Genomic DNA, 288,358 nt, shown 5'->3' on the forward strand with positions numbered 1-288,358 from the left:
ATTTGGCTGCAGCCCTTGCTTAACACTGCAACATCAGTTGTTTCAATAGTCTTGCCTGTAGAACTTCCTTTCCCCAAGGTATCTGATCAGTGACTCAAGGCTAACTTGTCTAGCAGGTTCCCTTTGTCAGTTTGGCTTTTGCAAGACCCCTATATATAATTTACTATTTAGGTGGGACTAAAGGACAATGTAATTAATTCCTATCAAGAAGAATTGGCTAAGGGCAGTGAATACTGTTGCATACTCTCTGCTCTATCTTTATCCAAAAACTCTGTACCTACACATACAGAGAGAGTATATAGATTAATAAAATATATATTAATATAATGATTAATACATATGAAATTATATATTAATTGTCCCTCACAAAGTAGTGAGTATCTGGACAGGTTTGGTATATTATAGGAATATGTCAGCAATGATATTCTGACAATAATTGTCAGGTAATTGTATTCATTAGTCTCCTTGTAATGAGAAGCTCACTGATAGAGAATTCAAATCTTTTAGGATCTCCTAGAAGAAAATCTGTAAAAATATTTTAAAGGACTACTTTTCCTTCTTGCCTTTTTACTCAAAACATTTGAAACATTTACTCGTTTCAATTTTATCAGCTGGAAAATTGGATATCATATACGTACTTTTTAAGTCTTTCTAGTAGAAAAACAAAATTTCATTCCAGCAACTACCTCAGCACCTCCTGAAGAAAGACATCCTGCCCAAAAATTCACTGGGAGTGGTAGGAGAGTAAGTTTTTCAGACTCCTTCAGTAATAAGAAGGCACAACCTTTCACGAGATCTGCCAGCAGACCAATAGAGCACTCATGCTCCCGAGTCTCCTCCTCCTATCCCAGATCAATAGCACAACTCTTGAGTTGCACTGTGACTGGACAATTCTGTCAGGGACCTTATGTAAACAAGAGCATTTGTAGGAAAAACAGGGGATGGATTCTAGGTGGGCACAGGAAGCTTCAGAGAATCTAAAGCTGCTTCCTAGTTGTTGATAAAGAAGTTTTAGTCAAAGAAAATAAGATGACAAAACTGAGAAAAATCTGCAACGAGTGATAGAACTTTTCATTACTAACTTTTGCTAAGCTTTTCAACTTTTTGATATTAAAAATTTTCAGATGTTACCAGATACCACCCACAGACTTCGTTACATCTGGAACTACATAAAATAAAGAATCTGTTCTTGTAACATGTGTAGGTGGGGGAAAAAAATCACATGGTCCACTACTTATTCTTTTCCCTAAGGACCAACTTTCATTCCAGCAACCACCTCAGCACCTCCTGAAGAAAGACATCCTGCCCAAAAATTCACTGGGAGTGGTAGGAGAGTAAGTTTTTCAGACTCCTTCAGTAATAAGAAGGCACAACCTTTCACGAGATCTGCCAGCAGACCAATAGAGCACTCACGCTCCTGAGTCTCCTCCTCCTATCCCAGATCAATAGCACAACTCTTGAGTTGCACTGTGACTGGACAATTCTGTCAGGGACCTTATGTAAACAAGAGCATTTGTAGGAAAAACAGGGGATGGATTCTAGGTGGGCACAGGAAGCTTCAGAGAATCTAAAGCTGCTTCCTAGTTGTTGATAAAGAAGTTTTAGTCAAAGAAAATAAAATGACAAAACTGAGAAAAATCTGCAATGAGTGATAGAACTTTTCATTACTAACTTTTGCTAAGCTTTTCAACTTTTTGATATTAAAAATTTTCAGATGTTACCAGATACCACCCACAGACTTCGTTACATCTGGAACTACATAAAATAAAGAATCTGTTCTTGTAACATGTGTAGGTGGGGGAAAAAAATCACATGGTCCACTACTTATTCTTTTCCCTAAGGAAGCAGATGAGTTATAAACTGTATCACTGCAATTCACATCAAGATGACAAAAATCAGACAGTATCCAACAACCAGAAGGATCACACAGCTCACTAAAATTTGCAGATGCTTCTGACACTAGATTATTGTGTTAAGAGGTACTGAGAAATTTCTCAGAAGTCCATTCCAAAATGAAAAGACACTTCCAAAGTCAACCTTCTCACTGCAAACTGCTCCTGTTGGCCTAACTTGGAGTTAAATCATGAACTCTGTCGAGAACAGAGAAATTGCAAAAGGAGTCCAAAATAATTGTTCTTCATAAAAAGAAACTGTTGGTCACATAAAGCAACTGATGTAACTACCATATGGCTTTGCACACAATTCAGTCTCTCAAAGAAGGAATTCCATCCTGCTTGTCAGTCACAACAGCAGGGCCACAACCTCTGAAACCCCCTGGATCTAGGAATGTTGATATAAACCTGGAGATCACTAGCACTCACTGCACTGCAGATACTGAGCAAGAGGGAGGCAGTTCATAGCCCTTATGCTCACTGCCTGCGTGTCCTCTTCATCAGATGCCACATGGACTTCCTTCACTGTCACTGCCTGCTGCTCTTGCAAAGCAGAGAGAAGTGCAGAAGACAAAAGACAATGAGAAGCATTGATGGAAGAGGGTAAAATCATCAAGTATGGGGCTGAATATTCTGTACAGATTTCATAGCAATTGTCAAGTTTAGGTAAAGAAACCAGCAAATGCTTATTTTGGAAGAAAGTGAAGGCCAAACTGTAACGGACCAATCAAGGAATGGGAGAATATGATCAAGTTCAATAATTACTAAATCCAGAAGAAAAAAATGCCTAGAGGATTTAGTTTTAGAAGCATAATATATCAAATAAATTAAGCTCCAAATTAACTTGCATTTAACCAAAATGCAAGTATGGTATTCACACACTAAATTCTTACAACTGTGCAAATAAGACTTAGCAGTAAGAGGGGATGCAACTGTCACTCTTCTCCATGTAAGTGAGCAGTGAAACAGAAGACACATGAGATATAAGGGACACATTCAACAGTCTGACAGGATTTGGGTTTTATAGATCAGATGGATTGTTAGACAGAAGATTAGATGAAAGCAGCTCCTGTAAGCAGTGGATCATAATAAATTTGTAAATAAGTGGCTTCATTAAGTCATTCCTACTCTAGTAGAAAAAAATACAAGTTGTTCTTTAATTAGTTTCAGATATTGCAATTTAAGAACTTGTCTAATACAGTTCCTAAGATACAAAAGAGTCTGCAACACAAAAGGCCATTACCACACACATCTACAATATAAAGAGAATTTTATTTTATAAGCTCTCGTGAACATAATTGAGTTCACATGCACATGCCAAGATGGAATTTAGACAGAACATATGGAATTTAGACTGTGTTCAAGAAAATCTCTCTGCAACATCTTTTTTACCTCAGAATGCCACTCCCCCATGTTACAGGCATTTAATAGATGACCTGCCGTTTACTCACAGCACAAAGTTCCACAAGTATGAAAGTTCATCTCCTGACCCAAAATAAATTAGAAAACTGTTTGCACATGGAATAAGGAGATGCATCAGTAAACTGCAAAGAAAACCAAGGCAACTATGCCACTCTCAAGAAAAAGTATTACCATTATATACAGTAGTTATAACACACTTAAAAAAAGTTTACCCTTCCTTGTTATTTACAATGGAGTGCAAACAGAGCATATACCTCAGCTCCCACAGCAACAAATCTTTGTTTTCCCACCCCTAAACACTGGTTTCTTGTATTCCCCAGGTTCCAAAGGCACTGCTCCATAGCAATAAAAGCCTTCTCTCAGTTCAGTGCTTCCTGGAAAAGCATCACATTCACAAGTTTGGCTACTGAGAAACCAAAGAGAAGGAAGAGGTAATTTTACAAACCCTGCAACACCCAAACTTCAACAGCATAGGAAAGGCATGTTCTGGAATAACACGTTACAGCACCTTACAGCAGTTTCAAAGCAGACCCACCACTTATACACACTGAACTTTCCTTGGAAAATATAGCTCCACTATATCTGAGCTCTTGCTTTCCATGGTGGCACCTGCTTAACTCCATCAGTTCTTGTAAGGCTGGGTTTTGCATTTGGCTTCAGACTGCAGCGCCCAACCTGAAGAGCAGAGACAAAGTTAAAATTATACCCAAGAAACTGAATAAAAATATGTTTACAAGAAAAACATTTTGCAAGAGTTGTTGCACTTCTCTCAATGTAGAAAGAATAAAAAAGTAAGTCTGTGCAACTGGTTTAAGTACATCTATTCTTCACAACACTCAAGAGTTAATGGCTTGGTTACAAACTTGTAAGATTATTCTGCTTCAACCAGAAAAATTCCATCTTTTTGTATCTACTCCTGAACATGCTGGCCTTAAGCAGTCTCTCTTCCAGGACTTTAAAATCCAGCTGTCAGATCCTGGAACAAAAGCTATTCCATATACAAGCTGCTCCAGGAGCTAGTTTTGATCTTTGTGTTTAGAATCAGGTATGTCAGCTATGCAGTGTAATAGTCTGCAGCACCAAAAATACCAGCACTGTTATTTTTAGGACATTTTAATTTCTCCTTTGGGGGGAAAAAAAAAGTCAAAGAAATTTATGAAGACTGCACCAGGTACTGTTGACACACTGCAATCTGTAAAAAATATGCTACATTTAGCTTGGAAAATCCTTGTGGTAGCTGAAATTAAGAAAAAATCAAATCAAACCATTACAGCTAGAAAGAAGAACATACATATTAGTTTTCCTGAAGCTTTCAGCCACACAGCTAGCCACACATAAGAGCAGCTTCCAAAGAATATCTAAAAATATCTGGATTTCCACTCTATGTTCTCCATTACTATTTCCCTCCATCAGGGTAACAAATGCCACAGCCTGAATCTTTTCTCTCACTCTTACAATAAAAAGATACAATTGCTAAGCAGAGAGACACAGTTTAAATTAGTGCCATCTCTTTCTATTCATCCCATCCCAGTTCTGAGGTTTGTGGAAATGCCTAAAAACCAACAAAACAGCACTGCTGGACTGTATAAGCTGAGGTAGCTGGCACAGCATGATATGCAAAAACCAGTGCACAGAACCACCTGAGTCCAATGGCTCTGTCTACCACTTCTTTGTTCCTAGGAAAAAGTGTATTCCTCATGGGCTTTACAACAGTATCAAAACTCATTCTAGATAAGATTCAAACTGTGTGGACACTACGCTCAAAGGAAAGTATTATAGATTATGCATTTATTTTCATTTCTGAGCAGTTAGGGTGTATTAGTCAGACCTTTCTGTACCTCCCTAATATCCTTATTTGAAAAATTAGTCAATAACATTTAGACACACAGTTTCTGTGCACGGATACCTGCCCAGTACCATCAAGCTATGGTCCATAGTTCAACCAACCATGACATGAATTAACTTAGAACTGGTCTTCTAAGTTGTTTTTCTCTTTGCACACCTAGAAGTGCATTTATCAGTCTAAATCAACCCAAATTAATTTGAGATTTTCTGCTTTGATTATACTTTAAAGAAAGTGACTACCTAGGGTGATGGCTAAAAAAATTGTGGAGAAGTTCTAGGCCTGTGAAAACTCTGCAAGTATCCACGAAAATAGCAGTCAGTTCAAGAATACAAACACACATTCTTATATAAAAACATACCACTGGCACCTCAGGACTAGAAAATGGAGAGCTATCAAAAGAATTATTTTCTTTGTCTAGAGAATCATCTTCATCATCATTTTTATGTGCAAACTTCTGCTTTAGAGCGTGAGTTAGTACAGCAACCGGATCCCAATCTGAACTTTGCATCTTTTTGGGTCTAGAAAGAGGGGTACCTCCAGGAGACCTATGAATGACAACAAAAAAAGTTATTTTCTCCTGACCTTAATCCTGTGCTGACTAATCCAGAATCTAGAAGCACAACTTCTGTAAACACCCTATTCTATAAATCCCTTATTAAACAAGTAATGCTGCTGTAATGTTAAAGCAATTCATCAAATACAACTGATACAATTACACCCAACAACTTGTCAGCCTCATTCTTAGCCTGAAAACACATCTTGATGCTGTTCCATGAAGAAAGCTGGCAAAAAATCAACACAAAGTGTTAAAGTATTGCAAATAACAAGCAAAAAAAAAAAAAAAGAGGCAAAATTGCAGTTTTTATACCAAGTAATTTATAAGTTATATTTAAGTATGTTAATAGGAATGTCCCACTAGGGTATTTCATAATCACTGTGAACATAATTTAAATTTTATTAATTTTAAGTTCATTCAAATTCAGAAATCAAAATAGCACCTACACCCCAAAACTTATCATAAATGTAGAAGCTAGTGCCTAGTCCAAGACAATAAATCATAAAGACTTTCTAACCACTGAGAAATCTTGGGGGGGGGGCAGGTGGGTCTTGGGGGGGGGGGCAGGTGGGTAGTGGGTGGAAAAATCTAGAAGTGTTCAGAATTCTGCTTGTAAAGTGCAGTCTCTGGGCTGACGATTTTCACCTAATAATGCACACTGACAACACCAAGTTCTAAGGCTGGGAGTTACAGTAATTGTTGCTTAACACAAAACCTGCGAGGACTGAGTTCATGGTCCCTATAAAACAAGCCCTCAGAGCACTTGCACAATGTGTAAGACAGTGTGTGGGTGGCAGAAAGTGGGATCTTCAGGCTCTCAATTTCTGAGAACAGAGGTCTTCCCTTTGCAGTGCACACATTAAACTACAGTCAGAAAGACTAACAATTTTGATCATCATTACTCCCCCCAAAAATATAAATTATTCATTACTCAGTTAAGCTCTACTTCAGAACGTGTAGATGCCCAAATCCAGAAAGCATTTTGGAAGCACAAGCTACCACTTCCTGCTAATTATGCCCCTGCTCAGGTTAAATCTGTCAACCTGAATATCTCATTTTCTTCACTCTTCATACATGGAATTATAGAGAAAAAACCATATATAAAGGAAACACAAAGGTTTATGTAAGTACATTTCGTATTTGCTTTATTTACTGTGAGGATCCCATCAAAAGCATAAAGACATGCTTTGGATTTGCATGCAAATTATTTGCCCAAGTTTTTTTCTAGTCATTTTCAGGGATGAAGCTCACAGTTAAGAAAATCTTGAAATGAGAATGCAATAAGTTTTGCCAAGTGACATTCTTCCCACTTTGAGAGCTTCCAGACAGGCTTAGCTTTTCTTACTTTTTCAGTCCAAGAAGTTCAGAAAAGAATCCTGAAAGTGTAATCTCTATTATACCTAGCTTAGCAGAGACCAGAAGTATTGAAGTCTTTAGTAAAATATTTTTTTTAACAATTATTATAACTAGCTTAGAAGTATTAGTAGTAAGAGACCAGAAGTATTGAAGTCTTTAGTAAAATATTTTTTTTAACAAATCAACTTACTATCAACAAATCAACTGCACTTACTATCAAAACAGCTGACCACTAAAAATATTTATAATCCTATTGAATACTGTACTATTCAACTACTGAAATACAAATTTATGAAACATTTTCAATAAATGGTACAGTACATGCTTTTGTAAACACTTCAACGCTTGAATCAGGATATTCTGAGTATTCTAACAGTAGTTTTATAAAGTTTCCCTGAGGATTTGGCTTTTCAAAAGCCCAAATCTAAAAGGGAATCCATGAATCCAAAAGGGTTATTTTTTCGGATCAGTTTCCTGTGCCTGTGCATGCAATCCTGTAAGCGACCTCTCACCTCCCCACACCAACCTGAGATTTGCATACTGAAGCAGCACAGCAGTTTAAAATGCTGCATTAGTCAGCATGTTTTAAATGCATCTAAAAGCCATGTCACAAGTATCTTACATTTCAGGCTCTGAATTCAGAAGCTGCCAACTTGAGTTTGTCAGCAGTAGGGCTCTTTAAATGACTGGCGCTCTCTGGTGCTACTGAAGTGCTCCTGATGCTGAGATAGCCTTGGCTTGCTGAGATCCACACCCAATCCAACCTACCTCTCAACAGCTCGCAACTGAACTTTGTTTAGGTCTTTCAAAACATCCATCATACTGGGAAAGTTCTTTGTCCTCTGGTGATCAGTACTGTTGGCTGCAACTGAATCACTGTTTCTTGCAGCTCGGCGTTGTTTGATAAGTTCCAGTGCAGAATTACTAGCATCAACACCAGATGGTGCACCAGAAGGAAGTGGAGGAGGCGAGGGAATTACAAAGCGATTGTGAGAGACGGACAATGGCGTAGAAGTCATGGCTGGCAGTGGGTAAAATCCATCTGGAGTGCTGAGTGTTTTAAAGGCTTCTGCATACAGTTAGAGAAGAAAAACAACAACATATATTAACATCTGGGATTAATCAGTTTTAAGTCAAGATAAGACTGCCCTCTGAAAGCAGTCTTTTTTTTTAGACACCTTGCACATTACAACACAGAAGAACTAAATTTAAAACAAAGAACATTACTTCGAACCCACAAACTCAGAATACATAAAGTAATGAATCTGAGGTGTCTTGTGCTGCTCTGATTTTCACTTCTTATGTCTTCAATCTGGCACTAGATAAATCAGCAAAGCAGCCTGCTGCTACATACAGTGGTCAATGGTCTAGAGGTTACAATAACCTACATGAAGTAAAAGATAACCACAAAACATGTAAACCAGATTACAATACTGAGTGCAATGGAGAAGAGAGAGAAGACCCAACAGAATGGCTGAATCACAGAAGTGCCTCACAAGACTACACAAAAGTAACTACCTCACACCAGTCCAAGAATTTCAGCAACCACAGTGGGATTGGTCTGCAAGTAAGACAACTGAGACTCAAAACTTAGCAGGAAAAAAAAGAGGTCACAAGCCAGAGGTCCATCCTGAAGACCAAGGAAAAATCTGTCTGTAGCATTTGTTTTTGTTAAAGCCCCAACCAGACAAACTTAGAATTCTTCTTCTATACATTTAAATAATTTGTTAGAAACAGTGTAAAACCCCAAAAGGACATAATCTGTAACTTTTTAAAAACAGTTATTAGTAGCCTATAGATAGGCTGAATGTTGCTGAACTCCCTCACCAACAAAGAAATTAGCATGAAGAGTACTCAGGATCAATTGCATAGACCACAAAATAGAAAAGAGAGAGTGCACCAAATAGCAAAAAGAAAAACAAAATATTATGTCCAGTAAATTTAGTTGGTGTACCTTCAGTTAGAGAAGTTAAAGATGTTCTCTACCAATATCAGACATGGCAAGCTCTAGAGCAAACAAAAGAAACACTGCTTTGCTTCAAATCAGAAGGGCTTACGTGAGGGAACGCTTCCCAGGGTCTGCACTGAAACAATTGCAGCAATCTGAGCACGAAGAAAAGTCAGCTCATCTTCAAGTGCAGAAATTTTCTGGAGTGCTGCTTGATCAACACCGACTTTTTCTGCACTGTTTTTCGGAATGGACTGTATTGAATCCAGACGGGGATATGGATCAGGAGGAGCTGCGCTTTTCTCTTTTCTCCTCAATTCAGTCCTAAAAAGCAAAAAAAAAGACACAGTTTCAAAAGGCTCAGCCAACAATGGAAACCTCAAAACTACCTGGGCTGTTCAAGCAAGTTATTGTCACTCAGCAAGACCTAACTTTTCCAACTATTTAAGGAAACTACACTTTTAACCACTTATAACTTCTGAAATGTTTTAAGTCTCCCTTTGCTCAAGTACAATGAAGATCCTTGCAAAGTCATCATAAGAATTAATCAGATAATTCACTCAGGGATAATTAAACATCATACAGTAGGATTGTCATTATTCAGTAATTATTAGACTGACACCATAAGGTGTCTTTCCCTTCTTGCCACATGAAAGGCAGGAGAGGCAAAGAATAATGATCACTTAATTAGGCTTCAGAAATTTTAGCAATTTATCAAACTCTAAGATGAACACTGCCAGCAGCAAAGCAGTTACAATCTTTCAGAAAATGTACTTAAAAATAATAAGGTTTAATACAGACTCACAGAACAAGAATTTCACCTTCTGTAAGCTACTATAACCAAAGACAGCATTAGAAAATTGTGCTGTCTCAGGTTTTAATATAAAAAACTGATTCAAGTCTGTGCCTGCAGAAATAAATTTAAAATATAAGTATAAAATCAAACCACCAGAATTTCATCATGAAACATGGAAAGAAATTAAATTTACCTGATTCATTTAAGATGCACTAAGCTTTGATGGGAAAAAAGCCCAAACCTTTTCCCTTATTTCAAACATTCTTTTACTTCAAATCAGACCTGAAGCACTGCTTTCTGATTTGCCAAAACCCCCTTGCTTTTATAAACACTGCTTGAGAAGGAAAAGACATCACTTAGAATAGTTGTTCTTGAAAAACATCCCACAGAGCCAGAGGAGGAGGAAGAACAAAGAATGGAAACAACAAAAGAATGAACTGTCATCATTCTGTGAATCTGGCCAGCTACAGAACAGCACGAGCAGGACAAAACAAGCCAGGATTTTTTTGTTCTTTCAACAATGTTCTTGTTCTTCTGCTATTTTACAGCTGTTACAAACAAACTTTAATAATTTAACAATTATGAAACACACTGTATCCAACTTCTCCAAGGAAAAGAGTGTCATTTGAATTCATCAATTTCTTGTATTTTCATTACTGCCAAGTACCACAAAGGTCACAAACAAAACAAATGTCAGTATGAAGAATTACATTGTCCTATACAGATGCAGTACAAGACAACACAAGTGTGCACATTTTAATCTTGCTTCTGGCTCTAACTCATCCTCTGATTTTTGAACAGATCTTTAGAAGAACAGCAAGACAGCTTTCTATTTCTTCTCTAGCAGGGAAAAAAAAAAGACAAAATTTGTATACTATTTGTGTCTGCAAATTCTTAGACAATTTGTCATTTCACACTACCTGAAATATTTTGTAATTTGTAATTTGTAAAAATATTTTCCTTCAGCCCTCAAAAGTCTAGAAACATTTATATCCAAAATAATTTTAAAACAATTATGTTTGTTTTTCATCAAAGCAGCCAACAAGGCTTACACATGGCACTGTAAAAATCAAAGCCAAAAGGAGATATTTAAATATTTTTTCTTCTTTCTCTATTTATAAAGTTTATCAAACAGGTTATAAACTAGAAGGATAAAGATAGGAATAGTCTTACAAGTATACTGCAACAACCAGCTCCCTCCTGCACAAAATACTTGGAAGTGAATATCATTTAAAGTACCAGTAATGCACCAGACATACTACTATGAAGAGAAAAGAGAAGACTCAATTTCAGAAATCTTTCAGAAAAGAATCCTTTACATAGTCATAACCTTCAGGTAAGGAGGAAGTGCCCTCACTCCCCCCCCCCACCCCAAAATCCCAAAATGTTTCCAAGAAAAGGTTAGGAATAAAGGACAATAAACATGAAGACATAATCATGCATCATAGAGAACGCAAAAGTTATTTCTCTTATTCCTTTTCACACTTTTACTTACCTAAGTCTAGTACATGCTTGACCTTCATCATTTGCCACCCACAGGACATCAGCAAGTGATGGAGCCAGAGGAGCTGGAGCTGCACTTTGTTCATCATAACCCAAAGGACTTGGGTCTTGAACAAACTAAAAACAAAGAATGCCAAAAAAAAAAGGTATGAAGGGAAACTGGATTGAGCACATACTGAAGGTGCTGGCTCAGCAAAAAAGAATTTTTAAACACTGCTATAATGAAGTTGAATGGGGTGCACCACACAATTACACAAGCTAAAAAGAAAAGGAAACTTATCAAATTATGAAACAAGAAAATACAAACAGGTGAAGTATACACATGACAATAAATTTCTTACTTGAAAATAAGGTCTGGGGTAGGGCTCCAAGGAAAGAATTGTCCCAAGTCTACGGACCACACTTCGAGTAGATCCATATTCTTTTCTTTGGCAAACAGATGTGACCTAAAAAGCAGAAAACCTTTGAACTTGAGAAGCAAAATGAAAGCCCCCAGTTCTTAATCTCACTTTAATCTAAGTTATTGCATTATTCCATGTTACAGGTAATTAAATATAATGCAGTTTGGTTAACCTAACTTTTCAATGCTCTTCTCCAGCTGAAAGTCCAAAGAGGCCTTCACTGGTATGAATATTCTTTCTGCCAAAAGACAGAATATTTTAAAGAGGCACAAAGGCCAATATCTAGAAATACTGACAAAAGTGCTCATTTAATTAACTACATGCAGCTGTGTAAGTTTTGGGAAAGAACAATTAGCAAAGCAGTGAAATAAATTTAACATACCTTGACCTGATACTTCCTTATGACAGCATATAACTGCTGGAAATGCCTTCCCGAGGAGACTGCTGAAGGAAGGCACGTCCCGAGAGTACGGCTGATACTGCTGCCAAACACGCGAGTTTCAAAAAACGCGGCCTGTCAAAAAAACCAACAGCTGCCAACAACGGAACCAGAAAGTGATGAGGGCAGCTCAGGCAAACCAGCACTCCTGGAGATACTCGTAGTTTTCCCCCCAACAAGGCTAGATTGTCTCAGAAGCACACGCTGCAGCAGTGCCCCAGAGGAGGGGCCCAGGACCCCTGGCTGCAGCACCGGCCCCGGCACGGCTCCGGCCCCGGCACGGCTCCGGCTCCGAACACGGGGCTAACTCTGCTGGGGAAGGGGAACAGCACAGCACGAGCAGCCCACACCACTGCCTTTGTTACGTTCACTTCAGGGCAAAAAGCGCCACTCGATCGGCTGTGCCAGGGCAGTGCCCCCGCGCGGGCAGCGTGTTCCGACAGACCCGGCTGCGGGCAAAGGAAGGCGCTGAAGCCGCCCCACCGGGTGCCCGCGGTGCCGACCTTCCCTCCCTCCGCAGAGCCAAGCTGCCGGCGGGACGGCCCGCCCGAGCGGCTCTCCGGGCGGAGGCAGCCGCCGCGGGTCTCACCTGGTGGTGCGGCCAGCCGAGGTAGCGCAGCAGCCGCCGGAGCAGCTGCAGCAGCAGCAGCGCCATGGAGGGCGGAGGCCGCGCCCGGAGCGAAGCCGCCCGCGGCTAGGGCGGGGCACCGCGGCAGCCCCGCCAATAGGAAGCCGGCAGTGCCGCGGCGGAGCCAATGAGCGACGGGCGCGCCCGTCGCGGGGGGTGCCGGGAGGAGCGGTTTGAACGCCGCGCTGCCCGGCCCGCGCCGCTCCCCAGGGAGCGCTCCCGGGAATGCGGCCAGCTCGCACTGACCCCGGGGCTGTACTCACAAGAAAGGCAGCTTGTGCCTCTGCGGACACAGTACGCACCAACAGAAGAAATGCACCGGAGCCTGTTAACTCACTGAATTAATGGTAAGGAGCTACACTGACATGGTTTTGGTCTTCCATATAGCCGACTCGTAACTACTGCATTCACACACCTAAACAAATGCACAAAGTACCCTCAATGCAACAACTGCCCAGTAACACCTGACTACACTGACTTCACTTCAAAACCTGGCTTTGAAGTTCTGCACTTGCTCTTTCATCTTGCACTGCCTTCATCTTTTAAGATTTCTACTGTTTTCCTCAAGAAAATTTGAAAACTTCAAGAAAGTCAGCAGTGCTAAAAGTGCTTCTAGAAGAAATATCCTTTTCCTCCAGCTATGCAGTCTGTGCTTGGAGATCACCTTCCCTGTGCAGTCGGTGTTCCTGTTGTTAGTACTGGAGTTCCTACAGCAGCACTGCTGGCTACTGTTATCCATGTGGTGGATCCATTCTCTAAGACCACAGGAGTAGCAGTACTGGTAACACACACTGCAGTAACAGCTGGTTCAGGGGACTAGGAACGTTTAAGCTTGAGGAGAGAAAGAGTAGAACATTTTAATGGATATTTAGAAAAACTGTACTACAGTGCTTGCCTGAAAGAAAAATAAAGTACTTTTCACCTATTCCTCCTTAACACCTTACTAAAGAAGGGGAAGTGTCAACAAAATGGGAACACACAGCTCTAGTGGAAAGCCAGGAAGAGACAGGGTCTCCCATGCAGCAGCAAAACCGAGACAATTTAGTTTCACTGCAGCACCAGTAACCAGCCGCACCGAATCAGAGGTGCAGTTGGGAACTCGTACAGAAATGCTTCAAGCCAAGTCAGCAGGTACAGCTCTGGACAGTACTGAAGGGACCTACAGCAGCTTCTGAACAAAAGCATCCCGTGACAGGCCAGCTTTAAAAAACAAGTGACACAGAGCTCAGGGCTTAATGCTGCTGCTGTGTACCTCTGGACAGCTCTCCTTCTGAAGTCCTAGCAAAACAATTGCAGGAAAGCTTTACTCTTATGTAGCTGCCCACTGCTACAGTAATGCTGATTGTTCCTCGGAGGGAAGAGGATGTGAGATTTAACTCCAAACCAATAAACTAAATTGACACAGTTCAGCTACTGGATTCCATGTTGGTTGGTGGTCTTTTTTTTGACTAGTAAAATGCATGCCTGATTTTATCTGAACAGCAGCGATAAGTTCAAACTCTGTGAATCCTCTTCATCTCTGCATGGTGTCCTTAAAAAGTGCTTCATTGCTGGAGAGCAGCGAGTCAGAATGAGTAGCTAAATTCAAAAGATAGTTAAACATTTTATACCAGCATAACGTCTACACAGTTTTTTCCCCTGTACCACCAGTGATGGTCTCTACCTTTTAACAAGAGAAATGCGAAACGCACTGAAATTCCATTCACAGGTCATGCAACTAGCTTAGCAGCACCAAGTGAAAGCCTCACAAATGTTTTTTCTTAGCAGTTAAAACTCTGTTCATGTCAAAAGACAAGTGCTGAAGCACTAGACTTGGATCGAAAAAGTGAACTCCCCTCACACTTTCTTACCGATCTCTCAGAGACAGACTGCAATTTTCATCTTTGACTGCATTATCTCTTAATATGAATTAGCTTATTTAAATAAATGTTAGTGGCTGTCATCGTGTGCTCTGTAATCAAATTACATTTCTGATAAACTACAATAAAATTAGGGATTGTAAAAAAATGGATTTTTATGATCTAACCTCTAGACAGGTTTGGAGGATCAAATGCCATTACCAGAGCAATCTTGTAATTGTAAAAACCAGATCTCCTTGGATATTTAGCTAAAGTACAAAATTTAAATTTGCCTCGTCTTGCAGGCATTTGTACTGCTTTGTGACACACACACCCTAACAATCTACTTTCAATTTGACATAAAGTATGCAAATTACCTGTTTAAGGTCATGACAGCACAAGTGTATCTTGATCCTGCTCAGTTTTAGACTGATGTTTAATTTTACTTAATCAGGACAGACTTTGATGTCAAGTTTGCTTTGTTCCCTTTCTTGCTTATTCTATTATACACAAAGTCCGAGTTTTGCTGAGAAGTCCAAAGAATACTCTGTTTATCATTTCAAACAGCTATTAAAAGATGCACTGTACATGTAAAAGCAAATCTGGCAACAACAGTTTACTTGGGCCAAATGTTTTACAACATAAAGAGGGAATGACTTTATTAACTAACTACTACTGAGTGGCAAGTATTCCTGTTTCCCTTTCTACACAGCTGCTGGCAAATCAGCACAACCTAAAATATAGTTTCTTCAGCTACAGTGATGATTGTTTTGTTTTCCTTCCTTCTATTATTTAATTTGTATAGGGGAGTTAACTACTTCCTAGGAGTAAAGCAAATAAGAAGGCATACATTATATAGGTATGTAATACAAACACCTCTATCAAAGCTTTTCCTTTTCTTTATTTCCCCTGCTTTTAAAGATATTATGCCTTTCAACGGGGTGAATAAGAACGACTACACTTTTAACTTCACATATCATTAAGATTTAGTTTACCTACAGCATTTTGAGAAAGAGAAACAAAGTAATCTTGTATTACAATGTTGCTGTTCTGGTAATTCAAGTATATTGCTTTAATCCTTAACATTCTAGAGGTTAAGTGTGTAACTACCACTAAAACTAAGCTTGAAGGTTTGTTTTTTGGGGTTTTTTTTAAACAAACCAAACCCCCCCCAAAAAAACAACAACAAAAAACAAACCAACCAAAATCCCCTTAATATCTGCACTTCAGCTACAAAAATTCTTGCAGCACAATTATTAGAAATCAGTGTTGAAGAAAGTAAGATTCATTTCTCACATTTCTGGTATATAAATTATATTTATGAATTCAGGTTTTAACATCTCTTCCTTTATTTTTTTATTTTTTCAGAGATTTAGTGGTGTTTTGTTTCTCTCCTCCCACCTGCTCCTGCCCTGCTCTCTCACTTTAACTTAAATGCTGTTCACGTGAATGACTCACTCTTGCCGGATTACACACCCAGAGAGGCGACCTCACATAGAGAAATTAAAGAGGCAATTCTAACAAAATGTAAAAAGAAACTGCTAAAAAAGAAGCTAGATTGGTACTGACACCAAATTAAGTGTTCTGCTGATGACTAAGCTATCAAAAAATACACTTGAAACTCACTGTAGTTTGTATATGCATATGTATTTCTTAGGCTACTAAAGAAGTGATGATTTCACCGCTTAAGTAAAATTCTTGCTGCACCCTTGCAGGGTGAAATAAGAATCCAGGTTTATCACTATGTAAATGTGATTCTCGTGAGCTAACATACAATCAACATTTTGCATAACTGTTTGTACTTACAGTGTGACTGGATAACCCTTAAATATAGTTCTTATAAAAAGGCAACAGAGAAGTAGTGATAGTTTATAAAAAATGCTGCTCCAAGATTTTAGGTGTGCAGAACTGTAAGTTTACTTCAGAATAAAACACAGACATAGGGGAGAATCAAAACTTTTAGAGTTGTACTTGACCATATATTTGAACAAAGCAGAATTACACTGCATATAACAAACAGTAAAATTTCTTAAAAGTTGTTACAAATATTTAACTTTCTACCTGTACGATCATTAACATAGTTTACTATATCATGATTTTTTTCTAAAGGCTTAAAACAAAAACAATCTCTCTAAACTACTTTCCAACAGTAAAGTTTAAGTAAAATGCTTACATTCATTTGACAACAAAAAACATATTAAAAATGTTGTGTGGGTGGTGCAAGAGCTGCTCTTTCAGCTACAACTTTCTTCCGGCTTATTCCTGTGGAAAGAAAGAAAACAGTCTTGTTGTAAACTGTTAACAATCCAACTCCAAAACCTTCAAAGTGATCCCAACGTGCAGCCAATTACTCGGCATAGTGCAAGATGAACCATCTAATCTGCAATTCACCGAACAATTTACCTTTTCCTCTTTGCGTCTGTCCTTTTCTTCATTATTCTCAATTGTTTCTTCCTCATCTTCCACAATTCCATCCCCTTGATATTTGTCGTGTGTCCACTTCGGACTGCTACCTGACTTTTTGAAGTTAAAACGCCCTCTGCCACGCTGGAAAGTACCACGGCCTCTTCCTCTTTTGGCCCAATAATCCACACCATCATCTCTGTCATCATGCTAAAATAACACCAGAAAAAAGAGTAAGGTTAGACACCTCTTAAATGTATCCCATAATGTTAGTACGCTATAGCAAATGTATAAAACAAAGTAAATGTTAAAAAGTTCTCTTCAGATTGTAATTATTCTTAAAAGGCATAATGCTCTAAATAAAACCACCATACAATGGTTTGAAGAGCCCTTATTCACTGTGGGTCTACTCAAATGTTAGTAACAAATCACTTGTCTGTAACTTACACTCAGTCAGAATTAAGAATTACTAGTTTTGAGGGGAAAAAATTGTTACATTGAAAGAAGCTCTAGGAAAGTGCTAGGTTACTTGAGCACAAAGGGAGTTCTTTCTACTTCATAAGAAGAGGTAACTGAAGGCAGTTTTCAGAAAATCTGCCCCACCAGCACAATGTAGGGCAAATTAAGTTCAAACTGTTTAACTCTAACATTACCAAACATTAGTTGAGTTCCTCTGGTTAATAAGCCTAAAATTTGCTGTCTAGCTACCAAATACAGCCTTATATAGTTAGGTATGTTCTCACAATCATTTCACACACTGCATGAAATCTACAAACCATTATTTAATATAAAAAATGTTTCTATTTAGAATGGTGAGGTACACTTGCTTCAACATATGGTTTTTTAACTTGTGATTTGGAAAGAAGTCTGATCTATTAAATATATATCATACCCATATAATACAGCTTACACAGAATTAGTTGAAGGGCAGCTTATTTAATTTAAAATATTTTTAGAAATTCAAGTTTAATAACTAAAATTGATTGTTCCAGTATCATGAATAGGTTATCACATCTCTGTTTACAGATCAGAAAAGATATGTCTATGAAGACAGAACTCCTTAATGAAATATCTGAATTGTGACTGCATTATTTTTAGTTACCTGTTAACATATTTGTGACAAGCTATAATGCCACAGGAGAAGGTCTTAAGCTCATTACTTATAATTTTTCAATGATGAAACAATATCCTTCAAAGTTTCCATTGTTACAGAAATAACTGGAGCAGAGGCCACACATCCAGTGTACTGCACTACTTAGAGTGATTACATCAAGGGTCCTCCTTTCATAATCCAGATGGGAGAAAGGCATCAAAACTGTGGTGATTTTCTTATGACTATCGCAGTACTCGGAGCAAAGAACTGCTCGTAACAGTCTGCCTATGAAAATCCACAAATACTGTCATCTTTTCCTGATCTTTCACTTCTGTAGACCTCCAGACCAATCTAAGACAAATCTCAAATGTCGTACAGACATAAATCCAGGAAAACGCAGCACAAACCTTTCTGGTTTAAAGTTGGGTTTTAATAAATTTTGTCTGAACCTGCCTTCTTCCCCATTCCCTGATGAAGATAAACTCCATGTCAGGCGTCAGTTACTGCCAGCCTGCTGCAGCAAGATGAAAGATAAGCAGAACCAACCACTACAGCCACCCTGATATTCTCACAGTTACTCTTGCCCCTGTCCATACATGCATGCTACTTCTACACTTGTAGAAAGTTTGGGGAAAAAAAAAAAAAAAGCATGCATAAGACATTGAGTTCTCCACACCCACCAAGAAGTATTTCTTGCTTTTTGGGGTATATTCAGGATCCCATTCCTCTTCCTTCGGTCTCTTCTGAAAAGTAGTATTTGAGTTGCTGGGACCAGTATTTGTTCCAGCAAAGACTCCTCTGGCTCTTCCTCTGCCCCTAATTCGAAACTGATTAACCAAGATGTCATTTAATCCATTTACATAACACCATAAAGTAGAGTCAAGTTCTCTATTACTGAAAATACTTTCTGTGCTTAATTACAATATCTGCAAGTGGAAAAACCATTTTCAAATTCACATACTACCTTAAGTAATATATTCAAGCATTCATTTTGAAATAGTGATTCTATTAAACTTAATTGAAACACATTTGAATTCTTGGCATCAGTTCACCCACAACCACTGAAAAGAAATTTTGACTGCTAGTAAACCAGTGTGTTGCAACAAAAGGTCACAAGAAGCTTCTGAAACTGTTCAGACAAAAAGCCAGGAGGAAAGCTAGACTGAAACAGGGACAAAACTGTCAGGGGGAAAAGAGAGGTATTTATGGAGTCAATTGAATAATTTATGAAAAGGTGATTCTGGAATACATACTAACAGCGCAGTTTTCGCAGGAGTATACCCACTGTGTGTTACTCAAGCATTTTTAACTGAGATTCAAGAATGTACCTTTGGCCAAATTACATTTCAAATGAGTAAATTCTTTACTCAGAAAATGTCAGTAGCATGTACTGTGCAGAGCAGCAATGCTTAAAGTGAAAAGGAGTGTTTTAAATATACTTTATAATGAATCACTGGGGTTTTAAAATGCTAGGCTAGTGTCCTGGGTTGGCTATATGATGCTTGTATCCCCAGCTGTCTGTTCTGTTTATGCTGGATAATAAGTTTGCGCCTTGAAGACTGGTTCTGAGAGCGAAGGGGGGAGAGAAGGAGCGTGCAGTTTGTTTTCGGACATTGCACTCACTCCTCCACATTCCTGCTCCTGGACTGCGTTGTCTGTGGATGGACAGACAGCAGGACAGAGCTCTTTTTTGCTTTTAGTTAGTTTTAGCTAGCTGAGGCAAAGAAGTTCCCTGGACTGTGGGATTTTTTTCTCTTTTCTTTGGACGTGTTTAAAGCTGCTCAGGACTGAACACCAAAGAGCACCAGCAGCTTGCACCTGTGGCCCACCAGGCTGGGCCTGGACTGTAGCATTTCCAAAGCCAGAGGGACTGATAAGAGACTGAGTGAGCCAAGCTGCAACTCAGGAAGGGGACTTTTCTGAGTTTGTCATTGCTTTTGGAGTGGGAAGAGGTTTTATTGTTTAATATTGTTCAGGCATTATTGTTTAACAAACAGTTTTTTCCACCTTTCTCCAAGGAGGTTTTTTCTTCCCCAAACCGGCTGGGGGGGGCAATTGAATCTGTTTTCTAGAGGAGCCCCTTGGGGGGTTCTCTCCCAAATTTGCCCTGAACCAGGACAGCTAGAAAGTCTCACACCAAAAAACATGCTTAACTCAGAATACACTAGGAGAATACACTAGGTAGTAATGTATACAGTTATCTGTATCTGTTATCAAGCATGTAAATACTTAGCTTGTAGAAAACATTAAATGAGTTTATATCCTTCATCGAAGGGAAGAAGAAAGGTTAGTTTGGGAAGATAAGGCTGCTAAAAACTGCAGTTATTACGGAACACAATTTCCAAAAGTAACCTATTTAAAAACACAGAACTACATCTTCAGAGTAATAGTATAAAAATATGACTGGAAGCTAATTTATTTGTTAAAAATAAGCATGTTTCATAAACATAAATTAAAAATATATATAATTAATGAACTCAAAAGGTAAGTATTACGCATACTTAGTTCCACAAAACTCCAGAATTTCTAATGCAGAATTATGCTGGACAGATTTAAAATTACTCTGAAATCAAACAGACTGTAAAACAATCTGTAGAAGGCTCATAAGACCTATCCAATACTCTGGGAGAAAAAAAAAAAACAATAAAAAAATTGTTTGGAGAGTAATTAGGAAAGCAACAGACTAACTGTACAAGGGAGGAGATAAGACATGCTTTCTTGATTTCTAACAGCTTTACAAAATTAGGGCACAGCAAACTGTAACCTGGGGGAAGGGGCAGGGGGCAGACAGAATTATGACAGGATTAAAAAAGAGAGAAAAAAAAGGTATCAGCATTTCCTGGTACTCAGTGCTGTGATCAGATTCCCTTTAAGAAAAACATCTACAGTTTTCCTCTCCATTTTATTAATGCTTCCCTGTACCAAATCATCTTTCAGGTAAAGAACTACAGGACATAAAATCTACTACTGGTGTAATCTTTATGGGTTTGTTTATTAGAAAGACTACCACAAAAAAGACAAAACATATAATTTCTATATAGAACTCACTTTAAACAGAGCTGCTACACAGAATTCTTTCAGATATGGATACTAATGACATTGCCATTGAAAAATTCTAATTATCCTTACTTCTGTGTCCATATTTGAAAACTATTCATGATCCTTATGTATGGGAAGCCTAGAATCCAAGAGAATTGTGTACCAGCCAAAGTTAGTGAAAAAACATTGCTGACTTAACATTAGCTTGCTGGATAGGGAAGATTTTACATTCTCCAAAGCTTCCTGTTAGGAGAAAGATTCAAAACCAAAGCATTTTATTTACTCCAGAAGCAAAGCAGTACTCACTGGAATGCAGCCACTATTAGCCTGTATTTACAAACACATTCCTACACTACTTGGTCTCTGTTTTTTGATACCATCCAAGATGTACCCCTAAAGAGGAGATCTGAGTCAGCAGTTGGCCTATTTAGATTCACCTGCTCCGACACTTTGTTCCAAAAGCCTGTGTGTGACCATGTATGTTGTTAGGGAACATTAATCTGTTATCACTGCACAGACCAAACTGGCAGTCAGTAGCAATTAAACTACTAGAAATCTATTAATGTTCCAGTTCCCATCTACCTCAATTGCATGTAAAGCAGCACCTCTCTCACAATACACACAATCTGGTTTTATAAAGCAGGAAAGCTTCAATGACTTACAAGTTTTCTCCCACTAAATCTCCTTGAGAGGATATGGAGTTTTAAGCTCTCTTTTGTTTAACTTCTGTTTTGTTTGTGCCATTATTTTACATAGCTAGAAATTGTGCTGACAGTCATATTTGATGCCTACACCATCCAGAGATTTATATACTTATGCCACATAGTTCTATAGCATAACTATATAAAAATAAGAAGAAAGGAGGAAACTATAAACTTCTAGTGTTAGAAATTTAGAACTTTGAATTTTCCTTTAGGTAGCTACAGTTTTTTAGATGGAGGATTCAAGCCTCAAGTGCTGGCACATGCCACATGCATTTCAGACACCCTTATGTGTAGTTAAAAACTTATTTTTTGCATGACTGAACATTTATACTAAACACTGCACTTTAGCATTATTTGGTCTTAATTACAGGCTACATTAAGGAATTATTGTTCAAGTATGAAATTACTCCTACTTATTATGTAAAACAGTTTTTCCCAACCTGCATGGAACTTGAACTTTTTTGTGTGTTTAGCTGTGGTTTGGAGGTCTGTTTTGCTGTGCTGCTTGGGGATGGGTGTGTGGTGTCTATTTGTGGGTTGTTCTGGGTTTGGTTTTTTTTTTATTTGGGCTGTATGGTGTTTTTAAGTGCTCCCTATCTTCTTCAAGGCCTTCTTTATTGATTCCTAGTTTTTCCAAATGCATCTACATTTCCCAATGATACATCAACAATTAAACTTTCAGATTCTGTGTTAATGTAAGTTTTTTTTGTGAAGACTATAGTGGTCAATATGCCACTTTCCAAATCACAATGCTTAAATACATTCTAGAGGTAGATCAACAAACTTTCATGCTCAGTGGCTAGTCCAAGCCAAAGAAACACAAAAAAACCAAGTATACCATCTCCTCAATATAGCTGTTTCAAGGCTGACATTTATTTTTAATTATATGCCATTCTCTACTTAAAAAGTTGCAGGCATTACACACAAAGGAGTGCAAAATCAAATCAAACATGAGAGGGAAAAACAGGAGCTGCAGGGAGCTAAGGGTTATCAGGACTTAAGACTTACAGAACAGTGAATGTTCAGATCCTGTCAGGAAATAGTATTATTACAGAAGAGCAAGGAATAATTAAGAAATCCTGTTCCCAAGACCCTTATATCATGCTAATGCATATTTATAGACCATTCAACTGCTACTGGAGAGTGATGGGGGAAAAAAAGAAGACTCAATATTTCAGGTCTAGTAAAGACCTCAAGTCTAGCCTAACATGAATCACTACAACACTCCCTCATTTCCTTTTTACAATATTGCCACTGGTGAAGTGTTCATAATTGGGGGAAGAATAGGAGAAAAACTTACAAAGGTGCCTCTTGGCCTGTTGACTCCTGCAAAACCAGAGTATTCTTTCTGTTCATGGTGGGTTTTGAACTCTTCATCTCTTTCCTTCTTGCAATCCTTTTCTTCTCGAGAACTGGATGAGGAAGAAGATGGGGAGGAAGATGGGGAGGACCGAGCACGGTCTTGGTCTCTTTTTTGTTTACTGAAAAATAAAAAAATATACTATGTGCTATTTTAAACGTACTAGATAGTCTGTAACATGCTATACTAAACCGGGTCTCTATATTTTATGCAAAACTAACCCCCTTCTGGTTATAAAGTCACACGTTACATATTTGACATATTAAGCAAAGTATATTTCCACTTTCCAGCCTTCTCTGACACATTTAAGTGCACTAAATGCATATTATTGCTGGTGAGTTGGAAAGCAGCAGTCTGCAAACTGTAAGATACAACTTTTCTAGATTCTGATGCCGTGAAGAGATGCTGTTAACTTTTAAGATCTGCCTTTCTTCTGAGGCAGAAAAGCAGAAGTTAAAGGGAAAAACCCCTCAAGGTAAAGTTTTACAGTAACTTGACACAGTTCAGTTTGCACACTGTTGAGAGGTATGGTATGGGCTTCCCTACATAGATGGCTGTAGGGAAATTAGCCAGTGGAAGAAAATGTGGATACCAAAGTCAAAGTAAGTGGGAAACAGGAGTGTAAGTAAAAATTCACTTTATATATATACAGTACAAAGCAGGGAAAAATTCCTACAGCAAGACTTTTAGTAGCCCCATAGTGACATTAACTTGACCCAATTTATAGGATTTTAGCATTTCATTCAAAGAAAGGTCATACCTGAAGTAACTCTTACCACTTCTACACAGTATCCACTGAGATATGCTAACATTTTTTTCTTAAAACAGCCCACTGGCTTTAGATAAATTTAGAAATTCCCCTTCTCACCCATGTTAAAACCTAAATATCAGTAAAATTCTCATACTCTGGGTGTTATGAGTTGAAAAAGTGCGGAATCAAGCATAACGAACCAAAGTTCTTACACAAACTGTTTATAGAAATGTACTGCATTGAAGTCCAACCTCCTGATGTAGCCTGGATAATAGGACAGATTAATTTGTCATTTTTTTTTTCAGTGTTAGCTTGCTATTCCAAAGTTTTTGTCCTCATCCACCATAAGCCGTGTAAAAGACAGATAATACATATTTGCTGTAAAACAAATAATTTTAATTGTTTAAAATTAAATGATCCATTATACATTGAAAATTGAAAGCAATTAAGCTTACAATTACAAAAGGCTAATTAGAAGCTAATATCCTCTACAGGGACATCAAATATTTACCTGTCATCTTTGTAAGATTTGTAATCCTTGTAATCTTTTGGAGCTTTCTCTTGCTTTCTTGACCCACTGGATTCCCTGGAACCCTTTGAGTCTCCTCGCTCTTTACTTCGTTCTTTTCTACGCCGGTCAATGTCATGCCGAAGATCAGCAGAATCACACCTTAATTTTTTATCTCCCTGTAAACAAATATATATTTTGCAACAAAATATTGAAATAAAACATCAAGAGAATCTCAGTGAAAAGGCAAGCTGTGCGTCAATTTAAATATAAAAAGACAGAATTTATCTATTTTTCAACAAACTTCAGCACACAAACAGACTTTGCCCTTTACATGCAATGGCTACATCTAAAAAAAGAACAGCTAAGAATTTCAGTCTCAAACAAGCATTCCCATCAAGCCAATTGGTGCCTAGTTTTTGGTGATACAGACAACAACAATACATGGCTTGAAGAGATAATTAAGTATTCATTTCCTCTGGTGAATTGTTTTTAAACAGAGTACAACCATCTTTGAGTTCAACCACACTACTCACTGACCATCTTGGTACTTCCCTCTGCCCCAAACCTATTCTTTGTTCTTGGACAGCTTACTGGTCAAAAAACATGCAAGAAGAAAGGAAGCATGGCAAAATACTTGACCTTATGTGTCATGTTATTAATATAGCAAAATCACACTACATAAACCAGCTTCTTGGTAACATGTTTTACTCAACGGAAAAAAAATTCTAAATGCAAGTACGGTAGGTACAATAAATACAATTTTGTATTTTTATACAGAAAACCAGAGATGAAGTTGAGATTTAAAATGAGACTAAGTTTAGAAGCACAGATAGGACATTTACTTAGAACCTACTTTTTGACTTTCTTCCTTAAAGACTCTCTCTTCACCCGTTAAACGGGTATGCTTCCTCAGGGTACTTGGAGAGATGTCAATCCTCCTAAATGTAAAATAAAAGCAGTGTCTTGCCATACATGTACGTGACTGTTAACAGCATCAGACATTTCATTTCAAGAGAAAATTGACAAACCAGGCATTTCTGCAGTAGAATAAACTTTTTGCATTATTAAACCTCACCATCAGAAGCAGACTAAAAATGCATCACAGCAGACTATAAATGAATCACAGTTCGGTTTTGTGTAAAGTACGCTAAAAACACAAATACAGAAAACAGGCAGACTGGTGTTTCACATTTTAAGTACAGCTTGGAAGACAGAAAAAATGTTTAATTATTTATTTCCAAAGGACCAGTATATGTAGCCAGTTGAAAGCCCACTCCCTCCAAGAAACATCAGCACTATGATAGTTTAAAGTCTGTAAAGATGCTGTAAAGTCAAAAGTTTCTTAACAAGAAAAACTGTGAAGTTAGATACTGTATCCTCACATGCAACACAAATATAGTACACTGCATCATAAAACTAGAGCACATGATCAGACACTACATCTGCATGCCTACCTTCTTACCTTTTAGATTCTCAGATTTTTCAAAAAACTGCTGTAAATTAACACACACAAAAACTAAAGTAGTATGAGATGGAACATTTCACACTGAAGAAGAAAGATGCATGTACAGGGCTTCTTTTCATCTTCAAGACATATGCCCCTCAATATTTGAGCACTGCATGTGAGAGAAGTAAATATATCCCAAATGAGATACAGAGGTAGAGAAGACATCTGTTACAAAACCACAGATGAAGCCAGACCTGACTAAGATGAGTTCTCTTTTACAGAAGGGTTTTGGGGTTTTTTTATATTTTGTAATTATACAAATTACCTTATCCAGATTAGAAAAAGTATTTTGGGTTCTCAAAAGAAATATTAGAAGACATTATTTGAAACACAAAGCATCTGCATATGCAGTTAACGTATACCTATGTATTTCTGGGCTCTTTTGTCGGGTGCAGTGCTCTTCAGTTGCTTTTTGATATGCAGTGAACCTCTCATTTAGGGTCATTCCAGCCGACTTGAAGTATTGCTCTGTTGGTTACAATAGAAAAAGCACTGTTTCATTAGCTTCATTCAACTGACACATATTCTACTCCTGACAGAAAGGCAAGTAGCAGGCAAAACCTACAGTACTTTCAATAAATTTATCAGGACAAGCAAATGTGACGTTTTCCCTATTTTTACACACACTGTAACCCAAACAAAATAACAGTGCACAGCATCACTGCAAGTCTACTATGCCATGATTATATCACATTTAATCCAAGCATCATTTACTGATTGGACTTGCTCATTTTCAGAGACGTTTTCCTCTAATGATAAAGAGCAATTTCTTAAACTATTATTTCATGCTTTGCGCACAAGAGAAAGTGAAATTACTTTTGAGACCTTAATATTTGCAGCAAGTACACTTTACCATTTATCTCATCTCATCTCTAATTTAAAATACGAATTAGTGAAAACATTTAAGTAATGTACACTTCAATAACTACATGAATGACCTAACAACTCTTTTCTTAAAGGAATACAATTTCTTGATTGGGTGATGATAAACAATACAATTAACACACCTATGGCATAAATAAACTCATTTAAGCATCTGGCATCTTGGCAAACTTGACAACTCCTCTGACAAATTTTCTCTTTCCTTCAAATACAATTAAATTAGCCACAGCAAAACTCAGTTTTTAAATCAGCTCAACAAATGTGTTTAAATGTAATATAGAAATACATAAAAGTCATGAGCTATGAAATGTTACATATGAAGCAAGCTATCTGCTTAACAGGTCAACATACATCTGTATCAACTTACCGCCCAGCATCCAGCATTTGTCTCATAACCAACCATTAAAACTTGAAACGGCCACTACAAGGGTAGTGCCTCAATCATAATTCCATCAAACACAGGAATTTGAGCTAGTAATTCTGTTTTTATGCCATTTTTGCCAGGAAGACAGAAGGTTCAACTTTGCCTGTTTGGCATCTGTATCTTTCAACAGCTATTTTACTTTTGTAACATGGATTTTGCCATTTCAAAACACATTCCAGGACCTAGTTACAATGAAAAAGAAAACATCACTGGGCATTTTCAGCTCTACATTAATAAAGAGCTGTTCAGACTGGTCGCATCACACCAATAATGAACATAACTTTAGTTTGTCAAAAAAGTTACAAAAATTCTGATCACAGACCACAGTAAATCTGAAACTTAAAGAGATGTTCTGCTTTCAAAAATAACCATAACAGTACATATTCTAGTAATTTGACCAGACAGGCTGTTAAATTTATAATATATTTAACATACAAAAATTTACAGAAAAAGTCTATTCTGTGATCAACATGTGAGAGTTCCGCAAGTACTATTTTCACCTACAGCTACATATGTATCATATAAGCAAAAAATTTTCAGAAGCTCCCACTGGATTGAGTCTTATAGTTCTTTACACATCAATAAATAGATATGTTCACAACAAATCATTATACACCCAACAGGTATCCCAATTTTTTTAACTAATACATTATTGTAGTCCCTTATCGTTGACTATTACTAGGTAAGTAAATAAATATGAAGGAAATAACTTGGCTTTAGTAATCTGAATTACGTCAATAAAATCGAGATTTTTAACTGAACTCAGCACATAGTTCTAGCACACAAATCTCAGCAATTTTAGCAGGCAATGCATCTTAAAAACAATGCTTACAGACAGGTTCACTGAAACTGGTAATTAAGCATTTCCACTTTTCCCTTTACTGTGGTGATATGGCAAAATTACTTTCACCAGCTTTGTCTTATCTCAGTTACATTTAACAAAACAGCAAGACAACAGTCCAGTGAAATAAAGCAAATGCTAGAGAAAAAAAAAAAAACAACATTCAAAGAACACTCCCCAGGGGATTTTAGGAATTATCTATTGTCCCATAAAAAAACTTAAGAGGATATGACCTAACTGAAACATATCTACTTTGATGTATCATATGGTCCAGGTTTGGATTTCAGTGGTTTTGGGGGAGGGCTTTTGTTCTGCTTAGTTTGTTGAGGGTTCTTCTTGGTGTTTATAGAAAATAGCCACTACTGTTATATCAGAAAACAATTACTGTATAACTCATTTAATGGAGGTTTATTTAGCCACTGCCAAGTTTGTGCAAATGCAATTCCTGAAACTATTATCATATAGGAATAAAACACATTATAGCCATGAACTTTATTACCATTTAGAATACAATTTTTATTAAATCTGAGAAAAATAAACCAAAAAAACCCAAAAAAACCCCCAAAACAAACAAACAAAAAAAAACACCACACAAAAAAACCCAAAACAAAACAAAAAACCAACCAAACAAACAAAAACCCACAAAAAAACCCCACCTTCTAATAAGAATCTGGAAATGACCTCTAGAGTACTCCAAAAGGAGTTATTTACAGTCCATTGTTATTTACAGTCCAAAGACATCTCTCAACCCACATCACAACATTTAATATAAAATTGTATGGTAAACTCATTAAAATAAAATTAGAAAAACTGACCAGTGTATGTTTAAAGTACACTGAAGAAATTCAAACTTTCTATGCTACCTAGGATCAAAAATTTATCCAGAAACATAGAATACCTGCTATTATACTCTACACTGCTTGTGGGTTTTTTGTCCTAGTTTCTGTGACCATTATTGTTCTAATTATTTTCATGCATACCTCAACAGGAAGGAAGTCTGCATAAATCACAACATTAGAAAAGGTTTGAAATCTTCCCGTACTAGAAATGGCAAACAGACTTAAATGATCTTGTCAAACACATATCTGGTAAAATAAATGAAACACATACCTTTGACATGGTGAACCAAGGACACAATGTGCTGAATAAATGACTCTGATGTGCTTTTGCTGGCCTGTGGCAACTTAATGTGGTCAAAGATGGATCGGAACTCTTGCTCCTTCTTGACGGAATGGACAAGTGTGCTAGCAAGCAGCCTGTCTTTAGTCAAGGAAGCAGGTCTAAAATGCATCAACAACAAAGAAACCACTCGTTTAAATAAATACGAACAACACTGCAGGCAAGTGGAGAGCCACACTGTAAAGTGGAATAATTTACCTATTGGAATCATCAAGAGGTACTGGTGCCATTTTGAGTTTAACTTCAGGACGATGGGAGTCACTGGCTATCATTTTGATCCTAAGTGGGCTCTCCTCTCTGAAGGTGGATTTTTCTCTCGCATCCAGATTCTTGTGTAGAGGAGGACTGTAATCAAAGAGTTCTTTGAGCTTTTCAGACTTTACCTGCTCAGGTGACTGAGTTTCTTTCTTCATCATTAGTCTCTCAGAATTCTTGTCTTCTTCCTTGTGCTTATCTTTTGTTGCACTAGGCCTTTCCACTACATAGCCAGTCTCTTTAAGCTTATAACTTTTCTCATCTCTAAATCCATCGCTCTCTCTATTGCCCTTGATTGATATTTTAGATTTGTATTTGGTTCCTTCCTCCTCAGCATTCCGGTGAGATGTAGTAGGAAAATTTTTACCCTGATCTGCCAGGACAGATTTTCTGAACTGTCTGTAATCCTCTGTCTCCTCTGCGTCCTCCCCTTCAGAGTCATTAAACTTTTCCTTCCCAGTCTCTTTATCAACAAAAAAATCTAAAGTTTCCTGTTCCTCCCATTCCCTTTCTCCCTCTGTCCTCCCTTTTTCTGATCCTCTCTCCTTCTGGGCCTCCTTCTCCCTGGTATTACCCCTATCAAGCAGGTATACTCTAGACTCTTCATCTGTGTACCTGTGGATAGCAAAGAAGAGACTGGTAACTCTGGATTGCATTCACTCCAGTTCACTCGCATTCCCCTTTTGTGTCAATTCCACACCAAAAGAAGATGAACATACATTCCTCTGAGCAATTAACTTTAGCATGCAATGCTTAGCACACCATTAACACTGTATACACTGTCATTTATGCACTAATGGAGGCATCTGAAGAATATAATGCCTTTCTGTAGAATGCCTAGAAATTTACTTGCTTGTTTTCTTAATCAGTACCCAGTTTCATATTCTCTCTCATTACACTAGTAATTTTTTCCATCAAATTTCCATCAAATTCCATCAAATTCAAATGGTTTTTAAACTCAGACTGCAATTCATTTTTGCACTTCTTTTACTGAAAGAGTTGAAGTAATGGCATAAAAAAGTGAATTCTTTTCAAGATCCTGCACATTACTAAGATAATTCCACAATCTGGCACAGGTTTAGTGCATTCACTATACTGTGCTCAAGCAGGGAACCATTAGAAGGCAGCTCTCCTAAACACAGAAACACACCAATTAATTATTCCAGTCACTGCCTTATCTGTATGCTACGTTCACACAGGTTCTAATACGTTCACCAACTCCAACACATCTAATGCAAGTTGTATTTTTGATCTCCTAAGCAGCCATTTTTTTACATAATAAAGCACTGACTAGACAAATTAATTTAAAAGCCCACAATCAAGCCTATATAGCATAGTCACAACTTCTCTAACTCTTTTTGTAAGAAATCCACTGAAACACCAGTCACATTCAAAAGGAACAGTCTAACATCAGTATGGCTTTAACAACTTTCAAAAATTACTACTATGTCAACCTTGTTAAGAACAAATTGAAGAATTTTACATTCATTGGAATATATACACTGAACTTCCTTCATCAACATCAACAGCATTATATTCCTAGAATACCAACACCTACCCTCTTTGATAAGTAATGCAATTCAAGACATCGAAGTTTCATACTGCACCACACAATTAGCTAATTGATGCTGTTTATGTCAACATAAAGAAACTATTGCACAACACTGACATTTCTGCACTTCCAGAATACTTGCATTTCAAACTACACAAAGTATTAAAATTCTGAAATACCTGAACAGAGTTCACTATCAAGCCAGCAAGTCTGATGCACTATTCTAATTAAGATTTTTCATAATAGCAAAAAACTGACAATAAACCATAGAGGAAAAGCATAAATCAATTCCTTCTCAAGGATACTTGAGTCTGTACTACCCAGTATCCAAGGCCTTGAAGCATCCTAGCAGGAAAAGGCATATGTATCTTTCAAGCACAATTCCAACTGGACTAGTATTACTAGTCTTCCACAATGCATTTTCCAAGGTTATGGTAATGATCTTGATGAAACTCTAACAATATTTTTAAGAGGCAGCAGTAGGCTTATAATTTGGTTCTTACCTTTTCATAAACTTTCCACCTTTTGCAGTTTCCTGTTCACCACCCTCAGGATAAAACGAGCGCACTCGAGCCTCCTCACGGGGGGCACTCTGTGATGGGATTGTCTTTGCAGGGCTTCTCCTCGAAGGGATATGATGCAATGGGCTATTCTGAGAAGGACTATAGCGGCTAGAACCATTTCCAAGAGAACCAGAGCCAGATCTCTCAGGACTATGCTGAATGGAATGGGAATGCTGAGGTGTGTCCTTTGCTGAGTGGGCTGTGCTAAGCAGAGGGGCATCAGAGCAAGACGAACTCTGACTAGGTGGGGTGGCAATAGAAGGACTATGGGGTGACCTTGGACTGTTATCATACGCTGAAAGGCCAGGCCAAATGTCGCCAGAAGCTGCTGATGATTTGTTAAAATCGTCAAGAGGCTCTGATGGGTCGTGTTCAAATGTATCTTTCTGTTCATCTTGTGATTTATTTTTCATGGGACTGTCTTGCAAAGGAGCCCCTTCCGTTTTCTTTGCCTGCTTTTCCAGAGATGCGCGTCTTTTGGAAGAGACGGGTGATTTGCTGTATGGGGATGAAGAACGAGATGAAGAGGACCTGGGGGACCTGGAAGATCTGTAAGATCGACGAGACCTGCTCCGGGACCTCTGGGAAGACACCGACCTTCGTTTTGGACTTCTGGAACGGGAGCGGCCACGCCTAGGGCTTCTGGAGTGTCTTCGGTTCCAAACAGGCCTATAGCCTCCACGATGGTATCTACCACCTCCTCCTTGGTAATACCCTCTACCTCTTCCTCTGTAACCATAGGGACGTCTCATTCCTCTATTATTTCTGTAATCTCTGCGATAATCTCTAGAATAAACACGATCTCTGCTTCGAGATCGGGAATACGTCCTTGACCGAGACCTGGAACTAAAATTAAAAATCAAACATTAATATTTTACAACTGGAAAACCTGAGGAAAAAAAAAGAAAAGAAAAAGAAGTGTCTTGATGCAAAATGCTAGATTTCTCAAAATGCAGTCAGAAGGTAAAGGATGCAGACTCCCGGTCTTTAAGTAACTTCTACAATCTCTCTTTATTTATTATTTCTGAAATAAATTAATTATAATAAGCACGTCTATACTGCTAAGGACTGTGAAACCTGGCATCATGCAGTTAAGACACTACCAGCCTCACTGGTCTCCCCAGACATTTCATTAGAGATCATCACCTCTCTGGAACACAGCATCCAGTTTCTCAGCCACCACAGTTCAGTGTAATATGCCAGCCTGTGCATGGCACCAGCTGAGGCAGTAAATTCAACTGACCCACTCCTTATAGGAGATGGTAATGTCCACTAATAAGTAAGATGAAGAAAACACTGGAGGCAACTGAGAAGACAAAATAAAGCTTATTTACTGAAGCCTTAAGTTACTTCAAATATGAAAAGTTTAATGAGAAATAAAAAATTACAGGGAAAGCGACTAGATAAAGAAAACATCATGTAAAGCAGAAGGGAAGAATCAAACGGTCCAGAAAATGTGAAGAACCACTACCATTCTGAAGTTATCCTGAGATACAGGAAAAGGGGGAGAAAAAATCAAACAGAAACTACATTCAAAGCATAGTTTACCTACTGCCTAAAATGAAATAGGATTCCAGGCTCACTTCTGCCACAGCATCATGCAAGTGAAAACCATTTCATGGACAAAAACTAATACACCAAATCACCTTTTCATGCAGTAAGACTTACCTGTATCTCTTTTTTCTTGAATGTGATCTGGATCTTGACCTAGAGCTGGACTGAGATCTGGACTTCGATCTTGACGAATGTGATCTAGAATTAGATCGACCCATTTTTGCTAGTAGATCTATTCCTTCCCAAAAGTAAAAGCAATGAGAGGGGGAAAAAATAGAAGCAACCATTTAGTATCCATGTAAATGATATAAATGAACAAAATTTGCATCTACTAAAATGACACTATTAGAAAGTAGTATAGCATTAGCTAAACAAAAGAGCTTTGAAGACAATGTAAGTACATTTATTAGTAAATTTAAAACTTAACCACATTTTAAAGAATTTAACATTGCTTCAGTGCACACAATTTCTCTGAAAACACGAAGTGTAACAGTAAAGGTTTTTTCCAGATTCAACTGCAGACAGATCCTGTAGGAGAAAGGAAGCAGCAGAAAATGAAACATTTCTGCAAATTAAGGCAAGAATAATGTAACTCCAGACATCTTAATATATCGTAACAAAATTCTAGCTATTGTGTGGTTTATACTTCTCTTGCATTTCCAATGCACTGCTCCTTCTCCAGGAGGAGCTCACAGTCCTCTACAATGCAACACTCACATGAGCAAAGAAAAAGCCCTGAAGTATTTGGTCTAGCAGTTGTTAATTTGACCCACAGGCATTATTTCTTTTAACCATATGTACTAAAGCTCATCACTCTTGATCTGAATTTCCACTGCTCAAGATGACCATGCTGCATCTTTTTAGATTAACTTAGCTTTTTAACCTACATGCAAAATACACAGCTAACTTAAAGATTTTGACAACTGGTTGAACAATATGGCTTGCAACAAGATTCAACACGCTTCAGTACAAATTAAGCTATGAAAACTACAACTGATTATAAATCAATGACAACTAAAAGAAAGTAATTCATAATAAACTATAATTTCTTCTGATGTACAGTCATAACAGATATTTAGAATTAGTGCTAACCATAAAAAAATACACACCTTTTCCTTTTCTTTTCGGATCAGTGGCTAAAAATCCCCAATTTAATTAATAAAAACTTTGACCCATTACCATTTTCTTTTGAAATTGCCCAGCTTTAAAAAAAAAAACAAAAAACAAGTGTCACATTAGACAACCTGAATAAAAGCTATGAACAAGTAACTAGACATTTTCAAGCCTCTGAATGCTCAATTATCATAGTTTAATAATAAAATTAAAACAGAAACTGAAAAAATCAAACATTTACTGCTTGTATTGCAAACAGGCTTTAAAGCCTAAAATTACTGTATCAAAAATTCTAGCTCAACACAACAAGCACTTTTGCTTATATAGTCTCTCATTACCTTGGTAAGATTACCGGTATTTCAATTATGTTAAGATAAAAACAACATTAGAGTTTAAATTAAAGTTACCAAAATTATAGAGACTTTAGACACATCTAAGAGAGCCCAAAAGAGAAAAGTAGATTAACTTTTCTCCTATCAACTGGTTCCTCCTGCCCCATATGGCCTTCTCCATGAGAGTTTGCATGGCCTAAGAGATGTAACCTCATCTGAAATGAGCCCAGCAAAAACCAAACTTAAAGCAGACTTCCATGTAACTCAGAAAAAACTATTTACCTTGGCGAAGAAGAGTATGTTGAATGCTCTTTTTTATTGACTCCTTCCACTAAAAAGCAAGTTTGCAGAACCTATACTCTGAAGATATTTTCTAATTCATTGAATTCAATTAAACTTACAGAAAATGGCTTGTAATCTGTTACAATACTCACAGGCAACATAAATTTAGACCTTTTAAACTGTTTAAGACATGCCAATTTTCCAAGAGCGACAGAAAACAAAAGCTGGTGGGGTTTTTTTTTCTGTTACAAGTAATTATTAAACCAAGCATCAGATGCACAATGTTTATAATATAACTCTTATAATATACTCTGTTACAATTATTAAACCAAGCATCAGATGCACAATGTTTATAATATAACTCTTATAATATAACTCAATTTAAAAATTATTTGCATTCTATGTATGACAAGTACAGTTGATCTTTACAAGACAGTTTTATATACTGTAGCTTCTTATGCAAGCATAAAATTTAGGAAGGCAAAACAAGATTTAATTTTCAATAGCTGAGTTCAATCAGAACATTTAAAATGGACTTAAGCTAAACTTACCTCAAACTGTTAGTTGGTGTCAATGAAGAAACTATTTCAAACCTCTGTATTTGTGCTTTCAGCAACACTGAGTCCTACAGAACAAAAAGTGAGACTGTCAAAGACACAAACATTTGCTAAAAGGAAGCACCTTTTTGCTTAAACAGGTTCAAACATTAATCTCATGAAAAGACAATACAAAAGAAATAGCAAATTTACTCTTGGACTCAGTGATGCTGCACACCAAGACTGGAGCAGCTCAAGAGCCAGCCACTGCCAAGTGGCAAATCCCTTTCCATGTATGACCACTCCTTCCTCAGCCCTGGTAACAGGGCTGTGTAACACATTATCCTCACCTTCACAGCAGCCCTGACAGCCTTCATTCAGGTCCTCCAGTGACCAGCTCTTGATACCTAGAAACCACTTTCATTTAACTAGGTTATCCATGTGGCTTAATGAAGGGCCAAACTGAGCTGGACTGTGGAGCAAATAACAGCATGCAGCCAGAGAGAGGGAGGCAAAAAGGACAGAGGCAAACTTTTAGATCAGTCCGAGCTCTAGCACACAGCTCTGCACTTCACTAGAGCTACGATTACTGGGGAAAAAAATGGGGATGAGAACTCTGGCCAATGGTGAAAGCTTTATCTTTAGGGTTCTCTTGCAATATTTAAAGAAACATTACTCTGGTATAACTTCTAGTTTAAAATGCATACATGTATCATTTCACCTAAAGAGCGAGCATCTTCAAGAACCAGCTCTTCCACAGTTACACAGAAAGGAAGCATAACTGTAATAACACAGCCAGTCTCACAGGTGTGAATTCTTCACTGGCCTCAGCTTTTCATTACCTCCAAGCCTTAAGACTATGTACACCTGTAGACCAACCCAACATGAAACACACTTTTCAATTCCACTCAAGCAACAAAACAGGGATTTTATCCCAGTTCTCCACAGACAAGCTGGATCTTCAGAAATTCTGCAGCTCAACAATTCAATTTATGAAATCCAAAGGCATAAGACATTGACTGCTCCTAAAGGACATTTCCACACCTGTTCATAGGTGTTTTCTTCATCTAAAAGAAGAAATGTAGCATTTGTGTTCATAAACACTGCTTTCAAAAGTCCACTTACCATTCACTAGTAGTGACCAAGATATTTCCAATTTCTACAAAACATATGCTTTATTAAGATTAAGTTTTTACTTCTCATCATCAGCAAGCATGAGTCTCCGAAGGAGCACAGTAGTGTATCGGACCATTTCAGATTTTGTCTAGACAAAAGGCGAGATGGTATTAGCCAGTAAAGGGTAACGAAGGCATTCAGAAGTCTAGTACAGAAAAAGCAATACAAACTTCAAGTTCAGGCTGGTATGTTAAATGAATACTTATATAACCTATGTTTCTGACTTAAAACTGGTGTTAGCTGAAATCCCAAACCCTAATTCAGGTAAGTCTTTAGATCCTGGGGATATATAGCAAGATAGCTGCTTCACTTTTAAAACCACTAAGTAGAAGGCAGGATCTTACATTACCATAACTCCAACTCTGGTTGTGACTTCTGCAGTCTTAGAAATATTTTCTAGTAACTGGCAAAAATGAAAAGTAGCCATACTTCTCTGTTTTTAAACAACACATTAGCTATACCACATCCAACCCTGGCAGTTGAAACATACCTGCTACCCTTTTCTCATTTAGGTTTTTTAAGATGAATATGGATACAATGCTTTAAAAAAAAAGAACTTCTAATAAAAAACCTTAACTACTGAATAAAAAACATTTTACTATTTGCAGCTTTTGCTTCCATTTAGTTGTAATAGGGAAAACCGTGACACACAAGACCCACTAATCCAAACAACACACAGGACCAGAAGTGAAAAGACTACATAGCTGAGGTTTTTTTGTCCATGTAAATATTCTCACAATAAGCAAGAATCTAAAATTTTATTAACCTTTATTAAAGCTGATTTAGAAAATAACTGAGGTAGTACCAGAAGTATTTAGGAAAACAGCTGTCTGTGACAGTTAGCTCCTTCACAGAAAAATACCCATCCTCAGAGCACCACGGCTACAACATCCTGGTTCACAGCAGCACATGAAATCACCCACAGCCTCTTCCTGCTCATGGCAGGCTGGAGTGGCTACACCACGTCAAATAAGGGCACAGTAAAGGGCAATAAAAAGAGGTCAAAGCATCATTTGTTGCTCTGTCAGAAGAGGCCCCCGCTCGGCCAAAGGTGTGCATCAACAACGTGAAAAGGTGTCATCACGATCACCCAGCATTTTTAAGAGAGGACCACAACTGCTAGGAACATGGCCTGTGCATGAAACACCAGGGCTGTAATCCACACACTTCTTTTTCCTCACTTTCCACCCTACATAATTGAAAGGAGATGCTTGGCTCTCAACCATTTCACTGCCATGTTAAACAAATGTGGATTTTACAAAGGAAGCTGCTGCAGCTCCACAGAATAAGGTGGCTCTGCTAGTTTAAAGAAACAGTCCCATCTCTCCTGTCCTGTGTTTCCTCACATTCCTGATGATCTCTCCTATGCCAGTCTAAGTATTTCTGCACCCACATACTGGATCACTTTCAATACAACTTTTTTTTTTTTTTTTTAAATTTGGTTCATTACACAGCCCACAAACACTTAGGCCAACACAAGGAAATTGAAATAGCAGCCGGGCAGGACTGCTTCTTTTGGCAGCACCACAAACTTAAACCTTCCCTGAAACCAGCTTGGCACAGCCTCGAGAAGCAACAAACTTGGTGGTATTTAAGATTTTTAACAATACTTGCAAGCAGCTTTAAGAATAAAAACCAAAGCAACAAAAACCCCACAAACAAACAAAAAACCTCAACAAAATAAACACATACATCTAAAGTCAAAATAACTGAAACCAAACACACCCAAACAACCAAGACTTAACGCAGAAACTACGTTTTCCAAAAATTGGCTAGTCCACCATCTGTCAGTTATTGAATCACATCCAGATAAGTTTCTTAATGAAAAAAACAACAGGATCTTTGTGTTGTACATCTTGTTTTTGCTTGATGGTCGCATTTGCTGGCCAAGATTGATTGAAGACACCCAATCAGGCTTATCCCATCACAAGCAACACAATAAGAAAGCAAGTGACACTGTCAGCATTTGCTATATTTAATAAAAAATAAAAAGGACAAGGAAAATGGTAATCAATTCCTTTTATATAGTATTTTAGGAGTCCTCACTACACCGCTGATGTTGGAGTTTTGTCAGAGTACACAGACTGTAGATACAACACATCTCTCAAGCTGTTTAACAAGTTATACATCACATGGAAGTTTAAGACATTGTAGGACAGTTATACCCACTTACACTAGCAAAACACTGCTTCCTCTTAGATCCATTACTTTAGCTACCCTTCCTTTACAGCTGTTTAGTAGTCTGTATTTCTCTTGCTTAAAACATTAGTTGAGAGCTGTCAGGTAGATTTAAATAAAAATCTTGTTTAAGTAATTCGCAAGCTGTTGCCAAAATGCGTTTTCATTCAGAGATTCAGGCTTCAAAAGACGGGACGATTATACAACCATGACAACACAAAAGTCTTCATAAAATTCCACAGAATTTGTAATAGTTTCTCATAATACACCCACAGAAATAAAGGAAGTCAGTCTTAATGAGACAGCACTGTAAGTCATCTATTCAATGCTTGCACATCTGCTGTGCTTTCTTATCCACTCTCTATCCCCCCTTTTTTTTAATGTCCACAACTCTAGCAGTGGCACATCACACATAATAATAGAATGCATTTCACAGTCACTTACACCCATCCTACTTAGATCAGCGGTGACTTGGATTCCTTCAAATAGTAAAATTCCATGGCAAATTTGCCCAAACTATCTTGTTATATACAAACAAGAGGTGGGAAGTCCTACTTCGTATGTCGGAAATATAATGGAAACAGTAAAACACACAAAGGCTTTTTTCCCCCCAACTCATTAATTCCTATACAGAAAATAACACAAAATATTTGTAAATGAAGTCAAAACCCAGCAGCATCCTAGTAACATCAAAATCACCTCTGCAAAACTGTCATATGATTGTTAGCTGTCTTTTATGTAATACTAATGGCAAACAAAACCATGTTTCTTCTCTAACTAGAAAAACAAAGAAACCAAAGTGACTGAGAAATGGTTCCACACACAAAAAGGAATTAGCATGCTTTTGGACACACACAGTTTTGGACAGCCTTTGTTATCTTTGTGTGTGTGTTTTATACACCGTGTTTTCATATGCCCTTACACCACGGTCTCCCCAGTCTCTGCTATGAACTACACAAATTGCTGCTGCAGAAAAGGCAATCTTCCCACCCTCATTTGTTCCAAGGCTGACACCCTCAGAGGTGCTTGGAGGGCTGCAGCAGTGATCCATAAGAAAACTACTCTGGACAAAAGCTGCCTTTTCAGGCACATCACCTCCCAGATCCCATTTACCACAAAGCTGCACGGGGCCAGGGCCAGCACAATGAAAAGCAAGCAACGCGCTTTTCCCGAATACCTTTGGGAGAAACTCTCACACAGACAAACAGAGCACTTGCTTCAGCAGCTTTCTTCACCTACCTCTGCTACCTGTAAACAAACCGCAAATGTTCTCTGGCATTCCACAAACCCTTACAGCACTACCTCTCCTTGACAACCAGCCTGAACATAATCCATCCGAATATCTGCACCCTAGCTCCAAACAGCTCCCTGCTGATTTTTTTTCTACATTCCTACGACTATTTCAAGTTTTCTGCATTCTCTTCTTCATGGCACGTGCTCCTACCTCCTGCCCCCAGGATTCTGCCAGCCCCAGCCCCACCTGAGCTGCTCCCCACAGGCTGGCACGCTGAAGCCTTGCCCAGGACAGCGGCACTCCAGCTCCGAGCACCGACAGACGTAACACCGGACCTGGGCCGGCCATTAAGCACAGCCCGTCACTCAACATCAAAAGCGACAAGTGGGAGGATGCAATTCTTACTTTCCCTGACACAAGACAGATGCAAGCCTGAAGCACACCTCAGTGCCAAAACCATTACCCCGTCCTCATTTTCCTCGCTTTTGTCCAAAACAACGTGATTATCAGAGAGGAGGACGAGGAGGAGGGAGGAGAAAAGCAGCTAGACAGCATCTTCCTGCAACTCCACGCTGTTTAACTAATCCCTCCCACACCAAGAACAACTATTCTACGTGATATTTTTATACATTGCATTGCTTAAGCAGTGACTACTCGCAGAGTCAGGAGCACCTTTGTTTTGCATGCCCTCACGTCTTCCTGTAGTAAAATTTAACTGTTCCTCTGAGGACAAAACTTTGATCGCCGAGATAAACAAGTGATGGGTTGTAGCGACTTCGTAAAGGATCAACATGAAACACAAAACAAGAGCCTGATTTTCACAGAATTAAAGGCGAAAAGTAGGGGGTTTACAAAGCAAAGGGGAAATAACGGGAATGATCCTGCAATGGTTGCACAGTACAGCACAATCAAGACTGGCAACACAATAGACCCTTTCAGCGAGGGGCATAAAACCCACGGCGGTCCCTCACGGGGTTTTGCGGGCATCTGCAATCAGGGCAGGAGAGGCGCAGGGAGGCGTGGGGTACCTCAGGCACCGGCGCCTGAACCACAGCCATGCCCGAAGGGAAGTTCCTCCAGCCACCGTAAAGGCTGATCCAGCACCGGGAACCATCCTTTCTCTCCGGCACCGTTTCCCTCAGCGTCACACCCACAATGATAACGGGCAAATTTAACATTCCCGTAACCAGCGCTGTGCCACCCCATCCCCTCGGGCCTTCCCGCCTCCCCCGGAGAGGCCCACAGCCAAAGGCCGCGCACCCGGGGCGCACGCCCAACGGGGCCGGCCGGCCGCCCACTCCCCACAAACCCTACACCCCCATCCCGCCAGGCTTCCAGGAGCGCCAAGGCAGCTCCGCTGCCGCCTCCCACCGCCCCTTCCCCTTCTACCTTCGCTTCCCGGGGCGCAGGGAGGAACGGCACCGGCTCGGTCCGGCTCCCGCGGGAAGCAGCGGCCTACGTCAGGGCGGTGACGGCGACCGCCCGTTTCCGTCCCGTTCCGTCGGCGCTGGCGCGGGATAATCGGGATAATCGGGATAATGGCTGCGGAGCGCCGAGGTCACGCGGCGCGGGAAGGCGGGACGGCGCGGCGCGCGAGCACCGCGCGCTGGGGGGCGGGGCCGGGCCGGGCCGGGCTGCTCCCCTCAGGCTCCCCCCGCCATCTTCCCCCCAGCCCGGGGCCACCGCCCCGCCAAGCCTGCACGCAGCCCCTCTACCGCCGCCCTTCTCTCACCTGGCGGGCGGAACTCCCGGCAGCCCCGCTCCCTTATGGCAACCTGGCGGCCATTTTCCGTCTCGTCGGAGGAAGAGACGTGAAGCCCGCGGGGAAAAGCAAAAACCACCGAGAGGGGCGGGGGCCGCCGCCGCCGAAACGTCACTTCCGCTCTGGGCGGGGAAGCGCCAGCCCCGCGCTCAACGCCCGAGCGCCATCTTGGTTTCGGGTACCCGTCCGCAAGCAAGATGGCCGTGGGCGGTAGCCCGCCCCCCCGGGCTGTGCCCTGCCCCGCGCCCGGGGCTCCGCGTCCCGCCCGCCGCGGGCTCCGGCTCCCTCCGCACCGCCGCGGCTAAAAGCTGTCGCCTCGTATCCTCTCGTTCCCCAGAGGGCGGCCGGAGCAGCTCCCCCCGGCCGTTGCCTGGTTACCTGTGGGCGGGTGCGCGTCCGTGCGGAGGCGCCGCTCGGACGGGGCCGTGTGCGGAGCGCGGCCGGCGCAGGCAGCGGCTCGCACACAGCGGCGCTGGCGGGCGCTGCTCCGCGCCCCGGCAGCGAGATGGCGGTGCCGCGGCGCTTTGCTGCTGCAGCGCCCTTTGCTGCGGGCGGGCGGCCGTGACTTGGCTGCGACACAGCAGCGCCGCGTTCGGGGAGAGCGCGCCCGAGAGGTTTCTGTGCCGCCACGGAGATGCGGCCGAGGGCTGCGAGGCAGCAGCCTGGGAGTGATGCACGAAGCGCTGCGTGTGCGCTGGCCAAGTGCTGCAGCTCACAGAATCACACAGTGTTCTGAGCTGGAAGGGACCCATTTCGAGCCTAACTCTTAGCCGTGCACAGGGACAGTGCCAAGAATCACACCATTTACTTGAGAGCGTTGATGAGCAGTTCACACTTTTTGAATCTTACACGGCTGATTTATTTTTTTAGAAGGCTATTGTCTATTCTTTTTTGAGTCAAGAATCATAACCCGCAAAAAAAAAAAAAAAAAAAAAAAAAAAAAGAGGAAGGCACATGCCATTTTAACATGAGTTTTGTAAATTCTGGGGACAATGAGTGGGAGGCCGCCAGAAGCAATTGATGGAAGAAAAAGGCATAGAAGATGAGAAGAAGACATAATCCCCAAATGCTTTGCTGTTCCATGTGTAGGCAAAGTGATTTGCTGGTTAGGTCTGTTTATTGTGGCTATTAAGTTTTTTGAAATGTAGCCTTCTGTGGAGGCAGCAACCAGTGAGTAGTTGGTGCTGAAATAAAAACTGTGGTTAACTGATGAACAGTCAGCCTACAGAGAAGCAAATCCTCTCTCCTTTTAAGGTTTTCCTTTCTGCAGGGGTAGGGGTAATGGATGTGTGCCTCAAGTGCAGCACACATTGCTACAGCTTTTGCTGTAACCAACAATAAGGCACTTTTAATGAAGAGGCTCTTTGAGCTTTGATAAGGAACCTGTGAGAGAAGACAATTTGCCCGGGCCTATAAGGTTTTCAGAACAGGTTTTCCTGAGATTTGACTGCATTTAATACACCTATTTTTTAATGGTTCTGCAAATTGCTTTTGCAGGGACACCTTCCACTAGACTAGGTTGCTCCAAAGCCCATTCAGGCCTTGAGCAGTTCCACAGCTGATGCATCCACAGCTTCTCTGGGCAACCTGTGCCAGTGCCTTACCATTCCCACAGTAAGAATTTCTTCATAATATCTAAACTAAACCTACCCTCTTTCAGTTTAAAGCCATTGCCCCTTGTCCTGTCACTGCATGTCCCTGTAAAAAGTCACCCTCTGTCCCTCTTGTAGCCCCCTACCCATAGGTACTGGCAGGCTGCTGCACGATCTCAGAGCTCCCTCATCTCCTGAGCGAAGTACCCCAGCTCTGTCAGCCTGCCTTCACAGGAGAGGTGCTCCAGCCCTCTGGCCCTCTGGATTTGCTTGAGCAGGTCCATGTCCTTGTGCTGGGGCCCCGGAGCTGGACACAGCACAGCAGGTGGGGTCCTGCAGAGCAGAGCAAGGGGCAGAATCACCTCTCTCATCCTACTTCCATGCTGCTTGGGATGCAGCCCAGAACACGACTGGCTTTTTGTGCTGTGAGCTCTCATTGCTGGCTCATGTCTGACCTCTCATCCATCAGCACCTCCAAGTTCTTCTCCTCAGGGCTGCTCTCAATCCATTCTCTGCCAGCCTGTGCTCGTGCTTGGGATTGTCCAGGTGTAGAACCTTGCACTCCACCCTGTTGAACTTCATAAGGTTCATACAGGCCCACCTCAAGCCTGTCGTGGTCCCTTTGGATGGCATCCCTTCCCTCCAGTGTGCTGACTCAACTTGGTGTTGTTAGAAAACTTGCTGAGGGTGCACTCAATCCCGCTGGCACCAACAAAGATTTGTGGGACATAAGCTGATATAAGATACGTGGCGTTTGGGACAGAAAAACTTCTACTCTTTCAATCCTCTATTGTGTTTAAGATAACATGCTGTGTGCCCAGATGGAAAAACAAAATAGGTGTGCTGACTCAACTTGGTGTTGTTGGAAAACTTGCTGAGGGTGCACTCAATCCCACTGGCACCAATAAAGATTTGTGGAACATAAGCTGATATAAGATATGTGGCGTCTGTCTTACTGGGACAGAAAAACTTCTACTCTTTCAATTCTCTGTTGTGTTTAAGATAACATGCTGTGTGCCCAGATGGAAAAACAAAATATAATGTGAAACTTTTTTGAGAATATATTGTAGAGTGTTTCAGTTATATTTGCCTGATGGCAAATAATGCAAGTTTTGTTCACTCTTTGTCTTGCCAAGTGTGACATTTGAGCTATGGGCTATGTGATTCTTCAGTGGAGCGCCTTGGTAGCAAAAGCTTCAGGACAGGCACCTGTGCTTTGAAACACACCAAACCAGTCGTTTTCTAAGGGTCTTCACATGAAACACAACCTGACAGGTTTCCATCTCCTGTGACTCCATGACTTTCTGTGGTAATTTACCTTGTAAAATTTAATCTTCTTTTTATATGGTTTGACCAAACCTCTAAAGTACACGGGCACCTCTGAGCTGCCTTTGATGTTTTAGAGATACTATCTTTTGCTACAAAGCAATAAAAAATACCAAAAATATTTCCATTTATGTGCTTATTATTATCATAGGAGACATTAGCTCTGGGCACACAAACTGCTGCTTTATTTGAATACAGCAGCAGGCCAGAAAATTACAGTGAAATATAAAGCTCAAGACAATGGGAAAATACATAAAGACAAAGCATGACAATAATACTGTGTCACCACCGGCCCAAGCCAGACTCTTGATGGCTGTTACCAAGTGTTCTCACTGTTCAGTAAATTAGCTGACTGGTTGTACATCTTGTGAGCACCAGCACAGAAAGGAGGAATCAGTAGGAAACTCCACGGTTGATAGTCAGCAGTGAAATTGGATTGTCCGATCAGGGAATGCCGTTCCTAAGAGTTGCAAAAGGTAATGCAACCTCAGTTCAAAGAATATATTAGGAATGAAGAAACCCCAGAGTGAAATTGTCTTTAATATCTTCAAAAGCTGGAGCACAAGCTTGCACAAGTCAGTGGTTGTATTTACCATCTTTGGCCTGGTTCTTTACATGCAGCTGGTGCTTTACAACAGAGATTCACATCTGTAGCAGCTGCGTTTCCTTTTAAAACCTTGTTCAGTTTTACAACCTCTTTGAATGGATTTTGTCAATCCGTGAGTGGGACAAGGCCCAAGGGAGCTGTGTAAAGGAATGCTTCAGTAGATGGCACTCTCCCTCTGAAGGAGGATGGGCAAATACCTAAACCAAGGAATTAGATGCAGTGAGAACAGCTTCCTTTATACTCTACAGAAATCGCAGTGAATACACATAAAGCTCTGTCTAGCTATGCAATGAAGTAACTCCTGGCAGATTTTCACGAATTTGGATCTATCAAGTCCTCACATCTGGCTTCCTCCCTGCTTGAATGACTGTAGTCTGTTTATGTTCAGCTGAACTCCTCCTGATTCCTTAACAGTGAACACATACACACATGTATTTTTGTATATATTTTATGTATTTTGTGTATATATATGCACCTGTACCATATACACCATATAGACATTGGTGTATGTGTGTATATATACATATATAAAAGAGCTCAGTAGTAATGTAAGTTGCCCACATTAGACTCAGAGTTTACAATTGTTCTTTCACAATTTTTTTTTCAAATTCTTTATTTTATTCTATTATTCTGTTAGTGGTAGGTCCATTTTGAGAACTTAAGTCCTTTGATTTGTTGATAGTTTTCCGTTGCTATTTTATAGTCACAAAATTTCTTAGATCCAGTTAAAGAGTACTGAATTGGTACAAGTGAGGAGGCCTCAACTGCAGGTATGGAGGCAGTGAAGACCTTCTAGGCCTTAGGGAAGCTACGACCTTTTGAATCAAATCTGTTGCTAAACAAGCAGCAATGTACAGCCATCATGCATCTTTCTAAACTGTATAGCACTTTCCTCACCGCTGAACAGGAACGTGAGAAGAATGTGAAAAAAATGTGTATAAGACAAAGTTGCAATAAAAAAATTACATGGGACAAATTTATAAAAAACAAATTTAATTAGTTCAATTTCTTAAGAGTCTTAGATTCTTGAGTATAAAGTGAGTATATACTTTTAATTTCCTGCTTTTTAAGTACCTTTTTTCTTATTTGACTGGTACACAAGTCAAATACAACTACACAAATTCTCAATCACTGCCTCTCCCCTACACTCTGTAAAAATCCTGTCTCCATTGATTAAAACCACAGGGATAGCGGTATTTTAAAATCCAGACCCAGGAGCTAAAAGTTTACTACCATAGCTAAAATAAAGTTGACCTTTTTTTTCCCCCAATATTTATGTCAAAGCCTGAGGGTGTTTGGGGGCCTGATAGCATCCCTAGGTCATGTATGAAAGAGGAGTAGAGAGAGTATTTGTGTACATCTCTCCAGTGGCAAGCAACTTTTGATCAATCAAAAGTTATGCACCATTGCAAACTAGATGAGAGAATTTCTGTTAAAATAAGCAATTCAACTGGAATACTGCATAAAATGGTAGATTAATAAGTATATTTTTTTACATTTTCTAATTTTTGAGTCAAAACAAAACAAACCTGCTGTGCGTGTCAGGTGCTTAAGGGACTGTGCTCAAAAGCAGTATTTTCTGTCATTTGCAGAGAAGCTATATGCCAGATTAAATGTGCCAGTGCCTTACCAATGGCAGAGGAAGCTTTCTGCTGAAAATACTGTTTAGCTACAGAATCCATCTGTTTTTTTGGCAAATAGATTTAAACTTCCAAATGCATTTATACAGAATTCCAAACAGCCTTCACACAGTAAGGTTACTGCTTGGAAGTCTCTTTTGCACACAAACTGAATAGAAATGGTTTGGAGAGGCATTTTAACACTGTACAAAGGATCATATTTTTTTTTTTCCCTTGGAGACAAAAATCAAAATGTTGAGTGTGGGACATTTACTATTTGAAGCATGTTCTGTGAATAAAAGCAAAGATAGCAATAAAATAAAAATCAAAGGGTAAAAGCAAAAATAGTCTAACATTATTAAGGTACTACTATTTTTTTCATCTTCTGCAAACTTGAGCTGACATTTTTATTCAATTAATAAGGAAACTTATCAAGGTCATGAAACCAATCAATAACGTTTCATTTATAGCTTCAACCCTTATCTTTATAGCAGCTACTGTAATTTCAGAGTACGTTTGAAGATCCATAAACCAGCCTTCCACACTGGCTTTCAAGTATTTGTTTCAAATCAAAGAACAATTGCCTGAGTCATCAAAGTATGTATCAGGACACCTGAGTTTTATGCCTTCAGGCAAATTATAGCCTAATTTTCAGGTGTCATGCACTTCTTTAACTCCCACTTATCTAAAACAGAGTTGCACGAGCTTGGCACCTCTGAAACTTGCTTTTAAACCATTTTGGGACTATCTTCTTTACAGATGCATTGGAAAGCTGTTTTAGTGTTCGCATCCATTTTGAAATGTTTAGTAAGAGCATCACAGAAATGCAGTCAATACTAGCAAATGTATCATTGAAACAGTCCTGTTGTTTTCTCATCTCAGTGCAGTACAGTTCAAGTTATCTTTAAAGAACCTCACAATTAAACATTACAGTTTATTAGACAGAACAGAGCAAGAGACAGAAGGAGCATGTGATGGGTAGCAGGCTTTTAGGATGAAAGTTGAAGGGTGGGAAATGATTAGCAAAGGTAAAGAGCAAGTGGTGGCAGAAGTAGGACCTGGCAATTACATGGATTTCCTGTTCTTTAGAAGACCCCTACTGAAAGGATCCAGAAAACATGGTGAGAAAGTGGAGATACTAGCCCCACTTTTGATAGCATGAAGAAGCCAGACAGAGATCAGAACTCTATGGATTTGCAGAGCTGGTTAGGGAAGTAGCCAGAAAAATCAAAATCACAATTCTTTACAATGAATTGCATTATGTATTAGAAGTATCATATCTTTTGGTTTACCAGTGTAGGTAGGCTTATTTGTGACAAGTGGTATTTGTGATTAAGAAAATTTTATAAAGAGAAAAAAAAGCCATTGTTGGACAGACCAGAGGGATTTGAGTGAGTCTGTTCATGAGTGTTTGGAGATGGGTGCAGAACAAAGGGTTGATTTTTAAACATTATTTATTTAGAAAATGAAGATTCATTAAAGGACAGAGGTGAAAACTTACCAATAAATGTATCAAATGCATTAGAAGTATCATATCTTTTGGTTTACCAGTGTAGATAGGCTTATTTGTGACAAGTGGTATTTGTGATTAAGAAAATTATATAAAGAGAAAAAAAAGCCGTTGTTGGACAGACCAGAGGGATTTGAGTGAGTCTGTTCATGAGAGTTTGGAGATGGGTGCAGAACAAAGGGTTGATTTTTAAACATTATTTATTTAGAAAATGAAGATTTATTAAAGGACAATAAATGTATCAAATACCAATAATGTATTTATTGGTATACCAATAAATGTATCAAATGCATTAGAAAAAATCCACCAAATCTCTGAATGAGAAGCTAATAAAAGTGATTAACTTTCAACAGCCATGTACCTACAGGATCCCTAATTAAGGTGACCATGAATCAAACCAGTTTTTACTAGAATCCTGAATATTACAAATATCACCTCATGCTGCAAGAATTAAACCAGGGTCATTTGTAAAACTCTTCAGCCAAGGGTGGGCACATGCACCAAACTGGTGAATTAAGCAAAAGGAGAACTGAACATTTTCCTTTTACTACCTCTTTCTGCATGAAAACAGCAGATAATTTTTGCATCCTCCCATTGCTAACTTATCCAGCCCATTCAGCAGGACTGCCTTGACAGGAAAAAAATGGTGCTACATTCATCTGGCTACTGTCTTTTTTCCCCCCATTTTCTATTCTTGCTGATTTGCAAAGTCTCAGGTGACTGAGTTATGAGTTGTTTGTCCAACAGCTCCTTTGTTCTGATCTGTGCTTCAGCAAGAACTGGAAAAACCTGTTCACTTGCTCTTTTTTTTTTTTTCCCATCTTCCTCTCTCCAATTGGTAGCTGCAGCTTGTACACATGCAGACAAGGTGGTGCCTACCTTTCATGTGGAAAGCTGCCTTACAAAAACAGGTTGCATTTTCCATTATCCCAGAGTTTTTCTAGCCTCAAACAGGCTTTGGTGGATGCTCCATAACCTAAACTCCATTTGCTCTCTATGGGATGTGTTTAGGACATTATCTTATTTCTCTTCAGGCGAAAGGAAGGTGTGTCTCCAGTGCACTCATTTCAAATAACAATTTATGAACTTTGGGAGATCTGCAGAAACCAGCCTTGTGAAATGTATTTTTTTGGACACAGAAGTCTGTCTGCCTTACAGCATATACACACCATGTGATGTTAATATCTGTAAGACAGAACGAACAGTGAGGAGACAAGCTAGTGCAAAAAGCAGACAAATTGAGAAGAAACTTTTGTTTCCATCTCGTTCCTTTTCTTCTTGCTTTGTGCTGCTGTTGGAACAAGAATGGGTCAGCTATGTGGACGATGCATGCAGCTCCTGCGGGACTTCATAGGCTTTGTTCAGAGGATGGCCTCTGACTTGGTGCAAGGCATCAAGGAATGCTTAACTCTGATAAGCAAATGCTCCTGCTTAAAACAGAACAGCTCCAAAAACAGACAGCTGTACAAGCCCATCCTACAGCCTCATGAGAGAGTGACAGCACAGGAATTTCTGCAGCATATTGAAAAAGGTAAGAGCACTTGTCTTTTTCTAAAGGGTTGTGAAACAGCAAGGGGATTCATTTTGTGGGTTGAAAGAAGATTGCTAGCTGCTCTGCTGTGGTATGGCATTGAGCAGCTCGGTGATGATGAGGAAAGGCCAGAGCTACAGAGCATTTTCGTTGCGTACAGGACACCAAAGGCTCAAGTCATGCAACAGTTGGATCTAGGTAGAAGTGGTGAATCACTTTCTTGCTCTGCCACCACTGTTAATATATAACCCATGTAAATGTGTTTCATAAAAGTGAGTGCTTCTAGAAATTAAAGTTACTTTTTAGAAGTGAGTCAAAAGGAACTGACAGAATTGGACACAGGCTTTGATAAGACTGGATGCTATGTGAGTGCTGAGCTGTGAGTGGGCAGATCACAGGGTGCATCTCTGTGTTGGCTGAACACTGGGACTTACACTAGGAATGTCTGGGCAGTACATGGGGAAGACCAAAGTCATCCTGGGACAAGCATCATTGAGTTCTCAGGATTCCAAGCAACTGTGCTTTTGTGCAAACATTTTAGACATCAGGCTTAATAATAATCATGGGATTCTGAGTGAATCAAAGTAGATTCATAACTCTTCATCTATCTCCTTTGCTTAACAGGTTATCTGCCTAATTCCTCTGTTTTTCTGTTTGTTATATCCTCTTTGTCCTGTCCTAGGATACAACATCAATAGGAAAACTTGGTTTTTTTATTTCACGTCTGCAGTCATCTTGAATGAGTGTATTTTGTTGGTTGTCCAATCTAAAAATAGTCCTTATCTCAAGATAAAGGGGTCATTGCTTGATTGGTTTTTCTTTCTGTCACAACTAATTTGGTATACTTTATGTTTAACAGCTTAGGGCTAAAGCTACTACACAAAAGTGCATAGTCCCCTATTTTTGTTTGTGTGAAGGGTGTGGAACTACTATTCATTTACTTGTCTTTTTGGAAACAATCTTGTAAGGAGAACCAGGAGAAACATTTTTTTCTTGGCATGACATGGTTAATTCTGTTTGAAATGCTCTGTCATGGAACAACCTTTGGAATAATTTCTGTGACTCTTGTTGTTGGGAGCATGTGTGGATTAGCCTCACTTGGTATTAGCTGGTGCCATTATTCAGCAAACGTGGTGGGTCCTGTGCTGATAAGGTTCACTGATTGTTGCACTTCAGTGCTGGTTTAAATCCTGACATCCATATACAGAATAGGGGCAGATCTTTCAGCTTGTTATACAGTGATCTTCCAGGGCTGAACTTTCTCCTCCAAAGTCTAGTGTGCTCCTGACTGTGAGACTCCAAGACAGGAGACTGTCCCTGCACAGCTGATGGATGAGATGTAATGAAGGGGAGGCCAGGGTGGCCCCTTGTAGCAGCCACTGGTGCTCCCTGAAAAGACTGTGTGTTTTATTGAGACATCCTTTCCTCTCTGAGATCAGTCTTCAAAAGTCTGGTCTGTCTTGCATCCATGGGAGCTGGGGTACAGCAGCAGGAAGCCAAGAGCTCCTCTGACAGCAGTACCCAGATGACAATGAGAGTTTTCAGGGAGGTCCCACTGTCCACAGCAGGGCATATACAGCACCCAAGAAGCAGAACCAATCTGGTTCTCTGGATGGCCAAATCTTACTGCCTAGACAAATAGAGGCAGGGAAGCCTCACAAAGAGAACCAAGACACATCCTTCTTACTTTAACACTCACCTGTGTATTTTATTCCAAGAGGGAACAAGCCTATCCTCAAAACAAAATATAATAAAAGATAATAAATATGAACAAAATATAATAAGCAAACAAAATATAATAAGCAAAAATAAAGTGTTTGGACAATTTGGGTGCAAGGAGAGACTTTATGCTTGATCATCACACTCATCTGTTAGCCAGGGCTGGAAGTTTTGATATTTTAAGCAGGTGAAGATTTTTGAGTGGATTTTGAGAGCTTTATCACTCTCCCAAACAAAACCACACATAAAAGAATCAGATAGATTCAGGTTCAGACAGTGAAAGGAACAGAATTAAACCACATGAAGAGATTTTTTTTGGTTTTTTTTGTCTAAAACCTTGCACACACAGGCAAGTCCTTATCTTTGTGTATACTACTAATTCTTTTTAAAAATTATCTTTATATGAAGCAGTTCTGTGAAGCTCACTTACCTAATCCTGAGGGTAGGAGTTTGCTAGTCTTGACATGTCAGCAGCTTCTAATGCCTTGAGATATTGGTTGTGTTTTGCAGTGAGGCACAAAAGCTCATGCCCCTCACATCCCTCACATTTCTTTGTCCCATGGGAGGTAAAGTAGCTAGATATTTTTCACAGAGATATTTCAGTCATTGTTGCACAGCTTTGATCTGTTGCCTGAAAATAAATCTTATAATTGTGTGCTCCACCAGTTGATCAATCATACATTACCTTTTTAACTCTGTTCATTCGCTCAGTGTCCCTTTCCTTTTCCTCTCTGCTGCTCCATTCCACATATTATATTATACAGTGACTTACAGAAGTCATGCATGACTGCTATTGTTTGATGGCTGTTGTTGAACATCTGGTTTATTCACAGGGGAGCTATCATACTCAAGAGCAGGTAGACTCATGCTAGAAATTTAAGCCTGAGGCAAGCCCGTTTGCAGTCCATGTTGCTATTCCTTTAAATCCTGTTTCAATACCCAAAACAGGAAACACAGTGAACTTCAGATGTGGTAAATTAGAAATATATACTCTTTCTGTACTTATAAATATATATAGAGATAAAACACACGTTAGAAATATATACTCTTCCTTAACTAAGAACACCATGTTCAGTATTTTAACAAAGATTCAGAAAAAGGTAAAGATTTTTGTGGAGAGCAAGAACACCTGCATTTCTCTTAGATAGCATAAAAGTGTCTAAAGGTTATAATTTGTCTTGTTTCCAATCACTAGCTTTGTGAGCTTTACAAGAGGCATTGCCAAGGTTATTCCCAGTTCATCTATTGCTTCTGCTCATGAAAACATGAATAGATGGACTTTATGGAGTACAAAAATCCTTATGAGTTTGGTTGGCTTTCAATTTTAATTTTTTTTTTTTTTTGTAAACTAACCCTTTACAGATGTAATTAAGCCTGTGCTGTCATTTTACACCTTTAGATTTTGAAATGTCTCCACTGGGAAAGGACCCTCTGGAAGCCTTGAGGACCTTATCCTTTTCAGAAAACCCGGGTTTACAGCAGTCAGCTGCCCTCTATTACTTGCATATGAGTCAGCACAGTAAGTTGTCTCAGTAAGCATTAGAAAAATTTCATGTAATTATAAATAAAATTATTATTTCAAACAGTGAAACTCTTTTTGATTAATTTAGCAAGGGGTTTTTTTTGCTTTCATGCCATGTTTTTTGCCAAGGAAGATGGAAAACTGTCATTGCCACATAGGCAGAGTCAGTTCTGGGTTTTGCTATAAGGAGATATCTCTTACGATTATGAAAGACTGTTACTTATGAAATTGTTATATTTATATGAAGCTCAGCAGAACCCGAAATATTTCAAGTTAGTGTATACTGAATCTCCTGAAAGAAGCATAGTCAAAATATGGTGAAATGAAATGGACATCGTGACCAGTTAATGTTATAAATTATATACAAAAGAGGACAAAGCTCCAGAAGATAGATTGTAGTGAAAAGTTATGAAGGACTCATTCTTCTTTGTTCAAATAATCTGTGGGAGTACTTGGCTCTTGAGGTAGTTTGTTAATGGTTAGGAGTCAGCCTAGATATCCCAAATAAAATATCAGCAAGAGTTTGAATTCTATAAAAAGGTAAAAATACTGCAATAAGCAGGTTGAAATTTATTTGTTTATTTTAATTTTACTTCAAAGAGAATATTCTGTCACTTGGATGATAACTTTATCCCATGTATTATTTGCTGGATAAAAAGTGCAGGTAGCCACAATGCAAGGACCTGCTGTGAGGCAGAATGACTTGTTTGGTAGCAAGGCACACTGCTTCCCTTCCCATGATGTTTATGAAGTACTTGATTATTCAAAACCTCTTCAGGAAACTTGCCCTGTTTGCTAGTAGCACTGGAATTTTAATGAAGGTGAATACCACTTAGCCTGTCTATGGGAACACCTCAGGCTTAAGTCCACCAAGGGAAAGATGTGACTGTGATGAACAGTGGGATTCATGAACATTTCCTCTCACTCTTGCAGTGAACATCAAAAAGGTAAAAATACTAGCAATAAGCAGGTTGAAATTTATTTATTTGTTTATTTTAATTTTACTTCAAAGAGAATATTCTGTCACTTGGATGATAACTTTATCCCATGTATTATTTGCTGGATAAAAAGTGCAGGTAGCCACAATGCAAGGACCTGCTGTGAGGAAGAATGACTTGTTTGGTAGCAAGGCACACTGCTTCCCTTCCCATGATGTTTATGAAGTACTTGATTATTCAAAACCTCTTCAGGAAACTTGCCCTGTTTGCTAGTAGCACTGGAATTTTAATGAAGGTGAATACCACTTAGCCTGTCTATGGGAACACCTCAGGCTTAAGTCCACCAAGGGAAAGATGTGACTGTGATGAACAGTGGGATTCATGAACATTTCCTCTCACTCTTGCAGTGAACATCCCCCTGCCTGTGGAGCATCTGGAACCTTTCTATGCCTTACTACGTTCTGCTGACCTGGAGGTGCAGCAGATGTCTTCCTTGTCCCTTGTCAACTTCCTGCTGGAAGGAAATAGTGAGTAATTAATGACACATCTCTCTTCAGGTCAAGAAGTATCCGTTCAGACAGTCTCAGAGAGAAGGAGGGCTCTTCTACACAAATCTAGATTCCTTTTTTTGTGTTCCTGATAGGACAAGTGTGAGTCTGATTCTGACTGCAAGGTACATAGCTTCTGGTGGCATCAAGATAGATCAGATCCTTCCAGCTAAATTATATAATGTGACAAGTGTTCTTGGATCTGTGTGCAAAGGCTGATAAATTATTCCCAGGCCAGTGTGGGAATTATGTTCTCATTATTGGATCTACAGACATTTTTCCTTTCAAACAATGAATACAGCTAATAGAAATAAACTCTGTGTACGAGACAGTGCTCATTTTCTGGTTATTTATGAACTGGACCTTAGTCTTAAATTGCTTACAGAGAAAAAAAAGTTTAAACACTCAGCACAATTCACTTACTTCTGTAACTAAAGGGGAAAATAGACTTGAGATGGAATCTGGGAGATGCAGAAGAATAACTTCCCAATAAAGTTTATGTTGATAGACAGGGCATGAACATGCCACACCTCATCAACAAAGTCCTTGTTGCATCTACTACTGCATTCCTGAGCACCCAGGCCACAAGAGGTGTTCCATCCTGCAGTCCCATAATAGCAGAAGACAGGGTCAGTTTTCAGCAAAGCTGGCTTTTTTCTTTGCCTTCTTTTTTAAGGATTTTGCTGCAAATAATATCATGTCACCATTTACACAGAAAAAATAATATTTAAAGGGCAGACCTCAGAAGAAAAAGAAAGGGTGGGGGGTTGCTGAGTAAGCTGTGAACCTATTGGAAAGCTTCAGTTGCTCTTGCCAAAATTAACCTGATTTGGGACCTTCTGGCCTAACACCTCCAAACATCTGTTACACTCTTTCATGCATCTGAAGGAGAATTAAGCAAACCTAGCTAGGGACTGTGAGTGGCTTTCTGGCTGTTTTTATCTTAGGTCTATTTTGTATAATCATAATGTAGATCTCCAAAGCAGTCAATGGATGGTGTATTCTTTCCACAAAATCACTAACTGCTTACTTTTTTATTTGTTCATTTTTCTTGAATTTTTGAATAGTTGACAAAGAATTAGTTGTCCAAATGGGTTTACTTGAGCCAATTCTGGATCTGCTTGAATCAGAGGATCCCACTGTCCAGTGTAATTCCTGTGCCTGCATCATGACTTTGGCTGTTTCGGGTGAGTGTTCTCTTTGCCTTTGTCCTCTGCTGTGGATTCATTCGACTCTTCCATCATATTTTAAGGTGATACAACCTATTTGCAATGGGTTTAAGAGTCATAAGATGCAGCAAGTTTTGGTATTCCCACATCATAAATTCAACCTCCTGACATTCCAGTTATTTTTCTCAGTGTTTCTGACCTTTGTGCTCTTATGATTACAAACCTTTTTCTGATTTTCATCTTAAATGTATTCATGACTGGCTTATCTTAATTAATGTCTACATTGGCTTTTGCTTCAGGAGTTTTGTCTCTCTGATGTCTATGCTGATGAGGTTCCTTCATTTTACGAGACTGAGAAAGCCAAGGCCTTTTAAGACTCCTCTCTTGCTTTGGCAAGAACCCCTTGTGTGAGGACACGAGGCTTGACTCTATTTTTATCAGAAGGCTGATTTATTATGTTATATATTATATTAAAATACTACATTACAACTATACTAAAAGAACAGAGAGAAGAGATCAGAAGGCTACAAAGACAAGAATAAAATAGGAATGCATAACAAAAATCCTGTGACTGCTCACAGCCTTGGCACAGGTGGCTGTGATTGGTCACTGATTGAAAACAATCCACATGGACCAATGGAAGATGCACCTGTGGCATTCCACAGCAGCAGATAGTTATTGTTTACATTTCTTTCCTGAGGCTCTCAGCTCCTCAGGACAGGAAAAATCCTAGCAGAGGCTTTTTCACTAAAATATCATGGCTACACTCCTCTTGTAAGTGAGGCTCTCCATTGGTCTTCAGAGTCCTTCCGTGTGTAAATGGTGTGTTCCAGGAATGGAGCATAGGATTTGCATGTGCTGTATCGTGATACCACAGGCCTCAGGCATTGCTACAGTGCCAAGATATAGATAAATGCTGCAGGAATTCCATTTTGAATTCATCTCTTCTGAAAGAGAAGTCACCAGAAACGTGCAGCATTTCAGCTGGGGTCTCACCTGTGCCTTTTATTGTGGCACATACAGAAATACCTTTTGTGGTACATCTCATGGTAACACTTGCAGGTTTGGTGATTGTGCCATGGTGATGCTGTCATCCTACAGCTGATTTAATAATTTAGGCTTGCTCCTCCTCTGTTGCTGCTTCCAGCAGACACCAAGTAATCAAGGCTCTGTACCACACATGTTTCCAAGTGCACATCCCTGCATTTTCTACAGGTTTCATTCTGTTTCCATTGCTTCAGTATCCTACCTTGTCTGTTATTTGTAAGATATTCTGGTCCTCCACTGCATTGACAGTTCTGCATTCAGCTCTTTGTTTTAACTCTCTAGTTCAAAGCAAATACAGACTAGCCCTCATGGAATTCCATTTGTAGCCTCTTCCCAGGTGGTCATTTCCATTCAGCTGCTGCCAAAACTTGCTCCCAGTTTGCTTTCAGTTTTTTATCCATCATGTACTACTTGCATTTGTCACCATCTTCTGCTTAACTATGAATATTTCATATAATGATATTAATATTTTCCTGGTATTCAGACAGGTAAATTCAGTCACAGTTACCAAAAGAAAGGTTATCATGTTAGTTTGTCTTACTCTACCTTGTGCAAACTCATAGTTCTCCAGTACAGATTGTGTACAAGTCTGTAGAAAACCCATGTTTTCAACATTTGTTTCCCTTCCTGTAGCCACCTTCCTTCTCCAGCATGGGAAGGTGCAGTCTGATGTCCCAGAAGGCTGAGGGAAGCATGATGAGAGTGTTAATTTCTCATTTAAATATTTATGTTGCAAAGGAGGAGTGGATAAGCAGGATCCAACCACATGAAAGTGCTGATTTGCATGTTATCCCACCTTTTTATTTTATTTTCAGGTTTTTAAACACTTTTCCCTTAGGAGCTTATTTTTAAGCATTGTATATTATTGTCAAGTTAAGAATTTTACATACTACATTACTTTGTGTGGAATGCAAATTGCCTCATTTAAATGTCTTAGTTAGGCATGGCATCACTAAACTTTTAGGTACTTGGCTCTAGAAGGACTTTCTTTGTGTAGGGTCAGTGAAGTTATGCCCCTAAAGATTACAGAGAGATCTGTGTTTCCCTTCACGTATTTTAAACAGTCCACAGAGAAAGTGACTTGTTTGGGCACCTGAGGATGTTACTTAGTCCTGAAGACACTCTTACCCTTCTACATGTCTGACCTGGAATACAGGGAACCCTCAGCTACTGCAGATCCAGGCTACCTTCATTCCCTGTGGTCTTCTGCCTTTCCACACTCCCTTAAGCACCCATGTCCTTCTGAGCACAAGTACTCCAGATTAAGCACTCAAGGAGCTTTCAAAGCTCAACATAGACTTAGGCAGTCCTGCATAGGCTGGGTTACTGCCTGGTATTTGATCAGTGATGAGGATCTCTGTCCCAGTTTAACTAGAATTTAAATGTGCTGGATCCATTTATTTGTTTTTCAGACTATATTTAGATACCACAGCAATGAGACTATAGCAAGAGGCAATTCTCCAGGGTTTATTTTAATTTTAACTCGCAGACTCTGATATTTTTAAGTGTCTGCTTGAGAAAAGTATCCTGTTCAGTCATATCCTTCAAGAAGACCATTTATGCAAAAAGGATAAATATGGAAGCACAACCAAATTAGGAAGATCCTTAGATGGCTTTAAGGTGACTAAAATTCTGCATCTAAGAATGGTCTTAATTCTGTTGCAGCAAGCATGCAAGACTATGTACAGTGTGAAAATATTTAGCAGTGTTACTGCAGGTCATGTTACTGCAGGCCAGGTGTAAACTGGGTAGTCTCCCTGCTGCAATAGGGAGCTGAAAATAAGAACAAACTAACCCATTCAATTGAAAAATATTTGAAGGTTAGTTTTTCCAACACCAGCATTTGTCCACACAGCAAAAGGATACATGCATAGTTGCAATTATCTGTAGCTTTTTAATCACTGAGTGAAAGTAAGCAGTTCTGAGATAAGAACTCAGAGTACTTCAGAACTAAATGTTCACATGTTCGGGGTTTAGGGGGGCCTGAACATCTGCTTTAAGCTGAAACAAGGCAAATGCACTGAGTGTAAAGCACATTCAAAGTTGTTCTCATGGGAATTTTTAGGTACACAAATGTCAGAGTGGAAAGAAAGAATTTATGAATTGGTGAGTTATTCAAACACAGCTTGAGTAGATGTTGTTGATTTCCCCACTTTAGAGTAGCATCTAGAAGGAACACATAGCTTCCTTCTGAAAGCATTCCAAGAGGCATCAGTGGAGGGACTGCATTTTTTAAGATAAACAGTTCAGGAGAGAAACATGATCTAGCCTGCCACCTCTCTTACAGAGATGGCAATAGTTGCACATCTTGGTGAGATGTATTTCCCCATCCAGTCTGTCATCATAAACTGGCAAAACAAGCATTCAGCCACAACATCTGGTAGAAGAAAGAATTTGCCCAAATTTTGTCCAAATGTTCATGATCCCTTTTCTCAAATGTAAGATTCTTTTCCACATTCACAAACATTCATGGAGTATATTGTGTACAAGAATAAGGGAACCAGTGATATCTAAATTCTTTCTTTATCTTTTTACTTCTCTTTTTATTCACCTGAGTAGTTTGCCTCACACCAGTTGGAGCCATACAAAAGACTTTCTGCTTCTACTGAGGGAAACAAAAGAATGGTATGTAGGCAGATTAGATTAGAGAAGGGCTTGTCTATGAAGGAGACCAGAATATTTCACCAGAATAATAGCTTCCCACATGGAAAAACTATTTTTAAAAGATTACTCTTCCCAGAACAATTATTTTTTTCTCAATTTTTTTTTCAGAATAAAAGTTATTTACCTGAGTATATACGCATAGGAACACAGAAAATTACTTACCCTGGAATATTAAACTGATACTCTCTGAACTATACTTGGAAAATATCCTGGCTAATCTGTCCATGTCAGTTCCCCACTGTATAGGCTTTAGTAATAAAACTAGCAGCTTTGTTCTCATAACTCTCCAAGTTAGTTAGCACCTGAAGACTTTATCTCATCCAAATACCTTTTTTTTTTTTTTTTTGCTCTGCCTGCGTCATGTTTCTCTCAGCAAACTTCCACAGACTAGCCATTGTTTAAACTGGGTATAAATACTGTTAATTTTACAGAATTAAGTATTACAGTTTTTCTTTTTTTATCAGTTTTTCATCCAAGAGCCCTAAGTGATTCTGCAGACCTTTCTGAGTTCTCGTTGTACTCCAGGATGTTGAATACAACTTAGTACATTGCTATGCAAGGAATCACCACCACTTCAAAAAAGCATCATCTTTTCAAATTCCAATGGTTAAGTCAAATTCTGTCTTTAGAAACCTCTGCACTGTTTGTAGATGTCAAGTGAGTAACACAGGGACATTCCAAGAGAGAAATTGGCCCTGAATATACCCTACTAAAATAATTAAACCTTACCTGCAGTTAATGATGTAGTTTTTGGTTTTCACACTGTGAATAGATTGATCAGACAGACCAAGGGTATGAAGTGAGTATGACACTGTTAACATGTTCAAAGGGCCTTAAAGATATTTTAATTATCCTAGTCACAAACCAAAAGCATTGAACCAGCTGTTATTTATGGCCAATCCAAAAGTCATGAGTTGGTTTCCTTCCTATGAAGCTCTCAGAATTTTTAAGTTTCCTTTGAGCATGCGGAGAAATCAGAGAAGGGAGAACCAAGGGATAGTCCTGCTTGTGGCTCACAGTGGGATGGCAGTAAATGTTTCTTTCTTTCTGTCTCTGATTCTTCCCTCCAGAGTCCAACCGAGAGGCTATTGGTGCTGCTAGAGGAGTTACACCCCTGCTGTCTCTTGCCAAGTCCTATGATCCCAGAGTCCAACAAAATGCAGTTGGTGCTATTCTGAACCTCACACAATCAGGTACTTTTGGACTAATGGTTTACCTAAATTGCCAAAAGAAAACTGATAGAAAAATAATCCTAAAGGTTAAGGCAAGAATAAAAGCCCTTCTGAGCAACAAGTTATTTCCTCTGCATATGGCATTCATGTTGGTACCACCGGTTGATGCTTTAAGTTTAGCTGATAGAGGCCCTTTTTTGCCTAGTAGCAAAACAAAAAAGCTTGATTTTCAAATCCAAGGGGGTAGTGTATGAATATTTAAACAATCAGTCAAAGAAATAGGAAAACAAATAGCTATTTGTTAAAGAAATTATTTGGCCTTAAAATACACTAAATGGCCTGTTAATTTTTTAAGCAATCTCTGGAGTTTACCCAACAAAGTCAAGTTTTAGGAGCTTTTTGCTTGTTCTGACTAACTCAGTGCTGGAATATGCTAAGTATAACTATCACAGGTCAGACATTAAAGGCTCCTGGAATATCTGAAAACAGCTTTATCAAAAGTAGTACTTGGTCCTCTGCAATTATATGTTGACTACCATAATTAACTCTGAAACAAGCCAGCATTAAATTTCACCTACCAAGATTATACCATTATTCCACAGAGCTAAACTATAAAGTCACGAGTAACATCTCTGAACTCTGTCTTGTGGAAGGAAACAGTTGGCAAGAACTTACACAGTTAGCTATTACATTTCTGGTATTATTCAGAATATTTTAAATAATTTGTTTTTAAAACACAGAAATCATAGTGAAGATCATACCTGAGGCTTTTCAGCTTCTCCAGTAATTCAGGTTCTCAGAGCAGTTTTTAGCATAAAACCATCAAGAGCTTAATCAGACAGCCTGCTAGTCTTTTTGCTAAAATATCTGCATACTGCTGCATTACATAAGCTCTAAATTACATACTCTCCAGCCACACTGACTGGCATGTATTTGGACAACATCAGCACTCTTTAGAACCCAAGAATCTCTCTTTTGAATGGTGCCTCCAGATGAGAGGGAGGGAAGGAGGAAGACACTTTCACTTTTTCTTTTTAATGGCAGAGAAAATCCAACAAGTCTTATGCAAGGAAGGAGCCCTTCCAGTCCTTGCCTTGCTGCTGGAATCTCCTGACTCAGAAGTCCAGGTATGGCTAAAATAGGTCAGTAACATGGAGACTCTAAGGAGAGCACAAACCTCAGTATGCAGAAATGAAAAGGGGGAAGAGGAGGAATGGTTTCTCTAGTGAACTGGAGAAACATGGGAGAACATCTTGGTGAAACTCAGCTCAGTCACGTAATATATATTAAAAGACCCAATTTGTCTCACTGCACAGGAGAAAGTTATGATGCAAAACTTCTTCTGCCAGCACACATTAATGCAGGCACAGCTGCTTGTTATGTGGTTACCTTCTTGTGTTTTTCAGGTCTGATGCAGATAGGTCTCTTCCTCTGGGTTTTGGTTTTTTTGTTTTGGGGAGTTTTCTGCATCCTAACTTGATCATCCACTCTAAGCAATGTTACTAAGTATTCTGAGAAGAAAACTTGGAAAGATATTTTTCTTGTTGTTGTAAATATCTGTAAAGCATCCTATTTTATGCCTATCACAGACACCCGTTTGTGAATCTGCACTCTCAGCAGAGAGCTCATCTTAGTGCAAAACTGTGCTGATAAATAAACTATGAATCAGAGTTGAAATCCTTACACTCTGCTAGTTTGTTTATTCAGTCCTTTGAGTAGCACAAAAATTTTTGCCCCGTCAGTTTAATTATCTCTACTCAGATTTTTCTAGATTTCTGAAGGAATGGACCCTCTGGAATTGCTTTCTGTAAACTATTTCCACATTTTTAGATTTCTCTGAGATTTATCTTAAAATTTCCATCTCTGTAGCTCAACCTTTCTTCTAATTATACCTCCCTAGTAATAGACACTTTTATATGTGTAATCCTCCCTAGCATTAATGGTTAGATCCTTTGGAAATGATCTCTTGGCATGCTAGGGCAATGGCTACATCCAGCTTGAGTAAATCAATGTAAACATATAATACAATAGCTGCAGATGACTTAACTTAGATGCCAGCAGCAATGTCATTGCAGCAGCAGAGCACGTTCCCAAACAGCCAAGATTCTAATGAATGTACAGCACGCCCCAGCAGGATTGCTGTAGCAGCTACAGCATGTTGTGTCAACTCTATAAACACCCTTAGGATGAAAAAGCATTTTCCTTGGTTTGAAATCATTTCTCCAATTTATTTGTATTCTTTTCGGTGTGTCACCACTCTGACCTCTCTCTCTGTTTTTTCTTGGTTCTTTGCAGTATTACAGCTGTGCTGCCCTGAGCAACGTGGCAGCCAGTGTTCAGCACCACAAAGCCTTGCTGAGGCCCAGTGACAGATTCCTGCTGCGCACACTGATCTCTCTCCTATCCTCTTCTGTGGACAAGGTAAAGCTGTAGCTTTCTCTTTGTGAAAAGACTTAGCATCCAAGTAGAGCTATAGACTTGGGCTTCCAGTTTCAGCCTCACATCATTCTGTTCATCTTCTGTACAGGTACCTATGCAGCATCTTTCCCATGAGAAAAGACACCTATAATAGGAAATACATGGGTTCTACAAGGTCAATGTATGTAGAAAGCAAAGGGAAATTATTAAAGTTGTTCTACAGCCCTGGACACTTCCTTTAGACTAGGATAGCTTGTATGCTATTAACTTGAATCATGTGAGAAGTGCCCTGTCCAGGCTCTGTCTTTGATCATTGTGTCTGTGACAGAAGCTGTCTGACCCATCTGTTGAGCTTTTTTTTTCTTTTTGGTATCCAGAACTTTTACTGTATGGTTTCAAGGATGACATCTTGAAAATTTTACTTTGTTGGAAGCCACATCAAAGAAACTTCAAGAAACCACAGTTCCTGGTGGAACTTGAATTTCTGTGTAGAAGGGAAGTGAAAAAAGGCAGAGCAAATGGGACAATTTCTTTCCCTTCATTCTTATAACTTATCAGATGTTCTAAAATAAAGCAAACATCTGAACCCCATTCTTCATCAACAATAGGATGACTGATAATAGGAGGTTGAAAAAAAATTTAATCAAAACTTTGAAAAAAAAAAAACATGTGCCAAAATTTACTCTTGAATATTACGTAAGAGCTTGCTAGTGTTGTCATGTTTATTTTGTGTGCCATAGGCAAGAACATGCATTACTAAAACTGCTCTTTTTCCTCCTCTCTCTCATTTTTAAATTTTTTGTTTTCCTCTTTGGCACAAGCAGGTTTCAAGCCAGGCATGTGTTTGCCTAAGAAATTTGGCTACCAGTGGTAAGCAATGTCTTGGACATAAAGAAACCACACTATTTCTATCTCTCTCTGCCTTTCAGAGTGAGCACAGTGGGCTGGGAACCTTTCCTATCAAAAACAAAGAGACATTTTCTACATTTTAACTGAATGTTAAGGGAAGAGGAAGGTGCAGTGCATATCCTAACTAAATCTGTTTTAGAGCTCCCAGGTAGCAAGGGGAGTATCTGGAGAAAGTGATAAAGGCAGCAGCGGTGTGTTTATGCACAGAACAAGCCTTAGTGAGTTGCTAAGCCTTCCTTCTTTCCATGTTTCCTAAGCATTAAACCCAATTAGGACAGAATGTCTCCTGAAATTGCTTATTGAGTAGGGACCTGACTTCTACAAGGCATAATTTGGTCTATCATTAAATGCAATTTTCTTCCATGCATTTGTCATCCTCCTGAAAAACCCTATTAAATGTCCAAGATTCATTTTTATGACATATTCAGGAAATAGTGGCAGAGGACTGGCACACTCAGTGCTAAAGTCCCAGACTTCAGGGTAGAGTTATTCATCTAGAAAATGTAGAGGTGCTTAATTTTCCAGTAGTCACAATTATAGAGGAGCTGAGAGTGAAGGAAGTGCTGTGGCACTCCTTGATGTGTTTGAAACACCCGGTCTGTTCAACCTTTTAGATCTGCCTCTCCATCTGCCAGCCTCTCTGGCACTGCCTTTTAGTGCACTCTCTGAGGTTGCAGGGGCAAGTGGGGTATAACAACTCAGTGGGGTGGCTGGGCTCTCTCCTGGCTAACTATAACCCTGTGAGATGGGTGGTGCTTGGGAGGTCTTTCTGTTTGTGCAGCTGCCACCTTCTTACCTGGCCTTATGCCAGTGATGGAGTCAGAAAATTCCCCACTTGTTTTTTTTGAGGTTCAGACACAGACTGAGGGTGCCCAAACCTACTTTCTGCCATCAAGCTTGTATTAATCCCTCAGCAAAGGGAGGCAGAACAAATGAGGGTTTATTTTTATAACTGAACCTCTGCATTGCCCCATCACATGGAGATGAGGAGGTCCCCTCTAATTTGATGCAAGTCAGCTCAGCTGTTTGAGTCAGAGCCTGAATTACTCCCTGCAGTGCTCTGAACCCCCCTGACCTCCTTTGTTTTCCCACCCCAGTGGACATCCAGGCCGAGATGGTTGCTGAGAACGTCCTGCCCAAGCTGTGCTCTCTCCTGGCCTCTGGCAGCGAGGACGTGCGTCGTGCCTCCATTGCCCTGCTCTGGATACTCTCCCAGCACCCACCCAACCAGGTATGGGAGGTCATTTCCCAAAAACAGAGGGGAAAGACTAGTTCTGGCCACCACCTGGGGTAACACTCTGTTGTGGCAAAACAGCCTATGAAATGCATTTTGAAAATGACCAAGAGACTCTGGGAGACTTCCCAACCCTCTGTCTCCTACCCGAAATAGCAAGGCTTTGTTTACTGCATCTGCACTGTCACTAACTACCTGAGGAGCCATCTGTTGTGCTGAGTGGGATCCAAAGGAGAGACCAGTGAGAGAGGAGAGGGGGAGATGGGTGTCAGAGCCGTTGGATTTGTGGATACTGCCTTGCACTCCCTGCAACTCCTTCTAGACCCCTCAGTCCCCGGACCATAGGTCTGCAGATGGGTGTACGAGGGGCAGGACATACACAGCACCATGAGACACTGCCTCCATGAGGGCAACCAGGGGAGTTATTTCTTGGCTACAGAGCTTCCCCACCCACAGAGAAACTGATTTAGAGCACACATTTAAAGTGCTTAAGTTCAGAACAAAGAGCAAATATACATTACTCCCTGCATGGACAGTGTTACTCAAAAGTTCATTTGTAGAATATTCACATATTTTGAATTAGGACCAAAACAAAAAGGGGGACTAACAGAATTTGAAATCTTGTCTGTCTTTAGTTGATGCATTAGGACTTTCACTAGGACTGTGTATCCTCATGTCCTAAGTTACAGAATGTTTCTTTTGCCCATGTTCAGGGTAAACACCACCATTAACAGTGAGCACTACCACATACATGAAGAAGTCTGCCTACAATTAAATTACAGCAAATTACTGACAGATTACTCTTGTTTTTAAATAAACTTTTCTTTACAGTAATTAAAGACATCCTTAAGAACATAGATGTGAAAGGTTTTTGGTAAGTGTTTTAAGCTAACAACAGTTTGAAGGTAGTCAGAGGTTGGGTACATAGAACAAAAATATGTGAGAACCTTCCCTGCCACATTGCTTCAAGCAGTAGTGGCAGGGTCTGAACAACTTCAGGTGGCCTTAGGTGCTTCTTATGCCTGAAATACACTCAGCCTGAGTGGGAATTTACTCTGGGTTTGCTTCAGGTGGCCTTAGGTACTTGTTGTGCCTGAAATACACTCAGCCTGAGTGGGAATTTACTCTGGGTTTCTAAAGCTTGGTGTGTTACAGTTCAGTTGTCTCTACACAAACAAAAATTACACCTTCCCTTCCTCTGGGACATGATGGGAAAAATGGGTGAGCTCAATGCCTGGAAAGCAGCAACTAGAGCACAGAGAAATGCAAGGCAGAGTGGCTGCATGAGCACAGAACATCCTCATTGCTTGTCAAACTGCCTCATACAATCAAAACACAATTTGCTCTCAACAAGCTTACAGTTGAAATGCATTAAGTTAGTTGAAGGCCATTTGCACAGTAAATATGTTATTCAGTAGGAGACATTATGCTGGAACATGGTCCTCACTCAGTTTTGCTTTTCTTGTCTCCAAACATTGTTCACATTTTTTGTTCTCCCAGGAAAGAGTGCCCACAAATCTTTTTCTCCCTGGTCCTGAAACTTGTCTTTACCAGTGTTTCAAATCCCTGGCCACAAAGAGACGTGGTCAGTATCAGTGGGAACAAAGCAAAGACACTGCAAACTTAGCCTTGGTACACCGTGGTGAAACAGCCTATCCTTCATGAGGGAAAAAGGGTCAGTAGCAGGAGGCTGGAAAGCAAAGCATCTCACTTTATTCCCCAGTGAGAAGTGTCTACCTCTCTAAATTTGTTTTAGTGAGCAAACACGGCTGTCCCTGACTACTGAATGTTGCTGCTTTGTGCGAGCGAGCCCTGGGCACTCTGAGAAGAAGCTGACCTCTTTGTATTCGTATCCTGCCTCCCCATCTCTGTGCCTTTTCTGAGCTGTTTTTCAAGTCTTTTCAACATTTCTTTCTCTAACTCAGGCTGAATTCTCCGTGACTGAAAAAGGGACTTCTCCATGGGAACAACTGTTGGAAAACAAACCATTGAACAAAGCTAACCTTTACAACCAAGTCAAGTGATGCTTGAATTATTACAAATACTTCCCAGGATACAATGGGGCAGAATCTGTCTGCTCTTTCGTTACCATGAAGCAAACTCCCAGGAATGCTTCACGGGAGCTCCTTGCCCTGCTTCAGCTCCCTTTTTGCAATCTCTTGGTCAGGCTGTTGACAAGGATTCCCAGCAAGGGCTGGAAAGCTTCCCTCTTGCAGAGGAAATAGAATTCAGTTTCCTCAAGGACAGCCCAACCCTGAAACACTAAAGAATCGGGTTTTGCGAGAAAACAGTCTCTTAAGTCAAATTCTTTTGAGCAAAAGACCTGGAAGTCAGGGTCTGTCTGTTCCAGATGGTGCCACTGAATCTCCACTCCAGGTACAAAATACCTTTGCCTTACCATCTTGCTAATTGGTAAATGGGATAATATTTACCTTGTCAAGAAATCCCTGTGTAAGGAGAATGAGTGTAGCATTGCAACTGTAAGCACTCTTGCTGCTGGAATGTTTTTTCCCTTGCCTTTTTTTTTTTTTTTTTAATATTCTAATCTTGGGAGAAGTTAGATCAATATCCATCTGAATCACTCAATCTATTTTTACTCACAGTTTTCTCGTGATTCTCTTGCACTGTGCAAAATTGAGCCAGAAAACAAAATCTGGATCTCAGCCATATTCCAGCCAAAAAAAGAAGTTCAGCAAAATTAAAGTACTGTCACTTGTTAATGTAGGTCCTAAATAAACAAAAGATCTTGGAAGGGAAGTCATTATATATTAGAAAGTTTCTTTATAATCCATAGAAAATTTCCTCCTCTCAGGCTGTAGCAAATCAAAAATGAGTATCATACTTGATGGGATTACATAGAAAAGAGGACCCATTTGGCCCCAAAAGCACAGAAGACAGTAATCAGTGGTAATTTAATTGGATTATGTAAAACTATATTATTTCTTTTGTTAAAGAAAATGAAAAATAAGACTAAGGAAAAATTACTGTCATGTCTACATATAGAATTCTTTTAATGGCCTGTGTTCAGGCATAGAACTGCCCTTTCCATTTACTTTCCTGTTTAATTTTAGGATTTCTGGTCGTGACAGTGCTTAAAATGAGCTAAGTGAAGATGTCAGCTGTTATTAAGAGAAAATAAGATACACTTTTGCAATTTAACCTAAGCAAAAGAAAGATTAAAGTTTAACTTTTAAAGATATCTGCCTTTCAACACTGCTTTAGAGATCCTGATATTTAACAGGTTTCAGAATTATGTGATTTTTTGCAGCTATGTATAGGACCAATGATTTGTTTTCTATTGAACTCCTTTGCTAATGTGTCTTGGTTTCCAAGCAGTACAAATAATATAGTTCATTGTGAACAAACAGAAGAACTGCATAAAAAACTCCTAAATTCCTAAGGGAAGGAGAAAAACACTCCCAAGTGGAAATCTTTTGCTTTTAACTGTAGGCCTAAAATAAACTCTGTCAAAGTCAGGTTTCTCTTACACACAGCAGTGCCCCCTTAATCCATGTTGTTGTTGAGGTACCTACCTCTGCAGTAATCCAGACTCCAGTCTGACAGTACAGGAGAAGAGTAATGGCTGCAAACTGAAAGAAAGTAAATTCAGATTTGAAATTAGGAAAAAAATTCCTACTGTGAGGGTGGTGAGGCAGCGGAACATGTTGCCCAGGGAATTTGTGGATGCCCCATCCCTGGAAGTGTTTAAGGCCAGGTTGGATGGGGGTCTGAGCAACCTGGCCTAGTGGAAGGTGTTCCTGCCCATGGCAGAGGGTTTGGAACTGGATGATCTTTAAGGTCCCCTCCAAGCCAGGTCATCCTGTGATTCAAGTAATATTAATGGCAATTGGAGGAAGACTATATTCAGAGAGAGATACCCAGCAAAGTACCTCTGAAATATCATGAGACAGCAGAGAAATGTGTGTAAAGAAGATGTTGTTCAAGACATGTTTACTGAAGAGGTGCCTGATCACAAACTGATCTAAACATACAACCCATTATTGTAGCCAGGTAAATTGCTGAGCACAAGGACACACTGCTGCTGCTACTTCACCGTGTAGTTCTGCCTTTCACAGAGATCCTGACAACCTCTCCTTCCAGTCAGGATCACACATCCTTCCCCTGACTTAGCAATGACCCCGGTGAGGCATTTGGTGGAAACAACAATAAACTACATGACCTTGAAGACTCCAGCCCTCCATAGTAAGTGCTCAACAGTCAGTGCACTCAGACCGTACTTGAGAGAAGCAGCACTGGACCCAGCCACACCCTTGGTTTAAATAAGCAAACTAATGCTCTTTTTGCAGAGCTAGGTTTGATTTCTCCATAGCTCTCTGCAAAGCTGCGTTGTGTTGTCCACACTGGATGTAACTGAGATACTGGTTGCTCTTCTCAGGACACTCTGGCATGTGCTGAGCTACTGCAGAGCCTGGGGACGTTACTGGCAGCACATAAAACAGACCCTGTGATTGCTGGACATACTGCTTGCATCATCAAAAACCTGTGCCTTTCCAAAAACAAACAGGTAGGAACACAATGTTTGTCACTGAACTATACCCTGTGAGGTTGCCTTTGTGTTTATGTCAAATCAGCATTAAAGAAAAATAGTTCTGTGGGTAATTAAACATATGCCAATTTGCTATATATTTTACACAAAATTGCATATATGAATAAAAGGACCAGACCATAAATGGAGGGTAGTTTAGTTCATATTTTCCCAATGCAATACAAAAAAGTGCTAATTAAAATAAGAAATATCTAATTTTTGTTATGAGTGATGTGGTTACCTAATTTAACCACATCATAGGTTTAAAAGTTCCTCTACCAAGGCCATTTCATAATGATTAAAGAGATCATTCAGGAAAATCTGAGGTCGGTTGTGAACTCAATTTTTATTTCCTGGCTCTTTTGCTTCAGCTGCTGTTCATTGTGAAACAGAACCCCAGCAACTGATGTATATTTTGCCTTTTGGCAAGATACTAGCTATGCCAAAACGCTATAAAGATCCCTCTTGCTGACTTTGCTTTGAAATCCATAGGTACAGATGCACTTCCTTTCTCCTTGCCTTTTGGAGTACCTTGATCAAACAATACCACCAGTAGCAATCAATACTGAGGGAAAAACCCCACCAAATTAATGAGCCAATTACTACTAGTTCCAGAGATTTAAAGCAGCCAGAAGGAAAATTATGGGTTTTTCACTAATATAACAATTATATAAATTTCTAATAGCTGTGACTGTTAGAAATTGTGACTTAGCTGTGACTAAGGAAACTAAATTCCCTTAAGCTCAAGGCCCACAGTAGGAATAAAAACGGACCATCCATTCAAAGTTTGACAAATATGGTCTTTTTTTGAAATACTTAAATTCTGTGACTTTATCCTGTTACCAGCTGGGAGCTGCTTCACCTTCATAAGGCTTCATAATAGCGAGAGTGTCAAGCTCTCACTGCATAAGTGAATACACAGACATGAGTGGGAATGCCAGGTTTCCAGGGTCAAGTCTAAGGAATGCTCCCTAAAACACATAAGAGTCCTTGGCACAAGAGGAAAAAGGCAGTGCTCTTTTTATGCCAGCAGGACAGAAACAGAGTGTGGGAGCTTGAAAAGCAGCAGTCTCCAATCCACCTTGAACCTCTAAGTAGCAAGTAAAAAACTGCACCATAAAATGCAGCATGAGTATCAGAAAAAGATACTCCCTTTTGTTGATAGATACCTGAGCTCACTTAGGGAGCCATGAGCAGCTTCCACTGTTAGGGACTCCTAGAGAGCTGAAGACCTCAGAATCATCTTCACTAGCAACCAGTCACCTCCAGCTCACTCATTCAGAACTAATTTCTTGGTCTCATTTTTTTGCTTTTAGTCCAAGTCAGCACAGGCAAAGTCTCCTATCTGTTTTCAACTCAGTCTGTAAAATATATATCTCAGTACAGGTGATCTCTGAACAATCCAAGGTGATTTCACCTGGTTGTGGTAGATCTGGGAGGAGACATTTCCATTATTGATGGTTGCACCTCAGTACTTCTGAAGCCCCCAGACACCACTAAACCACAATGGAAGTGCTAAACATGGATCTCTCTCTTGTGGCAGAGAATCACTGAGAGCCGCTGTGTCGAAGGTCTCCTCCAGACCATGCTTTTGACCAACACTCAGGAAGACTCCCTTCGTTACGTGACATCCTGCCTTGCTGAGCTAGCAAAGCAAGGTATGGCAGCAACCCTCCATGAATGGCTGAATCAGAGAAGTGCACATGTCCCTAACTAATTCTACTTGGAGATGGAGCACAGCTGGACACACAGCCCAACTCTTTCCTTTTAAATTCTTTGTTTAGTTGTAAGTTTCAAGAACAAAATCCAATTGACTCCATTGTCTGCACTTTTGTTCAGCTGTTTGAAATCTTTACTCTAAATTTTTTTTTTGCTGAACTTTACTGCTGTACGTGGCCTGTCTACTTCTATTTGTAACATTTCCCCCCAGTTTCTCAGGCTGAAATCATTTTACCATTGCAGAAACTGATATAAAAGTCTAAAATATGAAGTAGGTCTATATCTTGAAATTTTTTGCACATGGATTTTCAGGATTTGGTATCAGAGATACCAAATTGGTACTCATGAAAGATACAGCACTCTTTATAGCAAAATGGACAAATGTAAATTTTCCCAGCATGCCCCAGCATTGGATAGTGTCTGTCAAACAAGTAATCTCTTTTATCTGGTATAATGGCCATGCAGCTGGCTACACGTCACATTTAATTTTGTGAGCAGAGCACAGTAGCTGCTGGACAGACTGAGTCCAATAGGCCAAAAGTGGATCTTGCACATAAAGTGATTCATTTTTGCAGAACAAAAAGCCAACAAAATATGGACCAAATCCATCCATCCTCTTACCTTACTGAGAGCATAACCTCAGAACATGACCCTTTTTAACAACCTAAACATACCTATTAACCAAGTTCAGCACTTATTTTGCTTCTCCAGTTGCATGAAGGATTCACAATTTCAGCAGTTTCTGGCAGACCTCTCAGTTTCACTTCTTTGACACTGGAGTTTCTGTTTAGAGACTACTCTCTTACCTTTCTGCCTTCCAGAAGGAGTCATGTTACACATGGTCCAGTGGATGGATGAACCTTTGACAAACTGCTTGGTGAGACTGGCTGGCCAACGGGAACATCCTGAGCCATCCTTTCATGCTGCCTCCATCATCCTGCACATGATCGGTCATGGTAACTCACACAGGATTAACTGCGCTTTGAAAGAGACTTATGGCTGTCTGGAGTGAAATTAGCCTTTTCCCAAAGGACTGTCAGGCACTGAACAACCTTAAATATTCTTCTATCGTCCCCCCATTTGGCCTCTACAAGTTTTTTAGAGTACAAGTGTCTGTAGTCACCCTTGAAATAAAACAGTCCTTGAGTGCACGAGAAACTCCAGGGATGAAGGTGGACCACAGATAAAGGTCTGATTTACATGGTTTTTGCCTTCTTCAAGAACTGCCATTCTGCAGGGCTGGTTCACAGCAAATTCTGAGGTCCTTGAAAACAACTTCAGTAGGAAGGTGGGAGACCATTAACACACTCCTCACCATGGAAGAGATGAGAACGTGTTTCAGACAAGGGTCACTTCAAACAAGGTTACATCTTTCTGTTTGACCTTCTTTCTCAGTATGTAAAATGTGATGGCATCCCCCACAGACAGCAGAGGCTGTGTTCCAAAATTTTAGATTAACTCTGCTCCCTGACCAGCAAGAGAAAAACTTACCGAACCAAATCCTGCTGATATAATTCTAGACTAAATTAGCAGGAGCAGTTCAGTAAAGTGGTTTTAAGAATGTGGCCAAAATATTTCAAGTTTCAATGAGAGAGAATAAAAGAGCATTATTTTTACCTGTAGAAAAAAGTTTTATGCTTAAATACTTGCCTCATGCAGCTGAGAGCCTTTAAGACTTGCAAGAAAAAGGTGTTCAGATGATACTTCCCACATTCTCTAGAAAGGTATGGTTAGATTTTAGACATTAGACAAGAAAAACTGAAATCTGTGGTGAGTCCCCAGTGAGGGAAAATGCAAATCTGTTTCATTTCTAGCATAAAGAATTTGCAACAGAGCAGACTCTCTCTCAGGTAGTGAACAGAATCCAACAGCACAAACATCTAATGGATAGCTTCACCTACCTGGCCAACCAGCTTGTAAATCAGCAGGCCCCTTGCACAGGGATCAGATTCCCAGCACAGCAGCGTACTCGTCTTTTTATTTACCTGACGTATCAGCAGTATTATCAGAAGCTGTAGTACAGGGAAGTCCCTTGACAGTCTTTGCAGTAATGTTGATTTTAGCTGAAGGTGAATGAGTCATTATTGAAATGTTGTTACAAAAATCAGTTTTCAAAGTGTTTAAAGGCTTGTATTGATCTCCAGTGGTTCTCTCATTTATGCAGAGAAAATGACGCTTTTGTGGAAGCATCACATTGGAGAGATTCAAGCCTACCTCAAGAATTTTCTTACCCACCAAGAGGTCCGTTTTCAGCAGATGGGCATCTCCACACTCTGCAGACTACAAGCAGGTATGTTCTTCCTGCCAAGGCTGCCTGCACCCATCAGCAGCATCAGGCACTGCTTAGTAACAGAGATCACAGAATCATCAGGGTTGGAAAAGACCTCTAAGACAAGTCTAACCACTGACAGTGCAAACTTCTCCAGGGACTAGTTCTGCTCACTTAAGAAAACAGAACAATCTCAAGGGTAGCTGTTACCTCACATGTTTTTAAGCAGCTCTTTAAGAGTATCTCCCAATAAAGGCAGGAGGATTTTGTTTGTTTGCTTTAAAACTAAAGGCATTCAGAACAGTGGGGAAACAGGACTTCAGGAAAACCTTATCCTATATGAGAATTTTTGGCACTAGATGCAACCTAAAATTTTTCAAATGTGATTTTAGTTTATTTTGATGAAGGAAGTAAGGAAATTGCATGTAAGCTGATAGTAAAACTGGGAAGTCTCACATCTTCATACTTCAAAGTCCATTACTTAATATTATGCTGGGTTAAGTTAGTCTTCTTGTCTTTGAATAAAAGTTGAGTGTTTATGAGGGTTATAATGTGATAATAACTGTACATAGCACATATCTTTACATATTTAGAGCCAGAGCCAAAACCCTACAATAGCTAGATAGGCAGCTGCTGCATAAGGCTGCATTTGGCAACTCAGATTTATACATCTGGATCAGGAGAATTTAGCAGCAGTCTTGAATGGTTGTAGGGATGAAAACCAAATTTGTATATGCTTTGTGTAGTATTTTTCTGCCTTACCTCTAATAAGAGCCACCAACTAACTGTATCTATCCTGAAAAATAAGTTTTCTATGTATCTGCATTAGAACATTGGGAAAAACAGCAGGTTGCCTAACACCTGTTATTCCTCTTCAGATCCAGACTTTTCATTAGCATTCAGAAAAAGCCAAATGGCCAAACTCCTTGAGCAAGTCCGTCAGCAAACAGAAGAAACTCAAGAGCTCCTTAGGGCAGCTATGTGCCGTGAAGACAGTTAATATTTAAGCCAAATGGTTTATAATAACTTACCAGATCCAAGGGCCTGAACTTTCAGAGGAAACAACTCTTTTCCTTGGTTCCTGTAATTTTCCTGCTACTTGCAGTTTCGTCATACAAGAGAGATGTCCCGATAACAAGAACTGGAGCAGGTCAAAACACAATTCCTTGCACCCTTTGGCTGGCTGCTTAAGTGTGCTTGAGGACACGGCTACATGTTGAAAAACACATGCTATGCTTGGTTAACCTTCCATGGTTTTATGGTTTGCTTTTGGTTTCCTCACCCCCTCCTTCAGAAAAACCAGCACTGTTCATGCAACAGGCTGTATGCAGGTCTGCATTCATCTTTATTCTGTTTCTGTTCCATGTCCTGTATTTCACAGCACACTCCAAGGACTTTAGAAAATAACTGAATCAACCCATACTATAAAGGTAGAAAACTACAAACAGGTTACTACAGAAAGTAACTGCTGAGGAACAACTCTCAAAGTACAAGAAATTTGTGAGAAACAAGAACGGGTGAAGCCTTACAGCTGATCCTTGTCCACACTATAGGCACTACTCTCCAACAGAAGAGCAAAGGCATATTAAGGCAAGGAAATGTTGCACAGAGCAAGTACAGAACAGAGCAGGAACCATGAATAATTTGGGTGAGACGTGTTTAAGTACAGAACTGTGTTCTCAAGTGTTATTTCCAAAGCTACTCGTAACAAGGGATGAGTGAAAATATTTGACAAAATTAGGAATTTTTGTTATATTTTGATATTCATACTTCATGTTAAATGGAGTTAAAGAACAATAAAAAGGTAGTTGTGTTTAAATTCAACTTATTTTCTTACATATATACTTCCTGTGGGCAAGCAGCTGTTCAGCCATCTCCAGGAAAGCTGGGTTCCATCATGTGTAATGGTTACTTGGGAAGACAGACACTGTAACTTCAAACATCCCCCCTTTCCTCTTTGTTCCCCCAGCTTTATATGCCCACCATGACAATGTTAGGTATGGAATGTCCCTATGGTCAGCTGGGGTCACCTGTCCCAGCTGTCCCCTCCCAACTTCTTACGCAAGCCCAGGCAGGTGGGTGGAGTGAGAGGCAGACTCTGCAAGCGCTGATGAGCAGTAACTAAAACATCCCTGTGCTACCTGCCTTGTGTTCAGCACAAACCCAAACACGCCCCACTTTGAGCTACTGTGAAGAAAATTAACTCTACCCCAGCCAAAAGCAGCACAGTGTCTTTTGAGGTGCTTCTGACCATCTCATAACTCTTATGTGCAAGTAGAGCTTTAGAGCTGATACAAATGTGGAATAAAAGTAAGATTAAAAAATTAATTTATAAAAGTTATTTGTCAGTTAAAAGCTCAATGTTCCATTTTATTATGGCTCAAATCTCAGAACTTAATTTTGGTGCTTAAGGGAGGCATTTTTTATAATTGTTTCTTTTAGTATCTGCAAGTTCTTTCCAATGGTACCGTTTGGGAAAAAAACAAAACAAAACAATGCCCCTACCTTCAAAAACAAACAAACACCCCCAAAAACAAAACAAAACAAAAAAAAACCAAACAAAAAGCCCCCAAACAAACAAAAAAAAAACATGTAAAAACAACCAAAACCACACTCAGTGCAGTAAAAAGGCCTATGAAAGTGCAGGTAGACAGAAACTTTGGATAAAGCAATATGGCATTTTCAATATTCATCCATGACAGGAATCCTGTTTTGAAATCTCATGTGACAAACCATGTGCTCAGCTTTGGACAGGTGAATTTTCTAAAACAGAGGACTTGGCTGAATGACACAATGGGAACAAAAGAATCTCAAACTGCAAACCACCTCCAAGGCTGATTTTAGATCTGTTTCTAAAAAGAAACAGTGCATTAAGTGATGATATTGAAATGTGTCCTGTATCTGTATTCTTAATCTCAAACATTATTTCATGGTCTTAGCAAGAAAGCAAATAAAGTATTCTTCATGAGGAATAAGGAGATAATAGACATGAAGCAAACAGAGCTAGTGGTGAGCAATGCAGCAGCTGTGATGTACTGAAATAACTCACAGCATCATCCCTGTGAGCGAGGATGCTGTGTTGTGGAGATGGGAGAATGGAGCTGAGCCTTCCCAGAGCACACAGCTCTCTGCTGGGGAAGGCTGCTGCTCCCAGCCCCCAGAACAGCTGGCTGCACCTGCTACTTCTGCCTCACAGGGTTCCACCCTGCCCCTCATGGTACAAACAACACAACTAGTTGCAATAGCAGGCAGAGGAGCTGGCCTTCCTCCCATACCATATTTTATTGTCAAGAACAACACTCAACAAAAGAGAAACTGTTTCCCCTGCATTAAGAGACTTAACCAAAATATTTAGAATTTCAATATTAAATCCTTTTAAAAAATTTTATACACCTACTTCTACTCTCAATTCCCTTGGTTTTATATTGTATGTCAGGCCCCTGAAACAGGAAATTCTTGCTCTCATTTGAAGCAAATCTGGATTGACTGTAATGACAAACTGTTTTTAATCCAACCCTGCTAAAAAAAAAATAAATCAAAGCAAAAACCAAAGTGAAAGTGAGAAATAAAGCCAGCCCATTTTTCCACAAACAGCGAAGCAAATGTGCTGAAATCTGCCAAAAAATAAACTAGAATGATTTATAACCAATCCTAAATAGCTCAAGATCAACACAATTTAAACCTGATCCTAAATGAATCCTAGAGACTTAAAACTGAAGCTAAATGTAACTGCCTAATTCATTGCTCTCTTTCTTGTTGCAAGTGACTCTGTACTGATTTTTAGTAAAGAAATTAGAGAAAATCTGAAACAAAATTTTAAGCAGACCATGAGTAGCAAGAAGAGTTTTCCATCAGAGATTGACTCTTGCTTCAATTTGGTGAGAAAATGAAAATATAAGTAGAAATAAATATTTCAAACAAGTTTTATTTGGTACTTACATGCTATATATAGTTTTAAAGAAAAACTACATATTTTGGACACTTCAAAATATTGTGGCTATGTACATGGAAAACTAAAGAAAGCAAAAAAAGAACCCAATTCATTTTACTGTGTCACAAGTTACTATTGAAAGCACTCTGACTGAATGGCTGTTTTTTCCCTTCCATAAATATTCTGGCAGATGAAGTCTCTTTCATTTGATCTCCATTGCTTTTGTCCCATCTCCTCTATAAGACGAACACTCGGCAGCAGCAGAAATTTCTTCAGAAATTCTTCGGCTTTTGTCTCAGAGGATTTCTTCTGCTAGCGCAAACTTTCTGCACAGCTTCCTAGAGGCCTTGCTCAGTGCTCACTAGAGGCAAGTGCAGGAATCTTAATGGTAAATTCTCTGTTAGCAGGAGCTGGGAGCCCATGAACCTCCATTTCCCCTACCCAAGGATCTTCTCACCGATTCAGAGAGCAATGTCTCAAGCCTTTGGCAAACTCAAACACCCCGAGCAAGCTCTGCCTCCAACAGCATCGTTTAGCAAAGCACAAAAACGTGCAAGATTTTACAGTTCTGCACAACAGCAACCAAAACTGTGGGATGGAACAATGAATGACAGTAGAAATCAGCATCAAACTAAAGAGAAAGCAACCTGCATCACTCCTCTTATCACTCAAACTGCACTGCTTTATAAAAACCACACACTACATAAAAAAGCACAAATGACCATTTTCCATTTGCTCTGAAACGAGCAAACCCCAAAAATCCCTGAACCTGCATTATCATCCAAAACTCAAATATCCCAGGTTACACAGTCTTCAAAAGTTTGATAAGGCAAAGGAGAAGTCTTCCATCATTGGGAACAGCAGCAATTTACAGGACTCAGAACAAGGTATTTCCTTGTAGGTGTGTGCACAAGTGTGTGCACATATGCATACACATCTTTTATAGTATTGTGAACATGGATGTAACTAAAAAAATCAAGTTTGCAGTATCTTTTTTACCACATTCGTCTAATTTATTCAATCAAATGGTTTATTTCTGTACTGAGCAAAATTCATAAATACATAATCTAGGAGAACAATAGGTTATCCTCTTGTCAATGAAAAAATAACGCTTTCAAATTTTCACATTTTAAAACCTTTCTTGTTTTGTGTTTTTAGAGAAAATGTGAGAAGATCATAGTGACGTCTCAATTTACAGAATGTCCCTGTAGGAATTACATTTACAAGAACCTGATACAGAAGCCTATAGTTCGCCCCCATAATTAGAGTTCTCTGCAATAACATTTAAACCAACAGGTTTAAATAAAACGCCCCATTAACTCTACTTGTAGAGCAATGAGGCATTTATTTTTCAAGTATTAGAACCATAAAGTGTAAAAGATTCTTTGCCAATTTTACAATTATGCTTTTTAAACCAACACCCACCTTTTTTAAAAACAAAAATAATCAGTCCCACCACCCAAATCAGCCCGTTACTTTCAGATTCCAGTGTCTTGTGTCTTAAGGAATGCAGAAATATTCATTTACTAACAAAAAAAGCTTGTTGGAAATAGCCATATTAAGTAACGCACGTGAAGCATGATTTTTCTAGTGATGAAAGCTATTAGAATGGTGATCCAAGTCTATTCCCCTCATTTCTTCTGCTGGTTTTACTAAAGTCCTTCCAAAAAAGATATTCAAGAAATCTTTAAAAAACTGGAGAGAAAAAATAAAACACTCCTTCATAGCATGGAAGAAACTCCACTGACTGCAGAGATGCTCATATCACCTTTGGTTCTCCAGAAGGAACAATCAGATCACTTCTAAAACAGAAGGTAAACATGTCAGGTCAGAGTGGCAATTCTTTCTTCAAAATGTTACATGCTTATGCAATTATTTTAATGTGAGCTTTTCCTTACATTTTTAGGCCAGAGAGAAATACAGTGCTATCCAATTTAATTTGCTAAATCAGTATTTGTTTACCTAGAATTCTTGAAAAGTTATGATGTAATTAAAAAAAAATCCAGTGTCCTGGAAACCATCCCTTGATGCCTGCAAGAACTTGATGAGGAAAGCACATCCAGAATTTCAAAACGTAGCTTTTAAAATGTAGTTACTCCCCTTCTTCATGTGCATATTGCACTTGCAAAACTGGAACCAAACTGCTGATCATAAGGTCAGAACAGCAGCTGTCCCCTATCACTTCTGCTTGAAAGCACAGGGCAAACCTTTCCAAGCAACTTCAACTGGCAGAAAGCAAAGCACATGTGAGAAGCCCTCCAGGAAACGATAAGGCCTCACCACCATTGCACTGCAGCTGTATGTGCCTGGCATGCATAGCTTTACAAAGAGATGTGCTCCTGTCCCCAAGTAATTTAAATTTAAAATTTAAATAGAGTTTAAATATTAAAAAAATATAGTTTAAAAATACTTAAATGAATCAGTTTATCAATATAAGCTGATTGGGAGCTCTGAGACCTCTGTCAATTACAACAAATTACAAGAGTTAGTGAACCACAGCAAACCTACCTGCTGTTTGATGTGTTTGAACACTATCTACCTGAGGCAAAAGAGTGCCCTTATCTTCAAAGGCTAGAATTGGATTCAAAGGAATTTCGGGACTGTTGCTTCCATCATTGTTCATAGCATCCAGCCGGGATGGTTTAGAACCAATAGGCAGGTTCATGATCTCTTCAAAGTTATCATTCTGCATAGACATTCCATTTTCATTTGCATTTTCCTCTGGATTGAGATTGCTGAAAGAGAAACATAGCAATTTTTCCTTATGTACTTTATACAGAGCAGAAATTTAGTCATCCTCAAAGCAATAGCACAAATGGAAGAGAAGTCTGCATCAATCCCAAGCATTCTTTTAGCCAGTGAAAACAAAACTATGCTTCCACCACAGTAGGAAAAACTGGTTTTGCAGCCAAGTACTTGTTATTCCTTCCCTTAAACCCATGGGATAGTAGTTACCTTTGGCTACATGATAGCCAGAACTACAGAGTGGACGCTGCAGTCTGAGAAGCAATTCCAGTGGGAATCAGTAAGGAAACCTCTGCAGCACCACCACTACCTGGAACCACCCACATAATGCAATTTACAGCTCCTAACATCTTTTTCAGCTCTCATAACCTTTGTTGTACCCTTCCTCTTACTGCAAACCAATGAAATTGCCCTTGGATAAGATCACTGTTATTTTTATTATTTCTTGGATCACCTCCTGCCACCAGCTCTGGAGCAGCTTTTTCTATATGCCACTCATCCAGAGGAAAAAACCTCCCTTTTCAATATAGTGCTCCTTTCATTCCCTTCTCCCATAAATGATCTTAGGGGTCATTTCCAAGGCACTACCCAGCTCCACACTTCTGTTGATCACGTCCAAGCCAAAAGAGCCCTCTCCCAGAACCCCTCCTGTCAATCTGAACTTTCATTTTCTACCTGCCATGTGACAGAGATACCTTATGAGTGAGCTCCTGCACCTCTCCCCCAGTCCAGAGCAGCACAAGCACAGATACTGCATTTACACATACTGTCCCCAGATGATACTTGCTCATGTCTCACAGCCTTGGGCCTCCCCTCCCACCCCTTTATTAGGTGCTGCATTGTCAAATCCTTCTGACTCTACACACGGCATGTCCTATCCTGCCACAGAGGAGAAACTAAGGTGTTACTTCAGTAATGACAGTAATGGGACCATAAGCTCCTCAGGCAAGAGCAAGTACTCAACAAATACTCAAAAATCTTGTCATCTTTCACAGGTTCTTCCTAAAGCCCTCAAACAGTTAGATCCTGGCAATCCTGGGTACCTACTCCCTGTTTAGGTCCCATTGCAACTGTTCAGGTTGTTTGGAAATGTTTCGGCCACAAAGGCACAGATGCAATTTTCCTAGATTGAAACTTGGCTATCAATTTCCTCAGGCCATTTTTCAGCAGGCAGCTTGGTTTCACAGGCTTATTTTCTGACAGCACATTTACTACTCTTAAAAAGAAACCTGCTTGTAATTGGCACACTGTATATTTTCATTTGCTGGCTTCTTTGTACAAGTTTGCACAAACAACGAAAGAATTGTTTTACAGTACTCCCCAAGAGACCAAAACCTTGCTCTTTTGAAAGTGGCAATGCTTTTTTATCCAAAGCTCAGATTTCCTGTGAGAATCACACGCTGGTGTTCATATCAAGCCTTCCCAGTTTTTCAAACCATCACCAATTCTTTTTCAGAAAGGCACTCCCCTTTTTCTCATCTGTGGATATGCTGGGTAAATTTCTAAGTGAAAAATATGTTTCACTGCACTGAGTTTGAGAGCAGGTACAGAAACCCTGCTGGCTGCCTGGAAGAGCTCCTAAGTCGCATCACCCTTTTGTGCCAGAGACCCACATGTATAAGATGAGGAGCAGAATCTGTAAAATGCTTTAGGACTATTAAAAGCTGCTCTGTCATGTATGGTCATTAGGTTATTTTTCACTAGAAAGTATCCTGTTATTTACTTTATCCCCATATACTGCCAATAGCCATACCAGAGCTAGGATAACATGCCAAGTTTGATGAATGGGATTAGAAAGAGGTGGAAAGAGAGCAACTGCTCATTCATATAAATTAAACAGCACAGTAGTTCAACAAGTATTAGAGCAATGAAGAAGCCTTTTGCTTCTGCAAACAGAATTTTTCTACTCAATTTATCAGCTGACTTAGTGAATAAATAATGCTTCATATTTTATACTTATGTGTCACGGCACTGCCAGTACTGCACATGGAGTCAGAGCAAGATTTGTTCAGACTCGAACAATGTCTTTTGAGACAGAGGAGTCTACAATCACAAAGGGGGTACAGAAAAGAAAATCAGGATTATAAATATTCTAAATTTTGTGGTATAAAATCTTCTAGATTCTGTACTGCTTGATCCACCTAAGGACTAGAGGTGCAAATTTAGACTAAACAAAGGGGGAAGCAGAACAGTGGAATTAATTTCCAGTGGACATCTTAGAGACCACAAGCTCAAAAGGAGATTAGATGAATTCCTAGGAGATTGGTATGCCCTTCAGCTTCTGGTAATTAGCAGCTTAGGGACTACTTGAGCCTATGGTTGCGTTTGGACTACAATGCTTAGCAACCCTTCATTGGCCAGAGGATCTCCTGGTACTTACTTTTTTTTTTTCCTTTTACATTGTGCTACAGGCCCTTAAAGCAAAGAACACAAAAAAATAGAAAAGGTTTTTTGACCTGCTACAGCTGTTCTTACTGTCTTATGTTACATTCTTAATGTTGTCAAAGTGTCTAATGCAACAGCAGAGATATCCTTTTCAGGCATACAATATTGCAGAAAGAACCAGATAATTTTGGCATTCTGACATATTCCATAAGTGTGCGTGTAGCAAAACACTTATGTAATAGAGGAAAAAAAAGTTGCCTAAGTTGTTGAGAATGCATTTCCAAACATAACAGTCTTGCAAGCACATCTGAAGGACATCTCCATGGCAGCTGAAGAGTATGTCTGCAGCTTCACATTTTGACCTGGACACATCAATATTAACAACATAGACTGGAGGATGTTGGGAAAAGAGAAGCCAGTTTAATTAAAGAAACTGGAACATCCAAAAATTTAAAATTACTTAAAATTGTATCTGTTGTAGATAATTTTAGCTCTATGTAACACAGCCTGAAAACTCTATGTAGACACAGCCTGAAATTAGAAGTTGAAGAGACTAAAAAATAAAGAAGGCCAGAATTCAGTATATCTACTTCCAATCATTAATCAGAAATCAACACTGAATAGGAAAAAAAGATACAGATTTGCAGACCTTTGAAAAACACCAGAATATTTTCACAGCTGCTATTTCTGATCTGAGGGAAGATGTCAGTCACCTCATTTATTGAGAGGATTTTTACAGAGGAGACATAGATAGACATTAACAGCAAAATGTATCCCAGACTTCTGGATTATTTAAATAAATAGTGCTTATTTTTAATCCACTGAGACAACAGCACTGAAACCAGTCAGCAATGGAGAGCTTTCTTTTCCAGGGCAAGATATGAAGGCAATCACCCAGACCAACTGCATATTTCTAAAAACTGATTATCTAACCTACCCAGACCCAGCTCCATGCACCCAGGATGGAGACACGAGGTGAACTGTGCTCACTGAGGAGTTCTGCACTGCATTGCAAGTGTTTGTAGAGAACAGCACAGAAAAGAAGAATTACAGAGTACCATAAGGAAAGTACTGTCAACATAAACCACTGTAGTGAAATAACTTTTTCTAAGAAGTAGCATGCATGACCTATGTTGGGGAAAGAATTAGGGAATGGAGTACAGGCAAAAATCTGTAAGTGAGCTATGGATGAGGCTTTTGTATGGTTCTGCATCACTTCATCCTCTCACCACACAAGCACATGACACAAGTTCCCCAGGTAACACCTTTTTAACTTCTGGTCAGAAATCTCACCCTCTTGCCCTTAAAACATGAAGAAGTCTTTTTCAGAAAAAAGACAAATCTTGCTGAGGGCCAGAGTGAGGTGCTCATTCAGGAGACAACCTGCACCCACTGCCCCTGTGTATGCTACCACGCCAGGTGAACCTGGATGCCAGACAACCACAGCACACAAGATACTGTAGCAGTGGTGTTGGTACCTGTGGCTTTTACCCTGTGACAAAAATCTGTGGTACACTACCAAGTGCTTCAGGCTTCACCTTCCCAGGCACTGTGGATGTACCTCTGAAGCAGACACAATCCAACCTGGCATGCCAGTTCTCCCTTCCACAACCTCACATGTGCTTCCTACTTGTGTCAGTGTTCTTCAATCTCATTTATTCATTCTCCACTGTGGTCATTCTGAGGTTCTTCCACGCAGATTATAACGGTACAGGGCAGCACTCATTAGTGTGGCACATTTTATATTTCAAACATCAAGGTGCTTGTAAGGTGGGGAGTGATTAACATTTTAATAGCTGCCCAAGACAATTATGAGGCAGCTCTGAGCAGCTCATCCAATGCACCTCAGTGTCTCTGACAGAACTTCCCTCAGCAGGAGCATCCTTGTCAGCATGACAGCAGGCTAAGATCCCCCAGGCATATGGAGGGATCGAGAAAGGGCAAATTCCTCCTTCAATTAGTGCCAATCACACCCTGAAGCATACTGTCCATTACAGACTGCACAATGGCTTCCCACATTCAAGTTTTTCGATGCATATTCTGGCAGTACCTACATAAAACATGAAAGGACTGTGCGATTATTTGGCATTCTGCATCACTAAAATTAAAATAACTGACAGCTCATGCTTATGTAATGGATGTCACTCAGTTCAATATTGAGGTTTCAAGCTTTTCAACTATTTCTCAAAATCTGAGTGGCTTGCTTCATGGCTACAGAGAGCATCCAGTTTATGGTATTTGCCTCCTCAAATACTCCTTATGAGGAACAAAGGTGTTTTTTTAATGCATAACCAAAGTGACTAATCCCATATCTCACACAAAGGACATATCCACACCACCACTGCTAATACTTCAAGCAGTCTAGAAATCAAAACATCTAGGTTGAAACCAGAGTATTCATTATTTGAATTAAGAAAATAAGCAGTGCAAGCCCAGAGTGGGTTTTATGAAGCTTAATTCAGGGACACAAACAGAAAAAAATTCTCTTTCTATTAAATTTCAACAAATGTAATAATTGCTGCCAAACACATTGTTCCAAACACTGCAAAGAACACGCTCTATTTTGTAAAAAAAAAAATCACCCTATCATGTAGCAAAAATCAGTTACTGCTCTTGAAATATGATAAAGTTCTTTCCTTAAGAGAGGAAAAATTAAAAACCAGCAAACAAGGCAGATTGAACAGCTGCGTCTTATTTAGCCAATAAACTCATGGATGCGAATACAATTTATTATTCCAGCAGCCCTCCTCCTCCAAACAGGGCTCGCTGACACCCGGCAATGCTTTACCTGTCCACATTTGCGGGGGGCTGCTGTGCAGCCCCCGTGCGCACGCAGGCGGCCGCTGTCCCGCCGTGCAGAGGTGGCACTGCTGCTGTCCCGCCGTGCAGAGGTGGCACTGCTGCTGTCCCGCCGTGCAGAGGTGGCACCGCCGCTGTCCCGTTGTTATGTGATGGTGGCACTGCCGCTGTCCCGTTGTTATGTGGTGGTGGCACCGCCACTGCTGTCCCGTTGTGTGGAGGTGGCACCGCGTGCTGCGGCCCCGCTGCCGGCTCCGAGGGAGAGGCAGGACTGCCTGGGACTGGGCAGAGAAAACAGGTTTGCATAAAACCAAGCAGCAGCATCTACACTGGGGATTAGGGTAAAATATCTTCTACAAAAGCCAGCACAGCCAAGGCGAGTTACAATTTAAAAAAAATATAGGGTTCCCACACCCCTCCCCACCCCTCTAGCCAACCCCATCTCCTCTTGTCAGCTTTTTGGGCACACAAACCCTGTTTCAGGTCCAAAGTAAATGTCAGAAAGCCAGATTTCAAAGCCATAGCTTTGTGAACAAGAATAAACATCTTACAATCATATGCACAATTCCAACATATAAGCCAGTGGGCAAAAGAGACTGATATCTGATAGAATGTTGTGCTGGGACTTTTCAAGTAGTAATAGCGAATGAAATACAGCAAAACTTGGATATTACTCATTCCATACACTGGTATTTCTTGATTCTAGTGACTGAAAAGGAAATCAAGAAAAAAAAACATCTCCATTGGGATCTCCACTTCTTTCAATAAGTACCAAATGACTACTATAAAACACTGCAGAGAGCAACATAAAATGAGAATATCCCTGTCCCTCATGCCAGAACCATGTAATACATGTTTCTGGCCCGCCCTGTGGTTTTCTTTTAAAGTACAACTACAGCCTTCTGCATTGTATCTAGAGTCCCTCTATTCATGTTCAGGTCAGTAAGAGGAAGCAACTGCACCCCACCCTGCTAACATCTGCCACAGTAATTGCAAGGACAAGTCAGTATTCCTAGGCTTGGACACATTTATCTACATTACCCAAAACCTCATCTGGTAAGCCCCTCCTTCAGCTGCTCAATTTCACTGTACTCCAAATGTTTGGGCTGAAGACTTTTATACTGAATGCCTCAGTCTGATCTTTGGCCAGTTTTTATATGGAAGATACTAGAAATAGGGGTTTCTGTGCTTCTACAAATTGAGTAACAGGAAAATAGATTTGCTTTAACTTTTAGAAGGAAAAAAAAACAGAAGAAAAAGTTGTTCTGCTTTGGAAATGCAGAACAATCTCATATTTTTGAAGCAGAGGACAAAATGACAAATGACAAAAAGGTGATGGATTTTTTTCATTGTGTGATTTGGCCATTCCCATAAATGTTTCCTCAGGTTTTGGCAAACAGTAAGACTTCAGAAAAAAATTTAAAACAAATGGTTTGTGGATAGTCAGGGAGATTCATGTGGCTGGAATATACCTTTAACTCAATGGTACATGTAGATAATGCAAAGTCAAACAGTAGAGCAGCCCTGAGGCTGAGAGCAGTCTTCTCTTTATTCAGTCATTCAAGGATTCTGACCTTCCCTTGGGCCTGGGGAAATGGAGATCCAAAGTCTCCTCTGCCTTAGGAAACTGATAAAAGACTACTTTTTGTCTATCTCTGGAGGGAAAGCACTAGCCAACAGTTGTGGAACACTTTATAGTGTCAGGAATTCTTTAAATGGTTTATAACACTTTCAACAGTGCCCAAAGACAAAGATGGCATCCCAGATGAGTCCTGTATCAGTAGATCACAAACGTTTTTCCACTGAGATAATATGTAAACAAATAACAAACATGGGTAATGAAATCTGCATCAAAAGGCTTCCTGACAGTACTAATTATAGTGTTCACTTTAAAAATCAAGAAAAAAAGTCATCCATCAGTCACTGCTGCTGTCTTCCATTTCACTCAAATACAAAAGAGAAAAAGATTAATGTCATTTAATGTTATGCTACAGTAGGATAAGCCATTTGATAGCTTGACTTCAGTATCTTTAAACAATGCTAATTCACACCTGGTGATTGTTGAATATAAGCTACATTTTATTTTTCTTCCTTTATTATAAGTATATAATAAAGGAAGAAATATATATTTTTTTTCTTATATAGAAAATTACCTAAAAAGAAATAGAGGGAATAGAGTAGAAGAAAAGCATAAGAGTGTGTTAAGTGCATAAAAGTGTAAGGTGTAAAGCGCATAAAAGTGTAAGCTTTTGTAGTAGCTCAATTTTGTCAAAAAAATAAATACAGGTCAAGTGAATAAGGCAGCAGGTGTGGAAGAAAGAAGTCGCAGGGAGATGTTTAGAACAATGAACACTTTCTTTTAATGACTAACAAGAAATAATCTTTTAAGAAAATTGAGTAAATCTGCAACAACCACATCTGAAATAATATAAGAAACAAACTAGAATCAGTTTATTTTGTGATCCAAATCACAGAATCATTTCCTTTCACTTTATAAATAAACTTGCTAAGAAAATTGCTTTTGTCAAACACCAATGAGACCAAGTTGCTAAAACACTGGACTCATTTAGTAATGGTTAACTACCTATACAGAAAAGATAAATAATGTCTGCTAAGATTTAATTTATATTCCTCTCATAGTTTTTATTACTGCAGTTAGTGTGCCAAATTTCAGAACTGTTTCCCAAATCACTGTGCTCAGTAGGCATTTATTCACCTGTTGTGCTCAGGGCACAGTTAAACACAATACCTGCTTCTCCAGTAATATTTGCCTTTGATATATGTCCATTTTGCTGGTCATTGGATTTCTACAAAGGAAGCACAGTTTTGTAAATTAAAAAAGGCAGTAGGGAAAAAACCAGAAACATGTTCAATATTTACACATGTTAAGTAGCAGCACTGACCTTATCTACAGCTTCTACACGCCTAGTTCTCTTCATGATCTCCTCAAGCCTCTACAATGAAATGTAAATGGGTAAAATAATGTTTGCTGGCATTAATTTGAATATCTTTCTCCCAAACCACAACTGCTTGTCATTTATCAGCTGTATCTGTTTATTGCAAAAAAAATGAATTATTTATTACTGTTGGCAATATTCCCTTCATTGTCACATGAGGCCAATGAGGACTGCAGCCTTTCTGAGAGCACATTTACATCATTTACTTCCTACTGCTCAGGTGGAAACAGACTGCTAAGGCAAAACCAATCACAGTTTCTCTGCATGGACTGAGTTACCTTCTTCCTTTCCAAGCGCTCTTGCTCTTCTCTTTGGAAATGCTTTTCGCGTTCCAATCGAATCCTCTCAGCCTCTTCCCGCAGGCGAGCTTCCTCTTCTTTCTACGTTTGTGGCAAAAGAAAAAGAAGCAAGGAAAAATAAGCAAGGAGTGACAAGTTTTACACTGTATATCTCATTATGTGTGTCTACAACACCCAGAAAATACACTTTTGGGGTTTACAAGTCACCATAATCTTTTCAGATGGAATTGCACATTTCTTGATTAATCTCCATGTTTTGCATAGCATTAAGAGAGAATAACTAAATAATGGACATCATGTTTGGTTCTGTGCCTGTTCCAGAACACAGCAGATGACAAATAAGGAATAAATTTTCCAGCCTTCAGCATTAAAACAGCAGCCAGGAAAGTATTAGAGAGATTCATATTTTGTGTGGTGGATATTTTTGAGAGTAAAACAAATGCAGCAGAATGTTTTCTTTGGCTAATAGAATAACTGTTTAATGAGACCAAGGGCAAACAGCCACAGGCTCATTTGCACAAACTTTCCATTTCTGCTTTTTTAATGAAAAGCAAAATTTGTCTGGAATATACCATAGAGGGGCCTTGCTCCTTGACTGGGACACTGTTATATGATGAAACCACTACAGTAGATAATTTTTTGCATCTCTAACATCCAAAAAAGCCTTGGCCACATGCTATCTTTGAAGACTAAATTAAGTTAAGCCTCAGTTTAACATTTCAAAGAAAGTAGCACAAATCTTCTGAAAAAGAAGAATGGAGTTTCTCAGCCATATTCACTAACACAGTCCTTTAAACATTTATTATCAGAAGCATACATTTATACACCAGAAGAAAAACCTCACGTCTACAAGACAAAGTGAAGCACATGCAAGAAGTAAGAGGACAGGTGAGAAGAATCAAATCCTATCCAGAATGCTTACCACAGCCTCTCCAGAAATCAGTAAACCAACATTATGCCCATCAAAAATGAATGTACTTGAAAAACTTAATTTTCATTTATTACGTCTTTCGACTGATTTCTGGAGTACTGGGCCAGATAAAGGTTCTCCTTGGTTTGATTAAATCTACCCCTTCCCACCAGCCCCACACAAAAGCAGAATTTGACATAGGATTAGAATTCAGCAGTACTGTATCTCCAACACAGTGAATCTTTATCTTTACGCCTGGACTTGCTGTAAGTCTTGGGACAAAGAATTCTCTGGTATAACAGCATTTACCAAAATTCCTCAATACAACTATATTGCTTTTTTCATCCCAATTTACGAGGAATAAGAAAGAATTTGTTAAAAACACATTGAAAAGGGAGAGAGGGAAAAAAACCCCAAACCTCAACTCTCTACCACATGTTTCTGTCAAGTACAAAGATCTCCACTCTTTGAATTACTCTATGGAATAAACTCTGTCCCAACACTTTTCAGTTAACATTTAAATTGTAAATATTGTTCTAATTTAGGTAAGAAGTGCTGCTACACCCACTTCACTGTGGGTGTAGCACTAGGGCCAGCTAGACTGGCCCAGAAATTCCAAGAGGGAGGCATACTTGTTTCTGAATGCGCTCCATCTCTTCTTTCTCCTTCTGCTCTCTCTCTTCTGCCTGGCGGCGCAGCCGTTCCTCCTTTTCCCGTTCCTCTGCATCCTTCCTTTGTTTTTCTGCTTCTTGTCTGCGAGCTTCCTCCTCTTCTCGGCGAGCTCTTTCTTCAGCTATCCTCTGGGACAACTCCTCTTTCTTTTGTCTGCAATCATTAAATAAGCATAAGAAACACAGGTAATAAATCAGGGAGAAAAGCCAAACCACCAGGTTCCTGATCTGACAGCACTGCTGTCCTATTCCTAAGCTGTCTGTTCTGCTTCCCATGGTGGGGGGCCACACATGAAGCCCTATGGAATATAAATAACTTTGCAATTCAACACCAAAACTTTTCCAGCGTATTTCTGCCTAATCCATGACTCGCATACTTTCTGAGTCAGAAATAGTATCTTTGATTAATACATTTTGGAAAACACTCCTTTCTGCTATAACCATATTTGAAACAGTATGCATTTTTGGCACCCATCTCACCTCATGGCAATGATTATTCCTTGATTTAAAAAAGTATCTAATTCTGCTGTTTTTTGAAGGTTACCTCCTAACCTTACTAATGGCCCCTCATATCCTTGTGTTATGAAGTGAGTGACTTTTCCCTTTGCCTTTGATGTTTCCTGAATTATTTAGGACTTTTAAGCATATCTTCCCAGCTGAATAATCCTCACCTCCTTAGTAGATGTTCATATGGGAACTGTTTTGTGCTTGTGATCTTCCTTGATGTCTGTCTGCACTTATTTTTCTAGTTTGACTAATTTTACTATTGCAAAGAAAAAATAAAACTCAACATTGAAAAAGTAGATTTATCTTGGGTCGTTCAGAATGACATTTTCATTTTGTTCTTGTTTTCTACTAACTTGTAACAGTTCATTTACTTTGTCAACCATGACTCACCTGATACTTTCACATATTCATTTCCAACCAAGATCTTTTCCCTCAGAAATAATTCATCCAGAGACCAACACCAGTAGTCAAGTTAGGATTATTTCCTATACACACTCCTTTATGCTTGTTAGTACAGCAATTCAGCTTCCATTTTGTAGCTCAGCAATGTAAGATATCTCTCAACCTTCTCACAACTGACTTATGTCACTGGAGACCAACATCATCTCACTGGCCTCAATTCCTTTCAAGTTCTTTTATGAAGGCACTGCACAGACACTGGAAACTCCTCTCACTGTAAAAACTGATTATTCTTTACTTTTTATTTTTGATCTTTCTGACTTAGTATTTATCCACCATATTACTCTTACACCACAGCAGCTTTTTTTCTTTAAAACTCTTTTTGAGAGAGTCAGTGTTGTGAGCCTTTTGGAAAGCCAGGCCATTTTAACTGGTTCAGCCTTGCTCCTATCAGCAAAGTGGTTAAAGAAATCCAGCAAATTCCAGAGGGATGACAGCTCTCTAAAAAAACAACCAACTTGTGCTTAGCCACAGTCATGTATGCAGATGGGCTACTCATTTGCTATTAGAAAGTGAGATGTAACATTAATTACCCTCCAAAACTTTTGGGAGGGTGTTGGGGGTGTCTATTTTAAACGAGAAAACAAAGAGGTCTAAGTCACAACAGCTGGACACCTAAAGCACCACCCACAACAGAGGTCTTACAACTCAAAGTAAGAGACTTTGTGCCGATCACAAAGTTGAAAACAGCCATGCAGAGTTCTCTAGCTGCAACAAAAAAGTACAGCTTAATCTCTGAGGAAAAAATGAACCACAACTGCAAGGATCTACTCTCTCCTCCTGTCTTATTTTAAAGCTCTACATACAAAAAGTTTTAACCTTAAACATCTGCTTAGGATATATTCCACCAACTGGAAAACCCAAAAGGAAAACATAGTTTTGTGGAGGAACTTGTGCCTTCTGCACTTCAGTGCTGTGCTTCATATATAACAATGTAACAGCAGAATACACACAAGCTTCTACACGCATATTTCTTCATACCTCTCTACTGCAGAGACCTAGAATTACCTTTCAAGCTCCTCTCTCTCCCTCCTTTCCTGCTCCTCCCGTTCCCGCTGCTCACGGGCAAGGCGCCTCTTTTCAGTCAGCAGCCTTGTGGCTTCTTCAGGGTCAGTTGTACCTGCAGAGGGCTTGGGCAGTGCTGGGGCTGGAGAAACAGCTGGAGCAGGAGGCAGGGTTGGGCTGGCTGCTGAAACTAATGGGAAAGAAAATTAGTTTGTACAGACACAGCAGCCAAGATCTCACTCTTTTGAAAAGAACAGAAAATACTTTTAAATGCACTGCAAAGTGTTTTCAAGCTTATGTGGTTTTTTAAATGATTCTGAGGAGGAAGATGTTTCTAGATGCCAGAGGTCCACATACCTTCAGGGAAGTTTGGTTTTGCAGGGTATGTGAAAGCTCCTGCAGCTGAAAGTGTAAGTCAAGTTTTCTGTCAGAACAAATGCTGACAGGTGCTTAACAGGATTATGCAGACTCAGCAAGTCCCTACCATCACATTACTTAAGCTTGCCCAATTCTGTTTGAAGAGCAGAAAGAGAACATTGTGAAATTATATTTTTTTCTGTCTGATCATCCACATCTGAAGATCAGAGCCAGAAGTTTTGGTGATAGTCACTTTTGGTGACTTGGCGATCTCAAACATCAACTGCCTGATGTGACCTGCACCAATGCAGGACACCAGCTATCCTCAGTTTTGCAGCTGCTCCAGCCTGAGGCAACTCATGGGACACAGCATTTTTAATTTTGCCACTATTGGTGAACTGTGGCCTGTGTTCAAATCTCAGTAGTGCCTTCATATCAATTCTTTATTCAGGACCAGCTTTGTCCATGTGGCAGAGAAGATGTTAAAGGGTTTTTTTTTCATATTTCTGTAAGTTTGCCTTACATTCTCTAGCACAGGTACAAAGTGACTCATCACCTTTTCTCTAGACACCAGGGATCATTACCAACACAAAAGCTAATGCTAGGAAGCATTCCCAGAGTAATCCCATCTGGTAATACAGGCAAACATGGCGAGGGAAGACTTTGAACTGTCAATGAAATCAGATTCTGGCCCAGTAATATACATGTAAAATAAGTCATAAGGAGCAGCAAGCAGATGATTATAAATCTGCATTTCTAACCATACACTGGGATGTGACAATTTTCCTAACCTCACTACCAACTTCTAAAGAGGGGTCTCCTCCCTGCTTATCCCCTTCCTATACCTCATCATGTAAACAAACATAAATTCATTTGTTTTCTGTGCTGAATTCCAATCTGTTGACCTCTCTGCTCTCCTCTTCTATCAGCTAAAAACTACAGAGGTCTTTCTAAAACTGCTTCAGGGCTTTGACCATGAATTCAAATTATTCTTCTACACCAGTAATTTAAAGAGTGCCAGTGCCTGTTCTCTAGCCTTGAGGTGAGCTGGCACAGTTTAGCCCTAGTGCAATGGAGCACTATTCTCTCACATTACCAAAGCAGGTATTCAGCCCAACCCCAGGGAACAGTCCAAAGCTGGGCTAACCTCCAAAATGTAGCTGGAACATAGAAAATTCTGGGATGTTGAAATATAAAAAGTAAGCAATTTGATCACTCTGAATCTTGGGAGCCATTTAGAGCCGTGCTCTTAGTAGCCTTGGGGACAGAAGGTAAGAAAATGAGAGGCTGCAATTACAGCCTGGATCAGAAACATACCAGAGAGCCTTTGTAATTGTAAACAGTATAAATGACAGAGTTCCTGTATCTCAGCCCTTTTTAATTTACTAACATGGGCCAAGGCAGGGCTGTTGCTTTGAAGGGAGCTGCTGCTTGGAGCTTGCTTCTTGCCTCAGGCGCTGAAGTTGGCAGCACAACAAGTAGCTTAATGCACACCTGCCCTGCTGTCAGAACAGATAACACCCAAAAGACCTTTAAAGCTTCACTGGCATTAGTAAAGTTGTGTATGAGATTTGCCTGCAAAAGCTTGAACAGCTTCATCAGCCATTGCTACCTGCTGACCTCCTGGCTCCTGTGAACAGAGCCAGCATGCAGGTGAACCAGACCAGTGAAAGGCCAGTGCTGTTACCTGTAGGGAATGAGCTGTATTCACCTGCAACACAGTCCCAGAAGAATCAGCAACATTCCTCCAGGCCCAAATGCTAGAGGAATTGCACCTCTCTAGATTCTTGAATTCAACAACCAAGTTTTGGCAGCTGGGGCCTCCATCGGCAGTACAAAGCCATCCCATAACCTCACATGTAAAATGCTCTGCCTGAGGTCTCCATCTTTGGTCCCAACCACCACCTCCTCTGCCTTAGGGAAAACACATTCAGTTTGAAGGACTGCTCCCTACTTTGACTATAGTACCCTTCTCTTTCATTTGTCTCTATTTTATATTCTTGTGTGTATTCTTTGATGTGAATACAAACTGCTTGACTTTTGACTAGCTTTATCACACATAACCTGCTTCAATATTAAGAGACACATAACCTGCTTCAATATTAAGAGACCTTGCCACAAACTCAAATACTGACAGATGCTGCAAAGAAGTGGAGCTTCTCTTCCTCCTGAACTAAACAGTCAAACAAGCATGCTGGTTTCTCTGGTCAGCACCTTATACTGGAGACCTACAACTTGAAACACCTGGGTATCAGACAGGAACTACTGTAACAGGACTTAATAAAACAGAAGAAATCAATTCACATGATTTTTTTTTCACAGAACAAACCCAAACTATACCTGCTGCAGTTGAATGCAAGATTACTAACACTTAAAACTGTTATCTGAAAGATCACTAAAGGAAAGTCTATGAATTTTAAGTTCAGAATTGTAACTAACCCAACTTGTGTATCCCAGTGGTCATACTGGACTTTCTATCTCATCTGCAAGAGACAGTTTATGCCATATTTAGAATGAACTCAATTTTTTGCTAGAAGAAACCTATGTTTTTTCATTTTCAGATTTACCTTTTGCCCTTTCTACACTTTACAGTTTTGTGGGGGTTTTTTTGTGTACATTCTTTTCTGCATTGCTACTTTTCAAGGTTGTTAGGGTTTGGTGTGGGTTTCTTGTTCACTAGTTAACTATTTTTAGTAACTCATTTTCCCTTAAAAATTCTCCCTATTCCTTTTTACTCTTCTCCTTGGTTCTTTGCATTCCATTACATTCTGCTAATCTCTCCTGTGACATGGTCCTCTTGCAATATTATACACAAGCTAGCAGTATTACCAGCACAAGTGCACTGTGCCTAGCACAGCTGGACATTGTCACTGCTCACACACCTTATGTGATGTTTTCCTGTACAATTAAGTCTTCAGACCATTATTATTTTACTTCAACAGTTTGTAAAAAAGCTGTATTATGATATGGGGCACAAAATTCCTGTCCAAAAGGGCAGAGAAGAGGCTTGTGAAGCCACACTATGTGAGGCAGTTTGACATGTTGTTTTGACTTGAAGCAGGAGGGCTTCAACCTGCCTAGAATTTCCTCATGATGAACATACATCTGCAGGACTGTTGTGAAGAATTCAGACTAACCTTTGACAGAAAAAATACTGAAAGTTGCATCATTTTAGAGAAAGGAAAGGAAAATTATAAAACATTCCTTAACCTAAAGTAGCAGTTCTCCTTACCTTGAGTTAGCTCTGCTTGGACAGTGAGCTGTTCCTGACTTGTGGATTCTCCAGCACCTGCTGAAGTTCCTTTACTCTCTTCTGTTTTCACCTCATTGGCCTTTTCAGCCTCCTTTTCTGGTCTTTTCTTCTCACCTTCTGGTTTGATCTCTTTTTTGACTGGCCGGATGTTGCCAGGAGAGGGAGGACGTGTCTGAGCAGAGGAAACTTTGGAGGAACCAGGTGGGGAAGTTATCTGCTTGGGTGTGCCAGGCAAAAAAGGCAAAGACTTTGATGCATGCCTGTGTAATCAAAGAGTGACAAAGCTTGTTTCCACTTATATATCACTTCTACAATCATAGCAGCTAAAAATAAAATCACTTCCCTGTTTCTTTATCAAGCAGGACTGCTGGCACAACTGATACGGTTTCATGCAAAATGCCTCTCTCCAACTCTCCAGATGTGTGAGCACTGAGCCCAACCAGGATGAAACCAAGTATTTTCCTGACCCTTCCCCTTCTCCAGAACAGTAGCAAGATTTTTTTAAAAGTAGGACTGTCTTTCCTTTTCTTTTTGCAGAGAGAAAACATCTACATCATCAAATACATTTGCCCCGTTTCACATTTGATTAATAGAACAATTAGAGCTGCCAATAGCTCATGTCCAGCTAAGCATGTACTTGACTTACCAAACTGGAGAGGGAGCTGATGATCTAGCTTTGAGGCTGGAAGTAAAATGACCTCCTTTAAAGTTGGCTGAAAAGCTGGATGACAAATGGTCCTTTTCTCTTTTGTCAGTCTATAGCTCAGCAAACAAAAAGACAAAGTCAAGCCAGAGTTCACACAGCTAAAGAAAGCAAAGCAAGCTTAGTTAAGGACGAGGAGTTGGGGGGCTGTGAAAAAGCAGTGCTGAGTCAGTGGTTTCTACAGCTTGTTTAACAAGTTCCTGAATATAGCTCCTGTAACCTGACACCATCTTTGTCAGTAGATGTGCATTTGACAACAAGAATCCTTCTTAATCATTCTCTCCTGTCCTAAGATGTAATAGGCTAATTTACCGAGGCTTATTTTTACACAGGCAAAAAAATGACCTCTTATAGTTTGATCTTTGCTGACTGCCACAGAGTACCTTCCACTGCTTCTCATAAACACAGGATTTCTTTTGAAGAAAACACAAAACAAGTCCCCCTCCCCTTGGTCATACTTGGTCACAGTCTTTCTATATAGCACAATATTTTGGATTCATGCTTACAAGTGAACACCACAGATGTCCTCAAAGCTTCCAAATACGGTACACCAGTTATCCTAGTCTTTCTTTTCTTGGATGATTTTACAGCACATACATTTAGCCATTTGTTCTTATACATGATAGTGATTTCCTTTTTCCATCTTTATTTTTAAAACATACAATCCTAAGTTGAGAAACATTTCTAATAACACAAACAAGAGCTACAACAGAACGACTGCTTTAAGGGAATATATCAGAATTTAGGTATCTACATACAACCCATATTTAAGTATAGATGAAAAACTTCATGGTTTCGGAATAATGAGCTCAGACCCCAGGAGTCTGAAGAATAGGAATACTGGAAAGTACACTGAGCTGCCACTCAGCCAGCATGATGCTGAGGCTGCTGCTCACCAGCCTTAAACACAACCCCTGTAGCAGGTGTGTCATGGGGCTTGAGAGCCTCACCAGCTGAAAGCTGTGCAATGCTTGTCCCCTGAACTGAAAGCCAGGTTAACAACTGGAAAAGACAGACTGAAAACAACTTCACGAGCACATGATATGCTGAGTTATCAAAGTAAACAGAACCAGAATAAATGCACTACCATGAACAATAGTTTTGGCTTGCTAACAGTAACTCTCCATTGTATCTGCTTTATTAGCACTGAAAGCAGAGCATCAGAAAATTTTTTTCTCGTATCAATAAAGTAAAAAGCTGAATTCACACAAAAGTTTGCAGAAGTATAAAAGATTTTCCACATCATACAGGCTACAGGAAACAGCTCTTAACTCACTCATTTTATATTAACAAGAGTTTTATATCACCTCCTCCACCAAAAAGTAACAACCTTTCTTCTTTTTAATTCAGAAAAAAAAGCCAAACCCCAAACCTCCTGCAATCAGAAAGACTTAAGAGGAAGAATCAACAGGCCAGGAGACTGCCATGCTCTATGTACGTGCTAGGAAATTTCTCTAAAGATACGTAGTAAGGCTATGCCTTAGCTTAAACTTCAGTATACTACCCTCTGCCTGAAAGATTAAGTAGCGGTTATGACTCATGGCACTTTGATTAACACTGCTTCCAACAAGGATGTCAATTACAGCACTGCCTCTTGACCTTCAGCCCATCAGGCCAAATGAAAATGCAAGCACCTCTTACACAATGTTTTGCAGAGATGACTTCAACTCTTCTCACACTCTAAATTAACTCAGGTTGTAGAGTACAAGAAAAATATAACCGCTTAGGTTCAGCAAATGAATCTGAAGTGGGTCTGACTGCATCCCACTGGAGCACAGTCAACACGAGTTCGTTCTACTGTTTCGATTTTCCTAAAAGCTCAGATCAGCCCTAGTACTGCTATTAAATCATGCAGAATCAACAGTGACTTGTGGAAAGCCTTGCTTATAAACCATGCTCCTAAACCAACTTCTTCCTTCCTAGTGAGGAAAAGTTTACTAGCCTGGTCTCCTAATAAAGTACAGATGAAGTGAGTGTACTCTATGCACTTGTGTACAGAGACACGTGAGTGCATGCATTCCCCCCCGCCTTTATTTTAGGGGCTCAGTTCAGTTTGCTAAAGGCCACAAAAGACATCAAATTCTGGAACCTTTGTGAAAACAGCCTGCTGGAGAAAACAAGTTCCCCACTGAGGGAAAAATAGCAACACCATCTTGGGCCTTAAAAGGCAGCAAATAATCCATTTGAGAAGGGGGCACTGTGACTGCCTCTGTGCCTTGTGCGAAGCTAAGGCACCTACTCTGCAAACACAGATGTTTGGAAAACATCAGTGCTTTTCCACATGGATTCTTTGGTGCATTATCAGGCTGTGCCACCACATAATGTAGCATGTTTCAGTTAAAATCCAGCCAACTATGACACAAACTGGAGAGGTGGGGACGGTGCAGGGGGGAGGAAGTATCCCTGCAGCTATTCCAATCCTAAGAAGCAGGGCAGTCAGGTGGTCATGGCAGGGGACACTAAGGACACGTTGGCTGCCAAGCTTACCCCTGCAAGGTGCGTTGTTCTCCGACGTCCAACGGCATCAGTGGAAGCATAAAGTTTTGCTCGTTCTCCTGAATTCCTACAGCTCAGGGCCTTGTAGGAGAGAGGACTGAGGGGGCTGCAAGACGCTGAACGGGGACAAACGGGGATAACTACGGTGTTGGATGGTTTTGTTATTTATTAGTTTTAATTACAGAGTAGCATTGGAGAATTGACAGAGGAAAGCCAGCAGGAACAGAAACGACCGAGAAAGACAGAAAAGAAAGAAGGAATTAATACACAGAGAAATGACTAAGTATCAAGTCAGAACCATCATTTGACACATTAGCTTGGCCACAAGGACAGTAAGGATGTAATTTCAATAGGTGCTCGTGCACTTTTCCATTTGTGAACTAATAGTTTCTTTCTAAAAAATTAAGAAATATGCCATGATACTGGGTAGTAGATAGTATTTTCCAGTTAAGTTTTTGTACAACTGGTGGTTCTGAAAAGGCAGTAGAAACCATGGCTGGTCTGACAGATTAGCTTAGTAGACACATTGAAATGAGTTTCAATTACATTCAGAATAGGAAGCAATCAAACAAAATCAGAATGCCTACAAACTGCATTGGAAGTGAAGAAAAATTAAAGGAGACATGCACACAAAGATCAAAATCCATTAACAATACAAACCAGTTTCAACTAGGAAATCAATGAAATTGCTATCTGCGATTTACAGCAAGTGATTTGTTTTTTAAAATTCTTCTTTTTAGGAATAGTTTAGCCCATTGTATTTTTTGATACTTCTAGAATAACAACTTACTCAAATAAATTCTCAACAGCAAACTATTTTACACATTTTTAAAAAAGCAGGCTGACAATAACAAATCAGCTTTGAAATTAGTATTTGACTAACCAGGATGGCAGCTTGTGTTGGTTTGCACAAGCAAAAAGACCATTACCAAAAGATCTGACAATAGCAGGTATCAGATATACAGTGCTCTGATTTTATCTTCAAAGAGAACTTTAACTGCAAGACATATCATGGGAAACTTCTTGCAGCAAAGTGTTCTTGGACTTTGTCTTGATATAACTGAAGGAGAAAATTGGGGAAAACTATGTTATTACTGCAAAGTTTTATTTTTATGCTCCTGTTTTTCTCTTCTGGTCATTTAATTGAGTCTTAGCACAATTACTATCCAGCATGTCACTTTAGGAAAAAATAGGGGCTCTATATATTCTCTTTCCTATTCTTTTTTGTTCCTCTCCATGCCAAATAAATTTGCATCCTCTATTTCCTTAATGAAAAGTCAAACCAAACAAAACCAAAGCAATATTTCTTGCCTGTATATCCCTCTCTGAGCACACTTGAAAGAATGCAGTTCCACATACAGTTAATTCTTCTAGTCTTACAAAAGTACAGCTGCTGTTACAGGAAGAGCTCATAGACTTAGCAGTACTAATGCTGCAAATTCTCCTGCACCAAGAGATTAACATTATGAATAAAGAGTCTCATGTAAGCGTTACAGCAATGGCACTAATGCTTGCCTTATAGTTCACAGGGATTTATGTTTAATGAGGAATTATGACTAACTTAAAAACAAGCAAGAAACAAGAATCAGGGAATTTTTTTTGTGGTTTTATTTTGGTTGAGGGCATCTAAACCAGATAGGAGGCAGTGGCATAATGCTTTACACCACTTATCATTTATGTGGCTCCTGCCCTGTGATTCAATTCCCCTTCTGCATGCTGATTATCTGAAATTACCACCAAGGAAGACAACATAAGTATTAAAAGAGAAACAGTTCATTTTCATTTGTGAAGTTGCCAAACAATGCTTTAGGCAGCACTTCCAGTGATTCATGTACTAACAGGATTACATCTATTCAGAGGAGCTTTTTGAAAGCTATTTACAAAACATTTTGGTTTTGAAGGATTAATTTTTAAAAAGATCCAGATGTATTCTTATGCTGGACATCCCTAATACCTCACTTAAAATTTAAGGACATGAATCTGTATTTAACTCAGTTTGGATTTTTTACATTGCAATTTATTTTTACAGCCAAAGGGCAGGGTAATTTTCTAGGGAATAATGGCAGGCTGGGATGAGTGGAGTGTTCAGAGCACAGCTGTGAGCCATTGCCATCACTTGATCATTAATCTCCAGGAAGCATCCTGTATGAAGGGGCTGAAGTTATTGCTCCTAGAGAATAATACCTGGAAAACAATGAGCAGATGGATCATTCTTCTGGAGGTATAGCTCCAGTTAGCATGGGAAGGCTTTTCAGGGAAGTGCCTTAGACTGAACTGACAAATCAGTCTTTCCTGCTTTTTGTAGCCTTTCTCAATATTTCACTCAGTTTAGGGTTGGTTGTGCAGTATAAACAAGCGCAGTCACAAAAAGCTTCATGCTTGCTCTAGGAAGGTAGCCACTTACATGCGGCCTTCTCAACTACTCCCTAATGAAGAGCTGAATTTCCAATATCCTTTTTCATGGGTGATATTACATGTTAGTTTTACAAGCTATTGTTTTTGAAGAATAAAAAAGAAGTCTGTGCTTATTAATTCTACTACTTTCAGAATATCATCCACATTTTTGCTCCTACAGTACTACCCCTGTGGAAACATACCACAACCTAATTAGTAATAAGAGTTCTTAAGTGAAATCTTCTTTAAAAGTAATCTTAGCAGATCTCTCTTCCTTCTTACCTTCTATGTTCTTTAATTAGAATAAAAATCCTGCCCACATCAGACAAGAAAGACTTGCCTCAACTTACAATAATATATTGCTGCACGTGCTGAGTGTGTAATGGTAAAGTTCCTAGTGGATGATTACAAAACATTCTATTCTAAAACATCCTATAATAAAAGAAGAGGTAGCTGTCACCTGCCTAAAATACACAATAAGCAAGTATGCCCTGGTTGTATTTGGAATGCAGTTTTGCCTGGGCCTTCAATTACCACCTAGTGATATCATCGCATTTCTGCACATTAATTTTCCCTCAGCGAGTACCATCAGGGGGCTGTTCTGGGGTTGGCAGACAACTTTACAATTATTATAACCTCACTGAACCTGCACATTTAACTTCACAGGTATTAAATGCACAGTAATCAGGGCCTATCTTTATAAAAGTCTAACTTTCTCAATGTTGGAAGTGCTCTGGTAGGGGCTGAAACTCCTTTGCAGCAAGCAGCTCACAGCTTTAGCAGTGGGTGTGCTAAATCAGCTCTTTCCAACTAGATGTGCATTTCCTTAAACAGCCATGGCCAGCATGATGTTGTTGCCCTGCATGTTTTGTATGTTATGTTTTGTATTCATTTATTGCATTGATGAAGAGGCAAAAGTAAGAAAGAGTTAGTAGGAGGAAGAGAAAGAGGCATAGCAAACAACTGTTCAGGGAAGCTTTCATGCTGTCATGCACACTAATCATGGACGTTCGAGTTCACTCTGGAATGCTACCATACACCCATAATTAGATCAGTGACTTTACAACATCCGGCAGGGAATCTGGAAAAATAAGTGTCTGAGACATGAAGCCTCTGCTGTTATAGGATTACCTGCATCTCCAGACAATGCAGCTGTGCTTTTACTCCGAGCCAGGAATGAGTGTGTGGGCGTCAGGAGCCTGCTAACGATGCTGCTCTCCCATGGACTGAGCTGAAGACGGCGAGCTGAACGTGCACCATACAAGCAAGATGTTAGATCAAACACTTCACATAGAACCACATGCTGCAGAGCGTTAGTACTCTTTCCTCATTACTGCACACCATGAAAACCTTGAAACTGTCCACAACAGTTCAGTGTTTTGCATTTTATTATTACTCCTTTTTAGCAGAAGAATTCCTATAGAAATATGTATATCTGAACATTTAATTTATGTTACTGCCTGTGGCATTATGGCAAATTGTTACCAAGTGAGTACAGATATTTTGCACATCTGCCACATTTCACGTTAGGAATGACAGGATAATTTCCCTACTAGAGGACCAGTTGCACTCCTAAATATACACCTCAACAGAAATGTTTGTGTCCCAAAGGCTTCCTACACTGAAGATATACAGTCTTTCAGTTATATTAAAACACCTTCCAAAGTTTGTCAGCCTACCTAGAAAAACCAAAGGCTGTTCACTGCTATACAGAGAATCGTGTCACTGAGGTTTTATCAAAGCATTGCAAAAGGATAATGTGCCTCAACTGCAGATACCAAGCTCAGCAGCTGCAGTTGTCTCAGTAATAGGTGAAGACACAGAAAACAGTAAATATATTTAATCATTAATTCTCTGTCCACAGATCCTGCTAACGATCAGGTTCCATGTAGAACACTTTTCACATAGTTGCTCTGTTTTGAAAATGCAATACATGTTGACCTGGCTGCAATCACACTGCTACTTTGTTATTCCCCGTGTTGTCTGATGCAAACACAGTTTGTCACTATAATAATTTTATCTTGTAAAGTTTCTTTACTTTTTTTTAATATTAATTAAACATTTATCATGACAAAGCATTAACCAGAAGAATCCTGTAAGTTACTTTCTGTATTGAATTGGGTATTTCTTTGATATTCCAATGCAACAAATTGTTTCATAATGGCCATCACAAGCCAAAACATTCAACTAGTTCCCAAAGTAGTTCATTACAGTAAGCTTACACTATAGCAGTAATCTTGATATTGCAAGCAAAAGCAGGTCTTTTTACACCTAAGCCCTCACTTGCCTTAGTTTACTGTTTGCAGCAACAGAACTGCAGCTTGAATTTATGAGGCTCAATCTTTATAACATCCATTGAAGTGACTGGCTGTAACAAACTTGACATTCATTTGCATTTTTAAAGGAAGAAATCCAGCACTTTTAATAGACATAAACTCTGAATCTCTCTTTAATCTACTCCTTGCTGAGCCCCATGAAAAGAGAGGCTGATCTCAATCTCCTCCTATGAAAATGTAATTGCTTAATCTGCCCTCAGTGCTGTTTTGCACTTCTCAAATTGCTCCCTTAAATTCCAGTAATGCAATAAGGGGCATTACTATAGAAATATAGGAGTCTCAAACACAGCAGGCTCTTTTCCTAACTGTCCTTTTACACAATGTACTATTGCCAGAGATTTTTGTGATTAATGGCTCCATTCCGCAATGGTAGAGATCGTACAGATACACAAAATACCCTACAGAGACCTCCACTACAGCACACACATTATCATTAAGCTTGCAGTTTAACAATGAAGAAATCACAGAGCTACCATTAAACTGCATGCAATAATGGCAAAGTCTTTGCTTCCTCTCATCTCCAGGCACCATGCTCACTATAATCCCTGTTTAAAGCTACTGTTGCAAGACAACCAGATTCTTTTTTGTGGTCTCATGGTTCAGTAGGTGAGGCTCACAGGTATGATTGTACTGTAGTTTAACGTAAAGATCACTCAACTTCAGAAAGCAATCCTTGGTATTTTAGGCCAGTAAACCAGTACTATATATACTATATCCATTTCTTGGCATTTATCTTTACATGACAAGTGAGTGTCAGATCTAAATACGGCCCTGTGGGCCAGCTGCAGGCCTTATGTCACTATATAAGCTTATATAAGTCCCCAGAGATGAAATAATCTCAAGAGGACACAGCTAAGAGTCTGATGATTTTGAACACCAATGTCTCATCTGCCATGTCTCGCATATCTCATATTCCTTGCCCTAAAGGTGAGTACGGTTTAATTATCTTTGGCCCTGACTCAGGGGAGCTGGTATCCACATCCGCTATTGGAAGCAATCCCGTGTCCACAGCATCCAACTGAAGCACTGAGGCAGTGTTTGGGAGTGAGCTAGCTGATATGCACAACAGTGAACTAAAACCAAAAACTTTCTTCTCCATATAAGCAACAGGCCTGCTTCAGAGATGTCAAAATAGTTTTAGCCAGGACCTTGGAGTGAAGTCTCCCTGATTCTCTACAATGGGCTTATATCAGAATTTGTGTGGATGCGCCTTGGCTTTGTGGGCCAGGGTCATCACATACTGAATTTTCCAAATGCACAGCTACCTGAAAGCATCACACTTCACACACTCAATACATATTTTAACAGATTAGCACCACCATTCACCTAAAACAGACAAACTTTCCCCCACTGGGTTCCAACTACCTAGGAGCATTAATACGTAATTTCATTGAACAGCTTCAGTTTGGTGTCGAAACCACACTGGAGCAAAACTGAATATCAAACAAACATCCCAAAATAAGATCAACTTTAAAACAATGAGGTCAGGGGATTATTTTCTTGCTCTTTTTGCTCAGGGTGAGGTTTTCAAGATTTAGTCTTTCAAAACATCTGACAGACAAAGGGAAGCAGTATTTTTTGTTCTCATGATGTGTAAAGCTATGATTCTAAGGGCTATTTCATAGAATTATTGAATGGTTTGGGTTGTAAGGGATCTGAAAGATCATCTAGTTCCAGCCTTCCTCTCATGGACAGGGACACCTTCCATTAGACCAGGTTGCTGAAAGCCCCATCTAGGTAGACCTTGGGGATCCACAATTTCTATGGGCAATCTGTTCCACCTGTCTCCACCAACCTATCTCACCCTCAGAGTGAAGATTTTCTTCCTAACATTCAATCCATTCATTTTGAAGCAATTACCTCTTGGCCCTATTACGACACGTCCTTGTAAAAAGTCCTTCCCCAGCTCTCTCAGGGAAGCCCTCTTGATCTTTTTGCTGTAAAGTCTCCCTGGAGCCTTCTCTTTTCCAGAGTGAACAAGCCCAACTCTCTCAGCTTTTATTGTTCAATTTTCACACAGGAAGCACATTTGTGATAGGCTTGCTTATACAAGGAAGTACCCTTACCCCCAGCCACAAGCAGGTTTTTTTAAAAGATTAAAGATCTTTATAACCCAACTTGTAACTAAAAAACACACAAAGTTGCAGGGTGCTGGCAAAAGTAAATTGGTTACAATCACCTGTATTTGTCTTCAGGATATACAACCTGAATACTGGAAAGTTGTCTTAGCAGCAGCAGAATAATTTGCAAGTAAGCAAACAGCAGCATTTGATTAGCTGTAGGAACAGATGGGAGGCAGGGATTTAACAGGCCTTCTGATGAGCACCACGAAGGAGACTCTCATTGATAAATGTGGTGTTTGCTTTACACATACGCAATATGGTGAGGAGTACATAGGGGGAAACTGCTCTTTCTACAGGAAACAGTACTGGAGCCCCTGAATGTCTTCTATAATGGCTGCAGAAAACAGTAATGCAGTGATTGAGACAATCATCTCCTTGAAAGAAAAATCACTGCAGAAAAAGGGGACAGAACAAGTAGGGTGCAAGTTTTGCAAAACTTCAAGTATGTGACTTACTACTTTTCATGAGGTGTATCTCCTTGCTAAGCTCTCCTTAAAGAGCACAACTGCCAAAATCTATTGGTCAACAGCAGATTTCTCCAGCTGAATATGTGTTCATGTTCTGCTGCAGTTTCAACTATTCACTAACTACAGTAACATAAAAGCACAATGAGAAGCCTGTTCTAGCTTCCCAATTGTACAACTGTGATAAAGAGCTATACAGCAATACAATCTTTGAGATGGCATCAACCAGTCTTTTAGCTAATAAGTTAATGAAAAATTCATTTGCTGCACAAAAAAAAAAAAAAATTAAAAAATTGTCCTTCAAATGATAAAAAGGCATTGCACAGCAGATGACAAGTTCTTGTTGACAGCTATAAGCCACTTAGTAGGTAAGCTTATTATCCTTATCTCCATCTCACTGTTTTGCAGGTAGGAGTCTGTATTACGGACTAAGTGTGATTGGGTGCCCCTCTGGAAGGTGAAATGGGGAGCAGGCAGTCACAGCCTTCCTTTAAGCACCTGCCTTAAGAGGTTGAGCACACTGGAGAGACTAGTGGCACTTCTCCAGATACATGGCTCAATTAGTCAATCTGACTTTGCATGAGAAAAAGCATTTATAGCATTTGGATTTACATTTTGTCTTGGAGTCTGCAAAAGTCACAAGAGACTCCTAAAGAGTTCTGTGCTGTTTTAGTAAAAATGCCAAGCAAAAAATGCCTCAGCATTTTGACATATGGCCATCACTTCCATATTCCATTTTTTCCTCTACCACTAGACTGCCCAGTATTCAGTTTAAATTCTCCTGAACTTGAAATGGGTGACTATGTTACAGTCCACAAGAGACTATCCTTCCTACTTAATGCCTGCTGCTGTTCACCTGCCCACTTCACCACGAGCCTTCCTCAAAAAAATCATTTGGCAAAGAACAGCAACCATTTAAAAAAATATACACACCTGAAAAGCTAATAAAGTTAAAACTGACTGGATTTCAACATTTAGAGCAAGAAATAACTGGTACTTAGGAATAAGTTATTTCCTAAGGTAATACTGTATTTTTCACAAATTACCAGACTGTACAACTAGGTTTGCCCACTGAGATGAACATGGCTCATCAAATCAGATACACATGTTCACTCAGACTTGGAACTTGGTTAAGACACACAAATAATGACATCAGCAAGACAACGCAACTAAAAGTCCATTAAATTTTTTTTAAAAAAATAACTTGATGGATTGAAACGGGACAGAACTCAGTAGAGGACAAAAAAATCTCTACCAAGTACTTTACTGTAAAGCTCTTTGCACCTTACACAAGAGACATTCTTTTATAAAACTTTTAAGCTCAATGCTTCAATCTCCTAAGTCCTCAGAACAGCAGCGGCAATTCAGCTATGTTAATTTTTAAAAGCTTGATGGTTTGTCTTTTTTCAGACTTGTAAACACCAAAAACGTACACTGAAATGAAGCAATCTTTGAGAAATAACTGGACACAAAACATCAATAAACAGACAATACGAAAAACATCCACACCTCTTCCATAAAAATAACAAAAATGGTAATAAAATCAGAAAATGTAATAAAGTAATTGCTTGAAAGCTTCATGCAACATGTTCTTAGACATTCAAGAGATATTACCAAAAAAGAAAGGGAAACAAAATAATGACAAAATGGTCTAATGCAAATAAAAGGTCACACATGATTGCATGCACTATGGAGTGATGTATTCTTTCAATAGTTGTACCTCATTTACTAAAAACCTGACAGAAGCACTGCTTTTATCATTTGCTAAAGTAGGATTGTTTAGGTAGGTTTTCTTGTTTTAAAAAACAAGAATTATTTATTCTCACAGGAAAAAATGTTCAACCATTTACTTGTCACATTTGAAGTCTTTCCACTACCACTTAGATGAAGTACAGAAAATGACTTCAGAAGCTTATTTTATGTGCAAAGTAATACATCAATATAGAACATTCTTTCTTGATGCTCTTTTAATGCTTTTTTCTTCAAAACTGTACCTCTGTCTGGAGAATTTAGTAATGTTGCAGATGAGGAGGAGAGCCGCTTGTTTATGACTGGATCAACATGTTTCGAAAGGTTCATTGTTGAAACAGACCGCCTGTCTCGATCTAAAACAAATGGAGATAATGCTAATTGACAGCCCACATGCAAGAGTGCAAGTTCCTAGCTCACTAGTGGGAGGAGGAAAAAAACAGGACTAGGTCACTCCTGCTCTACCACAAGAACTTCCAAAACAGAATGGATTTCTCAGCAGACGTTGTACAGGTGACTCAAAGACTGGGCACAACACAATTTAAGCTTCAAATGTGTAAAATATTCTGTTCATTATCACTCAATGGGTTGCAATCTAAAGACTTTCAATATTGTCAGAGAATCTTTGCTCACAACTTACAATAGAAAGCTTCACGAGAGGACCAAGATGCTTGGAAACACCAAGTTATTAATTAAAAAAAACACCCTGCCATCTGAATAAAAGCTGACAGGGCACTGTTACTAGGCAGATGGTCAATATTGTGACAATGACATGCTGAAAGATTAAGGGAAGACTAGTGCACAAAGGAAGTGAGGGTAAGCACAAAAGAAATTAAAAGATTTAGTTAAAAATCCCACAGTTATACATAAGTGCTAAACTACCCACCAGAGTTATTCTCAGAGTGCTGAAAATCCAGCTCAACACACACCTTAGCAGATCAGCCTAATGCACCTAATTGGCATACGTAACACGAAAAGTTTATAATTTTATTTCAGTTTCTCTACATTTTAGGGCGGTATTACATTATTTGCACAACTGCTGCAGTCAGCATCTGCATCTTGCTGAGGGGGTGATGGTTACTTCAAGAATAGAGACTGCACACACTTTTGGATATGTGTCACATGAAATTTGCTGTGTCCTTTCCTCTCAAAAAAAAAAACCAACCCAAAAAAACAAACAAACAAAAAGAGCTCCAAGCCGAAACTTGCTGTGTCCTTTCCTCTTAAAAAAAAAAACAACAACCCAAAAAAACAAACAAACAAAAAGAGCTCCAAGCTCCTTGCTTTGACTACACATTCCCCATTATAATTTCATCTGAAAATCTGACATCCAAAAGATACTGTGAGAATCAGTTCTGCTTTTGCTTATGTTTTAGCATGTATTGAACCTCAGCACGACTCAGCAAAGCACCCAACCATGCTGAAATGCAATGAAGCTTGAACATATGCCTAACTGCTCTGCTGATTCATAGTCTGTGTGTGCAAAAATGTGTCCCTACACTGTTTGCAAAGCAGATACAAACTCAGGACAGTGACAGCATTAAGGATGCTGCTACTGAAATAGTATTTGCCACTACTTATTTATGACAAGGCTATTAATATTGTATTTACCTGTTCTGTCCCAATAGATTAAATTATACTCACTGTGTACAACAAAATCATAGAAATAGAGTCTATGAAAAATACCTTAATTCCTTCCAGATCTATGAACTATATAGCATCCACTATAACTTGTTGGACTGAAGAAAGATTCTCCCTACCCCATGTGATTACTTGCTAACTTTAATGTTAGAATGACTTGGTGAGGGCATAGAACTGGCAGACTGGATACTGGGAGGGGAATAAAACTCAGAAAAAGGTTTTAAAAACGAGAAAGCTAAATATTATAACTAAGAAAAATACTTCTGTAGGCTATCGAGACAATCCCAAATTGAACTATGGGGTAAATTGGAGTATGCCCTGTGCAAATCACTACTGGACACACGATGTTCAGACTTCCTGAGAACAGGAATATTTGTGGGAACAGGATGGGGATCTCGATCTCATGTGTAATCTGTGAGAAACTACACAGGGTATCAGTATAGCCATAAAGTTTCTACATTTAGCAGGAAGGATGTACTACATAAACTGGCTTTCTGAAGATGACAAATGACAATATTGAAAATCACCTCTGCTGTTAGGCATGACAACATTTCTCGTGTCAGTGAACCTTATTTAAATGAATCACATTCAGCATAAGGATTTGCATACAAATGTTGCCAATATGAATCCTATAAATGTAGAATAAGCCAAATGCAATCCATTGCCTGGAAAATTGCTGCTTTCTTTATCCAAAAAAAAACCCAAAAAAAGAAACAAAAAAAAAATTAAATACCCATGAGCAACAAAATAGCCAATGCAGTTGGTTATGTGTCTGTGTTCATGTGCAAAATTGTAAATCCTACGTGCAGTATGCCAAAAGGGTTTTAGAAAATAAAATATTCAAATTTGCTCTCCTTGAATTCCAGCAGATAGAATATTATGCTTCATTTCAGTGAATTGTGCCAAATCTTTAGAGTCAGCCAGCAGTAACTCTCCACCAGAAAAATAAATAATAATGAAAAATCTGGTACTAACAACAGTTCTAATCTATCAGCATGGTGTTAAGCATGCATTGCAACTACATGATGGTGGTTTAGTTACTGATGATCTCACTTCCTGAGAACTAGCTACAGGTGAAGGAATAACAAACCACAGCATTATGTACCAGGTTTTCTAGCACCACCCAGAGATTTGAAGTGGTGCTCCAGGCCTGCTAAATCGAGAAAGGTGAATGATGATTCAAAATAATAACCTAGGGACAGAATGCAAGACAATGATTTTTCACAAAAAATAAAATAAAAATCAAATAAGTTATACAAAGTCAAGCAAGAAAGTAACCTTTTATGAAAAATAACTGTTTATTGAAATTATATATGACTGATTTCAGAGCATTCTTTTCTTAACTATTTTTTTCCTCTCCTGATGAGAGGTTAGACACATAGAAATTAGAATAGGAAGAAATGAATTTAAAGGATCACTTCCTGTTAAAAGAAGTAAAAGTTCTCTTTTGGGAGACTTGATTCACATTGAACAGGGCATATACACATTAATGACTGGCAGATTAAGTTAGAGAAGATAACTGGGGAAAAAAGCATATACTTAAAATTCACTTAATTGCCAATCTTTAGGGGAAGAAGGGGGACTTCTATTTCCCCGAATTTCAGTATGCAGCACAGATCTCCTATTACAAAGAACAATTTTTCTTCCTTGTGTGTGTACTTTAATCTCAGTATTTGGTCATTTCCACCAGACCTATTTTTAGAGTCACAAAGCTAGCATTTGCCACAGTAGCTCATATCACAAGATTGACACAGCACAAGCACACCCACGTATACACACACGAACAACAGCAAAGCAGCAGGAGCAAGAAGCCGTAGCAAGGTAGTTACAGAGTAAGTCAAATCCCAAAACAAGGTGTAACTTTTGTTCAGGTTTCTTTCTCCTTGTTACCTTTTTGCTACACAAGAATGTCACAAACATGCCACTGCTAGCAATAATAGGACCAAGAGAAAAGAATTCAAACTGACATACACTGGATCATCCCTCCTTTTAGAAGAAGAAAAGTAAATTCCAGTTGACTGTTGGGGAAGGGAAACTGGCAAGCAAAGCAAGCCTCCCTCTTTACCTGTGTTATTAATGCGGTTGTGCAGTGCTCCTCCCCAGGACCACCTGTTTTGCCTTTGTTTTGGCTTCTGGCTTCTTTCAATTGTGCGACGTACAACAGCTTCATGTCGTTCCTTGAGTACAACAGGATAACACATTGTTGTAAATAACTTTATTTTCTTATCAAAACCTGCTGCCCTCCATCACACGGACAAAACCAAGTAGGCATCTAAGGTGTTTAAGCTTATGTGCTGCCTACTTAAGACACACAGACTAGAACAAAAATAAGCAGCAAGTAAGCCATAAGTAAGTTAGCATGTTAACTGAAATTTTGAGAAGGTAAGATCTGTTTAAGTGGCCCTGCCACTACACAAACACATGCTAGTGCTACTTCCCATCTGCTAAATACCAGAAGAGTAGGAGAGATAGGAAACAACACCCACAAGGATGAGGTGGCTTACATAGGATCACACTGCCCCTACTTTCCAGTTTAACTGGGAGACAAATCAGCCAAGAGCATATTTCACTGCACACTCATTTTTGAAAAGGTTTTCTTAGGGCAACTTATATTTAACTACCCTTAAACTGAATGGCTAAGAATTAACAGATAGCCATACAAACCTGACCCAAATTGTTTTTCTGCATGAGTTTGCACAGTGCCATACACAGTAATCCAGGCATGCTCAACTTCACTGCATTTGATTCATAACAGAAGCCGTACCTGTGCAAGTAAGGCTTAAAATCCTTCCACACACTCTGTCATACTGACCATGGTTCTTGTTGCATTCTCTGCATCAGCTCTTGAAGAAAAAGGTTGATAGTACTGTATCTTAGAGTAAGAGAAGCTGAAAAGTTGTTTCATGACATTTGTTCTTACCTTCTCTTCTTCGAGTTTCTGCCTTCGCTTTTCCTCTACAGCAGCTCGCCTCCTCTCTTCCTTTAGTCTCTGCTCTTCTAGCTTCTTTCTGCGTTCCTCTAGGTGTTTTTCATAATGTTGCCGTGCTCTCTCTTCTCTTTCTAGCCAGACAGACTCTCTTGCAGCTGTGAGAAAAATGAAAAATAAAAGTATTAACTTGCTTTATGTAATAAAGTCCAAAATACATTCTGAATAAACCAAGGTAAATGGAAAACCTTTTGTACTGTCTTTCTTCAGACATACATAATATCTTTATCTCTCCTCATTTATTAAAATATACCCTGGCCACACATTGATTTTATCTAATCTCAATTTACTTATTATGAACTGCCAACAGTTACTTGAGCAGTTTCTTCATGGAAGATAGGATTTTTTGCTAGCTTAAGTCAGACGTATGTGAACAAACTTTTGTTACACAAACCATGCTAATTCTCTGTAATATTTTACTGAGAAAAAAAGACAATAAAAAGAGAGGTAAAACTATCACAACTTTCACTTTTATTGATCAATACAGATCTCTTATGATAGGAGTGGCTGGGATGGACAGTTCTAGCACCTGGACCAACAGAAGGAAGGAAGTTACTCACCAAAGAGGTCTAAAGGCAAACACTAATCTGTCATGTAATTCCACTTACACACAGCTTCAAACAACATGTTTCAGAAGAGCTAATCAAGACAAATCAAGAAACCCTACACAGGACCAATTTTTCTCCCTAACAGGGTCTGAATTTTCATGAATTTTGTAGAATGCAGGCTCAGACTGCAGTCCACATTAAACCGCTGACGTAGGATACTCTGGCTCACTCCCCATCAGTGCCTTGAAAGCTTTGGGACCCAGAGTGGAACTAGATTGTTCCCCTATGCAACATCATATGTTTGCAGTCTAAGTCTACCATCACACCGGAAATGCTCTAAACTCTTAAAGAATCCTTTCAGTACAGAGGTACAAAAATGAATTTTAAAAAAAAACAAAATCCAACCAAAGCAAACCTACCTACCACAAAAAAACCCCAAACCCAGTGCACATATCCTGGTACCTAGACCCTGAACACACTAAGTAACCCAAACAAGGTAGTCATTCAAAACTGGAACTCAATCAAACACTTCTGCAGAAGATTTGAAAAAATCTATTCTCTTTGAAAGAGCTAAGAGCATCTAAGAAGCATAATTGCATATATCTCACGAAAATCCAGCTAGCTGTAGCGTGTCAGCTTTTAATGAATAGTCACTTATGTACAGACCCTATTGATCATATCAAAACAAGCTGCTTGCTGTGAGCCACAAGACTTCCACAGATGCTGTGATGAGCTGGCTCTTTTGTGCCTGGAATATGCTTACAATGGCAACCCAGCACAAAAAAAGCTCTTTGGTGGTCTACTGAAAATTAATAAATTAAGAAAAGAAAAGGAAAAAGCCCAACAAAACCTCAACTGCTTTCTTAACTGATGTCACTGGAATATTAATTTGCCTATAAAAGACATGGAAATTATTTGTTCTTGCTGTTATTAATGTAAATGGCCAGACTTTCATGAGACACTGCTCATGGTGATTTCCATAGGATACAGTCTATTCATTCATATTGTTTAGAAAAAGTAACGAAAATAGGACATTTGAACTTTTAAGACTAAATTCAATAAGAGAGAGGCTAAAAAGAGATTTATGTACATTCTTAGTGCTGGTAAGACAATCAGAATGCTGGACCTCCGGACAGAATGCTTATCTTCAGCTTTCTGCTTCTCTGAGAAGGGGTGATAAAAATCACACTTTTGTGATACAGCAAGACAGCTCAATAACAGACGCAGGCCTTAGTGAGGGATTAACTCAGGCAAATGGACGTGTTCGGCTGGAATAACTTTTAACAAAAATAATAGATCTGATTCAAAACAGATAAAAAGCTACCACCTTTAGGCTACAAGCAAAAGACAGAAAATATGTGCCCACCTGCTAACATAAGGAAGTTACTAATTTTATGCTTGGACCAAGTATTCAACAAGTACATGAAAGTATGATTTATGATATATCTGTTTGCTGAAACAAGTGTAATATCTATTTTCATCAATTTAACTTTTTTCACGGATAGAGATAAAATCTTAACTACTTTCCATGTTTTTTCAATTTTCAATTCCTGCATTTTATCTTATGAGAGAATCAAGGGAGAACATCTGCTTTGTTTACACTTCTTCCGGCATGCAGTACTGTCATTCTTCTATGAACTTAAGGGCTCGGATTTTGTCACCTATAAGGTAGGTATGTACAGTGACATAAGTTAGTGTCCTTAGATATAAAAGGATATCTTCAGGAAAATTAAGAAATTTAGAATATTTTTCTTTCATTCTTATGTCCCCATTTATGAATTTTCAGAAACATTTTCCTGCTGCCCCAAACAGATACAAAAAAATTGTCTTGTAGAGTAAAAGGTTTACTCTTTAGACCTCTGCTCTAACACAAAGAAATATTTTTTAAAATATATTAAGCCCTATTCTGGATACACAGGTATGCTTCTAGAAGCACAGCATAAATGCCTTGCTGATAGAAAGAATCAGCAGATGAGCCAACAGGAAACTGAAGATATATCTAAAAAGTCTCATCAACCTGAAAGAGCAGCCAATTTGAGGATGTGGCAGGGAAGGATACTAACTTCTATGATCGTGTCTCCAGAAATTGTACCAAGAGCTCTGCCTGGTGCCGAGCCAACACAGAACTCCACTGGGGGTATGGTCCAACAAAAGAGTATTTTCTCAGGCATGAGCATTAACAGATTCATGATCTTCCTCTCCCTTGTAATACCTCACATTGTATGACAATGTGCCAGATTCATTCAAGAAAAGTTTGGTCACTGTTCAGATAGCAACTGCACGCTGAAACCTTAAATTCCATTGGAACAATTACATTAAAGCTGGAAAGTACAAAAGTCACAGCCTGATCCATTTTTTTATTTCATTCCTTAGTACAATCAATACATTTGAACACAGTCACATGATACAAGAACACAAAATTAGAGCATAAAAATGGGATTTAGAAATTGAGCTCTAGACATGCTGTTGAATACCTTCTGCTTGTTTGCAAACTACAATGCTGGATTAGATTACAATGCAACATAATTAAGGCTGTGTTTCTGACACTTCTGAAGTGAATAACAGTGAGAGAAAACAAGGTCAATCAAAAAAGAGACACTCCAATATTAAGCGACACATAAGACTTGAAACCAATTAATTTTACACTAGAGTTAACTAATGTAATGTGGAAGATGTTAGTTACAAACCATGCATGTATCTTTTTTGGAAATAATTTTGTCGTTTCTTTTCCCAGCCACACATACTAGAACTATTGTTTGTAGGGGTTTTAGGCAGTGAGGGAAGGAGGAGCACTAAGTGTCAAAGCCTTTATTTTCTGTTTATCTCTGTGAAGTAAAGAATGTGCCTCCAGATTCTCTTTTTCTGTTTCTGCTGTCTCTTCAGCCCTTTTTCTTTTGGTTTACTGCCTATACAAAGGCAGATCACTCTAGCACATGCCTTCTCAGTCTGCCTTTTCAATCCACCTCAGATGGACAGCTCACCTGAACCAAAATCCTGCAGTGTTTGTCATGCTTTCCAGCCTTTACCTTTTCTAACTTTACAGCAATGACCTCAGCAAGAGCTTTCTCCTCTGACTGCTCTTTCACCTTTGCTCACTGCCAGCTCTGCACTGAGGCCGTGAGTGCACCCTTGCTGCATTAGCAGTAAAATGGATCAGTGATGCTTTAACCATACCTAAAAATGGGGACATTACACAGAAATGGCTGACTGAACAAATTAGAAGGTGAACTTCATGCTGTAATTAAAGGTGAAGTTAATGTGAGATTCTCTAAGACAGCCTTTCCCCAGTAACCATGCTCTGAGGGACATTTATCACAGAAATTTTTAAACTAGTCTTCCTTAAAAATTCTTTTATTTTCTTATAAACTCTTTTGATTTTCAAATTTTCCAAGGAGATCCCAAAATTATTCATATGCTAGGGTCAATGATTCCCAGTTTCTGTGGGGCTTCCTTCTGTAGGATAAAGTTCTGCCCCCAAGTGCCAGGGAAGAAAATAGGGCAGAAGGAATTTACTCACAGAATTTACTTACAGAAAAAGATATTGTCATTTTTATTAATGTTATTATTATGCCACTGATCACTTTCTGTGATGTTTAAAATACTACTTTAGTGCTTACGCATTGTAGGTATTTAATGAATTTAATGAATTTAGCCAACTTGAAACTCGGACATACTCTAAGAACTAAGATTAATCACTCTTTATTTAAGGAAGTATGCTAAGTTAAAAAGAAGTATTACCATCTTTTATTCCCAACACCAGAAACTAAATTAACCATGTGTCCTTGTCAGGATCATAATACTTATTAAAAAAGATCAGTCTTCAAGCAGGATTAGCGTAGATAAAACATGCACAGAAGTGAGACTCAAAAAAGTGAGACTCAGTTTTCTCAGGAATCAGGGACCAAGATACTGCTGAGTAATAACAAGAAAATTCTTCCTCTTTGCTAGGCCACTACCAAAGGTTACCAGAATGAAATCCATTTTAAAATCCCAGATATTTTCCCTGTTGAAAAACACATTTTGATTTTTCTTTCCCAGTTAGGGAGGACCAGGTATGTGCTCTGGAACCAGAGACTAACTGGCATGGAACTACTTTCACCTTTGTTACTAAACATCTACCCTCCAAAATGGCGACAGCACATGCAGAAGAGCCCATGGACCTTCCTGGTCAATTCCCAATCCCTGTCTGGGAATCAGCAAGCAGACAGCAAGTTGGGTGGAGCCAACACCCTGCCAGGATCCATCATAACAGCTTTATAGTAAGAACAATTAAGTTTTAGCGCCAGGGAACGCTCTTCAGCACTGTTAATTTGGCAGTACAGATACAATCAGTATGGCAGATAAGGGTGAAGTCCACATGATGAAAAAGCAGCAGTTTTCAGTAATGTTTACCAGTTTGAGCAGGCCATCTACCAGGGTTGCCTTCATAAAAAGTCAGTTCCAACATGTTTGTCTCACAGCATTCAGTGCCAGGACACAGCTGCTCAGCCTGACACATATAAGTGCCAAGCTGGAGCCAGACTGGGTGGCTCCCTCTGCTCTGGCCTCCAGCAACAGAGCCATTTGACCTACCACTGCCTCTCTTGGGATTTCCATTTGGCACAATCCAAGAGGGTTGGTCTCACACAGAGAGATCTGATATCTCTCTTTTAAAGGACAGATGTTAACTTTTATGCATAGGTGCTATGGAAAGAGCACTAGTGGAAAAAGCACAAAAATGAAAACTTGGTTACAAAAGAGCAAATGACAACTCTGGAAGCATTACTTAGAAAATCAAGTACAATCACCCTAATAATCCTTTAAGGCCTGAACGTGATATCAGCAAAACACACATTACCAAATGGTCAAGAGATTAAAAAGATTGAAGCAGAAAACCCTTCATGAAATTGTTACAACTTTAGTCATGCAAAAGGAACTGCACAGAAAAAGTAAAATAATTAATATTTTAGAAGTGTTGCGATGGCATTTCAAAAGCAATGCCTTTCCTACAGTGAAGAAAATAAAACAATCACTTTTGATGGTGTGATTTGCTGATTGTGTTCCTGTGTATCTTCTATGCTACTTAAAGAAGAGTCCAAAACAAAACATGAATATAGTAAAGGTGAAAGAGTCATTTTTTTGTAGAAGCTTCGTTAATCTTTTCAATTAGGCGGCTCAACACGATCCTCAAGAAACAGCAGATACTGACAGTCCCAACACAAATATGTGCTATATATATATATTCAGATTCAACAAAAATGATGGCATTTCCTACTCTCTAAGCACTCATTAAGCACTCATTGACTTAGACACCCAAGTGTGCTAAGTAGTCTAAGACTGCTAAAATACTATTTCCAGGTGCAAGCAAATCCTCAGGAGTTCAGAGCACATGCCAATCCACCACAGGAAAGCCAAATCTATTACAGCACAGTGGAACTTGAAAAAAATTAGAACTTGACAGTAAAAAAAGGTGAAAGAAAAATGGTCTTAAATCAACTCTTCTTTAATATCAGAATATTGCCCAATAAATAAACATAATCCTTATTAAACTGGTACTCCACATGTTCTTAACAGAAGGGTCAACAACTTAATTTTGCTGACCTCCAGGAGTTCATGTTGCTGAAAGTACAAAACAAAATTACTACCAGCTCTACACCTAGAGAATTGAGCCCTGTCCTTTACTTTTTTTAGAACAAATAATTTTATTTGCGGTAGAACTGAAATTCTCAACTTCTGTATAAAAATAAGTCTTTACTAAACCTGACAGATCCCCTGAGCCAAAAGGAAAGGAATTAAGTTTAAATCCAACTTAATTCTATTGAAAAAAATTAAAATTCCTTCCCTCAGTTGCTTTACTGTTGCGTGGCTGATGTCCCAGTATTAACAAAATCCAACTCTAATTTTTAGCAAGACACATTTATGTAACAATATTATACAACTTAATGTTTAAGAGAGACAGCTTAGGAATTTCTTTGCTGTGGTTCACATGACATGAATGACTGATTATCTAGGATCTGCACTAAATGCACCAAAAAAAAAATATATACAGATGAAAGTACAATGCAACTTTCAATTTTTTTGTTAGTTCAAAATAATTCTCCAAGCAACAACACACGATACACTCATACATCACAGGGACATGCAGTACTCTCCCATGTGGAAATGAAGGATTCCACATCAACTTTCAAAAACTCCTGATGTTGTTTTGATGTTGCTTTTAAAACACGTCACACAAAATAACACATTTCTCAACAGAAGTCACATCCTTCTGGTAATAAATACTCATTTATTAATAGCTAAAAAAATCAGAGTTGAGTTAAATTCAAGGAAAGCATATTTCTCTGCATTTGATGAAAGCATTGTTATTATACAAGGATGAAACCTGAGAAAAAAAGAAATTAAAGACATGGAAACATCATCTGTGAAAAATTAATTAAAATGGGCCAGTAACATCCATTTGCTCTAAAACCTGAAGAAACTAAGCCTACACATACCATCAACCTCAACCCGAGGAGCAGCTTTTCAGGGATTATCAAACATCCTGTCATGTTACCCCTTGAGCAAGCCAAAACTAAAGCTGTCCTGTTCCCTTCCAAAACAATCCTAGCAATTCATGCCTGGCAACTGCAATGTTTTAAGGTGCCGTAAAGAAGGGAGGTTATAAACGCTATCAAGACCTAGGTGACAATTAATGATGGCTCTTCAGGTTAGAAGAAGCAGCATAATTTTGGCTGGAGTTACAATATAGTTCAATAAACTTTCAGACATTACAAATGGGAAATAAAGAACTTCTGTTTCTTAAGCCCTTAGAACAATTCAGCATTGAAAGAAATCAGAGTAAACACGTAAAAAAGAGGAAATACTTGTATTTCCCAACCTCCCAAGTACCACAGAACTTTGTTACAGATAAACATATAAACATTGTTCAGAAAGCCACCAATTTGGCTTCACATAATTATTAATTCTCTCACCACCATACTCAGTACACTGCCCATCAGTAGTCACTGGTTAGGCAGCCTTCACTGTTCACTCAAACTGTGTTATACTTATGCAGGCATAGGTGATATAAGATATTGAGCACACCTATTCGACACCTACTAAAGGTTTGACCTGTAAAAAGTACCCCAAGTCTACATTAAAACATATGCTGCAATTTTATTTTATGGTATTCAGCATTTTAATCTTAATTGGTAAAATATTCTAAAACTTCAAAATTCCATTTACATGGAATTTTAAGCTCCCTTGCATGATTTCAGAATTAAACCTACTTGTCATTCACATTCATAGAACAGGTGAGAGATATAGTACTGATGAACCAGAAGATTTACTTTAAAGATATGGTATTGTATCTGAGAGGACACTATTGCAAATCTAGCACTATCATTTTGCTGACTGTCCCTAAAAGTAAGCTGGCAATAACACTGCATGCAGATGACAGTCCATTAAAAACAAACAAATAAACAAAAACCAGAGGGGGCCTTACCTAGCTGTTTTTCTCTCTCTTCTCTCCGTTCTCTGGCAAGCCGTTGCCTGTCATCAACCTTTAGTATTGTTGGATGATCTAAAATTGGAGAAAGAGGAGTATTAGGCACATAGCATAAAAACAAATACTACCAAACCCAAACTTTTAGGAGAATGGCTGTTAAACAACTATTCTGCCAAAACAAATAATGTTTTCAGAAATCCATCTTATTTTAAAAACCCCAGAAAAATGATAATTAGAATGCATTCCTATTTTTTAAGATCTAAAATACTTCCAAAGAATAGAGATGTGACAGCGAATACCCAGCAAGACTACTGCTTGTGAAAGCCAAGGAAGAGGCTTTATTTTGTTTCCAAGACTAAAACAACTTGACTTCTAGATAGCATTTTGAAAAAATACTGTTTATTATTCCATAATGTCTCTCCAAAATGCATCCACATGAAAGGCTATTATAATAAGATTTGTCTTCCCCTTGATATTGCCTCAGAACAACCAATAAGCCCTATATCATGACACAAGAACCTCAGTACCCAAGCAAAACAGGCTGAACCAAAACAGTGATCTGGCTGAATAGTTCTAAAGCAGTTCTGGCTGAGCCTCTGGAAGAAGCATGATATTGATTTCAAAAGATGCTTGTGTGCACATGTGTTAAAAACCATGGCCAATATACTAAAGGCAGTGAGGCATGACATGCGTGGACTGGCATAACACGAATCAAGTAAGATGAGAGGTTTAACTATTCTTGTAGATTGAAATTTATCTGCATGAGTACTTCACAACTATCTGCAACTGGCTGCTTGGATCACAGCAGTAAGACTGAGGATAACATGAAAGATCTGTGTCAGAGCCCAGGTTTCACTTTAAAAATTCAGGTTTGGTTGAAAAACATCAGTGATGGTTCTGGAAGACAACAAAGTGCTGAGAAAACATCACTTGCTCAATGATGGTTCTGGAAGACAACAAAGTGCTGAACAGCTAGCATTCGACTTCCAGTCTCAGCAATGGAGCTGTTCCAGACAAAGGGAACAAAATCCAAGTTAGCAATTCATCTCAGCACGCTGCCAAAACTAATTTCCTACTCAGCCTGTTCTTTTAAACCTGGAAAGCTCTTAATTTTATGGGTTTTTTTCAGTAGCACTGAAAATATCTGCTTTGCATAAGAACACAATAAACAAAAAACCTACAGAAAAATCAAAACTTCCTCAGTATAAATAAATGATCTGATTTATTCTGGTATTGAAGGGAACTCAGTTTTTAAGTATTTTAAGATAAAGAACTATTCGAATACCGTCATCATGAAAGTGCACAAGACAACAGAGCCTTTTCACTATTCAGTGTGAATACACATGTAAGCAACTTGTAAAAACATGTAGAGTCAGTCTACTTGTGTATAGGCTGCATACCTATGAAAAAATGTATTAGCAAACAATACAATGGGTCATAAAACTGAGGTTAAAGATATTTGCAAAATAAGTCCCTGAAGTGAGGCTATGCTAGACTAATTTTGAATAGTTATCATCTGAATTAGATTTAAAAGAATAATAATAATGTGCATTTCATCCTCTAACAGAAGTTTCTGCATAAGCATGACAGGATTTCTTAGGTGAACCAGCTCATCAACAGCTACATACACATTAATTACTCTTGAACTCTAATCAGTGAAAATCTATTATCTCAACAACTGTCAGACTAGAGCCCCAATTAAGAGTGTTAATGGCATGCACAGTAACAGCTGCAAGGAGAAAACCCATTGCACAGCTGGCAGGGAGAACCTTCAAACACGACAGCACCAATGAAGGGCACAACAAGTGAAAAAGTCACCAGCAAAGACAAGGTAATCTGTTACCCAGCTGCAAGTCAAAAACTTCAGTGTTGGCTGACTAGCCCACGGTGCTGCCATTTGTGACACTTTGCTCAGCCACGGCATGGCAGAGGTTTGCCCACTGCAGGGTGTACATCTGCATTTGGCTGATGTTCGGCAGCACGCTGACTCACATGCAGTCCCTTCAGCACGCAGACACAGGTCAAAAGGGTAATAATATTCCTTGTCTCTGGTGACTGGCACACAAGGTTCACAAAACATGAATTCCTGTGGCATGAGTAATTAGCGCTTGTGGAATAATGCACATTTCCCCTGGAAAACAAGGATTCCCTTCAAGGGCTGTCAGCAAAGTCAATGTAACATTGAGTTGACAGAAAATGATGAGGCACAGGGGAAAAATGTAGAAACCTGCTTCTTTCAGAATATCCTTCCAGTTGGGGTTTTTTTTTCCCTTTCTTGAGAAGAGAGATTTCCTCATTGGAGAGAGGCAACAATTCTTCAAAGAGGCAGGAGGGTTACATGGACAGGCAAACTGAAAAGGTCTCCCTTAAGAATTCCTAATTATAAGCAATGAAGGAATAAAATAAATTTTTAAAGTTGCCCTCTGCCACTCTGTTTGAAGATATCCAATTATTTTTTCCATATTACACACCTGATAGTGTTCACACAAGAGCAGCCCCTCTCCCAACAACCCAGGATGTTAGAACAATCCTAAAGCATTCGCATTAAGTTGCAGGCTTTGCAGAGTGTGTGCCTTCAGTAACAAGCAATTTTGCATACATTTGTGATCACAAAGAGCTAAATCAATATTAGCACAAAGATGAGGGTAACATCTTTGTAGCAGACCATCATTGCATTTGCTCTGCTATAAGCTGGAGCACGTATTATCAGTGCAAGACTCACACTGATAATTAAAATGTCTTCTCTAAGTCTTCAAAATTATCCTTCATAGTTTGGCTACAATCCCAACCTCTAGCATTTGCATTCTGAATCCAGATGTTCTGCTGGCACCCCCAGTGCAGAGCATCAATAGTTTCAAACTGTGACAAAAGAAGAGAGTTCACTGGGACTGCTCCCCATTTTACTTATCAAGTCTTTACTCATTAAAATCCCACCAGGCAAATACCTGGGGGATTGGCAATTCTTCGTATTCGGTAGGAATATCAGGAGAAACAAACAAAATATTTTGTACTCTCTTTTGCTCATATTCTCATCAGACCATAAGCTTTAAGTTACTGTGAAAGGAAATGGGAAATTGTCAGCTGCAACAAATCCTGCAAGAATTACTCATTTTTTAGAGAAATAATTGCCAACTGGGCATATGCAAAGCCTAAGAGACAACACTCCAGGAAGACCCACGTGCTGCTTTGGAAGTTGCAGTCTGGCTATGCTGCTATATGTGGGAACTCATACTCAACAATCTATTTCCCTCCACTTAGGTAACAGGCATAGAATTAAGCATTTGTATGACAGGGATGTTTGGAGAATAAATAAGCCATAGTTCTACACAGAAGAAATTAGTTTTGTACCTGCTGCTGGAAATTAAGCCTCTAAATTCCATATGAAAACAGTATATATGCATATATTGAGACCATTTTGTGTGTTTGCAAAATTCATTTTAATAAGTTAATATGTAATTTTGAAAGCAGAGAAGCTGTGAACAGTATTTTGCAGAAATTCAGCACGGAAACATCAATAGGTTTTTGTCCCTAATGACAGTAACAAAAGGAAAAAACAAGTTTTACAAATCTTCTATAGAATTAAGACTTGACAAACTCTTAATTTCTATAAATATCAATTTTGCTTAAGTTCCTAAATTAACAATTGTCATATATACTTTGTAAATATGACCAGTTTTTGTGGCTCATACTATCAGCTCCACTCTGCCTTCCCTCACTCCAGCCCCAAGAATTGTGGATTCCTTCTACACATCAGCATAGATAAAGGGAACATTGGAAGAGTGAGGATGCCCTCCTGACAAATGAAAACTGGATTAAACTATTGCAGAATAAAGCAAGTACTGAACACTGTACAAAGAGCTGTGGAAAGAGATAATATTATCTTTGTTTTCTTCTCCTTTTCCCACTGCCTGATTGAGAGCAGCTGTGATTCCTGTGCTCTGTGCAGGACCCAGAGTGCCTGGCAGAGCATGCCAGGTGTGATCTCAATGCAGATCACACAGGAATCCAGTGCTGGGATTCCTTCCCTCTAGGGACACAGGCCAAGGCACCCCTTTTGGGAACAGAGAAAAGTCTGTCAGTCAGTGACAAAACAGTCACTGAGCTGCCAAGCTGTCAAGAAGCTGAAGGGGGATGTTACAGTGGCCTTGTCCTCAGCACCACAAGCACCTCTACTTTCCCAGGCATCTAAACAAAATCATTATTAACTGCATACGTTAACCTTGGGTACCTGAATTGCAGCACAGGAAGAATTTAGATATGTAAGTCCTCTTCTGGATCTTGGTCTAAGCATGCAAGTGGAACAGACCAAGGACTACAGTAAGCTTTTTAGCACACACATTTTCAACTGTGTAAGCGAACACTGAATTAAATCCACACAATGTACCCGTGAGATATGGTAATAAAAAACATCTGCCCACAGCACAGAGCATGTTACAGAACATGGCAGGCTTTGTGGTAAGTGAGGAAATGCCTGAACAGAGGCACATTTACACAAAGCTGCAAATCTTTGCCTACAGCACAGAATTCTCATTCAAGCACAAATGCAAATACAGTGGCTTCTGTTGTCTTTTCTCACTTCCCAACCCTCATTCCTAAGCTATTCTAAAATATAAGTAAATTTTTCCAGTTTTGCTTCTTTGCAAATAATCACATATTCCAGCCTATCTAAACATGACCAGTCACTGATACCAGTTTTGGCTGAAACAGTAAGTGAGGTACAAAAGCAACAAACTTTACAAGTTGCTGTGACAACAGCTGTTTTCCACGCACCATTGAGACAAACAGCCTTAAAACATGGAGCATGTGGAATGGTGTACCTGGTTTAGTTCCAGCGTTGCTTTGTGCTGAAGCGACTTTCTTATCTTGTGTTTCAGAACCTTCAGTTGCTAAAATAAGGAAGAAAAGAAGAAAATTAACCATTTTACTTAGTAGTAGGTCACTCACCTTATTATATTGAAACTTAAATATTGCTGGATTCCCTTTAAAATCAGACCGTTCCAAGATTTCACCTTAATGCCATTCTACATCATTTTGCATAGAAAAAAAACCCCAAAGGCTACACAGAAAGCATTTAAGCCACAATACAAGTTCCCGATTCAAGCTGAGGAAAGAGCCACAAGTTTTTATTTTAGCTATGCATATTAATAACACTTAGAAGATGACTTGCAGATCCCACGTTTCTAAAGGTATGGTGCAAGATACTGGTAAAAACTTCTTCACAAAATGCACATCCATAATGCAGGACTGAAGAGAGGACTATTAATGACCTGAATGAAATCTAACTATTCCCATTATTTGCAACAGACTTTTGATGAGGCCCTACCAGCCTAGAACAAAATTTAATTCTGGAGTTCTGAGTGCCCTTTCAATAACCCTTTAGAAAGAAAAAAACCTCAGAAGATTCATTACTATTCAAATCACAACCATATCATTGGTTCAGCATCTATCTCTAACTAAAGAAACAGCCAAGAAATTAGATGCCATGATTTTTTCATCTTACTACTCATCTTTGTATCCAGCAGTTCCACTATAAGAGTGCTGGAGTCCAGAACACACCAATCTCAGAACAGACTAAAGGCAGATTATAAGAATTCTAAGAAGCCTTCCAAAAACAGCTTGAAAGTATTTGCAAGCAAGGATAAAAAGACAGTTATAAATAAAGCCTAGGAGATGAAAGACACCAATTCATTCAAACAAAAATATCAGTAGAAATGAAAGTTGGGGAAAAAAACCCTGATTACTCCAGATTTAAAAGCTAAACAGGCATTACTGTATTAGATCCACTTCAGAAAACATAATTAAAACAAATTTTCCTCAGAAGGCTCCAAGCACTTTCTTATGCATTCTATTTCAGCTTTAACAATACACACTCAGCACTTAGTACCTCAGTGAGTTCATTCCCTTCATGGCCACACAGAAGTCTTCATTTCCTTGCCTACCCCCTTCCACAGGCATGTTTCAGGATTAACACAGAGGGTAAAAGGTAGCAGGAAGAATCTTTACGTTGCATGTACTGTACATTTTTTTGCAGGGGGAAGGTGGGTGAGGGAAATAGAAAAATACTGTTATCAAATGTTTTGTGTTCAAGAGCAATGTTTTGCAAAGAACGGTGTTCAAAAATCATGTCGTCTCACAAAAAAAATTTTGTGAAACCTTAAATAACTGTCAGACACTCCTCTTCCTGATGCCTACACTAAGTCTCTTGCAATCAACAGAAATAACCACTGTTCAACTTAACAAATACTTATTCCAAATGACAATAAGAACTGGAACACCTTAAAGGCAGCCCAACACAAGATTTTAGTATTTGTCATTTTAAAGGCCTCATACATAAGATTAGTGTGACCTATGGGTAGATGGATTGATTTTTGGCAAAATAATTTGAGCACCATTGGACACTTGCACCACCAGGCTTGGGAAGATCTACCATTATAAAAATCCATATCTGGTGCTGGAAGAAGTCCAGAGAAAGCCAAGAGAGTTGGTGCAGTGTCTGGAGCACACGTACTATGAGGAGCAGGGGAGGGAGCTGGGGGTGCCTAACCTGCAGAAAGGGAGGCTCAGGGGGAATCATATCACTCTCTACAACTGCCTGAAATGAGCGTGCAGCCAGGTGAGGGTCAGCTGCTTCTCACAGAACAAGAAGAAACACCATGAGAAGGAAATGGACTCAAGTTGCACAAGGGGAGTTTCAGACTGGATATTAAGAAAAAAAATCTTCCCAAAAGAGTAATTGGGTATTGGAACAGGCTGCCCAGGGAAGTGGTGGAATCACCATCTCTGGAAGCGTTCAAAAACTCGGGGATTTGGCACCCAGGGCCATGGTTTAGTGGTGAACATGGCAGTGTTAGTTTAACTGTTGGACTTCATTTTAGAGGTCTTTTCCAACCTTAACACTTCTGTGATTCTAAACTCTTTATATCTTACCTCTCCCTCAAAGTTAAGGTACTTGTAAAACAAGCTTTTCTCCTGCATGTAACAACTATTTAGAACATTCTCAGAAAAAGTCCCACTGTAACTCAGTGGGACTACATCACAATTCCCATCAGCCTGGCCTAGGGCATTATACAGAAGAGGAAACTGTCATAAAATAGTAAAAATACTGTTTCTAAGAGCTAGTGAGTACACTGATGCTCTAATAGTGTCAGCACAAATTTCCTTGCATCCTTCATACTGAGTATGTGTGTGTTATTTTTTTCAAGCACTGCACCATTTGATTATGCAACACTCCATTAACTTAAAAACTGTGGTTTAAATACACTTGCAAAAAAGCCTAGGTACACAAAGTAATACTTTTTTTCCCATATTTCCTTGTCTAACATTTCCTTGAAATATTTTTTTACATGGTTTGAATACACATTCATATGACCACTTATATGACAAGTGATGAAAAGAACAGATGGCACACCATGAATTTTAACGATGCTGGATATGAAATAAGAATTGGCACAAGCATTTAGTAACCAGTGTAGGTGTGCTCCCACATAAAATACCTCCTGCTCTAGGATACAACAGATTAATCAGACAACTAAACATCTAAAATCCACACCTAAATATTGACAACACTGGTTTCAATACCTAACAGATGCCAGAAGAGATATAATTTAACTACCTAATATTTGTTCTGCTGTTTACCTCGGACCACTACCTTTACATAAGGGAATAAAAGTTGCATAAAGAAGTGAAGCACAGCTGTCTCTCTCAGCTCTGCCATTACTATATGGCACAGCATCAAACAGAAAGCTGTACCTCAGTTTCCCTGCATGGAAAGAGGGGAAAAAACTGGGGGGGAAAGGCAAGAAAATATATATATATGTATTGCTACTAAATAATAGCAATATATATGTATTGCTACTAAATAATATGCATTTGTAAATGCTGAGCTTTCAAGTAACACCAGTTGCAGCACAGAATTCAGTATATATACCAGGGAGAGAGCTGAAAGGGATCCATAAGAATGATAGTGCTAGGGAGGACCTCTGCAGGCTCAGCTTTTAGCTTTGCTTTGAACCAAGACAAGTACAAAACTGGTAGATTATTCCTAAAATAAAATATTTTTGTAATGGAAATGGAATCTATTTTGAAATCTCTGATCAGTTTCAATATACTCTGTGTTCACAATCAGACAGGTTTAATCAATACTTCTGTTACCAGGATAAGTGCAAGCTCTAGAAGGACTCACAAGCAATTTCATAGGATGTCAGCTCACCCCATGTCTCACACAGCCATTATAATTACAGTAAATTCCTCCACAGTTAATAATCTCTGTACCAAGTACCAGTACCAAAGTTTATTTCCTAAAATGGAAAAAAGTCCACTTTATGATAGCCAGAACTACTTTGAAAAAGTTGTTCCATGATCAGCATCTGTCAGACAAAAATGGCTTTAATAACCTTACAGTCAAAGGTGTTCTTCTTAAAGTAACAAAACCAGTTATCTCCAGCTTTCCAAAGGAGGCCTGTGTGAGCAGAAGTAGGAATTGCTAGTACTGGGAAGCAAAACAAGCACAAAGAGAAAATTTATATTAAAAAATATTCCAAGTTGAGGAAAAGACTAATAAAAAACACTGAGAAAGGAGGAAAACTGTACGCTTTTAGTGCTTCTTTACGTGCCAGATAAGCTCTGGTCAAAGAAGACTGGCCTGAGAGACAAGGTAACATATTCAAGGGGAAAAACTTTCTTGAGAATTAGAGTCCCTGGGAGGATGTGCTGGAAAGCAGAAGGAGCATTCACCCAGACCCTGGAAAAAACACTGAATGCCAAACACTGAATGTCAAACATGCCATCACACTGGCATTTTGACAGGCTTTTTTAAAAACACAAGAGTTGTGCAGAATACAAACACTTGGTTTTTTCAGACTGTGGCACATCAAGCACACGTTTGCACAGTGTGAACCAGCTATTCCCAGTGAGGTGAATGGCAAACCAAAGGCCCCACAGCAAGGCTGAGGAGCTGGAAGGATAGTTAAGCTCTGTTCCATGAAAGAAGGGAATCAGCCATAAGACAGAGCAGCTCTATTTCCAGAAGGTCTCTACCCCCAGAAGTGTAAGCTTCGTAAGATTAAATACAGTGTGAAGGGGCACTTGGGGACCACAAGCAAGAAGTGCTGCTGAAACCAGTGTCAAGGTAGGATGTGCACAGCAGCCCCCCCAGAACTGCATCCCAGCACGGGTCTGGAAAGGGGAGCTGTACAAGGGCTGCACAGCACAGCTGCAGATGAGAGCACAAGCACAGGAGAGCCCCAGGCCTGCAGACAGCCATGGCAGTGCAGGTACACCTCTGGGTACAGGTGCTCTGAGCACCAAAGGGCAAAGATCACTCTCCAGTTCCCTGCTTTTTTTCTACAAGTGTAAGAGAAGTACTGAGAAGCAGCCATGAGAAAATAGAAAAAGCCATATCAGAGGAGGAGGGATTACAGGGAAAAAAGAAGAAAATCTAGCTATTCTGTACCTGCCACTTGTCATCTAATTCCCCTGGTATGACTGAACAGCTACTTTTTTTAGCTGTCAGAGAGTGCTGGGGGTGTGTGGGATAGGGAAGGCACCAGAAATGACAGCTGGAACAAACTCACGTCTCAGTAAAAAAGCACTGCCAATACATAGCAGAGGAAATTCAGCATTAAACTGGGAAATTTAAAACAGAGCTAACTGGGAACTGATATATTCTTTATGCCTTAACACCTAATCCTACTATCTCCAAATACTTCCTTATGAATACTGCTCAAAAAAAAAAACCAAACAAAAAGCACCAACCCTGAATAAAAACCCCACTCTTAAATTCACTTGCTTATTTTATATAGCATGTCACACCTGATGTGCACAATGTAAAAAATGCATAGTTTGAATTACCCAGAACTAAGCAGAGAACAGAGCGTTCTAAGTTTGTATAAGTAATACTAAAGAAGTGGGGCTAGTCTAGGCAGTTTTGTCTGGACACAGGGAACAGTGGCTAGCTAGCACGTCAGAGGCATTACCGTGCTAGGTGGAATGTGTTTAAAGTGCAGATGCAGGTCAGAGATGACAGACTTTATTATTTATTAATTCAGAAACATATTAAGACCAAAATTCTGAGTACCCAGCTCAGAATAAGCATCTGAGGATTCAGCAACTGGCTGTTCTGTTCTAAGGCAACATCATTGAAATTTAAGACTAAAGAGTCTCTTTAAGGACAAAGCTGGGTTGTTTACCCTAAAAGCAAATTCCTGTGAGCCATGATCCAGGGGCTGAATATACAGAAAACCAGAGTTCAACACAGAATAAAGCTTTTCCACTACTTGTGACTTATGCGTCTTCATACATACATAGTTTATGAATAAGACATGCAAGAACTACTCTCCATACTTACAGTAAATATATTTTGCAAGTCTTTAGAATTTCACATTCTTTGTGTTATCAATAATATCTATATATATATTTAAACAAACGAAGTAATATTTTAGTGCAATTTATTGTTTTAGAGTTAAGTAATGCATTCATTCCACACTTGCACCCCATGCTTACTTTTTACTTGCATTTTAAAACTAAGCTTGGGAACAAAGGACAGCAATCTTTCCAGAAGTAAACAGGTCTCAAAGCTCTATGGCTGGCCAGAAATTACCAAGATGCATGCAGTACAGCTTGTAGATAAAAAGGTACAAAAGCCAAGCATCTGGATGTTTAATATTAAAATCTTCAGAGTTAAGTCAGGACAAAATTGTGGTCTGCTCTCTTCTTTAGTTGTTGGATAAGTTGTAAAGAACCCTATTTAAAAACTCACTTGTTAGATGCTAGTATTCAAAATCTACTTGTCAATAATGACTCTGAAATTTCCCCTCAAGAAGAGAGCTGGGCGAGTGTTGGCCTGAAAGCCTGTTCCAGCAGAGCTGGAGACAATATTTTCCGGGGCTTCCGCACTGTATTGATCATTTGACAGACCAAATTTCTTATGCTGCTGCTTCTACCATCTGTGTCTGAGCTGAACACTAAGTCAGTGCTACTCCTCACTGTTGTGAAATACAAAGCTGTGTTTCGTGTCAAGCTTCTCATGTATAACACTGTCACAGCGTAACCACACTGGAGCCCTAATCTTGTTCATTACACTTTTCAGAAGATTATTACAAAACAGTACCTTGAGTGAACCAAAATCTCACTGGCTTTGCTTCTGTAAACTCCTGTGCACACAAACATAACAATTACCAAAGTTCAGTCCTTCAAAACAAGATAGGAGGAAATTCTCACCTTAAATTAACACATGCTACAATGTGACCCTGCTGAGAGGCCTGAAAATGGATTAGAGACACAAACACAACAGCTGGCACCCAAAACCAAACCATCTCCTCTCATCACCAAAATCCATTTGTACAGACTGCATAGAAGAGCTGTGTCCAAGACAGTTACCATGACACTTAAGCCACGCAGGAGCACAGAACTAAGCATTGGTATTTTATCAGTATGAAACATCTCCTCCTTTTACTCCCTTCTGCAGCAACTTAAAACTTCCCTTCTGTACAGGAGGTAATAAATGGTGCCGTGTGTGTTGCTGCTGGCCTCCAAAGAGCAAGCAGCCTGACAGCAGTCAGCTCCTATCCACAGACCATTTGGAAGCAACCTTCATCCTTTGCATCCTGGCTGCAGAGCCCTTCCTGTGTAGCACACGTGCTGTCCTGGCAGTTGGCAGATACTCCCTGAGCAGTAGCTGAGGACAGGAGCAAAAGGATACACTAAGAAATCTTTGCTAACATTTACTACGGACAAAGAGCTTCCTGGCATTTCTGGGAAGGTTCAGTGAGCAGTTCAAGAGACAAGCTCAGAGCAGCGCTGCAGGTGAGCTCAGATCCTACAATTCTTTTACTGCAACAGGAGGGGAAACAAGGCAAATACCTCTGGAGATTAGAAGACACTAGGAATTAGCAATAGGTTGCAGGAGGGACAAGGAGAGTGCAGCATGATCATGCCTTTTGCACAAGCTTTCTCAAAAGAGATGTAAGCTTTCTAGGGAATGGGGAAACCAAGACACTGATGGTGCACTGACGGCCCTTCTTTCAGGATAATCCTTTGGGGAAGGGCATACAGATAGGAATAGAACTGAAGCATCAGCTCGGAAACTTTACATGTGTACTGCCCACATTCTATTCCACCCAAAAACCGCCAAGCCCTCTTGAATGCACTGAACACCAGGTTTAAAAGAGACCCTAGAAAGATTTCTCTAACAGAGCTACCATTTCAGAATTAAAAATAGATCAAAAGCAACTCTTTCAGGCTTCTCAATTTACAGAAAACTCTTGGCAAAATGGGTAGGGCTATACCCCCAAATCAAAATCTTTTTGTTCTAATTAACAACACTGATAAGACTATTTCAAGAGATTTTCAAGGTTTTCTCAATTACTACAGCAGTGAGGCAGAAAGAACTGCAGGAAAATCCAAAAAGTCTTGGATTTAATGCACTCCAGGGTCTTAAAACTAAAATCTAGATTTCTGTTTTGAAACAATAGATGCATGTACCAAATTTTGGTTAGATGTCAACACTCACATTCTCTTGTTAAGAGAAGTAGGTTGAAGTGATTTCTAAAGGATCTAAGGTGAAACAAGAGTACTTCCATACTACAGACCAGTTTGCTATTTTTAATGCAGGTTATACAAGTCTTCACAACTCCAGACAAAAACTTTTTGAAATTTCCATCATTAGCAAATGGAAAATGCCTGTTCTTCTACAGTCTAAACAGCAGTACTTTCAAACTACATTTGCAATTTGGAGGTTTGAGTCAGAAAAGTGACAGAATATTTGTTTCATTCCTATTCACTAAAACATGAAAGAAAAGTTCACATCTTATTTAGACATGCCTATTAATTAAGTTTATATTAAAAGTATTTTCAATTCTTAAAAGCTCAAGGCTTTAGTACATCTTTTTGTACTTCTAACAGTGTGGAACATACCAGTCTGGTTTGCAAATATAAATAAATTATATGACACCAAGATGCAGTGACCGTCCCAGTTCTTTTTGCTCTGGCACTTCTCATAGAAATCTACCACCAGAGCTGCCAAACAAAGCACTGTTACCAATGTTCCCCATATCTAATGTTCTGGCTGAGCAAAGCAGAGGGAAAACTCACCAGCATTAGTGTTTACTACTCACAGAATGGTATAAAAGTTGCCATTGTTTTCATCATATAGACTAGAGAGATAAACACAGCTAATTCAGCACTAAACTGTAAAACATTAAAGGCAGAAGCATAAATAGATTTATTTGGAAACAATCCACAGACATAAATCTGGATGATGCAACTGGCTATAGGGAAAGGGTCAGCCTTTTTTTTTTTTTAAGATTAAACTTGCATAACTGCTCCATTGGGAGATGCATATTTATAAAAGATTACTTTTGGCTGACTATGTCAGCTTTAAAAAGCATTGTAACCTAAAATATTAAATAACGTAGAAGATACCAAACCAAATGCCTTTGTAGGGAGAGCTACAATCTCTTAAGGATGATAAAAGAAACACAGTGTCTGTAACAACATTTTTAAAAAAGTTGACACTCATATCCTCTGGATAATGACATTTCATTATCTTACTGCAATATAAACCAAGGATATTAACAAGAAAGGATCCCTGGAAAAAAGGTTTTCTGCTGAAAAAACCTGTGTTATGAAGCCAGTTCTGCAGCTGATCAGAAGGCTAGCAAGCTCATCCACAGATGAGACACATGAATGGAAGCTTTTTAATTACACATCACCAAAATGAAAGCTGAAATGCCACTGCCTGAGGGCATGCAGGACAACCACAGTTCCAGACAGCCAGCAATTTGTGCTGTGCAGCCTGTCTTAGGGCATGAGCTCTCCAAACACCAAAAGCAGGCAATGTGCAAGATGCAGTGATTTATCTGTGAGACTGTTTGCTACACAAGGGCAAACACCTTCAGCCAAGGTACAAGAATACCAGCTGCTTCTCCTCCTCACATTTCTCACTGCTGCAGGCAGCATTTGCTACCACGATGTCAGAGAGATTCCCATACCCAGGATGAGTGTCAGTGCATTGCTGCAGTAGCTGTACATGGAAGGTCACCCCAGAGATTATGAAATGAAGCACCTGTAAAATTTTCTAGATGAAAAACTCTTCTGGACTTCAACTAGAGATCATTCTCCAAACTATGAGGTAATTCCTGTGAGTAATTCCAAGGCACAATGAAGCTTACACCTACTGCTGAGAAATGCAGAACTAGGCACAGACCAGCCTGCTTTCTGCATCCCACTGATTCCAAGGTGAGATTGCTTGAACTGCAGAAAGCAACTTGAGTGTCCCATTATTTGATATCCTTGCTCAGAGGGTACAATGATCAAAGCATATTGCAGCCTGTGAGTGTTAGTGAGATAGCAACTGCAGTAAAGTGAGAGTGGGCATGTAGAGAAGGGGAAAATGGATACTTTGCTATACATTGCTCTATTGAGCAATTTGATCTTGAGATCTAGTAATTTTTGAAAGGAATGCAATCTCTTTGGTCTCAAAGACAAGAAGACATAATCACTTCTCCCCACCGAAGTAAAATAAAATGAAACATTCTTTTGATGCAATATATATTTTTAATTTAAATTAGTATGCTACAAAATGAACAATAACTACTGATTAATTTAGGATACTCCTGCCAACACAGAGCTTTTCAGACAACAGTGCTTTCTTCTTGCCACCCCACTGACATATACAAATCACCACATCCGTCCTGAACTCAGTGCATACCCATGCTTTCCTCTATGCTTTCAACTCTTCTGACTTAGCTCCATGTGGACTGAAGTTCATGGTTACCATCCCAGTGACTTCATGTTTTAGATAGAGTAGTGGTGGTTCTGCCACCACAGAATCACAGGATGAATCACAGAATGGTTTGGGTTGGAAGGGACCTTAATGATCACCTAGTTCCAACCCCTCTACTATGGAGAGGGGCCTTCCACTGGAGATGGAGTTGCTCAAAGCCCCATCCAGCCTGGCCTTGGACACTTCCAAGAATGGGGTATCCACAATTTTCTGGGCCACCTTTTCCAGTGCCTTACCATTCTCATGGTGAAGAATTCTTTCATACATGGCAGCATACTGATCATTCCAAAGCAAGGCACTACTCTTTTTCTGTGTCACAGTAATTAATTCCTATCTACAGCAACCAAGTGTTTCTGTTGCCCTGTAGGGACACCCCCACACACACACACACCATTTTCAGGTGCAGTCTCAGTGTGCCCTGTGTAAGAACAAACACGATCTTCACCGACGTCCGAATGCTGCGCCTTGCCCTTGCCAGCTGAGGTTTAGACCATGGAAATAAATGAGGTTTTAGAACTGTTTTTTTTCCATAGCGAGAAAATTCAGATTTTTGCTTTAATAATCTCTCTCTGCTGTGTGTGCAGCTGCAGGCACACTCTAAAACTAGGGCACTTCTAGCATTTTATACACACACACAAGAGCAGCTGCAAGAGGCATAAGACACTTAAATGAAGTGATATTAACTTTTTAAGCATAAGAAAGTTCAAAAATAGAATTATTCTTCAAAGCCTTCTTTCTTTGGTTACTCTGCACTGCCACCTTACACAACAATACAAGTGAGACTACAACTCTGCCACTGCATTACTTTTAGAATACATTTAACATCTCCCTGACCTTCTGGGTACCTCCAATCACTTTCTTTCTACAGAGCTTCTGCCAACAGTACAGCAGCTTTCACTGGATTCCAGGTTACTACCCTGCCACACAAATGACAATTTGCTCTCTACCCATCTACAAAAAAGCTTAAGAGAAATCCATTATCCAAGATTTCCCCTCCTCTGCTTTCAGTTACTTTAAACTCAGAATCACTGTATCTGCTGAACTAAGTGAAGTCCTGGCCTTCATCCCATAACTGCTTTAAAGCATCTTCAGTCTCATCCTTTTGCGTCTAGGAAGAAGATGGGGTTGCAAGAGTAACTTTGTTCAATTACCTCACTTGGGAGAGAATAACTGGGCACTCACCACAATGAGACAGGGTAATTTCAACCCAGCCTATTGATTTAGTGGCTATTTTCCTCTTACAGTCAGCCATAATAGAAGTACATTTGCACAAACAGACAAGTGGTTTTAGAGTGAAAGTGTTTCATGCCCATTGTGGTTTAGTTTCACAGGACAACTCCCAAGAAACTGCTCTGCACAAGCCCTGACAACTGCCTTTGGTGAGATCTTATCAAATCTTTCACCAGAGAATAAGTAAAAATAAAGATGCTCAAAACACAAGAAGAGAGGATGGGGGGAAAAGAAGTATTGTTTAACACTAACAGTCTAAGGCATTTAGTACTCCATGCATAGGAACATGGGATAAAATTTACTATAACTGGCTATAGAAGCTGCAGAATTTCCTGAAAAGACTCAGTTTTTAAATAAAATAATGAAGTAGCACATTTTTTTTTACTAAGAAAAAGTTGCCACATGGGTTTCATCTCCTGACTTGGCACCCTGACCTGAATGTGGGAGAGCCATGTCAACACCAGAGTCTGCCTCAGGAGCTTGACTTGGCTGAAAAGCCAAGTTAAGCATTACACTGATATAGCTACACTGCTCCTAGTACCTAATTATCTTCACACAACAACACTTTAGGCCACTTAGATTTATGCCTGGCACATTTGCTGGGATTTCTCTTCCAGACAGATAAGTTCTAGACTACCTACAAGTTTGTGGGATCAATACAAGTAACATAGGTAATCATTTCATTGCTGCAGGTTTTCTTGAGCAAAGCTCCCTGCAGCTCAGATTTTGCAGAGATGTTCAGAGTCCTCCTTCTAGCCTCAGGAAAATAAAACATGAATAATGCTTGCAAATTGCTATAGCAACAGCCACCTCTCAACTAAAGACAGCAGGAAGATTCACAGATGCTGGGCTTTGTTTATGTAGCCTGCTCTGTACAGACAATTATTTCCGAAACAGAACTACAAAGGCTGTTATTTAGCAGTTGAGCTCCTGGATGTACACATACAAGCCATTACTGTAATTCAGTGTATTCTTCCTTGAGGAAAACAGGCAGCTTTCTGGTAGCCTGCCTCTGCCTCGCTGGAAGGGATGCTGCAACTACTTAGAGCAAGTAGTGCAACACTCCATTTGCTGCTTCTTCTCATGTTCTTTTTATATAAAAGATCTATGCTATGACTGCAAGCCAAATAAAACGAGCATTTAGTGTGGCACAAAGTGCATGTACACAGAAACAGTGCAGCAAAAAGGAATGTTTCCTACCATTGCTGAGCAGGGAACAGAGCTGAAACACTGACTTAAGAAAATATATTTCTGTTGCATTACTTATCCTTAATTAGTTCAATCACTGTCAAAAACAAAAGCTGTGCCAGGCATACACTATCATATTTAAGGAGGCAAAAGACAAATATAGCTAATAGCAGCCAAGAGCTCAACAAGATTCTCAAGACACCACTTTCTGGAAAACTTGTGTTTCAAAGTAAACATCATAGGAAACTGGAAAATTTATTTTCAGTTCAGGGAGCCGTTCTTTACTGCTGTCCAGCTGTCGGGAAGTAGAGCTTCCTGAGGAGCTATGTACTGCTTGGCAGAAAGACAGCAGATTCTAACTGCTAATTACAACACTCCACGCACAGAACTGAGTCTGCACAAACAATCTCAATAATTTCTGAGCTCCATGTGTTTGGAAAAACTATAATAAATGAATGTGTTTAGAAAGGCAAAGGTATATATTTCAATCAGAAGGCATTACGTGCAATCTTTAAATAACACCAACAGTTACTTTTAGAAAGTCTTTATTATGAATACATCAAATGGTTATTAGAGCTCTCTGGCCTTTGTGTTATAAGAACAATTCACTACCAAAACCAAAGTATATTTTTTACCCAGGTTCTCTCTTGGACCTGAGACTGGGTGTCCCACCACTAAAAAGTACATCTTGTCTTTATACACTGCCACCCCACACTCTCCACAGCCTGCAGAAGTCTTTTAAAAAACCAAAATTTGTTTCTCTATAGGATCTCCATGAGTAGGTGATTTCTCTTAGACACAGACCACTCTATTGGCAGCACAAACATTTGCCCCAAGTCCAGTACTACAACAGTTTGTCATATCTCATAAAAGCATAAAAAATTCCAAGTCCATGAGGGTTCTCTTTTAGTTCCTTAAGCATTGGTGTCACTGGCTTTTCAAGCAATTGCTTGTTAGCTGTCTTGGTGACTGCATTGCTGGACTGCCATAATTTGCAGTTCTTAGGCCTTTGGGAATATAAATTTCATTTTTTGTCCCTCTACAGTCTTCAGAGAAACCTTTTGTCTCTGATTAACTCACTTTTATTTTAAGCATGCTCCACAATTTCAAAACCAGTCTGAAAGGATTCAGCCATATTCAGGTTATAAAAACCACTGAAAATTAAATCTTCTGAAAAAAAACCACACGGATGGTAGCTACTAAAATTAAATCAAACCCAACATTTCTTAGTCTGTTTTTTTAACAGAAGTATGAAAAATCTTTCCTTACCCTTTTCACTGCTTTTAGTTCAATATATATATACAGGTACTCTGTATATCCAACATCTGGGCAGCGTGGGAGAAAAACAAGCCTCTACACTCCTAGTTGGTACAACTGGTGCCAAAGGTACCTGCAGAGAGTGGGACTTTTTTTCTCGGGCTGCTTCCTCTCAGACCCCAAAGCCCCAGGGAGGAACCATGCTCAACTCATTCCATGGGGATCATGAATAATTTGAACACTGATTAGACCAAAGCATTTGAGAAGAAAGGCTGCTGCCTCAGCGCAGGCAAAAATCCTGGACAGAAATATAACACTCAAATGCTGAATGCATCCCTGGCAGGCATGAGCTGTGACTTTTTATGTTGCTAATTTGAATAGATTCTCATAAGGTCAAGAGGAGGCGTAGCTCTAAAACCAAATCCATACTGTTCCCAGTTTCAAATCTTTTCATTAAAGCATTGTGGCCTTAAGCCATCTCTTGAGACTGGTACTAAGAGTCTTCGGGTTTTTTTCGAAATCGCAGAATTTCCCTATTTCTTTCCTATGTCTCCTTCTTTAGAAATTGGTCCATTTGCTGAAGATGAAGAAAACAAGAAGGAGGGAGAGAACCTGACAAAAGCGAAATAGAGGCCAAACCATTTAAATCTATCAAAGTTGTAGAGATTGAAACAAGACTCTTTAAATGGGAAATGTTATGCAACGTTCATTATTTGCCATCTGCCTTGTAAAATTCAAATTAAGCATGAGAACGATAAAATTCTCACTTGGGATTATTTTATTATGCAAAACATCTTGATTTTACAACATCACTGAAATGCTTCATGGAATTACAGCTCTTTAATACAATAAAGTGGCCTCCTCTTTATCGTGGATTGAGAAAACAAAGAATTTAGACCTCTAAGCCACATATTCATGACAGCAGCCTAGCCTTCACAGACCTGCTAACAAAGATGAAGGATTACAATTGCTCTGATAGCAATGCTAAAAATATAACTTAATTAAAAGTCTTTCAATTTTACCCCAGAAACAATGAGGCCTTTAAATAATGTTTTTAATATTAATAACATGTTTTGTATATTTTATATATTTTTGCATCCCTGCCTTTAAAGAGTTTTACAAGAATTACTAGACTAAACAACAGTGTACCAAATGCACCTCTAGAGTTATTTTGTTTTAGACCATGTTCTTGGTTCTGATTCTTTTGTTTGGTCAACCAAAAGAGAAAAAATGGACTGTCTCATTGGGGTGTTTATTGCAAGTCACTTACTTCAGTGTAACACTTCAAAGTCAACCTATTGCTCCACAATGCTCATCAAATATTTCACTTCAGCACAAAAAAACAAAGCCTCACAAAAATTTATGCATTACATAAATAGTGAAAAAGGAGAAAATGGATGCTGCAATCGCAGTATTTGACTCTATGCAGAAATGCATTGTTCAGCATATTAGAGTTAGATATCTGAAAGCCCAGCCAGCCTGTGCTGGATGCCTGAGATAGCAGGTCCAGTAATTTCAGACAGGCTGATCACACCTCCCTTCTTTCCCCTGAACAGGTGAAATGGGGATGGAAAAGTGCACAACACTGCTTCATCTTCAGGCAAGTCACTCCGGCACTATCCTCCAGCCCTTCCCTTTGCTCACAGAGACAGTCTTTGGGAGATTGGTTGCCAGAGCCATTAAGTTTTCTTGTGTGCAACCACCGAACAGAACTGGCTCCACACCAACCAAGCAATGGTTCCCACAGATTGCCTGCAGGATCCCCACATTCCCTTTCCTGGCTAGACTAAATTATAACAACAAAACTTTAGCTTATATAGGAGACACACACTGTGTTTTGTTGTACAAAACTTGGGACCACATAGTTCAGTTACTGCTAGAATCAGGCTGGTACTAAGTGCTTCCTGGGCTCCCTGTATTGCACTGTGGAAATTATTTTTAGGATGCAAATGGACTTATCTAAAAGGTTGTTCTTTAAGCCTTGCCCATGTAGATTGCCATTTCATAGGGAGCCAGAACTCATCAAACCTGCTTCAATCTTTCATAAAAGTATTTTTGTGGGTAGTGAGTAGCTTACTACCAGGGAGGTTCCAGGCTATATGATCATTAAAGCTCTAAGGAATATGACTAAAATAACATAAATTATGTCCACCTTACTGGTTTATCTTCATTCAACACAATAAATATTTCAAAGTGAATCACTTTGAAGCATGATGTTGCTGTGTAAGAGATCACCTTGCTTCACAGCCCCTTGATCAGCACAGCCAAGCAGAACATTGCTGACCAGGCTCTGAACAATTAGGACTCACATCACAACTATACAATACAGGACACAATAATAAGATGCACTCTGTATCTGTTCACAACACTCTCAAACATTACTTCCAGCAACTGGAGTGCCAACTAACTTATTTTCATTAATGCTTACCTCTTTCTGTGCCAGCTTTGCAATTAAAACAAACAAAACCAAAATAAATTTGCCAGCACTTTTTATTTCCAACAAGCACTTCTCCTGCTTTTAATAGAAGATCAATGCCAAAAGCTGATGCAACTAGAGACAAACACATTGCAAAACTAAGGTTTGCCAGACAGCACTTTAAAGGTGCCCTCAACCTTTTCATCACCTACCAGTGCATGTCTGTGAGCAGCAAGTCCAGCAGAACATGAGTCCTAGTCAGTTCACTAATCGCCTGCATTGGGAATTGTTCCAGAATGTGTAAACTCATCTCCTGGTTTCTAGCACCCAGCTGCATGTCCCTTCCAGAACAGTGTTTAAGAGTCACCCATGAGTACTACAGCCTGAGGCTCTCTCCAGCTACCTAAAGGCAGCACCACCAACATTTCTGCTGGCCTGCCCCTGGCCAAGCTCCAATCATTCAAACCATTCCTTTACAGAGAGTACAATCCCTCTTCTTTTACACCATGAGACTAGTTCAGTTGGTGAGAGCGTGGTGCTAAAAACTTCAAGTTTGTGGGTTTAATCCCTGCATAGGCCACTCACTTAAAAGTTGGACTTGATGATCCTTGTGCATTCTTTCCAACTCAGAATATTCTGTGATCTGTGACCTGTCCGTCGTCCTTTTTCTCTTTTCACCCAGAAAGGGCCTGAAATACCTCTTGTGGCTCTTCAGCTGACTAGTCCCGTGCCATGCATGGCCTAACAACAAGCCTGGGGGTGGCTTCTCTCACAGCTACGTGTTTGCTCTGCTGTCCATAGTCTGCTTTGCAGCACAGATCACAACAGATAAGTGGGAAAAATGGTATCATACCCTTTAAATAGCTTTGTTTGGGAGTATGCTTGAAGGGGATCAAGAGCAGTTTTATTCTAAGGCCCAGAAAGCAGAAAAATACATTCTGAAAAAAACAAGAAGCAACAAATATACAAGACTTTCCGTCTAACTGAACATCATAAAGCTGAATATGATTTTTTATGTTAAAAACAGACGTGATCTTCAGCGAGGTTTTAGGAACAGAGTGATTGGGAACTGATTGCAGCCTTCATAACAAGACAAATTATTATTCTTCTCAGTGTTCTTACACAATACAGACTATTTTGGATGGGAATTAGGCTGCCTGTAAAGCATACAAAGCATCCTAACTACCACAGCTTTTCAACAGACTGCTTTTTTAAACTATTTATCAAGAAAATCACTATTCTTTGCCAATTTTTGAACATTCACACAGCTTTAAAAATCTGACAGATTTTTGGACAGATCTTTCCTTGGCATTGCTATACCACCTTGAACAACAGCACCTGATTCAAGGCAGCACTACATCAGTGCCACTATGCAAAGCCAGAGAGAAGAGAACTACCCTCTATTTTTAAAGTTCCAAAATCCACTAACAAAAACTAATGCCAAACCCACACATTTTCAAACTACACAAATGAACAGCAATTAGTGTCACAGTGAACTGATACTCATACCTGCATAACTAGCAGTAGGTAGTCCTAGCTGTCATCTCCTCCTACACTTCTGCAAATTAGGAGCAGTCTAAATTTAGCTATACAAGTTAAACCTCCTGCTATTGCTACATATAGACTGGGAATTATAAGTATGTATTAATTATAATCAATTATAAGTATGTATATACTTAAATATATTAACTTAATTTGAGATCGTAACAAGAAAACAGATTAACTTGCACGCTATATAGAGGTTTATTTTGTCTACATTTCACTGTATTTTGATGACACTAACAGTCTCACAAACCAATGAGAGTTGATCCTGAGTTAAAAATCTTCTTCCTGAATTCTGATGGTAAATAATGTGAAAAAATAACATGAATTAAGGAGTTCCAGCTTTTATTATTTTCCGGTAAGCCAGGAAAAGATTATTTTTATTTTGGCAGAAGACTAGACCTATGCAATTAGATTGTGCTAAATGTGTAATTTGTTTTCACTTGCAGAACATTTATCACTTCATTCTTCCCCTCATAGCTGTGCCCAATGTATACACTGGAATAAAGTAGTGTAGTTTTAAAACCAAAACAATTATCATTGTACTTCAAAAGAACAGAAGTTCTGTTGAAGAGGACAGAATACTTGTCAATTCTCTATTTGGAAGAAATTCAGATAACATGCCGAGTTACATGTAGCAGTGAATATGATTAATTGGGAAGATCATTCTGATAATATTGTAAATTTTTTTAAAAATAGGGCTGCAAAGTATCTTCCCCTTGGAAGAATTAATGTTATATTTAGATGACATGAATTTGTCTGTGATGCTCTCAGATGTCCACCAGAACAATAATCTTCTACGGATGTTCCAAGGAAATCTCTTAAAGACATGCTAGTGAGTCATCTGGTCAGGAGCTAAAGAACACTCACTGGCTTTGGAAACTGTTCTTCCTCAACATCTAATCTGGGATTAGATATTGTAATGATTAAGAAAAGACTGTAAGCAACCTGGGAGAAGGACACTGTACTCCAAGTGGTTCATGCATCACGCGGTGCTACTGTGAGTCAGGCTGTTCAACTTCAGTAGGAAGTTAAATAACATATTTGCATATGTTGAAAACTTCTTTGCCCAGTAACACTACTCAAAGCTCCCACCCTAGAAGCACCTACTCCTACGCAGAAGATCTGCAACCCTTCCGTAGGACAAGAGACCATAATGCCTATATTCAAGCCCATTCAGGCTCTTCATAAGAGATCTGAACTGACAAACCAATCCCCAATTGCTACAGAACAGACTTCTACTCTAGGTTTGTATGACAAAATGGGAAAGTAAGGCAAGTTACAGGGACAGAGAGAACAGAAAACAACTAGATTCCTCTGAGATAAGTACAAATCAGAAGGAACCATACCAGCTGAATGGAAATAAAATGCCTCTCCAATTCCAATAACCTAGAAAGTCTTAAATATGTCCCAGACTTGCCAGTGGCTAATTGCTTCTATAGGACAAGTCACACTTCCCCCCAAGAAAAGCTCTCAAAACAAGTCTTATGAGAGCTTAGTTTCCTAAGCATATGAAACACTGGACAAATAATAAACTGCACTGTTACATGTATGTTTTTCATATTTATTCATAAAACTACTTCCATAGGTATCCTGTATGGATTTTAACAGACACTTTGCATGCCTGATGAGGTCTGAAGCTTACCATGTCCCACGGACGACTAGCTATTAACAATTTCTACCACAAGACATTCTGAATACAAAAAAGTGCTCAAGATATTCCTTCTCTACCTCACAAAGCCCTTAATCCTTCCAATGTAGGTATGACAGCCCCTTCCCCTACAGCTAAGCAGCCTAAGGCAGCTCTTCCTGTTTAAGAGGTGCCCACCCAGCCAACTACATACAATTAATTCTCCATCAAAGGCAGCACACAACCCAAACCCACTGTAACAAACCAGACAGCCCACGTTGTCGTTCTCCACCCTGCCCTTAAAAGCAAATGGTGGAAAATATCCTGCATTTGTATTCCTCTTCTTCCTTTTGTCTAAACCACGCAAGTGACCTGAAATAATAAGCATGGGCTGATTAATTACTGCATGTGCTCCCTTCTGCAGAGCTGAAAGGTCAGTTGGGGTAAAAGCTGAAGCAAAGGGTGACTTGATGAATAAGATTAAACACTCCTGTTTTTAAGCAGCCACCTTGTTCGATGAACCACACACAAACCAAGAAAGGGCTCTTTTCACTACATGCACTCAGGCTTAAATTGACCAGCTGAGAAATAGTTACTGAACTCCTAGCTCAGAAGATGGAGAAAAAGCCTTACGTGGGCCTCCCTCCCAAGGATAAGCGCTTAATGGTGTATTAAATATGTAGACATCTTAGTGCAGATTTCTAAGGATTTCTCTATATTTACATAACAGTTGGCAGCTCTCTCATCTGTGGTTGGGGTTTTTTGTTTGGATTGATTTTTTTCTTCATAAAACCATCTGCAATGAGGTACTTGTTTTTACAGTTTTGTTTATGTAGAAGAGTTGTTCACAACTGCATTTTCTCTTACTAAGTGCCACAGACATAATTAGTACTCTTCTGGGTATGAGAACACATATGTACCAACCATCCCAAAACGCTTTAATCTGACACTGCATTTTAGAGCTGATTTTAACACTTTCTCTGACATGACTTTGTTACATTGTTGCTGTACTTAAGTGTTGAAACACGGGGAATCACACAGTGGATAATTTTCAGAAGCCCTTCATTTATACTCATTGAGGACTGAAGAGGAAATCCAGAGGGATCAGAGCAAGGCAACACTAGGTTAAGTCACAAAATTTAGATACTTCAACAAACAAGAAATATTTCATTCTCCTACTCAAAAGTGGTCCTCCTATTTTAACATGAGGTAGAGAAAAATTACTGTGAAGATGTTTCAGCAATCCCTTACAGTCCTCAAAGTCAAAAAAGTTAACACAGAGTCCATTCCTAATATCCATTCCATCAATAATATCAGTGTTTCCACAGAGAAAAAGCAACTAGAGAGCAAGCAGGTGTTTTGAATCTAGCAAGATGATTATACAAATTAGTTTTTCAAGGTATATAATTATGAGATTCTTAAATCACTTACTTCAGAGACTGTAACAAGAGAAGGCATGCAGACAGGCTGAGCCACGTAGATTAAGCAATGAAAATGTTAATTAAGAAAGTTATAGAAGAGAAAGGAAATAATCCAGTTCCTCTGCATTAGCATGTGGAGCCGTGGGCTCAGCTGCCACATGGTAAGGAAGACTTTTATAAAGCAAAACCAAGTGGAAAGTAGAGCTCAGGCTTCAGAAGGGGAAAAGAGGGTCAAATTTCTTATCTTAGTGCTGTCTCCTGCCCTCACTCTTTACACATCTTTCTGCATGCCCAAGGGACAGAAGTAGCAGTCTAACAAAAAAAGGGGCAGATGTTGATGCTAATACACACTCTACGCTACACCAACTCCCAAGGGGCTCTGTGGCAAGCGTGTCAGCCAGCTTCAAGGCTGAAGCAGAGGAAAGACCCTTATAACTCTAATCTCTATTTTACAGATGCTTCTGTTATTGCAAATGTACATACTTCACCAGGACTAGACTGAATACATAAAATGATTCTTTCCAGGACAGATGAACAAGCTTCATAAATCACAGGCACATCACCCACTCCAGGCTGACAAACTAGTGCACAGAGGGCACTACATCATGCATAAGTTTGCAGGCCCCTGGGAGTCTGGGGACACAGCTTCATTAAGGAAAAAGAGCTTACTAACACTGACTGCAAGGCTTGGGGAACCAGCTCTCACTGGGCCACTGTGAAAACTACAGCAAGTACAGAAAGAGCCTAAGGACTCATTGACTGCTTCAAGTGTCACAGCCTCCTTTACAGGTCACGTTTAGGCCTGCTGTAGTCCTATGGAACATCACATTTGCTTCCATGTATTCATTCAGGCTATTAAAGTGTGCATCATTAAGAGCTACCTTTGCATTTCATACAGCTGAAGGAAGGACTTGGCTGTGATCTAATTAAACAAAGTCACTGGAGTGCCTCCTCCAAATCTGTCCTCCTAAGACTACCATACCCCTCTGCCATTGTACAAGTATAGATCACAGCAGCAGAGATGCATTTATCATGACACAAAACATGCTTTAGCACAAAACCACCATATTTTCCTCAGCCAAAAGCACACAAATAATCTGTGACTGCAACAGTAGCAAGTCATTTCACAATAACCTAGTTTCTGAACTACCCATCTGGCAGGCCCAGCAGCAGTACTTCTTGTTCAGGACATTCCTAATGGATGTAACACATTCAAACCACCTACTCCCTGTCCCAACATCCCTCTTCATACCCTCTTTGCTTGCTCTGCAGTTTGATGCAAGTCTAGCTAAAGCAGCGTTAAGAAACTGAGAATAGGGGCATGTCAAGATAAAAAGCTCTCTCAGTAAAGTGAGTAGAGTACTGGGAAAAAAAAATCTGACTGTGCCCCATCACCAGCTTTTTAAAGACTAACAGAAACCTGTCACTGAAGTCCAGAGACACTCAGCTTCTTGACTGACTGCATCTACAAGATGAGCTCTCACCTCCTACATGCCTTCTTAAGAATCACTCAGAGTTATCCTAAAATTTACCAGGAAGCAGAAACACTCCAGAATACTAAGATATTTTCACATGTGTATGGTCTTGCCAAGATGCCAAAGTTGCCCTTTTCCAAGCACTATCTGCCTGTATTAGAGCAATAAACTAAGAACACTAAAGCAGGCTTTGCAGTAAGAGCCTTAGAAAAAACAGAGTGAGCTACCAGCTTGAAGGACTTATTCAACTTCCAGTAAAGAATCTCTCTGACATCTCTTGAAAAATCTTCCATATTCTACTACACATTTTATCCTTCAGCTTGCTAGGAATGACCTACACTGAAAACTAGGGGAGCATAAGGAAGTTCTGAATGTACCTCAAGACATCACATTAAAATCGTATGCCCAAAAAAACAGGCTTCACTTCCCTACAGTTCAAGTCCTTTATTACCTTCTATCGAACTGCTTAATATTTCTCTATCTGTTTAATACTCACACCCTTGCAGCCCATTGAGTGCTGCAGGTGGTAACAGAGCTGACTGAGTGCTTGAGCACTCGTGGAGAGTTGAGGGCAGAGAGCAAGCAGGGCACACATGCATCCTCAGAGCTGTGGGCACTGCCCAGCTGAGGCCATAACTTGGGCTGCACTCTTCCTGCCCCTGCTGAACACAATATATTGTCTTGTGTGCACTTGATAAATAGATAGTAGAACAGTCAGTGCAGGCGGTTGCATTTATTACATTTAAATACATTTCAGTGCAATTTGTATCTTAATTCAAGGAAAGGCTGTAACTTCTCTGTCCGTTGGCTCAAATTAACCTCTGGTCAACTGCTGGAATGCACCAGGATAAAAATTTTAACTACTAAGTGACTTAACTGTAAAAACTTAAATGTGTGTCAACATTTTACCCTTCCATTCATTTGCCTCCTTCTACAATGAAAAGAGTGCAGGAAACAAGCACATTGAAATAGTATGTGCTCCTTTCATTAATCATCAGCTATATTATTTCCAGTTATCTGGACAAGAACACCAATCTTTTGGCTTCATCTCTAGAAACACTACTGTAGTTCTATAGATAAAAAAAGCAGCTGACCTGTTAAAAAAAGAAAATACATGCATGTTTTAGTTCCAGATAAAACGAATACCACTATCCTCCTCTTCACACCTCAATCCTCTCCCCCAAAGTGTTCCTGGGTTATCCTGATAAAGAGTTACACCAAATAATTTCAGCTGAAATCCTGTCTCTACTTAGGCATCCCAAGTATTTACAAATATTATTTATTTGAAGTTAAAGATTTTAGCTTCCTATTTTTCCTTTCTCACAGAAGCAAAGGTTGTGAAGTTAGATGACACCACCTTTCACATTCCAATGTGGTCTGGAAAAGACAACACAAACTAAAAGAAATAAATCTAACAGCCAACTCTGCACCCAAAGGGACTTCACAATTCCCCACAGCCTTCTTTTTTTTAACAGCATTGAAATCAGTTTTCGCCTCCCAATTCAGTGAATCATCCCTGTGTCATGACATTGGTATCAGTACCAGGTAAAAACCCAAATCCTAGCATGGGATTTTAACTCACTGTAGCCATCTGTTTCAAGAGGATTATATGGATTTTTTTTAAAGTGCTAGACACATTAAAAATAGCAGAGATCCATTTCAAATGCTTTTTCAGCTACCTGGCGTTAAAAATATCACTTAAGCTTGAAAGTCAATGCTACACGACCCTGTAAATTTGCTGTGTCTATTATGTCCTCTGACATCATAGAAAACCCAAAACTAGTATTATAAAAGTAGTACTACAAGCATCAGCTATTTATTTGCATCTCTATTTTTATTATTCATGACTAAAGGAAGCAGACGTAGTCCCTGTCTAAGTCTCAGCTATCCTCAGGCTTTCATTTAATAGCATAATTATAATTTCAAATATGGCAGGTCTTCAAACACTGCTTCATTTTTATTTTGACAACTTAGTGTTAAAGTTTTCAAAACCAGGAAGAGAACACTTCCAAAGAACATTTGTTACCAAATGTGAAAGTCTCATTCTGCTTCATGCATTGACTGCACACTTCCAGAGAACAAACAGCATATGCACTTCAGGCAGGTGGATAAATGTCTTTTTCCAAGACATTTTGTTGCTGGCCAATATGTGCATTTCTAATCTTTTACTGCCTAGGAAAAAAAAACAAACTAAACCACAGCAATTTTGTTTGCTTTGATTCAGATAGCTGGAACCGATCTGCTTTCTGTCTGAGCTGTGATTTGTTTTGCATACACAAAAAAAACTGCTTCTATCCTATCCCCCTATGCAGGAGAAGAAAACATTCCATACATATTCTGATCTATGGATTTTTTGTTTCTTTTTCTTCCAAGAAACCTGTACAATCTTCTTTGTAGAAAGAAAAAAAGACACCAAATGAAAGAAGCATTATTATTTCTATTTGATCAAATAGGTTGTTCAATTATTGTAGATGTATGAGGGACTTGTCATCCTGGTAATATCATACCTCCCTAACCACAAGCAGAAATAATATAAGTGAAGCCATGCTTCAATGCATGACCCTAGTTTTTAAAAGTCAGGGCAACCCTTTTGTTCATAGGAATTTGTCGTCCCCGTTCAGTGCCAAATTTCTGTTAATACAGATAGGCTTTCCAACCAGGCCAGAGGGGTGGGAATTCAAGTGCTAAGGATGTGCATACAGAAAGGTGCCTGTGAATGTACAAGCTATTCCACGTTCCCTACTCCTCCCACCTGCATCATTTTACACTGCCTTGGCACCTGCTTTTGTTTCTCATACAAATGTTGGTCACTGGACACAGGTTTTAAGAACTGCAGCAGCTCTGACTTTGTAGTACTGTACAGAGACATAGCAAGAGACAGCAAAACCCCTCACTTTTTAGTTATTTTCTTATTATAAGTATTCCATAGCAGCTCTTTATTCTTCTTTTCTACTAAAACAGCCTCACAATATAGGAATTTCTTGTTTAATTTAATAATTTTGTTATTATGCTGATTTTTAAAAATAGCTAAGTAAAAAATTGTATTAACCTAAGTTATAATAACCTAAAGGTTTGCCTTGCCTTCTATTAAATCATTTAATCAAGGCCTTATAACAAAATGCTGTCTCTGTTTACATCCTCCAATAATAAATTTTATTCTATTAATTATTAATTATTATTATATTATACTTTCATTTCTACTTTCCAGCATTATCTGATAACTGCATAATTCCATTGCTTTTGTAACCAATATTAAGATTTCAGATTAATTCAATTTCCAAAGATTTAGGCAATGATAAAACAGATAACAGCAACAGCTTTTCACATCTGAAGTTCCCAATTAAGTTTGAAATTAAAGTGAGGTGGGTGGTCTCAGCTTACTTTTACTGCTTTCCCCCCTCACAATTACTTCACAGCTTAGTATCCCCATTCTTCCCTTCCTTGAATTCTCTACTCCCAAGAGGAAAAACCCTGCAATCTAAGATCAGGAACAAAAAAGGGAGAAATTCTTATAACCATCAAGGAAAATAGTTAAGCATGCATGAAGAGTAATAAGCCATCAGATAGTGCTAGCTACCCTTTATTCCCAGAAGCACTAAGTTTCATTTGCCCCATTTAACTAATAAATTCAAAACCCCCCAGATTATTCATTGTCATAACTTCACAAACTTATCTGGAGATTAAAGAACCTCATACTCAATTCACTTTCAGAATAATCCCTACATGACAGCCATGATTTAAGCAAATGAAAGTTGCAGACATCAAACCAGGCCACATGTACTAGGACCTCTGGTTGTTCAGTGAGCACAAATGCACCCTGTGCTGGGGCTGTACCCTCAGGACTGGTCCCATGATGGGCAAGGGCTGATTGATCACTGCTGTGTGCTGAAGGCAGGCACCACAACACAAGGCAACATCAGGAGCTGCTGACTCCTCTGCTCACAGCATCTATGGTGACTTCCACCAGGTTTGCTCTAGAGCCTGACACCAACTGTACAGGGGAAAAAACAATACTGCTGCAGCTGGCACCTAGGCTACAGAGGATGAAGAAAAGGACCATCTCCATAGAGGGACTGTGAGCTGCCATTCCAAGGGTCAGATGAAGGTGTTGCACATAAAAAGCATGATAGCATCAAGCTACTATTCAGTATCAGGCTACTTCTAGGTATGTTAAGTAGCACTTAGAGCAAAGGAAATAAAGAGCAATTAAGTGATTAATTCAGGGACAGTTCATAGTGAACAAAAAGACACCCTCATGACATAACTCAAAGTCTACAGAATAAACACAGAAGGCAACTTCCAAAAAGTCAAACAGACCTGCTGAATGACAAAATGAGACAGCAAAAAAAGCACCTGAATCAAAAAATGGTTTTATTTAGTTTTTTTAAAATATATTTTTGCTGTGTTTATTCACCAGAAAATAACCTAAATGGAGATAGAAGGGAAAACGCAAAATAATACTCTTGTTTTCAGTCTGTGCCTGTACAAAGTTGAATAACTAAAGAGATTAAAAGTTACAAAAAGCACTACTAATTCACCCTTTGGAGAGTAACTCCAGCAGTGCTTCCTTACCACAGAACATCTTTTGCCAGCTGTCTAGCCTAGAGTGGATGAAGGAAAGGAAATATTCCTGAAAAGTTGTCAATACTTTTGGAATTGGGATATTGCACTGCAGCTGTTTTAGTGACTGCAGGCCCTAGCTTCTGTAAAAGACTTCATTACAGAAAAACAGGCCTCTTCCTGTTTTGCAGATTTGAAGTTAAAACTAATTAGACTGAATAACGTTGTGAACAAATAGATAACTGCACCATACATCAAGAGCTACTTAAAACCAAGAAGTCAACTTCAATAAGTAATCTGGTGTTTTAGAAAACAATTAGTAATTAATTACTTAGATATTAACAACAGATACTACAGAAAGATAAAACCTTCACTTTCATAATCTACCTTGTAGAAAAGAAAATAAGAATATCAACATATTTGCAGATCGCTCTTCTGCAACCCCTTGCACCATGCCAGACTCCTTAATTATAAAGTGAAAGTACAAAGGAGAACTACTACATACATCCCACAAGTAGAAATAATGTTTTCCATTTACAAATTTTAATTGGAAAGCCATTTAAAAGGACTTTTTCTGGAAACATGAAGAGCAAGGTGCTTACCTATTTCATCCATTATATTCAGTATTCAACACTCATTTGCACTGCAGAGGTCTACTGTGCATCCATAGCATGATCCGTATCACCCTGTATGCATAGCTTCAATCTCCCAGCCTACATATAAAAAATTCAGGCCAGCAATTTTGCAAACCTGAAGTAGAAAGAAGGTGGTGTCAGGAAGGAAAAGGCGCAGGTTCAGAGAGTGTGGAGAATGCGTGCCATCCAGGTATCCTTTTGAGTCAAAGCTGACCTGCTCTCACCATTTCTGGCCCAACATCTGATCAAAATGGAGTTTGTCACATCCACAGCATCATGAGATTATATTCAAGGACAGGGAGGGGGGAGAAGTCTGCGGAGCACTTCCCTGTGCTCTGCGTCAATAGATTTGGGCTTAGCCTCTGTTAAGCAGCTCAAGCCACCGGTTATTGGTGCTGGCAGCTGTCTACCACACTGCCCCACTTCCTATTTCAAAACACACTGCCTGGGAAGGAGGCCTTGGTCAGCCAGCTCCAACCTGCTCCCAAATAAAATGGAGAAGTATTCCACACAGTGGAACCTCCATGTTTGCCTTGAACAGCCCTTCAAATGTTTAAAACACATCCTCACCTCCCTTTTCAAACAGCTTAATACAAGGATCAGTTACAGCAATACTAAAAAATCCAACAAGCATTTCAAGAGCAAAAACTGAATTGAGATGGGGCTTTGATTATAAAGAATTTTTGCATGTGCACATAAGCAGATTGTTTACTTAGGCTTTTCAAGATTTCAGTATTAAATATATTATTTGGCATTTTAACATTTCTTGGACATCACGTAATTCGTGATGTGTTTCTATTGGCTTGATAACAAACCAGCATTTTCAACAATCATAATGCAGTCATTAATGTCAACACTTTGCTCAATATGGCAAAACAGTTACTAGCAAAAAATAGCAACTACTATAAACCTTCCCTCATCCTCAAAAAAAAAAAAAATGCTGATAGCATATTTAACCCTGATTTTAAGAAATACCTGTGCTCTAGGGCCACTTACTCTATGCCATGTTTAACTTCCCACTAAGAAATAACACATACCTATGCAATATGACCAAAAATAATTCTCCCCTGCAATTCCCTCATTATACATTTTGTTAAAAAACAACTAAAATTGGATTTGTCTCACCAAGAAAATCACGGCATTATACCTCCCATTTTGTTATACCTCCCATTTCAGTACCAACAGCTAATAAACATGCTTGTTCTACACAAACCATTTGCTAAGCCATTATAACTCCTGTACTCATGTGGCACAAGGGCTTCTCCCACCCACTGCGTGCTGGCCCATGCACAGGAGCTTAAAAAGGCACACAGCAGACCAAGTCCTGTCCTGCAATGTGAAAAGCAGCCATGTGGCTGTGTTTAACCAGGGAGGCTGGGAGAGTGGGATTAGGCATGTGGTCCTGTCAGAGCCTTCCCATATACCCTGAGCAATGAAAATCCCAGGAGCACTAACCAGCACTTAGCCTCTCACAACTTGGATCTACATCTTTAGATGAAAACATTCCTATTCTCTGATCCTTTATCATTCATTTATTCAAATTATTGGTTCTGATGCAAATATCCTCCTTCAGTCCTACAACTGATAAAGTCTGAAACCAAGTTTTCCTGGGGGACTGGCTACCCTGTCATTGAACTGTAACCATGACTCTAGAGCTGCTTCCATGAAACTGAGCCTGACAGTTTTATGGAATAGTAGGGAAGTAGATTACTAAACATTATGTAGTTTGAGTTGCAAACTCAAAATAGAGTGTAAATATTAATTACCTTAGATTAGAAATACTAAAGATTCATTATCATTCATTTTATTACTTTTGTTGGGATGATGAGCAAGTAACTTGCTCCACAAGAGGTCCCCTTGAGGTACAGCACATGAAGTATGGAAAGCACGCAAACAAATCCAGAACCCAGTTCACTCAGAGCATGTTCAAAACCACCCTACTGATAGAGACTGCAAACCAGAATTAAAAACCTAGGGAGAGAACAGGTTAAACACCACCCCTCCCAGCAATGATTCTAAAAGGAGTGTTTGTGTATTCTGATACATTCACACACAGTTCAGATCACATGGCCTGAGGGGGTAAAAGCTATTCTATCACTGGCATGTAGGGTAAATTAACTTGCTAATTCACTTTCTAATGCACAGTTCACTGAGCATACAATTACATAAAAAAGGAGAATAAAAACTCATGCAGTCAAGCATATTAAATTTGTACAGATTTCTACATTATACAGAGTAGGGTTTTTTTTAAATTCTGATAAATACATATTCATAAACAAACCCACATCATTCACCTTTAAATCAAGTCACATGCACAGCAGTGAGCATATGCCATCTCTCTCTAGCACTGCCAGACAAAAGCTACATTGCCAAAAATAGCCACAGAGTGTGCTGGAGTAGCTGCAGAATGCCCTAGATACATTTAGGCCATAAAGATTGAGCAGCACTAATGCAAGGAAAACTTGGGCACTAAGGTTCATAACAGGCCAGGGCTGAAAAGAGAGAGAAAGATGAATTTCCATCCTTGAAGCTAATTTTTAATAGATGTTATTTTAGCTCAGTTTAAAAGAGAGACTTAAAAGGCAGAAAGCTGAGAAAAGCAGAGCCAGAACACATGTATATATACACAAAACATTACAGAAAAAAAATGTATTAAAACCCTTAGTACAGGCTTTCCATTAAAAAGCCAGCTAAAAGAAAAATAGGTGCTTTTTTTTGTTTTAGGAGAAAAATATAGAGAGAGTTGACTTTACAAGAGCACTGTCCTGTGCTCTGGTAGATGTTTCTCCTAATCAGTTTCTGAATTGTTTTTAAAACAGGATTTCTTCCTGCTCCTCTTCTGAAAGGAATAGGAAAGTTTACCAGGTTTTTTCCCTAGATCATGTAAAATACTATAAGCTGAAAGAACTAAACAAGTAAAGACCAGGGTGCTAAGTGTTTAGGTCAGTTTCTATTGCACCTGGGCTGCTGGCAACAAGCAGGCCCCTGCCTGTTAGCAGGGTTCATTGAGAGCACTTTAAACTAGACTGGAAGGGACATGGGGACACAGGCTCAACAGAGATTGGGTGTGGGGAGAACTATAGAAACCACACTAGCAGGAAAAGGAGACTAAAGAGAGAATATCTCAAACCAGCACAAGAAGCCTAAGATGCAACCGATGTAACCAGAGCACAGGGTTATGGGACATCCCTCTGCATCCCCACGGGAATATTGGCATGATTAAACAGTTCTGTAAGGTGCTCGTACACAGGGCACACATATGGGGGATAATCAGCAGGAACTGGATATCTGTGTGCAGGCACAGGGCTTTGACCTCATCACAGTTATGGAGACGTGATAGGATAGCTCCCGTGGGATGGGATTACTGGAATGTTGTCACGCAGGGCCACACGCTGTTTAGGAGAAACAGACCTGGAGGACGAAGTGCTGGAGTTGCCCTCTATGTGAGACAACACATAGCATGTATCAAGCTCTGTCTAGGGATGGATGATGACCTAAGGGTCAGGATAAAAGGACAGACCAGTAAGAGACACTGCTGTGGGTGTTTGCTGCAGGCCATCTGACCAGTAGAAGGAAGCAGATAAGCCCTTCTACTGGCAGCTTGAAGCAGCCTCAGAGTCAGAGGCACTGGTTCTTCTGTGGGGTCTTTAAGCATCCTGACACCTGCTGAAGCAACACAGCAAAGAGTCTAACAGCAGAGAAGGTTCCTGTAAAGCACTGGTGACAACTTCCTGTCACAGGTAGTAGAGGACCCCACAAGGAATGTGTGCTGCTTGACTTCATGGTAAAATGGGGAAGGCCTTCTTGGAGATGTGAAAATAGAGGACCCCACAAGGAACGTGTGCTGCTTGACTTCATGGTACCAAATGGGGAAGGCCTTCTTGGAGATGTGAAAGGTTGGGAGCAGCCTTGGCTGCAGCAACCATGAGATTGTGGAGTTCATGATTAGGTGAGGAGGAAGCAGACCAGCAAGTAAGATTATAACCATAGATATCAGGAGAGCTGACTTTAGGCTCTTCAGGGATCTTCTAAGAAGAATCCCATAAGAACAGGCCCTGATGGGAAGAAGGATCCATAAGAGTTGAGATCACTTCGGCCAGGCTCAAGGATGGTGCATTGCAGTGAGAAAGAAATCAGGCCAGCAGGGCAAGAGACCTCCATGGATGAATGAAGAACTTACTTCACTCAAGTACTTCCACAGAGGCAAGTGTCATCAGAGAGCCATCTTCATAAACTTCACCCATTTCATTTCAACAGATTTTGGATGCACTGACAAGTGTTGTGTTTTTCAGTCAAATACTGAGAGTGACCAGAGCTAATCTTTGCACAGGAGAGAGCAGTGTTCTGTCTTTCTAATGCCATCCTCCAAGTTACCTCTGAGGAAGAAAGCTCAGTGTGAGTGAAGAGATCATTGCCTATATCAACTGACTGAGACAAAATGGATTTCCTCAGATTAGCAGAGGATTGCCTTACATTGGCAGACAAGGCTTCACCTTTAGGAGGCAGATCAGCAGTAGAAAGACAAAAGGCATCTCCACACAAGCCCTGCCCCACTTACTGAGTGACTCTCCATGTGGGCCTTCTTAAATTGTCTGTAAACCACCTATTGCTCTTCCTTTGTGTCTATAAGTGTCTCTATAATAAATTAGCCTATCGGTTTTTTATCATACATGTATAAATGTATTCAATTTCTTTTTCCTATCCTTTACATGTTAAACCAAAAATTGTGTATATTAACTACTTGCTTACTGGTAGACAGGAAACAATCACAGTTACGGAGCTGCAGAATCTCCTGGCAAGACATGCTTTCACTGTAGATTCAACGTCCTCACAAAATTATTTTAGCACATTAACAGAAAAAGCTTCTGAAAATCTGAACAAGCAGTCACTTCCTTCCCCCACCCTAGCAGTAATAACACAACCTAATTTTTTTAATTTTTTTTTTTTTGTAGAAGTCAATAGTCGCTCAGCAGTAATAACACAACCTATTTTTTTTAATTTTTTCTTTTTGTAGAAGTCAATAGTCACTGCGGCATTAAAATAATCAGAAGTCAGGTGTCCAGTCAATAGTCGCTGCGGCATTAAAATAATCAGAAGTCAGGTGTCCTTCACTGTTCTGTTGTCTTTCTCCTGACCCACTGTGTGAAATGCCCCCATACCCAAGAGCAAGCTAGTATATAAACATCAAAAATAACAATTAAACAGAAGCATTGGTACTGAGAGCAGATCTCATGTTGAAAACACTCCCCAAACCCCAAAGAGCATTAGCTCAAAATAGCTGAGTGCATTGGTTTAAGACCAAGAACAACAATGTAAAGATCCCTTTTGAAAGTTCAGTCTCTTCCATGGCTGTCTGAAAACATCCTGTGTAAGGCAAAATATGGCTGGACAGGGACATGACTGGCAGCTGACAGATACCACAAGTGTTCTGCCATTCCCATTCCAGGAAGGGGAGAGAAACACACCTCTCTCTTTCAGTCCTCATGAGCCATTTGCCAGGAGTAAGACCTGCAGGCGATCCAGGTAGTCTGAGACAATTCATTAGATGCTGAAAAAAGCCCTCTTTGTGCCCAACAATGTGATCCAAACATGTAGAATATTTTTTTATTCTTAATCCATAATTGTTCATTTCATCACACAGTTTCAGAAAAAAACTCTCTAACTCTTTTGTATGAGCCTTAGGATGCCAATTTGATTTCAAGGGTTTTTAAGTGTAGTTTATGTCACTATAAAAATCTGGACTTCAGTTAGACCAGTTAGACCTATATCCACAGATTTTTTTTTTTAATCAGCTATTTTGATTAATAGTATGGTTATGAAGGAATTTACTTGAGGGTGAGATTTGCTTCCCTTATACCAGTGTCCTTACTATAAAAATCTGGACTTCAGTTAGACCTATATCCACAGATTTTTTTTTTAATCAGCTATTTTGATTAATAGTATGGTTATGAAGGAATTTACTTGAGGGTGAGATTTGCTTCCCTTATACCAGTGTCCTAGTAGAGGAGAGAACTTAAGAGTTATTCCACACATTTAAGTATTTAAGCAATGATGTCTAATACACTCTGCAGAAGGAGGCTGTCAGGAGAGTCATGGCTTCCACTGTTGAGCAAAAATAGGCAAGTTTCAGTCATAAGAAGTCAGCATTAAGCAGTAGTGCATGTAGGCTTCCTTAATAAGAAGGGAGAGGCAGAATCCAGAATCTTGAAGTGCCATAATTTGCAGCTACGTAGCATTAAAGACATAAAAATATTTGTTTATTACCATCATTATGGAGCTCCTAGAAATGCAGGCTAAAGCAGCTAAAGTTAGTTTCACTAGGATGTTGTTACTGGAAAGACATAGGAACTTCAACTAACAGCTGCAGCATAGGCCATTTTCCTTAGGAAGTGCACCACCTTTTCCCAAATGCTTCAGTGTAGTGCCAAAGTGTCATGCTGTTAACATATAACTGCTGTACAGTATGCATGGGAAGCATGTACCCTTTAGAAACACTGTCCATTCACTTTTTTAATAAGCACATCTGTATCCAGATGTGACTACACACCTACACCTCTTTTCTGTGATAACTGCCAGGAACCGCACCTTACCTGATGTGCTGGCGCACCTTTCCTCCAAGCTATGTCCTTTTCTCCTAGCAGACAAAATTCTGTGGAAAGAACAGTCTCTTCTGCATTTAGTTAAGCTGTATGCTTGGCAAATCCTTGAAGAAACTGCTCTGGACCAAGGAATTTGGTGAACAGATTTAAAAGAGAGCCAAGCTATCAAACACAGCAATTACTGAACAGTGAATAGAGCCTGAACAACCATGCAGCAGTTAAGTATTTGATTCAGTGGCAGAGTAGGCAGCCTCATTACTCCCCAAAGTGTTGTTTGAGGCAGTTCACAAGCTGCAGCCAAATCCCAGTCTTAAGGCGGCAGCCTTGTTAGCCGATGTTAAAGTACTTGCAACAAAAAAACTCCCACAACCCAAAGAAAAACAAAACAAAAAACCCAAAATATCCCCAAACAAACAAAAACCAAGCAACAACAACAAAACCCCAACCAAAACAACAAACTGAAAAAGCCTCCCAAGCCTCCAAATAACCAATAACTTTTGGGACAGGTTCACTATTAAATAATGCAGACTTCAGAGACCACATATCAAAGAATTAAGTGGACCACTTCACTTTTTTTTGTGATAGTCTCTCTGAGGCACAGGCTAACTGTATCTTGTACAGTCACTTCTAGCTTTTGTGTTTGACAATGCTGACTTTATACATCCTGGATGACATCCACTATCCATCATTTTAACACCTCTCTCTTTCTGACTCATGATGCATCATTTGCAATAAAATAAATGCAGCGAAGTCAAATTCAGTGCCAGGTCCCCCCAGCATAAGCAGTGCAGCAAATTGATGGTATGGCTGCAAAACAATCTAGACTTTTATTGCAATAGCATAAGAACAAACCCAAGAAATCTGGACCCACTCCAGCATAGCTTCTCTCCAGTTCTTGTAAATGCAGCTTTGATCTCTGGGAAGCTCTGAAGCACGAGTCAGATGTGCTACTGGCACACAAATACCCACTATTCCAAGTAAACAGACAGTGCAAGCTTCTGGGAAGCCTAGGTAAGTAAACATTGCAAAAAAACCCCAACATGAACCATGAAAAGGCAAGATTTCAGGAACAAAAGCTAAAATTAAAGCAGAAATAACTCTTCTTTATAATGCCTCTCTTCCTTGTCCCAGACACTCTTAACCTTCCCATCAAATCCTATGGAGCCCTGTTCTCCGATGAGTACCAGGCTGGGTATTTCATTACTGAAGCCCTTTGTTTCTCCATACAAGTAATACCAGGCTGTGCTGGAGTAGCACTGCCTGCAGTTCTGCCAGAATGCCTCAGCCCTGACTGAGGAGAGGGATGATTCAGACCATTCATTTTCTAAGTCCCTTGCTCCAAACTCCCTTTCTGCAATTTGCCTAATAGCCTAATAACTCTCCACTTGCCAGAAAAAAAAAGTTTTAAAAAGTAACTACTTCACTGCAAAATTATCAACCTTTTTGTAGTTCTACTATTTTGAGATATGACAAGATGTGACAGTAGGCTGTACAGACCAACCAGTAATTCAGAAGATAAACAGATCTGGGATTCAAAGGCTGATGAGAAACTTGCACCAATTTCTTCAAGGTAACTTGAGGTACTGTCCTTGGGAGTATTCTCATTCTTTGAGATGGATATTGTATGGTTATTTTTTTCAGGTAACAATTAGACCACTAATGGTTTACTTGCAAAATGCAGTTCAGTTCAATAAAGCCAGAGAGATCCAGACAGGGCAATAAGTGCTTTCCGTCCATTAACAAGAGAAGAATGTGTTTTAAGTGTGGTTAGATTTGCTACTTTTTCAATTTACTTTGCTTCAGAAGAATGACAGCAGGGACAAAGTTGGCCCAGCCTTTTTAATGGTGTTGCACAAGCCTAAGCATGCATCTTCTTGCCAGACATCTTTAAAATTCCCCACACATAGCTCTTCTTAGGACAAACTGAGCTCTGCACTACTCATTAGTTACAACTACACAGGGCAGAATTACAGTTGTGCAAAACATTTGCAACTCTGAAAAGAGTAAACCGTTCAGCTGCAACTATCCCATGCAATGTTTTAAATACTTCAAGATCAATAAGCTTTGTTTTTGTTTCAACTCCTATTCAGAGAATTTATTAAAAGACCTTTGGAAAAGGTTTTAAAAAACATGGGAAAGGAGTACACATGACATCTACCTTTCAGTGCTCGTACACAGATGTACCTAAGTGCTTTACTAGATGGACTTCAACTGACCTTCAAAAAACATGGGAAAGTAGTACACATGACATCTACCTTTCAGTACACAGATGTACCTAAGTGCTTTACTAGATGGACTTCAACTGACACCATAGGATATCTCCAGTTGTGACAGCTGACTACAAAAGTCAGCGTCCATCAATTTGTAGAATTAACTACAGCAAGTTATAGCCTAGCTGAGCTTTTTTCTCCACTCTCTTAGAAGGAAGGTACTTGACGCAATAGAGCAAGAACAGGATCTAGGATCACTGTCTACGAGCTTTGTGTTTCATTTTGCCAAAGCCTGTGATGCAATCAATAGTGTATCCTGTTCCCACACTCCTCAGGCATTAATTATCTGCCTTTGTCTATATTTGTTTAAAGATTTTCCAAAAAAACCCTCAAAACAAACTATACCCCATCTTCTCCATAGATAAGTGCTCCTCCTTTGTTTACCTGGGGGCAAAGGAATGTCTTAGCAATATTTACCTATTGTTCTTTCTCAAATAATCTATTTCAAATATTGGAAGAGTTGTCAATGATGCCTCACAAACACCTATATCACAGTATACGGGAGAAGAGTAGTACCCTACTTGCTCAAGGGCAGATACAGGGACAAGGCTTCCCTTCATGTCAAAAGCACTAAGCACGTAACCACGGCACTGCTCTGTACTTTGCCACAGCAGTCAGCAACAATCCTTCTTGGAAAGCTCTGACACCAAGATATCCTCCAAAACATACCCACAGACAGCAGAAATACAAACACCACTGATGAAAAAAGTTTAACCAATAAGCTTCACCAAAATCACAAACCACACTATAATATGTTCAAATGTCTTACCCGGGTGGGACAGGGAATGGGAATACTTAAAAATTTGTTATTTCCCAGGCTGACCAGGCAGCTCTGTATCTACAAAATTTACCAAAAGACACTCAAACTGCATAGAAGATTATAACAACTGTTGTACATATCCATATCTCAAGCACACGAATAGGCAATCCAGGGCATGGCAGCAGAGCCAGCAAACCAGCCTGGCAGGCAATCTCCATTTCCATCTGCTTGGCCCCCAGCACCTCAGCATGCAGAGCTCTTGGCTCTACTGGCACGTGACGGGCAGAGCTCAGAGCACCATGACCATCATGGGGTCCCACTAAAGCAGCCCCAGCCTGCAAGCAGCAGTGTGTGAGCAGCTCTGACCAGATACAAGCCATGCCAGCCCAGCCCAACCAGGTCACCGAGTACAGCACCAGTAAACAGCAAAAAAGGCACAACTGCCAATTAACATAAGCCTCAATGCTCCACTTACTCAGCAGCCAGTTGTATTCAACACAAATTAGCTTCTCTTTCAGTACAAAGTCCCAATTAATCTTAAAGGCATGCAGGACACCAACAGACTCCCAATTTTCCTCATTTTATTTTTCTCCCTTTAAAAAGCAAAGCATAAAATATAATCCAACATTGTACTGCTTTGTAGTGCAGCACAAAATAAAGGTATTTGGAACATGGCTTTAGCATTTATAATTGCACAACAGTGTGTTATATAACAGAAAAGCCAGATCTCATTGGATTTTCCCATTTAAAGATCCAAGAGCGCAACAGAGAGCAGAGGTTTAAGCACATGCACACAGTGATTTCACATCTTTTAATACCTTCAAGTAGCAAAGTCTTCTCAAAAATTTACAGGCAAAACATGTTGTTAAAAAAGTATTTGTGATATATACCTCACAAACATATATATGTTATGCTCCATATTAAATCTGTCTGGAGAATACAATAAATGTTGCTTTTACTTAAAGAACATTTAAGCAAAAGGAAAGTCTGACAAAAAGAAAGGGAGAAAACCTTGTGCAGAGAACGGAAAGTAGGTGCACTGTCGCTCAGCCAATTAGTAATTAGAACCTCTTTGGCTGACTGTTTTTCTGCAGAGTAACATTCAGTAATCCCTACACAGCATGAAATACTTGAATCAGATGGGAAAGCTCTTATTATAATCACTATTGTCAGGATGTTCTGCAAAAACAAGTTCCCTCTCTGGGGAGAGGGAAACAGATACTGTTCCTGTAAATGGTACTAGACATTATATTTTTTCTGTAAGTCACATGAATTTCCATGTGAAAAGGCAGTCATTGTAGCAGAGGTCTCAGAGGGATTGTTAATCAATAACTGGTTATTTTCCAATAACCAGCGTCAGAAGGCAGCAGCTTTAAAACTGAAAACCAAGCTTTCCTCAAGTGAAGAGCATGTCTCAGTTTTTATAAATATATTGTTATGCCATCTGGAGAAAAAAATTTCAGGAGGATATGTAGTGACAGGACAAGGGGGAATTGACTTCAAACTGAAGGAGGGTAGGTTTAGAGCAGATATTAGAAAGGAATTCCCCACTGAGAGGATGGGAAGGCACTACAACAGGTTGCCCATGGAAGCTGTAGATGCCCCATCGCTTGAAGTGCTTAGGACCAAATTGCATGGGCCTCCAAGCAACCTGGTCTAATGGAAAGTGTCCCTGCCCACAGCAGGGGGGTCAGAACTATATGAGCTTTAAAGTTCCTTCCAACCCAAACCATTCTGTGATTCTCTTGACTTCTGTAATTCTTGCTCACTCTCAGCCTCCCAGCTTGGTGCACTTCCACACTACCTCAGTCCACCAAAGTGATGTCAGGTTGGATATTCTGTGAAGAGAATTTGCTGAGAATGAGGATGGCAAAAGTCCTTCAAAAGTAAGCAAATGCCTCCCCCTCTCCTCAGGCACAGATTACAACAGGTTTTTTAACCACAGAGAAAAATTCAAAATCTTACTCTTCTTAATGGTATTGGATTCTGTTTACTTCAGAACAGAAGTTACTTACAGAACATCCCATTTATAAGCATGCAGTAACTCTACCAATGCACTATGTTTTAAGGAATATCTTGGCTCACTTCAAGCATAAAATATGTCACCAACACCAGAAATGCAAAAGTGAACCGTCTCATGAAATTGCTCCCTATCTTGTTTCCTTCTAAAGCTATGTTAGCTTATATAATTTCAGGAGCAGAGGTCTGCTTATGTGACTCACTGGATGAAGTATGTTAAATCACACTCCTTGGAGCCATGAAAGGGGCACACAAAAGTGAATGGAAGAGGCAGCATAACCTCTCTCCCTAACACAGATTCCCTTTCTTCTGAAAGCTCCCAGGAACTCATCAGGTCAGGTTTACAAACCCATATTGCTATTTGCCCTACTTAAAAAATAAAACAAAACAAAACCAACCACAACCCCCACGCCTCCCCCACAAAAACAGCCAGGAAGAGAGAAGAGGCCAATGACATCTCAAAAGTACCCCTGCCCAAGAACTCTATTGAAAACTGGCTGGCAGACTACGACATCAGCAAACCTTCGTGCCTCGATGTATAGAAAAAAACCCCCTCAGTTTAACCATCTGGGACTAGATTTTAGGGATAAGAGCTTGCTACTGGCAATTATCTAGATCTTTTTGAAAAGAAATCCTAGGACAAGTTTAAGAAAAGTCTATAATCCAAGCCTGGAGTAAAAAGACTAAATAGCAGCACTTTGTCAAAGTGTAAGCTAAATCTCCACTGAGATTACTGAAGAGTTCCATTAAAGGAAACTGCTAGTAGCAGCAAAACACACTGAACTGTTTAGAGTCAGGCAAGAGCAGGGCATGTTTGCAGAGCTAAAAATGAGCAGAAATCACCTCTGCAAACATTGGGGTCAGGGGCCTTTTCAGAACTGCAACACAATTATCATGGAGATGCTGTCTTCACTTCTCAGGAAAGGAAGATCAAACGATCATACTATCACCTTAAACATTTCAGTCCTGGAATGTTATTGTTGCTCATCATGCAGATGCCACAAACATGTGAAATCTGAAAGGAATTTTTTAAAAGTCTAACCAAAACAGGAGGCATCCACAAGCATTTCTGTGCTGTGTGTGAGCACCACAGTCTGCACAGGCTGCTTTGCATCAGTTACTGACTACAAAGATTTAAGTTGAACATACTGTAGTGAAAAGCCAGGCTGTGCTCAGGCAGCCTTCAGTGACACTGAGCATGTGAGATACGGTTTACAGCAGCATAACTCTACTTAACTCAAAGGGATGCTGAGGCTCATAGAAACTCCCTGGACACAAAATAAGACAATTGTGTTTCCTAAAACTGACAATAACCTAGTAGGGAAAAATACTAGCACAGAAGTAGATCAATACATTACAGCATAGTTCAGAAAAAAAAAAAACCAAATTGGAAGTGTAAGAACATATCAAAGCAATGATAACCCAGGCACAACAAGCACAAACCAGGTCTGCAGCCTGGTTTTATTGTCAGTACCTCACTCAGCAGCTGGTTGTTGCTGTCCTTTTCTGTTTTACAGATGGAAACTGCCATCTGCTTTTTTCTTTACCTCTTATTTTGCAGTTCAGACTGCAATTAAACATATCACTGCCATAGTTAGGTGGCTAGTAAAGGCTGTTTGTGTTTAGAAAACCCTAACAAAACAAAACCTACTTTTTCTCCCTTTGCTGCAGGGAATGAGAGTGAGGTAAACATGTTTTCATTTTTCTAGTGAAAGGAAATGCACATGAAAAGTAAAAGTAGCATTATCTAGAATTTGTATGGACACGTGTCCAAGATGGGATGTATATTCCCCAATGAAAGCACTGTTACAATTAAGAAGAAATGACAGGCAAGAAGGTTCATCAGATTGTTTTCCACCACACTGCCATTCCTGCACTATAAACTAGTGCAAACTCTACTGGTATGACGTCTCTGTCTTCAGAAACAGCTCAGATGTGTTTGATGTGATTTGTGGTGTCTTAGCATAAAAGCCAAAATTAAGTACTGTAATTTTCACCAGTGCATTTAGTCAGCATGCAGGTGATGAGGAAACTGACTTTGAATAAAGGACAAAAAAACCCAAAGCCAGAACTGGCTGTGTGAAATAATGACTTCTTATGTCAAGGGCGGGTAACTGGATAAACCTGCATTTCCAAAACAGCTTTCAGAAAAGCTTCCTGAAGCGGAATTGAGAAACAAGATAGCTTTGTACACTAAGATACAACAGTATGAATCAAGTTCTGTCAGCACTTCTATAATACGCCTTGCCTGTGCAGGAGTTTAAAATGAAGCTGAAAAAGATCAGGAATTCAAGAAGGAAAAAAAACCCCACCCAAGCCTCTTCAGCACATTTAACAAAATGTTCTACAGTATCAGGAGATTTTAGGTCGAGGATCTTTCACTGGACTTTCAACTGGTCATACTGCCTGCCTAGGACATCCGCACTACAATCGTAGTCCCAGCAATCAAATCAGGACTCAGGTGTCCTACAGAAAACTGAGTTGTGAAAGTGTTACTTCCTCAATCCTTTTCCTTATTGCCTCCCAGGAGAAAGAGGAGAGAGAAAGAGGATGAAGATCCTTCCTAATGTTTTCTGTGTCATTGACCATCCTCAGAACTTTCAGGGAGCATCCCTGTTCTTAATTAGGAAAGATCACATTTTTAGCACAGCATACCATGCAATGGGAGGTGGGTATGGCACTATGCTGCGGCAAAGCTCTTCTGAAGACCAAATTCACCAGCTGGAGTAATTCCTGCAGGGATGTGCTGTGGTACCAGCCTCATTCCATAGCCCTTCAATGCTAAACAAAAAGCCAAGTGGCAGAGCACAGAAGAGATCCATGAGGAGCTGTGCCTGGTGTGGCAGACTGTAGAAGAACAGTCAGTCCTATGTCAGCTTCAGATATAAGAGGAAGACTTGACTGATATAAGAGAAGAATGTTGACAGTGAAAATAAATCAATAAATCAATAAACCAACCTCAGTGTGAAGACTAGGCCCATTAGTAGGCATTACTGGAGGCTCAGACTGTAGTGGTATGAAACAAAAGAAATAAAGACTGATGACCAGGTGGCCAGCAACCAAACTACAAACTCTAAGGACATTGAGTCCCTTCTGGGAACTCCAGTACCTTGACCATTTCTCCTGGCTTCTTGAAGGTTTTGCATAACTCTCAGAACAGGAGGCAGAGAGTCAGTTTGCCTAGGAATCAAGCTGATTGCAGACCTGGCCTCCAACATGCACTATTGAAGATCACTTGCTGAGATTAGAGACCAGCTGAAAATCCACAAATGTGACTTCTAACGGGAAACTCCTGTTCTCCCTGAAGCTATCTCTACAGACACTAGTACCAGAAAACAAAGTTCTTAATCTAACAGAATTTTTATTCCTGTGTGATAGGCATCAACTGGAAGACCTCTACAATTTGGAATCTCTGCTACTTGCCACATATTACATCTCAGCAGATACCTGTGCTTAATTTGTTCCAACTCTTAACTCCAAACCCAGTTTCTTCTTGTTGACAACTGCATGGATAAACTGCATAAAAACGTGCAGAAATACAGCTAATCCCAGAGAAAAACTGTATTTCCTCCAGAGAGCTGAAGAGCAAAACTAGTCTTCAACAGATCTGAAACAATTGGATGAAAATCTATTTGTCCAGAATAAAAGGGAACAAAAACTTCAACAGACATCTTACACCACCATCCCACTGAAGGTACAGAAGGTATTCATCTACTTCAAAACAACCCAGAGCTCCCCAGCAGAAAAACACAGAGTACAGCTACAGGCCTGTGCCAGTACTGACAGAACAGTTCAGTTTTCCACTGGTACAGCCTGCTCCAAACCCCTTGTCTCCTCCACTACAACAGGGACACAATTCTGCTTTCTGGAGAAACCTGCATCCAGGTTAAGCTGCAGTGACCTGCCTTCTGGAACTTTGTTTACTCTAGCCATTATCAGCAAGTTAATAATTTAAAGGAGAAAGTGAAGCTAGCATTCAAGTGGTTCTCCTCTGAAACTGCCAGCATAAAAAGAAAATTTATACCATCTGCATGCTACCCCTAGTCATTCCTCCCTTGAACTTGATTCCACTCTGCTGAAAAAGAAAATTTTACTTCAAGCAGCAAGTCTTCTAAGTCCAAATTTTAGAATACTCCCTAGTTTAATTTCTGATATTTCATCTGCATTTTTATTCACTTATTAAGCATTTTCCCTTAGTGTCTCTTACATTATTACATGAATCTGACCCACAGACATCAGTGTCAACTCAAACCATGCTTCAACCCAATGCATCTAAAACTCCTGAGTTTCAAGTAGAGCTTGGCTGCAAAAACAGTGCACTGTGAGATACACCTTCAGTGACTGAAGGCAGTTCATTAAAACAGAGCAAATTGCATCAATCATTGTGGCATTCGTTCTGGAATATTACTGTTGTGGTCTGAGGTTGGGTAGACTAGATTAAATAATACCATAGCATGTCTCACCAAACAAACAAAAAATCCCACATCCACAAATCACTTCTGAAGAGACCTCTGATAATACCATGAGACTCTTTTGAGACACTGTCATTCTCTTAATTCTCAAATAACAGAAAAATAAAGTATGGACTGAATTTAAAGAAGCCAGAAAAAATTTAAAAGGTACCAAAATTATTCTGTAGGTAGATGAGAAAGCAAAGAATGCACACATGTGAGCTTGTGTAGGAAGAAAAATTATATACTCCCACTGAATCAGCTGATCCTGGTAATACATAGAGCTCCATCACCACTCATGGCCACAAGCAATGCTGTAGGCCGGTGCTCATTAATTTCTCTGGAGTTCAACATGACAAGCAAAAACTTTTCCCTTAAAAATAAATTCAGACTGCTATGCACCTGGGTACAAAGCCAACTTAGAATGAACTGTTTTAGCAGTTTCTGAGCAAGCTTTGCAAACAGCAGCAAGAGCACCAAGACTCTTGACAAACCCAAAATCACAAAAACATCAGGGGATAGAAGTGCAACATATTTCTTTTAAAAACATGAGCTTAGCTATTCCCTCAATTTTTCACTGCAAAATGAAAACATGGTACTACCTAGGTGTGTGCAATGCAGTACAATAGGACACAGAAATGCATTTCTTCTTACTGTCAACTTATTCCAAAGACATGTTAGTGTATAAAGTCCTCAAAAGAGTATAATTTGCATGTTTTCAGGGAGAAAAAAATGCAGCAGAAAAAGACCTCAGAGAATTTCAGGATTCTTGGACACTTTCCAGGTTTCTCATCTTCCCCATAAGAAATGGCCATGAACCTACATTCCCTTTACATTTATTTTCCACAGAGAATCATATACCAAATTCCAGACTTTTAAAGTCATGACTTTTACAGAGGTAATAGTGAATAGGGAAAAACTCCACTGCTTGCTATCAATCTTTCATGACTGATATACAAAAGCTTTGAGTGTTATCTCAAATAAACTGAACATCAATCTTTTTGCAACTTCAACAAGCATCCTGTCCTGCAAGTACAGTAGTCAAATGTTGCATCCTGTTCTCACCAGAACAGTTCTGCTGACTGCCAGGTTATCATTTAGACCTTGGTTGAAATAACCCCATTTACCTACAAAAGCCATTTTGCAAAATTCAGTCTTTCCTTAAAAGGGATTATCCTAGTTCACATGCTAAGTTCAACTAAATGCACCTTAACAAATAACTTAAACTTTCAAAACTATCAACATGGTACTTTTTTTTTTTTACTTTTGCCATCAATGTACTCAATGTCAAGTATGCCCTCTGAGCACATGAATAGATCACAGGCTGTCCCCCCCCCACCCCAAAAAAGTAGTCACCAAAAGAACTGAACACAATCCTCCAGAATTAGCAGTGGAAGCCTCTTCTCACAGGGCTGAGCTAGAAGTGTAAGATGATTCTCACCCAGCACAGATAAGCACTGTCAGTAATCCCAGCACACACTTCGATGAACTGGCTGTGTTACAACACAAGCCAAGTCCTCAGACCTTGGACTTTCACTCTGAAAGCCAGAGAGACTGAACAAATCAGATTTGCTCTACTGGTCTGTAGACACATTCCCTACTATCCTTTAGATTTCCATCATAGTCTCTTTCCTTTACTGCTTATAAATTACTTCATGTTAGGAGCTCTTTGTCATGGTTAAAAATGGGATGCTTCCTGCTACCTGGCACCTACAGCTATGAATGGCCATTCCCTACAAACAGAGGCAGCAGCAAAAAAACCCACAAGTTCCTTTTGTACCACCTGGTGGTACAAACACCTACACTGTAAACAATAAATGTAGGGCTTTTTAAAGAATGTACCTCCCAGACACTTTGAGAGGCATTTTTAAAGACCTCACTGCAATCTACAACTGACTTGTGAGGGGAAGAGGAGGGGCAGACTGTGATTTCTGTGGTGACCAGTTACAGGGCCTGAAGTTGTGTCGGGGGAGGTTTAGGTTAGAATCAGAAAAAGGTTCTTCACCCAGATGGTGGTTGGGCACCGGAACAGGCTCCCCTGGGAAGTGGTCACAGAACCAAGCCTGACGAAGTTTGGGAAATGTTTGGACAATATTCTTGGGCACATGGTGTGATTCTCAGGGATGGTGATGTGATGAGCCAGGAGCTGGACCAAATGATCCTTGTGGCTCCCTTCCAGATCACCTTTTTCTGTGATTCTGTAAACAAAAGAAGTATCTGTGATTCCTCTGTGTCTAGAAGAATCACAGATACTTTCAGACTCCTCTTCTCCTGGCCTTGGCTAGCAGAAAGAAAGGAAGTGCACAGAAACATCAGCAGAACTCACTGGAAGGTGCAAGACACACACAAGTTCTTCTGTACCCCCAACACCTGCACTGTAAACAATAAATGTAGGGCTTTTTAAAGAATGCACCTCCCAGACACTTTGAGAGGCATTTTTAAAGACTTCACTGCAATCTACAACTGACTTGTGAGGGGAAGAGGAGGGGCAGACTGTGATTTCTGTGGTGACCAGTTACAGGGCCTGAAGTTGTGTCGGGGGAGGTTTAGGTTAGAATCAGAAAAAGGTTCTTCACCCAGATGGTGGTTGGGCACCGGAACAGGCTCCCCTGGGAAGTGGTCACAGAACCAAGCCTGACGAAGTTTGGGAAATGTTTGGACAATATTCTTGGGCACATGGTGTGATTCTCAGGGATGGTGATGTGATGAGCCAGGAGCTGGACCAAATGATCCTTGTGGCTCCCTTCCAGATCACCTTTTTCTGTGATTCTGTAAACAAAAGAAGTATCTGTGATTCCTCTGTGTCTAGAAGAATCACAGATACTTTCAGACTCCTCTTCTCCTGGCCTTGGCTAGCAGAAAGAAAGGAAGTGCACAGAAACATCAGCAGAACTCACTGGAAGGTGCAAGACACCAGACCACACTGTCCAGGTTCTCAGCCCTGCCCCTTTACACAACCAGCATCAAAATGAGAATTGGTTCGCTTCCTTCCTTCCATCCACTCCTTCCACTCACTTTGCCTCAAATGAAGATGGGAAAGATAGGGAAAACATATTGTCAGAAAAAACCTCCAGTTTTCCAGATTTTGGTAAGCCAGTTCATCAGCCTTTAACAATTGCTCACTGTTTTGCCCCAAACAAACCGGAGGTCAGCCTCCTGACCAGCATCAAGAGGCCCCAGGGAGAGCCAGGATCCCAGGCAGTTTTGCTGGTTTAAAGTGTGGTGAAAGCCAGAGACTCTGCTGTCATTCTGGATCCTGCCTGAGGCACAGACTCTGCAGCGTGGGATAAAATTACACTTCCACACCCCATGCAATACCTGTTTTGTAAGTATACAGTTTCAGTTTCCAGGACTATCAGTTTAATGCCCTTGAAGATGCCAAGTTCCCTTTTCTTTCAGGTATCTTAAGTTTGTTTTTGGTATAGACATACAGTAACAGACAACAACTGAACTAAAAGTTAGACAATCTGAGTCTAAAAAGAAATATACATCTCATTAACACGTGCAGAACATGGCGACTAATCACCCAAACAGTCACGATATAAGAAATCTCCTCCATGTCTCTGGAAGCACAAATCTTTCATCTGAAAGGAGCAGTATGCACAAACATTACCAGGCACACAACAGTGTCAAAATCTGCTGGTGATCACTGACATCACTGTCATTCACCAAAGGACTGAAAAAAGCCCTTCTCTTGTTTTCAAGTTGACAAAGAATCAGTGCTACTGTTCAGAAAGCTAAGGCAGGTATGAGCAGCCTGTATGTATTACCAATACTCACTCAGCAGATTACAGGTACCCTCCCTCGATCAATTTTAAATAAGCAGGATGGTGAAGGATTCAATTGTTAAATTGAGACTTTTCATTAATTTGTCACAAATGTTATAATTATTTCAGTTATTAAGTATTCAAATCCATAACCCAGAAACATGAGCACTGCTTTTCCAGCCTCCTCAAGTGATAGTTTTAGAAACACATTATCAACAGTTGAGAAGGTCATCCTCCTAATAGGAAGGAGAGGAAGCATCACTTTAAAATTACATAAAATTGAGTAAGGTTTTAAGACTACATCCAAGGAGCACAAAATTCAGAGAGCAGAGGAGGGAAATCCTCTAAGGCAGATTGAATTGTTTGTGCCTGAATTCAAGGAATGGCTGTAGCTGAAGTTCACACACACAGGATGGATACCTGTAATTAAACACTAATCTACTCAAAGTCATATATTTGTGATTTATGTACAGAACCATATACACAGATTCTCTGTAGTCACAGAAACAATATCTGTTTTACTACACAAGCTTTAAGGAAACGTTGAGGCGGTTAAGTGTGCAGTTCTCTTCCTGTTTTGCCTGGTTTCTTTGTGACTATAGCTGCAGAACTTCAGGAAAGCTGGTAACTAAACCAAAAACCAGTTCAAGTGCAGAATAACCCATAGAAATTGTGTTTGAAGAGTGCACTATGTAGCAAAATTCCTGTATGTTATAACAGAAAGGAGAATAAACACTGTTAATAAAGGTAAAAAAGGATATTCATAGTAATTTTTATTTGCATTCTTCTACTACACCACAGGATCTCAAGACCCTGAAATAGTGGGTGCCATATAGATATATAACAAATATGCAGACCTTGTCCCAAAGCCAAGAGAAGGAAGGAAGTTAAAATATTTGTTGAAAAAGCAGTAAAGACAGCTCACATCAAAGCAAAGGAAACATCAGGAGCACATGGTTATAAAGGTCACTGCATGCTTTCAGTATCTCCAACATTGTCATTATTTGTTTTCACTGGAGAAACAAATTCATTTTGCCTCCCAGACTCCTCTAATTACAATGCAGACAGCCAGACAAGCAAAGGAATGGTCAGTACAAAAATCAATTTACAGAAACCATCACAAAGGCCAGCCACTTTAAGATCCACATAAATATTTCCCAGATGATAAAAACAACTCTCATAAAAACTCTAATCAAGCCTTAGTAGTCTGAGAAGACCTGAACTATGAGAACATTGATTATTTTAAATCTTGTGATGATATTCAAATACTCTTAATGGAGGAAGGAACTTCTTTACTTTGGAGTATCAGATCCATTAAAGGCCTCTTGGGTTTTAAAACAAGACAGGTCCAGCATGATAACAGAAAATGCAGATGAAGACAACATTGAGCACATCTCCCCACAAAGATGATCCTGACTTAGAATGTGCTAGAGAGAAAAAATAAAATTAAACATCTCAATAGCTGCAGGTGCTTGCTGAGCAAAAACATGTAAAGGACTAAGAAAGGCAAAGCCTGTAATGAAGCAAGAGAACAACAGACACTAAAGATTCACAAAAGCCCCATGTGGGTCCATCACCCAGTCAAAGCTGCACTGGAGTGACCTTTCCTGGTACCAGGCGAGAGGAGCAGCACCCTGAGTACATGCATTCTTCATTACCAGGCATTCCAGCCTAACCCACCTAATGACTGATAACGTTCAAATGTACAGATAGAGGTATTTACCCACAGGTATCACTGTGCAAATGGTGTACTGTTCTAGAGACACTATGAGCTATTTTAAATATTTAGTAAAATAAAAAGCAAATTAATATAGTTCCAGAATATTTTGTACTATTTCCTATATTATTTCTCACCAGGAATAGTCAAGGTAAGCTGACAAATTTTTTACCTTCTTAAAATCACGTGAACTTGGTTGCTTGCTATCTGTGCTACTGTTCACGTGCATCTGCTTACATTTCACAGCAACAAGAGAAAATAAAGGAATAACCAAAAACCAAATCTCAGTTAAAACAAGAGAGACAAAGGATAAGCACATCAGTGTAACTCCTGCAAGAAGAAAAGGGTAGCTAAGTCAACAAACTGTTGGGAAACTAGCAGTGCCATTGAACAAAACCAGGCAAATTATTGATTTTTAGCTTTATGGACTGTTGACTCTGGAAGCCATCCAGCGGGTGATAAAGGAAAGTAATAAGCTTCTTAAAACATTAAGAACTCAATAACCTCATGCTAGAGTTTGGATCTCCATTTTATATGGGCAGTTTCAAATATACAGAAGAGCAGGTAACTGCGTACACAAGATCCTAACACAGGCACATTAACAAGGACTAGCACTATATATTTTATCATGAAGTTCTAACCAGTTAAGTTTTCTACTATTCTGAGGGGAAAAAAAAAAAAGCACTAGCTGCAAACTCAAAAAACCCCAACAAACAAAACTTGAGTTCTGAATTTGTTTGCAAAAGCTACCAAGCTAGCTATCTTTTTCCTTCAGAAAAAGAAAATCAGTTAGCTGTAAATTATTCAGATCTAATAAATACACATACTATAAATTTGCTATTTAAATGCTTTCTAGGCTCTCCTGTTACACGGTAGAATGGCAATAACTGAAATTTAAAACAGCGTCTTGAGGCTACAAACTAACATTTGTTTTGTAAACAAAACTGGTACAATCCACCTCTTCCCTACACCCCCCACAAAAGGAGTGCTCATACACATAGAATGACTTGAAGACAGAAAAAAAAATAAATTACAGTCATAATTGTAAGTAGCAGAATCCCTGCAAGACTAAGAGAATTTAAATACTAGGATCCATGTTGGAAATAGGAATTAAATGATACAAGCCAGACAGTGGCTACACAGGCTTGACAGACCTGCTGTAATTCAATGGCCATCAGCAGCCCTCTGCCACGACTGCTTACCTACCTTAAGCACCATAAATATTTTTCTTTAACAATTTGTTTGGTTTGTGTTTTCTGTCTGTTTTGTTTTGTTGTCAGACAAAAAGTCAGCATATTGGAACAATGTGTATTTTTATTTTACACTGCCAAAGGCACACTGCCCCTCCTGCACATGAGTGGAAGTAGAGACAGTTTCACATTGTCTTTGGCAAAGCTGTCTTCTATAACAGGCAGGCATTGCATTCTGTACTCTCCAAGCCTAACCTTGTTTTTAACAGTTATTTACCCAGACTGTAAACAGAAGTCAAAGTAAACACAAAGAAGCTCACTTACATATTTCTGATGCAGAACCATTATCCCTACCAGAAGAAATGTGATTAATAACTAAAAAGTATTTTTTTCTTCATTAGCCAAAGCAGCCGATTGCATAACAAGCCAGAGGATTTAAACACACCTATCATGCACATTTCTAAGTGCCAAACTGCATCAGTCACTTACAGACTCTGTGTAGTACACAGAAGAGCTAATAAAACACTGCTGTGCCTGCTGTGCAGCGTATCCCACAGGCAGCCCTGATTGCACTGCAGAACAGCAACGTACCTTTCAGTCTTGTGGAATTCCCATTTTTTTGCTGCTCATCCTCTTCATTAATGGTGAATAAACCTGGGGGATTTGGCCTGGCACTTTTCTTCAGTCTCTCTTGTCGGAGGGCAGTAGTTGAACCAGGCATGCTGCTGTTGCCTCTTGCTTATTAAAAAAAAAGTAAGAAACTCCAGCCCCTGATTAGCCGCTAGCTGCAACGCTGTCTGTTCATTTGAGCACTTGTAACAGATCCCCTATGGATCAGCAGTATGCAAACAGCTGACAAACACCAACATCCAGTCGGCAGTCGTTTCCCTCCTTGAAGAAAAGCCCTAATCAAAGGCACATTGGTTTGGATGCTGCTCCTTGCTGTCTTAACCTGTCCAGTCAGATCCCAGCCCACAGCTCCAGGTTCCTTGCAGCAGCACCTTCTTCCCTTCAACCTTCTTCCAGCTACAGCACACTAAAATATTCAGCACACAGTACAAGAGGAGAAAATATGATACGCCGCTGTTAACAGTTGCCCTGACAACACGGACACATCCTAATCAAAGGAGGGTCTATGAGTGCTGTCTCCTCAGCTGCAGCGAGCCGGCCTTGGGAACGCTGTCTCTCGCACGCTTGTGGAGAGCTGGAAGCACCTCGGCAGCAGCGGCTGCTCCTTCCTCCTCTCCAGGCAGCGGGAGAATGGAGCTGCGGTTGCACAAGCAGATGAGCACAGAGCGAAAAGAAGCCTGGAAGGCGCCAGGCATGAACCTGCTTTTTGCTCAGCTGTTCTGCTTATTCATGTTTAGAAATTTCAGCCTAACCTAAAACAATGAGGATGAGTCCTCTTCTGTATTTGCATGTGCTGGGTGTCGTGTGTGCCACCGCCCCCCCACCCCCTTAATCACCTTCCTATGCAGTACATACCTTTTGCATTAGGAATGCATCCACCCACAATTACAGGCAGGTGTTGGAACATTCTTTTCCACATGTGAAAACGCAAAAGTAAGAATTTCTATCTTGTGTGGACAACATGGGGCAACAAAATTCTGAAAATTCTGCACCACACCATGAGTTTCACAGCACCAACCTTTAACATACACTTTGCAAAATGAACAAAGTCCAAACAGCCCAAGTAGTTTTAGTTAACTGATTTCCCTCATATGCTGGCATTCTGGATTTTCTGAAGCCATTTACGACACAATGCTTGTTCACAAGTTTTGCAATCTGAATGTTTCATCCTTCACAGCTGCAAATGTCACTATGCAACATGCTGGATATTTCACCTGACACACACCTTAATCTTCATCTGTTTCCACCTCAATTCAGGGTGTGCTCACCATTTCAAAATGCTACCAAAGAAAAACTGCCAGCTAGAATCACTCTGTAATTTTAAAAGTACATTATTTTTCCTCACTTCGGGTTGTTTTGTTCTGGTTGTCTTTTTGTTTGTTTTTAAGGAAATCTTGATGTAACCTGATCAGCCACCACAAGATGGCACAGGCATTAGCTGACTAGTCTGCAGGTGCCTCACTGAAAACTGAGTTATACAGAAGTATGTGATCACCTCAACGACACAGGTAACAAAACCCAAGAAGGGTCAGAACTTATGACATGAACTATGCTGACTGCCACAGTGGCCTGGGATGCTCTTTACAGAGAAGTCCTGGATCATGCTCAGCTGGCAGGATAGCTCTGTCCTTGCACATCTCAGGCTCATGAGCCAGGATCACAGCAGATGGAGAAGAACACAGCACCACCTGAAGGCTCAGCTGCACCGCTCTTCCCTCTCCAGCACAGCCACAAAACACGCAACCAAAACAGAAGCATTTTGCAGGACCAAGCCCAGAGCCCACCTCTAGTATGTATTTCCTCCTGGCTGTGTCCTGCCTCTTGCCCACACCTTGGACTCTGGGCGTACACGGAAGCTGCGCACGATGACATCTGTCTGCAGTTAGAGATGCTTTGTACTACAGGGTGCGGACAAAAGAGTAAGGAAAGAAGCTCTAACACAAGCTGCTCTTTGGCTCAGCAATTTGCCTTCTGGCGTTTATACAGGCAGCACTACTTTATTCCATAAAGAGAAACAGCTTGATTCCCCAAATCCCATCCACCTAACGCCTCCCACAGACACTACATAACAGAACACACATCATCACAGAAAGTGGACAGTAGTTAAGTACCATCACAATTTTTCATATCTGTGCCAAGACTTGCCAACAGAACAAAAGTAATACAAAATGATACTTACATATCAGCTGCATTAAATATTGCAGCTTCATTATATATTGCTTATATATATATCAGCACCTTCATTGAATATTGCTCCACCCTGTTTCACTGCTTTAAGTCATTAAGTAAGGATCTCTACCCTTTTAAAAATTATGTTTAATCACCTTTGATTAGAAAGTCCTCAAATAGGCATTTCAAAACATGTAAGAAGTATATAACACATGAAAATACACCTGACGGGAGCACGTTCCCAGCTTACAGGTATGTTTACTGTTGCAGCATGTCCATTTCCCTATTATTGAAGGAGTCATGCAGGACTGGGAATTCCTTCCTTGGTCATTGCAGGATCCTCTACACCCATAAGAGTGACTTGTCCTCCATACAAAATGTAGCAATAACCAAGTTTGATGCTTCAGGGGCTGGTGCAGATGGATTTGGGCAATGACACACAGGCAGCTGAGGTGATGGTACATTTTTCTTCCTGTTGACTTACTAATACAGAGGTGACAGAGGAAAACTATCAACAGCGCATTCAGCTTACACAGCAAAATTTCATTTCAAGGTCCCTGTGGTTAAAAACTATGCCAGCTCACAACATGTTTCCAAATGCCTAATAAAATGCAACCTATTATAAGAAACATCTATTATAATATAAAAACCCCATAACTTTAGGCACGTGGAATTTTTTTTTCTGAAAAACATTCCTAAAAATACTATTAAACATACATTAAAGGTACCAGCACTGCATAAGAGACTGTACTGACAGCTCCTCCTTCCTCAATCCACTGATTTAAGGAAGAAAAAGAAGTTCCTGAGGTATTCTTAGCAGGAAAGCTTTGCTTATTTCAGCCTTGTCTCATCTACGTGGGAGCTTCTATATGAAAACTGGGATGAAAGCAACGTTCCCCGGAGGGAACAAAGGAGTGGATATTTTAGGAACAAGGCTGTTAAACACTTAGGGAAAAAAAAAGACAAAACAAACTATTTTCTTACATAACCCCTATTATTGATTTTTTCCCCCTCTAACCATTAGTCATCCTGTGTATTAAAACAATCACAGCTGAGCTCTCTTACTGATGGAGCAAGACTCCCAAGAAATTGAGTGAGGGCAACTGTATATCTTGAGGGCACTGGGTCATTTATGGGTTTTCCTTTTTACAACACCTGCAAACTGATTATCAGACAAACCACGACACAAACACACCCACTGGATTCTGCAGGTATAATTACCTGCACAAAACATCATCTGATATCCAGCAGTCTTTGACAGCAGCTTGAACAAGGACTATTAGGACAATTATATCATGGTATGGGAAATGTAAATATTTATGACAACATGCTGAGAGATGTTTCTGCTTTACCATCAGGTATTGAGACTTGATATCTTTACCTATGAAATGCAAATGAAGTTGAAGGCAGTCACCATGGCTGAACTCTAGATTTGCTATCTTCTTTCATTAACAGGATTGTATCATTCCCTGTAAACTATCCAAACTGTCCATGAAGCTCATTACCGTGATTTAGACTATAATGAATTGCACATAACTTCACATTCCACAGCCACGATCTTGTGAAAGTTTCCCCTCAACTTGCATGTATTTTGTATCAAGAAACAGATCAAGTAAATATATTATTTTAGCATATATTCTTTTATAGATTGCCACTATTTAATTGTTAGTTCTAATTTTCTTACAACTGAAGAGGTTCAGGGCAAGGTAGATCTATACGTTACATTTTTATGACAAGAAAGGATATAGAATTTTGCTTTTGTATTCATGTTTTCCCTGTGTGAAACAAGAGGGTTCCATTGGGAACTAGCTTCCAAATGCTTCTTTCTTAGGGAAAAAAAAATAATGAAAATTCAGTTAAAATCTCCCATCCTGTTCTGCAAAAACATTACAACAAAGTACCTAATCATCAGAACACACATCATATTTTGTATAGATTTGTCAATATTCATATAGAAAATGTCAGCATTTTCAATATTAATCATCTGTGTCAAAAGCTTTTTCTAAGAACTCATTTAAAAATACATATTATAAGCAGTGCTAGATCATATAATATCTCAAATTTGAAGGGATCTATAAAGATCATTAACTCCCAACTCCCTACCCCTCACAGGACTATATACACATACATTAATTAAACTCCAAACTCAATCTATTCCTAGTTTTCTTCAGGAGTCATATGTCTGTTTACTTTCTACTTCACTAGGTTTTAAATCAGGAAGTCAGGTCTAAAAGATAGAGAAAGTAGAGTCCTTTTTTTCCCCTACTCATATGAACAAACAGCTATTTATCCAGCCTTAAAGGACTGGAAGCCTCCTTTTCTATGGCATTTAAACCTAGGACAAAACAAACTAGCCTTAAAAAGACAGGCAGGATTCATCCCCACACCTAATTTTGGGTTTTACAGTTAACTTGGAAATAGCCAAAATAGCCACTGTATCAGAAAAAAACACTTTCTTCCATTAAGAGGAAGAAAGGATCTCAAACACCTATTTTTTTCCAATGCTGCTCTCTATTTTCTCTTCCTTCTACCTCTTGTTTTCCAAAAATGACACATAAAAACCTTGTTTTTATAGAGGTTTCTAAGTTTCTCTTCAAAGATATCTCTAAGGCCTGGCTTTTAGATACACGATAATAAAGGACCAGCCAATTATTTTTTACTGCAGTAACTGAATTGTTCTTAAACTACTTCAGTATATAAATATCTGATATAAAAAATTATTTATTCTTTTCACCTTCTTGGAAGGAAAAAAAATGTCCCTTGAATTAATCAATAAAAATATAAAATGTTAGAGAATAAGAAGGGAAACCTTCTTCCCAGTTTGCTGTCCCTCTGACACGCACAGTGCCACACACTGGACCAAGGGCTGTTAAGAGCTCCTCAGAAGTGTAAGACAGAAGGTAAGTGTTAACTGTTTCCCCTTCTGTCAAAGAAATCTACATGCATGTGCATTTCCATGCATAGGAAAAATTTAGAATGCTGGAAGCCCTGCCCTGTTTCAGCCAAACTCATTCATCAGCACAAAAAGGCACATGAACATGAGGAGCTCATCAAGAACTTAGTCAAGAGTCTCATCATTCACACTTTCCACACACATACACCAATAAAACAATCAAATACAAGACTTACATTAACAAGTCTGTCACATTTTAATTAAATTGATTTGCATAGTATGACTAATTATAAACATTGCACAAGGCACACCATGATGAATCAAGAACTTATTTGATCATTCTTAGTCAACACTTTATTTACATAAAACAGAATTATGTTGGATCAGGCCCTACAGTAGAACCTATCGTGTAATTTCAACCAATAGCCAGTTAAATAAGGAAAGGCAGCAAGGAATTGGGAATTCACAGGACAGTAGCAAACAGGAATTTGGTAGAAGACAGAAGTTATGAATTGCAATTGCCCTACAACTAATAGCCAGGGCAATATTGTCACTGCTTCTGTCTGAAAAAAAAAAAAAAGCACTTATTTTTTTAAAATACCTGGGTTTAATATGGGCCAAGAGAACCAAGCATTTGTATAGCACTCAAAATTATGAGCACTTTCGTACATATTAAGTTTTCAGTAGAAATGAATACTTCAAAGACAAGGCTCCAAGCTTTTTCACAGAAAGAGGGACATGAAAGAAAAGAAAAAGGAACTATGCCAAGACTAAATTAATTTTTTTTCCCATTGTTATATTACCGACATTAGTATCTGATGAACGGAATCCTGTGAATTGTGTTAATTACCAGTGCTTTCCTTAGTTCCCAACATGTTTGTTCAAGGATGACCAAGATATCTGGACTTTGGGGTAAGGGAGAAGAGAGTTTCAGGCAGAGACAAGGATATATTTGGAGACATCAGTACTTCATTTCTCCCCTCACTAGTCTCACAGTGACTCTCCTTCTGAGGCACAAATCATTCCATCACCTCTCTGAAGACTCTCATTGTCAACAAGAGTCAGGGTTTCCAACACCAAATATTTATGTGAACAGCAAGGCAGCCTAGTCCTGCATGTCACCTTAGCAGACACCTTACATTTGTTTCCCTGAACTCTGACAGAGTACTCCTAGAATACATATTTTCAAGCTTTCTCCCTAAAGCCTTCAACACCACCTATGGCATAACTCCAGAACCAACACTCAGGGAGAGCTGCAGAATTTACCCTGAACCAGTTTCACAAACATACAATTTCTCATGCATGTGTAAGGTAAAAAAAGAATGTAATATACACACAGCCTTTTCTGCCATAGCTCCTGGCAGACCACTGCATTTCTCTAATAGAATCACATAGAGGGGATCCCCTCCCTGCAGGAAGGACAGATACACACAGAGAGTTACCACAACAACAGCAGCACCACACTGTGATGTGTACTGGGGATGTAGATTTACACAAATTTTTTCAAGTGGAAAAGAAAGTATGTTGTTGGAAGATGATACAATATTTACATAATTGAGGCAATTATTTCTCTGATCATTTAATTACCTTTAACACCACAAATAATTTTCAGCTCTAAAGTATTAAATTTGTTTATCTGGGATAATAATAAATCATGCAAATAAAACATTAGCCATCTCAGAGTACTGTAAATTTACAACTTTTGCAGTTTAAAACAGCACATACATAAGTACATCTCTTTTCAAAATTAAGGCCAAGGAAAACAGCAACTCATATTACTTTAACTAAATTAGTAAAACTTTTCTTTCTTTACAGGAAGTACCACATAAGCCAGCTGTTTGACCATCACTTAACAAAGCCTGATTCTTCATAAACTTTTTCTTTTTAGTGGCAATGTTTGGCTTTGGGGCTTTTGTGTGTCTGTGTGTAGAGTTACTATGGTTTTGAGTTTTTGGGGGGAGATTTTTTTGGACAGGGCTAGATTTTTGTTGTTGAGTTTGCGTTTCTTGTGGTTTGTTCCACACACACTTTTTTTTTTTTTACACTAGTAATGCTGGGTGGAGGTGGGTGGAGAAAGACAGCCTGACTCCTGTTACACAATAAGCACAGAAAAAAGCTCATTTGAATTTTTCCACAGTGTGCAGTCCTTGCACAGACATTACTTGACCAACAAGAGATACCCAGACACAGTACTTGAACAACTTTTTGAAGTTCAGGGATGGCTTCTATGAGAACTTGAACCTAAATTTAATTTAGTTGTCTCATTTTCAATCCAGAAGGTACTGATAAATCCGAGTCTGTGCATTCAGCACTGCCTCAAAAATCGTTCACGTGGAACCAAAGATATAATCACAGCTCTGAGACACAATTCCATAGTTTGAATAGGTGTTCATCAGAGGGGAGGTGGCAATAGAAGACCGGCAGATCCACGAGTTATATATCAAAAGACAGAACGGATTCGCAGTGAGCTAAGGTTTAGATCACCACGTTCGGCAATCGGAGCACGCCCGGCACCCAAAGCGCCCGTCCCCTCTGCCGGCGCTCCCGCAGTCGCTGCTGTTTGCGGTGCGGGAGGGCGCAAGGAGCCGCCGTGACCCTCGGGCGGCACCGCAGCCTGTGCTGGAGCACCGCCACATCCCCGGTGCCAGGGGCTGGGCACGGGCACAGCCCGTCCCCTCCTCCGGCCACAGCGAGCAGCTCCCCCTGGGAATGACATGACTCGGCCGGAGAGAGCAAACCCGCGTGTCACAGCACCCGTGTAAATCCTCCCCAGCAAAACACGCTGGAACCAGCCACGGGAACCAGAGCACGCCTTCAGCTCCCAGCCACTGTGTGCTTCCTGCACGTTGTGTTTTCCCTAATGATTTATCTGTTTGTTAGGAAAAAGAAATAAATACAGCAAGATGAAATTTGATTTATTCTCAGATGGAGAAAATACCAGGCTAAGCAAGCAACAGATAAAAAGTCTCATCAGCAGTTAAAGAGCGAACATCTTGAGTTTTCAGCTTTCACAAGCCACCTGTCACTGACATGATTTAAAGGGCAGATTTGTTTTGCTGCAAAAAGCAGAGAGTAATACTAAGCTCACTTAGAATAAAGAATTAACTACAACAGCACACAAAAACACAGCATTAAAGTTTTTTGTGGTTTTTTTTTTTTTGTTGCAATATTACAAATACATGGCTCTCTCCGGTATCCCAGAGCTTAAGCAAATTGTTACCTGTGCACAGAGCTGGGCAAGGCAGCCCAGAGCATGCACGGGGAACTCTCACAGGCAGAGACATGTCTGTGTTTATGGATGGGCAGCCATAAAATGAGGTGCCTCAGTACCTTCTCCATGTGGCATTCCCCACAAGAGGGCCTCTCTCATCTCAGGAATCACTGAAGAGCTTGTTAGCACAATTAGATGCTTGAGTAGCTATGACTGAAAAATTCTAACTGGTGTAACTTAGTACATTTCCTGAGCACTGCACTCACTTTGCCATCTATACATTTATGAATGGCAGAATTAAGAAAACCCTTCACCCTGATAATTAAGCCAAAGAAAGCTAGTTAAGTGCAGCAGACCATCTGCCAATAAAGGGTACCACTTGTAACATCTCCCTGCAAAACCCTTGTGGTGATGTTGAAGCTTTCCCCAGGATCAGCCCTGAAAGTCCATGCGTGTAGCCACAGGAGGCAAGGAAAGAAACGAACCAGCCACGCACCACAACACACAGAGAGAGCTTTGTTTTTTCAACAGAGGCACTAGTTCCACCGGTAGCTAACTTCACCACACACAGATGGGATGTTGACCTTCCTGAGGAGCCGGATCCAGACACAGGTGTTCCGCTTGCGAAGCAGACTGCAGCCAAAGCCATCTGCACGGCCCTCCCTGGGCACACACATCTGCTCGCTCACGGATGGACCAAAGAGCCACGGAGCAGATCCCCGATGCGCTGTGAGCCTGTTCCTGTTTGTGAACGCCTGCAAAGCGGTCCCTGTGATAACTCAGAGACCTAAAAGGATCTCAGCAGCCAACAAACTTCACAGTTAAGCTTCACAGAAGTTTAACTCTGACATTTCGCTCATAAAGAAACTTCAAATGAACTCTGACAGCACTAAGTAATATAAATTCAAAATACTCAAGAACTTAGGCAAACAGATCCATCAGTCTACAGATGTCCCAATGAGTAAAAGTTAACACAGCAGCTAGAAACGAAACTATAAAACAAACGCAGAACAAATCTAGGCACGTAGGTCCTTCTAAAACAGAACATATGCAAAACACATGTCACTTGTTGGCTCATTTCTAGTTTGGGTAGGTAATTATAAAAAGACTGATAACCCAATTTAAAAAAAATCACATCAGCAGTGTAAGGTAAAGAACTGGAAAGGATTTTGTTAGAAATGGCTTCAAAAAACCAGTCAGTTCTTCCCCTGGAAAGTGAAGTCAATGTGGCTGCACACTCTGAAATACATAGGAACACATATACACATCCTTCCTGCAGCTGAACTTTAGAGTGATACCTGGGGTTTGAACTTGTAAGGATTTCTGAACTTGTAAGGACTTCTTGTAAGGATTTCTGAGCTATATTCTATACTTCTAAGTCTAATGAAGACAGCACTTGGATGGGTCTGCCCACAGTCATTGCTTGTGACTGCATGTCTGCATTACATAAAGTATGTATTAAAAATATTATACTGAGAAAACACAATCAGCCAACAGCCATATGGCCTATTCATATGCTGTTTTGATATAAAAACTCACTCTTTGATTTACAGATAAACTTGAACTTACGTTAGCGAAGGACTAGCAAAGCATGAGTGGAATAGGACTGGGGAGGAAGGTAAAAAAGGAAAAAAGGAGAGGACTAAAAGTTGGACTCGGACTTCACAGTCCAGCAAGCAGCAAAAGCAAACAGCATCCGCGCCTACAACTGTGATCCAGCGGTCGATCCACTTGCGTAAGCCAAAACCTCCTCCCTGCACCCTCCTCGCCCTTAGGGCCAAAATAAAAGCAAGTCAAAACGGTCTCTCAGTGTACATCCCTCCTTACAGGAGAGGCAAGGACATCTCCCCGCTTTCCCTGCAGGGAAGGAGGGCTTGCAGCAGCCCGGCGCTCGCAGGCGTTTGAGGCGCAGCCGAGCCCCGCAGGGGCCCCGCTGGGCAGGCACCGGGGCGCTGCCACCCGGTACCTTGACCCTGCCGAGCCGCCCCTCCGCCCTGCCGCGGCTCACCCCGTCCCCGCTAGCAGCGTCTTGCGGCTCTATCCACCCAGCCCTACTGCGGGAGCTCGGCGCTACCTCAAGCCCCGCTCAAACCCGCAGCCCCCTCCAGAGCCCTTCCTCGCCGGCCGGCTCGCACCCCGCGTTAGCCCCGCCGCCGTGCCGGCGCCCCGCAGCCCTCCGAGCCCTTGGAGCGGAGGCTTCAGAACCACCCGCGGCGACCGGGCAGCGACGGCGCGGCCCCGCCGGTGCCCCTGCGCGGGGTCGGAGCTGACGGGCTGGAGGCGTTTATGCGGCCGCGGCGGTGCGGGGGCGGCTGCCCGCACTCCCGGCCCCCGCGGCGGCCCGGGCTGCCGAGGTGCCGCTGTGCACACAGGTGTGATTAGTTTTTTTCTTCAGAGCAGCTCCCGCCGCATTGGCACAGCTCGTTCGGTACCCGCGCCGAGAGAAAAAACAGGTTTGGGGATGCTCGCCATCTCGGCAGGAGGTGGGAGGAGTGGCGGCCGCCTCGCAAGCCCAGGCGGTGCGCCGCATCGTGTGGGAAAGAGCTGCACTGCTGTAGACGCGTTCCTGCGGCACGTGCTCCTAAACAGCCGGATTTAAAGCTGCGTGCAACGCCTTGCTTCCAAAAAAAATGGCTCTGTGAAGAGCTGTCGATGTATCAGTCACTTCTGTAAAGGTCACGGTCCTGTTACCTTTCCTATGAGTTTGCCTTAACTTGCTGTGTGCTGCTTTTCAGGCTCGTAAGAGTGTTTCTCTTTAAAGTGTTGTAGTCTGCATCAAAACATAATTTAATCTTTCATCTGTTTATAAGTAGCACCAATCATCAGAAGGTGAAGGAGGGCGGGTGAATTGGGGAACTCATAGGATGCAGCTGTGGATGCAGGCAAGCAGGTGGAGAGGGGCAGCTCCCGTGGTCGGGTGTGCTTGGACCAAGCAAACTTCAGTCACCACACAGAGCACCCCCCTTTCAGAAACTGCTAAATTCACAGCACAAGGTATTCTAGAGAAAGGAGAGATTAATATTTTGCTGTTGCACCAAGAGCCATTTGTGGTCTAAAATAAGGAGTTTGGGGCCTGGGTGATGAACACGCCCTGTGGTTTGTGAGCAGGAGTGTCTGTAATAGAAGAATAGGTTGGGCTCTATGCTGAAAGGTGCAAAAGCAGCACGTCTTGGCCGAGTTTTCACTTCTGTGCTCTCTTAAAGTGTCTCTCAATCATCCTGAGCCTTGGATTAGAACAACACTGATCAAGGACTAAGAGGTTATCCAAGTTCAAATCCACTGGTGTGCCGCCCTGTGGTCAAAATGTTGCCCTCAACAACATCCTGCACTAACATAATCTCAAAGCCCTCACTTGTGGTCCATCCACCCACCAGCATATTCTGGGAGCCAGGCTGAAGAATCCCAGGCTGACCAGTCTGATGCACGTCATCCCAGTGTTATGTCATGATTTGTCTGAGGATGTCAAAAGTAACATCTGGTACAATCTGATGTAGGGACCTTACATAAGCTTTTGGGCACAGATCTAGTATCTGTATGGATTAGCTGTGCTGCTTAGGGGACCACATTCAGACCAGAATTGCTGCAGGAGCATAAGTGCACATGGCCTGCCCTGGGCATGGATCAGATCCAGTAGAGTCTCACCATGGAGAATACAGAACTGGTTGCTGAGCAATGCTGCAGAAGCCACCTTGGGTCTGGTGAAGCCAGCAAAGAACTACAGGAGTTAATTCCAGCTGGTTCCAGGCTAGGTCTCATGGAGACGTTCAATGGAAACCTCGATCTCACTCCTTTCTCCCCTACATAGCTGGCATTTCTGAGCAGCCTGAGTCATAGAGAACAGGCTGCATGCTTTCCAAGTAAACAGAGCCGTGCAATTACTTTCCAGTCATACTGCTTGAATCCAGAGGTTTTCAAAGCTGGACCAAAGCTGGATCATGCTTCTCACAAAAATCAAATTAGAGAAGTTCATTGTCTTAGGGTTACTTCTCAATGGGTGAAGTATTTTTTAAGTTTTGGGTTTTACAAGTCAGCTTCCACCTCTGGTCTTTCTAGTGTTTAAAATTACCTTGAAAATATATTGTTTTCTGCTGTAATAGCAGTAGAAATTAATAAACAGTAGCTGTGTTTCTAGTAAAATGCAGTGAAGTTTTTGGAATGAGTTGAATACATCTGTGCCTAAAAAGCAATAGAACCATCTTCAGAGTAAAAAAAAAATTACTAAAATGATTTAATCTACTGTTCTTTATCTTATTTTTTAATATATAATTGTTGCATTGTAGCCAGCAAAAGTTACTGTATACACATTAAGACAATGTGTTTATATTAAAAAAAAATTAGTTTCTTTTGAAAATACCTGCTAGACCTGAAAAATTAAGAGCATAAGCCTTTTACTGGTTACCAAGCATTATAAAAAAAGAAGCAGCTTCTTGTCCAGGCAAGTCTTACCCACAATGGAATTTTTTGCAACTGCCCCAAAAGAATCTGTTTATACCCAGTGCTAGAATGGTGGAGTGACAATGACAGTGGATAGACAGAGAATACCCACCACCCTTTTTCCTTACATGTGAGGAAAAAAAAATCATTGCATAAACATAAGCAGAAAAAGAAATAAGAGTCCACAATGACTATTCAGTGCATGGAGGCAGGACTTTTCATTTCACAAGTCAAGCATAGCACCCAGAGAAGAATTTTGTTTGGTCTTGGCTTGTTAGTACTATAATTAGACTGAATAGAAAAAAAAACAAGAAAATATTCAGTGCTATGGTTATCATACCCAGATCACAGTAAATGTAAGATACATCAGAAAGGTTCCCTTGATACTCAGTATGAATGTTTTTCTTTTTTTTTTATTCCAATATTTTCCAGTTCTACACCATTGTTATTATTTTATAAGTCCAAAAATATAGGAAAAAGTAAGTCTTAGGTTATTTTTATTTTCAACTGTGTATGTCAGATATAGCTTTAGAACAAGCTAACATTACCGTGGTTCAGGTGTATACAACTGGTACAGTTCAGTAGTACATAAACAACTCTAAAACAAATGCACCATAGAACTTAAATTACCAAAAAGAAACAATATTAAACTATGCAGGGTGGTAGGTAAAAACAATTACCTTTAGGTCTTGCACACTAAAAGAAAAATATCTAATTATGATTGAAATTATGAAGCTCTACTACAGATAATATTGATATATATTACAAAGAAATTGAAAAGTTGTCACATTTTGTTTTTGTTCCAGTGATATACTGTTACAGGAAATCTTACATCAGCTTGTCATGAAATTAACATTTGCTTACTTTAACTACAATATTGCATGAGTTTATAACTTTTGTGTGTATGTTTTCTAAAAATTTTTGAAAAACTTGCATGTAAAAACATTTAAAGTAAAATAATGTTGCGGGTTGTTTACAGATTCCTTATGGATTATAGAAGTAAAAGCAGTCAGGAAGCTGCAGTGTTTTTAACATTGGTAAACAAATACTGGATTAAAGTGCAACAGTCCTTCTGACAGCACACCTGCTCTGGCTGAAAGGAAATCTTTTCATCTCTGCAGAGAAGCAAAGAAAAAACATCGGTGTCAGGCGTGTTTCTCTCGAAAGTCAGTGATCGCCTTCCAGAGCGTGCACAGCATTCCTCCTCTGTAAAGAAAAATCATAAAGCCACTCAGGTACAAAGATACTCTCTAGCCTGAAAGCCTTCCAACTGAGGTGCTTTCTGATTTTCTTGCACTGGTTTTGATCAATGATATTCAGTGGGAAGGTTGATCAAAGGTGAAATCCAACATGCATTACTCAAACAGAGAACAGAGTCCTTTTCTGATTACAAGACAGGGCAATCTTTCCACTTGGCAGATGCTTGCTGTCTGGAATTCAGACTTCTGGTCCAAAGGACTTGCATAACCCACATTTGACTTCCAACATGATGCAGGCTGGTGACCTATACACCTGGCATGGTTACGTGAAATGTAGTGTTACTTACAGTCCATGAGTAACATTTCTGAAGTTTGATGATGATAATAAACTACTGAAAGTTTTTCTAGCTCTACTTTTTAAAATAAAAGCAAGGCTCTAATGGGATATCTAGTGTCTCCAGTTGTAAGGTAAATGCTTTACCTTAAAATTTTGCCTTCAATAGGGAAAAAGCTTATTTTACATTCAAACAGTATCAGCTGTTTGGCAGAAATGCATCAGCATACAGAGACATACTAGAAAGTGTTAGTTATTTTAAATTAATTGCACACAATGAAATAAGTAGAGACTTAGTATCAATTTTTCTTCTTACAAAGCACAATTCATTTAACTCTGAAGCATTACCTCAGTCTCAAACATTTCAGATCATCTCGTGTAACATAGCAGAGAACATCCGTTAAGGTATAGTCTTCAGCCAAGAACTGCAGAAAGAAATTTAAATGAACATTTTGTTAGAAATATTATTTAAATTCCTAAGCTCATCTTCCTAGAATCATCTGCCCCCAAGATAGAAGGGTAAATTTGGGAGAAACCTAAAATTGGGCTGAAATGCAGTACATGTAACAGAAAAACATGGTTTCTACAAATACAGGGAAACTATTTAAATTTTACACTGTATACTCTGCATCGGCATACCAGCCACAACTTGAAAGATGTAATGATTTTACAGCTACTCAAAACCTTTGTCAACTGGCATTTCTGTTGCTACCACTCATATCACAGAATTACAGACTTCACTGAACACAAATTCGACCATAAGTAATATCACATTTAACTCATGAGGAAATGAAAACAGTTAAGATGTACCTTTTTAAGAATGGCATCTAAATTTGATGTAATTGAACTTGGAGGAACCTTTGGTCTGATCTGTAGGAGTGATAACTACATGCAGGTATTCTTAAATTAGCTGAAATCTTTAACACCTCTAAAGTTATATAATGTGCTGCAGAGCAGACTGATCTACTTCAGGATATTTCACTGTAGCACAGCTAGCTAAGGGTGAACATGTATCCTGTAGCCAGAGTACCATCAGCAGGAATGCTGCAGTGTGTAAGGACACTGAAAACCCAAGAGTGTCTATTTACCAGGATATTTTATTGCTTTATTCACAATCAGATTTAGGAACTATTAATGGTACTTTATATTTATGAAGGCCTTCACATTCATGGCTTTTTCCTATCCTCTGAAAAAAAATTAATCTCTCAAAATGTGCTAAATTAATTAGAAAGGTTTGTCATTTTTTGAACTGAGCCACAAAACAGTACTGCAACTGTACCAGGCAGTGAATGGGATCATTGCTACCTTGTTTATCGTGGCCTCGTCAGCTCCATGAGCTCTCAGCCAGTTTATGAGATCAGGGTCTTCGGTCCCTGTGCCAGTGGAATGACGATGACGGACAGACAATCCAGGAATATCTGGAACAAGCATATTTGAGACAAGGTTTTGTGTTGCCAAAGCAACCTCTTGTCATTTTTGACTTCTCAACCACTCTCTTCAGTGCTTAGAATACCAGTATCCCCATAAATAAATGCCGCACTCTCTTCAGTGAGCTTTCCCTTCAAGCTTAGAATACCAGTATCCCCATAAATAAATGCCAATTCCCAAAGAACACACTTAATTACAATTTACAGACAGTTATGTGAACATTGACAAACAAAATTTTTCTACCTTCTTCTGAAAATGACTTTGCTAGTACAAAGCACATCAATTTTACTGTCACTGTTTCTACACGAAGGTTGTTACATCAATTAACTGCACTGTTCAGTGTAACTCATACAGTTGCTGTACAGGCAATATCTTAGGCTGAGGATCAGCTGCTTTTGGAAGCAACACTTAGAAGCACATTACACAGAAATATCAAACTGCATTAGCCCTTCCACCTTCTTCAGGGCAGAGACAGCAAACTCAGCTTTCCTCAGTAATGTTTAAGTTGTATTTGCATCTCACCAATTAGGTGTATTTGCATCTCACCCTCTTGAACTTTCACTGTAACAATTCGAACAGTCTGTAATTCAAGGAACATATATCTAAACATACTAGATTATCCTCTTTTGGAGTAATATTTATTCAGTAAGATATGAGCCTTGCTCTCTTCCATATAATCACAAACAAAAATATTTAAATCATACTCATTCCTTGTACTGTAATTAACAAATCCAGTAATTTGTTTCCACAATGTACAGTCTTACTTCAGAGCAAACCCTACCAGAAGCAGCACAATAAAGCATCTTTGCTGAGGCTGGCTCAATAAAAAGGACAGAAAAAGCTGACACTTTTTCATCTGTAGCCAGTAGGAAACTTTTCTTTAAAAATTCTTCTCACTTACCTATTGGCTGTGACCTGAGCTGTAGGTTCCTGATCTCTTGATCTTTTTCTTCTATAGCTTGATGCAAGAGGACTTGAAATTCTCTCTCCTTTTGAACTAACTCCTCCAATAACCTGTGAAGTAATGAGAACAAAGCACTCATTTCCTTCAGTAGCTTCACATTTTTGAGAAAGGAAAGATCTTACTATACCTAAACTGGAAACATTCCTGACAAAGACAGAATTCTTCAGCTTTCACTGAAGGTATATTCTTTCACTATAGATTGATTATGACCTATATCAAGATATAAACATTCATACAGAAGCCCCAAACACCCCAACCTCCACATATATATTCACCCACTAAACAAGTGGTATGGTAGAAAATTTCAGTGACATTTCAACAGCCTGTGTTCTGTTTTAAACAAAACTGGAACTGAGAACAAATATCAAAGTGGTTCATAAACTAAGGGCTAAACCTTTGTAAGGAAAAATGCCAGTTCATATCTCTCCAGCACACATTTTCAAAGGTATGGAAAGGGTAGAGCAGTGATGAAAATGTGGTGAAAACATATGGTTGCATTTCATAAATACAAAAAATGCATTCTCAACCACACAAGGGCTGTCCCTTCCTCACATATAAGGCATTTTGTGTCTGCCCTCCTAGGCTATATTAAGAGTGAGAAAAGAGGAGGCAAAATACTTGCCTACTTCTCTAAGCAATTACTTCTGAGAATGTCAAGCAGAAGTAAATTGAAACTCATGTTCGACCTTCTTGCTAACACAAACCCAGAGAGAAACCTGGAGAGATTCAGTGGCTAGCACCACTTAAGCTGATGAAACAAAAATAGTCAGAATATAATGGAAAGTTAGTATGTAAAACTGCTGCAATTTGTTCTTTCAGAAAGGTGGTTTAGTAAAATACAGAAATTGTGAATATGTTATCAGGAACTTGGTCAAAATTTGGACATGGAGAGCAGACTCATAAACCTATGACTCCTGAGTCTTCAAAAGTTCTGCCTTGAAAGGATTGCAGCATCTTCATCCCTTTCTTGGAACCTCTGTCAGCCTGAGAACTGTGCAATAACTGCTCCATTTCAGCATGTTTCCTATCATTTATCCATATATTAAATTTCTTTTAAAAATTTATACTAGTTGAGCACTGCAACCCTTTTCTGAAAGAAAATGTGCCACAGAAGCCCTTTACCTGCCTTTGCACAGGGGTAAACTGAATCCCACATGACTGCATTGTAAAAACATCTAGCCCTACTTTTAGCTTGCATGCAGGCCTGCCAGAAACATATTTGTACTTGAGTGCTTCCACACCTGAGTTAACAAACCTTAACAAGTCCACCCTGCATGGGAGCAGAGCTGCTTGAGTGTAGGGTGTATTCTCAGTGCAAACTGATACTCTGTCCAGACAGGTCACCTTTCAGTTAGCTTATTCCTAGTCTACCTAGTCTGCTTGAAAAAGGCCTTCAGGGCAAATAAAATAATCCATTATTTTCTCCTGATAACTGCTTGCTGCTTATGCCAATAAAGCTTTCATAAATATTTAAACAATTGTCTGTATTATTTATTCAAAATCCCTGCATGAACGACTAGATGTGATTATTTGGCCAAAGGCTTTGTATGTGAGAAATTTACAGAAGCAAAGTGTTAGCAGAAAAGTACCTCTATAAGCTGATCATTTCAGAGGCTATTCCCCACCATAAGCTTGTGAAGTAAAGTGAGTCAATCTAAAATATTTATATATTTCTTTAGGTATAACACTAAGACAATCAAAATATTTCCCAGTGGTCACAAGTAAAAAAATTAATTGTGACATAAGGACCCCAAAATACTGATACTTTATTAAATACAGTACAGTCTAATTAATTAGTCTAATTATGGAACCTTCTGAGAGACATGTAAAAGTAAAGTGTAATTTAACATTTTAATTTCAAATGAAACTGCAGCTCCAAATAATGTTCTACCAGCATAACAATTCTCTTATTGAAGACATGTTCTCTTTCTATTAAGGTCACATTCAAAATTTACTGAGGTCTGTAGGAAATCTAGTGTCATAAATCACATGCTGCAAAAGGAAAATATCTAGTTTTTGGTATATCAGACTATTTGGTATATTTTAATGAAAATAAAATATACAGAAGATCATTTGGATTTGAATTTTTCTCTGACATTTCTTAAAAGAAAAACAAAACCTTAAAGAACCACATTTCACTTGCACAGAGTGCAAGACATATTTCTGAAAAAAAAATACAATATCCAAATATCTGCCTCATTTCTTCTTTTAAGCAAAACACCTATTTTCCCCATATTTCTCTATATAATAAAAAGGTAATGGTTGCTGGTAAGCACAGATCCTGCTTGCAGTGACTTCTGTGCACAAAATAAATCTGAAGCAGTTTCCTTGTGGAGTTTCTGTGTGGCTGCCTATTAGCTTGAGTTCACTTGCTGAGAATAGCTATAGAAAAGAACAGCAAGTTCTGCCTTAATGGAAACAAAACATAACACCATTTATCAGCCATACAGAGCACACCAAAAAGAGAAAAAGCAGAAGTTTGGCAGCAAGTCAGTTTTTTACGGACCTTCCCTGAAAGGGCACCTGAAATCAAGTCTGACCTTAATTTGCATCACTATGGTTTTGTTGAAATTCATACAACTATGTAAGTGATCAGTCACAGCTAAACAAGGATCATCATTAAAAGGAACAACGTACACTGCAATGGAATTTTGGCACTGTCACTAGTATTCCAGCTTATATATATTTTGAAAGCTAACCAATGCATAATGCTGCGAGCAGGCCAGTGTCCCTGTCTCCTGATGTCCAGACTTACCTATTTGTCTCTAATTTTAGCCTGCCCAGCTGGACACTCAGTGATCTGTGAGCAGCCTGGGAGTCATGGGACACCGTAGAGCTGAGTGTGCTTACACCTGAGGTAGCTACTGCATCTTCCAAGACAATGCAAGGCTGCTGGATGGTTTGATTCTGAGGCTGTTCATCTTGATCTTCAACTTCTATGTCATCTTGATCGGCTGTATCACTTTCAGATGCAAGGCTAAAATGTGGCCTTAATTCTATTAAATATAAGCAAAATAAAAAACACCAAAGATGTTAAATATTTGTTAAATATTAAAACAAAGGCAGACCCAAGTGACTATTTCCAGATCATCCTATAGCTTTGGTTACAACCGATCTGAAATTTCTGTAACAGGACAACAGATATTTTCTAGGGGTTTAAGATCCCTCAAAACATAACAGCACCCTTGTTTATGCAGATTATTATTCTGCCTATCAAAGGTTCAAGAGCTGTAAAAAACAAACATCTGTATGAACATGATTCCAGATCTGGCTACCATTTAATGTCAAATTGTGCTGAAGTATCATGTACAGCAGAGTTTCTTTTGCTTAATTCCATTCTTGGTAGTTTGTATTTTCTTATGTGTCTGACTGGAAACATTTTATTGAACAAATAACCATTATTTCTTTTCTATCCAGGTATTCCTGCTGTTGCTGTTCTGGCATATTTAGCATTCCATCCTTATAAGAATACCATGTTCACCAAAAAATTGCATCCAAACATAGAGAGGAAATTACAAAAAATGCCCCTCTCCCAACAATTAAAAGCACACTTCCCTTCTACTTATCAGAGGGAACACTGCCTATTTTGTAATGATGCACATCCACAAAACTACGAACACAAAGCTATACCCTGGTTTTGTTGTTCCCTGTTCCCTGCCAGAGCCTAGCAGGTATGTGAGATATGTACACAAGATCTCACACTCCTACACAACCTATTATTGTAACAACATCTGTTTGTTAATTCTAACTATTTAATATAAATCTTTGTTCCTTCCTTCCTTCAATTGTGGCTCCTTTCTCCTAAGAACTCCCTCTAGTCTCCTCACCAAAATGTATTTCTTTTTCCTGAATCCCACTTGCTTTATGCCCCTTCTGCTCAATAACTAAACTAACAAGTATGTTTCTCTTCTTTACAAAAGAAACATTTGTTCTTTGATCTATTTCACCTCTTCATTTCAATGCTGCATACCTTTTTCAAGGCTGAACATAATAAGATCAACAGAGCTGTACTTTCTCTAAATTCAGGAAAGCAGATTTATTATGTAGCAGTTACCCAAATATTGCTAGGCAAATATGTCTGAATTTACTTTGAACTTCTGTTCTTACTAGTGTGATGCAGAAATTCTTTGCCATTGTTCACCACCAGGCAGCATAAAATTGGCTTTGTACCATTCCTTAAATATCCCGTAACTTTAAGAAGTGTTAAGGCCAGTGATAAATCTCCACATCATAAGGAGAAAAAATTAAGAAAAAAGAGTGAGACAAAGGCAAGGGAACGTAATCAGAAGTAGGGAAGCAACAGATGATCAGTGTCTAAAAACTACTGGGGCACAGAGACTTTTGTTTAAGCTTGACCACCTACAATTAATGCTGACAATAAGCTGTATGGGGAAGAACAGACTACTAAGGAGGAATTCTACAGTTACACTGCAAGGAAGGACATGCTTGTAAGAGGTGTTCAGCATTCTAATCAGAAGACAGAGGAGTTTCTTTGTGACTTGAAAGTAACACAGAAAATCTATGCATATCTTGTTGTTTGTGCTACGGATATGGAAAATAAGGAGAATAGGAACAGATGTAACTTTCAAAGTAATTTTCAGATCCCCTTATTGATAATCTAAGACTCAACCCACTGCAGGAAACAGGAATGTAAGTATTCCAACTTAAAAGCATTAAATTACATATTTTAAAATATCACCATTAATTCTGGATTTAGAAGTTGAGAAGAATCAGAAAAACTAAATTTGGAAATAGGTAGAGAAGTAACAGAATGGGCGACAGTTTCACCTAAACAGACTCCTTCCCTCAGTGAAGCCATACACTCTAATTCCACATTTAAAATACAATGTACAAACTGCAGGCACTGCAGACCTGTTTGGCTGGTTTTGGCAGGCTTCAAGTCAAGGGTTTGGGGTTGTTTGGGTTTTTTGGGTTTGATGGGTTTTTTTGGGGTTTTTTAGACAGTTTCTGACCATAAGATATAGGCCACAGTGTGCACCTGAAAAAATTAGGTCCCAGAGCACCTTAACTTACTACTACTCACCGTGTTGCAGAATCATTTCGATTACTCATTGTGGAAAGGTGCTTTCCAACACAGCTTGAACAATACACAGATTAGTTTCTGAATTGCAAAACAGACAATGAACAGGAAAAAGGCTGCTGGTAGTTTCAAAATCTTAAGTGAAGCATCATAATCACAACTCTAAAGCATGTTTAAAGAGATCAGCTGATAAACATTTGCTGAGTATTAAGAATGACTCACCTGGGACCAGAATTGTAATAGCAGTCTGCACAGCTTTTCTGATTATGCTGTCCAGTGCAAACATCCAATGTGGCTTAATATTATGATTTCTGAGAACTTTATTGACCTAGTGAGAGACAATTCAGTTCAGATATTACATACCCCACAACATAAAATGAGAATATATGCCATACAAACTGCTTAAACCTCTAGATGCTGTATCCGAATAGATGATTACAATTATTTCTTGATAGCAACATTATCAATTTCATCCATTTTATTATAAGTCATGCAATATGTTGTATTTTTCATCAAGTACTGGTTCCTATGTTAGGTGACTGTCGATGGCTGTGATACTTAACCTTCATGGCTGTGGAGAGAAATTTCAAAAGAATGCAAGCAAGACAAACAACAAGGACTATGTTATGAAAGGCTTGCAGCTGAAGCTAATTAATCTTGTTACTTTTTTTGGCATCACTTTTACTGCCTGCTCCGAGCACTACTTGTCTATTCTAAAATACAATTGTAGGAAATATAAAAGAAGTAATGTAGTGCTGCTCCTACTTAATTCTGAAACTAGTTAATTAATGTTAGTTTAAACAATTAGGGAACTTCATTTGCGTGCTGTACCATTTTCTCTTTCCTTCTACTTCTTACTTTGTACAATCTGATGGTTTTCTACACTGGGTTGTTCCTAATTGCCTACAGGCTGGTTACAAACTGCTTTGAGCCATATTCTCAGATGCCTCTATGGATGCTCCACGCCACTTGCACAAACATCTCTACCTCATGGAACTGTTTTCCAGCTCCCAAATGACAAGAAAATGCCTAGCCAACAGTAAGCAGCAATACACAAGACTCAGAGCTGTTTTCCAGGCACAGAAGCAATCCAAAGCAACAAAGCAGGAGCTGAACAGTTGCAGGAAACAACAAATATAACTGAATTTACAAAAGTACCATCTTACAGCATTATAAAAAAAGGAGCAACTACTGATTACGAAAAAAAGTGGTAGAAAGATCTTCACTCTTCCTAAAAAAGGGATAAGTTCAGTTCCCTCATACTGTGATCACCTTTCTGTAAAAAAATTACTGAAGTCACACAAATGATGCCTTCAGAGGATCTGTAAAAGTTACTAATCCTACTATTTTCACTGCCAAAAAGCAAGAGTATTGAGTGATGCAGTAATTTATGCAGGTACCTGCACTGGCTTTGGTTGGGATGGAGTTAATTTCTTTCACAGCAGTCCACATGGTGCTATGTGACTGTGACTAAAACAGCCTTGGTAGCACACGCATGTTTCAGCTCCTGCTGAGCAAAGCTCACGTGCTGTCAAGGCTGCCTCTGTTTCTTACACTGTCCCAGCTGCGAGGGGGCTGTGGGTGGACTAGAGGCTGGAGGGGCTCATGGCTGGCACAGCTGACCTAGGAAATATTCCCTTCCCTATAAGGTAAGCAGGCTCATGGCTGGCACAGCTGGCACAGCTGGCACAGCTGACCTAGGAAATATTCCCTTCCCTATAAGGTAAGCAATATACTAGAGGCTGCTTTTTCCAAAGGAGTGCTCCTCAGGGACTGGCTGGGCACAAGTCTGCTGTTGGTGATTGACTGCTTTTGCAACACTTGTGAGCTTTTTCCCCCCTTTCGCTTATTTAACAATCTTTATTTTGACCCACAAATTTTCTCACTTTTGGTCCTTCCAATTCTCTCCCTCTTCCTGTTGGGAGGGAGTGAATGAGTGACTGGGTAGGGGCTTTCCTCCACCTGCCAGCCAGGGTCCACCCAGCACAGCAGCGCCTATGTCTGCTCAATTGTGTCGCCAATGGCCACGAGATGGCACTTGGACACTGTGTTTGATTCGGAGAGCTGTAAGGCTCCCAGGGAGCCTGCCCTGGCCTGACACCTTCGGGTCTGTCCACCGCCCTTTGAGGCAGCACAATTCCCCTGTGCGAGCACTTTGCACCTTCCCAAACTGACTAAGAGAATGACAGGTTTAGCTAAGTCCAACTTTATTGAGAACTGAAGAAACAAAATTAACTTTGTCAAGATCACCACTATTCATAGTAATGTGATTTAGTTATTTATATCACATCACAAAATTACTTTTTCTTGGTTGGTCGGATAAGGATGTTGTGATTATTAAACACTGTAACCTAAGATCACCTTATTAAGTACCAAGAGCAAGGGAACTACTTTGCCTCACTTTTAGCAGTACCTCAGTCTCTGCAGCATCTGAGGTCTTGATACTGTCCTGAATTTCAATGTAGAATAGAAATCTATTGTATGGCCAAAATAATTAAGATTGCATTCATATACAGCAAAGTTCTTGTTTTAACTTTCTGTGGGTTTAGTTAAATAATAGATAGTAATGAAATAGACACTTATCAGTCAAAAACAAGCAACTTGTAATTATGAAGTTAACAGAAAGTAAATTTTTTACTGATAAGAATACAACCCAGACAATTACTGCCAAACAACCGATACCCAGCAACATCTCTGTCAGAACAGCAATACAAGTATTTGTACTATTACCCCCTGCATTGTTTTCTTGACCTTGTATGCTTCCAGTATCAAAACAATATTAATACGAGATTAAAAAAGAGAGCTGAAAACATACTCAAATGTATCAAAGAGAAAACTTCTGATTTGTGGAAAGATCTCTTTCACAGATTCATTTAATACTTTTTTTTTAATAAAAGCATCTAATTCTTGTTAGTGTAGTCTATGCAAGTTTACATGCTATGCCCTCCTTCCCGACAGCTATTCTACTTGTCTGAATGCCCCAGATTTGAATTCTAAAAGAATCATCCTCCTCAAATACTTATCTGAATTGTCATTTCATTTTTACTACATGACTTCAGTCTGGCCAAGTGATGCTCAGCACAGCTGCACCCCCCATGTTCATTATTCATCTTAATGATTAAGACTAACTGCTTGGGAACCAACACTTAAATACATACCTTAAGAAAACATTTGCTGTTTGTAAACTGGCTATTTAAAGGCTACCCAGGCGTGTGTTTGGTTGCTCAATGTAGGAAATGAGAAATCTTGCATTTATTATTGGTAGAAAAGTAATAATCTTCCTTATCCTGCTTATTGTAAATTGAAATAGTAGTTTCTAGTTTGGCAGAAATCTGCTAATCAAAATACTAAAAATAAGAATTCAATATAGTATTACAAGGTAGACAGACTACTATGTGGGGCAATGCATTAATTTGTAAAAGAAGTCTAAGAGATCTGCATTTATGTAGGACAAACCTGACATTTATTGTTAGTCCTATTACCCAGAAAACCTTCCAAAATATGATTTTTTAAAAGGGCTTTCCTGCCTTACTATTATGACACAATATTCACACAATTATTCTGAACTTTCTTTATCTTTAATCAGTAAGATCTCTGTAGTGTTCAGGGTCTGTATGCTGCCAAAGGATCACAAGGCAACCAAACCAAGTCACTGGTGTGGGTTCAGATTTTAGTATTACAGTCTCAAAGCCCTCAAATATTGTTTCAGCAGCTCTGGGTGGAAGTTAAACAAGTTCTCTTTGGTCCTGGTTTGTTTCATTTTTTCCAGTCTAAGTGCAAAAATTTCTCATTAAAAACGACAACTTACAGCATCTTGAAAACCAAAGAGCACAAGCTGCACTTGGCTGATACCATGGCTGTCAAAGTCCAACTCCAGCTTCAATTTTGAAAGCGTGGTTGCGATGATTTTGCGATCAGTGGACCGTACAAACTCTCTGAGGCTGGAAACAAGTGTTGTGATATGTTCCCATTTTAGCTTGGGTTCTTCAGCTCCCTGGCAGGAGAGAGAGGAAAATAAATAGTTTTGATAGTCATCTTTTGAAACATACATCGAGAAGGACTTGAGTCAATAATTTCAGTTGGCAATATGGGTTTTCAGAATCTCTGCTGCTATGGTTAAGGGAAAGGTGCAGCTGCAGGTCAGGTGCTGATGGCAGCATAACTGCAGCAGCACAGAGCTCTGGAGCTGAGCTCCCTGATGACTCTGGTAGGAACTCATTGAACAAGTAGCTGACTTTGTTTTCTACCAGCTCCTGAAGAATGTGTGCACACTGAAGTGTGTATGTGTCATTGTACAGCAATGGATAAAGATATGAATAAATGTACTGTGCACTGGATACTACAAATGACTCATAACTGCAAACACACATGTACTTTGCAGTGCTACTAATTTCTGGGTGCCTCTCAGAGACAACGTGCAAAGTCCTACAGCAGCATTTAAAATAAGAGATTAGTCAAAGTTATGCAGGAGGCTCACATAGGGACTGGTTGTTTCTTATGTAATTTCCTAATTTCCCTTAATACAGAACTTCTACATTTAGCTGTTCTTAAAGCAAGTCTACAAAGATCTCACCTTTCTAGTATAAATATTCATTTGCCTATTTTTAAAAGCTTTTGTGTTTTTGCATGAGCTACCAAAGGAGCGAAAAGCTCAAAAGCATTCATCAGAATAACCAGCCTAGAGTAACTAGGAAGCAGAGCATTGTATTTGCTCTTATAAGTAAAGTTATGCCAACTGAATACAAATTTCAAGGCCAGATCTTAAATTAAGCCAGAGTTGTAGTTCAACATGAAGTATTAGATGCTTATTCTGAAGGAATTAAAGTAAATATTTATATAGACTAAGGATATCCAACATGGATTTCTGTAAAAGAAGGACATATGGTGTTTGATTCTATTGCATTTGCCAGTTTTATGCCATGAATGTTATGGCTGGCCAGACACCAAGAACTCTTGTTTGCCAGTTACATTGAGCTTTTAACTATAGTCAATTAATTCTGATCAGGATGAAACAAAGAAAATTTTATTGAGAAAAATGCTTTAAAAAAAGCAAAAGTTCTAGAACACTTAAAGATACCAATGACTAAAACATCCACCTGAGATAAAAGATCCTAGCCTCTGATCTTGATCTGCTTTGAAGAATTCACCTGATGATTTTCTATGCAGGAGTGGATCTCTCACCGTTCTGCAATAGCGAATATTCTTTTCAGGTAAATAATTAAAAAGCCATTAGGGCAGATAGGTAAATGCACACCGTAGCCCTGGACTAGAAGATCCAAGTCCACCAAGGCACTAGGCACTATGGGGACAGGAGGAGCAGAATGACTTGCTAATTAGAAATAGTGACCCGTTGTGTGAGGGCATTCTCCTCCCCTAGCCCTCAAACCCAATGACTTTGCTGAAACATTTCACGTGAAAAGTGTTTGTGAAGAGAAAAACTCTATGAAAACTCTATGATAAGGCTTAACAAGCAAGCCATTAGTAATTTCTTGTATTTCTCAAGGGAGAAAACAGTGTTTGGGAGTCAGAGCTCAGCATTCTCTTGAAGGGCAGCCAGTCACATGAACATGAGCTTTGAACTCTTTGGCTCTAAAATTCTGCATCTCTGCTTCTCTCTCAGGCTGTTCCAGCCCAAGCTGAGAAAGGCATGAAACACTGAGCACCCTCTCTGGGATTTGTGATTGAGTTTCAGCCCCTCACAATCACTGATTATTACTTGCATACACATGCAAAAACTGTGTCTGTTACAGCAACACCCTTGCAAAGCAAAGATCACAAATGTCTTTCTCACTGCCTTATCTTTTAACATTTTCTGTAGTTACCAGGATAACTGTGGGTTACTCTCTCCCCCCTCCCAAGAGTTAGAGGCTGTTTTTATTTGCATGGCACCCATTTCCATTTACAGTAACTGTAGTGCATGCATAATAATCATATTGGTGTACATCAGTTTCTAAACACTAGTGTCTTTAAAAGATGAGTTGTCATGTTTTATACAAATTTTTTAGACCAGCAATACTTTGCCTTGAGAATGAAGTGAATCAATTACCTACTAACACACAAACAAACAAGAACAAAAAATCCTGTCATGCAATTACAGTGTTGCAACATTTAGCATTGAGGTCACAATCTGTTATTTCTTCAGTGTCATCCTGAACTGATACATCATCATAATGATTCATCCCCACAAAAGAGTGCCAAAAGGTCATTCTGCAATTATTTTGTTGTTTGCTGTAGCTCTCACAATTACTACATCTTCCCTCCATACATGCTCCCAATTGCACTGAGGAATAGCTGTAATTTGTTTTCCCCCTAGCCCCCTCTTTCCCCTGTTATGGCTGTTGGCTAGAAGGCAATGGTATAACCATCAGCCACAATTTTCTACACAATAGCCTAACATAAGATCAGAGCAGGACAAATAACCTAAACCTCCCTCAGTCAAACCAGTCAGTCAGAACACAGAACTTTAAAAGGGGGTCAAGATAATCCACTCCTGGAGATCATCCACCTTATATGAGTTACTCAAATGTGAAAAGCACTGGCAAAAGAGAGTATCATGAAAACATGTTTTTCTGTTGTCTTGCCAGTACTAATACCCAGGTATATACGTAGTAATTACAAACAAAAAAGGCCCATGTAATGCATCATGAACAATTTCAAAGCCTGTTTTTAAGAGCCCAAATAAGACAGTAACCATGAAAGCTTACACGGTGTATGCTTTCTAGTTTAATCAAACTTCATTTCTAATGGCTTTACTATGTTTAATTTCAAGAGTTCCAGGTAACCGCAGAGAAGCCTTATAATTCTGTAAAATTCCTGCTGCCCTCTGAAATTACCTGAGTCAAAGCTTCCATCAGATTCCTCACCACCTGCTCTTGGTCCTCAGTTAATATTCTGTGGAGGGTGGCTCTCCTTTCACTATCCTTCTTCAGCATGAAAAACCCAGAATCTTTCTCTTCAGGTGAAGGAGGTGCACTGTGATCCTCAAAATGTTCATCTGGGATGCTGAATGACACAGTGAGAAGAAACATTACAAAAACTATCCCGATGCACACATTCCTAATCTACTGTGTAACAAAAATGTCAGGTAGCTCTTTACCTCAGAAAAAGGGACCGGATTCCCTTCCCATCTTTTTCTCCACAGGATTTGGCTCTTGTTTTGAAAGAGAATGGATCGATTTTTAATTCTGTATCAGGTGAGACAGAACCATATTCACTGCTGCTACTTGTATCTTCCACCAGAACAGGGACAGGTAAGGATATGCTCCGAAGATACTCTATTTGTATAGGAATATTCAGAAATTAGAATTTAATAAAACCATCAGAGTTTTGAAGTGAAGATTATTTTTTCAGACATGACAGAAAAACTCCAGCCTTCCCACACACCAAGAAAAAATATTAGAGAAAAAATGACAAAAAACTCCTAAAGCTTTTTTTGTCTGGAATAGAGTTATCTTTCAGGTATGTTTTTATTCCTGAAAGATAGAAATGCTGGGCCTCTTGCGAATTCACTCACAGAATTTCTGAAGTGAATGTGCATCTCCTGTCATGACTTCCAGCAGTAGGAAAATGTTTCTATAGGGTAAGTCATCCATACTTACTATTTATAAGTATATAACATATATAAGATACATTTCTTCATCAGATTAATTTGTACAAATTTAATTAATTTATAATCATTGACTAATAATAATAGACATGCACTTAAGTCAGAACTTTTAGTTTTAAATCCAGAGCACACATTACCACTGCAGGAAACTACTCATATCTGTTTCACGTGTGCACATTTCAAAATGTACTTTGATACCAATTCAGCATGGAGGTAACTGTGTGTGTTCAGTTCCCTCCTGCACTCTCCCAGTTCATTTCCTGACAGAGATGAGTATCCTGTATCCTGGTCTGACAAAGGATCCCAAATGCATTCTGGTTTGTCAGTTATAGAATTTAGTCTAATAAAAATCTGTGTTATCATTCTCCACAAACCTTGGCTCTGTGGCTACTATAAACAGCCATTGGTTTCCACCAAATGTCCCCATAAATGACAGCACAGCCCTACTAGCCTGTATCACCCACCTGCCTGGACAATTAAACCATAGTCTGGTAGGATAAAAACAGTATTTCAGATATGCACAATGAATTAGATGCTCCTAACAGAGAAGGGTCACTGATTTTCACAATTGTGACCACTTCTCTTCCCATCTTTTTAGTGTTGAAAAATTATACCAGGATAAGTGATAACTACAGTATCCACACAGGTATGTTTTTGATGGAGAAGTAGGTTAAAACTCACCATTTGTGTTAGCTGAAAGGACTGTGTGAGAAAAGGAAAGAGAAAAAAGAAAGTTAAATATGTTGAAATTAACTGAGAAAAGTCTAAAGGATAACTTCCTATTTATATGGATTATCTCAATTCTCCTGGCTGCAATCTCCAAAAGTGTAATTTATTGCAATTATTGTATTTATTGTAATTTATTCTGAGAGGATGGAAACCACAGTAAAAGTGATCGTCGACTATCATCTCCTTTACCTGATACAGAAGATATTTTCCCAAGTATATAACCACACACAATAGAATATGTTATTACTGCTTTGCTACTTTCCATAATTTAAAACACTACAGGAAATAAACATTTCCTGAAATGAAATTTCATGAAACAAAAATAATGCAGTGCATGCACATTTGCTGTGGGACAAAGTTTAATTCTGCTTATGTAGAAAACTCCACTGAGATTTAATAGCAGGTTCTAACCATACACAAAATATACTCTATATAAATATTATTTCAATGAAAACGTATGCAAATTTAAAAAGAGGGAAAAAAATGAAACAAAAATGCAACAACCATAAAAACTGCACATAATCCCAGACTTTTAAAAACCTTACTAGAAATGTTTATATAAATTGACTTCTGTGACAACATGGTAACAGAATTCTGCTACAACAGCGTCTCTGCAGTAAGCTGCTGGTAGAGAAGGCCACAACTGAGCATTCACATAGGATGGAGATCCGCTGTGCTCATCTCAAATACTAAACCAGCAGTTCCAGGAAACAGTACCATGGGCAAGAGGAAACTTCCAGACTGAATTTTGCAATGCTTACCTGAGAGCTTCGAAGGAGACTTTCTTTTCTTGCTTGAAACCTTCAAGAATTCATCTATAAGTAGCTCATGAGCAAAAGCTCGTTTATCAGGGTCTGGTTCAAAGCAACGCAGTATAAAAGCCTTGGCTTCTGCAGACATGGATTCAGGAATTTCTGGGTGTATTTTAAACATCCCCACCTGAGACAAATAAAGGGAGAGAAACAATGGCCTGAACTGTTCTTCCCCCAAACACTAAACAACATCAAAAAACTATTTAGATAGTAGAACTGGTATATCATTCTCAGGTTTTAATATTAACTTTATATGACTAGTTTATTAATTCAGAGAAAAAAACCCAAACTATTACAAACTGTATGAACAATTGCATTTTAAAACCCCCACAGTTGCAAGTAGAGGCTCTTCACAAAGTAGAAAATTGTTTCTTTTTCTCAGTTTGGTCTTGTTTGTTTCTTAAACACCCAGGCTGCTGAATAGCTGCTATCTCTCTACTAATCTATTCAAAAATTCACAGCACTCCCTTCCAGCTGAATCAGATTATTGTTCTTAACATCCTCAGAATCCAAGCATTTCCTTTATCTCCCTTTATTGCAAACTCTAATTCTCCAAAACAGTCATCAGATTTCCTATGTTTAGAAATATGACTCAGCTGTACAAAAAAGATATCTGACCTTAAACATGGCTGCTTGAGGTTCTCCCAGTTCATAAAATGGGGGTTTCCCTGTAGCCATCTCAATGATTGTGCATCCCAAAGACCAGATGTCTGCAGCCTTCCCATAGCCACGTGGCCCTTTGTCTATGATCTCTGGTGCCATATACTGAAGGGTACCTGTTTAAAACATACTCTTTTTTGTTTACTTAAGTGTAATAATGCTGCAAATAAAGACAAGAGGAACAAAATGACTGAGGAGTGAGCAATATCAGAAGAGTTTAAAAATCTCCTTTTATTATTCAAAATTCAAAAAATTTAACGTGTATTCTATATAAAACTCAAAATACTGCTCAAGATATTACTTGTGCTTAAAGCATTTGGTATCATCTACTGATCTGGAGATCACTTTTCAATGTTGATGACAACTACTAAATGTTTTTAAGAGCTTTGGATCAGAGATAGCTTTCATTTATTTTTTTATATCTTAAGATTAAAATATGGGAAAGCACTCTGACTTGTACCCATAGAGGAAAAGGAAGAGAAACCTGAAATCTTAACCTAAAAGAGTAGGTGAGATGAACATTTTCTTCTGAAGTAAGGGAATCAATGCGACACATCATCCTGCATTCTGTTCCTTTTACAGAAGCAACGGAAGAGCAAAGGACGGAAGTAAAGTAACAGTCACTTCTCATTTCACATAACTATTTAATGCAGTGCCACTGCATGATTTAACACCCAAATCAAATTATCAAGCAGAAGGAGGAGCAACTGAATAACAGGTTCTGTAGATACACGATCCTGGAGATGAAGTCAGGATTGTCCAAGCCAATCACGAAAGACGAAGATCAGCAAGATGAAAAAGACACACGCACAAAGGAGACAGACTCAAATAAAGCACAGCAGAGACACAGCTCTTCTGTTGTAGAGGACTTTGATGTCACAAGTGGAACATCCAAAACTGCACTCTCTTTGAACACTGCATACAGGTACAGCGTGTAGCTTAAGATTATATATCTGAAAGTTATTCTTCCAGTAACCTTTTATACTGATTTGAAGTCAATGAAAGTTCAGCATCTGTGGATTCTGACCCTACATACACAGTTCGAGTGAGGATAAGAAAAATCTCCTCTGGGAACATACCAGTGAAGGTTTCAGTACAAGGATTGATTCCTGCAAGTCTCTTTGAAGTTCCAAAGTCCGAAATCTTTAACACTCCACTGTATGTGTTGATAAGCACGTTATCACCCTGAGGAAAAGAACATGCAGAGCAATTATTTTTCTCTGCAGACCCTTCATCTAAGACTTTTTGCATAACCTGCTTCTACAATACACTCTTTACTAAGTAAATGACTTCTTAAGAGAGGGGATGAAAGAGAAATCAATAGTGTTCCTGCCTTATGCAATCCCTTTAACAAACCTTCATCTCAAAGTGAATTTCCCCTCTTACTAGAAGTAGCTCAGTTAAAGAATACTAAAAGAGGAAAAAAGGCTTTTTTTGAAAAAACAAGCCAAGCACTTTTTCATCTGCAATCTCCTTGGAAAAGAACTTGCTAATTATACCATCCACAATCTTCTTCATTTTGATCAGATTTTATGAAAGTTCAGTCATGTCTTTGAAAACAGAAAAAAAAGTATCTACTTTATCACATATTAGTTGCTATATGTGAATTTTCCTAAAATAAAAAAACCAACATATTTTGTTGGTGCAAATTGAGATCAACAATAGTTCACCTATGTAACCCATGGTTCAGAACAGCAGAGAGCTTTCAGAAAACAAAGTTTTTAAATTACAGGACAAGTAAATGGTTATGCAGTTACATAACACTGTCAAGCTTAATTCTCTGCAAATCATTACCTTTATGTCTCGATGCACTATTTGATTATCGTGGAGGTATTTTAATCCTTCAAGAATCTGCTTGGTGTAAAAGCCAATTGTCTGCTCATTATTTTTTAATGGTCCCCATTTTGATCGTAGAAGAGCAGAAAGACTGCCTGTAATTTTGGAGAGCAAAAAGTGAGAATAAAAATCCAATTAAATTCTGCTTTCTCCCCAAAGGAAAAAAGTAACCATCAATCCCAGTCTAAGTGTAGGCATCACATCTACAACCAAAGTCCTCTCCAGTCAAATGCTTTATTGCATCACCACTGGCCTGGGCAATTAAAGAAAGAGTCTCAGTATCTCCTGGCCAGTTTGCAAAGAACTGAAGCCCATAGGAAGGACTCGCATTGGAGAAGCTCATGGAGGACTGTCTCTCTTGGAAGGGACCCCATCCGTGCTGGAGCAGGATAGGGAAGTGAGGAGTCCTCCCCTTGAGGAGGAAGGAGTGACAATTTCCATGAACTGACCACTTTCTCCATTCCCCTGCACCACTGATAGGAGAAGGTAGGAGACTCTAAACCCAGAAAGAAGGGAGGGCTAGGGGGGGATGTGTTTCTAAGATTTGGCTTTATTTCTCATTACCCTACTCTGATTGGGTTGACAATGAATTAAATGTCTCCTCAAGTGAAGTCAGTTTTGCCTGTGAAGGTAACTGATGAGTGATCTCTCCCCGTCCTTATCACGACCTCTGAGGCTTGTGTTGCATTTTCTCTCCCCTATCCAGCTGAGGAGCAGAGTGACAGAGTAGCTTTGTGCTTTTATAGCACACCATATCTAACTACTCAAGCAGTTTGAAGACACACTTCTCCTTATTGATTTCAGAAAGAGACATTGTACAATATTACACCTGTATGAAATATGTCTCATGGCCCTATTACATGCTAAAAAAGCAAACAAACCTATCAACCACCAAACCAGTCTTCCCCCAAAACTTACCACCTGGCACCTGTTCCATGAATATTTTGATGAAGCCATTCTCACTAAGAGAACCTAAATACTGGACAATGTTCTTATGTTTGAGATGCTTATGCAAAGCTATTTCTTCATGCAGAGGTTGGGAGTACCTGGAAAGCAAAGAAGCAGTTTATTCTTCATCTTAGTGAAGAAAGCCTTGAAATAGCTTACATTGAATATGAGTATTTGTTAAATGAATTTAACAACAGTGTTTGTGACCAGCACATACTAAAATATTATGTGATCATATGTAAATACAAATAATATATACAAGATATATATAATATTGTGTATTTTCCTCACTATGTATGTTTGTAACAAAATGTTACAAACATACATAGAGTGAAGGAAAAAAAAAATCATATGTAAATACAAATAACATATACAAAAAATATATAATATTGTGTATTTTCCTCACTCTATGTATGTTTGTAACAAAATGTTACAAACATACATAGAGTGAAGGAAAAAAAATCCTGAAAAATAAACTCCACTCTAACTCCAAGAGAATAAACAGTTGTGAAAGTGGTTGTATTCATATTGGCAACAAAGTGAACTAGCAAACTATAAAGATAGTGTATAAATAAAAACAGTTCAATAATGAAAATTAATCACCATTTAAATTTTAAAGTAGAAGCCTTTGCTAAGGGCTAGATGGGGTATCAGAGTAAGTAAACAGAAAGAATTAATGGAGAGATATTTAAAACAAAGATCAAAACAATTTCACCAAATTCAATTTAGTCCAAGGTAAAGTATTTTTAAGAGGTATGCTTAACAGTCTTTTTGGCAAGAAAGTTTCTGGAGTCAGGATCTGTGTCCAATGTTGAATACCACTGGAGCTCAGCAGCTGATGTGCTCAGCTGATGTATTAGGCCCATCCTGAAACTCTTCCTAACTTAGGTCTGCCCTAACGCTTCCCTTGGAGGTGGGTCAGCTGCCAGATTTTGTGTATTTCTGTGCATTTCTAGCAAGATGCAGACAATATGCTGACAGTCTGGTAGCTATCTTCTCTAAAGCACTAACATCTGTGGCAACACTTTCAGGGTAGCTGAAATAGAGGAAGGACACTGACCTCCTTCTGTCAGTGAAAAGTAGTTGCAGCATTTGCAATTGAGGTTGTTATGGGAAAAGTACCTGTGACTTCCACTCCCTTTTATCACCTCTTAAAATAGTGTAGGGAAAAGAAAAAAAAATGGTCATCTGAAAATCCCACTGGAGAACAACTGTTGCAGAAAATAATTATTTGGTTAATGAAAAGTATGATTATGCAACTCTGAGTCAGTTTACTAAAAACTAATTTGAGTTTTGTCTTACCTCTCCACATAATTATAAAGATTCTGACTACACTGTTAGTCATAAAGAAATGCAAAATCAAAGATTGTATTCCTGAGTTTTGCTAATGAGAATACTAATTCTGAGCAGCAGCAGAAAGACCATTATAATTCTTCTTCCTGCACTTTTAAACAGAACAGTTGAGACTTGAGCAACAGAATAATTTTGCAAATAAAGTAAAGCCATAACAAAATTTTTCCCTAGAATGAAGCATTTGTTTTAGAACTTAATCTCTAGAAGACTCTAAACAGTATGAACAAAAATCCTTAACCATCATCATCATAGGTTTGAGTTAGGGAGAGACTTTAAAGCTCCAACCCTCCTGACATGAGCAAGGATCTCTCCCACTAGACCAAGTTGCTCAAGGCTTTATTCATGCTGGCCTTGTCAGTCACTCTTCCCTTATCTGCCACTGCTGTAACCCTGTCACAGAAGGCCACCAAATTTGTTAGGTGTGATTTGCCCTTAGTGTTGCCATGTCTGCTGTCACCAATCACCTCATTATTTTTCCATGTGCCTGAGCAGTTTTAAAGAGGCCCTGTTCCATGATCAGAATCAGCACATATGTGAAACTGACTGACTTTTAGAAAGTTCTCTGGATCTTCTTCCTTATTCCCTTTTTAAAAATGGGGGTGGCTATTTCCCTTTTCCAGTCAGTGGGAACCCATGGATGCAACTCTTCAGGCCCCATGGACTTGTGTATGTTCAGTTCCTCAGATGGCCTCAAACCTTATCTTCTGCAGTGGGTGGTTTTTGATTCTCCCAAACCCTGCCTTTGCCTCCTGTGACTTGGGCAGTGTGGCTGGAGCAATTGTTGAAGACTGAGCCTCCTAATGCCCTGAACAACCAGGCCTCTTGTTTCTTCCTGGAGAAGGTCCACATGTTCCCTAGCCTTCCTTTTATCACCATGTACTTACAGAAGATTTTCATGATGCCTTTGACATTCCTGGCATTCCTGGCAAGATTTAATTCTGTTAGGTATTTTTGCTTTCCTAACCTGATCCCTGGCTGCTCAGACAATATCCAATTTCTCTGTATTCCTCCTGGGCTATGTGTCCTTGCTTCCACCCTTTGTAAGTTTCCTTTTTGTGTCTTGAGTTTTCCAGGAGATGCTTGTTCCTTCAAGCAGCTGTCCTGGCTTTTTTTCCTGATTTCCTCTTTGTTGCAAAGGAAAATGTGTCTCTGTAGTCTAACATTTCCTGATAAGTATATTATTCAATAGCTTTTATACAATATATAGAAAAATTGAAGACTCACTGGTTTTTTAATAGAAATTTTTAATTTCCAGCCCTGCCTGACTCAGAACTTAAATATTTTTTATAAATTCAAAAAGTGGTAATTCTCACTTATAAAATAATACTAATTAACTTCAGAGATTGTTTTCTTTCTATAGACTTCTTTCAAAGTGTGAAAAGATCAGGTTACAATTAACCAGAAATTAATTAATAAATTTTTCTTACTTTGCTATTAAAAGAAATATACCTGAAATTATTTCTGGAAGCCTCTAAACATTTAGATGAAAGACTAGCAGCTTTCTAATAATCTTTTTTGTGGTATCCTTTGCACACTGAATCTGAAACCTTTTCTGTTGAAAATTCTTTTAAAATGTGTATTGGAGAAGAAAAATCTGGATTTTTTTCCCCCTTTGAAGTAGTTACTGCTGTACTCAAGCTATCTTTCTATTAATCACAGTTGTTACAAGAAAATTTCTTCTAACACACACAAAACTTGTAACTATTTTGAGTCAACAGATTGTTTCATGTAATATGGCCATACTTTCTGGAAAATTGTAACATATATTGAAGTTCAATTTGGAATAACAATATAGAGGATGGAAGGATACCCCTCTCCATAATCTAAGTTCTAGTACCTTTAAAAGATTATGAGAATGGAGAAATTATTAGACCACATATCCATTTGACCAGCCAATCTATAAATGAGTTCCAAAAGATTAAGAAGTGTTAATTTTTAAGCATAAAAGAAAAAAACCAAGTCAGAACAGAATAACCAAAGAGACAGACCTATGAAAAAGAAACTGAGCTAAGCTTGACAGTTTAATACTCAGTTTCACTTGAAAACTCTTTAGATTTCATACCACTTTTATCAGAATATTTGTGGAAGTCGATATATACAAAATAGCATAAGACTATGAAGACTGGAAGACTTCAGATACACAAATACTAAGGACATTAAGTGCCTGGTCTTCATATAGAAACCTTTATACAAGAGAGAGGATTACATATGCATAGAGACCCTCAGCATTAAAAAAAAATAACAAAGATATTATCCCACATGATTTATTCTAATGTTGAGGCTTCAAAATATTTGGTGCAAAAACAAGAAAGAAAAATGCCTTTATCAACAATTCAGGCCCAGAATTTTAAAGGACTGCACAAATAATGAATTTCAATAGGTCTTTTATAAGGACAAGCTGGAGTATGTCTAGGTAGATAGGGCTCATCACCAGGTGTTTGAAGTAATATTCTGTACTTCAGCGGGTTCTTTAGTTTTATTTTGTTTTAAAGAAAAAATAGTAGTACCAAACCCAGGAAACATCTAAATTCTCAATTGTGATCACAATCTACTCCACAACTTGGAAACATCTAATTACAAAGACAGGGAACACCGCTATATAGCACAGACAGGTAATTTATTGGCAGCTTTGCAGAAGAGGCACTCCTCGATCAGCAAATTGATTGAACACATTAAGGATGAAATCATGTAATGCCCAAAATTTGGAATTAGCCAGAGTTACTATACCTGCTGTCTCTCTCTGGGATTTCTTTAATAGCAATTCTGACTTGATTGCTCAGGTCCCGTCCTGCATACACAATGCCGTACGTTCCTTTGCCCAGAATGACTCGCTCACCGTTCTCATCGTACTCATAATCATACTGCAGAGCAAACAACAACAACAACATGAAATGCAACAGAAGGATAACACTTTTATTCCATCTGACCCTGTGATCATAACTAAGGCATCCAAGATGCTAGTAGCTTTCTGGAGAACACAGAGGATGGAGGAAAAAACCACTTTAAGATGACAACTGGGATGCCGTGCAGACACACCGATGTTTCCCCAGTGGCTTCTGAGGCAGCCTTTTCAGGGAAGGGCTGAGCTGGGCTGTACCCAGTCAGTGCAGTTCCACCTCGTGTCTCAGAGAGCAGCTCACGCAGTTCCACCTCGTGTCTGAGCCCACAGTTCTGCCAGCCAGAGCTGTACAAGCAGAGCCGACAACAGAGGGCACTCACTCCGCGCCAGACGGAGAGCCTGGCTCCTGCTCGGGCACAGGGGGCAAGGCAGGACACGCTTCATTCCTCCCAGGGGCTCTCCTGACCTCCCCACGGCTTCCAAAACCAGCACAGCCTCAATTCTGACACTGCCAGGTCTGCCAGCAGACTGTGCCAATTGAGGTTAGTCAGCACTGCGGCGCATTAAGCGTGGTTTCAGCTGAGTTTGAATTTCAAACAGTCTAAGGCCAGCCCAAAAACATTTGTTAGAGCAATTACTGATGTGTCCTCTTGTATAACACAGACACAGAATTTCACAAGCTCACTCCTGTGCTAAACTCAGTAGCTTAGGCCTAGTTAAAGTGTTTTTTATTTTCTTCCATATAAAGACGGCTATCTTTTTAATAAAAGAAAGAATCCACTAGTTTTAGTAGTTTGTTTCAACAATGAATTATTCTCATGGTAGTCATGCCTCTTAATTAATTTTTTTTTGTTGTCATTATTGAATTACACTTTTATTCAACAGATTAAAGAGACCATTAGCACATTGCTATTTTTCCTGCAAAAATACTTACCCACTGTAATCAAGTCACCCACTGCTTTTCTTTTTGCTAAAATAGGCACCCTAAGGTTCTCAACAGTCTCTTTTTCTCTGCCACAAGTCACCCCAGTGGTTTCCCTTTGTTCAGTCTCTGATTTCAGAGAAAGAATGTTATAAAATGTCTTATAAATGTGTTATAAAATGCCAACATCAAAACTGGGACAGAAGGCTGTCTGTATTCATCACACAGCACTGACTTTCTCAGTTACTTATGGATGTTTCTAGAGCTTCAAGACACCAGATTTTCATGCAATAGAACAGGGGCTTAGGTATTGCATTCTGCTCCCTGCAGAACAGAATACCTCTAAGAGCTGCATTGCACCCAATAGCCCTCTATTCCCTCTCCAACTGTGTGTGTGTTCAGATAAAACTCCAGATGAGAACACAGTGTAAACAGTAACCTCACTAATTAACTTCATTAATCCCTAGAAAAGGAATGAATAATTTACTTCAGTGAAGTGCTAGACTAGAAGCCCATAATTTTGTATGTTGAGAGAAAACCAAAAGTACAAATACCTCTAGAGAGTCTCCATCGCATTCCCCTTCCTCTGTAGTCTTCCCCATTTCTTCAGTGATACTGTTCACCATGTCAAAAAATCTGTACCAAAAATAAAAAGGAGAGGAAAAAAGCAAACACAAACTTGAGACAGTAACTTGAGACAGTAGAGGAACAAAGTAATGAAAGGACCAAGAGAGGAATTAAGTACAGTAATTATTATTTAATATGACTACAAATTATGTAATAAAAATATGTATATAGAAGTATAATTTATACAATCAGTATAAATTCAGTACACAAGTTTTTGCTTGTCAGAAGAAAAACTTTGTTTACATGGTTATTTAGCCATCAAAATCTGAAGTTTTTCTACTCCTTTTACATGTGCAAAAAAATCCATGATATCTGAAATTATTAATGGAATTAGTATTTGAAAATCTACAGCTCAGTTGAAATTCTCATGCTATACCACCATTTCTTTATGTCCATTGAAAGCACTGAAGCATCATGAGAAGTGCTGGGAAGTTTTACTACGTTTGGAAGAGCTTTTGTAGTGGAGGAATTCTAGCTTTAAATTTTTTCTTCAATGGAAAGGATGTCTATTTCATAACCTTTCATTTTAAAAAGTGCTATTATAAATGACTTCTGCCCTTTTGAAAGAAGGCAAGTACAAAAACCATGTCATGCTAAGGTATTGCTTACTCATCTCTTAAGAACTCAGATGTGAAGGGGAATGAACATGGTAAAAAAGAACCTATATGAACTGGAATGGTTGAAAGAACAAGCTAGAGATTGGGCTTTGAGGTGGATCCAGTCATTAATAGAGAGTGCTGCAGTGCTTTTAGGCAAATCTGCAGCCATTTTAGCACAAAAAGATGTGAAATTTCCTTTGGGAATGCTTCCAGGATCAATTCAACACCACAGCCTCAAGCTTACGGAGCAGAAACACAGCTTAGAGAAACTGAGACACCCCTAATTTTGTGCAACAAACCTTTGCCAAATTTCCTGCAGGGACACAAGTGCAATCTTACTTATGTAAAGACATGCTAATGTAAAGGAAATCAAGTGTGCTTGTTTTTAATTGTAAATAAAAATGGATTTACAGTTACAGAGAAATCTCAACCAGACTTAGTTGTTACTCCAAATGTTCCCACTTCTAAATGTTAGTCCTTCTAAAGTTTAGGATGCTTTGTTGAACTGGGGACACACTCTTTTAGTAAGTCGTAATATGATAAATATTACAAAACTCATCCCAGAAAGGTGTGTGTAAAAAATAATTAGATCCATAATTGTATTTGTTTCTAATGTTTGCCTGTGCTTGTTCTTTGACCCTTCATACATCAGATCTCCAGTGCATTAACATGCACAGGGTGCTGTGTATTAAGTTTTCACACCAAAGACAGTGATCACTGAGAACCACAGTTCTGAAACAGTCAGTCCCTGTTGTGCATGCAGGGATCTATCCCATCACAGGCCATGGCTTTGTGAAATAACACTGTGACCTACCTTCTACAATGAAGTTCTGTGCAGAAATAGATTTGAAAGTCATCCGAGTTGTGCAGCACGTACAAGAAACAGCATCGTTCTTCAAATTTTGAAATGCTGAAAGAACGGCCAAGTTATTGAAAGATGCATTTAGACTTCTACCAGCTTTGTCAAATCATACAGATCAACCCATTTAACATGGGAAAGCACCAGATTAAATCTGAGAATCCACAGCTTTTCCTTATTGTAAAATCACTCTTTTGTATCCTCCAAACAAACATTCAGCTTGCCTCACTAGTCTACACATTGCCCAACAAATAGTAGGAGTAAAGAAATTCATAGGAATATTTCCATTGACCTGTGACATTTTTGTAAGGTAAGGCCCTTAATTTTAACTCCTACAACCAGAATAAAACATCCTTTCAGGATCATATTAGAAAATTAGACTTTGAACTGAAATAATGAGTTCTTTGATGTGCTTTAGACATCAGCCACAGCTCAATCTTGAACACAAAATTTTCTACTCAGTTCCTTGTTAATTGGTACCTTGATAGTAAGTTGTAAAAGTGTTTTTAAATTAAGTCAGCATCTAAATATGAGGTGAATTACTGTATTACACTTGCCCGCTCACGTCTTCCTTCCGTTTTGGTTTTATCTGCTATAACTGTAGAGCAAAGATAAAAGAGGAGGCATGTATGCCATTTTCTTATGGATGCATGAATGTCTCAGTGCAAAAACAGAAGAGGTGCAAACTCTTGTACAGTTGCCAGATTTCCACCCCAAGTAGGCGGCAGTTCGTGCAAAGATATTCATTCACCAGAACTGTTTTATATGCATGTCATTACTCTGCTCCTTATAGAAAATATTAAATGTAATTTGAAATATCTCTTTCTGTAACTTTGTTACATATTGAGTGCCAGCTGTCAAGCTGATGCAGTATAATTGATTGTCACTATATTGGAAAAAGACAGAGGGAAATGGCTAGAGGTGTTAAAGGGAAAATAATGCAGTATTTGAGAAACCAAGACCAATTAAGCCTCCTTATTAAGCTTATTAATATACTGGAAAAAATCCATAGTCCGAGTGAAATCAATCTATTTTAGGTAGATCAAGACAGCCATCATGTTACTACTTAATTTGCAGCACAATAAAGTAGAATTATGTATTAAGTTGTGCCAAAGGATTGATGATTTGATTAATGTAACAGGGTGGATTTTTTTAAGTATAAGGAAATACTTGGAATTTTGAGCCTTTAATAGGTGTTTAAGATTGTCTGATTCTTGTTCTCCTTTATGGTTGCATAATTGTAAAACACTATAAGTTTTGATGAACAAATGACTCTTTAGACAAGCTGGGGGGGGGTCTGCCTTTCATAAAGCTACTTATAAAAAGAGTGAGCTTCATTATAAGACTATTTGTCTCTGGGTTTTGCGATTCATTTATTTTTATGATAGGAAAATTCATAAATGCTAACTAGTGTACACATTTAGGAAGACAGTCACTGTCCTGAGCTTATAAACTAACTTTTAATTCAAGCTTTTCAAGCATATAAGTAAACTCTCTAGAATTGGAGTAACTAATATTAATAGAATTACTCATTCAATTTCCATGTGCATTGAAACATTTTGCTGACTAAATTGTTAGCTGAAACCTGACATGCCCAGAAACCACTGGCAAACACAGCAGTGAATAAAAGACTAAGAATGTGGAGTGTACACATAGGCCAGGGAAATTAATAAATATTTAAGACCTTTAAGTGAGGGCTTACATTGCTTATATGTTGCTATCCTCCCTGGGGAAAAAAAAAAAGAAAAAAAACCCCACAACAACAACAACAACAACAAAAAATGAAGAAGACTAAAAATCACCTGAATTATAAAAAGACACAGTATAATTTGCTCAGGAAATGCCTCACTCTGACAGTGCCCAAGTGCCCAGTAGTACCTACTGACATCTACGATGGCAGAACTGGGGCTGAATTCGCCAAATTCCCAAAACAAACAAGGAAGCAAGGGCAGCATGGCCTTGTGCCCAGCTCATGTGCATCTAGAACTCCCCTTAGTCAATGAGAAATATTGCAAATGCTGTAACTACTGATTACTAGTACTTCCAGATGAAGCAGCAGATTCAACAGGTGAACACTGGAAGGAATCACAGAAAAGGAGCTGTGTGGAATTTCAGTGTGTTTTCTAAAAGTCTATAGCAGTACAGGCACCTCTTGTTGTAATTAAGTAGTCTGATGAGATTCAAAGCTCCAAGAACTTGGGATGGAAGACAAATATCCTTGTGTCAAGCTTGTCTAAGTTCTTAAGCTACAAAAGAAATTGGATGCAGACCTCTGAAGCACTCTCCCACAGAAACAACATGAGTAGTGGTTATTTCATAATCCAGGACTTCTCCTGAGCAGTGAGTAAAAGCCAACCTGTAGTCTAGCAAACTTCAGTTAGCCACTTTATTTTCCATGGGAAAAATAAATTTCCTACCTTCTTGCTCATATGCTGTCAGCTCTGCAGAAGAGTAGGAACTTTGCTTGATAACCTAAGATGCAAAGTACCTTGAGGAAACAGCTGTGTTCCAAAAGCTCTGATAAATTCTTTAAAGAATAACAGCAGTTTCTGGGCTGCTTCAATAAGAAATACTTGTATTTAAGAGGTCAAGAGGGCATATGGCAGAAGCAGAGGTATTTACACTGGCACACAAACCACTAATCAATGAGTTTCTTACTCTAAAGCCAACTGCTATGACTTCTTGCATACAGAGTGTGATTTAGCACTGTTCTGCTCAGAGTTCTACACACTTTCCAAGTTGTTTTGCAGCTTTTGAGAGCTGAACCCTATTACTTGTAAAACAAAATGCTGACTATGCTGGCTGTTACACAGCATGCAGAAGAAGTGACCCTCTGTCACTGCAGTGAAGTATTTACCAAAAACGTGAGCCATTTCAAAGCCAGGTGTCTCTTCAGACCTGCTGTCTCCTTATGGAGTACTGTAAATATTTATGGAGGTCTTTGTCATAAAAGCCTCCAAGATCACATACAAAGATCTGCTTTGTACATTAAGGCTGCATTTCTAAAGCTGACTCTTACTAGTCTAGAAGGGTTGAGAATCCTTATAAAGCTGGGAACTGCCCCTTCCTAGACCGCTTTAAGTCCCTAGGAGCCTCAAAGTAGCCAAAAATAGTCTTGATACAAAAATAGATTAGAAACAGGCCTAGTTCTGCAGGCTCACCACCCCAAACAATACTTGCCTTCATAAAATTAGGAAAAAAACCATGTAAAACACTGAAAAATTAAGTGATCAGAAACTTGCATATATTTAAAAGAAGAAGAAAAAACCTCATTCAGTTTCATGCTCGCATAAGATAAATATTTCCCCCTGCAGCTCCTCATGGAGGGAGCCAGAGAGTTCTCTAAGAATTCACAGTGACTCTTGGCTCACTGTAAAGTCATCTGAGTTGTTTTGGACATCTGTTCAGATGAACAGATTGGAAAATCAATTGAAAAATTAAATTATATTTCACAGTTTAAATAACCAAAGCAGGAGGTTGCACTAGAAACTGTACTGACCACAGCATGACTTAATAAGGGGAAGGAAAAACCAAAATGACAGTAAATAAATAAATAAATTCTTTCTTTCCCTCTTTTTTTAAAAAGCACACAAAAACATACTGTAGCCAAAACCCAAACCAGACTGAACTAAGCATATTGTTGCAATTCTTGCCTAAAATAAGCTGAATCCCACAGGATTGAATTTTCGTGCCTATTGATAGTTTGGTGTTTTTAAGTTACTTTTTGGAAGGAAAAAGAATCATCCATCTGTGCAAAAACGTCCTGCAGACATAGCAACAACTCTGTGTATGGAACAGTTATTATTAGAACAGAGCAATGACTATTTTAAAAATGTAAGTTTTCTGGACATTTTTTATTTAATTACACTAAAAGGAAAGTGGAAAGTTGCAGGACGACAAATATAGACAAATCCTAGGGAAAAGAAGAAAAGGTAATATGGTGAAGAATAGATTGCAAGAGGTTACAGCAGTGATAAAATATCACTGTCACTCCAAGGTCCACAGCAGCAGCATAATACACAATTCATTCAATTACTCCTTTTATTTCAAAAGAAAAAAGGGAGACAACTTACCTTACCCCCCTAATAGAAGCAGCACAGAAATTCCACTCATGGATACCTTTCTGTAACACACAGTAAAAAATAAATAAACAAACAAAATATTCCTCCTTTATATGAAGGGCCAGTAGGCATATGCTCTAGAATGAAACTCATGAGATGGAAGGGGAAACACTCAAATGACAACAGACTATTTATTATTTGTTAACACCTATTTTTCAAGGCTTTTTTTTCCTCTGTTACAGAAGTTCAACATAGAAGGAATTTGGGTTATTTCTTCACTGTTTATGCTGCAAACACAATTTATTACTTTAGAAAACATTCAAAAGAGCAGATCAGAAGAGATGCCAGTATACCCTTGTTGGGATACTGAACTTGGGATCACATGCGATACTGAGGAAAGGAGGGGGAAAAATATTCCACCTCTGAGAATAATGAGATCTTACTCTGCACACTCAATCCCCTAGTGTAGGGGAAGGCCAGGTAGTGAGAGCAACGAGTAGAAAGCCTAATGCAGGCGTGCAAAATAGAAAATTCTTGAAAAGTAGCAAGAATTGCTCAAATATGAAGGCAAAGTGTCCAAAGAAACAGAAAGGAGACTATTTCACTAGGAATCCAGAAGAAAGCGATATAAATGCACCAAAACCCCTAAGAGCTGCTGGAGTGAAAACATGGCTGGAAGAAAGAAGCCACCTTATTAAAACACAAAGGTCCAGGCCTCATTTATTTTCAGATCTTTTAAATTTACAGCTCTCACATTCAGCAGAACTGTGTAGAAAGTTATATTGCTCTATGTTCATCTTCTAAAACTAAAACTTTACTGTAGCAAACAGAAGCCTTTTGTGTCTTCTAAAGAAAACATTAGTTCTGTGTAGAAAGTTATATTGCTCTATGTTTATTTTCTACTGAAACTTTACTGTAGCAAACAGAAGCCTTTTGTGTCTTCTAAAGAAAACATTCTCCTTTCAGGAAAAGGTGGAATCACACCACCTCACAGCCCTGGCAACATGGGATCCCATCAAAATGTGCCCCATATTTGAAGAACCTTTCCTTTCTGCAGCTGAATTTCATTTGTCATTTTAGCGATCTGAGCAAGGCCATACTGTCAAACAGAAACATATCCAAATGTATTCCAAAAGAAGACTCAAAAATGTGTAGCTTATAAAATGAATAGTGAAATATACAGAAGTCAGAGCAGATACACTACTGAAATAGTTGCACAAGGTTCAGAAAATGACAGTGGAAATTACTCTCCCAGTTATAAGGCTTTCTATGATGATTCCTACATCAATTTTTTCCTCCTCTGTAATTCTTTACTTCCTGCTCAAATCACATTAAGTGTTGTGATGCTAATATGAAATACCTAACACAATGGACCAAAAATACAAGCAAACTTGATAAACAAGTTCCATAACTATTATAATTGTAATGCACAAAGCAGTAACTTCCATATCTCTTCAATGTTAAATGGGGTAAGAGTTTCTTTCAGGGAATAAAGAAACAGAAGAGTAGTCCAATATTAGGAAAAGCTGGATTTGCATCTTGAAGTGGAAGTACTAACTGACGCTAGTTATGGCAGGTTTGTGAAATGTTGGCTGGTTCTCTCACATAAAGGAAGATCAACTCAATCCCTATGTAATGAGGAGGGGTTTCTGCATATCCTTTTACAACTCCCTTCATATACAAAATCTACTAATTTCCAATTTTCCATGCTAATAAACTCTCTTCAGACCTTAGCTATTGGTGCTTGTCCAATTCACACTACTGGGAATAATCTAAAATCTACATAAGTTAAAATATATGTCCTGAGCAGCAGAAATGCTCAAGAAACATAACAAGAAGCATTAGTATTGGTTTTTTACCTGTCATGTACGTGCAATTAATCTCTTAAATCTTAATTACCACGCAAAATTCTTGAGCAATGAAATAACATAAAAGTTCTGTCCCTTCATGATCTTGCCAAGGTTTGAATACATTGAAGTAAATACATGAGGCACGCTATCCAAATTCAGCATCTGTTCTTTGGTTAGGCAAAAAAATCATCAACTACCCAAAACAAAACTCAGAATGGATTCAGAAGCCAAAGCAAAACAGAGACAGGCTGTTCTATTTCAAACTTACAAACAGCACTGCTGCATTCCTCTAACCCCATGCGGGAAGGGCTGCTAAAATTAGGAAACTGCAAGGCAAAGGTAATGTGCCTTCTGCAAAATAAAATGCTGTCTGATTTTTCTTGGCAGTTGTTTATCTAAAACTCAGTATTATTAAAAACATAAATGTTAAAATACATAGCTAAAAAGCAACAGAAAATAAAGAGGCTACATTATTTATCCTGCTTTTGATTGTCATTTGTCTATTTAATACAAAAGTGCCAGCTGCAGACTCCACTGAGTTTCAGTTTGGATTTGAAATGGAAATTCAGCTTCTTTGTGCATGAAAGGAAGTTCATACACTTTGTAACACACAGATCTTATTCTTGGAGCACTGACTAAACTCCGGAAAACAAGTAGAACCATTAATTTATGTGCCAAAATGAACTGAAATCTGAAGCAGGAATTGCTAAAGACAGACCTATGGCTGGTAGATTGAACTTGGACAGATGAAGACATTTCCAAACTCAGCTAACACACCCTTGCAGCAGAGAGAGATAGGTGGTGCTTGCTTTTCAATCAGCCCCATAAATGCTTGCTTTCAGCCTACTAAGGACCAAAGTATGAGTCTTCCTCTGTGCAGTAGACTGACAGATAAGACATCCTTTTCCTTCACAAAATCTCTTAGCAAAGACAAATATACTGGTTATATTCAGCTGAAAAGGAAGCTGGTGTCTCCAAATTCCTCTAGTCCCTTTTCTCTCTGTGAGGTTACTGATGGATTCTAAGGACTGACAAAATGCAACAGACCATAATTGTACAGCTGAAGGTGTAACTATCAAATTGCCCATTGCATTCTTTCGATGGGTATGATGGCTCACAGGGTATAGTGTATCAATCAGACTCTTGGCTACTCAATAAGCTCACCACAGTAAGGATTCTGGCCAGAGCAAAAGTACAAGGAGTTAGCTTCATGTCTAATGCCAATGATTAAGACTAGGCCAGAAAAATAGAAAATACTGTTCTGCAGAAAATACACATGCAAGACATCAGGAAGGAGAAGAGGAAAATGGGAAGAAATGTTTACCATGCTACCTATCTTCTGAACACCACATGGGCATAGACTAATACATTCAAATCCTTCTCCCAGACAGAGGATACCTGGGCAGTCAAATAACACAGCTATGAAAAAATCACTGCTGAATCTATCAAGCAAAATATCCCAGTAGCTAAATGATACATGAATGCACTTTTTGGAATATGAGTGCACATGCTCAAGGAAGGTTAACTCTAAGTAGAGCATGGGAAGTCACAGCAATGAGGGGCCATGTGTGGCCAGCACACCAAGCCTACTGGTTTTGCCTAAAAAGAAACCTACGCAAAATCCCCACACTAAGAGATACTAGGATTCTCCTAAAAAAATACTGTCACGTAAACCTCAGAGAGAGAAAGGAAACCACTTAATAGAAACACTTTGTTAGGAAAAGAACAAATGTGTATGATATGTCAACAAATTCAGACTGAAAACTAGAAGACTTAAGGCCTTTTCACTTCACCAGCAATATTCCACTCTTTGTTCTTTTACAGTTGCAGTGGAAATCTCAAACCTCTTTTCAGCATGATTGGTGAACTGTGAAACCTATACTAATATTCAGAAAGAGCTTGATGACTTTATGGGAAACATTATATGGGGAGAGTAGCTGCAACAGAGGTGAACAGACCTCAACAGTCCAGAAAATTCCTTCTAGTCCAATGTTCCTTCTTACACTACAGTTAAGCCACTTATCAGAATGAAAAGTATTGTTTGGAGGTGAACTAAATATATACACAACAAAGTCCACAAAAGAAAAAAAAAAAAAAGCACGTTCAAGTAGTCTCTAAATAGAATAAGTTCTGAATACAGAAATACTTTCCAAACAGGTATTTTAGAATAGCAAGATTAAGTCAGTAGTTCTGACAAATAATTATTTACTGTATGGTAAATTTTTATTTTGCCCAAGAACTGCATACATTTATTTTTTAAATTATTCTCAGAGTCTGAGCCTATTTCAAAAAACATCAGTCAGTATAAACCACAAATAAATAGAAATTTATTGGTCTAGGCAAACATTTCAGTTTGTTCTCTAAATATTCTTTTTCAGCTGCCATTTACATTTTCTCACGAACTCACAACAAAATATCTAAGCAGTAAAGTATCACTGTATTTTGTGTTCAAAAACGTTTCTCCTTTTACAGACTACTAGCAGGAAAGCTGAAGATTGGACTTGCTAGTGTTAGGTTAACAACTGGACCTGGGGATCTTGAAGGTCTTTTCCAACCTAAATGATTCTATGGTTACCTGACAAGCAGGTCTTCATTGTCCTATTCTGCAGGCAAACAAAACTCTGCCACAGAAGAATGAATGGTGCTGGTTCTTACAAATCACAGCAACCCTGGTGTTTTGCCTTCTGCTGACTGAGTCTCTGTTCATTCTTCATATACTCCTTCATTTTCCCATGCTGACTTCCTTCTCTAAGGTTCTATGACATCCTCCCTGTCATCCCTCTTGCCAACATTTTGCTTCCTAAACATCCCAGAATGTAATAACCATTCTAGGTCTTCCTCTCCACTTCTATCTCTGGATTTTCTGAGTTTCTTTCCAAATGTCTGGCTATCTCACACCTTGACATACAGACTTCTCAGAATTTTCAGTTTCTAGAGCATCCATCTATCCTTCTGCCAAATACTTCTTTGGCATTTGATTGATTCTGCTCCCATTTTAACATACCAGTCTCTATTCCTTTCATATTAAAGGAGTATTTATCGCAGCTGACACGGAAAACTGCAAGGGCAGGAAGAACATAATTCTGTAAATATAAGTAATTTTATGCTACATTATTGGTATGATGGCATTAATAATCAGAATTAATGGCATTAATTTCATAAATTACTTATGAAATCTTAAGCAGCAGATTTGCTGTATATTATACAATGGCTTAAAACAACCTGAAGGAAAATGTAAGTTATTTTGAAAAATGATGGGAAACAAAAGATCCATTGAAAATCAGGACAATCTTAAGCACAGCAGTATATCTCAGCATCTTCCAATCTGTTACTAAAACACTCTTCTACTTTCCAGAATCATAATTAGATGCAACTGGTCACATGCTACATGCCTTATGTACCATGCATACTTTTAAACCGTGAAAAAGTTACAACTACAAACATACCTTGTCATCAGGGAGCACATGCCAGATGGATACCGTCTTCTCCTCGGCTTCACTGTTGATGGAGAGATATGAGGGCTGATAGATTTTTGTTGGTTCTAATATTAAAACCTTGCAGAAAAAATAATTTTACAATAGTTAGTGCAAAGCTGATAGAACTTCAAAAGGTTGAAGTTCTGTTAAGGTTGAAAACTGTTAAAACTATTTCTTTAGTCATACCGTAGGAGGACAAAAAGAAAAATGATGAAATGTAAAATTCTAGGTACTGGGTACCTAAAATTTAGGTACTAGGTACTAGCCACACTGGTTTAGTGTGGTTGCCAGTAACTTAAGATTAAAAAAAGAAAAAAAAGCCAACTTTATTTTTTTTACATAAGGGTGTTGGCAACATGTATCAATTTTGCAAATTATTTCTTTGAAAAATGTCAGTTTTGAAATCTTTCTGTCACAATTCAGTCTCCTCCAATGCCACTCTAGAATGTCTATCTCCCATGTGGAGAAGGTTCATGGTACACCTTTATCATCTTTTGGCAGAAGTATATTTGGGTGAAGCAGAGAAACAGATTAACCTAAAGCTACACTGAACAGCTTTTGATTTAGACCACCATGAACTTCAGTCACTAGATCAAATTATTGTCTCAAAAGTAACAAGTACCATTGCAAGAGGCTGACAGCTGAAGAGTATAGAAAATGTTGTGGAATAAGAGAACAAAAACTAGAAGCATCATTTAAAAGAGATAAGAGGCAACAATGATTGACTAGGACAAGTTGGTCTACATCTATTTAAAAAGTATAGAAACATCAAAGTAGAAAGTCTTGGACAGAGTGAACTCTAAGCCATGTCTCCTCCTTCAGAATCACTAAGCACAGAGATACACTGGAAGCAGTACAGGGCTAAATTCTGAAAAGTTCCTACACATTTAATTCTGTAAATGATATGCAGTGGGAATTAAAACGTGTTGCTTGGCATCTCCAGACACCTACAATCAGTAAAATCTGATTTAAGCCATTTCACAAACTATGGTCTTTAACAAGTTGTTTATGCCCTGTCATTTCTTCCTCTAAAGGCCAAAGTGATAACACTGATGCTACGAGATAAAGGAGTAACTAAGAGCTAAGCTAGTGCCCATGGACAGCAGAGTTCTTAAGCTCTCAGAATACACAGAACAATTCGCAATAAGGAAATATGAAAAAAGCTTCTTTTAGAATAAATTACTGACAATCTGAGAGAAGGGAAGGAAAAGAAAGTTGTTAACTTTCATTTTGTTGACTTGTTGAACTGTGTGATTTTAATTCTGAACAGGCACAAATAGAAATTTTGTATTATGAGAAATCCCATTATCTCTGTCTACAACACCAGTGTAGTGAGTTCACAAAATCACAGAAGAGACTGAGTTGGAAGGGACCCAGAAGGATCACTGAGTCCATACAGGGATGACCTTGGCCTTGTCAGCTCCCACACTCCAACCAGCTTCCTGTACAACACCATCAAACCAGGTGGGCACTGGGTTTATCTCTTGGCTCATGCTATCACAGTGATCAGCTTTGGTTTGACTCTTAATAAAAATTCAAATTATTTTATTTGGACAGTTTTAGAAGTCAGAGGCTACTGTAACAATGTAATTGAACTATTACATCATCTAAAATCTAAAGGGATTATGCCTTGTACAAAACCCAGAAGATTCAAAATATCTTTTGTTTCCTGACAAAACTTTTTACCTGTTCTCATCAGAAAAGGAAAACCAGGCTCTTTAGACAGCCTTATGTTTTTATTGCCTTAAGCTCTTGCTGTTCAACACTGAAGTCTTCCTAACAGTTTATCAGCACATCTACATGTGGAAGGTAAATGAACTGTACAAAACAACCTGTTTAACTATCTGGGAGGCAATAACAATTGCTATTTAAGACAAAAAGCTGGTTTTACTGATGGTTAGCTGAAAAGACAGCTTTCCTGGACATATACAGTTAATATGTACATATACAGTTAATATGTACAGAAACCACACACTTATTTACAGTATACTTTCAGGACATGGTGCAGCACTGGGGCATTTAATAAAAATTCCCATCAAATTTTTTGTAGAAGAAATCAGAAATAAACATATATATATACACACACTTATAGTGCAATGTTGCTGAAATGCATTTTCTAGTAGCTGGAACAATGGATTTCTGACTGTTTGGGCTGATTTTTGACCTCTGAAAGGGCACAGTCTTAATTGGCAGTAGAGTATACAAAGCCTGCTGGGCTAGAAAAAGACTGAAATAAATTAAATATATTTTTCTTTTCAAAATACCGTATAGCTAATATATAATCACCTGGAGTACACTGAAAAATGTTTGCTTTAGAAGTATACCCATTGGTAGCAAACAATAAGTAGCAAAATTCTATCTTGACTTTTTTCCTCATTACTTTTGTATGGAACACATAGTGCAGTCCTGTTGTACCCACGTTCATTCAATTACAATCAATCTAAGATTCAGGCCAAATACATTTCTTCTGGACAAACAGTTAGTCTGGCCACCTAAAAAGAAGCAGTGCTCATTTCCTTTACACCACAATTTGTTTTAAAAGAGCCTATCCCCCAAAACACCACCAAAAAAAGTCTCAAAGACCCCACAAAACAGCCACTTACTGGAAATCGAACTACAGTCACATCTGTCTTCGTGGCTTCAACAAGGAAGTCCATCCAGAAGTCCACAAGTTCCTGTTTGGCTGTATGTTGCTCTGGAGTCAGTTTCTTAAAATGCTGATATATCAAAATAGTCTCTACAATGGACTTCAGGTACCTGTGACCATCCAAACATACACAGACAGTAAATTCAATACAGTTTGTAAGCAGTAATGGCTCTACCTTTAAACACAACTGAAGTATTCACCTTTGCAACACCAAGGTTGCCAGTAACATTTTACTTCTCTAGGATTGCTTTTCATAATGACAATTCCCAACTAGAATTTGAAACACAGCTGCTAAATGAGGCAACTGAAATATAAAAGAGTCCTGGAACATTCCTTCCTGCCCATATTCCTGATACCATATACTGTCTTCTATCCTCAACCATGAAAAATTCATGAAATAGCTAAATCCTCTGCCTAAGGACCAAGCTGAGCCTATGTCCAACTTGTTTCAGTAGTAACCTACCTCAAATAAAAATTCTGGTGAAAAGTCCACTAGTTTAAATGTTCTATCTCCTATATTGTGTCTGCATAGGCAATTACTTAACACATTTCTAAAACATGATGCTTCTGGAACTGATTATCCTGCAAAGATGGCAACAGCTATGTTAAGCACTTTTTTGGCATTGCTAGGGAAGGAAAACTGGTGTGCTGAATGTTTCCCCTAAATGCAGTTCATCCCTTTCTCTGTTGTTCTACATTCTGGGGCTGTTTCTGGAGCTTCTTGGTACCATTGTTTCCTCTTGACATTTTTGAAAAAAAGGTTGTAAACATAATCTCACACAATTTTTATGAATACTACAGCAATAAGATATACACACTAAAAGAGGATTTATCACTGCTATCACTTTATCGCAATTAGGCTATTCATGAAAACTTTTGTTTCACCCTCAGAGGGTCTTTAGTGAACATTTCCATAGCTGTGCAATTTCCAATTATCCTTCTTAGGCCATCAGGATAGATGGCTTAAAGTACTATGTGTACTCCTGTTTGCACCAAGTGGGCCCTCCTATAAAGCAGGCAACAGACTGGGAAGGAATTGCTCACAGGAGAAATTCTTCACAAAGCACAAATGAGTGAGCTGTATTTTCAGAGTTTAATCCACACACTTAAACCCCAAAGGCACTGGGGTACATAAAATCCTGACAACCAGGCATTCATAAGCTCCAGAAAATTCTACCAGGAGACTTCCAGAGAGTGCTATCCAACTCCTTAGAAAAATACACACATAATAAAAATTGAAAACCTTGCAAATAAATGCCCTGTAAAAAGCATTTATGAAATATTTTGTCTGAAAATTAGAGTTTTTAATTTTGACAATTTCTATGTTATGTCAATACAGAAGTTTAGTATTTCCATATTTTAGCATCCCTTTGATCACCTTCTGGATACACAATCTATACTTTATAAAAAGATAAGAATATATATGTTGTGATGTTCACTTTTAGAGTTAGCAGAGTGACAACTTTTTTAGTCAGAAAGGACTCTCGGTTCTCCCCGCCTAAGATGATCCCAGCCCTCAATGTGTCAGTGACTGGTCCTTAATTGCTGCCTGTATCCACTGCAGGTCTGAGAACCTGCTGTCAGAGCACACATCTCTGGGCCTTTGCACGACAGAGGTTGAGTTTACAGGGCTGCCTTTAACCCTGAATTTATGGCCTTTCTATTAATTGGACTTTGATTTGCAGTCTTCTCAATGGCTACAAGATGCAGCTTGCACCACACAGCTCATTTGGATTCAGTTCCTAGAACAACTGCTATGTGCCATAACCTTAACAATATTTAAAGGTCCAGCCAGGTCTCCCTGGCTAAGCTGCCATCATTGCCCAAAACTTTCAGGCAGTTATGATTAAAGTCACAAGCCACTACCACCTCTCTTCAGCAAGGTAGTTGCAAGCAGCTCCTCCTTTCTCCTTTGCCCTCAGGAGAGCTTGAAGTCCACGATGAATCTGCCCTTCTCACATATCAAATTAAAGCCCATATCAGATCTACCCCTGAATAAGGGCAAAAGGGGAAGAGAGGCCCTTCTCTGGATAAAAGTACAGTGAAATAATACACACAGAATAAAATCTGTTAAAAAACAGAAAACATATCTCTTGTCAGCTGAGTACAGTGCCTAATGTGAAAGCTGAGGGAGTTCAATGTTTTAAAACATAGGAATGCACACGGCCTTGTTTATCACCTTACCATGCTGGTGCCTTTAGTTTAAACAGCTTTTCTGAAGCCTGGATCACTCGTATATGATCATTAGCCAACATACTGGCCCCCAAGAAAGATCCCACTTCCCAATAGCTTTGCAGTTTCTCCAAGCTCCCCTTTTTACCAAGCAGGCTGCTGATCTTTACTCCTGTAGCAAAGAGAATAACAAGTCACAAGAATTTGTATTAATGCAATTTTAAAATAACCATTTCCCTTATTCAAAATTTTTTGATTGCTTACATTACTATACCCTTTCCATTTGGATAAAATAAGATGGAAATCATACTTACCAGTTAATGTTATATGCCTTCCAAACCTTCTAATTGGTAGAAAATTCTTTTTCCCCACCCCCTCTTCCTACAGGCTTCTCAAGAAAGGAATGTTAAGACATCACTGTCAGGACAAGGCCACAGTCAGATTACCTATGTTCTTGCATGGACCTCATCTGTAAAGGTAAATTGGGGCCTTAGGCTACACAACATAGCTGCAAAAACTTAACAGATGCTGAATAAGGCACCTATTATGTTTTTTTCTGCTTTGTTTTTTTTAACTTACAAGCCCCAAGACGCAAACTTACCTTTATAGACAAGGTCCCATGCAGAAGGAACAGATGATCCACTGGGCTTCTTCCAGCAGTGATGTTCTTTTAACTGCCGCAAGTCCTACCCCAATGAAAGACATCTATTAATATTCACAAGCCCCTCAGCAACTCAAGACTATGGCGAGCCTCAGGTTTTATTTTGACTTGCTAAGTTTGCTGGGAACTACAGGCTCCCCTGTGGCCTTCAGGATGAGTTTTAGTTCATATGAGCTGCTACATATAGCTAACATGAAGTATGCTACACCATCCCCTGCAAAAAACCCCAATTTTCAGCTTACACAACAAGCTGCTCCACCACTGTAGTCTTTTGTTCACTTTTCCCACACTACTCCACTATGACAGTTTCCCTCCCACATCATCTTCCATTGTCCTTGATATTCAGGCTGAGTATTCACAAGAAATTTCAATGCAACCGTTGATCTTGTTTTTTAACTTAACCTTCCCTGGGTAGCTAGCAGACTAAACTTCATGGTGGAAGCAGTAATAAATATTATCAAAATGGGTATCATTACATAAGCTACATTTCAGCCTACGAAGTTTATCTTGTTTTATCTCATTGCTCACATTTCTATTACATCAATGTCAAGTAATAAAGGCTTTTAAAAATGCCATAGATGCTACAAAGTATCTCTGATCTGCCTGAGAAATGTCACCTCCATCAGCTCCACAGGGTACCATGGTGACCATCTCTGCAAGGCTTTCAGCCAGGGTGCTACACACACTCACACTGTCAAAAGACCACTTGAAGACACACACCTGTGCTAGTTGGTGGAGAATAGGGAGGTGGAATTTGTGTTCAAAATGTTCAACTTTAGCTGGGTTCTAGAGAACAAAACCTGAATGCTATCCAGAAAACACAGTAAATGAAAAAAATCAATCTCCCCCAGGACTTTAAAGTAACACTCCTCAGCACCATCTGCAAAGGCCAAAGGGCTCTACTAGAATGACTAAAACATTTACATGCATTTGATAGCAACACACAATACAAGACAGACACCTACTAACTTCCACAGGCTTTTAATGTGACTTCACCACAAGAGGTGTAAGGAACTGGTATCAATCACCTGGATCGTTTCAGTTGGATATGCCTTTGTTGATAGCTGTGCATAGGGCCAGAGCTGAAGCGAGGTTCAAACTGAGTGTGAAGAGTACAACTCACATGGGGAAGGACTCATATTACTGGCTGGCAGGGAGAGGTGTTTGTTAGAAGGGTAGGACTGGTGACTGCAACCATTTTGAGTCCTAGCTCAGTAAGGGAGACCTATAGGAAGATAGGGGGAGAAAGGATGGATGTGTAACAGTACCTCAGGACACCAAGTTTGGGAATCATTACTGCTACGTAACCTGGAGAAAACTGAAGTTTTACCCAATTATTATGTGAAGTGGACCCTATTACCTTAGAGAAGACAACATCAGCCTCTCATCAAGTTCTTCTGAGAAAGGTTATGTACTTGGTGCTAAAACTCACACTAGTTTGCTGACCATCCTCTGCAAAGCTCATCTACAGTTACTCATCCCTGAAAAGCAAGTTACTTATCCATGAAATGTAGCTGCTTGGCAATGACATTAGCAAGAGGTTCAAAAGAGTATAACTCCAATTTAAAGAACTTGGTGGAGGGAAGGATTATTTTGGAAACTTGTGAAGTGAACTTTCATGAATTTAATTCTGAGTTTATGGTCTCCTTGTATAATTTCCCTTTTATAAGTTTATTTATATTTCACCATCTTTAAAAGGTTCTTGAGACTATAAGAAAATATATAGCAAAGTCAAGACATTCTCTCCTTCCATGATAAACATGGCATTCACAAGGGGAGAGAAAAAAGCAGCAGGAATTCCACTATATTTTATCAGAAATATTTTGCCTTTAAAAAAAATGAGGCAAAACAGAGGAACCATTAACACCAGAATAGCCTTTGTTTTATAACACCAAGAATATACGCACAGCTTGTGATGAAAATAAGATAACAGTAAGTAGAAATTACCAGCTAAATATTACTATGAAGGCTTTATAAATAAACTGCTTTCCTTGCTCAAATATTGAGGGAACAATTCATATTACAGGATCCTTTGTGTGTCAAAGTTGCACAGCCTGCAGAGATCATAACTGTCAATGCAGATCACAGCATTTCTGTTCTGGTCTCAACATTCTTTGTATATTAAGAAAGAAACACTACTCAGAAAATAGAAGGAGGGTTTTTATTAATGGTCCGTTTGGTCATTTAGTTGTGAACTATTATCTGACAAGTACAGGTAGGAACTTTTAGAAGGCAAATTTTCTGTTCTGATGCAGACAGGTAAAAATTCTCTTGGATTTATTCTTATTTTACTGCAGTTATTGCAATATTCCCAATGTAATCAGATATGCATCTCCTAATTACAGTTTCATGCACCCTCTGAAGAGCTGATAATGACCACATCCTTCTCTACACCTTTCCCAGCCTAGCAATATAATTTCCATATAACCTGGACTGAACTTGATGAGTTTGTTCTTGCTTCTCTCCTGATCTCCCAGCAGAAAGCAGAGCTTCTCTAATTTCTGTGTACTACAGATAATGCCGTGGGTGGACACTAAACAGAAAGTACTGCCTGGTAAATCTAACTATTACTAAAAAATGGTCTTGTACACACAGATCTAAACAAGCACTGTCATCAAAAGAATTACACACACGTAAGAGATACTTAGGACCAGAAAAAAATCAAAACGTTTTCCCATACAATTAACCTCAGACAAAGAAAATACTAAACTATCCTCAGAATCTAGCACAACTCCAGCCATCTGATAAACCTTGTACAAAGATCATTGTAAGGTCCTGCACCTGGGAAAACCTAATCCAGGAGTGCAGATTTTCCCATACAATTTTTGTGATTTTGTTTAAAACATTAACCTCAGACAAAGAAAATACTAAACTATCCTCAGAATCTAGCACAACTCCAGCCATCTGATAAACCTTGTACAAAGATCATTGTAAGGTCCTGCACCTGGGAAAACCTAATCCAGGAGTGCAGCACAGGCTGGGATCTATTGCACTGGAGAGCAGCTCTGTGGAAAGGGATCTGGGGGCCCAGAAAAATAAGCAGCTGAATATGAGTGAACAGTGTGCTTCTTCAGCTAGGAAACCCAATGGGATGTTGGGATGTAGCAACAGGGGCATCACTAGGAGGGATAAAGAAGCCATTATCCCACTCTATTCAGTGCTTGCCAGGTCACTTCTGGAATAATGTGTTCAGTTTTGGTTCTCACTATACACAAAAGATGTGGACAGGCTGGAGAGGGTCCAGAGAACGGCCACAAAGATGAACAAAGGACTGGAAGCCTGCCATATGAGAAAAAGCTGGGTTTGTTTACCCTTGAGGAGCAGGCTTAGGGGAGGTATTATCACTACCCAGGATGGCTACAAAGAAGAAGAAGACTCTCTTTTAAGAAGGAATCACAAGGAAAAGACAAAGGGTGATAGGGTACAAGTTACTACTGGCAGCTTTCTAATTGGGCACAAGATGAAAATGTTTCAAAATTTGAAGAATCAGCTCTTGGAATCATCTCCCAGAGAAGCAGTGTATTTGCTGATGTTGGACATATTTGAGGTTCAGCTGGACAGGGTGTTGGGCCATCCTGTCTAGAGTGTGCTTTTCCAAAGAAAGTTTGTAGCAGATGATCCTGGAGGTACTTTTCAACCCGGCATTCCATGATGGTATGAATAGTGACCACAGTCTTATCAACAAGAAACAAATTACTAATGATACACATAGGGTATACTATACTATAAATATATTTGAAAACATGTTTCAAAATAGCTGAGTCAGTCTGACTAAAAGTCTTTTGACAATATTCCCCACAACAAAAAAGAAACAAGGACACCAGCAGCTAACAGAAGTTGCTATATTAAGGGTTTCCAGCAGACACCAACTAAATGTTAACATAAGACAGGCAAAAAAACACACAAACAAACCACCTAAGGAACAGGATACTTCTGCACTAAATAATTCATAAGCTGTGGATGGAACCTTATGTAAGAATGAACAATAATTTCTGTAAGTCTCAATACAAACAATAGGAAAAACAACACCGGACAAACTCATAAGATAATACCAAACAAATAGCACACAAATTTCATCAGTAAAACGAATTTGTACAGATCTAGTTGGCTGCAGTCTGTATGCAATTAAGAAGTTTCTTTTAAAATGAAGGATTCATATTAAACTACACAAAAAAATATAGCCCATCTCCATTAAGCTACCTAGTTTAAAGTTAGGCCAGCAAGTGAGTATTTGTAAACGCTATGCAATGTACAGAACATATCTTCTTACCTCCTACGCTGGCAGAAGAATTCAAATTTCAGCATAGAATGTGGAAGTATTCTATGCCAACCAAAAAGCAGAATCTCACCCACTCACAGAAGTGAGCAACCACACCTTCTTTGTGAGCACACAAAGAAGGGCAAACACAGTAGGGGCAACTGTACGCAGCCTCACACATCCAAATTAATACCTTCATTTACACCTGAGAATTTAAATTTCACTTCCACTATTTATGTGAAAGTAATCGTCTCACTCTGACCTTCATACTCAAAATTACCCAGGAAATTACTTCCAGATGTACTGTACACACCTAACTTCAAAACTAGAGCAGTCACTGAATACAGATACATTCAGTGGAGTGAAAAAATTTGTTTCTTTCTCACTTGACAACCTCCTCAGGAGAAACAAAGATTAAAAAAAAGACTTCACAGAAAGTCAAAAATTATACAAATTCATAGAGAAGAACACCAAATGCAATGCATATTACAACATTCAGTCCTTTCTCCCAAATCTTCCCTGAACGTATTACTGAATCACCTCGAGTTTTTGCCCTCCTCAAATCCAGAAAATCACAACGAAAATCATAAAGAAAATCACCCTAAGTCTTCCTTCTTAAATAAGAAACTTTTTATGACAAGGGTGGCGAGACATTGGACCGGGTTGCCCAGGGAAGTGAATGCCTCTTTGCTGGAAGTGTCCAACATCAGTCTGAGCAACCTGATCTAGTGAAAGATGTCTCTGCCCACAGCAGGGCTTGGACTAGATGGTCTTTAAAAGGTCCCTCCAATCCAAACCACTGTTACTGTATGATTCTATGAATACAGACATGCAGAAACCTCTAAGAATGCATCAGAAGAGAAATATTTTTCTCTCAACCCAACCCAAGCTCAAGTCAAGTGCATTTATCTCAGTCTTAGAATGGACTTCTCATCGATATTCCCTCCAGGGGTTTGTGTTTGTTGTTTTAAAGAGTGCTAGCTGGAACTGGATTCCCATTTCAGGTGCTCCTGTTTCACACAAATGATGCCTTTACAAAGAAGCTTAGCTTTTACTGAACTCTGGAAACCATTTAAAACCTTGACGCTGAAACCAAGTCCTCATGACAGCACTCACCTGCAGTCAGGTGGGATCAGCAGTGGTGTGAGAGACCAACCTCAATATTCACAAGCTCTCTATCAAAGCTTTCACATACAACCATCAGATTTTCCCCCTCTAACAGTGGGTGGTAGTGTACTTTCACTAGAATGTGACTTCACCATGAATTTGCAAGTTATAATTACCAACTTTCCGCAGCTCAAAGGAAGTATCAAAGCAATGTCCAGCTGCCAGGAGGAGTACTGCATAATTAATTCCTGCTGGTAGCGTTGGCTCGGATTCAAACGCCTTCTTGAACCTAGAAAAACAAACATTCAAGCTTACTTTGTAAATAATGCAATCTAGTTGGGGCATCATTACAGTTTTAGGTAATTTAAGAGCTTATCTTCTGTTTACACAGCAAGAATCCATAGAAGCAAAAATATTTTACTGTTTTCCACACATTCTTTGTGGTTATTTTTAGGAGTCTGGTATTTATACATCCTCCTCCCATTTCCTTTCCCCCCACACAACAAGCAGAGATCCTAATCATCCATGCCAGTAAAATTATCCCAGTAATGTTACAGTATCTTACAATATTCCTTTAAGATCAAATAAAACTGAATAATACTATCTGTAAATGACGTGTTTCACTGTTATATTTATTAATAAACTCATTAATTTAGTCTTTTCATATATGAAATTTCATTGACTTGAAACCTTACATTCTATTGTGGATCTGCTACAATGGCACATGCAAAAGCAAGTGATGCAAGAATACACCTCATACTTAGCTATGATTTCAACTACTCCAAATTTTATTCTTTACTGTGTCTTATTGACACTGTCCTTATGAGTTCACATAAAAAGGACTACACCAGATTCCATTCTCCTCAAGAGGAACTGAGCAGTCAAAAGAAATGGCAGAGGCATTCACCAAGGCTCAGTCCTGTCTTAAAAGAAGTGGAGGTGCTTCACACAAACACAGCACACACTCTCCTCATGCTAGCAATGCAAGTAGCTGTGGCAACAGCAATAGGACATCTACAGTGGTTTAAACTTATTCCTCAGAATAAGAACACCTTTGGCTGCAGGTATATACACACATATTCACACCTCCATAGGGAGAAGGCAAAGACTACTGTCATATGTGGGTTAAGGAGCACAAGAGATTTAATCAACACAACTCACTACAGTAAAAGCAATGGAGTTTCAAATTGCTTTCCAAAGGATGAAAGAAATACAGACAAATGCAATACATTAAAAAAAATAAACAGGTTGTGAGATTAGTATATAAGGAAGGAAGGAAAAACAATCTATGCAAAACCTAAGGATTTGACTTCTAGACAATGCTTTAACATGCAAGCAAAGCTAAGGCATTTTTATCCCACCAAGCCAAAAATATGGCTGGTTTTTAATTCGTTTGTTTGTTGGTTTTTCTGCTCTAATGATTAATGACTTTGCATCCTTTAACATAAGCTCTGCTCTCTAAAACTGTAAGACAGGCTTCTCCTCAATCTGCTACATATATATACTTTGTATACTTCAGCTGCCCACCTCCAAAGAACTTAACGATGTAACAAGCACCTATTGCTCTAAAGAAAAGCAAGAGAAGCAGAGAGTACTAGATCTTTTTCTTTCATCACCAGCAATTTTCTCTTGTAGTGCAAGTTACAAAAAAGCCAGGAAGAAAGTACATACAAAATTTTTTTTGCTCAATTAAAAAAACCCCTAACCAACACATAAACACAAAAAACATCCAACACAAAAACAAAACAAACAAAAACTAAGCAAAGGAAAAAACAAAACAAAACCAAAAAACCCACAAAAATCTGCCAACTAAACAGGACAACGCTCTCATTGACTCTAAGTATATACATCTAAGGGAAGCCCTTTAGCTGGCATTATCTGTTCTGTTTGGAGACACAGCAATGTTGAGAACTGGACCACCTTTTCTGCCCTAGAAATCTTCCATGCTTCAATTCTCATGCAATACAAAAAAGGTGAGAGGAAAGATTGACAGAAGAAGAAAAAGCCTTGGAAATTAGTATATTTGTTCCAACATAAGAAAGACTGTACTTTTGGAAAAATGTTGCAGTTGTTGACATTTGAGAAAATGTTGCAGTGCAGACACTGAATTAGGGAGGTAGCAATGAAAAGATATGAATAAAGACTTGGTAGCTTTGGTAAGTCTGATTCACACTGTCGGTGTGAAACAAGAAAGTGACAGTTAATAATTACTCTTTCATTTATTCTCTCATATTTACATGAAAGACATCTTTTATTCTGCTTTCTAATAGTCAGAAAAGTACATTGTTGGTTTGGTTTTTTAATTGGAATAGACCAAAGTACCTTGACATCACCAGTTGTTGCAAAACCAGTGCTTTGGTTCTGCTGCCAAATTCTCTTTATCTCATGCAATCCACTGTACTTCCCTTACATCCTTATTTTTCTAAGACAGAGATAATAACCTTTATCTCAACATAACATAGCACTGCCATTGCTCCTGCACACACCTTGTCCTGTTGTGGCCTGCTGGAGCACTAGAGTAGACCTGCTCCTTACTAAGAGCTTTTCACTGAGTTATGAGTCAACATTTCAGCGTGTCAAGTCTGCTGTATGACTAACACTAGAAATTCAAATCAATATCCAGTATAAAATATAAACCAAAAGCAATTGGACCATCCGGTACAGCTTCCGGCCAAACTCCAGCTTGACTCAACAGAGATCTCCTTGTTCTGTGGCAGGAGGTGCACAGAGCTTTCTGTATTGGGTCTCAGTTGCCAGAGAGTTCAGGGATTATTTAGGGGCTGGCTGGCCAGCACCCTACCCTTTGCAGGAGCTATCATTCTCTGTCCTTTCCAAGACTGGAATGCCTGCAATCACTTCCCGTCATCAGATCCATGATTATCACGATAGCTAAGATGCATTTATTCAAAGTGTGTTTAAATGGCTACATGAACTCACCACTGTTATATATATAATCATTCTTTGTTCAATTATGTTTGATATATCAAAGTTTATCTGTTCATAAAGCACTATGAACAAGAAGAAAGCAAGATGTACAATAGCAAGAGTAATTTGTATTTAATTTAGTCTGTAATAATGCCTAAAATTTGTATGCGAAACTACACTTTTCTTTTTATCACGTTCATGACATTAGCAAAATGCAGTGTTTACAAAAGACCCCTGAAAATTTTTTACACACTTTGTGCTTTACAGGAAATGAAACTTTTTAAAATCCAAAATTATGCTAGGAGGAATGAAAATAATGTTGCATTCCTGTTATTTCAACATCTCTTAAAAGTCCAGTAAGAATTGATAAGCTGTAAAGACTGACCAGAAGTTATAAACTGCATTTGTATTCTGAGGCCATAACTGGTAAACAATTTTATCTTATCTTTTATGAGAGAGAGCTCTAAGCTGAAGTTTACTGGAAACAAGTGATAAATGACAAAGAAAGAAGAAAGCTTTCCATTTTAAGCATTTACTTCAACAAGCAGCTGATGAGCACAAGACCAGAGCTAAGATGTGATGTAGAGAACACATAAATGCAGATTGTCTGTACCCTCATCTCACTGCAGAGAAGCAGCTCATCCTGACAGAAGTCTAGGATGACATCCCATGCCTTCATTTTCTAACCTCTTCCATGTAACAGTGATTTAGTGCATTTCAAAAGCGTGAAAAAACCAAGATTCTTGTCTCTAAAATGAGGATAAGAATTCAGCTATTATTGACTGATTATTGTGTGCTTCTTTGACTACTGATGCTACTGTAGTCCACTGCAATGTGCCTATACCATACGATGATGATAAACTTTTACCACTATACAGTGATAAAACTTTCGTCAGCAAGTTTGGAACAGCCATACTGGTTGTGAGTTAAACCTCTAAGCCTTGCTAGCTAATATCTGTCAGATTCCAGACATGCCAATCAATTCATGACTGATTATTCTCTCACCCAGATTTCTAAGAATAACAGAGTAAACAGGAGACTTCATATTTGGGAAAAATGATGAGTTTAGTTTACACCTAAATTTCAGGTCTCTGAGGTACTTCAAGAAATTTGCAGAATGAGATGTGTGAACAACTTAAATCTCTCATTCTCAGCAAATAACCAAGGCAATTTAGAAGATTCATTCTATCCCCTAAGGATGACAAATATTTGGAAAGTAAAACCGTTCAAATATATTCTTGTTCAAGGAATTTTTTCCCAAAGCTAACAAAAGGACATAGACCAGGAAAATAGTACTCACCAGAAAGTTGCTTTGTCTCTGCTTTCTATATCTATGAACCCAGATTCCAAAAACATGTCCTTGTAAATTCGACCAACCAGGCAGTACATATCTGAAGCTACTTGGTCTTCCTGCTCTACAAGGGGAATCATAATTTCTAGAGCTTTCTGTCTGTCTCCAGGCAGATTTCTCCTGTTGAAAATAATAATTAGGATTTAAAAACCAATAAAGTTAACAAGAAATAATTTTTCATGACTGTTTTTAATAGACATATGACTTCATCCATGTAAAATGATGGATAGACACAATGTACTATGTTATATATACACACTTACCCCCCTGCTTCCTTTTTTTTTTTTGTCTTGTCTTTATGTCATGGGAAACCTTTATAAATGCTCTTAAACATAACTTCTCTCTCTCATGAAGCATCAGCTACAGCAAAGTACTGAAAACAGCAACAAGAACCTCCAGGGATATTCTTAGAAGGTTCATGTGTTACTTCCTTATAAATTAGAAAAATATGAACCTTGATTTCATATCTAGTATTTCTTTCAATGTAATTCAAGCTCTAAAGGAAAAAAAGATTCAGTCTTGTGTTTGTGATTTTACTTTTTATATACATTTTGACTGTGAAGCAAAATGTCCAAAAAGCACAAACCAGATTGAGTTCCCATGATAGGGAAGATTTAGGAGTAAAGCCAAAAAGACAATATTAAAAGAAGTACTTCAGACAAATAAACCACGCAATTGCAAGCATTAGACACTTCCTGGTGAGTCATAGCTTTGGTACATACATCATTCAGTATCAAAAGTTTAGAATTTTAACATGTTTGTGTACTGAACAATCAAATGACTCAATTTTCAACATTTCCACATCTTGTGTTGACTATCACTAATCCAGATTAATGAATTTAATGAGAACAAAACCAGTACGGCAAATAATGTTTTGCAACACTTAGCTGGTCTTCAGAGACAGAGGTCCCTACTTTTATTTCTGTTTATTTTTCCATCATCAATGCCCTCACATTTCTTGATTTAGGTCAGACTAATCCTGACTAATTGAGCTGTTCCATCCTTCCGTGCTAGTGACCTGGATTAGAAGCAAGAGACACATTTTTTTCACAGCAAAGATTCAGAAGTGCGGAGTATTCCAGACCTGCCTCAGCTAACAAAATATCCTCTACAGTGCTAGTAAGGAGAAAGTTACAATTAGCCCAATTAATTCCTTCTTGGCACACCAAAGCATGAACGTTTTCATGGCTGTCATGGCTTCTAGTTTAATGGCCAGTCTGGAAAGGAGAGGAATAGGAAAATCTCATCTGGACTCCTTTGGAAGTACTGTGTACATCTTTTGTCAGATACTCTCAGAGGCAGCATCTTGAGCCACAGAACCAGTGAAGTATAAGGATATCCCTGAAAAGGTTATGCTGCTGAAGTTTTCCAGGTTTTTAGTGCCTCAATGAACTAGTCCTGTTTTCAAAGACAATTTTGTTTCAGACAACTGTGACCTTGAGGTCTAAACAACACGTTACAACTCCAAGGAACACCTAGTGACCCTTGTGAAAGCTCTGTAGAAGTGGCAGGTACATGCTGGACTATTTAAGCTGCAAAACTTCACATGTTTCTCTCAAAGTGAAAACAAAAAAGGCACAACATCTATACCTTACTTTATCTGGTATAAAGGCAAAAGTAAGGATTTGGACTTTTTTTTTTTCAGACAAAAAATACCAGACAGCTGTTTTGGGTGTTTTTTTCCTTTTCTTTTTTTTTTCTTTCAAAATCAGGTTTGTTTTTTCAAGTAATTCCTTGTGACATGTTTTAACATCACTTTCACATGATGTGCAGTTTTAAGCCTCCTTAGTGAACCTGAATTACAAAATTCAAATCTGTGAGAAGCAGAACTATCTATCGATATTTACTAAACTTAACAATTTCAATACCTGCTGACACCTGGTCTACTCTTTTAAAAGTCAACAGCAAAGTGTTCACTCTGATAACAGCAATGGAGCAGAGAACATCTGTAATGTCCTCTGAAAAAGCACCCCTCTTAGTCACTTGCCTAAATGTCAGTATCCTAGAAAGAAAATCTAGGCTTGGCTTTTACTTAATCCATAGCAGTGTATGTTGCTCCATGTATCACATTTTGCCCATGTTATCAGAGGACATGAAAATTAGTTTATCATCATAATACAATAAAATCTTCCTATGGATATTTGATGAAAGGTCTGCTTCTGTCTCCTGACATTACCAGAACTCAGACTTGAATGAGATGATGTCTTTGCCAGCAAAAATGATGCAGCACTGTCACTCACACAGCAATATTAAAACTGTATTTTACAGAAGTAAAACACTGTTAGGTATTTGTTTGCTCTAATTTAGGTACTGAAACAAAAAAACAATGCAAACCTATGGCAAAACAAATCAAGCATGCTAAAGGAAAAGGAATGAAATTAACAGTATAAGATAAAAAGAAGCTTAGAATCCCCAGAGCTGCTTCAGTCAAAATCATAGGACTGCCTATAAAGATTCTAGCAGGGAACTTCACACACAATTACCCACCCCTTACATAGTTTGAAGTTTTGATTTACTGTTCCATAGCAGAAGGAAGGGTAGATTCTTACCTGTTTAGTGCAAATGCATAATGCAACCTCACATGGTGGTGGGAAGCCAAGTCAAAAGTGGGCAGTTTTTCTAAAGTTTTCACCAATTTCACAATGGAATCATAATCCTTCCAAAAGAAAGGAATAACAAAGTTTTAAGTGGCTGTACTGAGCCTCTATAAACTCCTCTTCAACCTAAGCAGCTATAATTTCATACAAAATACTAAGAAGTATTTTCAGTCCATTTTAAGTTTTATGGATTTCAGTCTCTTCAGTCTCAAATTGTAAATAGCCTAGCACTAATCAGAGATGGGAATATGCACAGTATTTAGCAGGGAAGCCAAATTTGGTCTCCTGTGCTGTTTCAACATGGTCCTGTGGAAATTTTCATGCATCTGTTTCACTATTAAAGTTAGGAACTGAACACATCTCAGTGCTCATATTGTGCAGACATTACACAGCTAACTGCATTTGAATTAAGGCATCTCAAATCTCAGAAGGAGGCATAAGCCACAAAAACAAGACTCTTTAATACCACCGTTTTTAAAGTAGCTTACTCACTAACATATTTAAAAAACAAATAAAAATAAAAGATAAAAATCAAACCACTTCATAATGTTTAAGGAGTGACAGTTGAAATTACGGATAACAAAGCAAGCATTTACCAGCATCATTCCAAAACCTGAAATATGAACTATTTATGTTTCCACAAGAAATGTCACCAGCTTTGGTGAAAAAGAATACATTTGCCTATCAAATGCAGAATGCCACCATAGCTTTTAAATACATGCTGTCCATCACACAGCAGTGCTGAGATGGAGAAGAGTTATTACATGTCATGTACTTTTTAGGTACTGTTACAAAACCCTTTTCTGCTATGGAAAGGCAAACAGTGAAACTACAAAACAAAATTAAAACATCAGAGAAGGCACCAGAAAAGATTTTTACTAGTGCGCTTTATCCGCACATTTGATTAAAAAAATCCGCACCAAAAATTCCTGTGAGAATGTAATTTCATTTACAACTCTTAGCAGTGAACTCCTACCTGGATGTCTCTGTAGGACAGCAGCAAGTTTATTACAATGTCAGCAGACAAGACTTCAACGTTATCGACTCGCTGTCGAATCCTTGCCAGCTCTGCTGCGAGCTCTTTGCCCGTGTAAAGCGTCCGCGCCTTTCTGATGTCGTTCAGAATGGATTCCCGGAAATACTGGCTGGAGAGGAACAACTTCACATCAGCACAGCTCTGCCACAGGGTATGTGCAGAACATGCATTGATGGAACAGTGTCAATGCAGAGATTTGGTCAAGCTGAATTATTAAATATCAGTTTTTCTGAACAGAAGGCAAAAGAGGCTGACACTTATCATTCCAGCTGGAATATTTGTGTTTTACATGGGTGTACAAGAAGACAACTCACCTGGAACTGGCCTGTGCCACCTTCAAGAGCTGAATAAATCGATCCACCAGAGGTAAGCATATGGGCCCAAGCAGAGACTCAAAACCAGGCGGCATCAGCTCTGTGAGTCCCTTTACGAAACTGCTATCACAGCAGTACACCTTGTTATGTGGAGTTATCATGTAAGGAACAAATATGTAGTTGCCTGTGCACATCTGCAGGGAAACAAGGGGCAATATTTAGGGCAGTTATGGCTAGGCAAGCCAAAGTATGAAACACTGCATGTAATACCTGCAGAATTCCTGTTAAAGTCAAAGGGAGACCTGTTGCTTGCTTCAGCAAGACTAAGTTTTGACTCAAAAATTCAGTTTTCACATCAAATATGATATACACCTGAAATGTATTCTTTCAGATTTCTGATCTGCACCCTGTAAAATCAGTCTTTCCAGAAGTATCAAGGTGACCTTAAAATTGTAATTGGCTCAACAGTGGAATAATTCTCAGGCCACACCCTGAAGAGGCAGATGGAATCAAAAGAAGCTGAGGTACTTGCTTTTCAAGGTGACATGATCAGAAGAAAGCAGTACAATTTGGTTCACACATACTGGAAACAGTAACACAATCTGTTGCCTCACAACAGGACAACCATAGAGAAAATTAATCTTCATATGAACAGCAAAATTACTCAAATAGTTTTGCATTCAAAAAGCAAAATAAATTCCCTACTATGTAGAAAATATTTTCAATGGGACTTAAAATCATACGTAGTTGAGAATAATCACTTACAGAGCACCTCAGCATTGCTAAACTGCATTGACTTTTATATATCAAGGTATGACAGATACGTTTCAGAAAAAAAAAAGAAAAAAGAAAAAAAAAAGTGTTTTCCAAGGAAGAGGGAGGCAAGATGTCTGCTGAGTGTGGTATGTGTGTGAGTACAGATTTATGTGCAGAGAAAGTTGCCAAACATTTGCGTTTTAAAGAGTCTTAACTATGAGACAGAATACCAACAAAATTGGGAGGAGTTCCTCAATTTGTCTCTCAAAGCTCAGACTCCTTTGTAGAAAAAAAAATAAAAAATAAAAAAAAAAGTGTCTTCCAAGGAAGAGGGAGGCAAGATGTCTGCTGAGTGTGGTATGTGTGTGAGTACAGATTTATGTGCAGAGAAAGTTGCCAAACATTTGCGTTTTAAAGAGTCTTAACTATGAGACAGAATACCAACAAAATTGGGAGGAGTTCCTCCATTTGTCTCTCAAAGCTCAGACTCCATTACTGAAGTGCCCAGCAGCCCAACAACAAAAGCCTTAAGGAAGCATTTCTTGAGACTCATCATTTTTAGTATGCCTAAATTTCTTCCAAGGTTAATTAGTTTCTGTTCAGCTGCTTTGACTCTCCCAGAAGTCAATACTGCAATGCAGACATCGCTTCTGAAACTCCCTGCCTAGCTGAGCTCCATGCATTGAGAGGGCAGTGACTGAATACTTTTTCAATGAACAATACCAGCTGTGTGCTCAAAACATGCATTTTAACATGCATTATTAGATTTTTAAACCATGGAAGGATTGAGGTAGCCAAGTCTGCAAAACATATGTGTATAGACATGACAGTAAACACACGTTTGTGTACAAATCAGACACTGGCTATGAAAAGTACAGGAACTATTTTTTAATTATACCCATCTTACTATAAAATTGTAATACGTCCATATAAAGGCAATCCCATTTCACTTCTGAGGGGTATCAACAGACTCTGTAAAATCTAAAAGTAATTGGTGCAGGCATTTACATGAGGTCAACTGAGTTCAACTAACACAGCAGTTGTTTGGAGATTATTGTATACAGTGCCTTGCACATGGGTTAATTTAGCCTTCTTTCTGCAACCATTGTGAGCTACTGCTGCTGAAGAGCTAGGGAATATTTATGTCAGTGTGACTGCAGCAATTCCAAAGGAAACTTGAGAACTGGGGAGTATATGACAAATTTTTTAACAAGTAACTAAGGAGTGGGATGCCAGAACCCAAACTGGTTGTCTGTGCAACGGAGAAGTGAATGGATACTTCTATTCAAGAATATCCTAGCATGTAAGGGAATCACATGCTTTCAACAGTGAATGGATGAACTTTTTACCCTGCTAAAATCTAATGAGCCCCACAGTCAAAGGCAGAGGGAAAATTATGAATTTGCTGGAACTGGTTTCAGCAATTTTAAGAGATGGGTACATTGCTACTGGCATAAGAGCCACTATTACACATAGGCAGACTGTTCTCCAGCTTTCCCTTTTTAGGTAAAGGAGAAAAAGTTGAGAAGTCAGAGTTAAGAAAAAGGGTGAAGTACCTACAGATATCCAGAGACAAGCATTTTTCTTCCTAATGTTTATTCAATGCATTAAAAATAAATTCAAAACTGCTTGCAGGAAGACCTTCTCAGGCTTCTGGCACGCTGTTTCCAATGCTGAGGTCTTAAATAAAAATCAGCTCTGAAAAAGGATGTTCCCATCTTTTGAAATTCACAGAACCAAGGTTTACCCTTGTAAAATGGTCATGCCACCTACAGAGACAGTACCAGAGCCTTAATCTTTAATTCTACCAGGAGAAAAACTGCTCTTCCTGCAGATGACAAGTGCCTGAATCCATTACTGAGCATGAGCTCTGAGAAACTCATCCTGAGTGCACCTTCTGTAGCAAGTACATATCTATTTCAGTGAAACAAGAGAGCCAGCAAAAGTCAGTTTATATGCATTCCTCCTGTTAGCTGAGGGGGAAAAGAAAGCTGGTTGTAATATAGAACCTGGCATAGAAGACATGCAGACCCAAGAGTCATTGGAAGCAGTGGACAGGAAAGAACTTAACAGTAAAATACAGGAGAAAACACTGTGGGAAGAAAAGAGAAAAAAATGAATCCATTTTCAGTTGTTCAGAGGGCCCCCAGGGGTCTCAGGAAATTGTCTCAAGCTAGAATCTCACCCTGATATTCAGTAGCAAGTAATGTGGAAACACTGGCCTTTCCCTCAGCCAGGGCATCACTTTACTTCTTAACTTAACCTAGATAGGTATCTTTTGTGGGAGCTCTGTATCTATGAAACCTCTCAAATTTGGCTGAAATTCATCAGACAGACAAACAGGCAGATACAGAACAAATGTGGAGAATGAAAAACCAGTACAAGCTCTTAAGTTTCATTTCCTTAGGAAATGCACTTAAAAAAAAAAGGAGAAAGAGTACACATGCAATAAAGCTAAGAAACACAAGAAATACTGACCTCAATTTCACTTCCCTAGCTAAAGAGTATAGTAGGTAGATATTTAACAGCTAAAACTAACAAAGGCAGACATGCAGTAGCTCTAGCATCAAAAGAAAAAAAGAATCAAAAGTTATGTATTATTTACTAAAGGTGGTGGTGGAAGAAAGATAACAGTGATGACAAGACTGCTTTTGTATAACAAAATCTATAGTCCCCTACTCTGGAGAAACATGTTGTGTCATCATCACAAATTCTCATTGCAAAGAGCCCAACTCCAGCTGCCTTTGGGGTATGACTAGGGTGGGAGACCAAGAGAACCAAACTGGAGGGAAAGCAGTTGTGGAGCTACTCTAAATGTCAGAGCACTTTCAACCATTTTGCCCAAAGCAGAGTGTGTGACTTGCTTCTTTCCTCATTCATCCAGTGATGCAACCTGTCTCAGCAACTTACACTTCTTTCTCATCTTTTTTTTGTCAAAATATAAGCTATGCTAACTTAAGTCAGAAAGGATCAGGTGGTCTTTCTGACACACACTTCCCATCTGCTCACACTTGCTTTACATTTTCACTTAGTGTATATTACTAGACTTGGAAGCTTAAATATATTTAATTTATTCTATGAAAATTTGTCCTGTAATACTCCATCCCAACTCTGTTCCCACAAAATCTGGTCTTTTTTCTAACTGTAATTGACTTCCCTCTATACTCTAAGTCTGTTAAGCACACAAGACAAAACTGTTTCACTTTCATCCATTCTTGTGACTCACTATATATCATGTATAATGAAAGTAACACACAGAAGCCTTTCAATAAATCCAGGATATTTTTGAAGGAGTGGCATCTTAAATACAATTGTAATATTATGTTATGTCAACACCCTTTAAAAAATAAGGGTTGAATTCAGGGGCTTCAAAAATGGGTGGGAATAGACCCCCTTAATCAAGAACAGGCGCTGCAAGTTCCATTTTGCAACCCTCTCAATAAAACCTTCATTATTTAAAGTTGAAAAGCTCAAATTACTCTAATGAAAATTACAAATGGATTGCAGGGCACCTGAGTTGTATGTTGAAAGGCATTACTGAAAACAGCTGGGGCTGGGACAGGCCTGGAGTGTGCATACAGCGAGTTAGATGATAGTTACTGTGGTTCACACTGATGCACAAGAACTCGGGACATGAGACAGGTAACCCTGGCCTAAGCTTCCAGATCAGCTGAGCTGCTTTTATCTATGAACATACATATCAAAGCCTTGGGCTAGCACACTCAGTACCTAGCAACACCAAGTCATTTACTGACACACTATCCATGCCAGCCCATTTCATCAAGTCAGTCAGACTAATCAGAAGGCAGAAGTGCTGGCTGGCATCAGCCACATACATGAATGCTGACAACTAAGTGACGGATACTGTAATTAATTTTTGTAAATGTTTTAATTGCTCTATTTTTCTAATGTCCCTTCCTCATTTACTGAGGACGAATTTAACAATTCCAAAGCATGAGTAATTTCAGTAAGAGATGTGAGATCATTTTTAATAGCTCTATAATTACAGAATTTAAGACAAGACTTCTAGCTAGACCCTCATGGTCACTGGATCATTAAGCACCTCTTTCTTGTTCAATATCCTTCCTCAGCTTCTGAAAGAAATTAATATAGCACCTACTTGTATTCAAGAGATAATAAGAATCAATAGCATATACTTATGGTTTAATGATCTCCTTTCAGCATTCCCCTCTTCTACAGAACTACTTGTGAACAGGGCAGCTTTTTGGATTTGAATGGGGAGACCATGTCTGTTTAGAAAAAACATCATGAAATAAGATAAACACTACTCTCCCTCAAAAATAAGTCTGATGTAATACAAATGATTTTTTTTTCCTGAAAGTTGCACAGATTAAAAAATCATGGCACTAGACAAAGGAACATTTGAGTTCTGGCCAATTAATTCTCCTGTCTTTACTTTTTCTTCAGAAAGAAGGGGAAAATTCTGAAAAATTGCAGAGAGTCAGTGATGCACAGTCCTTTCAATACCCTAAGGTTCTTTACTAACCTCTGTTGGGATCATTTAGCAGTCAAATATCCACAAACAGAGAAAAACTGCCTTCAAAGACAAGAAGCGTCAAAGAAAACAAAAAATTGCCAAAATCAAAACTGTGATATTTTAGCCATGAATGGGAGAATCTAGCAGAATCCCACCCACTTGCCAAACCTTCAGGTCAGCATGCAATAACTTTAATAAAAGAAAAAAAAAATCAGCTGAAGTAATAAAAGTTGCCAGTATCTCTCACAGTAGGAACTGTTCTTCCTGCTGACACTCTTCTAATTAAAAGAACTTTTTTCTATTTCTCCTACTCATCCTTTTGAAAAATATCTGCTTTTATTTCAATTCTTCTGGTGAAATTTTTAAGTGTAGCAGATGGCAAAAACATAAACCAAGTTATTAAATCTATTCCCTCCATCCCCCAAACACACAGTAAATCAACATGTGCTGATGTTTTAATGAATACAGACTCAGTTTAGGTTTACTTTGAATCCCACTCACATGAATTATAGCCTTACTACTGATTTGAAAAGGAACTTAAGTAAGCCTCATGCCTCAAATGAACTGAAGCACAAAGACTGGATCTACACTATCAAATACCTCTCCTTTTTTTTGAGAATATATTCTTTCTTTATATACCCAGCAATATCCTATTGCAGCCATGCTACATCCTAAATGCTTGTTAACAATTATCTTACAGCCTATATGGTCCTTTCATCATATTTACATAGGAAATAAAGTTACCAACTTTTTCCTAGGAAAGCATGTGTTAAATATATTAGTCAAGAATTCACAAAATTAAAGAATAAGCAAGACGTAGTGTTGTATCATAAATAATAAATACCACAGTTATCATTTCCAACAAAATATTTACTGAAGGCTACATAGCATTTTTACATACTTGGATATCAAAAGTCAAACTGGCCACAAATCTCTTGTTGGCTGGATAAAGAGTATTAAAAATATTTACCCCTATTTCCATGGTGAAAGAAACCAACAGTAAAGCATACCCTATGCTACAGTCTTTTAACAGCAGCTATACAGACATTCTGAGTTTGCAGATGCCTCTGGAATGCCTCATCCAGAGTCACAAAATGGGTCAGACACCACAGTGGTCATCTGGTCCAACCTCTCCACTCAAGCAGTATCATCCTAGAGCACATGGTACAGGATTGTGTCCAGACAGTCTGGAATATCTCCAGTCAGGGAGACTCCACAATTTCTCTGGGCAATTTTTTCCGGTGCTTGGTCGCTTGCACAGTAAAGAAGTTTTTCCTCCTATTCAGGTGGCATTTCCTGTGCACCAGTGTCTGCCCATTGCCTCTTGTTCTAGTCCTTGGCTCCACTGAAAAGAGCCTGGCTCTATCTTCTTGACACCCTCCCTTCAGATACTGATAGACATGGATGAGGTTGCCTCTCAGCTGTCTCTTCTCAAGGCTGAACAGGCACAGTTGCCCCAGTCTTTCCTCCTAAGCGATGCTCCTGTCCTTTCAACATCTTTGTTGCCCTGTGCTGGACCTGCTCCAGGAGCTCCATGTCTCTCTTGCACTGGAGATCTCAGAACTGGATGAGTTCTCCCACTCACATTAAAGGAGCGCTACACCAAACTGTCTCTCAAGCTACACCTTAAACAAGAGGCAATTAGCAAAGGCTGTGGAAAACAAGTAAAAATTACAATCATAGAGCTATAAAATGGTTTGGGTTGGAAGGGTTGGAAGGGACCTTAAAGGTAATCCAGTTCCAACATCTGTGTTGTGGCCAGGGACACCTTCCACTAGACCAGGTTGCTCAGAGTCCCATCCAATCTGGCTTTGAACACTCCCAGGGATGGGCCATCCATAGCTTCTCTGGGCAACCTGTTCCAGTGCCTTACCTCCCTCACAGTACATAATTTCTTCCTAATATTTAATCTAAATCTTCCCTCTTTGAGCCTGAAGCCATTTCTGTTTGTCCTATCACTACAATCTGTTCCCTTCAAGTGTTAGAAAAGCAAAACACTGTTAAGGGTGCCCGGCCATACAACACTAACCCTGTTGCTCAATCGCTAATGCCTGCAAGTCAGCTGCCCAAGAGAACAATTCCCATTGCCTCCAAGGGCCCTTCTGGTCAAATGGGAGCAGTACTGCAGCCTCACACCCCAGGCAGCCCCCAAAGCTATCCACTACTCCAGAGTGGTGCAAGCAAACAGAAACTGAACTGAAAGGCGTGCACTTTGTCAAGGTGTAACTTACTGCAGTGGGTTGCAAACCACATGTAGAACACATGTATACTAAACACTCAGATTCAGCCAGAAGTCAAATTTTTAAAAAAATTGCATAGACCTGCAACCTTCCTCCAAAGATGGTAGAATTTAAACCATGGAAAATTATGATGAAATGAAAACTGCTTAGCTAAGACTAGCAATGTACAATCATGAACCATAACCTTTATAGCAACATCTTATGACTGAAACTCTTTACTAGTAATTTCTAGAATGCCTCTGCTGCTTGATTGACCTCAAAAATCAGATAACAGCTGAAAACTAAAACTAAACTAAAGCTTTCAACCAGCAAAGTAACTGCCTCCTGGTAAGGTATCACCCCCTGTAAAAATGTATGGTCTTGGTATTACTGGAACATTTGTAAAAGGCCCAACTAAATAGCTATAAAACCACATATAACAGGAAATAAGCCAACGTTATCTTGTACTGCTCTGCCCAGACAGGCTCCAGGCAGCTTATCCTTGCTATGCAACATTGTATTGACTATTATTAGGAAGCACAAAAATCCAGCAGAAGAACAAAACAGTTGGCAATAAGTTTTTGGGTTTTTTTTTAATCCCACTTATTTTTAGGGATACAAGGTTTAGGAAAAGCAAACACAAGGCATTTCAGTTAGGCAGATATATATAGACACACACAAACTTGTTTTGCAACCTTTTTAATCCCCTGGTGCCAAGGATACCATGGTCCTCATATGGCTGATGTTTGCATGCTGTTAAAAAACATGTTCTAGAACAGCAAGACTGAACTCCTTGCTTATCCATGTGTGAATTTCTTTATTTTTTTCATATCAGTAACCTCACATGACTATTTTTGGTAAGGGTGGGCATCAGAGACACTGCTTCTCTAGAACAGAACCTCTGTCATATCAATTTATCCAAGAATCTTATAATTTATGAAGAAACACAATTTTTATGAAGCAGGTATTATATTCAGTAGTTAGGCATGCACCAACATTGTGCAAGGTCTGCTTCCAGGTAATTTGGCCGACATCATGCTGAAAAAATGAGGAAAATTATTCAAAGGAGCTGCTAAAACTATTTCACTGACTTCCCTGTTCTAATACCAGGGAAAATACTTCCTCCCAGAAAAGATGTTATGTGGGTGTGCTTGAAAACATCTGAGACTTTCAAGGAACACATTCTTTTTCTGGCATACACTGAAGCATTTCTAAAAGCGATAAATGACAGTGTCACAGTTGCCTATCCAAATTTAAATGGAAAACAGAACAATCCTTTCTGAAACAGACGAAGGCCAAGTTATCATACTCTCCTTGAGCTTCGGGGACTGTCATTTAAAAACAGGACAAGATGACATCTCCCCGTTATTCCATTGTACCAGTCATCCCCTGCTGGTTTCCTGCTAAGAGAGCTCTTCCCCCTACCCTCCCAGGAACATTACATTAGTCACACATCATTTTCCCTAGGTCCTAGGCCACCAGAACAAAAACACAGAATGTAATACATTCATTTACAAGAAAGGCCTTACTGTTCTCTTTTCATTTTATGTAAAAGGCCTAACTGATCATTTCTTCCACTTTCATTAGAGAAAGGCGAGAGATTTCTAGTCTAGCACATCTTTCACAGCCTTCTGTGAGTGTCTGAAAAGCACTTTTTGGATAAGAGCTATACAGAAACTCTATAGGGAAGCCTCTTTGCTTTTTTGGGTTTTTTTAACAAAAAAAAAAAAATCTGTAATTTAAAATGCAGCATTAGACCAAAGCTTGCACCGGTTTTGAAGCCATCTTTAGAAATGCCATGCAGAGAAAAGAAAAGACCGCATGTTTTTCAGAATCACATTTCATATGGGCAAAAGTAGTTACTTAATCCACTGTTAAATAAAGAAGTAAAATCAAGAATGCTGCAGTTTTCATGGCATTGAGGAAAATAAAACCTGGCCAATTTCTGAAATTAAGTACTTCATATCCCCCTCTAGAAAATTTTATTCAAATGTATGGAATTGTGCAGCATGCACATAACACCTCAGGTTATCAGCACAGCACTGGGTAGCCTCTATGAAATTATATCTTAGCAAGTGTGGCTACCAGTAAGTCATGAAGCAAAGCCAGGCAAAACTCGACATACCAGATATATATTCTGACATGAATGGCCCTGCTGCTCCAGAACAAACCACACTGGAAAAGCAGTGTTCTCCCAGCCACACATCTGCCTCCATTGAACTTGGGAGTGATAAAGGGTAGGGAGATTTGGAAGGTCAACCTCAGAAACCAAAGGGACATCAAGGTGCAGAAGCCTACAGTTTAATAATGACTGGCACTCAGACCACTGAGACCTGCACTACATTTGGAATAACAGCTCCAGGACACAACTTCTAGAAATAAATAGTCGCTTTACAAATGTACTTTATATATATATATATATATATACACACACACGTCTGTATATCCATACAAATATATATATTCACATAGATATACACACATTTATATACGTACATATATAAGCACATACATATATTTACACACACATATATACATGCATACACATATATATACACACTTTTTATTTTCAGAGCTGTAGCCATGGGTTTCTAAAACGAGCAACAGTTTCCAAATAACTCTATTTTCTAATAGAGTATTTTTAAAAAACATTAAAGAATACTGAAAAGAAAAAGGCAACAACAAAAAAAAAAGGATAAAATGACAAATGCAAATGGGTGTGAGATAAAATGAGAGACAAGTAAAGGCAGCAGAGAAAATACCACTGATAGATACAGGCAAGGTAAGAAGTGAGCCTGGTACCTAGCAACCAAGTGATTTACTCAAATTTGCTGCTAGAATTTCTAGAATTCTACATCAAACTGCAAAATACAGTCAGAGAGTGTTACATGATTTGTGTGAAAAACAGAACACAAACAACATTAAACGAAACAGAAGTTTGGAATATTTATAATTCAGCTGAAATCCATACATCATACTTACATTATTCTTCTGGAAAATAATTTCCTGAAATAAAAACAAAAAAAAAGAGAAAATGTTGATAGCACTAGGAAAGATATTTGATCAGTATGACTTTCTAATATGACTGTTTGCACACATGACAAGAAAAGGTTGGTTGACAGATGTTTTCTTACGCTTGTCAAATCAACATAAATGACATATGGTCTCAAAGAGACAAAATTACTATAGAACCAAGTAGGTACATACAACTTATGTATACGTAAGAGCATATCTGCTGTCTGCATGTTAATATACATATATACACCTATATACATATCCCTCCCTTTACAGATTTTTTTTCTAGAGGGATGATGTCCAAAAGTCATCTATTAATAAACATCTACTCATATTTGAAAAGTCAAATATGATAAGTAACATTTTGCTACAGGAGAAACAATCAAAAATAATAGTAGAAGAAGCATTCATATGAGGTTTTTAAATATTCCAAAACTGCTTGAAATTCACTTGGCTCTAATAATCAGATGCAAAGTTCATATCTTTACATTTTCAATGTGAATTTTCAGATAATTAGAAGAACACCCAGATGGAAAGAGCAGATTCCTGCACACTAATCCAGGTGGTACAGCTCAAGTGTAAACCGCTTCTGAACAATTGCTTCCAGCATGACTTGTCAGCAAGTTCTGATCCGAGGAATTGATAACCATAACAGATTTATCAGACAGCTTTGCTCTGCCACTGGGACTGGTGAGCAGCTTCACCAGCACAACAGCATTAAAAACAACCACAGTGTCAAACCAAGGTCCCTCATACTTTCAGTGTTGCTTAAGTCAGGCTTTGATAAAACTGCTCTTCTCCCTGTTGAGAGGGCATATTTCACATAGGAGCATTTCTAGCTTTCCAAGTCTGGGTCATAAAGGTCTGGTCACATCCCCCAGCATGGACAGGGATCTCTTTGACTAGATCAGGCTAATCAAAGTCCTGCCCAGCCTGGCCTGAATGTTCATGCAGAACAACATTTCACCAGCAAAAGTTTACTTACACTGCTTTGTTCCCTGATTAAATCATGTGCTGCAGTTCTGTATTTCTTTCATTTTCAGTTTTTTAATTCCCCCTTCCATACAAGATTAAAACTGCACATGCTCTCCTGCATTGCTTCTACTCTTACCTGCTGGCTGTAACAAATACAGGAACAAACACTGCCTCAGAAGATGTCCCAGTATGCCCACAGCTACTTTTTTTTAGGCAGTTACTAAATAGTATGGAATAGGTCTCACTTTTTGACTAATACCCTACAGACTACCAAGAGCAGAAACACAAGCCCAGTTCAAAGCTAAGGGAAACAAAAGGGAGTCTTTCAGTCAGCAGAGTACTGGAGGCAACTGTGACATCCAAGTCCCCCTGCGCAGAACCGGGCTTCCACTGATGCCAGTAGGAATCCAGCACGTGACCCATTTACAAAATCCAGCTCTAAACTAGTAAAAAGTTCTTCCAAGTGCCCAAGAAACCCTGATGCCTCACCCCAAGTGATTTCTCAGTGGGAGTTGGGTATTTGGCTCTTTACCCAGGACAATGCAATTCTGCTCTGCTTATACTATAGATCATTGTACTTATACAACTGAATTAAATTCCCAGGTACATCTTTTATCATTAACATTATTTTTAGGGCTTTTATCTGTATACACTTTGTGTTGCAAGAATAATTGGATTGCAAGAGGTCCAGTTAGCTGAGAAAATTTAGAGGAGAGAGCAAAGGGAAGAAACTGAGTTACTAAGCATGTCCCTCCAAAATATAGGGCCAGTCTGAAAAAAAATGGGACAGAATTAAAACCAAATAGCCTGCACTTGCCAGAAGCAGTAGAAGCAAACCCTTCCTGAGTGGTGCTGGTGCCCAGACTGCAGTCTGACTCACCAAGCTGCTCACTCTAAATTCTTCTTCTCAGCAAAGCCTGGAAGGGAAGTGCAAGAGCATAAAACACCTCCTGAGTAAAGCCACTGCATCTGAGAGGAGGGAAGTAATTGAAAAGATTGCCATCCAAGTTGGCTGTCCTTTCCCATCATGGAAGTTGCTAAACCTTTTGGATAGTTGCAGTAAGAAGCAAGTACCAACTCCTTGACTGAGAAAATTCACAGCCCCACAGATTATCTTAAAACACCCTCTTGCCTTAAACCAAAGTACTGTAACTATGCACTGAGGCACGAGTTTTGTTTCTACTACTCTATTACACTGCTGCTAATCTCCAGCACAGCAGTCCTGCAGGTACCTGATGCAAACAGCTGCAACTCAGCAAGATTTAGCAGGGGGTATCAGGAGGTCCCATAAGGTTTGGCAGAAACTGCTGATTTAGACAGAAGCTAAAGCCTAAGGATTATTTTGATGCCTACACACTACCATTCTCACAGGATTGTTATTACTGTAACAGTTTAACAAAAACACCAGAAATTCCCTTGAATGACAAAGTCTTGCATTTAGTTTCTCATCTTAAATTTGGCAAACTTCTCTTTCCATAAACAGCCATTTAACAGCTAGGTATTTAACTGCAATCAAGCAACCTACATCTTTCTCTTTAGAAAACTAAACTGAGTTTTACAGCATTGCATTGTAGACTTCTTTGCCAGGCCTCAGAACATTTTTTTGCTATTCTGCTCTGAACCACAAGTGGCATGTGTATTCTTACAGAAAGAACTTATTTCAAGTGTTATACTAGCTGTAACTTGCTCTCCAAACCCCTTTTTCCACTCAGAGCTACCTTCAGTGACTGCAGAGACTCTGCATTTGTGTCACAGTAGAGGATGATGTTGTTAGCCATGCTGAAGCTCTCCCTCACTCCCAGATGGTAGAACAGGGAAGGCTGACGGAAGGCATCACTCATCTCTACCACAGCAATATCTGCAGAAAGAAATAAAAAAAAAATATTATCAATGCCACACATTTCTAACAGTCAAATACATCTAGGCCATGTTTCTTCACACAATTTATTTTGGTAAGAAGACCTGGCTTAAAGTAGGAAATAAGAGATCTAGAGGGATTTCCCCTTTTTAGCTATTATGCTTGAATTTTGAACATACTCAGCAGGATGTGGTTTAGTTTTTTTCTGTTTCACTATTACTCCTCTATTTGTTCTTTAAATGAGACCTTAAAATGGTAAAAATGGACAAACCACTAATCAAGAGATGGAAAAAAATTAATTGCTGTCTTGAAGAATAAAATCTGCTTGGTAAATCTATACATGGTGAATGATAACCTTAGGAAACAATAAAAGAAAAAAATTACATTAGCTGTATTTTTCCCTTTGTGCAAGTCACAATAAAAATTCATGTAATCTTTAACATACTGTATATATTCTGTACTAGAACTTGGAAGAAAACAAATTCCAATATAAATTACCATTCAGATCTATTTTGATTCATATAGATAGATGATAGAATGAGAAAAAGACAGAATACAGATGCAGAGAAGCAAAGAGGGAGTGAATATATAAGGCCAAAGAAACTCCATATAAGTAAAAACTTTACTGTGCAGAGAATTCTGTTCATAACACATTTTACCTGTGTGAATAATGCATGCAAGCACATACACGAACGCTTATAGAACCAGGAATGTAGTCCACAATTTCTCCTAAACCATGTGCTTCTCTTGACAAGATTTGCACCAATGCCAAAGTATAACAAGAGACAATTAACTATTTATGCTGACTCTTTGTAAGATTCCTGTTATACCAGGCAGCCTATTTCCACTGCAAAAGTCTTGTGGAATTAAGAGAGCAAAGCAAGCAAACTGACTCATCTCCACCACCTCTTCTAAAACACTTTTCTGTCTTTTCACCCAATTATTTTTTTCCTTAGGTTTCAGGAAAAAAAAAAGAAAAAAAAAAAAAACACCAAAAAAACCACCAGAGAAATAAGCTTCTGTTAAAGAGTAGAAAAAGAAAAGCAGCCTGGTTTCCAGTGTCTCTCTATGCTTTCTCGTTCCTTTGGAAGCTTGATAAGATAGATAGCAAGATAAGCTCTGTAGGGAAAAAGCCTATATACCCTCAAGTTTCTCTACTCTAATCAAATCTAATCAGAGATTCTATCTCTAACCATAACTTCTCACCTCACCTATTTACTTAGATCATCAAAACTGAAATGAAGATGTTCAATAAAACATAAGCCTTGTGGTTGCACTCCGAAGAGGGGAAGCTATGTCTCTCCAACTTGTTGAAAAGGAATACCTTTGAGCCATCTACTCTCCAGTAATGTGTTTCTGTAACTGGCCTACAGGCTTATAAATTATTAAAAACCTGAAGGAAAGATACAGAGGAAAGCGCGAATATTTGCCTACAAGCCTAGGCTCTTCAAAAAACAAAATTAAAAGAAGGAGACTAATATTTCATAAAAGAAGATATTTTCACACTTAAAAACCTAATATTAAACTATGTTTTATAAAAGATTCATAATTTGTGTTCTAAGCACCTCCCTCTGTCCAATTCCACATAAATATTTGCAGTATGGATGCCATCAAGTTTTATTGAACTAAAAAAGGCAGTGCACTACTAAGATTACACATATATTCACTTTCATTAATTTTTGGAAACTGAAGCATCACAAAAGCCAAACAAGAATGACAATACGGCCACTGTATTTTGGGTGAGATTAGAGTCTGTTTATGTTCTTCCAAAAGTTATATTTTTAACTGCTCTTACTCACATAGAAGTCTAATCTTGAGCAACTCTAAATCTATGGTACATAGCTGTTAGTGCCAAGCAGGAGGAAAACTTGCACAATGTGCCATGACTTAATTCTGCAATCTTGCAAGATAATGCGCTCTCACTAGAGTTGCAAAACTAAGATTAAAAGAGAAATGTTATTTTAGATGGAGTCTAATCAAAGCTAAATTACAAAAAACACTTGAGAAATCCTATGTTAAAATGGCAAGTTCCTAAGATCATGACGACGGAAACAGAAACTCAAAAAATATTATATGTGTATATACATATTACTGTCAAGGTGGCCAAATACATTGAACAGAGTCTGACACAGGACCACACTGTAGGAAACATTCTTGGGTCCTGTACCATCCCTATCATAGTAATAATAAAATAAAAATAAAATAGAAATAAAATAAAAACAAAATAAAAATAAAATATTTTAAATAAATAAACAAATAAATCGAAATAAATTTTAAAAATAAAATAAAAATAATAAAATAAAATAAATAAATGTATTTAAAAATTAAATAAATAAATAAAATGAAAATAAGATAAAATAAAAATATATTAAATAAATAAAATAAATTAAAAATAAAAATAATTTAAAGATTAAAACAAAATTAAAATAAAATTTAAAATTATAAATTAAAAAATATAAAATTACATTTAAAAATATATTTATTTTAAAAATTAAAATAAATAAAATAAAATTATAAAAAATTTAGAAATTAAAAATTAAAAATAAAATAAATAATTAAAAAGAAGAAAATTTTTTAAAAAAATAAACAATACAGAAATAAAATAATTTTACAATTAAAAGAAAATTTTAAAAATTTTAAAATAAATTTTACAAATTTTAAGAATTAAATAAATAAAAAATTAAATAATTAAAAATAAAAATTTTAAAAATTAAACATTTTAAAAATAAAGACATTAAAAAATAAAGAAATTTAAAAGTAAAAAAATTAATTTTTTTTAATTACAAAGTAATAAATTAATAAAATATAAATAAAAATTAGAAATAAAAATTAAATGCAAAAAATAAAAATTAAAAAATTAAAAAATACAATAAAATAAAGAATTAAAAATTCAGAAATAAATTTAAAAATAAAATAAAATAAAATACCCAAACCATATAGAAACCTTGAGTTACTTACATAGATGAGGGAAGGACCATGAGTAAAGAAACATCTGTATGAAACAGTACACTGAGATACTGGGATAAACTTTTCTGTGATTCTTGTATTTCTTATGTAACTAAAGAAGAAAAGATACATCAAGACTTCTGTGAAATCCTTCTGGATAACCGCATTTGACAGATAAAGCAGTGTCTTCCTTAGAATAGGTCCATCTTTTGTGAAGTTTTCCTGCTCATTCTAGCAGTTATGTATTTTAAGATGAAGATGTCACTCACAACAAAGAGATCAGATTTCTCAAGTTCAGGTTAGGCCTCAGGGCTGCTATTGCAATTTCCTAGGGGAAACACCCAAATCTTACCTGCAATTCCAACAAGCCAGGAAAAGTATATGCACTTTTGAGATCAGACGTCTATCCAAATAAAGAAACATATGTCCTAAACCAGCTCTTCTGACAGACCTATTTCTGACTATCTTCTTTCACAACATCAAGAGAGAAACTCCTCTGATCAAAGGAGGGATCAATGTACTTGACAGAAGTGAAGGAGGCAAATACTATGCAACTGATTTGGGAGAAAAAAAAAAAAAGGGATAAAAATCCCACCACAGAAACAGGACTGGTAATGGTTCGTATAAAGCGCCTGAAATGTACCGTCAAGTGCACTACAAAACAGCCAAACACTATATTCAGTTACATAACATATGAGTAAAAGTTTAGCAAAGATGAGCAAGACTGATGGTTTTCAAGACAAATCTAAGCAAAAGTATACATATATATAATATATATATATATATATATATGTAAATTCTCATTAGTTACAAAGAGCCAGGATTTAGCTAAGCCCAAAAGAACTGTTTGGGCATCAATGCATAAACTGCCATAATCGTCTTTATCAGGTTCTCACACTCATTTGCCCCAGATGAAATCAATCTAACATTCTGATGCCACAGAAGACAAGTTTTCTATTCACTGGAGAACAGTTTCATAAGTGGCATTGAAAATGGTATTTCAGTGAAGGTGGAGGAATCAGCTCCACAGTTACAATGGAACCACCCCCTTACCAAAACATCTGTGGTTTGAGTTTCAAGGCAAGTAAAAGCCTGATCAAGCACAGGAATCAGAGTAGAGCTCTCTCAGCCTCTAAGGTCTCAGGATGAAGCACTCTGAAGACCAGGAATGTCAGTTCACTGACATAATTCACTTCAAATACTCTTGCACACCAATGTTGCAGCAAAGAAAGTCTGTTCAGGTTCCAGCAGATAAATGAATAGGGTGGGTATGGAAGCACACTGCATAAAATAGGAAGAAAAGACAAAAAAGTGCAAGAACTGCAATTTTTGCAACCTCACTGGCTGCAAGAATGTGAAATTAAATGTTGTGCCCAAGATGAAAGTAAGGGATAAAATTTACTGTAATTCATGAAAGTCAACCTGATGACAGATCGCTGATACTAAAGAAAACGGGTATAGAACAGTCTTTATCTTTTTTAGTCATTTTTGACATTACAGCTAGAAAGTCTTACAATAGGTCTTGCAGTAAATTCTTGTCTCCTGATAGTTTATGAACAATAAAGTCTAATCACAACCTTCTCTCCCATCTCTTTAACAGCTAGCATGCCTAAACAGATAAGACAAGTGCATGACAAACATAAGACTAGAGCTTCATTCACTCTGGCCTAGGCAGCAAAACCAGCACAACCCCAGCAGCAGGCAGTTCAGTGCCCATGTCCTAAAGCACCCTGTGTGCCTGCTGCCAGCAGCCAAACGTCCTCTAATGAGGCTGCCTGTGCACACATTAGCTGAGTAACCACACACTGAGCTGCAGACACATCAACTACTGCGCAATCACACTCTAGCCTGTTATTAGCCTAACTAACATCTACACCAACAATAGCTTGAAACACACTACCACACATTCAAGAGAACAAAGTATCACTGCAGCAGTAACTGGCTTCTTATTATCCTGGGAAATCAGATTCATGAGTTGGAATTAGAGGCAACCTACTTTAACCCTTTTTGCCTGAGAAGCACCAGAAAAGTACACATCTCTGAGAAGTTTGGCATAGATTAAAACTATCTTACCAATCATTCCTAACTGTGATGTAAATCCACTTAGTTTTCTTTAAGCTATCTGTGCAAAGACTGAGAACCCTACAAGTAAAATCTCTACTAATTAACTTGTCTTAAGAAATGGTAAAAGCTCAAGAATATACACAAAGGGTAAGTGTCCATTAGTGGATACAGAGCCCTTTGCTCTTGGCTATAGCCATGACTTTAGTCACCAAGACAGTGATAAACGAAATGCAGTGGTCAAAGTTCATCTCCTACTCATTGTTTTAAATGTAACAGAGCAAAGAAGAATGTTTAAACAAGTGCTCTGAGATATGTTACACGTACACCCTACTTTTTGATACTACCTACTTACCACAGTGCTGCCAGGAAAAGCAGTGAATACAAACAGAGCAGCTATACAACTAATGAATGTTTATGTTTGCTATTATCTTCTGATTAATTGGTATTAAACACATGACCATTGCCTTACATTCACTGTCCCACAATTTATCAGGGGAAAAGGAACCATGATAACGGCAACATCTGAGACCAGGATTCTGTGTTCTTTTCCACTTGAGGGCTAAAAGAGTAAGATACCATTCTGAAAAGATATAGAAAAAAAGAAAGGAGGGCAAAATTTAATTCAATGCAAGTCTGAGTACCAAAATTATTTCATACTGCTATAGCAGCTCTCCATTCAGCCCTAGAACAATGATATGACGACACTTACTATTGGGCAAACTTTCAGAAACAAGCAAGGAATATCCTTATCTACTTCAACTTCTTTATGACTCTCTGTGCTTGGCATAGATACTTTCCTGTTTACCAGAGACTGCCTGCATGAGGTAGGAAATCTGCTTTGGCAATCCCAACACGTCAGTACAGATTGGTAATTCTGGTTCAACCGTGCAAACCACAGTGCCACTGACTTGTCAACAGCACTGGACCCAGACATTTCCTGTCAAGAGTGTCTCACATGGCTCCAAGACCGGAAACAACTGATGGGAGCCACTGAGGTGAGAATACCCAAACACAGGTGAATGGCCAACCTCCCAGGAAACCAGTCCAGCCAAGCCAGTCTGTTGGGAGAGGCTAACAAAAAAACAACAACAACAACAGAAAAAAAAACACCAAAACAAAAAAAACCCTCAAAAAAACCCCAAAACAAACCCCAAAAACTTGTAAAGGTGTCTGAGGCTTGAACCCCCAAAACAAACCTCAAAAACTTGTAAAGGTGTCTGAGGCTTGAATATAGGGAAGGAAAAGCAGGTAATGATGGCACAGGCAAGTTAAGTATGCCCTATACTAGAGGAAAAGCAGGGTATTTGTAGAGGCTTGAACTTATGCAAAATTTATGCAAAAGGGCACCAAAACAAAATCATGCGATGGACATGGGCTAGTTCTTATCTAGTGAAATGCATTATGACTTAGGAATCTTACCTTACTGTCTCAAGACAGTACTCCTGTCTTGAGCAGTCTCATTTCTATCCAATGTAGGCAGAGATCTACCGTCAATGAAGTACAGATCAGAGCCTGTCCTGCAACCTACCCAAAAAGGAGTTTCTGAGCACAAATTCCCAGAAGATAAAACACAAACCCAGCTGTCTGGTGGGTGGTCACTTTCCAGATGGTGCATAACACAGAGTTGAACTAGAAAGAATTAGAGCATAATACTTGCCCAAAAAGCACCTTTGGATACAACAGTACCAGTTTTCCCCCATGCTGGTATTAAGAGCCCACTGTTCCTTGAACAGCTAAACTGAGTTGAGCTGCTCTTGAATTTCAAAGTGAACTCCTACACCTAGACTTGTAAGTAAAAAAGGTATGATTTCACTTCAGATAAACTCAATAAACAGCTTTTACTGTTGGTTCTGACCCTCTTCCACATTTGTATCAGATCTAGTGTGGTCAATACCCAGTGAGACAACTCAGCCTCTCTGTTTGCTTGGAGGGGTGGGGTGAGTGTGCAGGATCAGCTGACTCCTGGATCAGTTAGATGATCTCACTTTCCACCCACACAATCACTAGGTCCTATATAAAGAAGGCACTAGACACCACAACATCTGCAAAGATGCAGTTGAGTACCTACTTAGTCCTGCTTGAGAGTCACATATTGTTCCAGGGGGTAGGTAAATTTTAATCCTCTATACAGACATGGATGCAACATCCACTTGTTTAAGAATCCCATATATAACATCACAGGAAGAAGAGTTATTTAAGGAACAACACAGAAAAGAAATAAAAAAACATATACACAGTCTACCTCATAACATTAGGCATCTATAGCCATACTGACAGACTCTAAAATGAGTATGTGACTCAATTTAGGTCTCTAGGAGTTTGTTCATTAACAAAAAAAACCCCAAAAACCCACTAGCTAATCATGTAAAAGCAATCTTCCCTCCTTTTAAAACATTAATAATTGTTGATTTCTTTCTAGTTAAGGTAAGAGAGAAGAACTATTTAAGTTAAAGGCTGACAATGTGCAAGAGCAAATATAAGATGTCCCTGTATGCATTTAAACCACAAATCACAAGAAAGATCATAATCTACAAATCCAGATGTCCTGGAGATTCCCCCCACCCCCGTAAATGTTTAACTGATTGGCAGTTATCTGCTGTCACACAGGAGTATTACAAAACTTGCACCCTGTCCCAATACATCAAGGTGCTCCTTAGTAACACTTGTGCATATTGATTCCTGCAAACTTTTGTAGTTATCTGCCTCAGATCATTCTCACAAAATCAAATGTAATACTTCACCAAGTAGAACCAACCAAGCAAGGAGGAGAAAAAACAAGTTACTTTTCTTTTTGCAACAACAGTATTCAAAACCAAGATCCTCCAAGAGAAACTCTGGCCTTTTTGTCTGCACTATGCTTCAAAGATGTTAAGGGAAAAGAACCTCTTGCTTCTGTAATCAAAAACTGATGAGAGATAAGCTGAAGGCAATTACCAAAATAAAACAGCAGAAGGTGGCAATGAACTGGTAACAAAAACAAAGTTATAACAGCTGATAGAAAAGAAATGAGACAGAAAGATAGAGATGACAAACAATAACACATTGTGTCGGAATTAACACATCAAACTACGCATCAAAACCTAAATTATTGTGTCAATGATCTGAAGACAACTGAAACAATATAGAAAGGCTTTCTGATGAAGAAAAAGAAAACAGAAGCTCGAGTTTCAAAAAATCCACTCTCTCCTAGCCCAAAACAGGATTGTAATGTTATCACATGATTCCAACCCCCAACAATTAAAAAAAAAAAACACTCTCAGATCAATGCATGTGGGAGGAACTCAGGATCAGGCAAGAATAAAAGATGACAAGCAAACAAAGAGCCATTTATTCAAAAATAACTCCAATATGTTCAGACTCATTGCATCTGTATCAATCCTAGTGAAACAGGCTCCCTAGTACCAATAACACCAAACACTAGACTACCTTACCTCTGAACTTTGCATCAGAAAAAATACTCAGATCACAAAGGGGTAACTACTGAAGCTCAGCTGAAGGCTGGAGCACATTACAGGACTAGAGTAGGATCTGTACCAAATGTCATTTAAGCAATCCACAGACAGAACAGCAGAAGTAGGCAATGAACACAAGGCAAGTTGTAACAAACTTGTACTTCTACATTGAGAAGTTTCGTTCAGAAGATCTTCATCATTGCAATTTTTTCAAAGAAGACCAAACACTCCTTTGGCCTGGACAGGATCTTAAGCAGGCAAACACCTAGACAGACAGATAGACAGATAGATAGATGGGTGGATGATGTGATGGTATTTGTGAGACTATTTTTGTTTATGTTCTCATGTTATGTGTCTTTGAGATGCAAGATGAAAGAGTGATTATTTAGTCTCTGGAGAAGTGACTGAGCGTACCCAAGAAGAAAGAACTTGTAAGAACACAGGTGTGCCAACAGAAAAGTTCAGAGAAGAAAGGAGAGTCCTATGAAAACCAAACAGAGAGGTCTCATGGGTGGTGGAAAAGTCTGTGTGAACTGTAGAGTTTGCTACAGCTCAAAAGTTTCAGAGAACATTAAAGCCAAAGAAAGAAAAAACAATCCACCTTAAGGACAGGACAGGCAGGAGAAAAAGCTGATCAAAAGTTCTTTTTATTTCTGCCTTTCCTGTTTGGTTTATTTCTGACTTAATGACCTCAACTTTTCTCCACCTAAAAAGTCTTCCAATTTGGGGTTTTGTTTTCCTAAAATCTAACTATTTTCACTTATAACATAGTTATATATTTGGTTTCTTTGCTCAGCTCACTGTGACAAAAATGTCTAAGCAGATCCACCTCCAAGCTTCAAAAACGAAGTTTCATTGCAGCATCTGGAGGGATCAGATCCAAATTCTGTTTAACTCAGTATTTCTTCTCTGCCAGAAGCCAACAGGCAATGTGGCAGAGATGGTAAGAATGGTGCAAGTAAAGACTGAGCTTTTTTAAACAATACAAACACATGTATAGTAAAATGTTGAGTTACCTAGAAAGCTGAGTATCAACAAGTAATTTAGTGCTCAATATTATGTCAACAATTCAAGATACTTTTCTTCATGTATGATACTTTGCATCCACTCTCACTGAACTTCAGCTGTCCTTTAGCTGCTCATTTCCTTGGTACCATAAAACCTTCTGCAATTCTTTACTGCCTAATCTCTAAAGTTTTGACAAGCCTGCACCAGAAAGAAATTTTCAGATCAGCCGTAAAACTTCTGAAAAGCCCAATTCAAAACAAGAAAGTACAGAACAATCCTTTTTACAGCCTGGTGTTCTACAGGCAACCTTGCTTCATTACAAAACTTATCTTCTGTTCCTTTCCTTTAAGAGTCCACTTAAGTGTTATAAGGATGTCATCTACAGCCATTTTGTCCCTGTAAGAGCATTTGGTAAAGTATCCCATCAAAAACTTTTTGACATTTCAATATACTGTCTTAAATTAATTACCCTTAAGTACAGGCTTATAAGAGGAGTGTGATTTCCTTCTACAAAAAAGTCACTTCAACTCCTCCCTGCTGCCAGATTTTACCTATGACTCTCAATGATGTGCTCTTTATTTATATTTTTAACCCATCTGCCCCAACATAATACCGATACAATCTCCCACTACGATGCTGCCAACATCAACTAAAGTCAGAAGTCATGCACCAAAAAATACCTATGACTCTCAATGATGTGCTCTTTATTTATATTTTAACCCATTTGCCCTAACATAATACCAATACAATCTCCCACTACGATGCTGCCAACATCAACTAAAGTCAGAAGTCATGCACCAAAAAAAAAGCAGTCTTCAGCAAGTATTACTCAAACTTTTTTTGAAACTGTCTTACTAAGGCTTACATGAAACTGACTTTACTAAGGCTTTTACACATTTGTAAGTTGTTTATTCATTTGAACAAAAGTTCTCCTTCCAAAGGGCATCATTCCATTTCTTCATCTGCTTAGCAATGCCACCTGTTGTAGATTACTTTAAAATTTCTGTTAATAAACAGCACACATTCTCTGGAAGGAATTTTCCTTAGGATGTCTTTATGCCATCTGAAAGCTCTTCCTCTTTTTAGCTAATCCTGTCAATTTCTTGTTTAGAAGAAGACATCTTGCTCATTTTTACATAGGTTCTAGTAGAAATGTGGCCTGCACCAAGAAGAGCTAAATGTCTAAGGCAGACTGTAGACACTTCTCAAGAAGGCCAGAGCAACATCCATTAAGCCACTGAAAGGACTCCAGAAGCGTTCCCTAATACAAAGATACACAAATATTTCTTCTAACATTATTTTCAAGTAATGAGAGTTAATGTTTTCCAATCCAGTGATACCAAAAATGGTTTAAACTTAGAAGATTCATGAGCAATAAGTACAGACTGAAAAATAAATACAAGCACTTTAAGATATGATGAACAGCATCTGGAATGCCTGTAAAAAATGGGAATCTTCCTAAGCCTCTGAAAACTTCGAAGCAGAATTTTTCTAAGAGATGTAAACAAACACATCTGTTAAATGTCTTTATTTAATCATGCAAATATTTCCATTCTAAAAAAACCCCCTATTTTTCATAAATAATACAGCACTTGAGAATTTTAAACCCCCAAATTTCATAATAATCAAAGACTATGCCCACCACTCCTGGTTCTCTGCACCCTCTCCACAAAAATCAATCTCTGCCTTGTAGCATTTTCACTGCTGTGTCCAATGCTTTCTCATGAACAGAAAGGCTTTGACAAAACTAACTGCCTGAAGGATTTGGAATTTCACATGCCAAGTTTTCTGATGAAAAACATCACTGTCTCTTAAAAAGTGCACAAATCATAGCAAAAAGGAGAAGAAAAAACAACTCCAGAACCACACGGTACATTCTAAAACATCTGGAAATTCAACAGTCTGAAGAGTTTCCAAGTCATTTCATGTGTACACAATATATAACAGGTCTTAGCAAACCTATCGCTCAGAATGTTAGTCCTTTTGAAGACTATTTAACTATGGTCTTGTATGGAAAAGTGCTTCTTTTCACTTCTTCTAAAGCAGCTTACAGATAAGAGTTAGAAAGTCAAAATTCAAAATTAGTCATTACTCCTTAATAAATCTTTCCTTCCCATTCCTGATTTTAGATTACACCACCTTTTCCTTGGTTTTTCTTCTGAAAAGATCCTATCTAGTCAGTCTCCATCTGCATGGAAACAATTCCATGAATGATTCTGATAATCCAGTTTTTCCCTTGTCTGTGTCTTCCACCAAGACCCAAATTCTGTTTTTCAAATGTGATGACGCACATTGTAAAGACATAGTACATCACATTTATACAGCAAACATTTCTTATAGTTTTTTCCTTTCTTTCTTTCCTTGTGACTGCTGGCAAGTTTATTTATTACTCCTATGAGGTTTTCAGTAATTCATTCACAACAGCTCTAACCTCTGTTACACACCCTAACAGATTAAAAAAATAAGCATACCCTGCAGCATTTGGTAGTTTTGTGTCTCTGTCTATTCATTTGATTTTAAAATTGGTCTAGTGACTGCACTAACCAATAATAAACCCAAAATAAACCTGTATAAGCACTAGTTGATCAGTTGTTTCCTTGCTCACAGATTTCTAGGTAGCAATGCATGTTCCTTCCCTATGAACACAGCAATGAATTTATTATTGCTAGCACATGAATTTATTATTATTTATTGTCTATTTGCAATGTCCTAAATATTTGTTGTTTAAATTCAAAATATTATGTCTTTTCCTACTCATCTGCACCTTACAAGGTCTATTTATGTTCTATTTCAAAGAAATCCTTGAAAAAAAATAGACATATCAGTATCTGCTTCCATACCTCATATACCTTATCCATTTCCAGCCCCTCCTTAAAAAAAACAAAACAAAACAAAAAAAGAAACTACCACCACTTTCTTTCAACAAAGCAAGCTGTAGAATTACAGTTAAGCTGCTTTTCCCACGTAACACTACTACTAAGGCTTCTCAAGTCAAACATGATTTGAAAGCAGGTAGGACAATCTTCACAGGGCTTGGTCAGACCTTAGTGATCTGTAAGTCACAAGTACAACATTTTCACACAGCCTTCCTTGCAATTTAGCAGGAAAAAACCCACACACAGCACTCAACCACACAAATCAATTTATTTCAGTCAACACAGGTGAAGTACAGCATAAACAAAACACACCTGATTAAACCTAGTTTGAAAGATCCCCTGGGCTCCACCAAAAACACTGCAAAAAAGTATCAACTTCAAACAGAAAATAAAGTCTTAAAGACAACGCTATAGTTTGCAGTATTCAGAAACTAAAAAAAGCAACCCTCCATCAAGCTAGACATATGTCATTAACATGGCACATGGCACAATAATTTTCTTATATTGCATCAATTCACAAATGATAGAGCTGGAATCAATGCTTTGCAAAGCACTCCACAGTACAGATTTGGGTAATCTTGCCCCAGAACACAAAAGCCTCAAGTACTTATAAAAATTTAAAGGACCCTGTTAGAAAGTAACAAGGACGATGAGTTTATCTCCAGCAGAAAGAAACAAAGTTGCAGCCTTGTCTACAGTTGCAGACATACAAGTTACAAGATTACAGTATTGTTGCCAAGTACAAGAAAGTGTGGAACGGAGAAGCTGTGGTTTCATAAACTGCGTTTCTCACCAGTTCCCAAGGACAGCAATTACACAAGTCTAGGATAAAAGTTCACACAGACACAGATCCATCCAGCCTGCTTTATTTAGCTTAAGCTCATCTCCCTTTTGCACAGACCAAGCTTGAAATTAATTTCACAATTTAAGCTATGACGTTTTGCTTTACCTTATTGGAACACAGATCACAGAGCTACTCCTCACCTTTCAAGTCAGAGTAACAGTGAAAGTATCAATAAAGAAAGGGGAGACAAGGCGATACACAAATTATTCTTATTAAGGAGGGCAAAACCTCCCACACTAGTTTTCTACCAAAATAACCACACGTGTGCACATAAGTAGTATCTTGGTATTTAAGTTACTGGAAAAATCACACTCAAAATTCCTGAGAAGCAACTACTAATTTGCAAATTAATACAGAAAATATGACTGCTCACACCACCACCATCTGCCTCTAAGGCAGCACAGACTGTCCAGCCTCACAAGAAACTGCACTATTGCATCCCCCAACAGAAAACGGATATGACTCATCTGAGTTAAATTCTTTAACGCTTGACATGATTGCTGCTAATTGTTGCAAAACTAGATTAAACAGATCTGATAAGCCTTTGGCTTTGTCAATGGTAACTCCAGGTGGCCTGTGATAGCTAAGGTTCCATCCTCATTCAATTCAGTTTTATAGCAAAAAGAACAGCCTTGGATTTTGTTGCTTGTCACTCTATTAATGCAAGATGCTCAAACTTTACTCCCAAAGGCAGCCCATCTCTGCATATGATTCAAGTACCAAAACCTACTTTTACATGGCCACGGCACTAATTTAGAATTATTGCAGTACAATTTAATATCCAACCACTGTGTAAGAGTGTTTCAAATTTCACATTTTATGTTAACTATCATGGAGGTTCTTGTCTTCTTAATAGAAATGAGTCATATCTAAATTGCCAGTGATCACAACAGCAACGCATCTGATCTTGCCAGTAGCTCACAAACTCAGGAAAGCTGAGTTCTCTCCTCACCTTCAGCTACAGCTGCTGCCAAACCTCAGGCAAGTCATTTACTGTCCTTCCTTTTTTTGTTTCATTCTCCTTAAAATGAAGACATGGCTATCTGTACCCTCCATAAAGTGCTTTAGCCTCTGTGTATGAAATCCTTAAGAGTACATTACCCATGAAGGGGAACAGCCAGCATCAGAGCTGGCAGAAGCAAGATAAAAGACTTCAAGATAAAGCACTTGGAGCATTGTAAAACTTGAATTCAGTTCTGAAGTATTTCTATATGGATATTCACCAAGCTAGGACAATGCTGAACTCCACGTATAGAAAAAAAAAACAAAACATATTGAATCAGCAGCACTTTTGAAGCAGAACTAGCATTACAAAGGAGGCTTTAAGTGTCTCACATTGCATCTTATTTATGAGTAAGAACAAGGACCACAAAACAGAAACACAAGCAAACATTTTACTTGAGAAAATAGTCTACAAACGAATCCATTACCTGTATTTTTTTAATCACAGTAGACAGCAAAACCTCATGCTAGCTAGCCCAAGGAAATGATACTAGAAGAACTTTATAAATTCATCAATTTCAAGTGCCTAAATCAGTGGAGCAAGAGAAAGTTGGATGACTGGCATAGGTTAATTGAGCCAAAGTGGCAAGAATTACCATTTGCATATGAAACTGGTGATTTGCTTAATCTAATCTAATCTATTTCTTTCTGAACTCTATGTACAGGTAAAAATGTTTTCATTCCAAGTAACTTCTGGAATTCAGTTAGTATTCCACGTGTTCTAGTGCCAATTAACTAAATTGTATATATAATCTCACTGCAATATTCAACACAGGCTTCAACCTCCATTCAACCTGCAGTGCTGAAATGGTAAAGATAACAGTAATTTATGCTAAAAACAGAATTCTCTTTTTTTCCTACAGCAATTATTGATGTGAACAGGAAAGCTACACAGATGTAAATCTGAATAATTGCCATCAAAATAGATATTCAGCTTTACACAAACTAAATAACCCACACAACTGGTAGGAAACCTAGCTCAGTTTGCATTTGCATCATATAAACATTTAAATTCTCATGCTTCTGGCTCTTCATCTTCTATAGAAGAGAAAAAGAAATATTTAGGATGAAGAAACACTTGAGACACTGGGGAAAAAAAGGTGACAACAGCCACCACCTACTCACGCATGCATTTTTAGCAGAGTAATCACTCTTTTACAGAGATTTATCCAAAAATATCTGGATATAAAGGCCAGCAAATTAAACCACAAACTCTAGGAAACAACCTTGCTAGCATAGACCAAGTAATTTACAACAGCCTAAGCCAAAAATTAAGCTCCTGAAATTTAATTTGTTTCTTTGCAGTCAACCTTCTTCATTTGCCACACTGGAGGCTTTTCAATATAACTGCAGGGCAGTTACATTCAAGCAGAACTTAATAACTGAAAATATTATATCTCTTATTAAAAAAAAAAGAACTTATATGTGTTCTCTGAGTTATGCATTACAGTTTGACTGAAAAATCAAATGTATTAAAATGGAAAGTGAAATTTTTACATTTTTTTCAGTCATGACATTTTGTACTTTTCCTGCAGATACAAAGGAACTGATGATCTATGCTGGAAAAGACGCACAAATGCTATACTTGCAATCTAATTCTATATGGTGTATCTGAAAGATTCTTTTTCAACAAACAGCACATATTAGCAGGTTATTTGCTGAGTGACCATTGAGGCTGATGACTTGCAATAGCTACACGCTGCCCTGAAGTCAGTTTAAGGGCCTCAAGAAAGACTGTGAATTTGGAAGCTAAGATAGCTGCTGAAATTGCGCATTCACAAATGCAGTATCTTTAACCCATCTTCCTGAATAGATATGGCACTGCAACTGCACTTCCCCAGCTCTGAACCAAAGCTCCAAAGAAGCACACTTGTTATACCTAAACTAGGAAACCAGCATAGCAATGCTCACCAATTAAACATGCCCCAGGTCCCAGCTCTGCATCAGGACCGAGTGGCTTGGAACGCTTTACATCAGTCTTAAATTCTCCTAGCCTGAGGTTGCTCCCTTCAGACAGGCCACTGGGAGTGCTGCTGGGGCCCTACTCATTGGCACAGGCCAAAAGCATGCCAGAAGTGATAACAGCTTAACAGCACAGGCCGCTGAACTCTGCAATCCGTGTGTAGAAGCCTAGAAGATAAGGGGACTAATGTGTATGTCTCCAAACACCAATAGCCGGATAACTGTGGAGCCAACCAAGGATTGTTGTGAGAAAGAACAGGATGTGGCTGGAGAAGGGGGCCTTACAGAGGTAGGGCAGCACTTTTCCAGGACAAATGTCCTTGTTCTGGCTCCTGGAGATAAGCACAACACAGTACAGTGTGTGAATGAGGTCAAGAAGTGGGCATGGACTAGAGGGGGGATCAAGACCAAAGATCTCCAAAGCCTTCTGACCCATTTCCAGAAAGGTCTAAAAAAATGGACTGAGCATGATAAGCAATTTGCATAGAAAGTGCGAAACTTATCTCCAGGGCAGAGAAAACGTATCTATAGAAAGGTATCCCCCCAAAGCCCAGGTGCGTGTGCATCCCAGGACCTTGGCCACACCATCAGCTGGATCAACACTGGAACCAGGACTGCTGATCTCTCTTTCTTTTTTGCTCTTTCATCCTCTTTAACCCATCTTTCTCTCTTCCTTTTCACTCTGCCCCTTTATTCAAAACCCACTACTGTTGCTTACACTGGGAGAAAATGGACTAAAATGCCAATTTTCGTGACAAGTATATAACCTAATGAAACTTTGTAAGCTTTTGCAGACCCTCTGACTTTTGTCAGTCCTTTTGACCAGAGCACCTATGAATCTTGGGTGCTCCCCTGAAGAGTGGGACACCACACCACAAATACTCATTTGCTAGCAAAGATGTAGTCGAAATTTCAAGTCAGGTGGCAGAATCTTTGAACTTTCAGGTGATATGAAGTCCTCAAGTTTTTGTTGTTATACACAGCAAAACTCAGTGAATGTTTTCAAACATTCCTGTAAACTGAAAGTATCTGAAAAACATCAGACTGAGAGCACAAGCAGCTGGCACGGCAGCATGAAATACATTCCTTAGCCACCCTGACCGGAAGAGGAAAGGATATGAGGCAACACACAAGGAGACAAGATCAAGAATAACAAGAAACCACGCCTTTAGACAATCTCAACACAGGCTGCTGCAGTCCTGCTGTTGGTCTGTCCTCTGGAATGCCTGCTCAGCTCACAGAACTTACTCAACAGAAAGCTAACCAGAAGGAAGTAAAGGAGTGAGTTAGCAATCAGGCCAGCTCCATGACCTACCTCATCACGTAATTCTCTGAACGCTGAAAGCAGCACCAGGGAGAAGTGTGCTAGTCCAGCTTCTCCTCCACTTAAGCTGCTGTGGGACTGCATCTCAAAGGACGCAATATACTCAACTATTCCAGCAGTTCTACTTAATGAGAGTAAGTGCACAAAAAATGGATTTTATGATTGTCGTACCCTACTTAGCACTGCAGCTAAAGTGAGGCAGCAGTATGCTCTGAGCAGGAGGGTAATTATCTTTTCTAATATTGATATGCATATTGCAGTAACTGAAATCTTGCTTGTAGTTAGTTATTGGCATTAAGGTTATTTGAAAATGTGCCATGTCAACTAGGCCTTTCAGTGTTAGAAATCTGAGACAGTACTTGATATTGCTGTGGCAGTAGCTCTAAATCACAGAGTTTGGAAGAGACATCCAAGTTCACCTAATTCCAACCCTGCTGCCTTGGGCAGGGATGCCACTCACTAGATCAGGTTGCTCAGGGCCCATCCAAAGCGGCCTTGAACACTTCCGGGGATGGGGCATCCCCAACATTTGGGCAATCTTTTCCAGTGCTTTGCCACCTGCTGAGTAAAGAATTTCTTCTTAACATGTACTCTAAACCTGTCCTCTTTCAGTGTGAAAGCCAGTTTTAACCTTTCAGTTTAAAACCATTCCTCCTTTTCCTGTCACTATCTGCCCATATAAAAAGCCCCTCTCCCTCCTTCTTGTACCTTAAGGTACTGAAGGGCTGCAATGAGGTCTCCCTGAAATCTGCTCCATGTTGAACAACCCCAGGTCTATGTCTGTGAATCAATATCTTCAATTCATAATAGATAAGGAATACATAATTTCTTACAAACTGAATTGAAATATTGAAGGTAAGCATCTGCCACTTTGCAACCAGCCACAGCATAAACTGAAATTCACTAAGGTTTGCCTACCAGGAAACTTTTCAACTGAAGCTGCTATTAAAGTACTCAAACAGAGAGGATACAGAGACAAGTACCAGGTTGTCAACACTGATCACTCAACGCAGAAACACTTCTGGGATGCTGCAGAACAGAGACCAAAATGCAAGCAGTTAAGCAACAAAATGGACTGGAAGTTTTCCAGTTCACAACCATTTGGCAGGGCTTGCTGCAAAAGCTCTTGCTTTAGTTCAGTCCATTTTCCCATTGCTCTTATTGCATTTTGGCCTTCTCACATCAGCTGGAAAATGGAGATCATGGTTTCTGGTAACAGAATTAGTGGCAAGAATCCTCATTTTCTTCTTTCATTTGTGGAATGCTTTTAGAACACATACTTTTAAGACTTTCTCCATGGACCTCAGAATTGTGAAATGCACCCAAATGTGTTGAAGTATTTAAACCATGTTAAATCCACTTCACACTTAATGACCTCCACAAACTTCCGGTGTTATTAAGCCTCAATGAAATAAGCATATTTGAGTAAATCTTCAATACAAACTCTTGGAGTGGCTGCTAAATCCAGTGAGACACCTCTCTCCCACAAACAGAGTGTTCTGCAATACACCCTGAGACTGGTCCAGCAAAAAGCTGCTAGCACAGCTGGGCTGGGCTGCATCAGTCACAGCTTGGGATAGTGCTGCCCACTTAGGCTCCAGCCTGAACGGCTTGTCCAGAACCAAGCATCCACTGGGAGTCTCCAGCTCTAGCTGAGAGATTGATGAAGTACCTTCTCTCCAGCTACAGACCTGGACTCAGCACAACCATGGGAAGTTCAGATTTCACTTCTGGAAGCCTTCCATGGTTGTAGTAAGTCAGGGTACCCACATGCTGCCCTTGGCCTGTGGCAGCAAGTAGAAGGGAAAAAACCACCTCTGTTCACTCTGATGTAGGGTTAGGAAATACCATAATCCCTCAAGAACAAACCAGAACTGGGCACTGCTGCAAGACCCCAGCATTTCCTCAAAGTTAATAGCATTAGTGTCATATAATAATATAGCTGCACAGGATACTTTGGAAGGACTACTTTTTTTTTTCTGGCTTGCCCTGCAATGTCTGCCATGCTTCATATGTGCCACATTCACTATACACAGAGCTGTTACTTCTGGTTAATAAATCAGGAAAATTTCCAAAATTACAGTAACCTTGAAAAACATAAAACCAAGCACAACATAAAGAACCAAACAAACCCCCCCCCCAAAAAAAATCAAACAAAAAGACCCAAACCAAAAACAACAAAAAAAAATTCTTTTTCTGTTCCTCTTCTAATTAACATGCAATCATAAAAATAGTTGTGGAAATTAGAGTCATTGAAGTCTTGAAATATAAATAATATACAAATATTGAATGAGTTAATCAGGAAACTTTACCTCACAAAATAAGTTTCAATATAATAAACAAAAGAAAATAGTTTGTGCACAGCAACTTGAATGATTTACAAGGTCACTGAAAACCCTTGTAAGAGATTATGTATTGAAGGACTTCAAGTATCAAAGGAAGTATATTTATTTTCATATGAAGTAACGGTGAAGTTCAGCTCTGCAGAAAACAAAAATTGAAACTGTCTCAGGGAAACAGAGAAAATAAATACACAGGACTTCAACTTCTTTATGCAAGTAACAATCACTTGTGAAAGTGATCAGGATGGTGTCACTGAGCCTTTTGCAATTGCACTTGACCCAGGAATGGTGGCGATGTTTAGAACTGACAAAATTCCACTCCCATGGAGATTTGGAGGGATTCTCTGTTCTTCACACCAACTGCCTGGCAAAACCTCTCATTTCCAACTCTGATCTGGAAGACAAGGTTACATTCAAGAGGCAAATGGATTCTCCCCTTCTCCACAGATGCCACATGTCACTTCCATTGATGGCAAGAGCTGCAAGGAGTGAGTGAAGACAGGATGCAGCACACAACCAAAGACCTTGTTTCATTATCATGCTACATTACTGAAAGCATAACCAGTAGTCAGCATGCACATATACAGGTTAAAGTCAATCCATTTTCACTCAAATCCAGAACTATAAGGTTCTTGAGGAAGGTCAAGAAACCTTATCTGAGATATTGTACTGAAAGGCAGTAATAAACCAATAAAACACAAAATTATGGCATACATCTAGTGTGTTTCCGTTCAGATACATTCTTCTATAGAGAAAAGCCAGTGCTATCATGCTTTAAAAAGTATGTGTAGCTGCAAAAATCATATTGAAGGTGGAGCAGTGGAAGTGGGAGCATTTAATCTTGTGGGTGTGCCTCTGTGGTGGAGTTAAATGAAGCACTTTGCTACTGCATCAAGATAACTGATTAATTTTATCCCAAGCAGGAGGGGGCCCACTTCAGAACCATAAATTAAATACTACAGTGGTGCTATTGTTCATTGACTGCTGGTACATCACTGAGTCTTCCTTGGTCACAACAAGGGCTTCCTGTGCTACAGTCAGGTGACTTGTGCACACTGCAGAATAGAACTTCTGCCAGAAGTTTAACCTGAATCTTCACGGTTCAGACTGCAGGTCTCAGTTTATAGATCCCTAATAAGCCAGAAAACTGTAATGAAACCAGCATTAAAACTGTATCAGACAAGTATTATGTGAAGGGGAAAACCAGATAAATTCTGCAAGAAGTGCAGATAACTCTTCTGTGGCAACATCACTGTCTTCACCACTGAAAGCACCAGCTGCTTACTCACCCAGAGTGCACTCTCTGCAAGAGACACCCACTGACACAATCAGCAAGCAAGTCCCAGAGCAACTCATTTACTTTATTACAGTAAGGGAGAAATGCAGAGCCAAATTTTTACAGGGGTGTCTAGCTCTTAAATCAAAACATTCACTTCTTGTGGGATTTGAAAGAGCACTGATTCCCACTGGCTTCAAATGATTCAGACTGTGGGAAATCTTTAAGCCCCATGCTGCATCAAAACTCATCCCAATGTTTATGAATAAAGGCAGACAAAATTTTGAAGAGAATTTAACTCTGGCATGCTGCTGTTAATAGTTGATCAGCAACTCTTCATAACTGAAATATTATATCTGCATCACTCTAGGCATAAATTTGATCTCAGAGGAAAAAAGTAATATAAACCAAAAAAGCAGCCTGTGCCTGTATGTCAAGCTCAGCCTGAGATTCATGTTCTCCTGGAACACAAACAATTATAAACTTCTTACAGAAATCTACCCATCAGTAATTACCAGAAAATCCAATTGTCAAAACAGATTCTTCTGTCATCTGTCACACACACACATTCTGTGGTATGAGACGACTTTGCTGTCTGCTACAGATGTTTATCTCGTTCTAACATAGCTGCACTTTGAGTGTGTCTGCACTGATAAGTATCAGCCCCCAGAGAAGCCAGACTGAAAAAGCAGTAGCAGACTGATGTGGACAGTGGATGTTTGGAGACAATCTAAAGCAGGGAGCCCACAATAAAAGATGTGAATCCCAGCAATAATTTCCATTTTATTAAACACAGACTTGAAAAATCCCTGTCACTATAGAGCCACTGAGGTTTTGTAATTCCTTTGGGTTTAACTTACAAATAAACTTGCAGGTTACCTATGCATGCAAATACAATTCCAAATACAGACTGTTCCAAAGGCACTGAAGAAACAGAGGAACAAGTTTTAAAATTATCAGCACTACAGAATACACTCAAAACTCAGCTGGTCTATACAGAGATAAAAGAAAAACTGCCATAAAACTGAAATTTTCACTTGCTTAACTTCATTTCATTTAAGACATACCAAAGGGTGAAATTTACTGAGGACAATGATGTTAAAGCATGTATGTAAGGTCTTTTCTACTCTTCATTTGAACCTTTAGACTTTAACACAACTTGTTTCAGCTGTTGTCACTTGCTACATTTACAGCTTTTTGCTATGTTTCTTTCTTTTGAAAGCTACTAAAGAGAAGCCAAATTATTATCATGACTGCAGCAAATTCAAGAGTAATTTCTTTATGACACATCCTGTTCAGAGCTACAGAAATGCAAACTGCAGAAAAATCAGTCACAAGCTTTCTTCTGCATTACTCAAAAAGCATTCATCTAGTTCCAGTCAGCATTTTCTCCAGTGGGGAATATACTTACATGATGTCTGCTCACACAGATGCCTCACATGTTTTGTATCTTCTCTGTATTTTAAGGCCCCTAATAATTTCATAACCTGTTTTCCTCCACTACTTGAAATACCATGAAGTATTTCTAAACTAGCTCTATGACCCTGATGCATTTAAGTGCAAAAGAGAAAGAGCTATTTTAAAAGCCTAACTTCTAGTAACTTCCAGTAACTTCTAAATAATCCAACAAAAGCCCTCATGTGGACTCTCTAGTCAGCTGTCTCACTGATACTATTTCAGCAAATAAACACATCAGGAGCATACCCTTAATGTTATTTATGTTATAGACATGGCTGATAATTCACACCCATGGCACATACTGCATTAGCCTCTCAGCTGTGAGAGAAGCCTAAGGAAGTTCTTTCTGCAAAGAAGAACTACAAATTCCTGTGTCAGGCCAGTGACAGAGTCTAAAAGACAACTCAGGTCTCACAGCCTACATATATGGAGTGGGAGTATCTGCTGTGCTTCTCCTGCTTCAGACAGAAACTGATGTAATATTAGTTTTCCTATTGACAAGCAGCCTGATGAGAGTAGTGCAATACAGCACCAATAATGGAATTTGGTTATAAAAATTTACAGCTGGTCCAGCAATGGAAATATTTGTGAATATGTTGTTTCAAATCCCACAATTTCGTCATAAACTCAGAAGTTCTCCAGTAGCACTATGAACACACAAATTTATATCTGTATCAGGATTATGGATTTTTTTCCAGACTCATATTTTTGGTTTTAGATGTAGATGACATTCAGGTGCTTTAGAATGAAATACTCCCCTGTGTCAAAGATATGCCACCTTTAGTTTATGTTTCTAATGCTGGCTTCTAAGAGAGTCTGGACTCAATATGCAAAACCAAAAGGAGCTTTATAACCCACCCCACCTAAACATTACAATATGTGCTTTGCATTCTGTATTCATAATATTTCGCATCCCTGACGTGATTATAGTCATACTCTCAAGACAGCCATCAGCTCAAGTCTGCACACCATTATTAACTAACTTGGCATCTCTTGCTCCAACTCATCACTCGCATCATCACTGCTGAAATAGAGAATTTTTCAACATGATTTCCACTGAGAGTGGGACTAAACTTCTTTTTTATTTTTTTATAGTAGTTGTCCTGGACTCCGAAATTGGACAAGAATAATGCATCATGATAATTTCTCTTGCTACACTAATAAGAACTATCATTTGATTCTCCAGTCACGATGCTATAGAAACAGTAGTGGGGTTACAGCAACACCTGGGGAATGATGGGGGAGGGGGGGAGAGTGTGAAAAAGAGGTAAAATAGGACATGAATGTAAGTTCTGAATAATCACAGAAAGTATGTGCAGCATTTCAAGTGTCTAACAAAACTCTGCCAGTGAAATTAAAAAATATTAATCAGCAGGCACCAAGAAAAAGGTGGTGAAAAACACCTAATTGTTCTGAGAGATAATGTGGAATAGAACAAAACTTCTGATTACTCTCTCTGCTAGTGATTTTTTTTTTTTTTTTTGCTCCTACAAACAGCTAATATGGTAGGATACATGTTGCTTTTTACCACAGAAAATACTTACATCAACTTCTAAAATCGAGAACATTAGTTTTGAATAGAAAACTGGGTTAGGGTGTCACAATAATGAACTTCAGGAAACTTGCATAAATATGGTAGGATATGTGCTGCTTTTTACCATAGAAAATACTTACATCAACTTCTAAAATCGAGAACATTAGTTTTGAATAGAAAACTGGGTTAGGGTGTCACAATAATGAACTTCAGGAAACTTGCATAAAGGCATAAATCCCACTCCAAAAAAACAGAATCCTAGAATTTATCATATTTAGAGGAAGAAACCACAAGAATGCTGTTGAGCCCTGGTATTGCTTTACTACATTTCTGTGTGCCTGTAAATGTTTCTGGACGCACAGTCCACAAATGTTCTGTAGAATCTGCAGCAACAACTTAGGTGTACAACATCTTTGAAGCAACGTTCACCTTCACACAAGTGACTGTACTCATTCCCTGAACTTTTTGTCATTTTTCCTATTAGGAGTCTTCCCAAGAAAGCTGCACACTATGTTTCTAAGCCCAGAAAGGCAACATGCCAGTCTCAAGCCCAAGCCCTCATGAATTCAGAAAGCAATAACGCTGAATTCCAGAAATAAAGATATCAGACCTATTTTATCACCTCTTATTTGATGAACTGTATTTTAGTTGATCATTGCTGTTATGGAGAATTATCTCAACAGACTTGCACAACAGTGTTAGTAAAAAATGCTATCTATCCTAAGGGCCATTGATGGATGAAACTTGAGCATAAGGAGCTCATGAAATTGAAATTCCCCATTATAAGACAACACTAAAGTTAGAAAGAGAGTTTTATATAAAAAGCATATCAGTCAAGCTGTTTATCTTGAGAACCAACCTAAAAGAAGTGACTGCACAGATTAGAAAACCCATATCCTCCTCAGTAACTGTGTCATCTCTTATATTTCACCAGCCCCTCTGAGACCATATTTAAAAGTCAGAATGCACAATATTAAGCAACTAGCAAACTACCATACACATCCCTGTCTGATTCTAAAAACATTTGTGAAAAAATTACCTTGACTTAGAGCACTTCCCTCCCATAAAGAGCTGACTTCATTCAGATTACTGAATTCATGAGACCTTTTTTCCTTTTGCCATACTTTTAAGTATTTTGTTTTTCTCAAACACTCTGTTCAGCCAGTCCTTGATGCACTTATGCAATACAAAGTGACTATGTAAAGATCCGCTCAGAAAGAAAATAATTCTAATTTCAATTACCAAAAAAATACAGGGGGGGGAAAAAAAGAACGCTTACCTAAGCCAAACAAACTAAAAGTACTTTACACCCATTTATGGCTGTTTGCAAAAGAAACTGAGCAATTAAAGAAAAATCAACAGGATATGCAGATCTAGTCATTAAAATATAGAGAAAATCCCATTTAATTACAAATATCAACACCTTCAGTGACTTTTAAAATACCATGACTATCTACTGCACTGTAGAATAGTGTCTCAGAAACAGTTTGGCATATCTTTAATTGCCCAACTCTTACAATATTCCTGAGGCATTTAGAAATTAAATTTAGAATTTAGAAGACACCTGTAATTCACCTGCAACAGCTTAAAAGTACTGGAGAAAAAAAAAAAAAAACACGCCAAAAACCAACCAGACTCTAGCTATCCTTTACAAAGGAAAAGAGCCCTTAAGACAGCTGATTAAATCCATATACATCAAGTTTTGCAAGAAATTGAACTACATTTTCCTCCCTTTACCTTCCTCTTTAAGCAGAAGAAAATGTGATAATATTGAAGTCTCCGTTTTTGTCAGACCCTTCTACAACAGTTTCCAGGAGTCATTTGACATTTGCTTTTTAAGAAACAATTTTTAATTTTTTTTGCTGAAAGCAAGTGGAATTTAAGCCATGCAATCAAAAATGCTAGACTAGGCTCACTCTTAATATTTGGTGCATGCATAGTTCAATTATACATAGCTGACACCTACTCACTAAATATGCACTGCTAATTATGTCTCAGCACTTAAGGGCCATAGTTGACAGAAGCTGGCAGGAGATTATTAGTAGGCTAATCTACATTTAGAGCGGATGATGAGTATTTTCATCTAAGATATTTTAGTTAATACTCCTTCAAGCCCTTTTTGAAGCAGTGAAGCCAACATACATCAGAAACCACCAAGACTTCAGACTATGTTACACAAAGCAAAAAATGCGACATTAAAAAGGGAAGCCTTAATGATGCACAGGCAGGTTATACTGTAGGTCTATCCTTGTAAATCATAGTTAATTTACAGGCATTATGGGAGCTGAGAGGTTTAATGTTTTGTTTCATACAAACACAGTTACAAGTTTGATTTTCCAAACCTTCACGAAATCACATCATTTCTTACTCTTGTAACTTAGCCAGCCTTTACAATGAATCCAGGAGGACTTCATACCTGAATATGACCACTTAACTATCACGTAATTTGAAAGCACTTTCACTGCTGAAATCTTATTTCATATCTACTCAAGCTGTGCTATTTTAATACACTATTTTTAAATAACATACTGTGCAGATATTTATTGTTATTACTATTATTACTAATATCACCTTTGATCACTGAAAGCACACAGGAAAAAGAGGACAGAAAGGGTAAGAAAGAAGGAGTTTAGGTCACCTACAAACGCTCTCTCCCACCACCACGTGAAAGCAGGTTAAAAAAAAAAAAACTGTGCAAAAGCTACACCCTCCATGGCTGTTTCAGTTTTGTTCCCTACACTGTTCCCCATTTGCATTCTTCTACTACCCAGCTTCTACTCTTTAATGCCATTCCCAAACTGAGAGAGATTTTTTCACTATTTTAAAGCTTCTGGAGAACAATTAATTCCTAAAAATAGAAAGATTGTAGAAAGTGCAGCAGGGATAAAGAAACAAGTATGAAAATCCACAGATCCCTCTAGATCTAAAATGAGCAGCATAACACAATTTTTGATATTGCTGCTGATTTATCACTGATCAGCTCAGACAGTACCCAGTATATGTGAGGCAGATGCAAACTTCTACATCTAGCTGTCTTCAGTCCAGGCACTGGAGGTGATCAACTCTCCTAGTTCTTTACATGTTTATGGACTTCACTGCTAAAGCAGAATGACAAAGTACTTTTTTGGTTTGCAACAGTTCCATTAAATTCCAGCCAAACAGGACAAAAGAAAAAGTAATGTTTTCACATTTACAGTCTGCTGAAAAGCCATTGAAATAAGCAAATTATATTACATAAGCATGCAGTTATGTAGCACTATAAGCCAGACGCCTACTGCCAGAATTAAAAGGGGCCCACTTCAAGTCAAATCTCCCATTACAAGAAAAGCGTCCGTGAACTATCAAGACTCCGCCTATTGAACAGCTCCGAGTCTAAAAATTAACCAACGTTAAGAGGCACAAAAACATCACAGATAATTCAACTTCCTGAGCCTCACTATGCAACAGCTTTCACAACAGAACCACGAGACTCTCAGGTTTCACGTGCCCTGGAATGAAGAGATGTCAGGATGCTTGAAACCTCACCGAGCTGAATGCAGAGAAACTAAAGTCTATCATGAAACTCTATGGCCTTCCTATTTGCACCTGTGAGGACAGCTCCTCTGACTTCTGAGAATTGTTCCTGTTAAGGAAACGGCTCTGCATGGGGCAAAAGGAAAAAGCTCCAAGTGCACCCTTAAGAATTGCCCACCTCACTGGGTGGAAAGCAGCAGTTCATGAGGAAAAGCTTGCAAAGTTTCAAAGAGGTGACAGTCGTATGTATGAAGAGTCTTTTGTGAGAACTGGTTACAACACTGCCAGGAGGTTTTTGTTTGTTTGAGTTTTCTTTCCCTTTTTCTTCACCCCTCCCCAAGAGAGGAGGAAGCTACAGTATCTGACAAAAACTTGTTAAATGCTTCTTTTTAGCATGTATTTCATACACACCAAAGCCGCATCACACAAAAAGCTTAAAATTGCAGGTCACGTAAATTTCCTGCTTCTGATTTTTTTTTTTTTTAAGCAAAAAGCCATTAGGGCAGTACTGTAACCTTAGTTGTATGAAGTCTTTGAAAATCTAGCAAGCAGGGGTATTTTTTTATTCTACATTCACACCATGTATTGTCAGTAAGATAGTAGATGGAGAACAGTTTTGGTTATTATTTTTACAAACAAGGCCATGTACATCATAACGCAGACCCTCAGGCCACCACACCTTCAAATAAAGGTGCTGTAGCTTTATTGCTGTGCAGCTGGCAAACTGGGGTGAGAGGATGCAGCCTGGGCACTCTGATCAACTAACCCAATTGGCGTGCGCAGCTTTTTGTTCAAAAGCATCCATCCTATGTATCACATGCAATATCAAAAGCACAAACTTTCAACCACAAACACATGGAGCGTCCCAGATGCCGTGTCAG

At 39.0% G+C, this 288,358-nt stretch overlaps 5 protein-coding genes across 23 annotated transcripts in view; 1 reads left to right on the forward strand and 4 right to left on the reverse strand.

The window, feature by feature from the left end:
• Positions 1-3,152: 3,152 nt before the first annotated feature.
• Positions 3,153-12,891, reverse strand: MTFR2 (mitochondrial fission regulator 2). 2 transcript variants are annotated; one of them, XM_039707691.1, is made up of 8 exons: positions 12,749-12,891; positions 12,103-12,234; positions 11,661-11,765; positions 11,312-11,436; positions 9,130-9,344; positions 7,841-8,141; positions 5,528-5,705; positions 3,153-3,989 (listed from the first exon to the last, which is right to left on the reverse strand). In XM_039707691.1, the coding sequence occupies exons 1-8, from the start codon at positions 12,812-12,814 to the stop codon at positions 3,891-3,893; spliced, it is 1,221 nt and encodes a 406-aa protein (XP_039563625.1). In that variant the 5' UTR covers positions 12,815-12,891; the 3' UTR covers positions 3,153-3,890. The 2 variants fall into 2 exon arrangements, with proteins under 2 accessions (XP_039563625.1, XP_039563624.1); XM_039707690.1 differs by having other exon boundaries at positions 5,519-5,705.
• A 3,626-nt stretch (positions 12,892-16,517) lies between these two features.
• Positions 16,518-41,955, reverse strand: BCLAF1 (BCL2 associated transcription factor 1). Of its 16 annotated transcripts, none has more exons than XM_039706924.1 (15): positions 41,484-41,731; positions 36,632-36,770; positions 35,522-35,595; positions 34,353-34,445; positions 33,358-33,475; positions 31,630-32,535; positions 29,518-30,189; positions 29,251-29,420; positions 26,356-26,461; positions 25,340-25,424; positions 24,487-24,662; positions 23,165-23,345; positions 18,802-18,948; positions 17,029-17,238; positions 16,518-16,887 (listed from the first exon to the last, which is right to left on the reverse strand). In XM_039706924.1, exons 5-15 carry the CDS (start codon positions 33,459-33,461, stop codon positions 16,882-16,884), a joined length of 2,763 nt encoding a protein of 920 aa, XP_039562858.1. In that variant the 5' UTR covers positions 33,462-33,475; positions 34,353-34,445; positions 35,522-35,595; positions 36,632-36,770; positions 41,484-41,731; the 3' UTR covers positions 16,518-16,881. The 16 variants fall into 16 exon arrangements, with proteins under 16 accessions (XP_039562858.1, XP_039562857.1, XP_039562854.1 ...); XM_039706923.1 differs by having other exon boundaries at positions 33,358-33,481; XM_039706920.1 differs by lacking the exons at positions 34,353-34,445; positions 41,484-41,731 and adding an exon at positions 41,827-41,955 and having other exon boundaries at positions 33,358-33,481.
• A 7,435-nt stretch (positions 41,956-49,390) lies between these two features.
• Positions 49,391-77,719, forward strand: LOC120501200 (vacuolar protein 8-like). The gene is made up of 14 exons (XM_039707094.1): positions 49,391-50,041; positions 53,160-53,279; positions 54,628-54,747; positions 55,836-55,955; positions 60,719-60,841; positions 61,865-61,947; positions 63,116-63,241; positions 64,063-64,108; positions 65,245-65,378; positions 69,778-69,906; positions 71,471-71,585; positions 72,468-72,602; positions 73,811-73,936; positions 74,794-77,719. The coding sequence occupies exons 1-14, from the start codon at positions 49,816-49,818 to the stop codon at positions 74,913-74,915; spliced, it is 1,725 nt and encodes a 574-aa protein (XP_039563028.1). The 5' UTR covers positions 49,391-49,815; the 3' UTR covers positions 74,916-77,719.
• Positions 77,720-77,822: 103 nt separating this feature from the next.
• MAP7 (microtubule associated protein 7) lies at positions 77,823-177,246 on the reverse strand. Of its 3 annotated transcripts, none has more exons than XM_039707092.1 (18): positions 176,599-177,246; positions 125,916-125,984; positions 121,096-121,173; positions 113,020-113,183; positions 112,165-112,276; positions 108,704-108,814; positions 102,918-103,031; positions 99,384-99,508; positions 96,840-96,949; positions 96,173-96,453; positions 92,587-92,773; positions 90,574-90,766; positions 89,011-89,112; positions 88,679-88,729; positions 88,525-88,582; positions 85,765-86,056; positions 80,355-80,581; positions 77,823-79,648 (listed from the first exon to the last, which is right to left on the reverse strand). In XM_039707092.1, exons 1-18 carry the CDS (start codon positions 176,726-176,728, stop codon positions 79,638-79,640), a joined length of 2,415 nt encoding a protein of 804 aa, XP_039563026.1. In that variant the 5' UTR covers positions 176,729-177,246; the 3' UTR covers positions 77,823-79,637. The 3 variants fall into 3 exon arrangements, with proteins under 3 accessions (XP_039563026.1, XP_039563025.1, XP_039563027.1); XM_039707091.1 differs by having other exon boundaries at positions 99,384-99,532; XM_039707093.1 differs by lacking the exon at positions 176,599-177,246 and adding an exon at positions 153,202-153,267 and having other exon boundaries at positions 99,384-99,532.
• A 12,578-nt stretch (positions 177,247-189,824) lies between these two features.
• MAP3K5 (mitogen-activated protein kinase kinase kinase 5) overlaps positions 189,825-288,358 on the reverse strand; it is a 99,430-nt gene continuing 896 nt past the window's right edge. The window contains exons 2-30 of the mRNA XM_039707185.1: positions 259,737-259,876; positions 257,011-257,034; positions 246,556-246,749; positions 246,182-246,350; positions 245,158-245,264; positions 242,558-242,728; positions 238,509-238,621; positions 232,319-232,478; positions 230,091-230,244; positions 227,458-227,565; positions 222,174-222,223; positions 218,056-218,151; positions 216,570-216,651; positions 214,982-215,115; positions 210,872-210,999; positions 209,912-210,048; positions 209,197-209,302; positions 208,076-208,233; positions 207,407-207,584; positions 206,598-206,618; positions 205,407-205,584; positions 205,144-205,312; positions 202,119-202,304; positions 198,533-198,638; positions 196,025-196,265; positions 193,207-193,319; positions 192,183-192,295; positions 191,226-191,302; positions 189,825-190,550 (exon numbers count right to left, since the gene is read on the reverse strand). Coding sequence (XP_039563119.1) covers positions 190,490-190,550; positions 191,226-191,302; positions 192,183-192,295; positions 193,207-193,319; positions 196,025-196,265; positions 198,533-198,638; positions 202,119-202,304; positions 205,144-205,312; positions 205,407-205,584; positions 206,598-206,618; positions 207,407-207,584; positions 208,076-208,233; positions 209,197-209,302; positions 209,912-210,048; positions 210,872-210,999; positions 214,982-215,115; positions 216,570-216,651; positions 218,056-218,151; positions 222,174-222,223; positions 227,458-227,565; positions 230,091-230,244; positions 232,319-232,478; positions 238,509-238,621; positions 242,558-242,728; positions 245,158-245,264; positions 246,182-246,350; positions 246,556-246,749; positions 257,011-257,034; positions 259,737-259,876 — 3,674 coding nt within the window. The 3' untranslated portion in view covers positions 189,825-190,489. The remainder of the gene's footprint in view (positions 190,551-191,225; positions 191,303-192,182; positions 192,296-193,206; positions 193,320-196,024; positions 196,266-198,532; positions 198,639-202,118; positions 202,305-205,143; positions 205,313-205,406; positions 205,585-206,597; positions 206,619-207,406; positions 207,585-208,075; positions 208,234-209,196; positions 209,303-209,911; positions 210,049-210,871; positions 211,000-214,981; positions 215,116-216,569; positions 216,652-218,055; positions 218,152-222,173; positions 222,224-227,457; positions 227,566-230,090; positions 230,245-232,318; positions 232,479-238,508; positions 238,622-242,557; positions 242,729-245,157; positions 245,265-246,181; positions 246,351-246,555; positions 246,750-257,010; positions 257,035-259,736; positions 259,877-288,358) is intronic.

This window comes from Passer montanus, unplaced genomic scaffold (assembly GCF_014805655.1).
Source record: "Passer montanus isolate IOZ18808 unplaced genomic scaffold, ASM1480565v1 scaffold2, whole genome shotgun sequence".
Lineage (NCBI taxonomy): Eukaryota > Metazoa > Chordata > Aves > Passeriformes > Passeridae > Passer > Passer montanus.

Excerpts from the sequence above, each read along its gene's own strand:
- MAP7 (XM_039707091.1), bottom strand. The coding sequence starts at position 176,728 with ATGCCTGGTTCAACTACTGCCCTCCGACAAGAGAGACTGAAGAAAAGT. Across the intron at positions 99,533-102,917 it reads TGCATTGTCTGGAGATGCAG|TTATCCCCGTTTGTCCCCGT; the intron begins GTAATCCTATAA and ends CCAACACCGTAG. Across the intron at positions 88,730-89,010 it reads AGCGCTTGGAAAGGAAGAAG|AGGCTTGAGGAGATCATGAA; the intron begins GTAACTCAGTCC and ends ATTTCATTGTAG.
- MTFR2 (XM_039707690.1), bottom strand. The coding sequence starts at position 12,814 with ATGGCGCTGCTGCTGCTGCAGCTGCTCCGGCGGCTGCTGCGCTACCTC. Across the intron at positions 11,766-12,102 it reads TAAGGAAGTATCAGGTCAAG|GTCACATCTGTTTGCCAAAG; the intron begins GTATGTTAAATT and ends TCTGCTTTTTAG. Across the intron at positions 11,437-11,660 it reads ACCCCAGACCTTATTTTCAA|TTTGTTCAAGACCCAAGTCC; the intron begins GTAAGAAATTTA and ends CTTTGTTTTTAG.
- BCLAF1 (XM_039706920.1), bottom strand. The coding sequence starts at position 33,461 with ATGGGTCGATCTAATTCTAGATCACATTCGTCAAGATCGAAGTCCAGA. Across the intron at positions 30,190-31,629 it reads GGTGGAAAGTTTATGAAAAG|GTACACAGATGAAGAGTCTA; the intron begins GTAAGAACCAAA and ends TGCTATCCACAG. Across the intron at positions 26,462-29,250 it reads CTTGGTTCACCATGTCAAAG|AGCAATACTTCAAGTCGGCT; the intron begins GTATGTGTTTCA and ends TGTAACCAACAG.
- LOC120501200 (XM_039707094.1), top strand. The coding sequence starts at position 49,816 with ATGGGTCAGCTATGTGGACGATGCATGCAGCTCCTGCGGGACTTCATA. Across the intron at positions 55,956-60,718 it reads CATGACTTTGGCTGTTTCGG|AGTCCAACCGAGAGGCTATT; the intron begins GTGAGTGTTCTC and ends TCTTCCCTCCAG. Across the intron at positions 63,242-64,062 it reads TATCCTCTTCTGTGGACAAG|GTTTCAAGCCAGGCATGTGT; the intron begins GTAAAGCTGTAG and ends TGGCACAAGCAG.